The sequence below is a fragment of the Schistocerca piceifrons genome, chromosome 7 (genome assembly GCF_021461385.2).
Source record: "Schistocerca piceifrons isolate TAMUIC-IGC-003096 chromosome 7, iqSchPice1.1, whole genome shotgun sequence".
NCBI lineage: Eukaryota > Metazoa > Arthropoda > Insecta > Orthoptera > Acrididae > Schistocerca > Schistocerca piceifrons.
Genome location: NC_060144.1, coordinates 20,180,056 through 20,440,073, shown reverse-complemented (window position 1 = coordinate 20,440,073; position 260,018 = coordinate 20,180,056). Strand labels below are relative to the sequence as shown.

General features: G+C 41.3%; 1 protein-coding gene and 1 non-coding gene across 4 annotated transcripts; one reads left to right on the top strand and one right to left on the bottom strand.

Moving 5' to 3' along the window:
* The first annotated feature begins 52,213 nt into the window (after nucleotides 1–52,213).
* On the top strand, nucleotides 52,214–189,929 carry LOC124805258 (tRNA modification GTPase GTPBP3, mitochondrial). 3 transcript variants are annotated; one of them, XM_047265768.1, is made up of 8 exons: nucleotides 52,214–52,501; nucleotides 73,289–73,462; nucleotides 76,874–76,993; nucleotides 109,128–109,408; nucleotides 126,465–126,570; nucleotides 137,889–138,135; nucleotides 181,000–181,233; nucleotides 189,366–189,929. In XM_047265768.1, exons 1-8 carry the CDS (start codon nucleotides 52,369–52,371, stop codon nucleotides 189,595–189,597), a joined length of 1,527 nt encoding a protein of 508 aa, XP_047121724.1. In that variant the 5' UTR covers nucleotides 52,214–52,368; the 3' UTR covers nucleotides 189,598–189,929. The 3 variants fall into 3 exon arrangements, with proteins under 3 accessions (XP_047121724.1, XP_047121726.1, XP_047121725.1); XM_047265769.1 differs by lacking the exon at nucleotides 52,214–52,501 and adding an exon at nucleotides 70,279–70,414; XM_047265770.1 differs by lacking the exon at nucleotides 73,289–73,462.
* On the bottom strand, nucleotides 122,210–122,283 carry Trnaa-ugc. Its single transcript has one exon. It is a non-coding gene; the product is annotated as a tRNA-Ala (tRNA).
* Nucleotides 189,930–260,018: the final 70,089 nt, after the last annotated feature.

Sequence of the window (260,018 nt, the reverse complement as noted above, 5' to 3'; positions counted from 1 at the left end):
AGAGCTGGGCGTGGGCAGTGGCCCGACGGGCCACCACCCTAGCCGGAGCTGCAGTGACAGGCTGGGGGAGTGGGGGGAAAGGATCAGAACGAGAGGAAGAGGCGGGAGATGGGGAGACAAAGAGCGAGGGCGAAGGGATAGAGAGGAGGGGAGGGATGGAAGGAGGGGGGTGGGACTGGGCACACCAAGTGATAGTGGTGGAGGCGGCGGAAGGGGACGTATACACGATGGCGGTGGTGGTAGTAGTGACGGTGGTGGTGGGGGCGGACATGACGACAAGAAGAAAAAGAAAAAGCACAGCACTAAAAGGACAGGACACACACTGGGAGACGACGGACGGCGACGGCGACGGCGACGGCGACGGCGACGGCGACGGCGACGGCGTCGGCGACGGCGACGGCGACGGCGTCGGCGACGGCGACGGCGACGGCGACGGCGACGGCGACGGCGACGGCGACGGCGACGGGGAGAGCTGGGCGTGGGCAGTGGCCCGACGGGCCACCACCCTAGCCGGAGCTGCAGTGACAGGCTGGGGGAGTGGGGGGAAAGGATCAGAACGAGAGGAAGAGGCGGGAGATGGGGAGACAAAGAGCGAGGGCGAAGGGATAGAGAGGAGGGGTGGGATGGAAGGAGGGGGGTGGGACTGGGCACACCAAGTGATAGTGGTGGAGGCGGCGGAAGGGGACGTATACACGATGGCGGTGGTGGTAGTAGTGACGGTGGTGGTGGGGGCGGACATGACGACAAGAAGAAAAAGAAAAAGCACAGCACTAAAAGGACAGGACACACACTGGGAGACGACGGACGGCGACGGCGACGGCGACGGCGACGGCGACGGCGACGGCGACGGCGACGGCGACGGCGACGGCGACGGCGACGGCGACGGCGACGGCGACGGGGAGAGCTGGGCGTGGGCAGTGGCCCGACGGGCCACCACCCTAGCCGGAGCTGCAGTGACAGGCTGGGGGAGTGGGGGGAAAGGATCAGAACGAGAGGAAGAGGCGGGAGATGGGGAGACAAAGAGCGAGGGCGAAGGGATAGAGAGGAGGGGAGGGATGGAAGGAGGGGGGTGGGACTGGGCACACCAAGTGATAGTGGTGGAGGCGGCGGAAGGGGACGTATACACGATGGCGGTGGTGGTAGTAGTGACGGTGGTGGTGGGGGCGGACATGACGACAAGAAGAAAAAGAAAAAGCACAGCACTAAAAGGACAGGACACACACTGGGAGACGACGGACGGCGACGGCGACGGCGACGGCGACGGCGACGGCGACGGCGACGGCGACGGCGACGGCGACGGCGACGGCGACGGCGACGGCGACGGCGACGGCGACGTCGACGGCGACGGCGACGGCGACGGCGACGGCGACGGCGAGAGGCAGGGACGCTGCTGCCGCGGACGGGGCCGGGGCGGCGGCGGCTGCTGCTGCTGCTGCTGGCTGGACTGCTGCTGGCGGGACTGCTGCTGGCGGGACTGCTGCTGCCACCGGAGGGCTGGCTGGCTGGCTGGCTGGCTGGCTGGCTGGCTGGCTGGCTGGCTGCGGGACCACTGCTGCAGGCCGGGACCGGGAACTACTGCTGCTGCTGCTGCTGCTGCTGCTGGCTGGCTGGCTGGCTGGCTGGCTGGCACCTGAAACCCCTAGCACTTCGATTAGCGCGAAAATGGCACTATCGAAGGGCAGTAACCTTGCGGTGTACCGCCGGAGATGATGAGTCAAGATTTTTTTTTTTTTTCTTTATTGTTATTTTCAAACCCGTACAAACAGGCAGGCTGTCAGCAGCATGGTACGCCGCTCTTCAGCCGTAGAGGAGATAAAGATAGAACAGAAAGAATACACAAATGTGACATAACGGTGGGTAATAAAACAGTAGACACATAAAGACAAACATGGAGCCGTTCACACTTGACGAAAATTCACTACAAACTGTTGTCACGACGCACTAACACTGAAGATGGCGATGGCACAGGTGAACGATGGAGGATGACGGGAACACTGAACACGAAACACGACGGCACTCACGAGACACTGATGGCGACGATCTCCGGCGCGCGAATGTCCACTCAGCGTGTACGAGTCCGGGGACCTGCCAAGAGAGGAGGTGGAGGAGGAGGAAGGGGAAATGGGAGAGGGGAGAGCAGAGATGCCATGGGCCAAGGAGAGAGGGGGAGGGAGGTAGGGGGAGTGAAGCCCGGAGGAGAGGGTAGGAGGGAGGGGGGAAAGGAAAGAGAAGGGAAGGGAAAAGGGGGGGAGGGAGGGTGCCTGAAGGAAAGGACACAGTAGGGGGGGGAGGATCAAAGTTGATAGGAGGGGTAGATGCAGGGGAGGAGGACATCATCAGGGAGGGGGAGCTGGCGGAAACCACCTTGGGAGAAGGTAAGGAGGGTGGAGAGATGGAGACCAGGTGGGACGTGGGAGTACAGGCGCGGCAGCGGGCGGGGGTGGGAGAGGATCGGGGAGACGAGCGGGTGAGGAGGATCGAGTTTACGGGAGGTGTATAGGATTCGTATCCTTTCGAGGAAGAGGAGGAGGTGGGGGAAGGGGATAAGGTCATACAGGATCCGCGTGGGGGAAGGGAGACGGATGCGATAGGCAAGGCGGAGAGCATGGCGTTCAAGGATTTGGAGGGATTTATAAAAGGAAGGGGGGGCGGAGATCCAGGCGGGATGGGCGTAACAGAGGATAGGGCGGATGAGGGACTTATAGGTGTGGAGGATGGTGGAGGGGTCCAGACCCCACGTTCGGCCGGAAAGGAGCTTGAGGAGACGGAGTCGGGAACGTGCCTTGGCTTGGATTGTCTGGAGATGGGGAGTCCAGGAGAGGCGACGGTCGAGGGTGACGCCAAGGTACTTAAGGGTGGGGGTGAGAGCGATGGGACGGCCATAAACGGTGAGATAGAAATCAAGGAGGCGGAAGGAGGGAGTGGTTTTGCCTACAATGATCGCCTGGGTTTTGGAAGGATTGACCTTGAGCAACCACTGGTTGCACCAAGCGGTGAACCGGTCAAGATGGGATTGGAGAAGGTGTTGGGAGCGTCGCAGGGTGGGGGCAAGGGCGAGGAAGGCGGTGTCATCGGCAAACTGGAGAAGGTGGATGGGGGGTGACGGCGGCGGCATGTCCGCCGTGTACAACAGGTACAGAAGGGGGGAGAGGACGGAGCCTTGGGGCACACCGGCGGAGGGGAAAAAGGTGTAGGAATCGGTGTTATGGATGGTGACATAGGAAGGACGGCGGGAGAGAAAGGAACCGATCAGACGAACGTAGTTAATGGGAAGGGCGAAGGTTTGGAGCTTGAAGAGGAGACCGGAATGCCATACGCGGTCATATGCGCGTTCGAGGTCAAGAGAGAGGAAGATTGCGGAGCGGCGGGAATTGAGCTGTTCGGAAAGGAGATGAGTGAGGTGAAGGAGAAGATCGTCGGAAGAGAAGGACGGCCGAAAGCCACACTGGGTAACGGGGAGGAGGCGGTGCTGGCGGAGATGCTGGTGGATGCGGCGGGTGAGGATAGATTCCAGGACCTTGCTGAAGACCGAGGTAAGGCTGATGGGACGGTAGGAGGAGACGGCGGACGGCGGTTTGCCAGGTTTGAGGAACATGAGGATGATGAGTCAAGATTTTTTTTTTTTTTTTTTTTTTCTTTATTGTATTTCAATTCCCCTATCGGGGCGGGCTGGCAGCAGCATATGCGCTGCTCTTCAGCCGAAAGACATAGAACAAAACAATAGAAGACATTTAAAAACAGCAAAGGAGAGAAGAAGGCGAACATAGATATAAAAAGGGAGAACATCATGGAAGGCAATATACAAAAAACGGGGTGACTGTAAAATGGAGATAAAAAACTGTTTAAAAGTAGCACACACAAAAGGCCACACACTGCGACGATTAAAAGAAACACAAGGCACAGTATGACTGGAGCATAAAGGTGTCGACGGCTGGCATAGCACACAGCGTAGCACTGACGGCGAACCTCCAGGCAGCACACAATTAAAATCACACCTCTTGACGCACACGAGAAAAGCACGAAACACAACATTGACGTGGCACACTGATGTTGATCAATACAGAGGATCTGCCAGGTTCAAGGAGATGAGGGAGACCTGAAGAAGGGAGGGAGGGGAAGAGATGGGGGAGGGGAAATGGGGGGCGCTCGGAAGAGGGCCAGGTAGGGAGGGATGTGGGAAGGAGAGAGGCAAGTATGGGGTGCAGGGTCTCAGGGGAGGGGGGGATGGAGGAAAATCCGCTCTGGGAGAAGGAGGAAAGAGGAGAAGGGGGCCCTGGGGAGGGGGGGGGGAACAAGGCCGGGTTATAGTTGGAAGGAAGGGTATATGTCACGGCGAAGTTCGTCATCCGGGAGGGGGAGGCGTTGGAAATTGCCCTGATGAAGGAGATGGAGGGTGTGGAGGTGGAGAGAGGGAGGGATACAGCGATAGAGGCGCGGCAACGGGCGGGGGGTGGAGAGGAAGGAGGAAACCAGAGGGTGGGGGGGATCAACCCTGCGAACAATGTAAAGGATGCGGAGATGTTGGAGGAACAAGAGGAGGTGGGGGAAGGGGATCAGTTCATACAGGAGCCGTGTGGGGGAAGGAAGGCGGATACGGAAGGCAAGGCGGAGCGCATGGCGTTCAAGGATTTGGAGAGCCTTGTAAAAGCGGGTGGGGGCGGAGATCCAGGCGACGCTGGCATAACAGAGGATAGGACGGATGAGGGATTTGTAGGTGTGGAGGATGGTAGAAGGATGCAATCCCCATGTCCGGCCGGACAGGAGTTTCAGCAGGCGGAGGCGGGAATGGGCTTTCTGCTGGATGGTCAGGAGATGAGGGGTCCAGGTGAGGTGTCGGTCAAGGGTGAGGCCAAGGTATTTCAGGGTGGGGGTGAGTTGGATAGGACGACCATAAAGGGTGAGGTAGAAATCTTGGAGGCGGAAGGAGCGAGTGGTACGGCCTATGATGATTGCCTGGGTTTTGGAGGGGTTGAGACGGAGGAGCCACTGGTTACACCAAGTGGTGAACTGGTTAAGGTGGGTTTGGAGGGTACGTTGAGACCTTTGAAGGGTAGGATAGAGAGCCAGGAAGGCGGTGTCATCAGCATATTGGAGAAGGTGAACTGGTGGGGGTGGCTTGGGCATATCAGCTGTATACAAGAGATAAAGGAGAGGGGAGAGGACAGAACCCTGGGGGACGCCAGCCGTGGGATAAAAGATACGGGAGTTGGTGTTGTGGAGGGCGACATAGGAAGGACGGTGCGAGAGGAAGGAAGCGACCAGACGGACAAAATTGATAGGCAGGGCGTAGGTTTGGAGTTTAAAGAGGAGACCGGGATGCCATACACGGTCATAGGCATTTTGGAGGTCAAGGGAAACAAAAATGGCGGAGCGACGGGAGTTGAGCTGGAGGGACAGAAGGTGAACAAGGTTGAGGAGTTGGTCATCAGCAGAGAAGGAGAGTCGGAAGCCACACTGGGTAAGGGGGAGGAGGTGGTGTTGAGCAAGGTGCCGATGGATACGGTGGGAGAGGATGGATTCAAGGACCTTACTGAAGACGGAGGTGAGGCAGATGGGACGATAGGAAGAGGCGGCAGAAGGGGGTTTGTTGGGTTTGAGGAAGAGGAGGACGCGGGAGGTCTTCCACAGGTCAGGGTAGAAGCCAGTAGAGAGGATGACATTATAGAGATGGGCGAGGACAGTTAGGAAGGAATAGGGGCTTTCTCAAAGGTGACGGTAGGTGACACAGTCGTGACCAGGGGCCGTGTTGCGTTTGGACTGGAGGAGAAGTTTAATGTCTTGTGCTGTGATGGGAGTGTTGACGTCCGAGGGGGGCAACTGCCCCAAGTACTGGAGACTAGGAGCAAGTGGAGCGACTGAGGTATCAGCACGTTCCATGACGGTGGGGAAAAGAGAATAATCAAAGTGGGGATCATCGGGGATGGAGAAGACCTCGGAAAGGTGGGAAGCGAAGTGGTTGGCCTTACTGAGGTTGTCTGGAAGGGGGCGATCGTTATGGAGAAGGGGGTAGTGGGGAGCGGAAAGGGAACCAGTAAGACGATGGAAGGCAGACCAGTACTTGGAGGAGTTGATAGGGAGGGTGGCATTGAGTCGTGTGCAGGTCTGGCGCCAGTCCCGGCGTTTCGTTGCTGTAATAAGGTTCCGTACGTGTCGCTGTATTTGCCGGTGGCGTTGGAGTGTATCCCTGTCACGAGTGCGGAGGAAGGAGCGATAGAGGCGGCGGGATTCACGGAGGAGGAGGACAGCCCGCGGAGGGAGAGTGGGACGGTGTGGGTGGATGGTTTTAGTAGGAACATGGGCCTCCACGGCGTCAGTAATTACCGTCTGAAGGAAGGACGAGGCACGGATGATGTCGTCAGGATGGCGATAGGTAAGAGGGTGGCTTTCGACCTGGGTGGAGATGGAGTCCCGGTAGGCAGCCCAGTTGGCACGGCGATAGTCATGGACGACCTTGGGAGGGGGTGCAGGTTGCGGAGCTGGAGGGGGGCGGTTTGCAGACGTTATGGTGAGAAGGACAGGGAGGTGATCGCTACCTGTGGGGTCAAGGACGGCGACAGTGATACGCCCAAGGAGGTTGGCGGAGGCAATGACAACATCGGGGGTGGTGTTACTTTCGGGTCGGGTGTGCTGGGGAATGGGAACAAGGTCACCCTGGATTGTGGAGAGGAACTGATGCCACCGCCGAAGGGCAGCAGGAGTGCGGCTATGGACGTTGAGGTCGGCGGCAATCACATAGGTGGAGAAGGTGTGATCAATGTGTGAGATGAAGTCATAAGGAAGAGGAGCAGTGGAGCGGACATAGATGGTGGCACAGGTAATGGTGAGGGAGGGGAAGAAGACGCTAAGGATAAGGTGTTCAGTGGGGTCATTGAGGAGAGGTTGTGGCCGGACGGGGATATGCTTAAGGTGGCCAATCGCGACTCCACCCTGCGCACGAGGACCAGGAGCATCAGTGCGGTGGAGGATATAGGGGGAGGAGCGGACAGAATGGTGGGGCTGGAGAAAGGTTTCATTCAGGAGGAAGGTGTCGACCTGGTGGTGGGAGAGGGTGTGCATGAGGAGGTATTTGTTGGAGCGGAAGGAGCGAATGTTCTGGAAGAGGATGCGAGACTCGTGCCGCGCCATGACGGGAAGGAGGGGGGGAAGAGAGGGAAGGGAAGAGACTTAAACTAGGGTGTCGAGGCGGGTGAAGGTGAAGTGGGCTTGGTTGTGGGAGTAAGTGGCGAAGGTGTTCAGGTGGAACACAGAGCGAGCAGCAAGGGATATTTGTTGGAAGGTGTGCGGGCGCTGAAAAGGGTGAATGTTTTGGAGTACAACGGTAATGAACCGGATGATGTCCTCGGCCGTGGGGGGTGGACGGAGGGAATTGTTAGGATGGACAGGAGGATCGACGGGACGAACTGGGACTGTAAGTTCAGGGGTGGCCGGAGGGGGTTTAGCTTTACACTTGTAGGAGTATGTGGGATGGGGGCCATTGCAGGTATTACAGGAAGGAGGAGCAGCGAGGTTGGGGCAGTTCTTGAGAAAGTGGGAGGCCTTGCAATGGGGACAGGTGGGGGGGTTTTTGCAGTTGGGAGTCAGGTGGTCATTGTACATCAGGCACCGTTGGCAACGGTAGGATTGGGGAGGGGATTTGGAGGATTCAACAGGGTGGCGACGGTGGTATATCAGGGCACCCTGGGTGAGGAGATGGTCTATGGACGGGGCGGACTCTGAGAATACCCGCATGAGGTAGGTGGGACCAGAGGCATTGTGGATACGGCGAGCAGAGCGGATTTCCAAGTCCGGGTGGGAGTTCAATTCTACCAACACTTCATCCTCTGTGATCACCGGGCTGAGCTTGGTGATCACAGCGGTGTAGGTGGGGGGGCGACGGGGAGGCTGGGGCTGACGAGGAGTGGAAGCGGAAAGGAAGGGTGTCAGAGAGGCGTGGGGGCCAAACATAACTCGTGGGAGTTTTCGCAGGAGGTCTGTGTGAAATGATGGGGATGGGGACTTGATAAGGACTGAGTCCCTGCGGGGAATGAGTTGGGAGATGGGAGCACCAGGTAAGTACTTTCGTATTTCCTTGGTGAGGGTACGAGCGTCGAGGAACTTAGGATCGGGAGTGGACAGGACAAAGGTGTGGAGGGTGGGGGCCAAGGTAGGGGTGGCAGGAGGAGGGGTGGTGTCCATGGTGACGGCAGGGGGAGGGGGAGGGGGAGGTGGCGTTGATTTTTTGTGGGAAGTGGCGGGAGCAGAGTCGGTAAGGACGCGCTTTTGGGGTTTTTTGGAGACTGGAGGCTGGGAGGAGGGGAGAGGGACGGGGAGGAGAGGGAGGTGGCGGGTGGCAGATCCCTGTGGCGTAGTGGAGGCACCGGGAGAAGCAGCTGGTTCAGTGGTGGCGATGGTGGCTCGGCGCAACGTGATGCGTGCGGGAGATGCAGAAGACGAAGCGACGGGGTCGGTGAGAGAGGGGAAGCCAACCACCTGAGGGGCGGCAGCAGAGGCGGCAACAGAGGCGTACGTGAGGGCGGGGGTAGTAGTGGGAGCTGTTGAGGGTGTGGAGGCTGGAGGAAGGGTGTAGAGGTGTGGGTATACAGCAGGGGAGGAGATAGGGGGGTGGGTAAGTGGAGGAAGGGAAGGGGAGGTGGAAGGAGGGAGGCCAGAGGCGGCACTCCAGGAAGTGACTGTGGGAGAGGGGGAGGGGGAGGTGTAGATGACGGTGGAGGTGGGAGTACTCATTGCAGACGAACGGCGACGGACAGACGGACGTGCAGCAGGCGGCGTCGGCGTCGGCGATGGGCAGCGGCGAACAGCAGGCGGCGTCGGCGTCGGCGTCGGCGGCGAACAGGCGGACGAACAGCAGGCGGCGGCGGCGGCAGCGGCAGCGGCAGCGGTTACGACGACGGCGATGGACAGCCAGCAGGCGGACGGACGGACGAACGAACGAACGAACGAACGAACAGCGACAGCAGCGAGCAGACAGACAGACACACACTATCTTCGAAGACGGAGATTCCACCCTGAGAGTAGCCCAGGCTTTGCAATCTGACGCTTTCGAAGGAGGGGATCCAACCCTCTAGATGCGTGAGTCAAGAATGAAGTTTAACATATGTTAGGAAAATATTGTATTACAAGATGTGAGAAAGCTTCTTAGTACTTACAATATTATAACATGAAGTGATATGTCCTTATCGTTTAGGCAAACATCTGCATAGTTACATTAATCATATAAAATATAGCCCTGAAAACAGGGTTTGTCGAACAAATAAAATAGGTACATGGAAGTTGCAGAGCGCCTAAGCGACTGAGTAAAATCGGCCAGCGTAGTAGCACAGCGGCCAGGGCAGGTGGCGCTCATGTCGCGAACTATGTGCCGATAGGCGTACTGAAGTAACATTTGAAACATCAATATTAAATGCGTTCTTAAATAGAGTGATAATAAATAAAATGGCAAGCATTTAACACTCCCGTTATGACATTGTGGGAGGTATAGGAACAATAACGTAAATACATACATCAAAAAGACAGATGGCGCTTCCGCCGTGAGTTACATGCAGTGGTCTATATAGCCAGAATATAAAAGTTATATTACCATATTAGTGAAGCCCGTAGAACGTATATAAGTCACAACATCAAGAACAATCAGTAATGGCTCTTAAGAAAATTACGAGACCTGATCCATAATCCAGTTACTACGTAATATAGAATAAGAGAAAATTACATGAGGGCCGCTGTAGTGGCAGCCATAGATCGTGAGAAGAACACATTATATAAACGGTAGTAAACTGAAAGATTTGAAAGTGCATTATAGCTTCCTGAGGAAATAGACTACTGAGGTTACTAGCATTAATGTTGTATATTAAACAGTACGGGTTTAAAGCCTTCGAAAAATTGTTTACAGGCAAGGTTCAACTGATCATTCAGTATATTGCCGTCTTTGAGCTCTAGATGTTTAAAAATAAATAGCTCTTCCCACAGATCTAGTCTCCGTCCTTTGACCTGTCTATGTAGGATAACCGTGTCTTCTAACTGTTTAGGCGTATGGCCGGTTATCAAGAGGTGTTCAGCAAAGGTAGAGTTGCGAATATTCGTTCCTTTTTTTCCTAAAAGATGTTCTTTATATCGTGTTTTCACAGCTCTGCTGGTTTGACCAATATAATAAGAGGGGCAGTTATTACAGGTTAGCTTGTAAATACCTGAATTAGCAAACCAATCGCTGGCAATCTCTACTGACTGTACAAGATTTCTTTTTAAACTGTTATCTGAGGAAAAGGAGACGTTACAGTTATATTTTTTATTTAGAAGACGTTTAATCCTATACGATAAGTTACCCAGGAAAGGGATGGAAATAAATTTTTTAGTTTCCGTGGTATCCGTGGGGAGATTATTTCTCAAAGTCGAACATTTTTGGGAGATTTTCTTATTGAGCAGGTAATCGATCATATTCTGGTTATACCCATTGTTAACCGCAATCGCTTTGATGACATTCAATTCCTTTTTTTGATCCGCAGGTGATAAAGGAGTGTTGCCATTCGGTGAATGGCGGAATGAAAAAATGCCAATTTATGAGCTTTTGGATGGGTTGAGTCAGCAGGAATGACATTATCTGAATATGTTTCCTTGCGAAAGATATTAAAATGGAAAGAATTATCTTCTATAGAAATTGTTAAATCGAGAAAATTAAGTTCACGTTTATCATTTTGAAGTTCTTTTGTGAAGGAAATTTTTTCATGTAAACCGTTGAAAGTGTTAAAGAGATGCTCTAACTCATGATCAGTGCCATCAAAAGCAATGAAAATGTCATCAACATACAGCGGATTTTGTGGCGTAATTCTGAATTTGAATTGAAGAACGTTGTTTCCAGGGCGTTAATGAAAACCTCTGCTAGAATACCGGCGAGGGGGCTACCCATTGCTAGACCATCTGGCTGTACATACATTTTCCCGTTAAATGTGAAATAATTGTATTTTAAAACGACCTTAAGCAAACCAATGAGTTCGGCAACCTGAGTTTCACTTAATTTTTTATGTTTAAGAAGATTCTCTTTTACAAGGTCTATGGTTTCATCAACCGGAACATTTGTGTAAAGGCTGACGATGTCAAAGGACACCAGTCTGGTGTCAGGTGTACAACTTATAGATTGAATATTGTTAATTAATTCCTTACTGTTTTTTACAGAAAAATTATTTTCAAATGTGAAAGCATCTTTAATTTTAAAATGGAGGTGCCTAGCAAGTGTGTGATGTGGACTGCCTATACCATTCACTATAGGGCGGATCGGGTGATTTTGCTTATGCAGTTTAAACTGACTTCTGAGCACTGGTGGTTTAGGGTTCATATTTATAAGCCCTTTCTTTTGGAACTTATTGAACAAGCTGACGGAATTCGTTAAAGTACGCCGGATTTCATTTTGCAGTTCAGTAGTAGGATCTACAGTAACCTCAGTGATGTCGTTTTCCTCAAAAAACTTTACAGTCTTCTCTATATATTCATTTTTATAAGCCACGACAACGGTGTTCCCTTTGTCACTCTTAGTGACTAAGGCGTCGTGCTCTCTAAGTTTATGATTAATGCTTTTTATTATACTATATTCGCCCGATTGCTTATTAGGAGATAATTTAATTTCTTTTTCTATTATGTTGTTACATTCGTAGGCACATTTGACTTGCTCCGTTTTCTCTAATTTCAGAGATTCTAAACCGATTTTTAGATCTACAATGAGATTACAAATAACTGGATATTTATCGAGTTTAGCAGGCAAGTTATATTTAAGGCCTTTACACAACAAGTCATTTTCGGCCTGTGTAAAAGAAATATTGGTTTTATTTAGTACTCTATCGTAAAATAGGTGCTTAACGCTACTGTCTGCTGTATTATCACTTTTACTTGTGGTCCTATTACTAAACTTTAAAAGCTTTCTTTCATGTCTGGCCTTGATTATTTCTTTACGATTAGAGAGCCATTCATTAATACTATTCCACAGGTGGTCAATTTGAAAATTACAAAGATCTTTAAAGGCTTTAGTTAAAAATAGGTGTATACAGTAGGCTTCACTATTAAGAACATCTTTTTTCTTATACAAATTTACTGTACTCTCAGAAATGACTAAATGCACTAGCTTCTTTTTAATAGAAGGCACTCTGTTACACTGTTTAAAATTTACGTACGCCTTCACATAATCAGGGATAATGTCTTTCTCTAGGCACTGGTGATTAAAGTCAATAGCCATACCTGCTTTCACAATTTTTAATTTGATGTCCATATACCTGGATGCAGCTTTTGATACCTCGGCAGGCAAGAATTTCAGTACTTTAAACATAGCTGCGCTACAGCAACGGTTCCACGTAAATCAGACTAAGAGCAGCCGACCAGTTGCAAAGGATAAAGTGATCTTTACCTAGGTTTCAATAGATATAAATCTATCTTCTTCAGAAGACGGCCTGGGGACAATGAACATCGTAACATATATTAAGGTATGAAACATGAGTCAAGTTTTTTTTTTTTTTTTACTTTATTGTTATTTTAAAGCCTGGACAGCAGGCAGGCTGTCAGCAGCATACTACGCTGCTCTTTAGCCATAGAAGGTACAATCAGCAAAAACAGGAGAAAAACATAAAAGTTACAAAATGGTGGGCAATAAAACAGGAGACACAGAGAAACAAACACGGAGCCGTTCACACTCGACGATAAGCCACACTGCAAACTGTTGAGACGACGCACAAACACTGAAGGAGACGATGGCACTGGTGAACGATGGAGTGTGACGGTAAACACTGAACACTAAACATGACGGCACACACGATACACTGATGGCGGTGATCTCCGGCGCGCGAATGTCCACTGAGCGTGTGCGAGTCCGGGGACCTGCCAAGAGGGCAACAGGGATGAGGAGGGGGAGAGGGGAGGAAAAGAGGATGCCATGGCTTAGGAGACGGGGACAGGAGGATAGGGACAGGGGAGGGGGGGGCCCGGGGGACGAGGGACGAGAAAAGGAGGAGGGAGGGAAAAGGGAGAGAAGGGAGGGAGGGTGCCCCGAGGAGCAAGCACAGGAGGAGGGTGGGAGGATCAAAGTTGGTAGGAGGGGTAGATGGAGGGGAGGAGGGCATCATCAGGGAGGGGGAGCTGGCGGAAGCCACCTTGGGAGAGGGTAAGGAGGGTGGAGAGATGGAGACCGGGTGGGACGTGGGAGTACAGGCGTGGCAGCGGGCGGGGGTGGGAGAGGATCGGGGAGACTAGCGGGTGAGGAGGATCGAGTTTACGGGAGGTGTAGAGGATTCGTATCCTTTCGAGGAAGAGGAGGAGGTGGGGGAAGGGGATAAGGTCATACAGGATCCGCGTGGGGGAAGGGAGACGGATGCGATAGGCAAGGCGGAGAGCATGGCGTTCAAGGATTTGGAGGGATTTATAAAAGGAAGGGGGGGCGGAGATCCAGGCGGGATGGGCGTAACAGAGGATAGGGCGGATGAGGGACTTATAGGTGTGGAGGATGGTGGAGGGGTCCAGACCCCACGTTCGGCCGGAAAGGAGCTTGAGGAGACGGAGTCGGGAACGTGCCTTGGCTTGGATTGTCTGGAGATGGGGAGTCCAGGAGAGGCGACGGTCGAGGGTGACGCCAAGGTACTTAAGGGTGGGGGTGAGAGCGATGGGACGGCCATAAACGGTGAGATAGAAATCAAGGAGGCGGAAGGAGGGAGTGGTTTTGCCTACAATGATCGCCTGGGTTTTGGAAGGATTGACCTTGAGCAACCACTGGTTGCACCAAGCGGTGAACCGGTCAAGATGGGATTGGAGAAGGTGTTGGGAGCGTCGCAGGGTGGGGGCAAGGGCAAGGAAGGCGGTGTCATCGGCAAACTGGAGAAGGTGGACGGGGGGTGACGGCGGCGGCATGTCCGCCGTGTACAACAAGTACAGAAGGGGGGAGAGGACGGAGCCTTGGGGCACACCGGCGGAGGGGAAAAAGGTGTAGGAATCGGTGTTATGGATGGTGACATAGGAAGGACGGCGGGAGAGAAAGGAACCGATCAGACGAACGTAGTTAATGGGAAGGGCGAAGGTTTGGAGCTTGAAGAGGAGACCGGAATGCCATACGCGGTCATATGCGCGTTCGAGGTCAAGAGAGAGGAAGATTGCGGAGCGACGGGAATTGAGCTGTTCGGAAAGGAGATGAGTGAGGTGAAGGAGAAGATCGTCAGAAGAGAAGGACGGCCGAAAGCCACACTGGGTAACGGGGAGGAGGCGGTGCTGGCGGAGATGCTGGTGGATGCGGCGGGTGAGGATAGATTCCAGGACCTTGCTGAAGACCGAGGTAAGGCTGATGGGACGGTAGGAGGAGACGGCGGACGGCGGTTTGCCAGGTTTGAGGAACATGAGGATACGGGAGGTTTTCCACAGGTCGGGGTAGTAACCGGTGGACAGGACTACATTGTAGAGCCTGGCCAGGGTGGAGAGAAAAGAGACAGGAGCTTCACGAAGGTGACGGTAGGTGACACGATCGTGACCAGGAGCGGTGTTGCGTTTGGTGCGGAGTGTATTGATGAGATCTTGTGTGGTGATGGGGGCATTAAGGTCCGTGTGTGGAATGTGGTCCAAGTACTGGAAACCAGGAGCGAGGGGAGGGACAGAGGTGTCAGTTCGATCGCGGATATCTGGGAAGAGGGAGTAATCGAACTGGGGATCATCAGGGATGGAAAACACATCGGACAGGTAGGAGGCAAAGTGATTGGCCTTACTAAGGGCGTCAGGGAAGGGGTGATCATCGTGGAGAAGAGGATAGTAGGGGGAGGGTTTAGTTCCGGTAAGGCGACGGAAAGCGGTCCAGAACTTGGACGAGTTTATAGGGAGGGTAGCAGTTAAACGGGTGCATGTCTGTCGCCAGTCCCGGCGTTTCTTGGCCGCGAGCAAATTTCGAATGTGTCGCTGTAGTTGCCGGTGGCGTCGTAGGGTGTCCGGGTCACGCGTGCGGAGGAAGGCACGGTAGAGACGACGGGATTCACGGAGGAGGAGGACGGCCTGTGGTGGTAAGGTAGGACGGTGGGGGTGGATGGCAACAGTAGGGACGTGGGCCTCCACGGCCTCAGACAAGGTCTGCTGGAGAAAGGAGGCGGCATGGGTGACATCATCGGGACGGCGGTAGGCGAGAGGGTGGCTATCGACCTGAGTGGAGAGGGTATCCCGGTAGGCATTCCAGTCGGCACGGGAATAGTCATGGATGTACTTAGGGGGAGGGTCATGACGAGGGTCGGGGCGGGGGCGACGGCCGTCTGAAACGGTGAGGAGGACAGGGAGATGGTCGCTACCAATAGGCTCCAGGACATCCACCGTAATGCGACCAAGGAGGTTGGGGGAGGAGAGGATAACATCGGGAGTGGAGTTGGATTCGGGACGAGTGTGCTGGGGGATGGGGATGAGGTCGCCTTGAAGGGAGGAGAGGAACCGATGCCACCGCCGTAACTGGGCAGCGGAGCGACTATGGATGTTGAGGTCAGCGGCGATCACATAGGAGGAGAAGGTACGGTCGATGTGGGAGAGGAAGTCGAAAGGAAGAGGGGCGTTGGGGCGGACATAGATGGTGGCACAGGTAATGGTAAGGCCGGGGAAGAAGAGACTAAGGATCAGGTGTTCGGTGGGGTCGGGAAGGAGAGGCTGGAGCCGAACGGGGATCTGGCGGTGGTGGCCAATGGCAACTCCGCCACGCGCAACTGGGAGGGGATTATCGGAGCGGTGGAGGAGATAGGGGGAGGTGTGGATGGAGTGGTGGGGTTGGAGGAAGGTTTCGTTGAGGAGGAAGGCATCCACACGGTGGGTAGCAAGGGTGTGCAGGAAGAGGTTCTTGTTGGCGGGAAGGGAGCGGATATTGTTGAAAAGGATACGATGCTGTCGCGCCATGATAAGGACTTATACGAGGGTGTCAAGGCGGGAGAAGGTGAAATGGGCCTGGTTATTGGAAAAGGTGGCGTACATTTTAAGGTGGAATATGGAACGGGCGGCGAGGGAGATCTGTTGGAGGGTGTGGGGGCGCTGAAAGGGATGGACGTTTTGGAGGACAATGGTGAGGAACCTGATGATGTCCTCAGCAGTGGGAGGGGGACGAAGGGAATTGCCAGGAGGGGTGGGGGCGTCCAGGGGACGGACAGGGACGGTGAGTTCAGGGGTGGTGGGAGGGGGCCGGGCTTTACACTTTTGGGAGTAGGTAGGGTGGGGGAGGCTGCAGGTATTACAGGAGGGAGGGGATTGGAGGTTGGGGCACTGCCGGAGGAAGTGCGCTTGGCGACAATGCGGGCATGTGGGGGCCTCGCGGCACTCGGCTGTTGTGTGTGCATTGTAGCGCAGACATCTCTGGCAGCGCAGGGATTGAGGGGGGGAACGGGAGGGGTCGACTTTGTACCGCTGATTGAAGAGGAGGGCACCCTCCTTCAGGAGACGGTCAATGGAGGGGGCGTCCTCAGAGAACACCCGCATAAGGCGGGTGGGGCCGGTCGCGTTAAAAATGCGGCGGACTGCCCGCACCTCCAGGGTGGGATGGGCCTTCAGCTCCGCCAACACCTCCTCCTCCGTGATCGACGGACTAAGCCGAGTGATCACGGCGGTGAGGGTCGGCGGGCGACGCGGGGGTTGGGGTTGGCGGGTAGGAGATGGGGAGGGAGCAGGGGTGAGGGAGGCGTTAGGGCCAAAACGGGTGATGGGGAGGCGGGAGAGGATGTCAGTATGGAGGGTTGGGCTGGGGGAGGAGATGAGAACGGAATCCCGTCTGGGAGTAAGGAGAGAGATGGGGGCGCCAGGGAAATGTTGGCGGAGGAGGAGGGAGAGATTCCGGGCCTCGAGGAATGAAGGATCGGGACGGGACAGGAGATATTTGTAGAGACCGGGTGGGGAGGAGGAGGAGGAGGAGGAGGAGGGAGCGGGGCCTGGGGGGGAGACGTCCATGGCATTTTGGGGTGGGGATGGCGGGCGGGGTGGAGCCTTTTTAGGAGCAGAGGAAGTGGAGGCGCCACTAGGGCGTTTGACAGCGGCAGATGGGCGGGTGGTGACAGGAGGGACGGGAACGATGGGGAGGTGGTGGGAAGGGACAGGTCCCGGCACGGACGCAGCAGGCGGCGCCGGAGATAGTGACTGTGACGGTGCAGGCGAATGTGGCAGTGATGGTGATGGTGACGATGATGACGGTGGTGGCGGTGATGGCGATGGCGATGGCGATGGGGAGAGCTGGGCGTGGGCAGTGGCCCGACGGGCCACCACCCTAGCCGGAGCTGCAGTGACAGGCTGGGGGAGTGGGGGGAAGGGATCAGAACGAGAGGAAGAGGCGGGAGACGGGGAGACAAAGAGCGAGGGCGAAGGGATAGAGAGGAGGGGAGGGATGGAAGGAGGGGGGTGGGATTGGGCACACCAAGTGATAGTGGTGGAGGCGGCGGAAGGGGACGTATACACGATGGCGGTGGTGGTAGTAGTGACGGTGGTGGTGGGGGCGGACATGACGACAAGAAGAAGAAAGAAAAACACAGCACTAAAAGGACAGGACACACACTGGGGGACGACGGACGGCGACGGCGACGGCGACGGCGACGGCGACGGCGACGGCGACGGCGACGGCGACGGCGACGGCGACGGCGACGGCGACGGCGACGGCGAGAGGCAGGGACGCTGCTGCCGCGGACGGGGCCGGGGCGGCTGCGGCGGCTGCTGCTGCTGCTGCTGCTGCTGCTGCTGGCTGGACTGCTGCTGGCTGGACTGCTGCTGCCACCGGCGGGCGGGCTGGCTGGCTGGCTGGCTGGCTGGCTGGCTGGCTGGCTGGCTGGCTGCGGGACCACTGCTGCAGGCCGGGACCGGGAACGGCTGGCTGGCTGGCTGGCTGGCTGGCTGGCACCTGGAACCCCTAACACTTCGATTAGTGCGAAAAAGGCACAATCGAAGGGCGGTAACCTTGCGGTGTACCGCCGGAGATCATGAGTCAAGAATGAAGTTTAACATATATTAGGAAAATATTGTATTACAAGATGTGAGAAAGCTTCTTAGTACTTACAATATTATAACATGAAGTGATATGTCCTTATCGTTTAGGCAAACATCTGCATAGTTACATTAATCATATAAAATATAGCCCTGAAAACAGGGTTTGTCGAACAAATAAAATAGGTACATGGAAGTTGCAGAGCGCCTAAGCGACTGAGTAAAATCGGCCAGCGTAGTAGCACAGCGGCCAGGGCAGGTGGCGCTCATGTCGCGAACTATGTGCCGATAGGCGTACTGAAGTAACATTTGAAACATCAATATTAAATGCGTTCTTAAATAGAGTGATAATAAATAAAATGGTAAGCATTTAACACTCCCGTTATGACATTGTGGGAGGTATAGGAACAATAACGTAAATACATACATCAAAAAGACAGGTGGCGCTTCCGCCGTGAGTTACATGCAGTGGTCTATATAGCCAGAATATAAAAGTTATATTACCATATTAGTGAAGCCCGTAGAACGTATATAAGTCACAACATCAAGAACAATCAGTAATGGCTCTTAAGAAAATTACGAGACCTGGTCCATAATCCAGTTACTACGTAATATAGAATAAGAGAAAATTACATGAGGGCCGCTGTAGTGGCAGCCATAGACCGTGAGAAGAACACATTATATAAACGGTAGTAAACTGATTGATGTTTCGATTCGAGGGTTGGATTCCCTCACTTCTTCGTCGAAGAGTTTCACTGCCTGGGCTACTCTCAGGGTGCACCCTCGACGTGGAAGATCCCCACCCTTGCCTTGCCGTCTGCTCGTCGTCAGTACTGCTCGCCGCCGCCGCCGCCTGGTCGCCGCCTGCCGGTGCTCGCCGCCGCCGCCTGCCGGTGCTCGCCGCCGCCGCCGCCGCCGCCGCCGCCGCCGTCGCCGCCGCCGTCGTTTGGTTGCCGCCTGCCGGTCCTCACCGCCGCCGCCGTTTGGTCGCCGCCGCCGCCTGGTCGCCGCCTGCCGGTGCTCGCCGCCTGCCGCCGCCGCCGCCGCCACCGCCGCCGCCTGGTCACCGCCGCCGCCGTCTGGTCGCCGCCGCCGCCGTCTGGTCGCCGCCGCCGCCGCCCTTCTCGCGCGCCGCCACCATGTCCCAACCCACCACCACTACCACTATCATTTTCACCTCTCCCTCCGCTGCTCCAACCACCATCACATGGAGCTCATCCTCCACCCCACTTCCCGTCCTTCCTTCTCTCCCTGTCCACCCCACCCCTGCGCCACTTTCGGCTGTGCCCACCCCCAACTCCTCTTCCCCTATCACTGTCGCCCCATCGACAGCTACTGACTTTCCGCCGCTCCCCGCACCGCCTCCGACAGGCTCCAAGCCAGCACGGATCTCTGCTCGACGTTCCACAGTCTCAGTGACACCCACGCCCCCACCGTCTGCTTCTTCCGCTGCTCAGGGTGGTCCTGCCCCCCGCCATCTCCCCCTGCAACCCGTCCCCCTGCCCCCTCCCCACCCAGTGGTGTCCACGAAACCTTCCAAGCGCCCGAATGCTGACCCTTCCCCCGAAGTCTCCTCCAAAAAAACCCCCAATCCCCGTGACCCACCCACTCCCATGGACGCGGCCCCGACCCCCACCCCCGCCCCGCCTGCCACCCACACCTTTGTCCTCTCCAATCCTGACCCTCAATTCCTTGATGCCCGCTCCCTCACTCTCGCCATCCGGAAATACTGCCCCAATGCTCCCATCTCCCAACTGATTCCTCGCAAGGACTCGGTCCTCATAAAATCCCCCAATGCTTCCTTCCACACCGACCTCCTCTCCCGCATCCCTCGTATCCAATTTGGCCAACGTGCAACCCTCACCCCCTACCACACCCCGTCCTCTCCCCGTCAGCCTCAACCTCCCCGACGTCCGCCGACCTTCACCGCTGTGATCACGAAGCTTAGCCCCGTGATCACGGAGGCTGAGGTGTTGGTGGAACTCAACTCCCGGCCCGACATCGAAATCCGCTCGGCCCGTCGCATCTTCAACAATGCCGGGCCGACTTTTCTCATGCGGATATTCACTGAATCCTCCTCCTCCATTGACCGCCTCCTCACCGAGGGAGCCCTCATCTACAATCAGCGCCATAAGGTGGACCCCTCCCGTTCCCCTGTCCAATCCTACCGCTGCCAACGCTGTCTCACCTACAATGACCACGTTACCTCTGCCTGCAAGAACCCCCCTACTTGTCCCCACTGCAAAGCCTCCCACTTCCTCAAGCATTGCCCCAACCTCACCTCTCCCCCCTCCTGCAACACTTGTAATGAACCACATCCTACCTACTCCTCGAAGTGTAAAGCGAAACCTCCACCAGTAACCCCTGAGCTCACCGTCCCTGTCCGTCCTGTTGATGACCCCATCCACCCCAACAACTCGCTCCGCCCTCCCCCTACTGCTGAGGACATCATCCGTTTCACCACCATTGTGCTCCAAAACATCCACCCCTTCCAGCGCTCCCACACTCTTTCCCAAATCGCCCTCGCTGCCCGTTCCATCTTCCATCTTACCACCTATGCCACTTACTCCCACAACCAGGCCCACTTCACCTTCACCCCCCTCACCACCCTCGTCTAACTCTCCACTCCCATGGTACAACAACCGTACCGTATCCTGTACCACAACATTCGCTCCCTGCCCACCCACAAACTCCTCTTCCTCCACACCCTACGTCAGCACCGCGTGGATGCCTTCGTCCTCAATGAAACCTTCCTTCAGCCCCGTATCTCCGTCTCCACTGCCCCTTACACCCTACATCGTACCGATAACCCGTACCCTCTGGCACGTGGCGGAGTTGCTATAGGCCACCTCAAGCACCTCCCTGTCCGGCCCCAACCTCTCCTTAACAATCCTGCCGAGCATCTCACCCTCAGCCTCTTCTTCCCCGCCCTTACCATCACCTGTGCCACCATTTATGTCCGCCCTCGCACCCCCATCCCGTATGATTTCCTGGCCCACATTGACCGCACCTTCTCCACCTACGTGATTGCCGCCGACCTCAATATCCACAGCCGCGATCCTGCCGACCTCCGGCGGTGGCATCAGTTTCTCACCACTCTCCAGGGAGACCTGGTTCCCCTGCCCCAGCACACCCGGCCCGAATCCAACACCACTCCTGATGTAGTCCTTGCCTCTCCCAACCTCCTTGGGCGCATCACCGCGGATGTCCTTGACCTCATTGGCAGTGACCATGCTCCTGTCCTCCTCACTATCTCTAACGGTCGCCATCCCCGCCACGCTCCTCGCCCTGACGTCCCTCCTAAACTTGTCCATGATTACTCCCGTGCCAACTGGGATGCCTACCGGGATTCCATTCACACCCAGGTTGACAGCCACGACCTTACCCTCCAGTCTCCTGATGACATCTCTCGCACTGCTGCCTTCCTGCACCAGACCTTGTCTGACGCCGTCGCCACCCATATCCCCACCAAAGCCGTCCACCCTCACCGCCCCGCCCTGCCTCCACAGGCCGTCCTTCTCCTTCGGGAGTCCCGCCGCCTCTACCGATCTTTTCTCCGCACTCGTGACCGGGATACACTTACCCGCCACCGGCAATTACAGTGACACATCCGCAACCTGCTTGTTGCGAAGAAACGCCGAGCCTGGCGCCAGACATGTACCCACCTCAACACCACGCTCCCCATCAACTCTTCCAAGTATTGATCTGCTTTCCACCGCCTTACTGGGAACCGCCCCACCCCCCAGTACCCTCTCCTCCTTAATGACCGTCCCTTTCCTGACAACCTCAGTAAGGCCAACCACTTTGCCTCCCACCTCTCTGATGTTTTTTCCATCCCAGATGATCCCCACTTTGATTATTCCCCCTTCCCTGATATCATGGACCGTACGAATACCTCTGTTCCTCCCCTTGCTCCTAGCTTCCAGTACTTGGGCCACACCCCACCATCTGCACTTAACACTCCCATCACTACACAGGACATCAGCCTCACACTCCGCACTAAACGCAACACTGCTCCCGGCCACGACTGCGTTACCTACCGCCACCTCAAACACTGCCCTCCCTCCTTCCTTTCCCTCCTTGCCGCCCTCTACAATGTCATCCTTGCCACTGGCTTCTATCCCGACCTGTGGAAAACCTCCCGTATCCTGAAGTTCTCCAAACCCAATAAGCCTCCATCTGATGCCTCTTCCTATCGTCCTATCTGTCTCACGTCGGTGTTCAGCAAGCTCTTGGAATCCATCCTTTCCCGGCGCATCCATCTCCACCTCCACCAAAACCACCTCCTCCCAAACACCCAATGTGGCTTTCGACCTTCCTTCTCTGCTGATGACCAACTCCTCCGCCTCACTCATCTCCTCTCCCTCCAGCTTAACTCCCGTCGCTCCGCCATTTTTGTCTCACTTGACCTTGAAAAGGCCTACGACCGTGTCTGGCATCCCGGTCTCCTGTTTAAACTCCAAACCTACGCCCTTCCTATCAACTACATCCGTCTGGTGGCCTCCTTCCTCTCCCGCCGCCCCTCCTACGTTACCATCCATCATGCCAATTCCCGCACCTTCTACCCCTCTGCCGGTGTGCCCCAGGGCTCTGTCCTCTCCCGTCTCCTCTACCTCCTGTACACAGCAGATATGCCCCAACCCCCCCCTCCAGTGCACCTCTTGCAATATGCTGATGACACCGCATTCCTCGCCCTCGCTCCTACCCTCCAACGGTCCCAACGCCTTCTCCAGAATCACCTTGACCTTTTTGCTGCATGGTGTAACCAATGGCTCCTGAAACTCAATCCTTCCAAGACCCAGGCAATCATCGTAGGTCGTACCACTCGCTCCTTCCGGCTCCTGGATTTCTCCCTTACTGTCTGCGCACGTCCTGTCCGTCTCACCCCCACCCTCACCTACCTTGGCCTCACCATTGACCGTCACCTCACCTGGATCCCTCATCTCCGATCCATCCAATTCAAAGCCCACAACCGCCTCCGCCTCCTCAAACTCCTCTCTGGCCGGACATGGGGGTTGCACCCCTCTACCATCCTCCACACCTACAAATCCTTAATCCGTCCCATCCTCTGTTATGCCAGTCCTGCCTGGATATCTGCCCCCCCCAAATTCTATCAGTCCCTCCAGATCCTTGAGCGTCATGCACTCCGCCTCGCCTTCCGTATCCGCCTCCCGTCCCCCACGCGGCTCCTCTATGATCTCATTCCTTTCCCCCATCTGCTCCTCTTCCTCGAACATATCCGCATCCTCTACACCTCCCGCCGTCTTGAACCCCCTCACCCCCTGGTTGCTCCTCTCCTCTCCCATCCTCGCCCCCTGCCCCGTCTTCACCGTTGTGTCCCCCCTACCCTCCATCTCTACACCCTCCATCTCCTTTCCCAAGGTGGCTTCCGTCAACTCCCCCTCCCGGATGATGCCCTCTCTCCCTCCATTTATCCTTCCTATCAACTCTGATCCTCCCTCCCCCTCCTTTCCTCTGTCCTTTCCCTGGGCTCCCTCTTCCCCCCCCCCCTTCCGTCCTGTTTCCTCCCCACTACCCCTCTCCCTACCTCCCTTCTCCCCCCCAGTCCTTTTGTATTCCCCTCCTCTGCCTACCCCCCTCCCTGTCGCGTCTGCCCCCCACCCCTCTTATGGGTCCTCATCCTCCATCAGCTCCTTTCCCAGTTCCCCCCCCCCTTCGCTTTTACTCTCCTTTCCCCCCCTTTTTGTTTTCCCATATCCTGTTCAGTTTCCCCCCACCTGCTCTCGACTGTGGTGTCACCTTTGCCGACTTTTTCGTGCTGTGTTCTAGTGACTATTCAGTGTTGTGTTGCGAACAGAAACCATGCTGTCGCTGGGTGTGCGTTTTATATACTTTGCGAACAGAATCCAGACTGTCGCTGTGTTTTTTTTTTTAATTGTCTATTGTTTCCCCTGTCTGCTCCGTATGTATTTTTATTCGCTTCATCATCCCTCTGTTGTTTGTTTTCATTTCCCCATTTTCTTTTCACCTTGTTACTCAATGAGTCCCCGATTTTATCGCCTGTTTTTTATTATTATTTATTCTCCTGCTCTTTGTCAGAAAACCTGTAGGCTGCAGAGCGGCGTCCTAAGCTGCTGCCAGCCCGCCCCCTTCGGGGGGAATTGAAATTCAATAAAGGAAAAAAAAAAAAAAAAAAAAAAAAAAGATTGATGTTTCAAATGTTACTTCAGTACGCCTATCGGCACATAGTTCGCGACATGAGCGCCACCTGCCCTGGCCGCTGTGCTACTACGCTGGCCGATTTTACTCAGTCGCTTAGGCGCTCTGCAACTTCCATGTACCTATTTTATTTGTTCGACAAACCCTGTTTTCAGGGCTATATTTTATATGATTAATGTAACTATGCAGATGTTTGCCTAAACGAGAAGGACATATCACTTCATGTTATAATATTGTAAGTACTAAGAAGCTTTCTCACACCTTGTAATACAATATTTTCCTAATAAATGTTAAACTTCATTCTTGACTCATGTTTCATACCTTAATATATGTTACGATGTTCATTGTCCCCAGGCCGTCTTCTGAAGAAGATAGATTTATATCTATTGAAATCTAGGTAAAGATCACTTTATCCTTTGCAACTGGTCGGCTGCTCTTAGTCTGATTTCCACACACTTGATTACAGTATTGCCAGATTGCCAATCTTTAACGCCCATGCGCAGGACGAAATTTTGTGACAGACATTTGTGTATTGGTAGTACGTGAGGAATAATGCTGTGAAATCCGAGCTCGCGAGTTTTTCATCGCCCTGTATATATCCATTGAGGACGTCTGTAGCCAGCTACAGGAAATTAGACTGGTCCACAAATTTTCACATTAATTTTTGCAGCACAAAATCAGCTGCACTTTGTAGATTTAGATGCGCTGTGTTACGGCGTAAAGTCAAACGCCAGCGCGCCAGTCGGGAACGACTGGGAATAGAAGCCAGCCAATCGCACACTGACTGGGCCTCCCTCCAGGACTACAATTCGACATCAGTGGCCCCTACGTGAAGAGGACATATGTACCACGACCGACTGGTGCGGCTCAGTTCAATAGTAGCTTCAAGAGTAGCAACTTGTATAGCAGCGTCAACTGTAGTTCAAATGGTTCAAATGGCTCTGAGCACTATGGGACTTAACATCTATGGTCATCAGTCCCTTAGAACTTAGAACTACTGATACCTAACTAACCTAAGGACATCACACAACACCCAGCCATCACGAGGCAGAGAAAATCCCTGACCCCGCCGGGAATCGAACCCGGGAACCCGGGCGTGGGAAGCGAGAACGCTACCGCACGACCACGAGATGCGATGGCAACTGTAGTCACTTCGCTTGTACTCGCTATGTAGCACAGACATGGGATTGTTTATACTGAAGAAGATTTATTATTTTGTATGTCGCATTCTCTTTGTGACACATCTGTGTAACTGCAAAAGTATTGTCATTTTCTTTTTATAATAAAACTCATTAATACGACTGGTTTGATTGTTTGTCTAGCAAACCGAGTACACAGGCTCCCTAGACACCACGTATTTGGCGACGAGGAAGGGATCGAACACCAAAACGACACCCCGGAGCCTGGCTGATACAATTTTGTATTGTCGGGGGCTTTTGTGTTTCGCTGGTGCCTTAATTCTACCTTGTCTTTTCTTTGCAGGGGTGTGTTTACATGTTTTAGCAATGTCTCTTATAGTGTTTTTTCTATTCACTGTCTCCAGATGTGCAATGCAGAAATTTTCTTTGCTTGTGTGCTTGTTTTTATTGCTTGCATTGTCTTTTTATCGCATTTGCTTATTCCACAATAAGAAATCCACCTCTCCCACCCTCTGTTTAGGCGCCACAGCTGCAAGCGACAGATGCAACGCAGCTAGCACAGGTGTTTCAGTTTCAGAGGCAGCTGATTGCCACTCTACTAAACACGGTACAGGAGCTCCTGGCGAACCAAGCTGATAGGCCCGCCAAACCCACTGGGCGGAAGAGGTAATAGGATTGTGGAAAGGGAAAAAGGTTGAGGTCAGCTTCTCCTTCTAATTGTCATTTATTGTAATTTAATAACCTTTGCAACGAAAGCGGCACATAGCCGGACCTTTACCGAATGCAACTCTTTCACAGCTAAAGGCCTCCAAACAAGAAATCTTAACTAATCAACAAGATAAAAATCCAATTAAGATAGCAATAAAATAATTTAAAAAAAAACAAAAAAGTAGCTAACATATGCAAAGTGCAATACAAATGGCTGAAGGCCAAAATTAAATTTCAAAATTTTACAATATATTACCATAATTTTTTAAAGGCAGAAGGCCACAATGTTTAAGTTTGAAAGATAAATTTAAAAATTAATTTTGCAAAATTTTTAAGAAAATAAAATAAAAAATAACCATAAGCCTTGAATTTAAAGTAGCTGACAACAACAGATAAACACCTGTGGCACTCAGAAGCCTCCAGGAAGGTCGGTCTGCCCTCGTTCACTTAGGCGAGACAGGTGGTGAGCCCAACTATACTTGATCTGTCGGAACCCAACCAGGGGACAGCCACTGACCGACCGACACAACGACTTGCTTCCCGTCAGTCAGTACATAAGAACTCAAACCGGAAAGGTTACAAACGTGATAATCCATGGAGTATGTACAAACACTCGGTGTGGCTCACAGAGAAAGCTCCCCAACAGCGAACCGCCGAAACGAACCACAACATGAATGGACGTGGCTTGGGAGTTGAAACCACTACTCAACCTTGACCTCCTGGGTCGGTGAACCACGAAGCTCGTAGCTATCCGACAGCTCCACCCACGCTCCGACACTGCGCAGGGACCGCCCCAGCCGACTGCGCCGCGCGAAGATAGCTTCCCTGGTCCACAGCAACCGACCGACGGCCTGCCGGTTCGTCCGTAACTGCTGCTCTGTAACGATTGCACTGCTGGTGTGTCTCCTACTCACTTCCAGACGCACGACGGCGGAAATACTAGCTCGGACCAAACCATGCAGAGGAAACGCGTGTTGTGGCTTGGCAAGACAGCCAAGCCACTATGAGGAAGCCGATTTGCACGCGTTTAAGCTCACGCAGGCTGGCGTGAGGTCTGGAACAGGACAAGGAATTCAGACTTCAGAAAAAGACTTTAATCCATCAATGTTGAACGTAGCTCTTGTCTGTACATTCTTTACAATATCAATAGCAACTGATAATGGCGCCTTGCTAGGTCGTAGCAAATGACGTAGCTGAAGGCTATGCTAACTATCGTCTCGGCAAATGAGAGCGTAATTTGTCAGTGAACCATCGCTAGCAAAATCGGCTGTACAACTGGGGCGAGTGCTAGGAAGTCTCTCTAGACCTGCCGTGTGGCGGCGCTCGGTCTGCAATTGCTAATAGTGGCGACACGCGGGTCCGACGTATACTAACGGACAGCGGCCGATTTAAAGGCTACCACCTAGCAAGTGGGGTGTCTGGCGGTGACACCACAACGCGCCCACTGGCTAAACGACATCCCTGCACCAGGAAAGCACCGACTATACTATCCACAAGATGGTAATTGAAGGGGCCCAGAAGTCTTCAACGAATCAGTTACACGTCCCCCGATGAGACGACCGACCTCTCAGAGCCAGTTCGCCGACATAATTTGAAATAATCGTCAGTGAAACTAACACCAACTACACACAACCTGACAAACATTTGCACGAAGACCTGGATGATACAACAGCAACTAAGCACGCACGAAGACAAATCGGGAGTCGATGCGCACGCACGCACGCACGCACGCACGCACGCACACAAACACACACACACACACACACACACACACACACACACACACACACACAGCCGACTCATGAACGATCGGCGAACCAAAATGCGTCGTCCGGTAGAACGACAGACCGACGATCCATCGAGACCGTGGTCAAGTGATGCGTGGCGGCATTGGTCGGGCGAGCCACGTCGACGCAGACCTCACTGCTGCTCCAACCAGACTGCACTAGTGCCGCATTGCAACTCCCCCCGACTGGCAGGTCCGGACTGCGCTCCAGACGCGTTCCAACCGACTGGCAGACCCGAACTCGCAACTCGAACTGGCGACTTACTTACTTCCAACAAACAACGAGCGGGACGTAATAGCAGTCGAGCAAAGATACTACGAGAGGATGTATATCGATACGCGCTGCTAACGCCGCTCACGGTCAGGCAAAGCAGCAACTCAGTGACAGTAGTAATTTAAATTAAAGTAATGAGGTGGATGTACGTTAAAAACAGGGTGTGAAATACATGATGACGGGAAGACGAGCCACCCACGGCTCACAAGCCACTAACGTAGTGCCACAAGCAGTAACTGTAGCTCTGAGTGCCATACCGCCTTTTCGCCACTTTAATGAAAAAGGAGTGGCTCGAGTGATTGCAACAGTATGAAGCCCACATCATTGCTCACACTGTGGTAGGTACTCTGAAGCTATATTACTTTTTGTCAACGACAGAAAGTGCAGTTTTTTGCCTCATTCAGAAATTGTTTCCTAACGCCACTCCGAGTGAACTTTCCTATGATCAGGTTGTAAATTCCCTAACACGTGAATGTGGTGGCAGCTAGGTACCAATTCTTTCATAGCAAGAAAAGGCCAGAAGAAACTCATCGCGAATGGGTAATAGATTTGCAGGGTATGACGAGAAAATGCAAATTCAAACGTGCTTGTGGTGCTTTATACTCAGATGATATGTTGTATGATGCGGTCGTGTACAATGTAACTGATGTCAGACTAGAGCATATACTTTGAAACCGTCAGATCCATCATTTCGGCACGTAGTGAAAATTCTAGATCAGTGTGATTCGTGTGCCATAAAGGCCGATAAATTTGAGCAGCCATCAATTTGTTGGGTTGAGTCGTCCCTTGCTTAGGACTGGCCAAGTAGGCAGCAACAACACGCGTGTGCCAAGCCGTGTAAACCATTCCCTAAACAGGCGAATAGAATTAAGTCACACCTCGGTGCTATTTACGGCACAAACGCCAAGGTTGCCCGTCGAGACAAGCAGATAGTTACACTTGTGGCAAGAAAAGTCATGTAAATCCATATATTTGCAACAGAACAAAAATAAGAATTCTGCCCACTTAACAAAATTCTAGTCACATGTCCCATGTGATCAGTGCAGTGTATTCAAAGCCTGCTGCAGGCATTAACAAAACTAGAAAGCAAAGACTTTCTTCAGTGCAACGCCAGTCCAACAAACGCCTTGTTAATTTGCATATTAGTGGAAAATGTGTGAAATTTCAGTTGGACGCGGGTGCCCCTGTTATATTGCTGAATCATAACACATATGAACTGCTAGACTCCCCACGCCTTTCTAAAACTAGGATGCATCTGACGACTTATAATGGACAAGACATTGCCATTCTCGGAAAATGTACTTTGCCTGCCATGTACCACTCGCATAGCGAACTTTCACTGTGCTACAATAACGTGATTATGAGATCATATTTGGCCTTGACTCGTTTGATCTGTTTGTCTTTAAAATTCAGGACAATGTCCTGTCAATGACTGCATTCAATACCAGAGACAGTGTAGCTTGCTGAAAGACTTCTCTGAACTCTTTCTTCAAGGTTTAAGTAAGGCTAACAGTTTTGTTGCACAATGCTCAGCCGACTGTTCCCATTCCCTTATGGGGCAAAGTGGCTGCTGAACTTAAAGAATTGCAAGATAGAGGAGCTATTGCGCCCATACAAGCTAGTCAATGGGCAAGTCCACTGGTTTTCCTTCCCAAACCTTCAGAATGCATTCTCCTCTGTATTAGCTTTAAGTATACAGTCAACCCACAAACTGTGATTGATACTTATCCATTGCCATTCCAAGGCGATCTCATGGACAGATTAGGCGCTGGTCGCTGCTCTTCAGAAATTGATTTGCGCGACGCCTGTCTTCAAAAACCGCTACTGAAGAATCTCAAACCGTGTGTGTTGTGAACACTCATTTGGGCTTGATTAAATATTTGCGTTTGACTTTTGGCAGTGCTTCCGCACCCGCCATTTTTCAACGGTATTTGGAACAGCTGACTGCTCAAAGTACCAAACTGGTCAAACTATTTGGACGACATTGTCGTAGCAGGTCGTACACCTGAAGAACACATTGAAAATTTGCGTGCTTTGTTTCGTGTGTTATCTGATGCAGGACTAAAGTGTAGAGTGGACAAGTGTGATTTTTTTAAAACCTGAGTTGCAATATCTTGGTCATGTCATGAACAGTCAAGGTGTACATCCTCATCTGTCACGTTTGTTAGCCATACGTCACCTACCATTTCCTCGCAATGTCACAGAATTGCAGTCAGTTTTAGGGAAAATGAACTATTATATTCGGTTCATACCAAATGCTGCACAAATAGCAGCTCCGTTGAATCGCTTGCGTCGCAAGAACGTCCCCTTTGTTTGAACAGATGAATGCCAAAAAGTTTTTCAAAAACTTAAAGATGCATTGCTCAGTGATGGGTGCTTGGTTCACTTTGATTCTGACAAACCAGCTGTGCTGCAAGCTGACGCTTCTTCTTACGGAATCGGTGCAGTGCTTACACACAGATTTGATGATAGACAGGCCTATTGCTTTCGCAACAAAAGTGCTGTCCAAAGCTCAGTGTAACTTTTCACAAATAGAGGAAGAGGAACTTGCTATTGTGTATGGTGTCGCCAAACTCCACCACTATATGAGTGGCAGAAAATTCTACTTAGTAACGTATCACAATCCATTGAAGTCCTTGTTTCATCCGATGTTTGCCCCAATAGCTGAGTGGTCAGCGTGACGGATTGCCGTCCTACGGGCCCGGGTTCGATTCGCGGCTGGGTCGGGGATTTTCTCCGATCAGTGACTGGGTGTTGTGTTGTCTTCATTATCATTTCATCCCCATGCGGCGCGCAGGTCGCTCAATGTGGCGTCGAATATAATAAGATCTGCACCAAGGCGGCCGGACCTGCCCCGCAAGGGACCTCCCAGCCAATGACGCCAAACGGTCATTTCGATTTTTTTTTTCATCCGATGAAGCCGGATACTGTATGAACTGCCCAAAAATTGCAAAGATGGACTTTGTTGTTGTCTCAATACCAGTACGAGATTGTGTATCGTCCGACAGCTCAAATGGTAATGCGGACACACTTTACGTCTTCCGATTGAACCTGATTCAGACTTTGGCACTTCTGCTGCCTCTTGTTGTCACGTCGATGCTAAGGATTCTGATTGCTCCAATGCTTTCCTCTTAACTATAGGAAAATTGCACATGCTGCTTCAGATCTGAACATTGTGCTGAAATACATTCGCACATCTTGGCCTCACTCAATGCATAGCATAAAAACTCTGTAGTGCGCCGCTACTTTGTACGCCGGCATAGCCTCGTTATATTCTTGTTTAAAATGATAGTGGACAGTCATATGTGTTGATTCCCAAAGCTTTGCGTAAAGAAGTGTTGCTGTTACTGCATCAAGGGTACGGGGAGATTGTTCATACGAAACAAGTAGCGCGTCGACACTGTGCTTGGCAGGGTCATGGACGCCCAAATAGAACAGATGACGTCACAATTCACTCATGTGCGGAAAATCAAACCGCTCCGCCACAAAAATTCTCTGCTTGGCCTAAGGTGCAATCATCACGACAACGTGTGCACATAGACTTTGCAGGACCTTTCCGTAACACTCGTTGGTTCATTGTAGTAGCCTCTTATAGCAAGTTCCTTTTGCTGTGACAATGAACTCGACAACGTCACGTAGCACAATTCAGGCGTTGTCCTCTATTTTTTGCCTCGAAGATTTGCCTGAGGTCATAGTGTCAGACAACGGCCCTTTGTTCACGTCAAATGAATTTTAAATATTCTGTGAACGCAATGACACACAGCATCTAACTGGTGCACCATTGCATCCACAGTCAAATAGTGAAGCGGACCGTTTTATCAGAACCTTCAAGCAGCAGGTGGTCAGACTTTGCACCGCACTCACCAGGGATCATACATTGCAATTACTTCTCGCCTACTATCGTTCGCATCCACGATATGGACCATCGCTGCCGGAATTGCTTCACGGCCGCCGCCATTGGATGCTGCTCCACCTGCTACACCCCCCTCAGCATCCGGCGCCGAAGGAAGATCGCAAGTATCGCTTCGCGCCGCATGGTACTGTGTTTTTCAGGGTTTTTAGCGGCAGCACACAGTGGACACGGGGTGAGGTCCTTCGTCGTCTTGGCGCATGAATGTACGAGGGTAATCCCAAAAGTAAGATCTCCTACTTTTTTATAAGTAAATAACCTGTTTATTTCTTCAATGGTTTAATCAGTTTGCAGCTTGACCATTTAGCTATTTATCGACATAATCAACATTTCTGTCGATACATTTTTGTGGACGCTGTCGCAGTTTTTGTAGGCTCGCCGCCATGCTGTTCAGAATGTTATGAACCTCTTCTTTCACCTCGTCGTCAGAGCTGAATCGCTGGGACCACAATTAACGCTGACAGGTATTGTGAGACTCTGAAAAACTCAAATGGGCAATTCAGAACCGGAGAAGAGGAATGTTGAGCAAGAGCGTACACATTCTTCATGACAATGCTCGCCCACACACCGCTCGGCAAACTGTTGCTCCCCTGCAATATTTTCAGTGGATCGTAATCACCCACCTACCCTATAGTCCTGGCTTGCTGCCCAGTGACTATAACCTGTTTCCTTGGTTAAAAGAACATTTGGCCGGAAAGCGATTCAGCTCCGACGACGAGGTGAAAGAAGAGGTTTATAGCTATCTGAACAGCATGGCAGCGAGCTGGTATGACATTAGCATACAAAACTGCCACAGCATCTGCAAAAATGCATCAACAGATATGGTGATTATGTCGAAAAATAGCTAAATGTTCAAGCTGTACATGTATGTAAACCATTGTAGAATTAAACATGTCTATGTACCTATAAAAAAATAGGAGACCTTACTTTTGGGATTACCCTTGTATCTCATTTCTGGCCCAGACAGACTTCGGCGCGGACATCACAATCACATTCGCCACTGTCATGTGTACGGTGATTCTTCTGTATCTCTTAACCCAGATTCATCGATCCTGAGGACAGAACGACCACAGCAGCCGCCACAGGAGTATTGGCGCAAGGCAGATCCTGGCGCACTCTGCATTGTTGCCAGATGTATCCAAGATGGTGGCATTGACGTCATCCAAGATGTTGGCGTGTAGACTTGGCAACAGTGCATGATGTCATCCAAGATGGCAGCTGTGACGCCATTCAAGAGGCGGATTTTGCCTGGAATATAGGCCAATTGGGCTACACTAACCTAACCTAACACCCCTCCCCTCCCCACAAAACTTGCAGGAAGTTCTAATTCCAACAGGATAATGTATCACACTGTGGTTATATCTATTAACCTAAGAAAGTCACAGTAAGATAGGTCAGTTAGGCTACCTCCATTAACCTAAGTCATCCGACCGCCACCTCTTCCTAGGAACTGGCGCCAAGTTTGAATTTTGGTGGTATGGAAAGGTCAATTCGTGTATCTCTACTAAGCTAACAAAATGGTGTGAAAGAAAGGATACTTGGACTACCTCCACTAACCTAAGACACCCAACTGCCACCTCCTCGTAGGGATTCGTGGGAAAAGGACTCGACCAGTGCTGGACATAAGCCTTTATTTTGGATGCATCAGTCTTTATTTAAACAATTTCATGCAGTACAGTCATTCAGTATGTTCACCACAAGGTCTGGACTCCAATTGACCTAATACACAATATTGCAGCCAGAGGGCACTCTCATCCATGGTGTAATCCAAGATGGTGAAGGAAAATGGCGACAGACAGTGTCTCCACCAAGAGACCTAGAGTCCAACTGACCTAGTACACAGTACTGTCACCAGAGGACGCTGCTGTCTGTTCTGCGATGTAACCCAAGATGACAGTCTGGGGTAGGGAAAAATAGCAGGAAAAGGACTCTTCCTGTGCTGGACATGAGTCTTTATTGTGCAGGCAGTCTCTCCACCACAAGATCTAGAGTCCAACTGACCTAGTACACAGTACTGCCACCAGAGGGTGCAGTCAACCCTCTTGTGATGCAATCCAAAATGGTGGTCTGGAGGGGGAAAATGGTACAAAAATGACTCAGTCTGGGCTGGGCTGCTGGGAAGAGTAACGAAGGAGTGTACGTTATTTATTTTGGAATATTTTATCTAGGGATGGAGTATATTTATCACAATGACACAAAACACTCTCCCTGATGTGCTTGGGGTCACAATACACAGTCTGCAGACCTGTAAACTACTTCTAAATAACACTCTCCAGACATGCAAACAACTCCTAATTTACCAAAATTGAAATCTAGTTTCGCAGGATAGAGCAGATCTGGTTATGGATGTGGAGGGGGCCGTAATCAGTTATTGTTAGTTGCACAAAACACACAAACCTTTATTTTCCTAAGAAGCACTTAATTAGACATTGCCTTAAAAGGTTCAAATTAAAACAATAAGGCTCAAGGCATAGTTAAGAAAACTTGTGATACCTCCTGGACTGAAGGCCCAAAACCACACCAAAAACAAGAAAGGTTGAAAGCCTGAACACAAGTTATAAAAATTGCTTTAAAGAATACACGTGGCTGAAGGCATTATTTAAAAAATATATATATTTCTTGTAAATACTCAGCTGAAGGCCACACACAAGACACTGAACAACTCAGGCTCAGATAGAGCAATTTTTTTCAAAAAAAATTAGTTGTAAACAAATGAAGTATCAAAATTTTAATTTAAGATGGCTGCAAAATTTCGCCAACTCCAACACACCATACATTGCTGCTAGCCAGAACACGCCAGGAAGCAACAACTGGCAATGAATGAAGAAATGTCGCAGCAGTTGAGGTTCCATAACAGGTTAACTAATCACTCAACTTGTGTCCAGGTTCAGTGAGCAAGAAACTTTCTAGCTCCCGCAGCTAACGCCTCACAATCCAACCACACGTCCACACCGTGAACAGTCCCGGCTGACCTCCCGCTCCAGAGACTTGCTCACTGCTCTGTCACAACCGACCCACTACTTGCAGGATGCAGACAGCATTCAAATAGCTGCTCAGTCAATACCACACAAGCTACACATGGTTCCACGAAAACACTTCCAGAAACAACTCGAACAATACTGAAACCAGTGACAGTGGAACAACAAGGACGAATCACAAGTCAACACACACGGAGAAACCAGAAGCGGTCAGCAACCAAATACACGTCGACCGATGAGAAGACTGACCAAACGACCAACCAAGGTCGTCCCCACTCAAGTTATGTGTGTCGGCAACGGTCAGGTGAGTCACGGCTGTCTGGCCCTCACTGCTGCTCCATCCCGACTCGACTCCCAACACACGATGACCCAGAAATACTAGCGGTTGCTCCAAAGATAGTACGACAGTGCTCTTATCGGTAAGCGCTGCTGCTGCTGCCACTCATGGGCAGGCAAGCCAGCAACTTAGGGATGCCAGTAAATCGAATAAGAAACGGGATGGCAGTACCACAAAGACAAGATGTTAAGCAATAAATGGCACAAACAAGGAGCTGTGCATGGCTCAGAAATAATTTAAGCACAGACATGCAAACTCCTCCTAAATAATGCAGTACACTGATATGCAGAAAGGAAATCGTAAACTGTACAAATAATGCATAGCACAGCCTACAGACCTGCTCGCAAAATAATGCAACACCACGCAATCAATGTGTACAAGCACCCTCTGCCACCCCGCCCCCCCCCCCCCCCGTCCACTAGACCACACAGGAAGCTACAGGCAGCCCCAGCGAAGTGATGTGACCGTCAGCTGTCAAACCACGTGAGGGTGCCCTCAAGCATGAGGCGGGACATCCCTTTCATACTTGGTGGGAGAAATTCCTCGCAAAATATGTGATCACCTAGGTGCCATTAATGATGTGAGCAGACAGGAGCGAAGACCTATTTTCAAAGCACAGATGCTCCAAGTTTGGCCATGCATGCATGAGTTCCCTGCTGCTGGCATGAACCCTCCCTCTACCTACAGTCTGGCGAAGAGCTTATTGCCAAGCGACACTGCGGAAATCCGTTCCCGAATAGCGCAAGCTACTTCCTCCCTAGCAGTTCTAATGGACCATGTGTGACGTGTGGCTGACACATTGCCACGAATATCTACAAACCATCGCAAGTGCATCTAGCAACATTCTCAATGTTATACTGAATCCACATGGCTATCTAAAAATAATAACCAAATCTAAATCTATTAAATTGTATAGTGTCCCAGAAATACTTACAGTGAGCTTTTGTAGGAGTTTTCGTGATGTCTCAGCTTGTATGCTCGGAAATTCTTGCCCTAACAGAGCCTGTTTTCGAAAACAACGCAGAATATCACCGAATGCACACTTCCCAGAGATCCTAACGTGATACCCCATCCATCATGTGTTACCCTTCCTGCTTTTTAGTACACACAAATGCTCCCACCACTATGTACAGACTCCCATATCCCAGCACAAAGGATGTCTTGTGAATGAATCGAGCATTATGATTGGCTCTTATCGAATTTACCCGCCGAATTTACTGATGCCGCTGGTATGAAAGCACCATCCACCTTTTCTTTCTTTCTACAGACAAGACTTTCAGCGATAAAATTATATTTCACAGCTCGCTAATGCACTGACAGTTAAACCTGCAAAGTTGTCGACAGATCATCAAATACATATGAGACTCACAAGAATATTGGAAGCCAGGAACATATTTACCAGTGTAATTACACAGACATACATAGCAAGAGAGCAAGCAAGCAAGCAGATCTGGACCAGAAACAGTAATGCGTTTGTGCCGATGGGGGAAACGGAGCCGAATTTGTTGAACAGTTCTGAGAGCAACTTCAGTCTGATAAGGGCGCTCTGGTGGCATGTTGGGGGTGGATGACTTGCCATTGTTGGCTGCAGGAAAATATCTAGTGCTGTTAGGAGTATATAAGGATATAAGGTACTGTAAAAGGGATGATTCTGTTTGGTGCAGGATATGAGTTGTATGTTTACTACATCAACATGGTATGCGGTGATATATTGCTGGGTTGGAGATCGGTTTGGCGCTCTAATATTCAAGCTCCTGTCCTCAGTGGGAGACCAGTGTAATTGAGTAGGTGTCTTTCCATACGTAGGGTACGCAGCGATATAATGATGGGTCGCATGTCATTTTCACATTCTAATATTCAATTTCCTGTCCTCGGTGGGAGGGCAGTGTAACTGAGTAGGAGTCTTTCCGTATTTGACGATATGTATGGCACTTTGCGAGGTTTAGTTGTCAGTGCAATATGGCGGTCAGTGTAAAATAGTTTTCTGCCACTGAAAGTCACGTCTGTAGAAAGAAAGAAAAGATAGAAGGTGCTTCCCTAGGACAGAGCAGAATCGTGACATATAGCTGGTGTGAGTGTAGGCATACCATAATTTTTTCGGGTTCTGTACAGATATAAAAGATAACTGCACTGTTCGTGTAAAATGTGTATATATTGCATTGTAAAGTTACTGTGGTTTATGTTGTGGCATGACAAGAGAAGGTGACTGCATGTCCTGTTGAGAGGGATGTATAGATTCAGCACATTGATAACCGTGAGGGTATGAGAGAGATTTTTTACACGGAAAATTATGTGCGCTATAGATACTGAGATTCATTCCAGAAGCACAGCAGTCACGAGGAGACATTACCTGTACATCAAGCGGAGTCAGACTGTAGCAGCAATTGTAATATTTAATTGTAGTTACACTGGTAAATAGGTTTCTGGCTTACAATATTCTTGTGAGTCTTGTATGTATTTGATGATCTGTAAACAACTTTGCAGGTTTATCTGTCAATGCAATTTAGCGATCTGTGAAAATAATTTTACCGCTGAAAATCTCGTCTACAGAAAGAAAGAAAAGGTGGATAGTGCTTTGGTACTGGAGGCATCAGTAATTCAGCAGGTAAATTCGATAAGAGCCAATCATAATTCATTCACAAGACATCCTTTGCGCTGGGATGTAGGCGTCTGTACATAGCGGTGGGAGTGTTTGTGTGTGCTGAAAGCAGGAAAGGTAACACGTGATGAACGGAGTATCACGTTAGGATTGCTGGGAAGAGTGCATTCGATGTTATTCTGCGCTATTTTCGTAAACAGCTTCTGTTAGGGCAAGAATTTCCGAGCATACAAGCTGAGACATCACGAAAACTCCTACTAAAGCGCACTTTAAGTATTTCTGGGACACTATGCAATTTACTAGAGTTCGACTTGGTTATTATTTTCAGATAGCCATGTGGCTTCAGTATAACAATGAGAACGTTGCTAGATGCACTTGCGATGGTATGTAGCTATGCACGGCAATGCATCTGTCACATGTTACGCATGGTCCGTTAGAATCGCTAGGAAGAACGCAGCTTGTGCGATTCTGGAATGGATTTCTGCAGTGTCGCTTGGCAATAAGCTCTTCGCCGGACTGCAGGTAGAGGGAGGGTTCATGCCAGCAGCAGTGAACACAAGCTTGAGCAGCCCACCTTAGAGCATCTGTACTTTAAAAATAGGTCTTTGCTCCCATCCGCTTGCGTCATCAACGGTGCCTAGGTGATCACGTATTTTGAGAGGAATTTTTCATGTACCAAGTATGAAAGGGATGTCATGCTTCATGGTACTGGCACGTGGTTTGACAGTTGAGGGCTGTGTCACTTCGCTGGGGCTGCCTGTAGCCTGCTGTGTGGTCTAGTGGACAGGGGGTGGCAGAGGGTGCTTGCACTCGTTGATTGTGTGTCCATTGCATTATTTTGCGTGCAGGTCTGTAGGCTGTGCCATGCGCTATTTGTACTGTTTACGATTTTGTGTCTGCATTATTTAGGAAGAGTTTGCATGTCTGTGCTGATATTATTTTGGTAAATTAGGAGTTGTTTGCATGTCTCTAGAGAGTTATTTAGAAGTATTTTGCAGGTCTGCAGACTGTGTATTGTGACCCCAAGCACATCAGGGCGAGTATTTTGTGTCAGTGTGATAAATATACTCCATCCCTAGATAAAATATTCCAAAATAAGTAGAGTACACTCCTTCCTTACTCTCCACAGCAACCCAGCGCAGGCTGAGTCATTTCCTCGCCATTTCCCCCCTTCAGACCACCATCTTGGATTACGTCACAGGAGGGTTGATTGCACCCTCTGGTGGCAGTACTGTATACTAGGTCAGTTGGACTCTAGATCTTGTAGTGGAGAGACTGCCTGCAAAATAAAGACTCCTGTCCAACACAGGCAGTCTCCTTTTCCCGCCATTTTCCCCCACCCCAGACTGCCATCTTGGGGTACGTCGCAGAACAAACGACAGCACCCTCTGGTGACAGTACTGTGTACTAGGTCAGTTGGACTCTAGGTCTCTTGGTGGAGACACTGTCTGTCTCCATTTTCCCCCACTATCTTTGATTACGTCACAGATGAGAGCGCCCTCTGGCTGCAGTACTGTGTACTAGGTCAATTGGAGTCCAGACCTTGTGGTGGACATACTGGATGGCTGTACTGCTTGAAATTGTTTAAATAAAGACTGGTGCATCCAAAAATAAAGACTTATGTCCAGTACTAGTTGAGTCCTTTTCCCACGAATCCCTAAGAGGAGGTGGCAGTTGGGTGACTTAGGTTAGTGGAGGTAGTCCAAGTATCCTTTCTTTCACACCATTTTCTTAGCTTAGTAGAGATACGTGAATTGACGTTTCCATACCACCAACATTCAAACTTGGCGCCAGTTCCTAGGAAGAGGTGGCGGTCGGATGGCTTAGGTTAGTGATGGTAGCCCAACTGACCTATCTTCCCACAATTTTCTTAGGTTAGTAGAGATAACCATGGTGTGATGCATTATCCTGTTCGAATTTGCACTTCCTGCCATTTTTCTAGGGGAGGGGTGTTAGGTTAGGTTAGTGTAGCCCAATTGACCTATCTTCCTGCCACAATCCGCCATCCGCCATCACAGCCACCATCTTGGATGACATCATGCACTGTTGCCAAGTCTACACGCTGCCATCTTGGATACATCTGGCAACAATGCAGAGTGTGCCGGAACTGCCTTGCCCCAATACTCACAGGGTGTCGTCACAACACCGCAGGAGGACCCCATGGAGACGAAGCCTCGCCTCTCCCACCTCCCCTCGTCCTATTGATGGAGCTGGACCCTCCCATGCAACAGCAGCCGACATCTTCTGCATTGTGTTATGGGCCTCAGGTGGTGGATGCATACGCTTCTGGGCGTTTTCTGGGGGACTTTTCCATTAGAGCGATGGCCAGATTGTGGAATCTGTCATTTTAGGGAGGAGGAATGTTGCACCAAAAATCAAGCGCTGACATCCCAATCGGGAAGGACAGGGAAGAGAAAACTGTGCGAAGAAGTCACCCAATTGCACACTGACCGGACCTCCCTCCAGGACCACAATACAACAGCAGCAGTTCCCATGTGAAGAGGACATAACTGCGGCGATCGACTGGTGTAGCTCAATTCAATAGTAGCTTCAAGATTAGCAACTTGTTTAGCAGTGTCAACTCTAGTCACTTCGCTTGTTCTCTCTATGTAGCACAGACTTGGGATTGTTTATACTGAAAAAGATTTATCATTTTGTATGTCGCCCTTTGCTTGCAACACATCTGTGTAATTGAAAAAGTAAGTGTTGTCATTTTCTTTTTGTAAAAAGACTCATTAATACGACTGGTTTGACTGTTTGTCTAGCGAACCGAGTACGCAGGCTTCATAGACACCACACACTGAACACAAATGTCGAGTTTATACGTGCTTGGGGTTACAAGTAAGAAGGGTGTTTACATTTCATAGTCTCACATATGGATCATTGAGGTACATGCAAAGTGACTGTGACAAAGGCTCCTCTACCGTAAGTGAATGAATGTCAGGGACACTTCCAGTACAGTTTGACAACACTGCTTTACACCATGAGGCATGAGTGCATCATCCAGTCATATGAGCACTGTCGAACATAGAAACCAGATGTGATTTTAATTGTCATTTGCCATTGCTGCATGGTCTTGTGCTGCGTTAGTTCCAATGTGCTGCTACTAGTGTTGTGACAGTTGTCGGTGAATGTATGTCAGGTGAAGCGCTGAGATTGAAGAACTCTGTTATTATGCATGAATACACTTTTACAAAAATGACCTGCACCAGTAACAACAAATCTGATGACTTTTGTTACATTTGTGCTGATGTTATTGGTGGTTCAGAAAGGTGACCATTGACCAAAGCAGTGTAATAAGCTGACGCCCAGTGAAATAAGCAGTCATTCTGTATTTCAGGTGTCGAGTTGGAAACCAAGATAAGTCATGGTCTCCACATGAATATTGCAACTCATGTTCATCTACACTGAATGCTTAGAGGCATCTTAAAAACGTCTCCATGAAGTTTTCTGTGCTTGATATTTGCTGTGAATCCATAAACCATGCATTGGATAGGGAAAGGAGTCAATACCAAGAGGAAGAGGAATATTTAATACCCAGACATCCCATCTGTCATTTTCCATAGCGATGGATTGCCAGTTTTTGTTCCCCCACATGTACAACCATCAACTAGTGATACTGATGATGCTGAACAGGCACCAGTGACACTGACCCTACATTTGTACCATCTGGAGAATCACACTGTGTGAACACAGTGATCTGATTAGGAATTTTTATTTTCCAAAGGATAAAGCCGATCTCTTGGCCTTATAACTGCAGCAGTTGTATCTCCTCATTGACACCGTATAAGAGTCTGCGTTTCGGGAGTGCCAGAAAAAGTTTGAGTGTCATTTGAATACTGAATGCAACATTACATTCTGCAGTTATACAGAAGATTTGTTGGGAGACCTGAACATTACATACAAACCAGGTGAGGGAAACTCTTCGCAGATCACTCGAAAGCAAGTGTAAAGCCAGCAACGTTACACAATAGCAATGAAACACCACACATCTGTCACACATATGTTACCTTAGCTAAAGAAAGTTACACCATGTTGAAAACCGTTACAAACTGTATTTACTGTAATAAGCATGAGTGGCTGGTATATGGAGATTTCAAAGTCATTATGATGTTAATAGGTTTGCAAGGGGGTTACACAAAATATTGCTGCTTTCTGTGTTAGTGGGACAGTTGTGCAAGAGAAAAACACTACACACAGAGGGAATGGCCACCACAATCAACTCTGGTGCCTGGGTCAGAAAATATTACTAAAGAATCTCTAGCGAGCCCAAACACAATTGTCCTCCCATGTCCGCATTTTTTTAAGGCTGTACACAGGAATAAAGCAGCATTTCAGAATTTGTATAAGAAGTTGCCATGACTCGGCACAGAGGAGATCACAAAGGGGACATTCGTTGGTCCACAAATACTCCAGCTGTTGGGGACACGCACTATGAGTCCACTCTAACTCCTTATCAGCTACACGCATTGCATGTTTTTGTAACGTGACAACATTGTTCTTGGGAAAAAGGACAGTGAACAATTATAAGGACTTTGTTGACAAAACCATTCATGCTTTTAAGCCATTGGCTGCAACATGACCCTAGGTGCACTTCTTTTACTCCCACCTTGACGTGTTCCCAGAGGACTGTGGTACCTTCAATGGTGAGGACAGTGAGGGCTTCCATCAGGACTTTTCTGTCATGGAACAATGGAACCTAGGATGGTGACTACCGCTGTGTTGGCTGATTTCTGATGGACATTACAAGAGATGCTCCACACACCACCCACAAAACGAATGCAGCAAGAAGGATTATACAGCTTCCTTATCGTCAATGGATATTGCTGTGCCACATCCACTTCTGTCACAAACAGGAGCAATGGTCTTTCATAAATTAGTCGTGCTTTACTTGGAAAGTGATTCTCGGCATCTGTTGATCTGGTGTTCCCTTTAGGACATGACACTATTATGATTATCATAATTGGGGGCAGGGACCTATATGGTGATGCAGGTGTTGCGTCTGTGGCAGCAAAATGTTGGCTACACATATGTCACTGCATATGTGTCCTATAATGGTAGTTGCCAAGGGATTCAGAGATCCTGCAATGGTACATGCAATTTTTCGTTATAAATAGACCCGGGTTCAGTCTGATGGAAGATATTGTCCAGCAACTATCTGTAGCATGAGACTGTCATACAATGGCTACCTTGGACCCCAAATTTAAATCAGGTCAAATAAATGTAGGATATTTGAGGCTGAATGATTGAATTCCTAACACAGCCACCATGGACCACTGTTGACCTCCATAGGGCGTTTGTCCAGCTATCAGCATACTGGGTGGCCAGATCGACAAGAGGGGGATGAGAGTATTGTGCATCATGTATCGCCTTGCAACGACATCCTACCTGTATTGGCATAGGCAGAGTGATACCATAAACGATAAGTACTGCCACGGCCTGTCACTAGTTTTCGAGTATATATTGTATTCCTATCACTGTGTATCATACCTCAGTGCTGTTGGTGGCTCTTTTGGTGCACTCATTGTAGCCATATATGATGAATCAGGGAACATACAAAGAAATGATGTGGTAAATGAGCAAAATGTTAAAGCTTTACAGTTAATTAAGAACACAAGGCCCAGAAATGAAGTGTTTGATCACTCATATTTCTACAACCATTGACAGTTATTTATAAATAGGATGACTTGCTTGATTTACAACTTAGTTCTGATTCTGAGGGTGCACCTGTTGTGGACTGGGGGCATCCACTTTGATGAAAATCTCGCTGCTGCTGAAAAAGATTAATAAAGGAGTACTGGTACGACGAATGCATGGGTTCTTGGGCAGCACACACACAACGTAAATAAAGCAAACCAGTGGACATTAAAATATATATCTCATCTTTGGAATCAGTGTTTGCGGCCATTGTAGATTGCAGGTTTAGCCCATCTGCTCTACAGTTCCACGAACACAAACAAAACAATGTTCTTTGAACTAAAGTCATAAGAAAAATAATCTTTTGTCTTGAAGTACTATTCGAATAATAGTTCCAAACTAACAGTACTCAGTTAAATTTCTAGGCATGTGGTCTCTGTCCATATAAAATAATTCCATTGACTGTTCTTTTTCTACTGAAGACTAGCTACTGTCTATCTGTCAGCCACTGTTTCTGTCTCACTCGATGAGTTGAAGACTTAAAGACAATACAAGTGCTCTGCAGGAACTCCCTAGCATGACTTCCAGGCGCGGCTAGTAATTAAAGGCTCTGAGGCGGAGCCACCCCAAAATATATGTTAAAGTAAATTTCGCAAGAACGTATTACATAATTTAAATTATCAAGACGAATTTCGCATATTTCCCATTCCGATTAAAATAACGGCGGTCAGCGTTTTTGGAACTGTTTGTATCGATAGATGTTTTCCGAACGGTTAGTAGTGTTTAGGCTGCGCCTTGGAACGTCCGTAAGCTGCATGTAGTAGCGGTTTGGGGGCGTGGCTTCTACATAGTACTGCTCTTTATGGGCGACCCGAAGGCTCAGAGCTTGCAGCCTAAGGGTGTCATACCAACCACCACACATTTTTCAGGTTCCACTATCTATGTAATAAAGGAATGTAGAGTGGCCGAAACTTCGCTATCCAATCTCTGTCTCTGCAAATCTCTACTACGCTTCGATGCGTCATTAATCGACGTTTAGTATTATTGTTTTGATAATGTTTTACATAGTTGTTTTGTTTCAGCCATTGGCTATTTTATCCACATTTAGAATAAGTTTGCAAATATCCCGCCAGAGTGCACTACACTACAGTAACATGCCAGTACTGCCATCTAGCGAGAGTTTCATAAGTGGTTAGAGGACAAAGCGCGCGAAATTTGTCCCGTTACTTTACTTTCCTTGCTTGCTGATGCTGACTGCTTTTGTTGATACCATGTAATATTAGCAAGTTTCTTTTTCGGAGTATATTTTGCAAGATTTTAGTGAGTTTTACTTGCTGGTGAATATCTGCGACATACCGCGAGTGTGAAACAAGCGCAATATGAATTCAGTGTGCAATTTAATAGGTAAAAACTTGGAACACGGCTATAGAATGAAAGTGAAAGAACTTGGTGCATCCAGACCCGCATTAAAGATCTCTCCGAAACGCGTCTTTCCATATGATTTGCTGCAAAGTGTCAGAAAATGTAATGATGACGTATAAAAACACTTACCAAAGATTTTAACTCGAAGTTAGCTTCTAATGATATTTAATGCCTGATTATAGAAGATACAGTACGTAAAATTATGGGTAGAGAGTGATCTGCCCACCCACTCCACCTGAATTCTTAGTTGTTTATGTCAGACTAATCTGTAGCATAACCCGATGTCTATGTTGGCTCCGATCGATAAATGCCGCAGCCTTCCCCAGTATGGAAACCACGAGCCGCGCCTGACTTAGACTAACGTACAAGTGACAGCTTCTGCTGGTGCACGATTACTTAAGCATGCATCTCACTTCCTGGCGGCGATGCCGCTCCAGGGGGCGTGATTCTCGTGGGCAATGTGATTGGTTTGCGAATAGCGATGTTCTGGATGTGGTCAGACGTCCACAGTATTTCTGGTACCAACATAACCATACATGAAGCAACAAGAGGTATGGCTCAAATAAGTGCACTAAAAGATACTGTGACAATACTGAGAAATGTTACAGAGTAATGGAAATACAATGTATATTTGGAACATAGCGACAAGCCATGGTGGCACTTATCATGCATGCTATCATCCTGCCTATGGTATACACATTGCCATTACAGGGTAGGATGCCCTTGCATGGCAACAAACGATGCACAAGGCCCCATCCCACTTTTTGCGATCTGGCCAACCAGCATGACTAGTGGCAATCCCTCTCATAGTTGGACAAATTATGGGAGTCAACGATCATCCATGGTGGCCATGCTAGGATTCCAATCCTTCAGCCTCAAACATCCCACTTGATCTAAGTCTGGGGAGCAAGCTAGCCATTTTAGATGCGTGATGATCTCATGCTACAGATACTCGACAGACAGTATCATGAGGTTGAATCCAGGTCCATATGCATCATGAAAAATTGCATGTACCACTGTAACTTCTCCGAATCCCTTGGCAGCTGCCATTATGGGAAACATAAGCAGTGGCATATGTGTAGCCAACATGTTGCTGCCTCAGATGCAACGTTTGCATCGCCATACAAGTTCCTGTCCCCAGTATTATCATAACTGCATCATGTCCTAAAGGGAACACCAGATCAACAGACGCAAAGATCACTTCCCTGGCTAAAGCAATATTCATTTATGAAAGGACACTGTTCCTGACTGTGACAGAGGTAGATGTGTCATAGCGATAGCCATTGATGATAAGGAAGCTGTGAACTTCTTCTCATTACATCCAGTAGCCTTGTGTCTTAAAGAAAGCTTCCGCATTCTGAGAGGGTGCCCTCTGATATCCCTGTGATCGTTGAGGCCCGTCCACATCACATCTGTACTCACAGACTTGTCGTTAGGGTCAGCTCAGTGTGAAACAAGAATAAACAATAACATTTCCTAGCACTCACGTCAGTTTACTTGATGTCGCTCACTTGATATTTTGGAAACTCCATACAGGATTTCATCATATTCTGTTATTTCTGTATTTCAACTTATGTGTCGTGTTAGTATGCTGTTTAAGGCAATGGCACAAAGAACATCTGTCACAAACGTCATTCTTTGTACAGTTTGTTATGGTTGCATGTCAGTTAACGACACATCAGCGTTAAAAAGCATTTACAAGATCCAAGGATAAATAACAGTAAGGCCAACATTTCTATGTGAGTGGCGTGATCTCGTAGTTACAGATATCTAGTTACCATGTCAGAGAAAGCACGTTCACGTCCTACTACATGCAAGAATTTTTTTCCATTTTGGCGTTTGTAACAGATTCTGGTTCTTTCTTATTTATTAATATAACAGAAGTATGTTCTGCAGTATTCGATGTTACTTGCATATACGAGTGTGCTCTCTCAGCAACGAATTTCTTCAATTTTGTGACTTCAATCTGATTAAAAAACTGAAGGATGAAACTCTTGTGAGTGAAACAACCAGGAATGACACTTGTATTCTAGCTTGTTACGAATGCTTTGCTGTTTATTCCGAATGTTTTCGAACGTGTAGTTAATCTGGAGACCACAACTTAACTTGCTGCAGGTGAAACGAACAGCAATGTTATATATGAGTGGGTACCCAAGGAAACCGGAATTATTTTTTTAAAAAGCTATATATTTTCAAATTGTTTACAAAAAATCTTATCCCCTTCGAATTACTCTCCATTACATCTAATACATTTGTCTCACTGGTTCTTCCATTGTTCGAAACATTTTTTGTAGTCATCTTTACAAATGGTTCCCTCGTTTTTGTCTTGACTTATTCAGTGCTGTCAAATTGGTGTCCTTTCATGCCCCTTTTCATGCGTGGGAATAAGAATGCAGCCAGGTCAGGTGAGGAATGTGTTTGGGACAGCGAAAACATGCAATTTTTGTCTAACAAAGATGGCTGTGTATGCAGGTGGGTCGTCATGGTTGAAGAACCAGTTTACTGTCTGCCTAAATCTTGCGTTAAAATTCGTTGAACCGAGTTCCAAGATAACCCGCTAGTCTCTGACAGTTGATCAATTGGCTGTCGACGGTCGGTGAGCCTAAGCTCTCAATTTTTTTCAATATTTTCGTCGATTTTGGCAATTGATGGACGTCCGGAAAGAGGTCTGTCATCAACCGACATGTCGCCGATTTTAAATCGAGCAAAACACTTATACACTTGAGTTTTTCCCATAGCATCATCTTGGTAATCTGTTTTCAACTTTAAAACAGTTTTAGCAGCATTTTTACCGAGTAGAAAACAAAATTTCACAACTGTACGTTATTCACTTACATTTGCCATCATAAGAAACGAAACAAGAATAAAACGGCGCTAGCAAAATAAATTACTACAGATGACAGATCGATAACACTGGCGGCACTGAACTGGCAATTAGTTACGCCCCAGATCACGTAAGAAACAGATTGACCGTCCTTACGGCAGAACAGGCAACCGTAAAAATAGTTTTCCCGTCGGTCAACAGATGTCGCAGGCGACGCTACAATGCTAACTGACCTGTCCATGTCGCGGAATTGGCAACGCTGTATCTTCGGTGACGTGAATGACGCTGATTTGTCTTCGGCTAGAGCGCTGCGCGCGAAATGCATTCGTCACACAGCTGACTGTAGACCATGATCGGCTATGGTTTTTCCCGAGTTTTCAAGCGAAGAATGTAGATTAGCTCCTGTAATTCTACAAACCAAGTTTATTTCTACTGTAGGGATACTTCTCACAATCATATGCGAAATGAAAAGTAATACACAATCTGCACTCGCGCAGACCTGTTACTATAGGCAGTGTTGTTTTCGAGAGAAAGCTGTGTGAGGATTATTAGCGCACAGATAAAAAAAAATTAAAATAGGCAGTGTCTATAGTTTGCATGCTATGCTCGTTCTCTTCTATCCTCCTCCATTCATTCCAGTATAAACGTTTGTTCACGTGTATAAATGAATGGCAGTGAACATTGGCGAATTATCTATGAATACTCATTTGCAGCAGTGTAAACGAGGTTTTACACTCGTTCACTTCGTTCACTCTAGTATATACCAGGATTTAGAGGGACCTAGACCTAGCAGTTAGATGACGCCTATTATTCATTTATTTCACTGTTGCGATCTCAGCTCTAGAGCCATTTTCAAGTACCAAGGGAAAGGTCTTGTAAGGTAATGCTTCTTAAATTGTTTACCAAATGTTACCACACTATGCTTTGCATTTTGTATCCATATCTTATATTGGTTTCAGTTTTCACATTGCACACAAATACGCCTCTACAGCCAAAATTACGATAGTGAAGTGAATAAACAGTTTAAAAAAAGTCCAAATCACAGGAAAGATTTCATTTAAAAATTATATGATATGATTCTTGTACAGGAAGGTCTGCCACGTTATATCAGAACAGAAGATCGACAAAATTTAGATAGGATCGAATGCTTAAGGCTCTTTATTAATTCTTACTCGTAACTAATTTATAGATTTGCCTGAATTTAAAATCCACTCGCGTAACCTTTCTTTATTTTTGACGAGAATCTGAACATTTTTAGTTCAGGATTTGTCTGTCTGCTCCTTCCACAGATGATATACTCGCAGGCCCTCGGCATGACGACTCGATCCACTACCACCGGTTTGTCAGAAACAGCTGTACTTCACAGACGCCAAATAGTGGAAAGCTGCACGCGTTCGGCCGATGTTGCCACATATTTCACGGAACGGAGTGCCATCTAGTGGTTGATTCCACAAGGAAGGGTGTGACGCTGTTGCCACCTGGTGGCCGTTCCCTTACAAGGGTTGCCTGCTAGACCAAGCGATTGGGCAATCTGTTTCTTACGTGATCTGGGGTTACGCTATGAACGCCTAGCAGTAGAAATGTGTACTACAGAAGCTCCGCCCACGGCAATGTTATTCCGTTTGTCTTTTTTTTTCCTTCATAAATATTTAGCTGCGATCGAATCGTTAACACCACCTTCGTAAATTCAGCGGCTAAGACAACCACTGCACCACACCATGAGTGATAATGAACTTTGTGCAAAATTGAGAACTGACACCGGTGTTATGGTGTTCAGCTGTGATTTGTACCATAATTTCTACACTTCACATTTTATTTCTCACTAAATGATTATTTTAAAAATAGCATACACACAATTATAGCAAGAAACTATTCGCTGAGACAACTATTCGACACATATTGTGCTATAACAGAAAAAAATAGACGAATCTTTGCAGTACATCAACGTTCCAGAAGCAGAAGCCAGCAACACAAGCACTCACATGTTGAAGATGTGGTTCAAGTTTTATTTCCTTCCCCTTTTCCACAAACATAACTGCAGTGACAAAGTATATTATTGTATGAATCATTTCCTGACAAGTTGTTCCTGCAATGTTTCAAATGTAAACATTCAATTTTTGTTATGTTCTGCGCACATGAATGTGTCCTCCACAGCGCACTCAAGCTCATCCGAAGAAATGTGCGGAAATCTGGAAGCTCGAGTTGGCAGTTTGAGCAAAATTGCTCAAAACCTTTCAGTGCATCTACGCAGACAAATCGTAGAGTGTGAGCAGAAGATTGCCGAAGATGTGACGCATGAAACATATTTGAGTCAGCTGTTTGTTTAGTATAGTGTTCCTTGTCTGTGTGTCCACATGACTGTAGAAAATTAAGAGGAAGGAATAATGTTACTGACGTGAGAAGACAGCTGCTTATAATTCTGTATGAGATAAATTACGAACGCTTAACCCTCTGCAAACAAGGAAGCGGTAATAAAAAAAATTTCGTTGTAGACTATTTACGACAAAGAGCTAAGCAAAGTAAAGAAAACTATCCCATCTGGCGCCTGGGATGACGAAATATATAAGTCAAGTTTGTAATATTTTTACCTTCTCTGGTTTCTGAGTGATTCCAATGAAGATGGATCATATGAAACACAGCGTAAGGTTTATCTTGTACATAATAGTAATTATTACTTGCCTTTTGCAACTCTGTTCACTTATCTAAGACAAGTAACAACTGAGAGAGATTATTACTATTAACACATAGCTTCATCCAATTTTTGTTTTAGATGTAACCAATTGAAATCAGTTCTTCAATCTGAGATGGCACTAGGCAGTGGCTAACTTAACCAAAGTTCTCAGTTCTGCATGCTTTGAACCTAGAAATCTCTCATTATGATGACCAGCAAAAGGAACTGCTACCATACTTGCTGGCACAGTAGCTCAGAGTGTTCGGTCAGAGGGTAACGTGCCCTCTGCAATAAAAAAACTTAGTTAACAGATCAACAACGAACTTAAATTGATGTCTTACGACGTTCGCCCCGAGCAGATGCAACGAACTAAAGTGAACAAAATAGAAATTTCAAAAAAAAAAAAAAAAAAAGTGGTCAGCGTGACAGACTGTCAGTCCTAAGGGCCCGGGTTCGTTTCCCGGCTGGGTCGGAGATTTTCTCCGCTTATGGACTGGTTGTTGTGTTGTCCTAATCATCATTTCATCCCCATGGACGCTCAGGTCGCCGAAGTGGCGTCAACTTGAAAGACCTGCACCAGGCGAACGGTCTACCCGACGGGAGGCCCTAGCCACAGGACATTATTATTATCTTACATGACTATGTGACAAAAAATAGCAGTCCCTAGTTATTCTAAAGAAAGTACAGTCACAATACTGTGATAGCTGATAATGGAAGATCTTGCAGCAGTGTCTTCAGGGACATTAGGATACTTACACTTGTTTTACTTTCTAACATAATATTTGGTTCATAACAAGACTGAATTAAAGGTAAACTGTAGAATCAACTATCAGTACCACAATATTTGAAGTCAAACTTACCAGATAGGCTATGAATCCCTGTCTAGAGATAAAAATTGAGCTTTACACTTTGGTGCAAAAATCTATAACAGCCTGTTGGTAGACTTGGAAACTGAGACTCAGAAACAAACTAAACTATAGCTCATTGGTAACACCTGTAATTTCTAAGAATATATTGAGTTTCAAGCATGTCTAAACATAACTCTAACTTGTCAGAATTGATATATTACAGAACTGAGGAACTTTTTTACCTTTGTGAAAGTCTCCTTTAGGACAACGTAAATAGCTTCACATGTGTGAGGTTATGATTTGACACAATGCTTGATTCGAAACTGTAGTGGAGAATGTAGCTTCTTCCTGCTGCCATGACATGAATCTTGATGTTCTGTCAGCTGCTCAGGTGGAGAAATTGCTCTTCCCAGACATGTATTTTTCCCTGTTATACCAGGGTTATGAGCATAAAACGATAATTGTATGTTTCCCCATCCACCTGCAAATAATTACGCCAATCGTCCGGTTCGCCCAGCAAATCGCGAAGGAAAGTAATGTGTGAAAACTACCCTCTCTTAAGCTACCACTGTCTGGGTAGTTTTAATCGGTCTTTCTGTTCCTCGTTTTTTTTCCCTTGGCCTGTACATCCTCCCCATAGCCATCACAAAAAAAAATAATTCCCAGGGACACACTTCCGCCAGCAATAATCATCTAAAAGATATTGCAGTTTGGAAGAGCACATACCAAAAGACCTCACTAAATGACAAGTTGTCTCGACTATATCATTTATATACGTATCAGTATCAACTTAGCTTTTTTTTAAAAAACGCAACTATAGAATTTTCCGCTGGAAGTGTCGTAGATCTCCAGTAGACCAGTCCAACAGCGTTTCATTCTCAGACACCCGATAATAGTTTCGGAGAGAAAGATATAGTTTGGCACTATGATCTATGGAAAGTACAAATCTTTGGTTTAGTATTGTAAACACTAAACACAAACAGTAAACATATCGCACGTTACGCAGCAGACGTGCTTCATGCTGTATTGATATGGCATCCGTGGTACAAGTGTGATGAAGAATAAAAGTAAAGAGTATTTAAGGTTACTGAGCTACAGGTAGCACCTTGGAACTTGAATTTCCTAATATGATTGTTATCAAACGGCTTAAATTATACACAAGTATAGGTTATTTTAGTGCGAAGACATCAAAACGATTTCTTTGCGACGACAATATTAAGGCGTCTGTAGAAAAATCAACTATTTATGCCCTTTCTTCAGGTACGAACATTTTTATCACATGTCACACGTAAATTAAGATATTGTATGATTGTAACCTCAATATTGCAAATAAATCGCCGAACGTGACTAGTTTGTTAAAATAGCTTAGAAAAAGCAAAACATTTTTGGTTATGAATGCCCCTGCCTGCCATTTTATTTGAAGTGTTGTTGCGAATAAAATTAATGAAGTCTTATATTAAGAACTCCCCTTACAGCCTGTAACTGGTGTTGCTCGTGCAGAATCATCATCGTTTTCACAGCCCCCCTCCCCTCATCCTCACTATCACACAGGAAAGGCACATTCAGTGGTTCTATCCAGGACAGCAAGTATAACAACTGAGTATAAGAACGATTCGTATTATTTTCGTTTTAGTGGAAACGCATCTTAGCTCGAATTAATGCCATCAGCGACGTGTTATATAGAAATGTATTTCAACGTTACTTGCTTTTTATATTTTGTATTGTGTGACATACAGATCTAACCCAAGTCCGTAACCAAGACAATTTAAAATGTATATTAATGGAATTTATATGTATTAATGGAATTTATAACGTGATCCCTGTAGACAATAGGTTGAAATTAAATTTGTACGAAAGTGTTTTAAGGTAATATGACATAATTTTATATTATAAAAATACCACCACATTTGTTGAAGAGTTCACTTGCCAAATAAAATCAGTGGTCCATCGGAAATAACTCCAACTTCTCTCAATAGGCTTTCTGTCTTTACTAAAGGGAGGGACCACAGAAGTTTCCCATTAGGGAGATACTAATTTTATCGTAGTTTCAGGTTTTATGACTATACACTGAACTGTTTTGCTGATATGTACTGGATGTTGCTAAATGTTTTCAAAGACAGAGTATTGTTTCATGGTCATTACCGAAGCGTCCGATTCCACCTGTTTGCTTTGATCCACAGCTACTTCCAGCATATACAAAATGTCGAAAGTATGTCACTGCATAGATAGGCCAACAAATGCGAAGAAAGAGGACACCATAACGTCTCTCTCTGAAAACAAAGTGAGACTAATGGGACAACCGCAAGCTAAATATTCAACAATAAAGAAAACACCGCACGATCCCAAAACCCATATTATTTAAAAAAAATTAAATTGCAATAGTCAGTTAAGCCAACAAATCCACTGGCACTGGACATGTCCTTTGACCTACAAAGCTAAACCACAGCCTTCAAACCAGAAACCAAACCTCTAGAACTACGAAAATTGGAATTGAACATTTCCCTTGATGTATATAGCTCAACCAATACCAATAAACCAACACCTACAACTCCGAAAAGTGGAACCAAAATCTCAAGAACTCAAAAACACGAATATCCCATATGCACCACATCAATTAAAACAAAGCTGACCCCTCTCTCTCTCTCTCTCTCTCTCTCTCTCTCTCTCTCTCTCACACACACACACACACACACACACACACACACACACATACAAGACAAAACAGCCTCCTAAAATACCTGCCACCCATAAACCAAGCCCTTTTCACCCAATAACACCCCCAGAAAAAAAAACACCAATAAACAATCAGCATCTCTAAACAACCTCCCCCAAGCCATAACCTGCCCATTAACCCCACAACCAATACCTCACCATAGCCATCACAAATAATACAATAATTCCCAGGGACACACTTCTGCCAGCAATAATCATTTAAAAGATATTGCAGTTTGGAAGAGCACCTCTTCACCCTCCTTATAACTGATTTAAATTACCCCCAAAAACCCCTCTCTTGTGTTAGTACAAGCCTCAGTTCCATAATCCTTAAACTCAATACTGTGATTAACTACTAAATGATTATAACCCCTCTTCCCCAAACCCCTTTAAGACGAAAATGCGTGAGAAATGGTAGTAATACCCTCCTCAATATATTCCTCAATCAGACCCACTAGTTCCCTTATACTACAACCCTGCAAAGCCCTAAAAACACAATCAACACTCCCACCTCTCCTTCCCCAAAATAACAGCCGCCATACCCACAAGCCAACCCAAGAACTGCGCCTACCATACTTCTTCTTACCAAACCGTGATTCACCAATTTCAACAACCACACTCAATCCACCCAACTTCCCGCTATACCTGGACATACTTGAACAAACCTCTCAACAAAAATAAAAACCAGTCTAAAACAATTCTCTCACTCTCACCCGTCTCATGTGCACAAAACTTATAGAGCACCAGTAACAAAAATAACAAGTGAGCAATACAATCTCCGTCATAGCCAACCTAGATTTCTCCAAGGAGGTACTGCATCTTATCAACCACCAGATATTATCGCACCAACAATGCCTGGTCTGAGCTGCCAGAAGTCTTGTCAACCTCATGTTGTTGCCACAAACATGACACTGAGCATAGTCAGCAATAAGACTGAACATCTGCTGAAAATGTATGATAGACATCATATCATCACCCATCACAGAACATAATGATACACTTGTGAACTTCACTTTCATGTCCATATCTAACAAAAAAGTAATTAAATGAATTAGACTTCATTTTGTACTACGAACCCCAAACTAATAAACCTAACAAAATACCAAGCACATAAACAAAAAAACTTAATAATTCAATGTAAACACTTCCACAATCCACTTTACCACACCAACTACCTAAACTCAAAACCATGTTAACATGATCACAACCAAATCCCAAATGCACCCAATATGACACGTTAAACCACGTATGTACACATGCACCATCAGAGGGCACCATCAAATACAACAACACGACATCTGGAAAAACAACCACCTCAGAAACTCCACACCATACGGACGTCACACACCACAACACCATTACTTCATGGGTCAAAGCAGACAGGTGGAATCAGATGCTGCCATTGACCCTGTTTCATTGGTGTCACAAGCACAGAAGGTTCAGAATTTTTAATGCAAAGAAAAATGGCAAAATGAATTTTGTCTCTTTATGTTACGTATTATTATGATAGCTCTTTATGAGTTTTCATTCTTTTCGAAGCTGTGGTTGACAGTGAGAAGAATCGAAGACCTGGATTTGTCTATAAATATATGTTCACCATATAATTCTAACTGAATATAGAAATTAATAAAGCTTATAGTACAGCATCTTTCTGTGTACATCATTTAGTAGTTATACATTCCATAGAAATGTAGGGAATCGAGAACAGTGATTTCTCATTCTTCCTGTGAGCTTGTCACAGTTTCTATTATTTAAGCTGTTGTCATTTCATGGTTTTTCTTCTTACACTTATTTTCACTTTTCTGGGTTTTCCTGCTTTGCTATTTTGGGTAGTAACTAACATCAGATTATCAAAAAATCGTACATAATGCTTTTTGCATGTGTAGTTTAATGAAGTTAATTTTTTAGATACAGCATTGTTCACATAATCATAAGAATGTTGCTTCTGTTTGGATGCTATCGTGTAGTCCCTTTTTTGGTGATCAGTTTTGTTCAATGAAATCAAAATTAATGATGAGAATTGTGGTGCAATGATTAGAACAGTGGACTCACATTTAGGAGGATTCAAATCCATGTCAGATCATCCAGCTTTAGATTTTCCATGGTTCCTTAAATCATTTAAAGCAGTTGCCGCAGTAGTTTCTTGGAAGGATACAGGCAATCCGTATACTCATCCTTCCCTCAATCTGAACTGATACTCCGTTTCCAGTGTCCTCATTGTCAATAAGAAATTAAACCCTAATCTTCCTTCAAAATTTATGCAAATGTAGGAACAGAAATTCGGGTCTAATGATCGGTGCAGTGCATTGGCACATGCTTCATAACGCCTAAGACAACAGCTGCTGAGCAGCTATACAACATATCAATGGTGCTGTCTGATAGGAAATGTCACGAAGTAGGAATTTTTTGCTGTGTAAAGGAGCCAGAAAGTCATAACAGTATCCTCCATCTCATCCAAAATATGCAGCCAAATAGAAAGAGGAAGATAGCTTCAATCTTCACAGATGTTATGGTGACATTACTACTTTGGTTTGTTAAACTGCTGGTAGAGGTAAGACCCATATGTGTGATACAAGAGATATTCATCTTAGCATGGATACTTCTTCCAGTGAAAGAATGTGTATTGTAGAAGGCATGGAGTAGTTATGTTTATTAATCAAGCATGCCATTCCATTACACACACTGGGCTCGCATTCGGGAGGATGACGGTTCAGTCCTGTCTCCGGCCATCCTGATTTAGATTTTCCGTGATTTCCCTAAATCCTTTCAGGCAAATGCCGGGATGGTTCCTTTGAAAGGACACGGCCGATTTCCTTCCCCGTCCTTCCCTAACGCGAGCTTGCGCTCCGTCTCTAATGACCTCGTTGTCGACGGGACGTTAAACACTAATCTCCTCCTCCTCATTCCATTACAAACTGTTTCTGTAATGGTATACATCCCTAGGAAAACATGCTTTGTGTATTTGCGATTGTGTTAGTCAGTAAATTGCCAAACTCTGATCCCTCTCACTAATAAGCTTCCCTCTCCTTTTGTATTTTAGGAGACCTTAGTAGTGTTGATTTGTTCTGGATCTGTATTAATGATTTCATGTGTATCTTCCTCAGCTTCATACATGACTCATTTTGCTTTTCTGTCCTTTATAAATGTGAAGCTCTTCCAATAGCCACATGTCAATGACCACCTGTAAGAGAGGAACACAGCTACCTTTATGATCAGACTATTGTCTGTAATTACCATCTTATGGTATACTTAAGTTAGGCTACTTTGCATATTTCACTCTTCTGCACCGTGTGGGATAATATTGTGACAACTCATTGTTAGTTCAGGTACAAATTATTATTTCCCTTTTAAGTGCCAGCTGTAGTTAGTATTAATTTATTAACCTCGTGTAGACAATATGGTGTGGACAACAGGCACATGTTGGTGTTACCATCATGTGTTGCCATCTGTAATTAACACTACAATAAAAATGACCCTTCATTATAAGTTCTTTTTGGATTTAACAGCACTTTCACTATGCTGTTCTACATGGTTTTCATCAAGATGAAAAAACTAGAGTATATTCAGTTATATAACTGTGGATGGGAAAAGGCCAGATAAGTAAAATTGGATACTATTTATGGTGACCCTTTGCCAGTTAGATATTGGTGAAACATGGTCAGACATCAGTTTTTTATGAAGACCAGTCACAGTTCCCAGTGGGTATGGTTTTAACAGAATTCATTGAAAAAGTCCATGTCATGATCCCCTCTGATCTCCAAACAAAAGTGCATAAAGTAGTGGAGGTAACAGAGGTGTCAATGGAAACAACAATTAATATTTATATTAATATTTATGGCGATAAAAAATTGTCTGTCCAATACATGGTATGACTACTGACTGTGGGGAATAAGCTGATGTAGATTTCAACTTCAAACCTGTATTTGGACCAATTTAAATGAGATCTTAAGGAATTTTTTGTGTCAAGTTGTCACCATGTTTGAAACTTAGAGTCATTATTATACCCTAGACATGAAGCAAAAATCAAAATAATGGGTTGCTACTCGCAGTTCTGCTCCAGAGAAAATTATGACTGTCACATAAGTCAGCAAAATAATGGTGATGACTTTTTGGGATACAAAGGGCACCATACTCATAGATTCCTAGAAGAAGCAAAACGATCACTAGACAGTGCTATAGTGAAATATTGGACCACTCCGACAATAAATTGAGGGAGAAACTGCCCCACATGGTGAAGAAGAAAATACTATTTCATTACAGTAACACAGCAGAACATTTCATGTGGAGTTGTTGCTGCTAGACTGCATGAATTGCTGTCATACTCCCCCTTATTCACCTTATGTGGCTCCCTATGATTACTACTTCTTCCCAAATGAGAATAAATGGTACACAGGTAAAAATTCTACTCAGATTAGGTTGTCATCTTTAAAATGGAGGTAGAGTTTAGAGAGCCTGACAAACCCCTGTAAGGAGACTGCATTGAAAAGTAAATAACTAATTTTTGAAAAATCGCATTGGTCTAAAACAAGACATCAAGCTTATACAGAGAATGGTGTTAGAAATGTTTACCGTTTCACATCGCTAGTGAGAGAATTTGAAGAGAAAAAGCTTGAAAATCTGCTTAGAAAATTCCAAGAACCAAAGTTTCAAGGCAGAAACTATGAATAATCTCCAATCCCCATATTTTGATCACCTAGAGATTGTAAAGATCAGATTAGACTAACCAAACCTCATACAGAAGTTGTCCAGCAGTCATGATTCCTATGTTATATCTGTGAGTGGATCAGGAAGCAACCTTAATATCTGATGCACTAAAAAGTGCCTTCTTTCATACTGTATGGTGATTGCAGAATACAGACATGAACTTAGATTTTCAGCGGACTTCTGGAACAATTGTTTGTGGTCCATGACAAATCATTCAACTATACATCTTTTCTCTTGTCAAACTTTTGTTCTGTACAGAATTAACCAAAGCCCATGGTGGAGATAGGAAAGCTCTTGTACACCAGAGTATGTTACCAGATTCAGATTTCATAGAATTTCAATGGAACAGTCCACATTTGTTTATGCTTGTGAGTTGAAGCTGCTCATCCATTTTCTCCAACAATATCTTAATGTTGTACTCTCTGATCTATGTATCTAACATTTGTATGCAATTTTAGTATGGCTGTGACCAGTGGTGATGCTGAATCCCAGCCAGATGGCTTGGCTGTTGGCAGGAATGATTGTTTGAGAATGGGGCTACAGCCTCAAAACTATTTGCAAATTAACAGTAGATAGATAAGTAAATAAAACAAAGTGTAGCTGTGGAACGTCTCTTTTCCAAACAAATCATAGTTTTATTCTTCTTCTTTTTTTGTTTTGGTCAACTAGGGACCATGTCAAAACTGTCTTTTTTCCAAGCTTTAAGTGCTACCAAATGCCCCTGCATTTGTTCTGATGTCCCCCATCCCCTCCCCTCCCACCACCAATCTCCACGGCTTTTCCCACCTTGACACCCCTTCTGGAGGTGCACAATTGGTGCAGCCATTGCAGACAAAACAGAGGAGCCTATGGTCCAGTGGCTATAAAGGCACACAATGGACGAATGTGGCAATTATCTTCCATCACTGTGGGCTCATTTCCCTTTGGAGTCTTTAAAATGTAGAGATTTGGGGAGGGGGGTATTTGTTCTTGTGTTTCTGAAGCCAATCTGTACACCACCTGATTCATATGAAATGCATGCTTCCAAAGATAGTTTTTGATGCAGATTTTCTCTTATTTAGAAAGATTGCTTATTTGCTTAAGTTTTTTGGCAATTCCATTTCTGCCAAGCAACCTGTCTCAGCTCTACTTTTGGATCTATTCTGCTTCCCACGAAGCATGCTTTCTTGATTTTGTGAGTAGGGCAGCCTCCTAAGCTGCTCTTCTATAGCCTCTTGTAGCTATTCCCAGTTCTCCGGATTTAAAAAGTTTCCAACTTTTATGTGAATTCTTGGTTGTTTGTCTGTCAAACTTATAATTTTTTTCTGGGAGTTTTATTATTATTTATTATTTTTAATACTATTATTATTCTTGTTTCGTTTTGGCCAGCTGTGAACTATGTTGCCTCAGCCTTGCCTTCCTTTGAGCATAAGCATGAACCCTTTATTCTCTCAGGTTACTCCGGTCTTAGCTGCCAGAGATGGCAGTCATGTGTGCATGAGGTGTGCTTGCTTGTGTGAATGAATGTTTGCGTGTTTCATTTTCTGACAAAGGCTGTGGCTGGCAGCTAATGCATAAGTGTCTTCATTGCTCCTGTCCAACTTAACATTCATTGTTCCTGTCCAACTTAACATGTCATCTTTACAGTAAGTAGCCACCTAACTTTTCCTTATATTGTCAAGCACAACTTTCTTTTTGTTAGATATATCAGTTGGTGCTATTTTATTATTTAATTCTTCTAAAATTTGGTGAACATATAAATGGCATTCTCAGTTGAGCAACCCTTCTGAAACCCAAACTGTGATTTGCTGATTTTATTGATGCTCAGGTTTGATACTATTCTAGAATACCCTACCTCAAAAAAAATTGGATCATTTGTTGTAACCACACTCAGGCAGCTGGTATATCATTTCCATCTTATTGATCTTAGATTTGAAGGGTTCTTTTCCAGTGATGTTTGACTGCATCCAGTCTCCTAGATACTTGAACTTTTCAGCTCTCTGGGCACTGGTGTGATGTTTGTTATAAACTCTGTTGTCTCGAATGAGAGCTGGAGCCATGTTGTGACCACTTTTGAGTATTGAGTTCGTTGATCTGTTTTGTGTTTGTGCATCTAGGGATCAGAAAAGACAACTAGATCAGTTGCAAAAGCTAAGAAGTCAACTGTCAGTCTAGCTCATTGTGACCCATTTTCTCATCACATCATTATGTAATTTATGTGCCACACACAGATTCTTTTTTTCTGCACCATACACTGAAAAGTGAAAGTGTGTCCCCTTGCATATTTCACTTTGTGGGTGGTGCCAGTCAAGGTCTGTGGGATAACGGCTTTTGTTTTCTTATATTAGCCTATTTCTTTCAGTATGTAAAATAGTGTTTGCTACTCACTCTGTTTCTTAAATCCTCCTTGATATTTTTCCAGTTGTGAATCAAGTTGTTCCTCATACAGGTCTGAAAGCTTTTAAGAAGCTCTGGTATATTGTCAAGATGAATAGTTGTTCAGGTCAGACTTACCACCATTCTGAACAGAGTTTAAATCAGGATGTATTCCTGACATCCACCCACTTGACACTCTTTCTGTTTCCTGAATTTCATGAATAATCTCTGTTAGCCTGTCATAAGGTTTTTCATGTGCACTCTTCCAGAATATGTCAATTATTACAGCTTCACCTAATGCTTAGTTATTCTTTAGGACCTGCGTGATCTGCTAGATTTCCATGTTTTGTGAGTGAAGATGAGTGGCTTGGTTTGTGACATTTCTTCGAAAGTGTATTTCAATTGTTGAATTTCATAAGCAAGAATGCATTCAAAGTATTGTACTAGGATCTGACTGTTTTTCTTGTCATTGTAACCCAATTTTCTTTTAGGGTCTCTGAAGAGTAGTCTTGGAGGAGTAATTTACTGAGTTTGCGTATGAAGATTCTGTAGAAAAAAAGTGTTTTCGTCAAAAATATGCATCACTCCACAAATGACTTTTGCTGCGTAATTTCATGTAATAAATAAGTACTTCTGGCTATCTTCACTTTCTGTGAGTTCCATGTATGCCAGGTTAGCCAACTTTGCCTTATCGCCTAAACATTTGCCGTACCATGACACCAGCTTTTTTATCCCATCTTCAAAATATAATGCTGCCTGGTGCCTAAGCCTGTTGTTGACAGCAATCTTCAGCTCATCATCAGTTGTGAAGTGCCAAGTAATCAGCGAGAGCTTCAGCTTGGGGAAGAGAGGAGACTTGCTTGGTGCCAAGTCCAGACTACATGGAGAATGTTGAAAAATCCGTCAGCAAAATGGTCAGATTTTTCCTTCATTCAATTGACAGTATGCGGTCACACATTGTCATGAAGGAGAATGATTCCTTTTGTGATCATCGCACACTGTTTGTTTTGGGTTGACCTTCAGAGTTTTGGAAGAGTCTCACAAGGATCCTGTGATCTCACAGTACTCTTATGCATTACTCTCTTGAAATCTGTTGTTAAAATTTCTTCATAATCCCAAAAACTGTAAACATCATTTTGCAGTTTGGCACTGGCTGCTTGAATATTTTTGCTTACTGTGAGAATGAGTGTGCATCCACTGTTTCGACTGTTCCTTAATTTCAGAGCACTGCACCCATGTCTTGTCACTAGTCATGATTCTGCTTAGGAATTCCATCCTGTCTTCATGCTAGTGCTGAAGAAATATCAAGGTCATAGCAATTCGTTCAGTTATGAACATGGGTTATACATTTTGGTGCCCACTATGTACAAATCATATGAGAAACTAACAACTCTGTGAGAAGGTTAAAGAGTGTTGTTCTTGAAATCTGAGGCACATTTTCTGAAGTTTGGAATTTGTGAACCAGCATATCATGCTCTCTATTTCGTCAATATGTTGTACAATTTCATCAGCCACATCTGAATGTCTCTGTTGACCACTTTGATCAAGCGCATTTGTGTGACATGCCTTGAATTTTTTGACCCTCTCTCTCACAACAACTTCACTAATAATCCTATTCTCATAAACATAACAGAATCAACAATGAATCTTGGCAGCAATGGCTCCTTCTGCGTGCAGAAAGTGAACAACAGAATGTACCCCACAATTAGTGGGAGACACAGTAGGACCACCTATTTCAGCAAAAAAACAAAGACCTGACTGATGTAATGTGTCCTTCAAAGTCTACTTTGCCAACCATGCAAGCACCATGTAGGTACAAGCATTTGTTTGTTTTTAAGAGCAAATTGGAGGTTAATTTATGAATTACCCTCATATTACTGTTCTTGTTATTATTGAATATGTCCAGTTATGATCCACTTAATGTAATGTTGAGAATTGTTTGAAGTTGTTAGATTGACGGCACAGAATAAAAAATAGAAACAAAATGAAGAATAATTCTCACCATCTTTGTGGACTCAGTAAAACACACACTTGTCCTAGGTACATGCTAAACAGTGAGTACCTCAAGGAAAACAGCTGGTATTGGCTGGGTAAGGTTTCCAAACTGGGGTTTCCTAGTGCTTGCTGTTAGTGAGCACTCCAAGCCTCTACAACTGTAACATCTGTGCATGCTACAGCAAACACCATGTGGTGCAGTGGTGCCACATTGCATATCACAGAAACAATGCCCTTTGCTCTAATTGTGCAGATTGCAAGGACAAGGTCCCTCAAACTCTTGGTATATTACATGCCTGATTGCTGAAGAAGACAGCTGTCAGCAGGCAACCTTTGGTTACCCATGGCACTTCAGTTGTATGCTTGCTCAGATATTCATGGCTGTGCATGAATTGATATTTATTTCCCTAGTTGCCTTTGATTTTAACCCAGATATCTCTCTCAACCAAAAACCTTACTCCTAGTCAGGTGGTCCATTTGTTGTAATGGCCACAAGAGAACTTGACAGGTTAGCCTTCGGACTAGTCAATGTCTAATGTTAAAACGTTGAATAATAATGCAGTGCTTCTACACCAAAATGTATTAATTATGATTAAAAGGAAGACACAGTGTTTGACAAGGTTTCATCTTTCTTCAGTCAGAGAGCTGTTATCATAAAATCACTGAAATGATCTAGAACTGCGGCTCTACATATTGAAACAACCACAGCTAAAAAGAAAAGTAATGAGTTGCTTGGATGTAAAAATTGAAGAGTACTCTCTGTTGTGGTGGTCAAGTAATTCTATTAAATCCAGAAAAGGTGTTATCTGCTGCAACACCATGAATATTAATGCTAGGGAATAACTGAAGGAACGGTGTGGTGAAGCAGTGGCACATGTCTGTAACATTTTGAAGAGGTCAAAGGTGACCTTAGACAGAATAGCGTACTATAGGCCTAGCTTTTGATTTGGCAAACTTGCCAGAGTACATTAAGGTAAGCACTTTCCACTTAATAGTGTGGCCATAGGCACCAACTCATAGTGGTGTTGTAAGTGCAAGTAATATTGCCACACAGTGCTAGCAAATAATGAGTGGGCAACATGTAACAGATGCTGCCAGGAAACCCACCAAGCAGAAGTCCTGTGCTCATTTCCAAAATTGTGCATCAATTGCACATCGTAAAAGTAAATCTGAAAACTATTTCACAAAGGGAGAGATGGCACAGGAGAGCAAAGCTACCAAGCAAGTACCTTATGCTGAGGCAAAACAAAGTTATCCAAAATCAGAACTTCCACCCATGTTCACGAGACCCTACACCTCAGCAGTTAAGATATCTCTTCCCACAGCCAATGTATCCACTCAGGCACTGATTATCATCATAAGCAAAAACAGGGTTTCCCACCGAGGAATGGTCAGTATTCAGGGATAGGACAGAAACGATTATTTGAAACAAGAAACTCTAGTAAAATCTCCAAAATGCATACCTTAAGTGCTAAGAGCACCTCTTCAGTAGAAGAGATGTGCTTCACAGTAACAAAGATGAACAACTGCTAATAGCTCTTACGATATGCGCTTTAGAGTCTATGTTTACTTGACATTTTTTCTTCATGTTTCAGTCGATGCCTCCACCTCTCACAATATGGGAAGCAAAGAGCTCGCAATAGAAGAGATTTGTTTCATATTATCGAAGATGAAGTAGTGCTCATAGCTCTTAAGGTGTGCATTTAAGAGGCCGTGTTTACTAGACTTTCTTGCTTTGAATAATCGTTCATGTCAAATCACTGAATACTGACCAATCCTCCTGGCACATCCCAGGTGCAATGCAGCCATAGCTTCCACTCTATTAACACACAGATTAGTTGTGTAAAACACCGAAGTTACTAAAAAACAGCAAATGACATCACAGCAAAGAGCATTGCAAAGGTTTGTTGGCCAAAATGGCCATCACTGGCAACAATGCAGCTGAAAGGCAAATGCCAAGCAAATAAACATAAAAGGGCAGGTCAAATACCATCAAGCCATCCCACATTCATTGTTTACTGACAGGTCAAAAGAAGACCCGTCCTAAGAAGTAACGAGCTCAGAGACTGCATTTGAGATCCGGATGCATTGGACATCAAATCTAGGAATTCTGAATCCTATAAATGCCATCTTTCCATGTGGAAGCTGTATTCAGCTATGTCTGTGGCTCATGATTCTGCACCCAGTCACAGCTGAATCAAGTATTGCATTCAAAATCGCTTTGACCACAAACCAAAGAAAATCCCTCTGTAACTTTATAATAGAATATGGAACACATGACAATTTCTCAACTCTTGGAAGGAGGCAATTTTAGTCCCCATCTTCAAACCAGATGAGGATGGAATGAGCTGAAGTAGTTACAGAAGCATTACCTGAACGAGCTGTGTACAAAATACCATGGAGCAAATGGTCGAACATCTCTTGTGATCTGGATAATAGAGATGAGACAACTCCTTAGTTGCTCTCAATGTAGGTTCAAGACATATTGATGCCCCCATTGACAGCTTGACATACCTGAGCCAAGCCCTTATTTCACTGGCTTCTCAGGGAACTGAGAGAGAACCCTTGAAACCATTTTCTTCTCCTCCCAGTGGGAAGGGTGTACCACCTGGGAGTACTCACACCTATTCATCCAGAAGAGTGAGGGAAGCTAGCCTTCAAGATAGTAAGAATCTGTTGGACTTTAATAACAGGGCTCATGGGGTCATAAATCATAATGTATTTCTGTTGTTTAAGAGGAAGGAGGGGACATTTGACAGATGTCCCCCTTTTATATCCATAAGGGTTTGGAAGGACTTGCTGGCAGTTTAAAATCTATAAAACGACTGCATAATGACTCCCATTTAGTCGAAATCAGCAGGTCAAAGCAGATGGCTCTTCCAAAGAAATCACACAAACTGAGTGAATATGACATTGTTGTTGAGATGCATGTGCAACGATATCATGGTTATGGACCTAGCAGAGCTGAATCAAGAATGGGCATCGCAGGGGATAGTCGATTTAGAGCAACAAACAGAAAGGAATAATGGAGAGACTGAGAAGGCCGCCACTTTCTTTGTCACATTCAATACTTCAGCACTGCCTAAACATTTTATGGCAAGGCTCCTTCAACTTAGTTAGGCCTTGCATACCAAACCGTATGCAGTGCTATAAATGCGAATGCTTTGGCCATACAACTGTGAGTTGTGGAGGTGAAGTTACCTGTGGGAAGTGCAGAAAACCAGTCCATGATGCTGGAACTGACTGTCCATCTCCAGTGATCTGCATCAACTGCTGTGGGAGCCGTATAGTCTGCAGCCAAGACTGCCCCCTGTTTTTGCTGAGAAACGCAAAATATGGGAAATAAAAGTGACCAAGCAGTTCCCCTATGCCGATGCCGAAAAAGAATATAAGGTAACAAAACCCCCCGTCTTTGCCACTTCATATTCTTCCACGGTGCAGAAACCTGTTCCCATGGTGGACACTTCGATGCAGATGACGTCCAGCATGCCTGTATCCACCAAACGCACCCGTACTTGCACATGTACATGCTAAGGAAAAAAGAGTAAGGACAAAGCAATCCATGCAGCTGCAACAGGTAAGACCAATACTTCCGCTGTGAGCATCCAGAAGGTGCACAAAAAGCATAGTGTCTCTCAAAGCCTCCGTTCCCATCATCATCGAAGGGACAGAGTCCAGGGAAAGGATTCTATAGTTCAGGTCAAATTTAGTCCTGGGCACTGTCAGACATCATTCTGGCATGTCTGGCTGGTGAGGAGGGCATCATGGAGTTAGATGGATCGGATCCAGGCAGCCCCTTCACTCTCCGTCACTCTACGAGGTGCTTCACTTCCACAGTGCACAGATAGGGGTAAATTAAAATGACACCAATGAAATGCCTCGCATACCACAGTGGAACTTGAATGAGTTCAGGACTCATGTGGAGGAACTGTGCCTTGGGATTGTCACAGTGTTTGCCACTAATGCACACCACTCCTCTGCTCTCCCACTGGCTACTGACTTGCAAGCAGTTGCAGTTGAAATTCATGTGTGTTGGAGGATCACTGTTTTTATCTCTGCAGTAGACTCTGAGACTCTCATAGATCTCATAGAACAACTCCCTGACTATTTCTTCTCCTGGGAGACTTCAGTGCCCATCATGTCTTGTGGGGCTCAGGCTCTACTTGCCCTCAAGGTCAGATTTTGGAGAGCCTCACAACATCTCACAAGCTGTGCATACTTAGCATGGGTACTCACACTCATTTCTGTTCTGTTAATGAGTCATTCTCAGCCATCAACCTCTCTTTCTGCTCTCCTGTCCCCACAAGCTCTGTTCAGGGGGAGGTCATTGACGACCTTCATTCCAGTGACCACTTCTCACTCTGCATTCATCTACTGGATGGAGCACTACCGTAAGGGAAGCCACCAAAATGAATGGTCGGCAGGGCTAACTGGATGCTGTTCAGCCAACTGGCTGTACTTGAACACCATGGTGGCATCCGAGGAAGGTGGACCACATCACACAAGTGATCTGCCGTGTCGCTGACTTATCCCGTCCCAAAGCCCTCAGGTCATCTTAGGAGGCGGCCTATTCCTTGGTGGACAGATGAGAGCCATTCAGCAATCCGGGACAGATGTGCAGCTCTTTGCCATTTTAACCGTCGACCAACAGCAGACAACCTCAGGGCCCTTCAAGTTGCAAGGGCCAAAGCTCGACACTTTGCTAGAGAGAGTAGCAAAAGGTCATGGGAAGCGTTCCTGGAGTCCATCAACTGTTCCACTTCTTCAACAAAAGTATGGCCGAGCATTTTGCAAAAACTACTCCAATGCAAGCCAAGATCCGGCTTTTCATCTCTGTCATGTGACTGTAGAGAGAGGTAAGTGGGATTTCAGATCCAACTCTTCTGAGCTGCAACTCCCCTTTTCCCATGAGGAAGCTTGAATTGGCACTGTCTCAGACTTGTGACACTGCACCCAGTCAGGACTAAATCCAGTATTGCATGCTTCAACATTTGCTAGTGACATCAAAGGAAATCCTCTTCAAATGTTTTAATTTCTTATGGCAGCCAGGCAACTTCCCCAATTCATGGAGGAAGGCAGTTCTGATACCTCTACTCAAACCAGAAAATGACTGGACATATTCCTGTAACTATGGGAGTATCGCCTTAATGGGCTTTGTAGGAAACAGCCTGGAACAAATGGTTAACCGTCACCTGGTCTGGTTGTTAGTGACCAGGCAATTCTTTAGCCGCTGTCAGTGTGGATTGCAGGGATCTCGGTCTATTGTCAACAACCTGACCTGCTAAAGGCTGCTCTTCAACTGTCTTTCATATGTAAACATTGCTATATTAGCACCTTCTTTGATGTTAGTAAGTCATATGACACTACTTGGAAACACAGTATTCTTAGCAACTGCATCAGTGGGGCTTTTATGGTCTTTCCTGTCATAGTGGTTTTTTGTGACTCAAGTTGGTGAGACACTCTCAGATCAATTTGAGCTACCCTATTTGCCATAGCCATAAACAGTATCATGTCCTGTATCCTTGGCTGCTAGATCCACATTTTCATTCCCGACAATTCCCATGTCCCCTGGTATCCAGGAGAAAGATACCTCCTTCACCAGTTGTTGTAATTGGAGGGGGACATCTTGGATGGTCTGGACTACTTTATGTGCTGGGTACAAACAATTCAGAGAATGGAGGGGACTCGGAGAATCAGAACGGACAAGAAATTTAGCACTGGAAAAATGTCTCACCTGCTCCAGTGCCTGCATGATTGTGTTTTAATTCCTCATCAAAGGCAGTAAAGTCTTGAAGCAGTCGAACCTTGAGGACAAGGCAGATGGACCTTGGGGACACGATATGAGAAAACAACAGAGCTACCAACAGAATTCCCCCATTTTGACCCATCCATAAAAATAGCTACATTTTTGTGGTGTTCAGATAAAATGGCAGAAAATATTGCATTAAAAATGGAGCAGGAGTGCAATCTCTCCTGTAATGCACCAGATCTAAAATTACTCTGACCTCTCCAGTTACCAGGATGGAGGATGGTTAAAACCTTATATTTGGGGTCATACTTGCTCCACACCAAATGATTCCAGCACACACAGTGTGCGGAATCCAAACAGCATTGTGGCTCATCTGTTTGTCCCTCTAAAAGAAGCTCATCATGGGATTCACATTGAAAATGAGGAAGCAACGAAAACATCCATACATCAATGGCTTTGGAAGCTAGACTGTAGGTTTTACCATATTGGGATACATGCCCTTGTTGAAAGATGGACAGAATCTTTGAAAATCACATCATCAGTGTTGTATTTTTCAACCTATGTAGTTGCATTTGAAATTATTAACAAATAAAAAAGGAGGCATTACTTTTTGACAGACCCTCACATAGGCAATCCTGAGAGGGCTATAAAAGATGACATGCATTTGGGCTGTAAAATCCATGTCTGGCATGACTAATTGAGTGTCCTCCATTTTATACGATAACTGTACTCAGCTGGTAAAGTAATCCAGAATGCTCTTCTCCCCTACAGAAGCAGGGAAATTAGAAGTAATTTTGCTTGAGAATTCAAGGAAATAAATTAGCAGCCATGGAGGTAGGCATTGATAATTGGTGGCTAAGCCCCCCATCCTCCTATATTATCACTTTGCTGTTGTAGTATTGAGTCCTGTGTAGATGGAATGAAGAGTGGCTGATAATAAACTGCTACTAGTAAAACCAACATCTCTGGTATGGTGCACCACCTCCTGGCCACACAATGTAAATGAGGTCCTTCTCATCCATCACTATGTAGGACACAGTCTGGTAACATGTAGCTCCTTGCACCAGTAAGAAGACTTAGAAAATTGCACTGCACTCGCATTCAGGAGGACAAAGGCCCAAATCGACATCTGTCCATCTAGATTTAGGTTTTCCATGATTTTTCTAAATCACTTGAGGCAAATGCCATTATGGTTCCTTTGGAAGTGCACAGCTTTTCCTCCCCTATCTTTGTAATTGTTATAACTCACAATATAAAAGAAACATGAGGGAACATCTCCAGAACAAGTACATTTAGTGATTTCACAGGCCAAGTTAACAACAGATACAGTGCTTGGTATGACACATGACAAGTCTACTAAAGTACAGTTTTAGATGGATAGTGAATGGCAGATGAGTGAGAACAGACTGACAGTGTGTGCTGGAAAGCATCTGTGCTGCTATTGTGCATGTTTGCTCAGATGCGGTGTCTCAACCTGGCAGCCATACTTTGTCACACCAGATGCAGAACGACTGTTGCATCATACACTTCCACCGTGCAATGACAGCTGATGGTGGATATGTCAGCTGGTGCCCAACATCTTGGTAGCAGCCCATTGAGTTACCACAGAATGTCAGTGGGACATTGAAGTTGATCCAAGATGGTGGCAAATAGTAATGGTAAAGTTCTTAGCTTGCATAAAAACTCGTGCTTTGGCGGGGAAAAGTGTAAAAAATGTGGAAAAGTACTAAAAACCGAAATCATGTGCAAGGAATGTAATAACTCGTATCATTTTTGATGTGCAAAAGTGGACTCATCCGTGAAAGAAAATAATGAATTTATAACATGCTGGAACTGTAGTCAGTGCTGCGTTAAGAATTCAGATAACTATCATAAAGCAAAAATTTGTGACTGTAGGTGTGAATTATCTGTACTACTCGGCAATATGGTAAGTGAAATCCAGAGGCTAAAGGCTGAAGTTACTCTCGTAAATAAGAAGGTGTTTGAATTTGAACAACAGCACCTGATGAACAACTGTAGGCCTAAACTGAAAACCAAGGAAAGCTTTCCTGTCATCATTACTCAAAACAGGTTTCAAATTCTCGATGAAATAGTGGAACAAGAACAAGTTCAGAGCATGCAAACTAGAAGTAATCCTTCAAGCAGCAAAAAAACTGTCAGTGATAAGTTCAGAAAACACCAAGTCCCAAACTCGTGTGCAAAGCGTAAAACTGAACGTAAACAAATCGTCCAAGAAAATGGAATCTGTGAAAGTACATGCAAGAAATCGTCCCTAGAGAAAAACAGAAGAAACGACAACAATCAGAAACACAAGCAGGGCCGGATTCTATTATATGGAGACAGCCATGGACGTGAAATAGCGCAAAACATTGCAAATACGCAAGACAACTTTGCAGCTGTAGGCCACATCCAGCCTTGAGCCCTTATTTCTGCTGTGGTGAAGCTGTGCATGCAGTATTGTGACTCCTTCTCATCCAATGACTGTGTTGTCATTATGGGAGGTTCATATGGTGTAGCAATAAATCAAGCAAATGATGCGATTAGACATATGAAAATGGTACTGGGTAAGTTAAATGAAACCAAAACAATTGTTGTCAACATTCTACAGAGGCATGATCTTATGAAACAGTCTATTGTGAACCGGGAAGTTCATAAAACAAATGATAGGATTAAAGCTCTATGTAGTAAATTTCAGAATGTGTTTCTAGTAGATGTCAGCTATCTAGAAAGGGAACTGCACACATCTCATCGTCTGCACATGAACAAAAGAGGCAAAAAGATTGTTAGTAGCAAAATTATTGAGGAAGTCAGGCGACATTGTTCACAAAATGATGAAAAGAAGTCCATTGTCATGGGGTGGTACAACCCACCTCAACAAAATCTTCCACAAAACCAGCCACCGCTGGAAAGCCAGGGAAACTTGTGTGATATTTGCAACCATTAGCAATAGAACATGGAAATAACATACTTTTCTTGGCACTGTCTTCTTTTGGCTTCATAGTTTATATTCCTTTCTGTCTTAAAAGTAATAGAAATTCATATTATCTTCATTCTTATAAAATCTATAAATTTGTTCTTTGTACTTTTCATACATCCATTGCATTTAACGACTCTCAAGGTATGCTCAGTTATGCTTATATTAAACTTGTATGTACTAGTATTTTGATTTTGTATTCACGGACTTGTTCTAATGCCTGTTGTAAATATTTTGTCTATGTTTGAGCTTCATTTCAGAATGCTCCTTGGTATCCACTTGCAGCACTCTCCAGTCATCCGCCACCTCCCTCCAACCCCCCCCCCCCCCTCCTCCCTCCTCCATTACTTTTGAGAAGACTCACTTGTCAGTGCATCCAGAAGGTTATTATCTGTGTAATTTTTACCTGCAATTTTAATATTCTTTTTGTGTTTGTAGCAAATTGTGAATATTTTCCACTCTGTATGCATTTTCCTCTGTTTTTCTTAGTTTTTCAATGGTGTTGTGAATTTTGATATTAATAATTATCTTTCAGATCTAGATATTAAACTTTGATATCATATACCCCTTTTACATAACCGCGTTCTTGACTTCTTTCACTGTTGGTAGTCTCCAATAATCTTCATAAAAATTGCCATGTGTGCTACATTCTTCTAAACTTTCCTCATTCCTCCTCCTGGTGTATACTATTTGAGTGTCTCGGTCATGTTGTTCCACATACTTATTTTTATATCCAACTAATTATGTGGATGTACTATGTTCAGCGCGTCATTTTCACTGTATCACAGTATTAAATCATAGCCTTGGACCCTAAACAGAAAAATTGTGTACTGCTGCAATAACTTTCACACCCATGTAATGCTTGATTCATTGCAAGTTTCCCATTGCATGTGCTCAGTTACCATCCTCCCCCCCCCTCAAAAAAAAAATAAATAAATAAAAAATAAAACTTTCTTATGTACTAGTAAAAGAATTTCCTTTTACAGAAATCACAGTTTTTTTCTGTTTGACAGTACTGAAGACAATCTCAAATAAATGTAGTTTACATTGTTGTAATTTAGTATATCTTCATCTAACATAACAATCTGTTTCAACAAAGAAACCTAATGTATTTGTATAAGACAGGCTGTGTAATGTTCCAAAATATAAAACAGTGTTTGCTCACTGAGGTCATGTGACCAAGGCAAGGTGACCAAAGCAAGGCAGTAACCAATTTTTTGCAATGTTTCACTTCTGGTTTTACACACTGCACAAATTCTGTGGGTTCACAATGTCCTTTCCTCCATAGAGCATTTTGCTCTGTTCCTTAAACTGATAATGCAGATATCTTAAGCATTTCCTTGTAAAGTTATTTATGGCTTTAAATTCAATAGTAAACGCATGACAACATTAAAAAAAACTTCAGTTTTTTATATTACAGGCCTATGGTTAACACTGAGTTACCAGCATTGTGTGTGTCTAGCTATAATGCTGAATTGCCAGTTAAATAGGAGCACATCTTTCTTTGTTATTAATCCTCATTATTATATCTTTACAACTGAAACTGCTCTTCTCCCAGGTCATGGGAAATGTGGAGTAGCTGTAGTGCGTGTGTCAGGACCCAAGGCAAAAGAAGTTTGCCACAAAATGGCTGGTCTTTCGGATCCAAAACCTCGTCTTGCAACACTCCGAAAAATTTGGGATCCAGTGACAAAGGAAATGCTTGACAGAGGTCTTGTCATATGGTTTCCAGGTAATCAAAGAATTTTCTTTTCATCATTTATAAACATTGCAAACTTTCCTGCTGTATCATTGTGAATCCATATGAGATGTGTGTGTGGGAATAGGAAGATATTGTCCATTAAACTAACAATCCTCCATTGGTCAGTACACCACTATATGCATTAGTATACTCTATGCAAACATTCCATCCTGCAATGCATTGCACAGACTGTTACACATACTTCTGACCACATTGCTTGCCTGTGACATTTAAGGAGACTTCTAAACTGAGTATATAATAGGGTGACCAGATTTTCCACATGAAAAAAAGGGACATTTGCGAAAAATTAGGATAAAAATGGAACAGTAGACAAAAAGAAAATATTCTGCATATGTGACTGCATCGCTTTACTAAAATAAATAAAAACTAAAGTTTATACACATATAAAGATGTATATTTTAAGAAGACACATCAAACTTGCTTGTAACGGCACTGCATCATATGATTAATCATTGTTTTTCCAAAAACTGATTATCATCCAAAATATTGAGAAATTGACAGAATTATTTCTAGCAAATGAACACTAATGTGAACATTACACCTGAACAGGTCTGCGGTATGGGAATGATCCACAACAAGGAAGGTGAGAAAGCGAACAACAGATTTGTAAGAGACAGGAGTGGAGAACCGACCTAGGATTGGAACCTGCTGCTTATTGTAGCTAACCAACTTCCATGAAACCCATGGGAGAGGAGAGGAGTCCAAGTCCATGTACATTTGTGTGTTTACTAATGTCATTGCAGCTATTGTGTCCACTTGCATTTTTAGCAGTTTATGAAACACAGCCAAGTCAATAAACAATTTGTTCCAGGAGACAGTAATTGTAGAGTTTGTGTCCATCAGTGCTACTGTGTCCACCATGTTTGAAGAGATGTTACACAGTGATGCAGTGTGGCCTTTCTCTTGACACTTGTTGCAAACAACCCAAACTTAGGGCAAGCAGTGCGCTCATGTTGGACAAAGCAGTATGGGCAAGACAGAAGGGAGGGCATGCAGCCACTGTTGTGATGCAGCCTGTTGCTGGTGTGGCCATAACCAATGTTGCCCCATGTGATGTTGAGTCAAAGGTTGTACTGCTGTGATGGCTTCCCCATCATCCTGAACAGGTGCAGTGTTCCGAACATGGATCAACTGAGCAGCTTCCAATATCTCTCTCCACGAAGCAATCTGATCGCCCACGGCCTATGACACTTCAAAGGACTGTGCTACATTAAGCTCTTCCATAAGCATTTGATTCTCAGATTGAAGTGCATTTTTGCATACTTCCCTATCTGGGGCCATATGAATAACATAATCGCACACCATGTGATCAGCATGGGATTTGTGGTGAGTACAACGGCTCAACCTATGTAATTCTGTAGCCCAATCTTTGTAAGGTGGTTTGGGTGTTTCTGGCAGTGGTAAAATTCTACACTTTTCAGAATGCTGTGTTCTATCACAGTAATAGGTTCAGAGTAGCTTTGGCATTTCATCAAATGATAAGCTGGTCAGGTCTTGCAAAGGCGCAAGTTGGCACAACAGCTGATAAATGCGCAGCAAAAGCCAGGAAAGAAAGAAAGCTGACATAGGTTTGCACTGCCCACACGAAAAACCTGGAAATGATGGCGTAACTGTAGGAGCCCCAATCTTCAGCAGATTCATCACATGCCAGAAAGGATGGCAGGTACACTGAAGGGAGAGTAACCTGCCTTGAACACACAAAGGCCACAGGTGGTGAGAATCTGCCGTTGTTCCATGAAAGCTTGCTGCTGGGCAATGATAAGTTAGAGCACTTCTTCCATTAAGATGTTTGTTGGGTAACTTAGCACTCACATGGTAACACGTGGAGAAAACATACACCTCACTCCTCACCAAGTTTGCTACAGCAAGAACAAACATGATTTATGAAATGTATTAATTTATAGAGCAACACATAAGATACAGGTTGTGTGTAACACTGAAAAAATTGACTGGACAACATTAATACTGGTTAAAGAATTGGCTAAGCACTCATTTGTGATTGCTTAAATAATACTATTACCTTGGCAATTCACCAGAGCGTGCCAGGGGGCCAACCCAGGGTGCCTCTATAAGTGGGCGTATGAATTGTATGAATGCACGATCTCTGAAGTCGTGCCTTTCGTGAGTGGAGGTACATCACTACGTATGGATATGTGTTAACCACTTAGCTACCTCTGAGTGTGACTGGCTTTCCATTGTAGTTTGGTAAGTTAATGGTTAATTGATATCATTCAGTCAGCTTGGGTATCCCAGCTATCTTCTCTCTCAATGTGAACAATAGGGCAGTTGCTTGAGTTGTTGGGCCACTCATGTTGTAGCGTTCACAAGTAACCTAGTGCCTTTAGCTGCTGCAACAAATGCTCTGGGCAGATCACACAGTATTTACTATTAAAATTATCTGTAGACTCCAGAATCCCATACATGTAAGTAACAGATGTACATTGACAGTAAAGACATTTGGTATGGGTAACATGTGCATATCCTGGGCAGTAACTAATTAAATGCAGTGAGAGAAATCTCACCAATGCAAGTGCAACAGGACAGCATGCAAGCACTGGGATAATCATATGAGATGTCTTGATCAAATGGTATCCAAGCACTGTTTGGGTCTCTAATGAAGCCCCTGAGCAGCTCAAACAACATTTGTATCTGAAGTTGTCTGTAGACAACCTTATCTCACATGTGATAGCAACAGGCATAAACTAACTGTAGATATATGTTTGAGAGGTAACATTTAACCATATTTGATGACAAGTAGTCAAAAGTGGGGGCAGAAATCCCTCAGCACAAGCATTGCACGTACTGTCTGAGAGACTCGGGTATCTTGACCTCAGCAGCGGGTATGTCTGCCCCTTGTGAAGCACACACTGGACTCGCATTCGGGAGGACGACAGTTCAATCCCGCGTTCGGCCATCCTGATTTAGGTTTTCCGTGATTTCCCTAAAATCGCTCCAGGCAAATGCCAGGATGGTTCCTTTGAAAGGGCACGGCCGACTTCCTTCCCCATCCTTCCCTGATCTGATGAGACCGATGACCTCGCTGTTTGGTCTCTTCCCCCAAACAACTCAACTCAACCCCTTGTGAACCCAATTTATATACGCAGTATACAGATGCTTTGACAGCATCACCTCTTACACGCAAAGCAATAGCTTCCATCCTAATCTCACTTTTGTAGTGGTCTTGAATCACTGTCAACAGTAAAATGCTGACAGCTCAGTGTAATGATAAATACTGATTCTATTCTTTAAGTTTTACTGGTTTTTGTTGTCTCTCACTCATTGTTTCAGACATTAAAATTCATTGCAGTGTCTCCTTATTATTGTTGTCGTAATATGTTCAGTTGAGCTCATTGTTAATCTGATATATCTCTCTGTTCGAAGGACCACGAAGCTTCACAGGTGAAGACTCATGTGAGTTGCAAGTACATGGAGGACCAGCTGTAGTTGCTGCTATTTTTAATGCACTCTCTGAAATCCCTGGCTTTCGTCCAGCAGAAGCAGGTAAAAATACTCTCCTCACTGATAACTACCTATAAGTAACTGTTATGGATCAGTTGTTTAGTAGTAACAGTTATGTTTATAAATGTCATTTGAATGTCAATACAACTTTTAAATAGTGTGTAACTTAAGGACATGTAGTGAGGACCAAGACTCTTATTTCAGCATAGGAGCTCATGTCCAGAAAAGTACAATTTCCTGCTCCGTGCACAGTACCACAACACACGTTGCTCTCTGACTCCTGTTGCTTGTCATCTGGATCCACTGACCAATAGGGCTCGATGCGATGACCACCAACATCAGCACAGATATGGTACATCTGTACTGTCTACTGGTACATGCAGTCACCGGTCACTGGTCCTCCAGCATCCACCACAGCCATAACTCGTGCCCACAGTCTTCCACAAATGCTACAGAGGTTCATAAATCAAGGATTTAGGTTAGTCTAGCAGGTTCAAGTTGGGCAAATGTCTAGGCCAAGCAATCAGGCCACCAGAACCTATCTACTGTTGCCCAAATTGTTGGTCCAAATGATCTCAGACAGCTTATGAAAAATGAGGTGGTGCGCCTTCATGCTGGAATCACACGCTTTGATGTCCATGCAGTAGAACATCTTCTTGGATTCCATGTAATACACCATCAAGGAACCGCAAGTACATGGCACCAGTGAGATATGGTGGAGGAAGGTATGGTCCAGTCATGTGTCCATCCAGGAACCCTGCCCGAATGTCAGATCGCGTTGTTCCTGAAACCCATTCAGGCACACAACACACATGTTTTTATCAGCCCGCACAACTGTTGTGGGAAGTGAGAATACCTTCCCTGGTGAACTTGGCTTCATCTGTGAAAAAGATCCCCCATCGGAAGTCAGGTTCATCCACTCAGTGTTGCAAGAACGACCTGCAGAAATTGGCTCATGAAGCAAAATCCCGTGGCTGCATTGCCTTTACGTTCTAGGGTTGGGTGCTGGTGCTCATGCATAAATGCACCAAACAATTTGGTGATCCACATTCAGTCTACCTGCTACGTTTCTTGTCGTAGCCATCAGGTCCTCCACCACAGCATAGAGCACAACCCCTTCAAACTCAGGTGTGTGGAGCACCATTGTTGGCCCTGCTGGTGGTGAATGCACCCATTTCTGAGGCCTGCTGTTACACTGTAGCAAAGAATGAGTTCAAAGGTGCCTGGTGATGTGGAAAATGCTATGCATATAATTGGCAAGCAGCCCTCTCATTGCACTGAGCTTCACCTTACGATAACATCATATCAGCATATTCTGCAGATATGTAATTCACCATGGTCAACAGCAACACGCTAACAGTGAATTGTATGAACAGCTTGTAATCTGTACTTCAACAATTGATTACTGCTGTACTGTCGTACAGTATGAGGAAGACTACAAGCACAATAGCAAGTAGACTCCTCTCAGGTCAGATCACAAATGTAAACAAAGGTGTGGTGGACATGGAACGTCAGATGATCAATAAATGACATACATAATGGTCTAGTCAGTGCCGCAAAAGATCTGAACATGTGTTTGTGATATTTTGCATGTACAGTTAAACAGCACTTCTCTAAATATGAGTTCCTATGCTAAATTCAACCATCTTGGCGCCAACTACAAGTCTTCAACATCTATAAATGGAATGTAGTTACACCTGGTATAGTCATTTTATGTAATACATTATCTAACGGGTGATCAAAAAGTCAGTATAAATTTGAAAACTTAATAAATCACGGAATAATGTAGATAGAGAGGTAAAAATTGACACACATGCTTGGAATGACATTGGGTTTGATTAGAACAAAAAAAAAAAAAAAAAAAAAAAGTTCACAAAATGTCCAACAGATGGCGCTGGTCAGCAAAATGTCAGTGACTGCTCATGACAATTGTATATAAAAGGAGCTGTAATGAGAGAGAGAATCAGATGCGCCAGCAGTCACAGCATGTTGATATTACCTGAAAAGGCACTTTTAGTGAAGGTGTATTATCAGAATTGGGAATGTGCTAGTTCAGCGTTATGATCCTATCGCCATAGGAAGGGGATTCGAACGGGTAAAGGTCCATTGACAAATGCAGCTGTAGCGAGAACGATTTCGAAGTTCAAAGCCACGGGTTGTTTAGACGATAGACCCCGTAGTGGCCGACCGAGCACAAGGCGTAATGCTGCTGAGGCAATTCAGGAAGAAATGGAGACTGTAGCGGGTTCATCTATGTACGGGGAAGTCAGTGCTCGTACAGTCGCACGTCGCACCGGCATTCCATACACTACTGTTTGGTTGGCACTTAGGCGTACCCTCCGATGCTATCCGTACAAAATCCATCGGCATCATGAACTGTTACCTGGCGATTTAGTGAAGCAAAGGGCATTTGCGGTGTGGACATTTCAAAAGATGGCGGAAGATGACAATTGGTTGAGTAGTGTTTTGTGGACTGACGAAGCTCATTTCACGCTCCGAGGGTCTGTCAATGCCCACAACTGCAGAATTTGGGCTACCGAAAATCCTAGAACTGTCATGGAAACTCCATTGCACGACGAGAAAGTCACGGTATGGGTTGGATTTACCACATCTACCATTATCGGGCCTTTTTTCTTCGAGGAAATGCGTGATTCTGGTTTTGTACCGTAACTGCTACCGTGATGGGTGAGAGGTACGCCGATATGTTACAGAATCGCATCATCCCCAGCCTGGCTGATAAACACCTGCTGAAACGTACAATGTTTATGCAGGATGGCGCTCCACCCCATATTGCTAGACGCGTGAAAGATCTCTTGCACGCGCCACTTGGTGATGATCGTGTGCTCAGCTACCACTTTTGTCATGCTTGGCCTCCCAGGTCCCCAGACCTCAGTCCATGCGATTATTGGCTTTGTGGTTACCTGAAGTCGCAAGTGTATCGTGATCGACCGACGTCTTTAGGGATGCTGAAATACAACATCCAACACCAATGCCTCACCATAACTCTGGACATGCTTTACAGCACTGTTCACAACATTATTCCTCAGCTACAGCTATTGTTGAGGAATGATGGTGGACATATTGAGCATTTCCTGTAAAGAACATCATCTTTGCTTTGTCTTACTTTGTTATGCTAATTATTGCTATTCTGATCAGATGAAGCACCATCCGTTGGACATTTTTTGAACTTTTGTATTTTTTTGGTACTAGTAAAACCCCATGTGCTTCCAAGCATGTGTGTCAATTTCTACCTCTCTATCTACATTATTCCGTGATTTATTCAGTTTTCAGATTTATACTGACTTTTTGATCACTCAGTATATTTAATGAGAAGTAGTAATAGTAATGGCTTTTTGGTAACTGACATATGTAGAGTGTTTAAATAGTGAAGTTCTGGAGGGAATAAGAAAGTTTTGGCGTGAAATCAGAAGGAGAATCAGGGAGAGCATCATGTGTCAGGAGACAGGTATTTGGTGAGTCTAACATTGAAGGTTCTGGAGTAGACATATTTTTAAGGCAGCAGTGATATGACAGCCGCAGTAAAAAGTTTGTAGATCTTGAAAGAGGGAGAGAAGCTTAGGATCAGTTCTAGGAATTCATGACTAATACAACAGAATATTCATAATATTTTGTAAATAGCTATACACTCATGTTTCACAATGGCATTTAGAGAATGGCCTATGCATACGTCACTTTTTAAGGTTTTCTACCCCAGCTGGTAAAATCAGAACGTTTGTAGGATCACTGGGTCAATGAATGTGTTCTCCCTAGCTGAGAAGTGAAATATAAATGAAACCTTTCAAAAGAAGCAAAGCAGTTTCATTAAGTTTTTAATGCACAAAGCAAAACCAGTAAATCCATATACCCTAATCAAGAAAATTCAATGTCTGTTAGTATTCGTAAAGATGAGATTGTAACATTTCATTCTGTCACTAATGTAAACTCCTGAAAATACTTCTGTCACTGAGGTGAAAAAAACTAACAGCACCATCACTAAGGTAAACATCCAAACTACTAATCTGAGTAGAATTGTAAAACTTTAAATCAGAATATCTACTTTTTCTATATTTTTTTTCATGATCTGATTTTAATGAAATAAAGCATATATGTTGCCCCAAACTGTGCTCAAGTTACTTGTGGAAAGTGCATAAAAATTACTCTAATGGTTTGGAAATTAGCATCTGTGAAAAAGGTAAATTTGCTACTCATTGTACAGATGACATATTGAGTTGCAGACAAGCACAATGAAAAGACTGTTCCACACTGGCGGTCTGACTAAAGCAGCCAGAGGCAGCAGTCGTGTACATGAGGTGTGCCTGCTTGTGTGAATGTGTCTTCCTCTCTTTTCTGAAGAAAGCCAAGTGTGTAACATGCATTTTGTTGTGCCTGTCTGCAACTCAATGTGTCACCATTATGGTGAGTAGCAATCTATCCTTTCCATAATAGTTAATATCCTAACCTGGACTTCCTGTGATTAGTGTGTCCAAACAGACAAACAAACACACCTCAGTTTTCTGACCACTGAGTCATCGAAAAATGAACACATTGATGCAAGTGAATAAGACTCACCATACTTACACTGGACACTATAAGATGGCGGTGCACGCAATGATCAAACATACAGTGCTGTCAACACACCACCAGAGCCAGTGGCAGCCAGTTTCCCATGGCATACGGAGCTCTGTCTGTGTCTACAACATTGTTAGCATGCTGCGACGGTGTGTACATGAACCATTTGTTCAACTGATGGAGTTTGAGCGAGGGCGTATAGTGGGCCTGCAAGAAGGCAGGTGATGTACTGCAGAAGTGCACAATGCATGGGGCTTGAGGTCTCCACAGTGCATCAATGTTGTTGCCAGTGGTCAGTGGGTCCAGACAGTGGAAACTCGCAGATGCATGCTGAGACTGTCGCATACTATGAAGTGCCGTACTGTGCCACACTGTCACTTCACAACAACTTAGGGACACTGTTGCTCCAGGGGTATAGCGAGAACCATTCACAACTGTCTCCATCAAGCAGGGCTACGGTTCCGCACACCATTAGGGCATTTTCCACTCGCACTGCAACATCGTTCAGCCTGCCTCCAGTGGTGTCACGATAGGCGTTTATGGAATAATGAATGGAGACGTGTCATCTTCAGTGATTAGAGTCACTTCTGCTTTGGTGCCAATGATGGTCGTATGCGTGTGTGGTGTCATGCAGATGAGAGCTCAAATGACGAGTGTATATGACAGAAGTACAAAGAGCCAACACCTGTAATCATGCTGTGGGGAGCAGTATCCTACACTGGCCATACTCCTCTGGTGATCATTGAGGGAACATTGAACGGTGCACATTACATGCAAACCATCATCCAACCCATCATGCTACCATTCATGGACTGACAAGGTGATGAAATGAATGAAATGACATCTTGTGAGGTGTGCACGTCTGGCACAAACTCTGGCCCATCTGATGTACCATGCGGAAACTGCATGGCGGGCCATTCTGCAATACTTTGTTCAACACCTTTCTGATCGTCTTCATGGGAGAACTGCAGCCTGCATTGCTGCAAAGGAGGGTATACACGGTACTAGCACTGACATTATGCACACACTGTTGGCTGTACACATGTGCATATGGCTCTGTCTGTGTGATTGTTTGTTGTATATGTCCTCAAGAATGTATGAATAAAATTTCCATCTACTGGGGGCAATCAATTCTTGGTGTTCGTTTGTCATTTTCCAGAAGTTTGTTTGTGTGTGTGTGTGTGTGTGTGTGTGTGTGTGTGTGTGTGTTGAGGATGGTCAATGATCTCTTCAGTGCAGTGCAGTGCACATTAGGCTTGAACTCATGAAAATCAGTGAAACACTGCGAGTAATGAAGATAAGGGGCAAGGGGCACTACATTCTTAGTGTGTGGACAAGTTGAGAATTTGGGTGTGGTGAGAGGCGTGCTAAGTTAGTCCACGGAAAACTAGGCAGAGCATCTGCCTAGTAAGCAGGAGACCCGAGTAATCCCAGTCTGGCACTAATTTTCAACTTCCCCATTGATGTAAATCAATGCCCACTTGCAACCAATGTCTGTAATTACTTTGTTTCATCAACATATTGTTGTTATTCTATCCCAGATTTTCCACAAGGATGATACAGTTAGAAGAAAAAACTGGTAGGAAAAAACTGACAGATATTTTGTACAGTATGGTTGTTTCTTAAAAATGGAAACTGAGCTCTTATGCATAATCTTCTGTCTAACACCAGATCTTCTGCTATGGTAGACGTGGTTGAAGGCTGTCAAGATGGGTACCTAGATTCTTCAAATTTTGTGGTTTCAGAAATCAGATGATTGCAACCCTTTACTGATAGATAGTTTATCACTGAAGGTTTCAAACAATTTGGTTCTTGTCACAAAAAATATTGGATAATCCATCTCCATAGACTATAAAATGTGTGCCCTACTTTGGGAGACTAAATGTGGCCCGTAAAAATATATTTAAGAATCATGGACTAAATCCCAATAACCGTATTTCACTAATGAGATATACAGTATCCTGCATTATATGGTCAGTATTCTTTGAGTTGAATGAGTTTGCCCAAGAACAGCTGTCATTCCTAAAAGACAGGTGAAAGCTTGCCATCTTGCATTACCATGGGATCTATTTTGCCTCCTTAAGAAGTACTTCTGATGTTTCACTCAACTTTTTGTCTGGTAGGTCTTATTTCAAATTATGGAGAAAAAAAAAAGAACAGAAAAAAAATCGCAGTGCTCTGGTAGCTGAATGCTTGCCAAATGTTGAATAACATTGTCTGCAACTTAAAGGCAAGCATTTTGCATTACGATGCTGCAAGCATTTAACTTGTGAATGTACAAGGTGTACAACTTTGCTTCCACCATTTGCTGATAGGTGGCAGTCAAAAGAAACAGGTCGCAGACATCAGGCAGTTAGCTTGCACCTCAAACATTAGCCGATTGTTCTTGATTGAAAATGTCAGTTTACGAGCCTAATTCTCGTCATTTGCGGGAGGTGTTACTGTTTTGTTTCAGTATGAAGAAAATAGTGGCTGAGTCTCATTGAATGCTCTCCAGTATGTATGGTAAGAATGCTATTAGTGAAAGAATGTGCTGTGAGGGGTTTCAACACTTCAAGAACGGTGATTTTAATGTCGTAGACCAGCATGGAGACATTGCTGATTGAAGACTCACGTCAAACTCAAGAAGAATTGGCACAATTAGTGGGAGTGACACAGCAAGCCATTTCCAAATGTCTCAAGGCTATGGGCATGATTCAGAAAGAAGGAACTTGGGTCCCATCTGAGCTGAAACCCAAGAGACATTGAACGGCATTCGTGTGCTTGTGAACAGTTGCTTCAGAGGCAAAAACAGAAGGGATTTCTGCATTGCATTGCATTGCATTGTGACTGGGGATGAAAAATGGGTTCATTACGATAACCCTAAATGCAAAAGTCATGGGGATATCCCGGCCATGCTTCCACGTTGACGGCCAAACCAAATATTCACGGCTCCAAAATCATGCTCTGCATTTGGTGGGACTAGCTTGGCATTGTGAATTATGGTATGTTAAAACCAAGTGAAACAATCACAGGTTCTCATTATCAAATTCAATTAATGCATTTAAGCAGAGCATTAACCCTTTCCACTCCAATGTCGAGTGCCACTCGACATCGCAAAATTTGTTTTCCATTCCGATGTCGAGCCTCATTCGACACGACTTTTCAAAGCTCTCAGACGTATTTTGAGTCTACTAGGCATTATTGCTGCAGTGTACTGCCATCTAGGAACACTAGTGTTAACTCGGTGTCGAACAGTAGCAACTGTGTTAAGTCAAAGATTGTAATTATTACGTTCAAGTCCACATGCTCCAAATGGCTAGTTCTTCACGTACAGTCCTTTCTGAGGAAGAGATTTTAGATCTTTTAGAGCAATCTCTAAGTGAAAATGAGAGTGAAAATGATTTTGATTATGATAGTGATTCATTTCAATACAATTCGAGTGACAATGACAAAGAAAACAGTGACAATGTGCATGTTTCTAGTGATTCAGCAGAGGATTCGTGGCGAATGTGGAGCGACACTGACACTGACTTCACAGATTTTCCTTTTGATGAATCAAAGTGTGTTTTTATAACAGAAAGTAGTTCTGTTCCATCATCGCCCGTCGGATTCTTTCCATTAATTTTTACGGATAACCTATTTCAACAAATAGCAGATGAAACGAATAGGTACGCTACATCAAAAATACATAAAGTGACACCACTTCCACAACATTCTGCATGGTGGGACTGGAGATATGTTACCACGGAAGAAATGAAATGCTTCCATGGTGTGCTACTGAATATGACATTACAAAATTGTAAGAACTTGCAGGACTTTTTTTCAAGAGAATGGTTACAATCATCCAACTTCTTTCGAGACTGTTTTAGTCGCCAACGATTTATGCAAATTTTCTGGGCACTTCATGTTTCTAATCCAACGAGTGCTATACATGTCAACAGTCAGGTTCAGTCACGTCTGAGTAAAGTGACAAATGTACTGAATTACTTGTCTGGCAGGTTTCGCGAAATTTATTGACCATATCAGTATTTAGCTGCTGATGAATCTACAGTATCGTTCAAGGGTCGTGTATTATTCAAAATGTACAATCCTCAAAAACCAACAAAATGGAGACTCAGAGTTTATGTAATTTTGGATTCATCAAATGGTTATGTCTGCAGTTTGATACCCTATTTTGGCGCTATAACAACTGAGTCATTGATTTGTCCACACTTGAATTTTTCTGAGAGAGTAGTTCTTCAGCTGCTAGCTAATATCAGAAATGCTACAGGGTAATCAGCATATCATTTGTACATTGGCCGTTTTTATACAAGTGTTGCATTAGCTGATGAGCTGTTGAAACAGAACATGCATCTCACAGGAACGATTCAAGCCAATCGCAAAAACCTTCCAGCTGCAATCAAGAAAGGAGCTCTGCGTCTAAGGAAGCACGAAATAAAATGCCTCTGCAACAACAAAATGATGGTTCTCACATGGCAAGATAAACAAGCAGTTCTCATGTTTTCTACAAAAGCCAATAACTCAGTGTCACTTGTAGAAAGGAGAAACAGAAAGGAAAGGGAAGAAACAAAGAAACCAAATGTGATTATTGATTATACTTCAAAGATGGGTGGAGTTGATTGATCTGACCATTTTATTTCCAGTTACGGTTTTCTAATGAAAAGTCTCAAGTGGTGGCGAAAACTATACTTCTGGCTGTTGGAGGTAGGACTTGTTAACAGCTATTTGCTGTACAAGAACCACTGTGAGAAAAACAACTTGACAATACTGTCTCACAAAGCATTCTGTAAAAGTGTTATAAGAGGATTAGTTGCCGAAGAAAGAATTCAAGGACAGAAACGAGGACGTCGTTCAACTTCTGATGACGAGGAACGCTTGAATGGAAAGTTGCACATTATCAACAAGCTTCCTGGGTACAAGCATAAGAATTGTGCATTGTGCTCAAACATAAAAAGAAAGGTGGCAGGTGTGAAACAGTGTATTACTGCGAAACATGCTCACGAAACCCAGCTCTCCACCCTGAAGAGTGTTACGAAAAATACCACACAATGGAAAGTTTTGCACTGTAAAAGCTTACATAAATATATGAATGAAAGCACACATTTTGTTTTAATGTATACCCTAATTGTTGGCCAGCGGCCACATTGTTTCCACAAAGAGATCCGCGCAAATCTCTGCGGTGCACTGTCACCCAGGCGGCGGCGTTTTAAATAAGAGCGCGCGGAGCTGCCCTGTGTCTGCCTTACGGAGTGCAAAGGGTTAAAAGACAAACGGTTGCAATACAGCGAGAGGTACGATAAAGTGATTCTGCAGCACGACAACGCTCAAACCCATGTTGCAAAATAGGTCAAAACATACTTGGAAACGTTAAAATTGGAAGTCCTACCCCATCCGCCATATTCTCCAGACATTGCTCCCTCTGACTATCACCTGTTTAGATCAATGGTGCATGGCCTGGCTGACCAACACTTCCAATCTCATGAAGAAGTCAGAAATTGGAGCGATTCGTGGATCACTTCTAAAGATGAACAATTTTTTTGACGTGGGATTCGTACACTGCCCGAAAGATGGGAGTAAGTAGTGGCCAGTATTGGAAAATACTTTGAATGATACATGAATAACCAATTTGTTTAATTAAAGCCTCAAATGTTGGGGAAAAAACGGCAGAAGAAGAGTTGTGTACCTTGTAGTTCATTGTATTTTGATCATTATGTGGTGGAGATCCATGTTTAGACCATCTTTCTGGATAGTTAATGAAAAAAATTACTATTATCTTCCCCACAAATTAGATAAACATACTCAGTCTATGACATAAACAAATTGGATTTACAGAGACTCTGCTTCAGTCATAATCTCAAAACCAATATTCAGCAGCTGTAGCCATGGAATACATTTCATCCACTTGTGTTCCCTATTTTCTTGCAGCACCAAAATAATATATCATCTCATACTTTTACAAGCCCCCCCATGAACCATGGACCTTGCCGTTGGCGGGGAAGCTTGCGTGCCTCAGCGATGCAGATAGCCGGACTGTAGGTGCAACCACAACAGAGGGGTATCTGTTGAGAGGCCAGACAAATGTGTGGTTCCTGAAGAGGGGCAGCAGCCTTTTCAGTAGTTGCAGGGGCAACAGTCTGGATGGTTGACTGAACTGGCCTTGTAACATCAACCAGAACAGCCTTGCTGTGCTGGTACTGTAAACAGCTGAAAGCAAGGGGAGACCACAGCCATAATTTTTCCAGAGGGCATTCACCTTTATTGCACGGTTAAATGATGATGGCGTCCTCTTGGGTAAAATATTCCAGAGGTAAAATAGTCCCCCATTCAGATCTCCAGGGGGGGGACCACTTAGGAGGACGTCGTTATCAGGAGAAAGAAAACTGGCGTTCTACGGATCAGTGTGTGGACTGTCAGATCTCTTAATTGGGAAGGTAGGTTAGAAAACTTAAAAAGGGAAGTTGATAGATTAAAGTTAGATATAGTGGGAATTAGTGAAGTTCGGTGACAGGAGGAACAAGACTTCTGGTCAGGTGACTACAGGGTTACAAATACAAAATCAATTAGGGGTAATGCAGGAGTAGGTTTAATAATGAATAAAAAAAATAGGAGCACAGGTAAGCTACTACAAATTGCATAGTGAATGCATTGTTGTAGCCAAGATAGACACAAAGCCTGTACCTACCACATAGTACAAGTATATATGCCAACTAGCTTGGCAGATGATGAAGAGATTGAAGAAATGTATGGTGAGATAAAAGAAATTATTGAGGTAGTGAAGGGAGATGAAAATTTAATAGTCATGGGGGTCTGGAATTTGATAGTATGAAAAGGAAGAGAAGGAAAAGTAGTAAGTGAATATGGAATGTGGGTAAGGAATGAAAGAGGAAGCCGTCTAGTAGAATTTTGCACAGAGCATAACTTAATTATAGCTAACACTTGGTTCAAGAATCATAAAAGAAGGTTGTATATGTGGAAGAATCCTGGAGATACTGGAAGGTTTCTGATAGATTATATAATGGTAAGACAGAGATTTAGGAACCAGGTTTTAAATTGTAAGACATTTCTAAGGGCAGACGTGGACTCTGACCACAATCTGTTGTTTATGAACTGTAGATTAAAACTGAAGAAACTGCAAAAAGTCGGTAAGCTAAGGAGATGGGACCTGAATAAACTCAAAGAACCAGAGGTTGCAAAGAGTTTCAGAGAGAGCATTAGGGAACGCTTCACAAATACATGGGAAAGAAAGACAGTAGAAGAAGAATGGGTAGCTTTGAGAGATGAGATAGTGAAGGCAGCAGAGGATCAAGTTGGTAAAAAGATGAGGGCTAGTAGAAATCCTTGTGCAACAGAAGAGATATTGAATTTAATTGATGAAAGGAGAAAATATAAAAATGTAGTAAATGAAGCAGGCAAAAAGAAATACAAACATCTCAAAAAATGAGATCAACAGAAAGTGCAAGGTGGCTAAGCAGGGATGGCTAGAGGACAAATGTAAGGATGTAGAGGCATATGTCACTAGGGGTAAGATAGATACTGCCTACAGGAAAATTAAAAGGACCTTTGGAGAAAAGAGAACCACTTGTATGAATATTAAGAGCTCAGATGGAAACTCAATCCTAAGAAACCCAGTCCTAATCAAAGAAGAGAAAGCAGAAAGGTGGAAGGAGTATATAGAGGGTCTGTACAAGGACAATGTACTTGAGGGCAATATTATGGAGATGGAAGAGGTCATAGATGAAGATGAAATCAGAGATATGATATTGCATGAAGAGTTTGACAGAGCACTGAAAGACCTGAGCCGAAACAGAGCTCTGAGAGTAGGCAACATTTCATTAGAGCTACTGATAGCTATGGGAGAGCCAGCCATGACAAAACTCTACCATCTGGTGAGCAAGATGTATGAGGCAGGTGAAATACCCTCAGACTTCAAGAAGAATATAATAATTCCAATCCCAAAGAAAGCAGTCGAGTTGACAGGTGTGAAAATTATCAAACTATCACTTTAATAAGTCACGGCTGCAAAATACTAACAACGAATTCTTTACAGATGAATGGAAAGACTTGTAGAAGCCGACCTTGGGGAAGATCAGTTTAGATTTCATAGAAATGTTGAAACATTGGAGGCAATACTGACTCTATGACTTATCTTAGAAGATACATTCAGGAAAGGCAAACCTACATTTCTAACATTTGTAGACTTAGAGAAAGCTTTTGACGATGTTGACTGGACTACACTCTTTCAAATTCTAAAGGTAGCAGGGGTCAAATACGGGGAGAGAATAGCTATTTACAATTTGTACAGAAACCAGATGGCAGTTATAAGAGTCGAAGGACATGAAAGGGAAGCAGTGGTTGGGAAGGGAGTGAGACAGGGTTGTAGCCTGTCCCCGATGTTATTCAAGCTATATATTGGGGAAGCAGTAAAGGAAGCAAAAGAAAGATTTGGAGTAGGAATTAAAATCCATGGAGAAGAAATAAAAACATTGATGTTTGCCGATGACATTGTAATTCTGTCAGAGACAGCAAAGGACCTGGAAGAGCATTTGAACAGAATGGATAGTGTCTTGAAAGGAGGATATGAGATGAACATTAACAAAATCAAAACAAGTATAATGGAATGTTGTCAAATTAAATCAGATGATGCTGAGGGAATGAGGGTAGGAAATGAGACCCTTAAAGTATTAGATGAGTTTTGCTGTTTAGGGAGCAAAATAACTTATGATGGTCAAAGTAGAGAGGATATAATATGTAGACTGCCAATGGCAAGGAAAGTGTTCCTGAAGAAGAGAAGTTTGTTAACATTGAGTACAGATTTAAGTGTCAGGAAGTCTTTCCAAAAGTATTTGTGTGGAATGTAGCCATGTATGGAAATGATACATGGACAATAAATAGTTTAGACAAGAAGAGAATAGAAGCTTTTGAAATGTGTTGCTACAGAAGAATGCTGAAGATTAGACGGGTAGATCATGTAACTAATGTGGAGGTACTGATTAGAACTGGGGAGAAGAGGAATTTGTGGCACAACTTGACTAGAAGAAGGGATCGGTTGGTAGGACATGTTCTGAGGTGTCAAGGGATCACCAATTCAGTATTAGAGGGCAGTGTGGAGGGTAAAAATCGTAGAGGGAGACCAAGAGATAAATACAGTAAGCAGATTCAGAAGGAGGTACTTGGAGATGAAGGTTGCACAGGATAGAGTAGCATGGAGAGCTGCTTCCAACATTCTATGGACTGAAGGCCACAACAACAATAACTTGTACAAGGAACATTCAGTAAGTAATGCTACACTTTTTTTCCTGGAAGTAATTTGGTTTTATTCGGGAGTCCAGTACACCATATTATTCCCCACTCTTTCGGCTGCAAAACACTGTTTTTCAACGTAATTTCCATTCAGTGTGACAGCCTCATGCTACCTTGCTCGGAGGACGTTATGCTTACATGGTAAAATCTGCTGGTGGATGTCAGAGCCAATATTGTGTTGCATCAATAACGTCCCCATCATCCACGTACTGCTTTCTGTGCAGTGCATCCTTATTTTGCCAAACAGGTGGATCTTGGAAGGTGCAAGATCAGGGTTTTAGAGTGGATGGGGAAGAACAGTCCAATGAAGTTTTATGATACCCTCTCAAATACGTGGACTTGTATGAGGCCTTGTGTTGTCATGGAGAATCAGAAGTTCATTTGCATTTTTGTGATGATGAACATAGTGGAGTCACTCCTTCAATTTCCTGAGGGTAGCACGATATACTTAGGAGCTGATCATGCGCCATGGAGGAGGACATCACACAGAATAAATCCTTCAGAGTCCCAGAAGCCAGTCGCCATGACTTTACCAGCTGAGGGTGCAACTTTGAACTTTTTCTTCAGAGGTAGGCAGTGTGGCGCCACTCCACAGTTTGCCGCTTTGCTTCCATATTGAAGTGATGAACCCATGTTTCATCAGCTTTGGTGAATTTCAACAAAAAATTGCCACTATCGGCCTTTAACATGCGAGCAGTTGTGCACAGATGGTCCTTCGTTGCTCTTTATGGTCTTCTGTGAGGTTGCGCAAGGAACGAAGTAAGCACACACTTTTGAGTACCCCAACTGGTGGACTCGTGTGTTGGCACTACCAATAGAGATGTCCAGTTGAGCAGTGAGGTGTTTTATTGTGTGATCTGTCCATCAACTCAAATGAGAGTGTCTGTATATTCTAACAGTGCAGGAGTCACTGCTGATTGAACCAGCCAGTATGCAGATCAGACATGTTTGTGCGACTTTCTTGTGATGATGACAGACATCTTGCTCAATGACTCACCAAGCGTTTATTCGTGCCCATGTCTCTCCAGATATTCAGCAAGTGCCTACGAATATCTGTGATGCTCTGGCTTTCCGCAAAAGAAACTGAATGACAGCTGTCTGCTTGGAATACACGTCTGTTACAGACACCATTTTGAAGGCTACATATAGAGCTGCCACTTGTCAGAGCTTCCTGAAACTATAGGGGCAGATGCAGGAATATTCCACCATGTCCCACCACAAATTCCACATTTCTTTCAGCTGAAATTGGCTGAGAAAAATAATGTGTCAAATTACTTATTGAGTGCCCGTCATATAATTAGCATCACACAAATGCTAAAAAATTGTAGCAAAATGGAGAAGACCTGCAGAGTATCTGTGCTTACTGTGGGGACTACCAGTTGACCCTCACAGTAAAGAAAAGTAATGTGCTTTGTGTAAATAGGCAGAAGGGCCCATTATTGTTTCAGTTAAATTACAAAATCATCAGAGTTGCACCTAAGTTTGTTTTTATTTAAATAGTGATCAGTTTTTGAGTTTTGTCCATCGTCAAGCCATCCACATAAGTCCAACCACAAAGCCATAATGTGTGTAGTCTGGTCATATTTTGCTTGTATGAATGCCTAAGTGCAAGATACTATTTGTGCGTGACAAAGTGTGCTGCATGCAGCAAAACATCATTCAGCATGCTGGAAGTAAGCTGTTATTGTTTGCTTAAATGATTGCTGGTGGATCACTGAAATAATGAGAACCTTAAAATATCTAGATGCATGTATCTGAAGTGACTTCAGGTGGAATCAACACACAAAACTGGTTATAGTAAAGATGGAAAACTCACGTGGAAGTCAGTCATTCTGAAGCAACTGATATAAAACGAATTTCCCATAAAAATGATACACATGTTTATTAGTTGTGGTATGTTTAAGCTGTAACTTCTGTCGCAATTACTTTTCAGAGTTTTTAGATCTGTGTGGTATAGATTTACTTAACCTTGGTTCAAGGATAAGAGATATTTACAACTATTAAGGAGGGCAAGTGGTTTGTATTATTTATAATCAGCATGTGTCATAGTTATAAAGAGACCGGTGGCATGAGCATTCCCCACATCAAGTTGTTAAGCATTCTGTACAACATGACACAACAGATATGAGGGCCTGCTATAGTATGGGGCATCACCCATTAGGATCCTCTGAATCATCACCAGTTCATCTTAATTCTGGAGATTGGGATTTACTCTCAATCACATCATCTCATCTTTCCAATCTGCCTGACTCAGGTTCTGTTAGCCTAAGCTTCTACTGTCCACTATATTGCTCACTTGTTTGCTTTCTTGTGTTTATCACAGGACGCTGCCCAGTTTTTATTAGGTCACACTATTTCCAGTGAGGGATACTACATTTTCTTTTTTAAAAACTGGGAAACCACATTTTTAGTTGCGTATTCATGTTTCTACGAGAAAAATTAAGTTTGTACTGAAACATTTTAATTTTTTAACCTGTTTTATAAAACACTCACTTGGCACAATTGTTCAGAAAGGTTTGTGATGTACTTTCGAGTGGTGTCAGTAACTTTAATATTTTCTGAAATAGGGTACATAGCACTGTCTCTCAGTGGTTTTAAGTGAGTTTAAGTGATTTAAGCCAACCAACCCAAAGGTCCATGGTTCAGTTGCTTGTCAATCCTAGAATTTTCCTGTCACTCTCTTTTGCTTCTTTCACTTCTGGCAATGACTTATGTACTGCAAAGAATCCTCGGTTGTACTTTGGTTCAGTGTCAGCATTAAACTGTAGACCCCTCTATAACAGGCTGGATATATCAGTACAAAGACTACATAATGCAAGAGCAACCCAGGTCCAACAGGATCAGACGTAGTAAAACAGCTTTACCATATAGAAAAACTTCCTTCCATTATCTCTGAAATGAAGCTAGTGCTGTGCGTTGTCATGTACTTTCTTACACCCACTGTGATCTCTTACGTCTTTTCCTTTCTCATACAGTAGTAATTCTTTTTAACTTGCCATCTTAATAACCTTATTCCTCATTCCCCCTGTACCTGTCTTTACTTTTTTTTTTTTTGTGTGTGCCTTCATACTGTACTGGGAATTTCTCTTCCTGCTGCTGGCTAGCCCAACTCTTTTCTTGGTTGAATACATTCCAAAGTAGAATTTTCCTTTTTATTCATGTACATATGCTTAAAATTTTGTGGTATAGCATCACACATAATTAGCAGAAAATTTCTGAAAAATCTTTTGCTTTTCCTCTTATTCAGCCTCTGACCATGTACCAAAACATACTTCAAATTGTGCGGGTGAAAGAAAAGTAGTTGTTTTGTTTATTATTATAATTATTATTCTTATCATTATTATTACTGTGTGGCTGCTGTAACATGCCAGTCAGCTGCTAGCAAAAACAAACAGGAACTTAGACTGCCAAGAGGAGATGAAATGTGTAAGCAAACAGGCCCAGACTCCCGCTTGCAGGCTTGCCGTGTAAACCTATAATTTGGGTTTCTCCAAAGGCAGAACCAACATGTTGTTATTGGGATCACCACTCCTTCCTGGTGTTGTGGGAGTCATACTCAAACCCTGTGGTGGACTAGTATTAATGTATTCACTCATTTCAAAAAAAAAAAAAAAAAAAAAAAAAAAAAAAAAAAAAAAAAAAAAAAAAAAAAAAAAAAAGGAACACACAACACAAAGCAAGTCAGAGGCATGCTGTGCAATTGCTTGCTGATGCCAGCATCATAAATGAGGTAGTACTAGCCAACCTCTATCAGTATCTGACACAACTATAGTTCAAAACTGCCATGTTCATTTACCTACACTATATTGTATTTATTGTTATTGTTGCTTTCTTTGAAGTGTCACATAAACAAATGAACTCAGAACCTACAAGAGTCACTGCAAATATGAAGACATGTATTGACCATGTTCTCACAAATGTAGGAAAAGAGAAAGTAAATGTAAACACCTTAGAAAACTACATTTGTGTTCACAGAGCCCTTACTATGGAAATTGACGTAGGGAACATAGACGTAACTGAAAGTGATACAGTTATATATAAAAGAAAATTTAATTATTCTAAACTTAAGATGGCACTAGGGAATGAAAAATGGGAACCAGTGTACAATGCAACTGAAGTGAATGAAAAATGGGAATATTTCTATTAGCTATTCAGTAACACTTTAAATGAAACCTGTCCTTTAGTTAAAAAAGTATATAAAGCTGTAAACCATAAAGCTGTGAATCTCCCTTCTGAAATTATTTAACTGAGGGAGAAAATGAAATATTGCTATATACTTTTTAGAGATACTAAACTACAATATTTCTCAACAAAATATAAACTGCTCAGAAAAACATACAGAGTGTCCTTGACTAACCTAAAAGCACAGAAATATATCTCTGAAATAAGGAACTCTAGCTGTATCAGTAAAACCGCCTGGAAAATAATGCATAAAGAAAGTGGGAAACAGAATTCCTATGAACACAGCAACATAACATTAAAAGAAAATGGTGAAGAAATAAATGACCCAAAAGAAGTGTGTGAGAAATTTATACAAAAGTTCAGTACAGTTGGTACAAATGAAACTCATGTCAAGCCACAAAATTTTAGTCTTGAAAAATCTAGCCAGTCCTTTTATATCCACGGCATTACTGAGAGGGACATCCTAGCAATCATATCAGCACTTTGACCAAAAATGTCTTGTGGCTGGGATGACATTTCACCTAAACTGCTAAAGGAATGCAGGGATGAATCAGTGAAACCCTTGACTCACTTGATAAATACCCCCCTCAGAAATGGAGTATTCCCTGACCTTTTGAAAATTACTGAAATTATACCAGTGCATAGAAAGGGATTAAAAACCAACACTAAAAACTACAGGCCAATATCATTAACCTCAGAACTAGGCAAATTGTTAGAGAGAGTGATACTAAATCAAGTAGAATCATATTTTACCAAACACAATCTGCTAAACAACCTACAACATGGATTTAGAAAAGGGAGATCAACTACAAAAGCACTAGCATCTTTTATACATGAATTATTAAATAAGCTGGACAAAAGTGACAAGGTAATAGGCACTTTCCTGGATATGAGTAAAGCCTTTGATACTGTGAATCATACCATTCTTGTGTGTAAGCTAGAAGAGTACGGGTTGAGAGGACTAGCCTTAAACTACTTACCTCCTATTTGAAAGACAGGAAACGGTGTGTAAAGCTAACTTATCAAAATAATGAGCAGCTCCAAACAACCAAATCAAATTTCAGGACACTTCAATGTGGCATGCCTCAAGGAAACATACTAGGGCCTTTTCTGTTCCTTGTATATGTAAATAACTTATTTGAACCCCAAAATTGCATGGTTGTAAGCTATACCGATGGCATATCCTTCATCAGCTGTGGCAGTGATATGCAGTCTGCAGCTAAGAGTACCGAGATCAGTTTCAATACTCTGTCCGCGTACCTTACAGCAAACAAGCTTCTTGTAAATAAAGACAAAACAGTAATAATGAAGTTCATCCTCAGTAATAATTCTGCCATAACTGGGTCTTGCATATGAAAATTCACATAAATTTTTGAGCATCGTCGTTGATGAATACTTATCATGGAAAGAACATGTAGATAATATTTGCAAGAAAAACAGTAGAAATGTGTATCTACTGAAACGAGGTCTCAGCCTTCTTGGACCATGATACTTTAAGGCAAATATATTTTGGGTTAATTCATCTACACCTTCAGTATGGTATTGAGATATGGGGTGGGGCATCAGCAGTTCATATAGATAGACTTTTTAGATTACAAAAAAAGGCGGTAAGAATGGTAGCCAAGGTAAAGAAGAGAGAGCCTTGTAGAGACATCTTTAGAATATATAAAATTCTTACGGTGTATATACTGCAGACAGTCATGTTCGTGAAACAAAATCCTGAATTTAATATGAGAAATAGTAATGTACACAACTATGATACATGGGGAAGGGAAAATTTTCATAGAATTGTGACCAATAAAAAGGCAATGGACCACAGCCCACACAGAATGGGAGCAATTTTCTACAATGCACTACCCTGTGAACTCAAGACAGTAAATCTAAATATGTTAAAGAGTAGACTGAAGCAATTATTAATATATAAGTTGTAGTGCCATCTTGGAAAACAGTGTATATAGACAATGTCTGTGGCCTATCAGTGGTATGAAAGAATGTAATTATACACTGTATTATGTGTACTGTACTATTATAAATATAAGCTAAATTGTGTTACACTATAGAGGAATCTACTTGTAGTGCCCTTTTGACAAATAATGTGTACAGACATGTGTCTGATCCATATGTTGTTATGAAAGAATGTAAATATTTTACTGTATATGTGTAATGTAATCTAAATTTTCCTGACAGTGTCCGAAAACTTTTTTGTTATATGGACAGAAAATAAATAAATAAATGTATTTCATTCTAAAGGAGCACTTACGTCTCATATTACCGGGAGCCAAAGAGTTTCATAGTTTTATCACACTATGATAACAAGTCACTCTGATTTACTTGCAATGTTAGTGTGACCTGTAAATATCGGCAAGTGTTATGATTCTATCTAAGTCTGTATCTTCAATTTTTACTGTTGTGTATTAATTTTATGCTTATATTGTCAAGATATTTTGGGAATAACTAATGGAAACCAAATTAAATTCAGTTAGTTGTGGGCTCCTCGTATTTTGAGTAGTTCTTACTGACTAACCATGCACATTGTGGAACGTTTCTGCCAAAGAAAAGCTGACATAAGATTCATTGTAATTGATAAATAAAACAAATGTGGGTTGAGAAAATAAAATTACACAACAAAGAAAAATGTTTCCAAACTCCGTAGTGTAATTTGCTGTAACAAGAGTACACTGCAGATTAGAAATCAAACTTGTAGCTTGCTTGTTTTACTTAGTGTGAAATAATTCATGACCTCTAGCAGTTAATACCTACTGTTTACCTGTGTTCATAAATGAAGGCTGTGTCTTAAAATCTGGAAAGTGTGTTTCAGCCAACAAAGCAGGAACCATTGAAAAACAGTACCATCAACTTTTAAAAGCGAAGATCCCTTTCTTAACAGATCTCTGCACTACACAGAGTTACATAATATGGTATTCAGTTGAGCCCTTGGAAACCCATAACGATAGGTTAGAAACAAGAGAGGACTACTCTGAAGTGGCAGCCGCTGAGTCAAGCAGAAGTGCCAGCAGCAACAACAGCAGTTCCTGGGTTACACACAGGATTTAGTTTACTTTTGGTTTTTGCATGGTTCTGTGAGGAAGTAAATTGCAGCTGTGAATTTTACTTTGTTGACTAGTACATACTAACTTATTCTAATTTTTTGCATAGATTTTAGTCCACCTGCATTGTGTACGCTGACTTTAAAGTGTAGTAAAAACAAAAAGCAATGTAGCAGCAAAAGTAAGATTGCATTCAGCAGCTCCTTAGATTAAAGTTATGTTACTTGTAGTCCAGTAGTAAAGATGAGGATTAATTAAAGATAATTGGGACTGCTGCTGTTGTGTACCTATTCAGGGGGAATTGGCCACTGTCAGTAAGCATCTTGAAGCTGTATGCTTCACAGTTGACAGACTACAAGCCCTGGGCTGCATTAGAACTTGAAATGATTGTTTAAGACCTCTGGAGCCTACACTCCTGGAAATTGAAATAAGAACACCGCGAATTCATTGTCCCAGGAAGGGGAAACTTTATTGACACATTCCTGGGGTCAGATACATCACATGATCACACTGACAGAACCACAGGCACATAGACACAGGCAACAGAGCATGCACAATGTCGGCACTAGTACAGTGTATATCCACCTTTCGCAGCAATGCAGGCTGCTATTCTCCCATGGAGACGATCGTAGAGATGCTGGATGTAGTCCTGTGGAACGGCTTGCCATGCCATTTCCACCTAGCACCTCAGTTGGACCAGCGTTTGTGCTGGACGTGCAGACCGCGTGTGACGACGCTTCATCCAGTCCCAAACATGCTCAATGGGGGACAGATCCGGAGATCTTGCTGGCCAGGGTAGTTGACTTACACCTTCTAGAGCACGTTGGGTGGCACGGGATACATGCGGACGTGCATTGTCCTGTTGGAACAGCAAGTTCCCTTGCTGGTCTAGGAATGGTAGAACGATGGGTTCGATGACGGTTTGGATGTACTGTGCACTATTCAGTGTCCCCTCGACGATCACCAGTGGTGTACGGCCAGTGTAGGAGATCGCTCCCCACACCATGATGCCGGGTGTTGGCCCTGTGTGCCTCGGTCGTATGCGGTCCTGATTGTGGCGCTCACTTGCACGGCGCCAAACACGCATACGACCATCATTGGCACCAAGGCAGAAGCGACTCTCATCGCTGAAGACGACACGTCTCCATTCGTCCCTCCATTCACGCCTGTCGCGACACCACTGGAGGCGGGCTGCACGATGTTGGGGCGTGAGAGGAAGACGGCCTAACGGTGTGCGGGACCGTAGCCCAGCTTCATGGAGACGGTTGCGAATGGTCCTCGCCGATACCCCAGGAGCAACAGTGTCCCTAATTTGCTGGGAAGTGGCGGTGCGGTTCCCTACGGCACTGCGTAGGATCCTACGGTCTTGGCGTGCATCCGTGCGTCGCTGCGGTTCGGTCCCAGGTCGACGGGCACGTGCGCCTTCCGCTGACCACTGGCGACAACATCGATGTACTGTGGAGACCTCACGCCCCACGTGTTGAGCAATTCGGCGGTACTACCACCCGGCCTCCCGCATGCCCACTATACGCCCTCACTCAAAGTCCGTCAACTGCACATACGGTTCACGTCCACACTGTCGCGGCATGCTACCAGTGTTAAAGACTGCGATGGAGCTCCATATGCCACGGCAAACTGGCTGACACTGACGGCGGCGGTGCACAAATGCTGCGCAGCTAGCGCCATTCGACGGCCAACACCGCGGTTCCTGGTGTGTCCGCTGTGCCGTGCGTGTGATCATTGCTTGTACAGCCCTCTCGCAGTGTCCGGAGCAAGTATGGTGGGTCTGACACACCGGTGTCAATGTGTTCTTTTTTCCATTTCCAGGAGTGTATATTGTCACCAGGGATCCCTGAAGTTGCGCATACTGGTCGGTTGACAACTACCAGACTGAAACTGTCGAACAGTGGGCAGAAGACAAAAGTAGGTACTGGCCACATTGCATTGCCCCTACACTCTTAAAACAGCCTGTAAGTATTTTGCACTGTTGAAAGTACATTTGAGTGAGCATGGGACACCTTGCCTGTTCGGACGGGGGCCAATCTGCCTGAGAGATCTGGACAAGTGCAAAGGGTAGGATTGGTTGTCACAGGGAGCTCCAGTGTTAGTTGGGTGATGGGGTCCCTCGGGAAAATAGTGGACAGGTCAGAAAAGAAGGACAGTGTCCACTCTGTTTGCTCGCCATGAGTTCACATCCCAGAAGTGGAGGAGTGTCTACTGGCATTTTCTGAATTTTTTGGGTGTACCCAGCTACAAATCGTGGCCCATGCTGGCATGAATGATGTCTGGTGCTTGGGGTCAGAGGCCACCTTCGGTTACCATCCCAGGGAATGAACTGGCTGACCATTCTGCTAGAGAAGCAGATGCTTACCTTCCATTCTGTTTCATGATCCAGCTGCAGATATGTGGATCTACATCAAATCACTCTTTGCCCAAATGTGGAATGACATCTGGTGCACTATTGCTCTCAGTAATAAACTCTGCACAATTAAGGAGACTACTGTGGTTTGGCACTCTTCCTTGTGCTCCTCTCAAAAAGGAGTCCACTGTCTTATGCTGTCTTTGCATTGGTCATACCAGGCTCACCCATTGTTTTCTCTTGCATAATGAGCCACCTCCACAGTGTGGTTGTGGAGCCAGACTGACAGTATCCCACATATTGGTGGAATGTCCCCTTTGTACTAAGTATATTCTTAAGATTCATTATCTTAAATATTAACAGACAATTCATGGATGGTTGAACTGGTCCTCAGTTTCCTCTGTGAAAGTGGTTTTTATTTTCAGGTATAAAGTTTTGCTTTACTCCTCAAGTAGGGGCAAGGTGGTTGTCATTAGGACCTCTCTTCATGTTTTCTCAGTCTGGGACCTATGGCCACTCTCCCACGCAAAGACTGCTCTTTTATTCCTCTGTTTTTCCAGTTTTTAGACTTGGTCAAACCTTTTATACTTCTACTGTGTTTGTTTTAACTTTCTCGTTTTATAGCTTGGGTCCTATGACTGGATCCGTCCAGTTTCAGTGAACCCACTCTCTTCCACGAGTAACTTTGGAATCTGACGACCTCGCTGTTTAGTCCCATAACCCCCCCTCAATCAATCAATCAATCATTCTTAGTTCTGACAGGTGACTGGCTGCTTTGGTGAAGACAGCCAACCTCACTCACGGAATGGAAGCAGAGCTAGCATTCTGTAGCATTGTTCCCACAACCAGTCATGTACTTCTGGTTTTAAGCCAAGTGGAAGGCTAAAATCAGAAACTCATATGTTTCTGTGATGATCTCAGATGTGTCTTTCTTGACCACCACTATCATGTGGAGAATTGTAGGACCCCTCATAATAGGTCAGCCATGCACTACATGCAGGGAGTGGTTGCTAGTAGGATGGCAGAATGTGTGTGGCTTGCACATGTGAGTTTTTTAGGACAAAGAAATCCCTCCACAGGCCTGGCAAGATTCATTCTGATTTCAGACAAGAAAGAATTGTTGTTAATTAGAGAAAGTAGCATCTATCATAGCAGATCAGATAAATAAAATGTTAGTCAACTGCCGGGGCATATATGGAAAGATTCTGGAATTAGTTGCACTTTTAAATGGTAAAAATGCCTACATAGTACTAGAGACAGAAACCTGGCTGAAATCAGATGTTAATACCAACTAAATTCTAAATTCCAATTGGAAGGTATATCATAAAAAAAGGTTGAACACCGATGGGAAAGTATGCTTATAGCTGTAAAAGAGTATAATAATATGAGACATATTCAGAAAGTATAAGGGTCTTTTTTCTTTTTGAGTTTTGGCAACACTGAGTGGGAGAAGGGGATCCTCTGACCAGAATGAGAATGTCAGAAACATGGTAGTATGTAAACTCATGTTGTAGCGGCCACTTGTGTGAAAGATGTCAGAAAGAAATCCCTCCACATGCAAGCCATGTGCTGTGATCTGCTTCCAGTTCATGGAATGAATAACACTTACTGAAACTTTCTGTGAATCAAAATGATTTACAGAAAAGGTGTTATGAACAGAATGAGTGTGTTTGAGTGGTGAACAAGTATTCGTGACAAACAATGGAGTGGAAGACTTTCCATTTTGACTGATGATATGGTGCAAAAAAATTGAGGAAACTGTTTGTAAGACCACTGATTGACAGTGTATGAAATTTCTGTGATGATTCCACAACTCTCCAGAATTCCTTTACAAAAGACACTCACAGAAATTCTGAGATATCAGAAACTGTGTGCAAGACGGGTCCCAAAACAGCTGACAGAGCAGCACAAGAAAAATCTGGTCAGTAGTGTACGCAAGTTTCTTGAACAACTTGAATAGGAAATTGATGACATGGTAAATCCACAGTTACCACTATCTTAAGCCACACGCCTTGCTCCGGACCCATATGCTGTGCCAGCTGCACATGCAGCTGGCTACACCAGCACACCACAGATATTACTCAATGCACAGAGTTAATGCTCGCTAGCTGTGGATGCAGAGGTCGACACCAGAGGCTCCACTGTCTGCATCCAGAATGAGTCAACAACACCTATTGCATGCACCAACTCAAATCAAAACTATCATCACCAACTTCAGTGCTGTCTACTCTTGTCTATTCCTAGGCCGACGCGAGCATCCCAGTTTCAGTCTATGCCTGCCTTGCATTGAACTGTTACTTATTTTGCAGCTCTCAAGATTTGGATGTTGTTACTCTACTGATCTTGTATCACCTCTGGGTGATTTCATTATTGTATGTTGTGCCATTGCGTGTTGCTGTCTACTAATAAAAAGTTTACAACCACCAGTGTTCATTTGTGTTGTGTAACCAACAGAGGATTTTCTCAGCTCTATTGTGACTTGAGATAAAACACGGTTGGCTCATTACATGCCTAAGACAAAAAGACAGTCATCATAGTGGTGTCACACCAATTCTCTGCCTGCCAAAAAATTCAAAACCACAAATTCAGGCAAAAAAATCCTGGCCTCAGTGTTTTGGGACTAAAAAGGCATCATTTTGCTCAAATTTGTGCCTCAGGAGAGACAGTCAATGCTCAGCAATATTGAAAGACTGTAAAAAAAACTTAAAATGGACAGTCAAAACAAAAGGAAGTGAACGCTGAAGAGAGGAGTGTGCTTGTTGCACGACAATGCCCATCCTCACACGGCCTTAACCACCAAGATGCTCATGGACTCATTCGGTTGGGATGTTTTGAGTGCATAACTCCCAATATTCCCCTGACTTGGTGCCTTCAGGTAATCATCTTTTCACTTTCCTGTGTAGAATTAAATTTTCAAACAATGAGCAACTGCAGAAAGAGAGTCTGAAGCAAGGAAAGAAGTTGGCTGAGTTCTTTGAGGAGGGCATAAAGAAGCTTGTGCTATGGCTCACCACATGCATTGAACAGGAAGGCGATTATGTGGGAAAACAGTCAATAAGTGTATCAACAATATCCTATAATTTTTTTTCAGATATACTACTTTTTTAAAAAAATATAGAAATATAGTACACTTGCGTTCTGAACATGCCTCATATCTTGTGTGGTTAGTACAGATTCTGATTGCAAAATAGTTTGAGTGAAGGTATGTGTTAAAGATGGATCAAACATGATCATCAGATGCTTTTATAGGCTCCCCTGCCACAGAAGCAATATATTTGAGGTGAATAATTTATATGTCATTGGGGATCCATATCAGTGATAATTTATAGTTTTAACAAAAAACAGTCCAGATCACAATAAATATTGGCCATCTTCAGACCAGAGACACAGCTGTCATGAGGAGCCAATGTATAGAGCTGTTGTGAATACTAACTGCTACCTGTCACAGATTCAGAGTTAGTGACAAGTACGAGTTGGTACTCCCAGGAGGTCTGTCTACTGGCTCCGCAGATCATCTGAGCCTGTGGTCTGAAGATGATCATGTAGAGTGAAACTGTTTACTGAAATTAAAAATGAATAATTTATTTCATGGTCCTGTCATAGTATTAGGTGAGACTTCAACTTACCAGCTGTAGACTGATAAACTCAAATGATTAGGGCAGGTAGTACAAACAGGGAATCATGTGAAATTGTTCTAAATGTCTTATCTGAAAATTAACCTGAGCTGTTAATCAGAGAGCTGACTCATGAGGGTAACAATTTAGATCTCCGGGTGACAGACAGACCCTACTTTTCGACTCAGTTAGCATAGAACAGGGAACTGGTGATCATAAGGCATCACTCAATATGTCTTTAAATAGTAATATAAAAATGGTGGGAAGGCATTTCTGCTTAATAAGAATGACAAGAAGCAGGAGTTGTTCATATTACCTGGGTGGTCAACATGAAAATTTCATCTCCAGTACTGACAATGTTATCAATGGACAGAGTTCAAGAGTATTGTACAATACACTTTAATATAAGTATATCCCTTGAAAAGTTGTAAGGGATGAAAGGGTCCACCATAGTTTGACAGTAATGTTACAAAGCTGCTGCAAAAGCAGAGAGAGCTTCGTTGCCAGTTTATATGTAACCAGAGTCACATAGACAAACAAAAACTGAATGAAGCTGAAATTAGTGTAAAGAGAGCCATTCATTCAGCACATTCAAAAACAAAATTCTATCTACCAATTTTACAGAAAATCTTATATCAAATCAATAAACAGATCAAAGCCATCTGTCCAAACATCAAAGCCACATGTTCAGACACTCTGCAACCATAATGCTGTTGAAACAGAGGAGGTCACAGTAAAGGCCAAAATACTAAAGAACTTTTTTCAAAACTGTTTCGCTGAGGAAGACTGCACTGTAGTTACTTCCTTAAACCTACAGTCCAACACCAAAAGCGCAGTGGTTTTTTTAAAAAAAAAAAAAAAAAAAAAAAAAGAGAGAGAGAGAGAGAGAGAGAGAGAGAGAGGAAAAGGGGGGGGGGGGGAGAATGACAATGCATAGTGTAAGTATGTAGAGTGATTTCAGTTGCTTCTGCAAAAGAAATCACTCTACAGAGCGAAGGCCACTGCACCTGATGGTATATCATTGTGATTCTATGTAGAGTGTGTGAAAGAACTTAATCCTGTTCTAGCAGTGATGTACTGCAGCTGATTGGAGGAGGAAGGCATTCCTAATGATCAGGGAAAAGCACAGGGCACTTCCACTCTCAAGAAGGGTCTATATCACTGACGTCAGTCTGTTGTAGAATTTTGAACATATTTTATGCTCACATGACATTTCTGGAGATATAAAATCAACATGGGTTCCAAAAACAATGACCTTGTATTCCTCCACAAGCCCCAGAGTTGATGCTGCTTTCCATTACTGCCAGGAGGCATTTGATACAATTCTGCACTGCCTTTCTAATGAACGGAATATGAGTGCATGGAATATCAACAGAATATGAGTGCATGGAATATCACAAGTGAAAAGTTTCTAGCAAATGGAACATAGCATGTCATTCTCAGCGGAGAGAAATCTTCAGATGTAAAAGGAGCTATGGTTGTACCCCAAGTGAGTGTTATAAGACAAATACTGTTCAAATTATATATAAATGAGCTAGTGGATAGCATTTGAAGTTTAATGATGCTTTTCATGAATGATACTGTTGTATACAGGGAAGTCATGACACAAGAAAATTATAGTGAAATGCAGAGGATCGATATTTTGTGCATGGAGTGGCAATTGACTCTCAGCATAAACAAATGTAACATATTACACACAAATAGGCAGAAAGACCATTATTGCCTGGTTACATGATTGCAGAACAATTACTGGAAGCAGTTGCAGTTATAATATATCTAAGACTATTTGTACGAAGTGATTTAAAGTGGAATGACCACATAAAACTTGTCACTGGTCAGGCAGCTAGCAGAAAGAATCCTCAGGAAATGCAATCCACTCAAAAGGAGGTAGCTTACAAACCCTCATTTGACCAATACTTGATTATCGCTTGTCAGTCTGGTACCCATATCCAGTTTGATAGACGAAACTGAGAAGACCCAAAGAAGAGATGCACGTTTCATTGCAGGTTCATTTAGTAAGTGTGAAAGTGTCACAAAGATACTTGGCCAATTCCAATGGCAAAAAAAAAACCTGCAAGAGAAACATTTTGCATCCCAGTGAGGCTTACTATTAAAGTTCTGAGAGTGCACATTCCTAGAAGAAACAACAAATGTATTACTTCCTTCTATAAATATCTTGTGGAAACACCATGAAGATAAAATTAGAGAGATACGAGCCTATACGAATGGCTTACCAGTGATTGTTCTTCCCATGACCAGTTCACAAGTGGAACAGGGAAACAGGGAAGTGAGAGTGGTACGCAACGTACCCTCCACGTCACACTGCAAGGCAGCTTGCGGAGTATAGGCATAGGTGCAGAGTATTTATTAATAAAAATCTTAAGCTGGGTACTTTAATTTCTGTGGTTGACATTGAAATTAATACTGGAAGTGTTAAACATTGTAGGATTCAGATGGATGATTGAAAGGTTTTTCTACCAACAAGATGAGTGACGCACAAGAGAAGTTGAGTAATTGTGCAGTAGTTTTTGTATGTTCATGGGGAAACAATGTCTTACAGGGAAGAAACAAGTTGCCTTGTTCTGTTCTTTTGTTTCTTTGTGTTGCTCATTATTAGAGTTTGTAACTGTGAAAGTGATAAACAATTTGCTTAAAAGTTAGATTCATTTCTTCCAAGAAATTTTGGGGGCTTTGCTGCAATCAGCTGGATGTGTGATGATGCTGTTTTGGCTGACGATCTGTGATATTTACAACAACCTTTTCTGAGTGTTATTTTGCCCATGATGACATAGCATTGTCTGATTGTTCGTGTTTTGGATCAATGACAAGGATTTCACATTTTAATGTCAATTATCAGCAACAGACTGACACAAGCAGAAATTTTAAGCATTCTCGTGAAAGAAGAAATATCCAATGAGACAAAAATATTAGATGAAACTAGTCTGAATGTGGATTGCCAAGTGGTAACTCACAACAACTGGTTTATTTACGCATTAATTTTGAGGCATTTTCACAGATTTGTTTTGTCAGGTTTGCAACATAGTGAAGAGTGAAGCAGATTGATAACATCTCTAGAGGATTTGTGAAATAGAAAGACTAAATTAAAATTTTACTTCTGCTCTGGTTAAAGCCATTAAGCCTTTGTGTAAGTTAACTTTCAAAACAGTTCCAGGTGACAGAAATCTTCTGGCTTCTCCTTTTAATCAAAAGCTGCTGAACTGGAAACGAAGAAGTCATTTATAGGAGCATAATTTTCATAAATGAAATTGGGAGCTGTCTAGAATATATTCTGTATAGAGATGGAATGAAAAATTAAATGAAGGCCAATATTTGCAATTTTTTATACAACATTGACAAACTTGCATTAAAAATTAATGATAATTTAGAATGTGAAGAGTATGATGCTGAAGAAGAGTACGCGTCCAAATGGGTGTCATGAAAAATTGAGTCTGTAGAAGACGATGAAAAAAGATACCAATTTAGGAACAGACAATAAAAGAGAAACACAGTTCTCATTACTTTCATAATCTCAATAGGCTCAATGTAAATTTTTGCTGTTATTTCATGATGATGAGGGTGCTCATGTCATTTAGTGACAGTGGCAGATTTCTAGTTCAAAAGCAGGTCTGTGAGTTTTTTTAATGAGTTGGAAACAACTGCTAATGCTTTATTTTTGTAAAAAAATTTCATTGGAGGTTTGACAAAACTTTTTCATTTTGCACGAGAGGAGTCTTACATCATGGGCTACACTGAAGAGAGCTGTGCAAGAAGGATTTGACATGAAGCCAGATGCTGCAGAGATCCACAAACGACTGTCTTAACAAAAGTAGAAATGGGAAGAGTCTCTACAAAAATATTTTCCCATGATGAAATTGATTGTCTGTTGTGCAGATATTAATTATGACTCACTATTCCTGTCTGTGATTGACTGGATAGACTATGATTCAGGCACAAAACTTCAGCTTTATGGTGCTGTAGATACGAAAGAGTTTAAGAAAGTGCTGCTTAAAATCCAAACAGAAAATATTTCAGCTGTAGCACCAGCAGTCACAGATTAAGTGACAGCAACCACGAGAGAAAGAAACAGACAGTTCATATGCAATGACTTTGTCCAGATCTCATCTGAATGCACAAATGAGAAGAATAGTCAAAAGGCAATAATGAATGGAAATGCTGTTAAGGAAAGTATTAACAATTGTAAATTTAAAAATATCCAAATAAGTATCTGAGAGAAGCAGGTGCTAATTGACTGTGACAGTCAGTTTGTTATGTCAGGATGTTTAGGAAACAATGAATGCAATCTTGACAGTATTTGGGAGAAACTTTCTCTTTCCACAAGTATATTTTATGACTACTGTTAAGATTGATGATATGAAAACTGAAACAGATATTTTGTTGTTTCTAGATACACTAGGAATTTAAAAACAGTAGTTGTGGACCAGACTGAAGTTTTGATAAACGAGGAGGGAGTTACTACCAGCAAACTCACCTCACATGTATCTGTAAAGCAGACAAACTAGAATTAAACACAGAAAACTCTGCTGGTGATGAAGAAAAGGAACGTGATGAAGACTTAGTGACTAAATACACTGTAACAAAGACAAAGTCCATAATGTGAAAACTGAAGATCAAGAATCTTGTCCAGTACCAAGTACAAAAGTAAAGTAAGTGATACTACAAGGGTCCCAGGACTACAGTGACATGTGATGAATATATGCAACACTGGCCAAATGATACTCATCATTCAAGTTGGATGATCATCAGGAGAGCCAAATGTGGGATTCAGGTGGGGAATGTAAAGGTGTTCCTACTGCTAAACAAGTGATTCACCAGAGAACAACCTGAGTAATGTACAGTACTTTTTTATGTTAACAGAGAAGACACAAGTTGCATTGTACTGTTTTTTTGTGTTCTTCATTATTAAACTTTTTAACTTTGAGAGTAATAAATAGTGTACATGAAAGTCAATTCATGTTCCTACAACATATCTGACACACACACACACACACACACACACACACACACACACACACACAAGAAGATAAACACCCCATTTGCTAAGTCTGAAAACTATGATATTGCTATCACTATTATAATTGTTATTACATTATTTCAAATTGCAGGTGAATTCACAAAACGTGCTTTTCATGCTGGTAAGCTTGATCTGACAGAAGTAGAAGGCCTAGCTGATTTGATACATGCAGAAACTGAAGCACAAAGGCGACAGGCAATCAGGCAAGCTGAGGGAGCTCTGGCAAAATTGTATGGTGAATGGCGCAAGGATCTGCTTCATAACTTGGCACATGTTGAAGCTCATATTGACTTTGATGAATCTGAAGATATAGGAGGAGATGTGTTTCATGCTGCCGAACTTTCTCTGCACCAGCTGCGTGACAGTATTCAGGTTTGTTTTGTGTCAGACATCAAAAGCTTTTCCTATTAGCTAATGCTAGCAGAAACGTCCTGAAAAACCTGCCATGTAATTCCATGAAACCTCAGGGCATATGCATTACCTTCACAACAAAAATAATTCCAGAATTCCAATGAAACATTTTCAGTTGTAAACCTTACCAGTTCTGCGTACACTCTTGGTGACCATGTAATGTTTCTTCACTCTAGCAAGTTAATAAGTTCAGGGGATATAAGAGATGACAAAAAACTGAAATCTCTAGTGAAGATGTGCTTCTTCCTCTGCTTCACATCAAACTAGGCTTAAAGAAGCAATTTGTTAAGGGAATGGATAAAAGTGGAGGACAATTTGTGTACCTCTACCTCTCAAATAAATGTCCTCATCTTACATCTGCAAAAATGGAGTGTGCCTAAGCCCCAGATTAGACAAATTCAGTAAGATCCAAATTTTAAAGAAACCTTGAAGACAAAAGAAAAACAAGCATGGCATAGTTTATGTCTATCTTCAAGAGTATGCCAGTTCAGTTTCTTCAGCATCTCTGTGACTCTCTCCCATGTGTCAAACAAACCTGTGACCATTCGTGTTGCCCTTCTCTTTGTATGTTCAATATCCCAGGTCAGTCCTGTTTGGTACAGGTTCCATACACTTGAGCAATATACTAGAATGGGTCACATGAGTGATTTGTAAGCAATCACCTTTGTAGACTGATTACACTTTCCCAGTATTTCACCAGTAAACTGAAGTCTACCACCTGCTTTACCCACAACTGAGCCTGTGTGTTCATCACATTTCATATCCCAGTAAAATGTTACCCCCATGCATTTATATGAGTTAGCCGATTCCAACTGTGACCCTTTGATACTGTAGTCACAGCATACTTTTTTTTTTCATTTTGTGAAGTGCGCTATTTTACATTTCTAAACATTTAAGGCAAGTTGACAATCTGTGCACCAGTTTAAAATATTATTAAGATCTGACTGAATAATTATGCAGTATTGCATCATCTGCGAAAAGCCTTAGGTTACTGTTATTAATTTATACTGTCCACAAGGCCATTAATATACAACATGAACAACAAAGGTCCCAACATGCCCAAACTTACTTTTACATCAGATCGTGACCCTCCATCCACAATAACATGCTGTGTCCTCCCTATCAAAAAGTCCTCAGTCCAATCACAAATGTCACTTGATACACCATATGATCATACTCTTGATAATAAGTGTAGGTGTGGTACTGGGTCAAATGCTTTTCAGAACTCAGGGAATACTGCATCTATGTGAATGCTTTGACCCAAAACTGCCAGTATGTCATTGAGAAAAGTGTGAGTTGGGTTTCACTTGCTTTACGTTTTTTGGAATCCAAGCTGGTTGGCATGGAGGAGGTCATTCTTTTGAGATACCTGGTTGTATTCTAAGATTCTACAGTAAGTCGATGTCGAGGATACTGGATGGTAATTTTGTGGATCATTTGTATTATTGTTCTTGTAGACACGTGTGACCTGTGCTTTCTTCCAATAACTGGGCACAATTTTTTGTCTGAGAGACCTATGATAGATTACAGTATTAAAATTTTTTTCTGGGGATATGAGTTGTGATTATTATGTGAGCTGAATTCAAATCCATTTTTAGATTTTTTCCTATCAGGCACAATTTTGAGTAATAACTATTTTAGCTTCTTTACCTTTTGTTTACTGCATAAAAAAAGCATTAAACTCTAGTGTTTCTATACTTTGCTGAAGATATATTTCAACCAATAAAAGAACTACTCAGTACATCCACTGTTATACATCATCATTAGTGTTCTGCTAATAGGCAGGTTTTCACATGGTAGTTCTCCAGGCTGTTCGGTCTTCTGCCATCCTCTTCAGGTCCATGTAATTTCCTCCTCCCTTTATGTCATCTATCATCTTGTATCTACTTCTTCCTCTCAGTCTTCTACCACAAACCAGCCCTTCCAAAGCATCTGCTAGCAAGCACTCCCTTCTCAATGAATTTCCCAACCTGTTCTTTTTCCTTTCTCTTATAACCTTCAGCAGACATCTTCTCTCACACCAACCAATCCAATACTCTTTCATTACTCACTCTTTCCATCCAGCATATCCTCTCCATTCTCCTCCACATCTCAAATGCTTTTAACCTTTTTTCATCCTCTCATCTCAGCATTCATGTTTCTGCCACATATAGTGCCACACTCCAGATAAAACATTTGCCAAGCCTTTTCCGTAGACCTTTATCTAATTTGCCACATAACGGTCTCCTCTTTGTGTTGAATCCCTTCTTCACTATGGCAATTTGAGTTTTCACCTCCTGTTGACAGCTCAAGTCCTCAGTTACTGTGCTTCCAAGATATTTAAATGCACTTACTTGGCTAATGGTAGCTTGTCCTATTTTAATATTGGACAGTGTGCATCTTGTACTGATGACCATACTCTTTTGTTTTTGCTGTGATTATTTGCATCCCTTATTCCACAAAAGCTTCATTCAGATCTTTCCACTCACTTTCTTCCACTAGCACCATGTCATCAGCAAATCTCATACATTCTAATCTTTTTCCACCAATATATATTCCTCTTTTCTCATCAAAGCCTTTCGTGATAGTCTCTTCAAGGTATGCATTAAACAACAGTGGGGAAAGGCAACAACCTTGTCTAACACCTCTTCCAATGCCACTTCCTCCTAACATTTTATTCCCACTTGTGTAAATATAGATTCTGTATCAGTTGTCTCTCTTTCCCATATGCTCCTTTCCTCTTCAAAATATCCATCAGCTTGGTCCACTGGACTCTGTCAAAAGCCTTTGCTAAAGCTTTAAAAACTGCAAAGATTTCTCTACTTTTTTCTGTAGGTCTTTCCCTTATAGTTCTTAACAGGCCAATAGCATCTCTTGTTCCTTTTCCTCTTCTAAACCCGAACTGCTCCTCTGCAATCCCTGTATCCAGCTTGCCATATAGCCTTCTATTCAAAACTCTCAGCAACACTTTAGCTGCATGAGAAATTAAACTGATGGTCCTACACTCTTCACATTTTTTAGTGTTTCTCTTTTTCTCTATTGGTATCATAACTGTTGCAAATAAGTCCTCAGGCCATTCCCCTTTGTCATATATCTCATTCCAGAGGTAGGCAATTTCTTTTCTTGCCTTGTTTCCCATGCTCCTCAACAGTTCTGCTGGCAAATCATCAATTCCACATAACTTCCTATTCTTCATCTCCTTCAGTGCCTTTTCTGCTTCTGCTTCAAAGTTGATGAATCCGTTTCCATCTCCTGGCACATATTGCTCCTCTTCAATCTTAATTTTGCTTTGTATTTCATTCCCCTTATACAGACATTCAATATATTCTTGCCATCTGTTCAAAGCCTCATGCGGTTCTTCTGCTAAAGTACCATCTGCTCTTTCTATTTCCATGTTATTCCTCTTTTATGTTCAACAACCATCTCACTAGCCAGTCTATACATCATTTCATACTTTCTCTCTTTCTCCATTTTCTCTATTTCGTTGCATTTCTGTGTATCCATTTTTCCCTTGCTTCTACAGTTTCTCTTCTTAATTCATTATTCTGTTTCCTGTACCTCTTTTTGCCTTCTTCAGTTTCCACATTTTTCCAGTTCCTCTGCTCTTCCATCTTTTTCAACATGTTTTCTGTTATCCATTCTTTCCTGGTACTTTGGGATACTCTAATTCCAAGTACTTCTTTGGCAGAGTCCATGAGCCCTTCCCTCACTTTATCCAATTTGTCATTAATAGTTTCATCAACACTATCTCTTTTTCCATTTTTCCAAATCTGATGCCTTTCCTACTTCTTTGAGTCTTTCTGTGTTATGTCTTTCTTTTGCTTTCCTTCTCCAGACTTTTTTCAACTTCACTTGTATTTCCCCCCACTACTAGGTTGTGGTCTGAATTTGTATCCACTCCTGGATAAGCTTTGGCATTCTTCAAACAGTTCCTAAACCTTTTTTGTATCACGATGTTGTCCAACTGATATCTTTCCCTATTCAAATTTGATATCCACGTGTAATGTCTCCTTCTGTCGTGTTCAAGTAATGTGTTACCCACTGCTAATGAATTTTCTTTACAGAAACTAATTAGTCATTCACCTCTCTCATTTCTTACTCCTAATACAAATTTTCCTACTGAATCTTCATCTCTTCCTTCACCCACTTCTGCATTCCAGTCCCCCATGATGATGATGATGCAGGCATTTCTATTTTCTTTTTCAATTAGTTCTTGTATTTTCTCATAATATTCTTCCACTTCCTCATCTCTGTGCTGACTGGTTGGCATATATACCTGTATTAACATCAAATCGTTTGAACTTCTCACCAGTCTTCCATCAATATAGTTTACCTTCAGTACCTTATTTTTCAGCTTTTGCCCTATCATTATTCCTACTCTGTTTTCACCACTCTTGATTTATCCTGAGTAAAAGAACGTATAATCTCCACTTTTTATCTCCCCATTCTCTCCCCATCTCATTTCACACAAACCAAGGGCATCTGATCTGTTCCTTTTCATATGCTGTTTTGCATTCTCTAGTTTTCCTGCTTACAGTAGTGTCCTCACATTCCATGTTCCAATCCTTATCTTTCCTTTCTGCATTGTCCCTTTCTTCCTTTCAAATATGTCTACTCTCAGTGTGTTCCCCTCCCGGAGATCCGAATGAGGGGAAGTTTTAAGTCCGGAATCTTTGACATAGAGAGACATACCAAGCACTGCTTGGGAATGTAAGGTGGTAGTTTCCCATTACTTTCCACATAGGCAGTAGGTTGCCCAGCCTAAAATCAGTCATTCACTGTGAGTCAGACGCTGTCTGTAGCCACCCTTCTGGAGTACAGTTGCTAGGACAGTTTTGGGATAGGAAAGGGGGAGTGATAGGTCATTGTGGTACACATATCTGGCTCCTCCCCTTTGGCCTGTCCAGCTTGGGTGACCCTTCTGGTAGCTAAGCTACCACCAGCATAGTCCTCCGGATCCAGAGCACACAAACCTCCTCACCCACACAGACAGTGCTACGTTAAGGCAGTGTTCCCTGAGGAGGACTGTTATACATAGAGCTTAAAAAATTAAAAACATAATCTAAAAATGTATATTTCCCATCACTATACTTTATACATTACATCATTTATACTTTTATTCATTCCTTTTATGATGGATGTCCTTGCAATCTCGAATTATATTCCAGTAGCAATCAGCCATCATGGTATGTATCAGTTTTGCTTCATATTTACGTCCTGATGTCCTTATGGAATGTTTCTCGATGTTCATCAGACATGTCATTGCATCTTCATGAGAACTGATCCAAATGAGAATGCATGAAATGCACTTTGAGGGATGTGTTGCATCCCAATTTTTGGTATGCAACAAGCATCTCATTTACCAATTCTTTGTAGTTATGGGCTCTTCATTTTTACAGAACATTATTTGTGATATGCTTAAAACATATCCATGCTTACTTTTCTTCTGTCACCAGGATTTCTTCAAATGCACTTACGTCTACATCTAACTCTACATTTATACTCTTCTTGAAAACTGGAACTACCTGTGCTCGTTTCCAGTCATTTGGAACCTTTCGTCCCTCTAGAGACTTGGGGTACACAACTGTTCAGTGGACTTTCCTCTGTTGAGTGATTTCAGTTGCTTTTCTATTCCTTGGACACTTATTTCGATGTCATCCATTTTTCCGTTCATGCGAGGATTTAGAGAAGGAACTGCAGTGCGGTCTTTCTCTGTGAAACAGCTTTGGAAAAAGGTGTTTAGTATTTCAGCTTTATGCATGTCATCCTCTGTTTCAATGCCATTATCAACCCAGAGTGTCTGGATATGATGTTTTGACAAACTTACTGATTTAACGTAAGACCAGAACTTCCCAGGATTTTCTGTCAAGTTGGTACATAGAATTTTACTTTCAAATTCACTGAACACTTCACGCATAGCCCTCCTTAAGCTAACTTTGACATCATTTAGCTTCTGCTTGTCTGAGAGGTTTTGGCTGCATTTAAATTTGCAGTGAAGCTCTCTTTGCTTTTGCAGTCATTTCCTAACTTTGTTGTTGAACCATGGTGGGTTTTTCCCGTCCCTCACAGTTTTACTCGGCACATACCTGTCTAAAACGCATTTTACGATTGCCCTGAACTTTTTGCGTAAACACTCAACACTGTCAGTGTCGGAACAGAAATTTTTGTTTTGATCTGTTAGGTAGTCTGAAATCTGCCTCCTATTACTCTTGCTAAACAGATAAACCTTCCTCCCTTTTTTTATATTTCTGTTTACTTCCATATTCAGGGATGCTGCAACGGCCTTATGATCACTGATTCCCTGTTCTGCGCTTACAGAGCGAAAAGTTTGGGTCTGTTTGTTATCAGTAGGTCCAAGATGTTATCTCCACGAGTCAGTTCTCGGTTTAATTGCTCAAGGTAATTTTCGGATAGTGCACTCAGTATAATGTCCCTTGATGCTCTGTCCCTACCACCCATCCTAAACATCTGAGTGTCCAGTCTATATCTGGTAAATTGAAATCTCCACCTAAGACTATAACATGCTGAGGAAATTTATGTGAAATGTAGTCCAGATTTTCTCTGAGTTGTTCTGCCACTAAAGCTGCTGAGTTGGGAGGTCGGTAAAAGAAGCCAATTATTAACCTAGCTAGGTTGTTGAGTATAACCTCCACCCATAATAATACACAGGAACTATCCACTTCTATTTCGCTACAGGATAAACTACTACTAACAGCGACAAACACGCCACCACCGGTTGCATGCAGTCTATCCTTTCTAAACACCGTCTGTGCCTTTGTAAACATTTTGGCAGAATTTATCTCTGGCTTCAGCCAGCTTTCCATACCTATAATGATTTCAACTTTGGTGCTTTCTATCAGTGCTTAAAGTTCTGATACTTTGAGGGATATGTTGCATCCCAATTTTTTGTATGCAACAAGCATCTCATTTGCCAATTCTTTGTAGTTGTGGGCTCCTCATTTTTACAGAACATTGTTTGTGACATGCTCAAAACATATCCATGCTTGTTTTTCTTCTGTCATCAGGATATCTTCAAAATTTGGGTCTTACTGAATCTGTCTAATGTTGGGGCCAAAACACATGCATCTTCCTTTGTCTTTGCTGGTGTAAGACAAGGAAATTTATGTGAGAGGTACACAAATCCTCTTCCACTTTTATCCATTCCGTTAACAAATTGTTTTGTTAAGCCTAGTTTGATATGGAGCAGAGGAAGAAGTACATCTTCACTAGCTACCAGTTTCTTCTACAAAAAATTTTTTCTCGCAGTTTCCATTTTTGTAAAGTCCATGTGCTTTTTTTTTTTAATATAATGGAAATCCATGCCTCAACTATCCCACTCACATATGAAACAGCCATATTTGGTGTAGCTTTGCTGCATACTTAATATCATGGTTGTTATTTTGAGGTCATGATGTATTTTCCACTTATGTTCAATGTATTTCAAACATGTAAGTATGTATTCCAAAATTTCATATGACTCTTTAGCCATATTAGCATATGCAATTGGAATGAAAGGAATTACCTTCCCATTGTGGAGTAGAACAGCTTTTAAACTAGTTTTGGGGTATCTGCACAGGGTCTCCTGTCCTGTTCATTGTATTCAAAGTCCAGAGTTCTGATTATGTCACATACATCATTACGGAATGTTTGAAAAAAAAAGAAAAAAATGAAAGAAAAGTGCATTCTCTATTGCTATAAGAAGTTACATTTGTATCTTTTCTTAGAAGATTACATTCTTTTAACCTAGGTCCTGGCACTTCTGCCTTTTGTTTGCTTAGGCCCAACTCTCAGACTAGATCATTCAGATATGCCTGAATTAAGATCCACAGATCTCGATAACTTATTGCCTGATATTTTGGATCACGTCTTTCAGGAGAGGAGGCAAATCATGACTAACACTTTCTTCTTCACTATCTGTGTCCAAAATGTGGTCTTGAAGGCACTGGATCACTGTCAGACTGTGGCACTGGTTTGATTGCAGAAAGCAAATTTGGGTAAACTATGTGTCTTCGACTTTCTGCTTGTAAAGCCTACAACTTTTGTGAGACAAAAGTAATAGTCTACTACATGATCTTTTTGCTCCCTCGAAGACATGGGTGCTGCGGACAATGTGGAATTTTTACCCTTCCACCAACTTATTAGTTTTACATAACAATTCGCTCAACACATATGTGGTGCCCAGTCCTTGTCCTGGTCTCCTTGTTCCATTATAAATAAATGCTTGTAAGCCTTCTTTATGATATATCCATTATTTTGATTTGCAGCTCCTTGTTTTGGCAGTGTTTGCAGCTAAAATTTTTTGGATGTGAGGTCCGCCAGTTGTACAAAACACCGTTTTTCTCAGTACCCAAACTTGTTTCGGCACCACTCTGCCATCATCATTGGGTTTTCATTTTTATTTATTCTTTACATTTGGTGTGCATGAATTTTCTGGATCACTTTTGTGTTAATTACAACAAGTAGCTTGTCATGTTTTCGTGTGGCAAGCACTTCCATTCTCCGCATCATGCTGAGATGTTGTGATGCATATGTAACTATAGCAAGTATTTTCCACAAATAATGTAGTAAAACACTTTTCACTACACCAGAACACAGTGTTATTGTGGTTTGTTCTTCTTTATGAAGGGCAAAGATTTCTTTCTCTGCCTTTCCAGTGTGTACTCTTTGCAGACGTAACAAAAAGAGTCTGAATTATTTTGACGTGTCTGGTGACAAGACATTTCCTACGAAGAAAAAAAATGTATGAATAATATGTGGTAAAAAATAAACACCAAGATATTTTTAGGTACAAAAGATTATGTTACATTTTATTTGTGCAAAAAAATAAAAATAAAAAAAACATGCTTAATACAGTAAAAGATTCTGCAAACTTACAAATTGAATTCCACAAAGGTGGATGCTGTGTGGTTCTACTTCAGTATGGCAATGATTTTTTTTTAAGAAAAAAATGAAAGATCCCTTTCAATAAGTTATTAACATCAATCAGATTAATAGATGTATTGCTGTGAATAGAGAAATATATACTCACATGGTTGATATGGATTCCAAAATCTCGCCCTTCCCTTACAGGACATGCTGAAAGCCATGAATTGAGGCAGTCAGATAGATGCCACACTGCTTGACTTCCAAAAAGAATCTGACTCAGTCCCACATCAACACTTATCAAGGAAAGTATGTTCACATGGAGTATCAAATGAAATTTATGCTGGATTGTGAGAATTCCTCAGTAGGGAGGATGGAACATATAATCAAGGATGAAGAGTCATTGACAGATGTAGAAGTAACTTCAGGTGTTGTATATATTCAGGTGTTGAATATTAATTACCTTGCAGGCAATGTTAATAGCAACCTCAGATTTTTCGCAGATGCTGCAATTATATAACGTGTGTTCTTTATATGTTGTCCACCCCAAATACTGCTTTGTCCATAAGCCAAAACCAAAAACATGGGTAGCAAATTGACATTATTCAGCATGATTGCCATGTAACTTCGTGTTTTACAAAGGTATGAACAGCAGTACATCTTATTAAATAGCTCCATATATGTTTTATTCCATAATCCATTTGCTCTTATCAAAAATGTATTACATATACTGTTCACATAAATATGACATTATTAAAAATGTAACACAGAACTGACTGACTCTTCTGTACTAGTACATAGTGCAGGTGCCTGGCTAACACATCGTGTCCACTTGCTGGAGTTGACAGTAAACAAACACAGGGAAAGAACACGGAACACGCCAATCATTCAGTCAACTTCATTCATTTGTACACCAACAATGAGTAAGTATAAATGCTACTCATAAATGGTGAATGTGAATTGGTAGAACAGCAATTGCAATAATGTCATCTTATATGTTGTGTACAGTAAAGACAGTCCTTGATTAAAGACTGCATCATTGTTACTTTGTGCATATTCTGGTTGAATCTAGGTGTAACACAGCTCAGGCAAAGGAACTTTACAGAGAGTTAAATTCTGACATGAACCCACCTTCTCAATGGATGTTTTACTGCCTTGTTGTGATGCTTTAGGAAATGTACTTTTTCATGACAGCTTGAATAGGAGATTGGCATTCCTAAAACCAGTGTACATCACATTCTGACATGTTACCACTTCCATTCATATCATGTACACTTGCACCAAGAATTCTGTGAAAATGATTTCAAGAATTGTGTACAGTTCTGTAGTGGAATATCAGCATCAGTGGACAGTTAAAGTCGGGTGTGGAAGGCTTGGTGGTACAATTATTGGCCCTTCTTTCCACAGTGGTAACTTAAAGTGCAGGGCATATGCCAACTTTCTGACATCAATTCATCCTCATCTCTTGCATGAAGTGTCACTAAGAACCAGAATGCTTATATCGTATGAACACAATAGGTGCACAGTGCATAATGCCTTGCGTTCACATCACGTTCTGCACATGATGCTGTTATATGCAGGGTGGTCAGAAACAGTCTGAAAAGCTTGAAGGAGTATTGCAGGGTAGGTTGTGCTGAGAGATAATTGTTAAGAAAAATATGTATATCACACGATTTCTTAGTTAATTAGCATTGAAGTTAGCCAGTCAGGACATTGTACATGCAAATTTAGATGGCCCATCAGATACAATTAGTGTCAGTTGTTCTCATAGCATAGATGACAGTAGCTGAGGCAGCTCAGCATTTGGATTCAATCCGTACTGCTCTCCCATGTCCAATTCATGTATTGCTCTCTCATTCAGTGTTAGGAAACAGAATGAAGAAAGCATTTGGTGAAACCATCTCTGATGGATTTCTCAAATTTGTGTGTGCAGTGATCCAATTGGCTAAATTCAATTCTAATTAACTCAAAGATAGCACCACATATCAAATGTTTTTCTTATCAGTTATTTCTTAGCACAGCCTACCTTGGAACACCCTTATAAGCTTTTCAGACTGTTTCCAAGCGCCCAGTATAAAAAAGCACTGCCTAAGAAATGATGCACACATATTCAGTCAGATCTTGATAAGATTTCAAGGTGGTGCAAAGATTGGCAACACATTTTAAATATTCCAAAATGTAAAATTTTGCATTTCACAAAGTGAAGAAAATGTAATATTCTATGACTACAGTATCAATGAGTCACAATCAGAATCAGTCAGCTCGCACAAATACCTGATTATAAGAATTTGTAGGGGTATGAAATGGAATGGTCATATAGATTCAACCATAGATAATGGAAGTGGAAGATTTTGAGTCATTGATAGTATACCGCAAAAAATACAGTGAGTGTGTAAAGGAGATTGCTTACAAATCATCCATGTGACACCTTCTTGAATATTACTCAAATATGTGATAACCATATAAAATAGAACTTTCAGAGGATGTTGATTACATACAAGTAAGAGCAACATGTACGGTCACATGTTTGGCCCTTTCATGAGTAGAATGAAGGCTTTCATGACCAAATGACATAGCTGCTGGTAAACCTTTCGGCATGTGAGGTCATGGTCCAAGAAATTCTTCCGTTCCTGACATTTCGGCCAGGACTGCACTAGACATCCTCAGAGGGGCTCCTCCACCGAGTCTTGCCAACTGAACGAAATGTCTGGAACAGAAGAATTTCTTGGACCACGACTTCACATCCCAAAATGTTTGTCAGCAGCTACCTTGCAAGAGTGTCACTGAGATGCCTATTGTCGTGAAGTGTGGCTGTAAAATAATGGGACTATTGCTTTAAACATTTTATTCCAAAAATAAACACATTTAGTTATTGTCACCATCAATATTCTCCTCTCCCTTATCCCTACAACACTCTGTGCAAATTTTCTCCAAGGGACTCAGCATTCATTTGCTGGGTATGGGCTCGGTGACCCTGGATCCCTGAACTGGAGACTGGTAAGCACTGCTAGTCCTCTGTTACTATAAGCTCCAGGCATGCTTCAGTGACCACTGTACAGCATGGCAGAGAATGTTGTGTGTTTCAGAGGACGAGGGCCTTGGCTTCACCGCTTGGACTGCAACCTCAACCTTAACGTGTGCTACAAACTGGTTAGGCAAATGGATGTTAAGGTAGAACAGTCTCTAGCAGGCAACCTCTGGAGTACCCGCTGCCCTCCAGGCTTGTTCAGGCATGCAGGGCTCTGCCTGGGTCGATGTTTGTTTCCCTATGGAATGGTCTTGTCAAACAACTACTCCTGACAGCATGGGTACACCGCCAGGTAGTACCTACACCCACTCATCAAAGAGAGCTCAGTTGGTCAGTTCTCCCAAGAAGAAGTCTGAGAACCATAGTAACAGGGTATTAGTGTGCTGTAACACTATCATTGTAATGTCCGCCCCCGGTAGCTGAGTGGTCAGTGCGACAGACTGTCAATCCAAAGGGCCCGGGTTCGATTCCCTGCTGGGTCGGAGGTTTTCTCCGCTCAGGGACTGGGTGTTGTGTTGTCCTAATCATCATCATTTCATCCCCATCGACGCGCAAGTCGCCGAAGTGGTGTCAAATCGAAAGACTTGCACCAAGTGAACGGTCTACCCAACGGGAGGCCCTCGTCACCCGCCATTTATTTATTTATCATTGTAATCAAGAGAACAGGGGGAACTTTTGAGAAGGACTCCCATTTCTATAGTCACGAGGCATTGGAGGGTATTGCTAGGTCCCTAAAAAGTGTCAAATGACTTCATAGATGAAGATAGTAACTGTTCTCGAAAGAACAGATACCACTGATGACTGTGCAGCTTCTCTAGAATAAATGATAACTGAAACCCTCAGCTGCTGACAGGTGTTGTTGATATACCTCGATGGGGACAGCTGAAAATGTGTGCCCCGACCGGGACTCGAACCCTGGATCTCCTGCTTGCATGGCAGACGCTCTATCCATCTGAGCCACCGAGGACACAGATGAATTGCTCGACTGCAGGGACTTATCCCCAACTTATTCCCAACTGTCCACAATCTACATATGTAATGTACCTAATAGATATTTGCCCATCCGCTCATTACTCGCACACACTAAGGTGACGATTCCCATAAGAGTTCGGCCAACCTTTGTGCATTCTCACAGACGAAGGTCAGTGGCTGGGTAGCCTTTAATTATATATATGAAGATAGTAACTGTTCTGTAAAGGACAGATACCATTAATGATCGTGCAGCTTCTCTAGAATAAATGATAATTAAGATCAACAACACTTGTCAGCAGCTGAGCGTTTCCTATTGGAGGAACTGGAGAGCTGGGCACTGGCTAACCTTCCCCCTGACCTCCCAAGTAAATCACCACCTCTGTGGGAGAAAGACAAGACTAACCATTGTTAATCAGTTGCTCCCACAGGGACTTCTGCATTTAATTGGATACTGACTACATGTGGAAGAATTACAGTTTCTGGTCCAGGAGAAACTGTTCTGCATCTGCTTGCAGGAAACTCATTTTAAAGTCACTGACACACCTGCATTACTGAGTTATCACCCCTACAGGAAGGATGATATTGCTGGAGACAGGGCTAAAAATGGAGTGGCCGTTTCCATTGATGACAAATGTCACTCCTCTCTTGTCCCTCTCGCCATGGCCGTATAAGCAGTTGCCATGAAAGTTCTGGCACCAATTAACTTCACAGTGCATTCTTTATATCTTCCACCTCATGATCATTTAGATGCAGACACACTGAGAGAACTCTTCTGGGCACATCCACACCCATTCCTCCTTGTGGGGCACTTCAATGCACACAGTGTGTTGTGAGGTTCAGCTATCACTTGCTACAGGGGTCGAATTATCGAGTGACTCGTCCATTCTGAGAATATCTGCCTTTTGAACTCAAGTCATTCTTTGTCAGTTCCTACAGTTTCAGCAATCAATTGAATACTGAATAGACAGTCAGATTGAATCAGATTACTTCCTTTTTTTATATTGTTATCTTTGTGGTGTGTGCGTGTGTGTGTGTGTGTGTGTGTGTGTGTGTGTGTGTGTGTGTGTGTGTGTTGAAGTGCATCCCGGACACCTTCAACATGGAATTGCTTGAACCACTCAACAACTCACATTCTTGATAAATAGTCTTTGCCATACGCTTCTTTTAGTAAAAGATAAGTTTCAGCACCAGTTTTTCCAAGTTTCATCTATAGCTTCACGACAATTCGTTGCTCCTTTATTGCACTTATCATTTTTCCAGCAAAACAAAATGAGGGCCACAGCCACACTGATTTGTCTAGAGACACCAGAGGTGCCGCATTCAACTGAGAAGGCGTTAGGCTTCACAGCTGTTGGTCGTTCGTCTTTGGCACATGCATGCTTACCCTGTGACAGAGTCAGTTCCGTTATTTTACAGTGACACCTCATATAATGTAACCCCCATATGTATCACTCTTGTAGTGGTCACAAAGACAAGATTAGGCTAATTACAGCACTCACAGAGGCATTTTAAGTAATCATTATTCCCTCCATAGGTGGGTGGAATGGGAAGAAGCCCTAATAAGTGGTGTGATGACGAGTGCATCCCTGTCGTGTACTTTTCAATGGTTTTCAGTGTGCATGTGTAGACAGCATAAGGGTTCAAGGTTCAGCTGTGGTTGTGCATTAATACACTACAACGTATTGTTCATTTGCTTTTGTTCAGTGCTTGTGCTTCTGTGGATTCTCATCTTTTAGTAGTACAAATAAGAATCAGCAGGTGGCTCTGTTGGTGTACTCACTATACATAATATAAAGACTATGAAACAGCAAAAGACATTACATTTAACACTTCACTTAATGAAAACAGGTGTAATTATTTTAATGGCAGGCATTTATTCATTCTTTTTTTGCCCTTCTATCCCCCACTTTTCTCCTCAAAATATGAGATCAGCCAGAGTCGAGTATTTGAAAGCTATAGTAAAATTGTGTAAGAGAATGACTGGAAAATAGTTATCTTCAAGTGGTAAGTTCAGTACGTACAGGAAACTGTCCTGTCAGAATTATATTAAATGGTGAATTACTCCACATTTAAAGGAATGAATATAGTGATAACTTTCATAGTAAGATCATGCATCTCATTGCCTTATTATGCCTTTGATTTATATATTTTCAGACATGTCTGAAAGAACAGACTCCATTTTAATCCAGGAGCCCTTATAGAATAAGACACAAAGGAATTACAGACACTGGCTGCGAGCAGGCATTGATTGAAATCGAGGAGGAAAGTTGAAAATTTGTGCCGGGCAGGGATACGAAACCGGGTTTCCTGCTGACTAGGTAGATGCACTGGCTCCTGGGCTGTTTGGCCACAGTGGTTATTGCAACTGCATGGACTATCCTAACATTCCACCCATCAGACCCAAATTCTCAACTTACCCACACACTATTTATGTAGTGCCTGTTGCCCATTATTGCTATCAATTTATAGTCTGTGTGAGGATATAATGAATTCTAGTTGTATTATAACGTGGCAATAATGTTTTTTTGGTGAAGTCTGGGATGTGTACCATTGCTTAACACAAGGAAAACAGTGATCAATATACCACGTCTTATTACGGATATCCTCCACCAAAAAAATAATATGTATCTCGTGTAATCTGGGGTGATGTTTCTTGATGCTGCTGTAGGTTCATCTTGATGTTACTGCACCGCCACACGGGAATCGTGTAATGGTTGAAATAAGTTTCAGTACTTCTTGTTCACAGAGAATTTTATTTTGCATGCCATACGTTCAGTGGCGAACGTACAGTGTCTGACTCCATGCTGTTGATACAAAGTTCAGTCCAAGACTGATTTAAGACTGACCTCATACTGACATATGACTGACTGACCTAAGACTGACCTATGGTGGCGTACAAATTGCCTCTGTTTATATGATTTTAAACAATTACTGTTATTGTTACATATTGCATTTTGCATATTTAACAAGTAAAATTTTCACATACATCTTCCCAAATTACATAGAAAATTACATGGAATAACAGTGAATAATTTCATACAAAGACAGGAAAGAGTCTGTTTCCATTAAGACTATAAATTACATGTTTTATCATTGCAGCAATATATTTTGTTAATTTCAAATCATCCTGTCATTTTCAGGTGAACGGAGTGATCAGTTTTATTGAATGAAAGGCCTCGATTCAATTAATTAAATTTTGTACAAGTAAAATTTTACATTTCTATATAGTCATAATTACAGTTCTATTAACTAACACCAATTATAATGTGAGCATGTTTGATCCTGACTGAAAAATCATAATTTCATATTTCTATTAGGGATCCAGATAATTTCTGATTTAAAAAACATAAAAATAGCTGTCTCTCGATGACTTGAAATGTCGGAACTTTACTTGTTAATTACTCCATAATTACAATAGCAGGAGTGTTCCTACCATGTGCCTATAGTTAGTATTGTGTGTAAATTATGCTGGTACATTAGCTTTTAATCCAACATGTTTCTTCGTTCCATATACTGGTGAGGCACAACATGAACAATGTCAAAGCAACAGTTTAAATTGGTGTAAATTACTAATATTACATATATGCCCTCTTCAGGGGAGTGGAGATGAGACTGGAATAGGATACAGGATCCCAAAAGGGGTTGTGGTATTACACAATGTCGCCTTAAACCATTCTGTCATCTTGTAAATTAGTCCCCTCATACAAAACTATATTAGTAACTTGTATGACGTGACAGTACAAAGAAGAAACTAGTGCTACAGGCAACCCATGTCCTATGCAGTGTAAGCTAATCAGAGAATGTGTGCTCTGCTCCACAACTATAGTAAACCTCTTGCTGTTGACATTCTTATGCACATCAACATACTTGAATAGACTATGTGTTTGAATAATAACATATGAAATACTAAATCGGCTGTACATGTGTTTGGGTGGAAAAGGCTGTGTGATCTTCACAATGTCTACTTTTGTTTTTGTTTCCACTGTCACTCAGTGCCATGAAAAACATTCAGCAATGCGTAATGATCTGGAATGAAATTATGTTTTAATGGTCCATGTTTCAACTGTTATTCAGTAGAATGCATTGCCTCATAGTTTTATTTGGAATGCAATTCCCCCATCATGAATTAGTAATAAAATATTATGGTGTTATAATTTTTTAATTAACTGGTTGTAGGAACACTTGTCTGACAACCGTAGAGGAGAAATTCTGAGGTCTGGAGTTCACACAGCTATTGTTGGTGCACCTAATGCTGGCAAGAGCAGTTTACTTAATATTATTTGTAAGTGTTTGTTTTTACTTTCAGTTTTATAGTTTAACAGTAGACTAGTACAAGAATATAGTAATTAAATGTGGTATAGGCACAGTAGGCCAACATCCTGTGTATGCCAGGCATGTTCAAAACCTTGCCCTTTTATTGAAGACATTGTTGTGAATTTGTATCTACATGTATTACCCCAATAGAGAAGTATATTTTTCTGCGGCCTTGCCATACCCCTGTGTCATTATGGGAATCCACAGTTTTCCTGTAGAGCTTTTTCTGTCTCCATGTAAAATTTTGTACCTGACTTTCAGAATTAAATACATGAGCAGTGGTAAATGAAAGAAATGAAGAAGTTGCTGATTTACGACTATATAAGTAGCACACCTTTTGTGAAGTTGTCACTGACCAAAGTAACAATGAAGTTTATTTGTACTATAGTTTTGTGCACATAAATGACAGAAACTCCATAGATGAACTGTTTATTTTATTTCCTCATTTTATCAGTTATTAATTTTGATAAATCGACTAAATTCTCACATAAATAAGTACAGGAAACAAATATGAACATCATTTTTGTAACTTTGTAATAAAGACCAATAAATGTGTAACAAGAAAAGTTCTACTAAAGTTTTGCCTGTGATCTTCATGACACGAACAAGTCCATCATGCATTGGTTATACTTAATAACTTCTAAGTATAACTATAGCGTTTCTCAAGACTTATTAACTTCTGTGCTGCCTTTTGCTTGCAAACTGATTAATTCTGATATACTTTTTTTCATGTAGTTCTGTAAATTAGTAATAAGATTTTTATGCATTATTGATTGTTGAACAAAATATGGAACAAAGTTGAGGTTATACTCGTGCCATACCATGCTGTTGTATGATGTGGCACCCCCCTCCCCTTTTTCTCTTATACACTTTCAACTGTGTCAGTTTTTGCTGCCACATGTGCATATACATCTGTACTCTGCAAACCACCATGAGGTGTGTGCAGAGGGTACATCCCATTGTAATAGTTATTGGAGTTTCTTCCTGTTCCATTCACATATGGAGTGTGGCAAGAATGATTGTTTGAATGCCCTGTGCATGCAGTAATCTAATCCTCATGATCCCTGTGTGAGTGTTATGCAGGGGGTTGTAGTATATTCCTAAAGTAATCATTTAAAGCTGGTTCTTGAAACTTTGCCAATAGACTTTCTCAGGATAGTTTACATCTATCTTCAAGAGTCTTCCATTTCAGTTCCTTCAGTATCTATGTGACATCCTCCCACAGATTAAACAAACCTGTGACCATTTGTGCTACCTTTCTCTGTATAAGTTCAATATCCCCTGTTAGTCCTATCTGGTATGGGTCCCACACACTTGAGCAGCATTCTAGTACTGATCACACGAGTGATTTGTAAGCAGTCTCCTTTGTGGACTGATTACACTTTCCTAGCATTCTACCAGTAAACCAAAGTCTACCACCTGCTTTACATACGACTGAGCTTTTGCGATCATTCCATTTCATATCTCTACAATGTGTTACAGCCAGGTATTTGTATGAGTTGGCCAATTCCAACAGTGACTCACTGATGCTGTAGTGATAGGATACTACACTTTTCACTTGGTGAAGTGAAGTGAAGTGAAGTGCAAATTTTGACATTTCTGAACAGTTAGAGCAAGTTGCCATCTCTGTACCACATTGAAATCTTATCAAAATCTGGCTGAATATTTATGCACCTTCTTTCAGGTAGTACTTCATTATAGATAACTGCATCATCTGCAAAAAGACTGATTTTACTATTAATACTGTCTGCAAGATCATTAATATAAAACATGAACAGCAAGGATCCCAACACACTTCCCTGGGGCACACACAAAATTACTTCTACACCTGACGATGACTCTCCATCCATGATAACAAGTAATACACATTTATACAAATCTTGTGCTAGGGAGCCACTGACGCCCCTCACAGCTTGGCGACCCAAGCAACAGCTTGTGCCACTTGGGCCTTAAACCAGCCCTGGGTGCTGATTTATTTTATATTTCAAGCTTTTTTTCATGATTTAACAGACAGAAGAAAGGAGGAGGAGATTGGTGTTTAACGTCCTGTCGACAATGAGGTCTTTAGAGATGTAGCACAAACTCAGATTAGGAAAGTTCAGGGAGGAAATTGACTGTGCCCTTTCAAAGGAACCATCCCAGCATTTGCCTGAAGTGATTTAACAGACAGATTTATGTGCAAATGTCATGTCAGGAAGCTTATCATTTTATCTGATGGGTATGAAAATGTATGAAAAACCAAACTTGTACACCCATTTTTCATTCCTTCCTTCAGGTCTGTTTGTTTTATTTCTGTCTGTTACCTGCTACTTACAGTTGTCAAATTTACGTGTTGTACTAGTTTGTTTCATCTTTCCTCCCCCTTGCTACAAGCCACATCATAATTCCATTTAAGTAACTCTGCAGTTGTAGAAAGTTATTTGTGCCACTAGTCACACAGCCATGGAGAAAGGCCAAGTGACCTCAAAAGATAGATGTGATTGTCTTCAGTGAATATTGTTTGTTGCTTATTGTTGTTGTTGTGGTCTTCAGTCCAGAGACTGGTCTGATGCACCTTTCTATGCTACTCTATCCTGTGCCAGCTTCTTCATCTCCCAGTACCTACTGAAACCTACATCCTTCTGAATCTGTTTAGTGTATTCACCTCTTGGTCTCCCTCTACGATTTTTACCCTCCACGCTGCCCTCCAATACTAAATCGGTGATCCCTTGATGCCTCAGAATATGCCCTACCAACCGATCCCTCCTTCTACTCAAGTTGTGCCACAAATTTCTCTTCTCTCCAATTCTATTCAATACCTCCTCATTAGTTATGTGATCTACCCATCTAATCTTCAGCATTCTTCTGTAGCACAACATTTCAAAAGCTTCTATTCTCTTCTTGTCTAAACAATTTATCGTCCACGTTTCACTTCCATCCATGGCTACACTTCATACATATACTTTCAGAAACAACTTCCTGACACTTAAATCTAAACTCTCTTCTTCAGAAACGCTTTCCTTGCCATTGCCAGTGTACATTTTATATCCTCTCTACTTCGACCATCATCAGTTATTTTGCTCCCCAAATAGCAAAACTCATTTACTACTTTAAGCGTCTCATTTCCTAATCTAATTACCGCAGCATCACTTGATTTAATTCGACTACATTCCATTATCCTCATTTTGCTTTTGTTGATGTTCATCTTATATCCTCCTTTCAAGACAATTTCCATGCCGTTCAGCTGTTCTTCCAGGTCCTTTGCTGTCTCTGATAGAATTTCAATCTCATCGGTGAACCTGAAAGTTTTTATTTTTTATCCATGGCTTTTAATTCCTACTTTGAATTTTTTTTATGTTTCCTTTACTGCTTGCTCAATATATAGATTGACTAACATTGGGGATATGCTACAACCCTGTCTCACTCCTGTCCCAACCACTGCTTCCCTTTCATGCCCCTCGAGTCTTATAACTGCCATCTGGTTTCTGTACAAATTGTAAATAACTTTTCGCTCCCTTATTTTACCCCTACCATGTTCAGAATTCGAAAGAGAGTATTCCAGTCAGTATTGTCAAAACCTTTCTCTAAGTCTACAAATGCATGAAACTTAGGTTTGCCTTTCCTTAATCTATTTTCTAAGATAAGTCATAGGGTCAGTATTGACTCATGTGTTCCAACATTTCTACGGAATCCAAACTAATCTTCCCCGAGGTCGGCTTCTACCTGTTTTTCCATTCGTCTGTAAAGAATTTGTGTTAGTATTTTGCAGCCGTGGCATATTAAACTGATAGTTCGGTAATTTTCACATCTGTCAACACCTGATTTCTTTGGGATTGGAATTATTAGATTCTTCTTGAAGTCTGAGGGTATTTCACCTGTCTCATACATCTTGCTCACTATATGGTAGAGTTTTGTTAGACCTGGCTCTCCCAAGGCTGTCAGTAGTTCTAATTGAATCTTGTCTACTCCTGGGGCCTTGTTTCGACTTAGGTCTTTCGGTGCTCTGTCAAACTCTTCACGCAGTATCATATCTCCTATTTCATCTTCATCTACATTCTCTCCCATTTCTATAATACCGTCCTCAAGAACATCGCCCTTGTATATACTCCTTCCACCTTTCTGCTTTCCCTTCTTTGCTTAGAACTGGGTTTCCATCTGAGCTCTTGATATTCATGCAAGTGGTTGTCTTTTCTCCCAAGGTCTCTTTAATTTTCCTGTAGGCGGTATCTATCTTACCCCTAGTCATATGAGCTTCTATATCCTTACAGTTGTCCTCTAGCTATTCCTGCTTAGCCGTTTTGCAAGTCCTGTCAATCTCATTTTTGAGACATTTGTATTCCTTTTTGCCTGCTTCATTTACTACATTTTTATGTTTTCTCCTTTCATCATTTAAATTCAGTATCTCTTCTGTTACCCAAGGATTTCTATTGGCCCTCATCTTTTTACCTACTTGATCCTCTGCTACCTTCACTATTTCATCTCTCAAAGCTACCCATTCTTCTTCTTCTGTATTTCTTTCCCCCATTCTTGTCAATCGTTCCCTAATGCTCTCCCTGAAGCTCTCTACTACCTCAGGTTCTTTCAGTTTATCCAGTTCCCATCTCCTCAAATTCCTACCTTTTTGCAGTTTCTTCAGTTTTGATCTACAGTTCATAACCAATAGTTGTGGTCAGAGTCTACATCTGCCCCTGGAAATGTCTTACAATTTAAAACCTGATTCCTGAATCTCTGTCTTACCATTATATAATCTATCTGAGACCTTCCAGTATCTGCAGGCTCCTTCCATGTATACAACCTTCTTTTATGATTCTTGAACCAAGTGTTAGCTATGATTAAATTATGCTGTGTGCAAAATTCGACCAGGCGACTTCCTCTTTCTTTCATTACTCCCATTCCTTATTCACCTACTATGTTTCCTGCTCTTCCTTTTCCCACTATCGAGTTCTAGTCACCCGTGGCTATTAAATTTTTGTCTCCCTTCACTATCTGAATAATTTATTTTATCTCATCAATCTCTTTGTCATCTGCAGAGCTAGTTGGCATATAAACTTGTACTATTGTGGTAGGCGTGGGCTTCGTATCTATCTTGGGCGCAATAATGCATTCACTATGCTGTTTGTAGTAACTTACCTGCATTCCTATTTTCCTACTCATTATTAAACCTACTCCTGCGTTACCCCTATTTGATTTTGTATTTGTAACCCTGTATTCACCTGACCAAAAGTCTTGTTCCTCCTGCCACCGAACTTCACTATTTCCCACTATATCTAACTTTAACCTATCCATTTCCCTTTTTAAATTTCCTAATCTACCTTCCCGATTAAGGGATCTGACATTCCACACTCCGATCCATAGAATGCCAGTTTTCTTTTTCCTGATAACAGCATCCTCCTGAGTAGTCCCCGCCCGGAGATCCGAATGGGGTACTATTTTACCTCCGGTATACTTTACCCAAGAGGACGTCATCATCATTTAACCATACAATAAAGCTGCATGCCCTCGGGAAAAATTGTGGCTGTAGTTTCCCCTTACTTTCAGCCGTTCGCAGTACCAGCACAGCAAAGCCGTTTTGGTTAGTATTACAAGGCCAGATCAGTCAAGTATCCGGACTGTTGCCCCTGCAACTGCTGGAAAGGCTGCTACCCCTCTGCAGGAACCACACGATTGTCTGGCCTCTCAATAGATACCCCTCTGTTGTGGTTGCACCTATGGTATGGTTGTCTGTATTGCTGAGGCACACAAGCCTCCCCACCAATGGCAAGGTCCATGGTTCATGGGGGGTGTTGCTTGATATAGTGAGTGAAAGTCACTTGATCTTTTCTCTTTCTTGTAGGTGCATATAAAATATTCTGACTTCGCAGTTTTCATTAATTTCTACAATATAATGGAGCTAATGTGGATCTATACAGTATGCTGAGATATAAAGCATAGCCTGTTATAACTGCTTACTTGTGTTGTATTTCAATACTGTATACAAACTAGGACAGCATAAATAGTGCCAGCTTTGTTTAATCCACAGGAGAGAGTCACAGACATACTGAAAATTCCAAACTTAACTTACGAACACCAGAAGATTTATGCCAAATGTCCTGTGAGTGGGGTCCACTTTTAGCAAAACACTATTTTGTTTTTGTCCCAGATATGTTTCACTGCAGTTGCAGCATCATCAGTGTTTTTTTTTTAAATTATTGTTATGGCTTCTTACCACATGGTGTGATTTTCCTGTTGTATTACGTTTTTATAGTGTCTATTTTTCTTTACAGTTTGTCACCTGCAAAGTTTCTTTCTTTGTCATCTTCTTCATTGCAAAGTTCAGTGCTTTGAGTTGTCACTGTCACTGTCTATCATCCGTTATAACAAGATCTTGTTATCACAGCTGATAGACAGTGACAACTCAAAGCAGTGAACTTTGCAATGAAGAAGATGACCAAAAAAGAAACTTTGCAGGTGACAAATTGTAAAGAATAACAGACACTATAAAAGTGTAATACTGAAGGAAAACCACACCATGTGGTAAAAAAAAAAAAAAAAAAAAAACTGATGATGCTGCAATTGCAGTGAAACATGTCTGGGACAAAAACAAAATAGTGTTTTGCTAAACGTGGACCCCACTCAAAAACATATGTTATTGTTAAGGCAAATACAGACAAAAGAGCTTTAACATCAAGATGATTACCTTCTTAATAAGTTTCAGAAACCAGTATTCAGTAAGAAATCTATGAATATACTACAACCCACTCCATATCACTTCTGAAGGGACCATAAGACAAGACAAGATAGGATATCTATGTGAGAGCAGTAGGTACTGAACCATCACATGCCACTTCACGCATTACTTCTTTAAATATCAGGACCCTAAAACATTCAGAAGACAACAGTTAAATCATTACATTTTATTTGACAGAACACTTTATTTCTGATGACAAATGGTTAATAAACACACCTGTTTTTCTCCTTTCCATGTACTTAGCACTCTGGCTACTTTTCTGACTTCAGTCAATTTCACATTATTCCACTTTCCATGCTCTGTTTGTGATGGAACAGGTAAGGAAATGACTAGTAGTGGTACAAGGTACCCTCTGCCATGCACCATGTGGTGGGTGACTTGCAGAGAATGTGTGTAGATGTAGATGCAGATACTACCTTCAGCCCAGCAAACATAATCCAAAGAGCCGGTAACCTTACCACCGTAACCATACTTTAAAGCTTTGGGAAACAATGAGAAAAAAAAAGAAAACCCTTAGGTCAGAAAAATATAGAGCAAACAAGATAGTATAGAACAAACTGTTAATTGCCTGCCTTGACTCGTACACCACTATTACATCATCATTATGACATTCATCCATCATTCAAATACTCTCATTTATCAGATAATACCTTAATGAATGTATATAAACAACTACATCAAGCAGATCAACATAGTACCTACATTTCAGAGTCCCTTCATCAAGGAATTGTAGCAGCCAATAACATCAGTATTCAAGATAGGAGGAAGGGCAGTAATGGTCATAAATTTTTAATCTGTTTATGGCAGATTGATTTCAGCTACTGCGTAGCAATCTTTAGTGCAGTTATTTCCAAGTCATGATCGCTCATCATAAATAAAATTGGATGTGGCACCACATTGACATCACAGATAACAAAAAATTAAACTTTTATCTTGGACCTCATTAATACAGTCATGGAGCATGCTGTTCCTGAAGGAAACAAACCAGAAGGAAATTGGAATTAATTAATAAAGTTTGATATCGATATTACTTTGTTAATAACTCAATTGTATGAGTATGGTGCTGAAGTTACTAAGTTATCATACCTTTAGAAATGGATAATACTGAATCTAAGTAATAATTAAATTCTGTCCCAATCTTTTTCCCCTTGTAGTTTTGTCCCTTTCTCATTTGTCTATATTTTTATTTTCACACACCCTGTATTAACACTATTATTTTAATTGTCCACTGAAAAATCTAAAAAATCAACAGTATAAAATTGAAAACCACTTTATATCTCACTATCACACACATAGAATCTCTTTTCTTATTTGTAAACTGATATGCCCAGTTGTCTGTTGGGACGGGGTAAGTGCACATAAGGGCCCATGGTACTGCTCTTGTTGATAAACACTGCCTGCTGGTGTTAATTCAGTGGAATGGGGTTAACACTCCAACACAAATCAACTACTCCACCCTCCACAAGCGTAGTGTTGCACTTGTTGGTGCAACTCAGTTGTCCACAACTGCTGCAGGGGTGGGAAGCAAGCAGACTCGCTTCTAGTTTGCGCAGAGTTGACATCTAACCCTGGGAAGACTTGCTGCATTTGACAAGGTGGCACACCTGTGCTGTGTCGGTCCAGTATATTATTCGCTTTTTGCTTCCACTGATGCTGGCAGCTCTTCATGTGTCAAGTGCAGGAAATAAAAGCTTACAACACCTAAGCATCTGCTGTCTGTTTGTCTGCTTAATCCTACACATGTGCATCCCTCTCACACTACTTTCTTCACACTCAATCCTGTTTGATCTAGCACTGCTATCGTTTTTCATTGCAAATATCACCTCAAAAGCTAATAAATTCGCTCGTGCCCATAAAGTATTTTAGCCATCACTGTATTCTGGCTGTTACCACTACTTTGCAAAGCTCGCAGTTTGCTCTTTTCTTCTTTATCCTGTTCCTTTTCAAACCATAAAAAATATTGGGTCTTTTCTTCTTTCTTATACATTTCATATAGTTGATATGATTGTGAATTTTTTGTCTCCTTCTTCTTTGTAATCTTGTTCTGGTTTTATCCTTCTTTCTTTGGTGTGCATAACCTCTGCCTACATTCTCTCCCTGGTATTTTGATCCACATATTAATTTCAAATTTATTTCAATCTGTCCATATTCTTTCAGGAATACCACCTCAAAATCTGTGTTGCTTTATACTGTAGTTCCTATGAATTTGTGCCGCTTGTCTGCCAATAACTCCCTTGATACAAAACTGACCTTTTCCTCTTCTGTCCAACCAGTTAGCAATCCTCCTTTGAAGTTTGCCAAAAGTGAGACAGTGTGGATTGAGTCTTTTATATCAGATTTGTCAGTGCCCCTTAAGCGAGAGTCATGACACTGTAGAAGCATTGTTCCATTGTGTATGCAACACAAACCTGCCTGTAACTCCGTTTTCATACATTCTTGTGTAGCTTCTTCTGTCTTGTTATTGTTCATGGCAATATCATTGCTTGCTGTTTCCATTTGGTTATAGAGTCCATCACATATCTTGCATGTTTCCACTACTGTCTTCTTCATTTTGGTGACATCACTACACACTTCTTGTATATTCACGTTATATCTTCTCATGGTTCTTTTAAAGATAAATCTGCACTCACTTGGATTTCCTGCTCCATTGCTGTGACTGTTTCAGCTTGGTTTTCTAGCCCTGGTCCCAAGTTGCCAATTTGGAAATTCTTGTATCAGTTGTTTGTTCCTAACCCCTCAAATTCAGATACATGCTTTTCTGGCTTATGAAATACTGACTGTAGAATTTCTTTTAAGTTGTTCTTTGTCTTTTACTTATTGTATCTCCCATTTTTCCTTCTCTTTTGTCCATTATGTCTCCTGCACTTCCTTCTCTCTTAGTTATCATGCCTAGTGTTCTTTCTTTCCTCTCATTATTAAAGTAATTTATGCAGTAATTTTATTTTGTAATTCCACATCACTACTAGTCATGTCTTCCTATAGTTGATCTCCCCTCTCTCTGATTTTATTACTGTCCTAAAATCCTGAATTCTTAGATTTGTCCCCTTCCTCCAATTTGCTGTAATCCTGGCCCTTTTTATCTTGGTAAATACATTGCTGTTTTGCCGATAAGGATAATTTGCAATAATACAAATCTAACAGTCGACACTCAGTTTGACCAGAATCTTCACATGTTATTTCATACTCAAATATACAGCTGTTAGTCCCAAACATTGTACTGCAGCAATTGTAGGCAAAACTACGACATTGCTTCTTGCAGCATTTCATTTCTGGTATCTTCAGTTGCTATGGCTGCCTAGTGTAGCATGCCCTGCAATGTTGAAAACTGCTCCATAGCATTATTGTGATTGCTGCAGTTGTTCAACTTGTAATGTAAATCTATTTTCTCTTTTCGTTTAGCAAGTTCACTGAACACCTCAGTCCAGCTGCATGGTTCATTACGCTGGTTCCTACAAGTCATTCAACAGTGCACCCTCAGCCATAGATCATCATCATCATAATCAAAAGCATCAGTCTCTTAACCACCACTTTCATTTTAATATTTTGGTTTCACTTTGTTCTCCTATGCATTCTTCTTCAGTGAAGATTGTCCTCATTACTTGTCGCCAATTATAAGGTATCGGCATAGGGGAGAAGAAACTGAACCGCCACGTACTGTGTTACTCATTAGTACATTAAAGGTCACAACCATAAAAGTTTTAGAAAATGACAGTGAAATCAAAACTTTTTATTAGGCATAAATCTTATTTCTGATGGCAAGTGATTAATAAACAAAACTGTTTTATCCTTTCATTTACTTAGCACAGGGGTTACTTTTCTAACTTCAAATCATCACATGTTAGTCCACTCACCGTTCTACCTCCATCTCTGCTAAATATAACCAAAAGAATCAAATTTTCACTGTGCAGTGGAGTGTGTGCTGATATGAAACTTCATGGCAGATTAAAACTGTGTGCCAGACGGAGACTCGAACTCAGGACCTTTGCCTTGCACGGGCAAGTGCTCTACCGAATGAGCTACCTAAGCATGACTCACGACCCATCTTCACTGTCCCAATTCAGCCAGTACCTCGTCTCATACCTTCCAAACTTCACAGAGGCTCTCCCGCATAACTTGTAGGACTAGCACTCCTGCAAGGAAGGATGTTGCAGAGGCATGGCTTAGCCACAGCCTGGGGGATGTTTCCAGAATAAAATTTTCACTTTGCAGCGGAGTGTGTGCTGATATTAAAATTGGGGCTGTTAGGATGGGTCATGAATCGTGCTTGGGTAGCTCACTCGATAGAGCACTTGCCCACAAAAGGCAAAGGTCCCAAGATTGAGTCTCCGTCTGGCACACAGTTTTAATGTACCAGGAAGTTTCATAATCCAAAGAGCTCCAAAGACATTGTAATCTTACTATTGCAACCTTAAACTGCACTCCATATGCAAATGGAACAGGAAGATGTCCTAATAAGTGATGCATTGCAAAGTATCCTCTGCCATGCACTTCTCTGTGATTTGCAGTTTATAAATGTAGATGTAAAAATACTCTGGCAGAAGTCATTTTATATTGGCAGTGTGATTTTTCCTTACATACAGGTAGACGTCAAGCTGCCATAGTATCTCCTGTGGCAGGAACAACACGTGATGTGCTAGAACTGACAATTGACGTTGGTGGATACCCAATGATCCTAGCAGACACAGCTGGTCTGAGACAAGAAGTAGCGGATGAAATTGAAAAAGAAGGTGTATCTCGAGCACAAAACAAAGCTGCTAGTGCTGATTTTCTGCTGCTGGTTGTTGACACTCCTTCAATAGTGAATAATTCTAAAATACAAGATATTAGGTTTGTTTCCTGTACATAGTATATATTACACTTGATAAGTAATACATGCTGCTGCTGCTGCTTCTGTTGATGGTATTGGTGGTAGGAGTTGTGGTGATGGTGGTGGTGGTGGTGGTGTATGTGTGTGCATGTTTGTGCGTGGGGAGGGGGGGGGGGACATGTGTGGGCATATGTCTGTGTATGGGCACACGCGTGTGTGCGTGTGCTTGTGTTTGTGCTTGTGTGCTAGATCAGCATTTTTATAAGGATCATTGACTTAATTTTGGTAATGGTAATTCTCAGTTGCTAAACAAGGCATGGTTTAAGTGGCTTTTAAAAAGGACTTGCTGACTGTAAGTTATGAAAAATAAAAAATAAATAAATTTTTAAAAATTAAAAAAGAGTACAGCCAAGCTTCGTACTCCTTCTCTTGTCCCCTTTCAGTGTAAGAATTTATTAGCTTGGCAATGTAAATACATATTGGCATTTTGCCCTTAAAATAAGAGGTTGCTGCCCTGTAATTCATTGTTAATTCATAACCTAAATATTTTTTCTGCAAGTTATTTTACATTTTTGCTATTGACATTGAACCAATTTGGTCATTGTCACTCAAACAGAAACTAGTTATGTTTCCATAATATGAGGTTCAGCCATTAAGTATTTTATAAAATGCGTTTTGGCCATCAGCTGGTTATTTGTTCCATTAGTCATCTACCGGTTTTGGTTATTAACCATCATCCAGGATGTAGGGTACAACAGATTAGTTAAAAGCATCCCACATTTGGTTGAAGCTGAATAATATGGAAATTATCCTGTGAAATTTTACAAAAACCTGACATAATTTATTGTAAAATACTGACAGTCTTATGCAATGTCAAATAGACAGACGTCACAGCTTTTTTTGTTCTAATAATGGTACTTTTCAAAGAGAGAAGAATGTTTTGCTTGAATTGGAGTGTGAAAAATGCTAATGGAGGAAATGGGATCAATGTCAGACATCTGTCTCTTTGACATGAGATAGGACTTTACTATTTTAAGATAAATTGTGTGAGGTGTTTGTGTAATTTCACTGGGTAGTTTTGATATTATTCAGCATCAAAGGAATAAGGGATGCTTTTAACTAATGTGTTGTACCCAGTGGTTCATAATGGAAACCAGTAGATGATTAATGGAACAAATAAACAGCTGATGGTTAAAATGCATTTTATAAGAAACTAATTACTATTCACATTCTGGTAATGTCACTGCATATAGTGTGCAATACTTTGTGTCCAGTAGCTTACTAGTGATTAAATATTTTCAACATGTCTGTGGTGAAGAAAATCTGGTCTAAACTAAAACAGTGAAAGTTGCAATCCCAATCCCACAACACTGATTTAGCATGAATGGAAGCACTGACTGTACCTGACACAAAGTCACTTGTTATCTGTTTACCCCTGCACTGGACTATGAAAGACACTGGAAAAGAAATACATGCCTTTTGTATTCGTTGTACAAATGAGGTATTTACAATGTGCTTACTGTTTAAATTCAAATTGGTGTAACCCATTCAGACATAGTTTTTCAAAATGGGTTCTGCATTTGTTGTTGATTAAAAGTAACATGGCATTTATGGTTCTTGAGTTGTGCGCATGAGACAGTGGGAATCACCAGCAACAGAAAATAATGTCTGGAAAAATGTTGTTGGTAATAGCACAATTAGTTGTCAGGCACAAAATTATCAACACTCTAGATCACATACAGCTGACAGTGTACAATATTCACAATTTGATTTTGATTGGACAGTGTGACTATAAGATAAATAAAAGTATAGTGAAATCAATCCTTGGAAACTCCAGGCAGGAAGTGACTTTTGATTGTGCCTGTTTGTTATCTTAATGGAAAGTAGAAATCTGTATTTTCCTACATTGTTTGTAAATACAGTAAGAACTGTGAGAGTAAATATCTACAGAATATTGATACAGATTATGACGGATGGGTTTTAAGGATGATAACAGATGATCTAGAAATGTGTTTGAATGCCCAGATCTCTTCATACATTAAGGCAATGGTGAAAGTTATTTTATTTCAAGGATTTGAACAGATACCAGTATTTTTTTCATAAAATTCTTTAACTTTTGTTTCATGGAGCATTGAGCCTATTTCTCCACTAGCCTTTCGAACTCTCCAATTCTTCTGTCTTTGAAAAGTACCATCATGAGAATGTCAAAAACTATTTCTTTCATCATCATCTTCTTCTTCTTCTTCTTCTTCACTTCCTACTTTAGGCCATTTACAATCTGTTAATATTACTATTTTCTCCAACAAACTTCATGAATAATAGTTTGTATAACTGTAATGTAACTGCAGTGCAGATGCCAGCCGCATATTATGTTTAGAACATCATCCAAATCAAGTCAGTTACTTCCTACCAACTGAACTATTTGCAACTGTAGTCAGTACAAAGAAGTCTGACCTCATTCAGGGTGTGTCTCACATATAATATTCATCTGGCATCTACAGACATTGTGGACCTCTATAAACTATTTTCTAATCCGTATTGCCTATTCACATGGTAGCAAGGCCATTGTACTCACTGTAATGGACACCTATATTAAATTGTACAGTAGGGGGCCATTACTGAATGGGTTTATTAATATAAAAATTTTGTTTTTATTTTTTCACTTTATATTCGTCAGTGCCTTCTGCCCGGCGGTAAGCTGCAGCGTCTGTCACGTTGCCCAGAACTGGATAGAACCACCCTGAAACTCACGTGTTGAACCATCAGCAGCTAAACTCACATGTTGCTGATGAGGTAATGCTACCAAACTGCGCGTCTTATGACCTGACCAACCAATAGGGAGGCTTGGAGGTGGTCAAGTGGGGGCGGAACCACGGCCAGCTGCCGGGAGCGGACACACCATTCGCTCTCTTCTACTGGCACCTTCCAAACCGATCAGATGCCCTCCTCACCTGTCCCCTTGGGCAGATGCCCATTCAGTCTCGGCGGCTTCTCCAGGCCTGCCTTCCTTTACGGCATTAAAACTTCACAGGTTAAACTATGTTTTATTCTTCACCTCAACGGGTGCCTACCGCTTTCCCCTCCTGGCCAATCCTGACGCATTAACAACATATTTGAAATTGGCCCTAAGAAACTTCCTAAATACGTAATTGCTGTATGCCAACCAGAAGATAACATCGTGATTGAAATTAGTTTTCAGGAAAGAGTAATAGCAATACAACAACTTTTTGATGGTATCATAATGACTTTCTTCAGTATCTTAAAGATTATGGAGCATTGTTTAGAAAGAATATTTTGACCTATGAGAAAATTTGTTCCACGTCTGTGTCCTGGCAAATTAGGGCATTACTTATAATACTTGTCCATATGTCTCATTTGGGGGGGGGGGGGGAAATATTTAAATTTTGTTTGGAAATTTATCTTACATCTGGATTTACATCTACATCTATATTACCCCATCCACCTAATGGTGTGTGTTGGAGAATACTTTGTGTAGAACTGTCATTTCCTCCTTGATATCTTTGGTTTCTTTTTGTTCCTTTGTAGATTGTAATATGTGACGTATGATTTCAGTTTTAAATGTGTTGATGATATCAACAAATCTCTGTCTCTCCCCCCTCCCCCCTTCTCCCTTTTGTGCTTGCAGCAAGTAATTTTTGCTTTTTGTGGGATATTGTTCAATACAAACAAATAAAAACTCAATAATAAAATTGCAGATCTTTCCCTGAAATGTTCTAGTTCACTTAATGCTTATATGAGTTAATTGAACAGCAACAATAATTTGTCGCAGTTTGTACAATCTCAGTCACAATTTGTTGAAAATGTGCAAGATCAACCATAATTAAACTCTTCCCATACCAATATTATAATGGTAAAATACACACCACTCACATATTTTCTTATATTGTTTTACATTTTTTACACATTTGATTCTAATAAAAAGCGACTACTCTGCCGGTGTGTGGTGATAACTGCAAGCACCCCGGTGACTATTATCAACACCTCTGATGATGGGTGGGTTTCGTCTTTTTAAACTAGTGCACTGGAGATGTCCAAACAGAAATGAGATGTCATTAGACCTATACACATTTCATGTGACTATTAACTTATTTGTCTGTCTCAAGTCAAATGATTGCTTTCTTAAATAATCTGTATGGTATACTGCTGTCAACATGTACAAGCACATTCTAATCTCCCTCTTATTTTCACTGTACCAAATAGAACATGGGTAAAAAGCAAAATTATTAATAATCAGATTTCAATTCAACGAAGTTCTGATCTCCACCTCTTACTTCTCCTCAAGGTATTGAGAAACACCCACACAAACCAGATTCAATTGAATTCAATTCCATTCAAATTATTTCTCATAACATATAATTTTACATGTATGTGTGCTTTCAACTAAGTATAAAGTTTTTACAAAACTTTTTTTTAGTTTACATTATTTCTTATTACTTTGTAATTCATGATAGATTCAAGTTATAAGGGCATTTTTGGATAAGCCACTGCTTGACTTGCTTTTTAAGAGTATCCCCTGTCAATTTCTTAACACCATGTGGTAACAGGTTATTAAAAACAGCTCCTTTGACATAGGGGCGTTTCGCTGTTAAAGTTAATCTTCTGTTAACCGTATGAAAATCTTTTCTGTGCTTTGTTTCGTAGTTGTGAATGTCCATGTTTCTTATTGTGATCTTAGTGTCTTCTTTCACTAGCATTATAGTTTCTAGTATATATCCGGCATAAACTGTGAGAATATTGTGTCAAATGAGTTTTAATTAATTCAGTTTACATTTCTTCAATAGATATGGAGAAATTTCATCTAGTCTCGCTGATTTTTTGTTTCTGAGGTTATCAATAAGCCGCTGAATGTCATATGTGTTTACTGCAGGTAGTGTACTGCAGTTCTGTTTGTTATAGGATTCATATGAGTGCTGTCTATCCTGTTTCATAGTGCCATCATTTTCAGCAGTATCTGTGAAGTAACTATCAAAAATATTGCTGACTAGAAGAGGATCAGAGATATCTTCATTATTCACAGTTAATTGTACATTATTAATTTTAGTTTCTGTTTCATTGTTTCTGATTTTAGTTACAATTGACCAGCAAGTCTTTGAAGCGTTATCCGAACTTCGTATCTATTGGCTGATTCTTTCTGATTTTAATCTCCTGACTTCTTTGCATACTTTTATTGTACTGCTTGTAGAGTGCTTTATGTAACTCTGAGTTAGCCGGTCTGTGTAAGCTAATTTGTTTGAAAATCTAATGGCACATGTTTTTACTTTGAAGGCTGATTTTTCTGGATTCTCACTTTTTGTAATGGCATGGCTCTATTTAAGTGCTCAGTCATAATATCTGTGAACATGTTCCACTTATTGTTGACCCCAATAGTAGTCATAACTGATTCCCATGACTCCTGACTTAAACTGTGTCTTAGTGTAGCAATGTTGTTTGCAAATAATATTCAACTGTGCTCGTACATTTTTCTTGGTTTGAATTTGGTATTACATTTTAGCACTAGTGTTTGTCCTAAATGATCTGAGAGGTGACCGTTTGAGATGATGTGGTCATAATTTGTGATAACATGCTCAATTGAACTATTATGTGTGTTAGCTACTGTGGTGGGTACTAGTCCAAGAAGATCTTTAGCCCCGTAAGACAGGATACAATCTATAACACGTTTGCTTTCCTGACGATCATGTAAAGTGTTGATGTTCAGATCTGCCAGTATGATAAGATTTACACTTCTAGAGCCTGACATTAATTTACTTAAAACTCCGCCAAGTGATTTCAGAAAGGCATCAAAATTTGCACAGGGGGATCTATATACACTTATGACATAGAAAGGAACAGTGTAAAATGTGATTTTAAGAATTGAAATTTTGAAATCTTTCTCAAAACAGAAATTGTTCCCCCATAGCACTTTTTCCATGGTGGTTATGATCCTACATTTTCTTGAGTATATGGCAACACCACCACCTTTATTGTGTGCTCTGCAGTAGAACGTAGATAGGTTGTAGCCTTTTAATTTGCAATATTGAATGTTGGTCACTGTTTTCTGGTGTTCTGCAACTATTTCTACATGTGGAGATAGTCCTGTGAGAAATGATTCAAAAGCATCTATTTTGTTTCCTAAACTCCGTACATTATAGTCCAAAAGTGATAAATTATTCTCATGTGATCTGACGTCTGCTTGAGGCACATATAAAACACATACACTTGCATCTGGTGTTGTGCTGGTGGAAGGTTTTATCATGTTAAAAAAACATCGCTCTTATCTTGCCAATGTATTGTTTTACTGACCTGGCATTTCGTGGTGGATTCTCCCAAGTATTCATTATTTATGTCCTTGAGAGGGATGGCCTCTGTAGTACAACACTGCACATTCAATTTGCTGTTCATTATTTCTTGGCTCCATTTTATAACTAAGTCCTTCCCTAGTCTGTTGAGGCCATTGGCATGATCCTCGATTGGGCGCCATACTCTCTTTACCTGAACACATGCAACTCCTTTTGGTGGGGTTGAATGAAAGACAGGGTGTACAGCAATAAACCCAAAACCTTTGCTGAGCTCAGAACAGCCATTGAGAAGGTCATCAACAGCATCAGTGTTCTGACACTTAAGTGTATCATGCAAAATTTCACTATTCATCTGTGCCACATCATCGCCAATGACAGCACACACATCAAACACGTCATAACCTAAATTTGAGTATGTTTACGTGTTGAATAAAATGTGTGCACACCATAGTTTGTAACTAATTTACTTTTTTTCATGTAGTTCAATAATTGTCACCCTGTATTTGTGTATTGAGAATTCTGCTGTATTTAATTTATTTCCTGGTATCGTGAGGTGTTGAAATTTATCCTGTTTCTTTTAGAATGTCAGTAAAATTTTCCAAATATTGTTTCTGTCTTAGTTCTGTTTGTTCATTAATAATTTCATCAGGATATGCATTTATACAAAAATTTTATTCTCATTAAAATAGCACGAGCACCTGAAAATGGCATAACAACTAAAACAGGATTCATCATGTATAAATAGCAAGTTAATAAAATCATTGTGCAGAAGAAACTTGACAAAATATATACTGTGTCATTCACTAACATAATGCTTGCTGCAGGCCATCAAAAAAGAAACTCGAGAACAATTTCACTGAAAAGTAGTTCATGTATTACATGTTTTTGTATTTAATGTTTCCAAATGTTTCAATAATCAGTAATAAAAATAATAATAATTACAATAATAATAATAATAATTATTATTATTATTATTATTATTATTATTATTATTATTGATTATTCCCATTTAAAGAGAGCGTTTGAACTTGAATTCCTTTATAATGATTGTTTATCTTTTCTCTGAGCCCAAATTTTCTTCGTGTGTTCACTGTGTTGTTTATTTTGCTCTGCTGTCCATCTGCATCCTGGTCTCTTCTGTGTTGTGGTGTCAAATTTATGTTTTTTGATGATGTTCCTAAATTCAGTTCTATTTTCTGCATCGTTTACTGTTATGTGTGCTTGTCTGAGGTCCTCTTCAACTTCTATTATCCATTTTGTTTTTCCCCTGCCTGAGCTGATGACTTTAAGAATTCGCTTACAGATTCTGTTTTCACTCATCCTGTGGATATGTCCATAGAACTGCATTCTTCTTTTCCTTATTGTATCCGTAATCATGTCTGTGTATTTATATAATTCTGATGTTGGCCTCTTCTGCCAGATTCCTTGCTCTTGTATCGGGCCAAAACTTTTCCTGAGAATTTTCCTTTCTTGTTTCTCTATTTCTTTGATTTTAGTTTGCCCACCTATTTATGTTGTTTCAGATGCATACAGTGCCTCTGGAAGTATGACAGTGTTGTAGTGCCTCAATTTTGCGTTAATGGATATGGACTTTTTGTTATAATAGTTCCACGTGAGTTTATAAACTTTCTGTAGTTTTTTTTATTCTTTCCTCATTGGCCTTTAGGTTGATCCCTGATGGTTGGATGATTTCTCCCAGGTACTTAAAATGTGGTACTTGTACGATTTTCCCATGGGTTCTCACAATAGGAAATTTGTCTTGTGGCACTCTTTCTATGTACTGGGTTTTCTCATACGAAATTTGCAGGCCAGTTCTTTGTGCAATTTCGTGTAACTTCTCTATGGCGTTAGTGGCTTCTTTCCTATTATTTGTGAGGATTGCAAGGTCATCTGCAAAAGCTAAACACTTCACATTGAATCTATTATCTTTTCTAATGCCAATTTGGATTCCTTTGACTTCTTTTTACCATGTCCTGATAATTTTTTCAAGAATGATATTAAAGAGTAATGGTGAAAGTCCTTCATCCTGTCACACTCCAGTTTGGATTTAAAATGGTTCAGAGATATCCCCCATAAATTTGACTTTGGAGACTGTGTCAGATAATGTTTGCCGAATGATTGCTCTTGTCTTTCTGTCAATGCTGAATGTTATAACCTTTAATCACAAATAAATTGCGTGGATACACAAAAGTAGGAACAATAGCGGGTTACATGATAGTAACTCCGTATCTGTCATTAGACTGCCGTGCCGTGACGTGCGGCCGGCACCGTTCATAGCCAGGTGGCGCTCCCGCGCTCGGCCGGGCTGCGGAGCGCCTCTATCGCCATGTTCGCGTACTGACGTAGCGGCACTTTTAAATCTCGTGGCAATGTCACAACACTTTTCCCCCCTTGAAAAAAAACCACTCACTTCCTTGGAGACACGGACAGTGCGGAGACATCCATGGTCTCTTGGGATGCCCCGAGAAGATCCCGCGGAGAAACACGAGAGTATGGTCGAAAATGACCAGGACGGAAGCTTGCGCGTGGAACGCGCCTCCTGGACGAGATGATGGGGGAAAACTCCGGAGCAGCATCCACAGGTGTCGTGGACCTGGGGGTGTGCCCCAACAAGATGGGTCCCGGAGAAGGCGGCGTCGCGACTGGGGCCAGTTCCGGCGTACTCGGAAGTGGTAGCAACGTCGGCTGCAGCAACACACCCGGAAGATCGACAGCAGCAACAGGACTGGCTTCTCGGGCTGGTGGAGACGAAAGAAGGGGCGGTGGCACCGGCGTGGCCACCACTCGGGGGCGCATCTGGTCGTAATGGCGAACAACCATGCCGTCGTCCGTACGTATTTCACAAAGCCGGCGGCCGCGAAGAGCCTGGACCACCCCTGGAATCCATTTAGGGCGAGATCCATATCCTCGTGCCCAATCGTCGGCGCCCACCGAGTATTTTCTCACGCTAGGGGACACAGTACAAGGCCTGACAGGGTGAAGCAGGTGCAGGAGAGTGCACGGTTGGCGGCCATGCAAGAGTTCAGCAGGGCTGCGATCACCCAGAGGCGTGAAGCGATAAAAACTCTGAAATTGCAACAGAGCATCATCTGTGGAAAAATCACTAAGGAATTTTTTCATCTGGCTTTTGAGAGTGCGGACAAGGCGCTCGACCTCCCACCTCCCCATTCGATTGCGGATGGAAGGGCGGTGCTGTAACATGATGAATCCCTTGTCCAGTACAAAAATCATGGAAGGCCTGCGAAGAGAACTGAGGGCCATTGTCCGTGACAATCGTGGATGGAAGACCTTCTAGCGCAAAGGTTTTGGACAAAGCCAGCGTCGTCGCCGCAGTGGTGGACGACGGACATCGAACAACAAACGGAAACTTCGAGAAGGCGTCAATCAACAGTAGCCAATAAGTGCCGAAGAAGGGGCCGGCAAAGTCAGCGTGCACCCGTTCCCACGGCTGTGCCGGATCAAGCCACGGAGAGGGCATTGTACGGGGTGCAGCCAGTTGTTGAGCACACTGACCACACGCAGCGACCATGTGGGCGATGTCCGAATCAATACCGGGCCAATAAACGTGCCTGCGGGCCAGGGACTTAGTCCAAGAAATCCCCCAATGGCCTTCATGCAATAGTTTGAGAACATCTTTGCGAAGAGAGGCTGGCCCCACAACCCGTGGAGATGCACCATCCGTGGCCAGAAGAACAACACCCTCACAAACAGACAGACGAAGACGCAAGACATGGTAGTTGCGAAGGGGATCCAATGCCCGGCCCTTGGTCCTGTCCGGCCAACCCCATTGAACAAAACCGATCACCTGACGCAGGACCGGGTCCCGCGCAGTAGCCGACGCGACCTGCGAACCTGTAAGTGGAAAACCCTCGACCGCACGACGTTCTTCCTCATCAATGTGGAAACAGAGTAGGTCATCTCTATCGAAAACTGGGTCAGGGCCCATCGGCAAACGCGACAACGCGTCAGCGTTGGCGTGCTGGGCCGTGGGGCGATAGTGAATCTCATAGTGAAAACGAGACAAGTATAAGGCCCAACGTTGCAGGCGGTGAGCTGCCTTATCCGGAAGCGACACCGAGGGGCTGAACAGAGAGACCAGCGGCTTGTGGTCGGTGATGAGGTGAAACTTAGAACCATACAAAAAAACGCTGAACTTTTTGAGAGCATAAATGATAGCGAGCGCCTCCTTTTCGATTTGAGAGTAATGCCGTTGGGCATCGTTGAGGGTCTTGGAAGCGTAGGCGATGGGTCGTTCCGACCCATCCTCATACCGATGAGCGAGAACAGCCCCTAGGCCATACTGTGACGTGTCAGTCGCCAGAACCAAGTGCTGACCCGGACGGAATGTGGCAAGACAAGGCGCCGTCAGCAAATGAGCCTTCAGGCGGACAAAAGCCTGCTCACACTCGTCGGACCAGCAGAAAGTAACGTTTTTGCGTAACAGCTGATGCAGAGGATGAGCCACCGCTGCCGCGGATGGAATGAATTTGCGATAATAAGCAACCTTGCCTAGAAACGCCTGAAGTTCTTTGACCGTAGACGGCCGGGGTAGGGCGGTAATGGCTGCAACGTGCTGTCGTAGAGGACGTATACCCTCACGGGACAAGTGGAAACCAAGATACACAATGGAGGGTTGGAAGAACTGTGACTTGTCCAGATTGCACTTCAACCCAGCTGAATGCAGAACCCGAAACAGTGAACGCAAATTGCGAAGGTGCTCCTCAGTGGAGGCCCCCGTGACAACAATGTCATCCAGGTAGTTTATGCAGCCAGGAACAGAAGCCGTGAGCTGTTCCAAAAACCGCTGAAAAATGGCCGGCGCGCTAGCGACGCCAAATGGTAGCCGCTGGTACTGATACAACCCACAAGGAGTGTTGATGACGAGAAATTCCTTGGACGATGCATCCAATGGCAACTGATGGTACGCCTCCAATAAGTCAAGTTTGGAAAAGAACTGGCCCCCACCGAGCTTGGGAAATAACTCCTCAGGACGCGGAAGAGGATAAGTGTCAATGAGGCTCTGATCGTTGACAGTGGCCTTAAAATCACCACACAATCACGGACTTCCGTTTGGTTTAGAAACCACCACGATTGGCGACGCACATTCGCTGGAGGTAACAGGAAGGAGAATCCCTGAAGCTGTTAACCTGTCTATCTCAGCTTTAACAGGTGCACGCAACGCCATCGGAATAGGGCGTGCCCGGAAAAACTTAGGGCGAGCTGTAGGTTTAAGAGTAATGTGGGCTTCAAAATCCTTGGCACGACCCAGACCAGCAGAGAACACGGATGAGAATTCAGAACACAATCCATCCAGCCGTTGATACGGAATATCCTCAGATATGATGTGCACATCATCATCAATGGAGAACCCGAACAACTGGAAAGCATCATAACCGAACAGGTTTTCCATGCCCGCATGATCCACCAAATAAAACGTGAGGGGCCTAACAACAGACTTGTAGGCAGTGGAAGCATCAAACTGGCCAACGATAGGAATTTTCTGCTTATTATAAGTTCGCAGATTTCGCGTTAACTGGAGACAAGGGAGGGGAGCCCAACTCCAAATACGTGCGAGAATTAATGAGAGTTACTGCAGAGCCAGTGTCCACTTGCATGCGAATGTCTTTATCCAGAACACGAACAGTAACAAACAACTTATTTGTTTGAGAAAGCACACAGTTAACATCCATGTCCGATGCCTCGTCCTCGTTGACAGGAACTTTAGGGGACTGACACACAGAAGCAATGTGGCCTTTTTTCCTACATGAATTACACGTGGCCCAACGTTTTGGACACGCGGCCCTGTCATGCTGTACGAAACAACGTGGACAAGAAGGAAGTGCGGAACGAACCTGCTTCTGTGGTTGCTGTTTTAGCTGTGAGCGTGGTGGCCCAATGCGACGTTGTTGACGTGAGTGAACCGCCGCCACATCTTCGTTCCCCTGTGAAACAGGCAAATTGTCCGTGTCGAAAGTGGTCTGTACAGCGCCCACATCACACCACGCGTCTATTTGCGCACCAGCAGCGTGAGACACTTCAAAAGATTGAGCGATGCTGAGAACTTCCGACAACGACGGGTTTGGCAGTTGTAAAGCACGTTGCCGAACTTCTTTATCAGGAGCAAGCCGTAGAATAGCGTCCCGAACCATGGAATCAGCATAAGACTCATGATGAGTGTCCGTGACAAACTGACATTTCCTACTCAGACCGTGTAGTTCCGCCGCCCAAGCCCGGTAAGATTGATGGGGCTGTTTACGACACCGGTAGAACGCCACGCGGGCGGCAACGACATGGGTGTTTTTTCGGTAATAGTTAGACAATAATTCACACATTTCTTGGAAGGACAGAGAGGCAGGTTCCCGCAGAGGGGCTAACTGAGATAGTAGCTGATAGATCCGTGGGGAAATCCAAGATAGAAATAACGACTTACACATAGGAGCATCGACAATGCCGAAAGCCAAGAAGTGTTGCCGCAAACGCTTCTCATAATCCTCCCAGTCTTCAGCGGCCTCGTCGTAAGGAGGGAACGGAGGCGGAGAAGAGGAAGACACACGACGAGTTAGCGACGTCGACAACGCCTGAATAGCAGCCGTCAGCTGTGTTTGTTGTGCCTGAATAGCAGCCATCAGCTGTGTTTGTTGTTCAATGAGCGCTTGCATAAGCTGTTCCATGTCGGCACAAACACGAACACACAATGCCACAACGCAGGAAAAAAAATATCCGACCTCATCGCCAAAAAGTGTTATAACCTTTAATCACAAATAAATTGCGTGGATACACAAAAGTAGGAACAATAGCGGGTTACATGCTAGTAACTCCGTATCTGTCATTAGACTGCCGTGCCGTGACATGCGGCTGGCGCCGTTCATAGCCAGGTGGCGCTCCCGCGCTCGGCCAGGCTGCGGAGCGCCTCTATCGCCGTGTTCGCGTACTGACGTAGCGGCACTTTTAAATCTCGTGGCAATGTCACAACACTGAATTCTTCCAGTGTGTTGCAGAGCGCTACTCTATCTATTGAGTCACAGGCCTTTTTAAAATCTACAAAAGTGACCCCTGTGTTTCGGGTGTTTCTCATCTGGAGAAATCATTTTCAGATTCCAGATCTGTTCTATGCATGATCGTCCCTTGTGAAAACCAGCCTGGTATTCTCCTATTTGTGGGTCAACTTGTTCTTCTAATCTATTCATGAGAACTTTTGATCGGATTTTATATAATAAATATTAATTATTATTATTATTATTATTATTATTATTATTATTATTATTATTATTTCTTTCCTTTCTCAGACATGATGTCTGGTTAAAAATGGAAAGTGACGTGGACCTTGATCAAACGTGACTTCCTTTTAACTGTACAGTATATGTTACATTGCATTTAAGACCTTTCAGGTAATTGAACATGCTTCAATAATTACAGATTTATGTAGTTGTATATATACGTTTGGATGTAGCTGTATTGCGTTGATGTACTGGTGGATATTGTGTGGTATGACTCCTGTAGTTGATAGTATAATTTGTATAATGTCAACTTTATCCTGATGCCACATGTCCTTGACTTCCTCAGCCAGTTGGATGTATTTTTCAATTTTTTCTCCTGTTTTCTTCTGTATATTTGTTGTATTGCGTATGGATATTTCGATTAGTTGTGTTAATTTCTTCTTTTTATTGGTGAGTATGATGTCAGGTTTGTTACATGGTGTTGTTTTATCTGTTATAATGGTTCTGTTCAAGTATAATTTGTATTCATCATTCCCAAGTACATTTTGTGGTGCATACTTGTGTGTGGGAACGTGTTGTTTTATTAGTTTATGTTGTATGGTAAGTTGTTGATGTATTATTTTTGCTACATTGTCATGTTTTCTGGTGTATTCTTTATTTGCTAGTATTGTACATCCGCTTGTGATGTGATCTACTGTTTCTATTTGTTGTTTGCAAAGTCTGCATTTATCTGTTGTGGTATTGGGATCTTCAATAATATGCTTGCTGTAATATCTGGTGTTTATTGTCTGATCCTATATTACAATCATGAATCCTTCCATCTCACTATATATATTGCCTTTTCTTAGCCATGTGTTGGATGTGTCTTGATCGATGTGTGGCTGTGTTAGATGATATGGGTGCTTGCCATATAGTGTTTTCTTTTTCCAATTTACTTTCTTTGTATCTGTTGATGTTATGTGATCTAAAGGGCTGTAGAAGTGGCTATGAAATTGCTATGGTGTAGCCAATATATTTATATGAGTGATTGCTTTGTGTATTGTCCTAGTTTCTGCTCGTTCTATAAAGAGTTTTCTTAAATTGTCTACCTGTCCATAATGTAGGTTTTTTATGTCGATAAATCCCGTTCCTCCTTCCTTTCTGCTTAATGTGAATCTTTCTGTTGCTGAATGTATGTGATGTATTCTATATTTGTGGCATTGTGATCGTGTAAGTGTATTGAGTGCTTCTAGGTCTGTGTTACTCCATTTCACTACTCCAAATGAGTAGGTCAATTTTGGTATAGCATAAGTATTTATAGCTTTTGTCTTGTTTCTTGCTGTCAATTCTGTTTTCAGTATTTTTGTTAGTCTTTGTCTATATTTTTCTTTTAGTTCTTCTTTAATATTTGTATTATCTATTCCTATTTTTTGCCTGTATCCTAGATATTTATAGGCATCTGTTTTTTTCCATCGCTTCTGTGCAGTCGCTGTGGTTATCCAATAAGTAATCTTCTTGTTTATTGTGTTTCCCTTGATTATGCTATTTTTCTTACATTTGTCTGTTCTGAAAGCCATATTTATGTCATTGCTGAATACTTCTGTTATCTTTAGTAATTGGTTGAGTTGTTGATTTGTTGCTGCCAGTAGTTTTAGATCATCCACGTATAGCAAATGTGTGATTTTGTGGTGGTATGTTCCAGTAATATTATATCCATAATTTGTATTATTTAGCATGTTGGATAGTGGGTTCAGAGCAAGGCAGTACCAGAAAGGACTTAATAAGTCTCCTTGGTATATTCCACGCTTAATCTGTATTGGCTGTGATGTGATATACTTTGAATTTCTTTGGATATTAAGTGTGGTTTTCCAATTTTTCATTACTATGTTTAGGAAGTGTATCAATTTAGGATCTATTTTGTATATTTCCAATATCTGTAGTAACCATGAGTGGGGTACACTATCAAAAGTTTTTTGGTAGTCAATGTATGCGTAGTGTAGCGACCTTTGTTTAGTTTTAGCTTGATATGTCACCTCTGCATCTATTATCAGTTGCTCTTTACATCTTCGTGCTCCTTTGCAACAGCGTTTTTGTTCTTCATTTATAATTTTGTTCTGTCTTGTATGTGTCATTAATTTCTTTGTAATGACTAAAGTTAATATTTTGTATATGGTTGGTAGGCATGTTATGGGGCGATATTTTGCTGGGTTTGCTGTGTCTGCTTGATCTTTAGGTTTCAGATAAGTTATTCCATGTGTAAGTGTATCAGGGAATTTGTATGGGTCTGCACTGTAACTGTTAAATAATTTAGTTAGATGTGAATGTGTTGAGGTGAACTTCTTTAGCCAGAAATTTGCTATTTTATCTTTTCGAGGGGCTTTCCAATTGCGCATAGAATTAATTGCTCGGGTGACTTCATGTTGCAAAATTATCACTTTGGGCATTTGTAGTATCATCTTGTATGTATCTGTTTCTATTTTAATGTGTGTGTTATCTATTGTCTGATAAAATTTCTTTTGTTTTCTGTTGAATGTTTGGTTTTGTTTCCTTCTGTTTTCACTTTTTTTGTATCTTCTAAGTCGTTTGGCCAATGCTTGTAATTTCTGCTTCTTTTCATCTAATTGCTCCATCGCTTCTTGTTGTGAGATTTTACCTAACCTTTTTCGTTTTTTGTCTGATATTTCATTTCTTATAAATTGTGTTAGCTGTCCGATGTCTTTTCTCAGTTTTTCTATTCTGATCTTTAGCCTGTGTTGCAATGCTGGTTTTGTGGGTTTCTTCTGTGTGTTGGTTTGTTCTGATCTCTGCCTAGTGTGTATATTTAGTGTAGTGAGTGCTTCTATATAAACCAGTAGTTGTAACTCTTCCATAGTTTTATTTTCATTTATTTTGTTGTGTATGATTGTGTTGATAGTTGTTATTGTTGTTTCGACTTGTGGGTTATTTGGTGGTCTATGCAAGAATGGTCTAATGTCTGTATTTGTGTCTTTGTATTCTATATATGTCAGCTGAAATTTTTCTTCTATATCTAACATGTGTGTCACTTTGTGTTCTATTTGTGCTTGTTCTGGTGGCTGTCGTAAAATTTCATAATCCTCTGATTGTTTAATTGATGTTGTTGTTCTTTGTTTGTTTGCTCTGGGATGTTTTAGTCCATTACTGTATTTTCTTCTTCTTCTGATTGCACATTATTTTGTTCCAGTATTTGTTGTACTTGTTGTTTGATGTTTTCTAATTCTGACTGGGGTATGCTGTTATTTTTTATTATTACACGGATCTGATCAGCTAGTCATTGTTCTGTTAAAAATTTTAATTCTGGGTATCTGGTAATAAATTTTGTGTATACTTGTGATCTGTATCCAGTTGTGTTGGTTCCTTTAAGTTTGTTGCTTGGTAATAACAGAACATGAGGTGTCGGTTAACTTCATCTGACCAGCTCATCCTCTGTCTTTTTTCTCCTTCTAGGGTGGTTGCAGGAAGCATATCCTCTATTTGAATTTAAATTATTTTCCGTGTGGCTAGCAGTTTCGTTACCATTGTGGACAGGCATAGGGTTCAGGCGTCGTCCCTGACCATGACAGCGCTTGTCCGAGGCTTCATTAGTTCTGTCCTGAACCAACTAATCACACTAAAAGGGGGATTAGCCCTATTAGTGGTTCGTTCTTTTCATCGCCTTTTACGACTGGCAGAACATACTGAAGGCCTATTCTTTTCCTGGGCCTCCACGGGGTTTATTATTATTATTATTATTATTATTATTATTATTGCATACATAATCAACGGCACAAATAAACACAAAATATGCACAGCAGTTTTGAAATATAACAAATTGAGTGCAAACACCATTTGCATAAGCATTTTTTATTGACACATAAATGAACATGATGTACAGGCCATGTAAGTTATAAATAAATATGTAAAAAATATTATTGTACATGCAGTTTTCCTGTATTATGTTGTTTACCAATGCATTGTATTGTGGTCTTCAGTAGAGAGTGAGAATGTACAAGGGGTGTCCGTAAAACGTGGTTCTGAATTTTTTTTAACAGTTTAAACATGATTATTTCATGACTGCGTGCTTTTTTCGAAAATTCAGACTTGAACCTATTTTTCTACATAGTCACCACTGAGGTCAATACATTTTTGCATACGTTGTACAAGCTTTTGAATGCCCAAGTCAACAAAATCTGCCGCAAAGCCGCACAGATACCTGAACCACTTCTTCCAGCTCTTCTCTGTTGCCAAAATGCGTTCCACCCAGGTGTTTCTTCATGTCAGGGAAGAGATGGCAGTCACTGGCCGTAGGGTGGGTGTTTGACAATACCCCATCCAAATTTTGTGAAGAGCTCGTTGGGGGCTTTAGTGGTGTGGGGTCAAGCGTTATCCTGATGCAAATGCACCTCCTTGGACAGTATACCCCTCCTATTGTTTTGAATTGCACGACACAATTTTTGCAGTGTCTCGCAGCACCCGGCAGCATTCATTGTTGTACCGGTGGGCAAGAATGATTGTTGTACTGGTGGGCAAGAACTCGCACAACAATACCCCCTGCCTGTCCCAAAACACTGTTGCCATCACTTTGCCGACACTTTGCGTTTGTTTGAATTTTTCGCAATCTCAGTGACTCTGGGTGCTTCCTTTGTTTGGGCTGTTCTTTGGTTTTGGGTGTGCGGTAATGCACCCAAGACTCGTCTCCAGTGACGATGGAGTCGAGGTATTCCTCACCATGAGTTCCGTAATCTTGAAGAAGTAAAGAATCAGCATATGAGAGACTGTAACTAGTACATTCAAACTTGCATTTCTGTGTGAGCCCTCACAAGTCCACTATCCAGGATGCATAAGACTGATCTCTATACATTCCGTACTGGTTAAACTACAGTCTCTCTGCTACAGTATGTGTTTACTTGCGCAGGAAATTGCACAGTTCATTAAATTCTAATGCTTTGGAGTCAGTGTGTGGATGCAGTTTTTGCACAATCTTGTACAAACTACTACTGCTAAGTACCAAAGCACATGGACTGCATGATTTGATATGTTTCTTAATTTGGAGTATAACATATATACCCAGGTAGTTTTGTCATAGTAAATAGTGTGGGCGGGCACAAAGGCTGTCTCACAAGTGTTCGTCCCACTGACTGCATGCTCACGTTTCAGATCAGCTCCACATTTTACTTGAGGAGCTTCTGCATCTGCTCCTGCTACAATTGTTGTTGCAGTTGCATCTGTTCCTGCTGTTGTTTGTGCAGTATTACTTGACACTGCCGTAGCTCCAAAAACTTTTGATCCATCATTATGAGTTTAATTGTATACACCTCCCAGGGGGCTCATGGCTCCTTTGCGAGTTTGTGCATGGCGCATGTGGGGCCCCAAACTATTGCAGGCCTTTCTTCCTTCCCCGGCTGCATTTCCTTCCACATGCTCCTACCTCATTTTCCTCATTCCTTCCCCTCTGCTGCCTCATCCCCCCCCCCACTCCCCCCCCCACCCCCCCCACCACCACCCCCTCTCTCGGTGTCCTTGCTTGTATTGGCCCAACTATGCTCCTGGCTTCTGCTATCTCTTACAGTTTTTTTCCTCTTGGTTTTTTTTCCAACATTTTTGATTCCCCTTTGGGATTTGACCTCCACTTCTAAATTCTGCCTCCATAGTGTGAGCCAATCGGGGAAGAACAGCTTACTTAGGGTTTTCAACATTTGGCCTTACTGCCTCTTCTACCTTTTTCTCAACACCATTGTCCTTTAAAGCTATGTAGTCAGCACAATAATTAGTCCGTATGGTATCCTTTTTGTTGAGTCCCCTGACAACACAGGAATCACACTTCTGATACCTGAACTACATTCTCCCTGTGTATGTCATTCTGGAACATTGGCACTCCCAGCAATGTCCATTTACAACAGAGCTTATGGGGACCCTTTCTCCACCACCAAGCCATTATTTTTCATGGAAATTATCAAAGACAAGTTTGGCAAAATGGACTCTTTGAGTAAGATGCAGTTGGGTTCACTGTTTATCAAAATGTTTTCTGCCGTCCACTCTGTGGCCCTTCATGCCTGTGACCAACTTGAGAGGGACCACATTTGAGGGGAATGCTCTCTTGGAAAAGGTCAAGGTTATGGTTTATTGGTGTGATGTGAAGCTGTATGTCCCCCCACCCATGAGATGTTTTCAGCGTATGCATTTCGGGCACAAGTCTTCCCTCTGTACAGTGGACCCTCTATGCAATGAATGTGGACCCCCACTCTATGGGTGGAGCTCCGGTTCTGCCACCCAGGTGCGCTAATTGTTACAGCTATCAACTTCCGTGCTCACCAACTTTCTTAGTTTATAAAAGGGGAAGAAAATGAGGTAGTAAAAGTCCCTTGAACTTTTATCCTACATGGAGGCTCATCAGAAAGTCCTTTCCCACTCCTCCCTCCTCCTTACCCCAGTTCCACCCCCCTCTCCTCTCTCTGTTCTCAGTGATTTCCACATAGTCCCCTTTGGGTGCTGCTCCCACTACCTGGCTGTAGAAGTACAACCGTTCTTAGGCACCTGCCATAAATGGGGCTTCCAGCGGCCCCTCCCCCTGGCGTCTCCCAGACTGGAGGCCTGTTTCCACAAGTTGCCTCTCTCTCTCTATCTATCTATCTATCTATCTGTTCCAGATCTTGTGGCAGCGTGCTCTCTCTTTGGTCCCTGCCCTTCTTGACCTATGAAAGAGGAGAAGAAGAAGAAAATTAAATTCCAGGAAAAAGCATCTCCAGTGCTCCTGGAGGGACCAACTCCCCCTTCACAACCTGAGTCTAACCTCATGTTTATGACTGTCAGCCTGACTTTGTTGGTGACTGGTGGTGGCTGGGCGGCATAACAGCTTCAGCTGGTTCACCTCCCATTTGGATCCCCAGTGTGCCTATTCAGTGGAATTGTTACAGATATTAATGTCCCCTTCCAGACCTGCAATCCCTTATTTCCTTTTGCTCCACAACTTGTGCCATTCTTCAGGGATCTGATTTTTCTGATGCACACTCACTGATTCTTTGTGGATTCTGTGTGTTCTGTCAGAACTGGGTCAGCCCTTTTAGAGCTTGTAGTGGGGTTTGCACATTGGTCCGTGTGGGCATTATTACCACATGGATTGCCCTTCATACCATATTGGAACTGGTTGCCATCTGGGTCCACTTGGACTCTGCAGTCACAGTTTGCTATCTCTCCCTCCTGACAGGTCTGTTACTACCACTATCCTAACTGCCCACCTTCGTCAATTCCCCCCTCCCTACCTCCTTATCAGGGATTTTAGTTCTCATCACCCCTTGTACTGCAGTGCTTTTTCGTCTAGTTAGAATCACTTTATATACTAGTTTCTTGCAGGACATGATCTGTGCCTTCTTGATTTTGGGTGCCCTACCCATTTTGTGGCACTTTCTCTACCACTGATCTTTCGTTCACTTCCCTCCCTTCCTGACTTCATTACTCAGCTCGCTGCACAATGACCTCTGTGATAGTTGTTGTGTATTTGTCGACACTGTAGAGTCTTGCACCATAGGAATCAAGGGAGGGGATGTTGTTTGGTGACTGGTATCCTCTTTCTACAACACAGCTGCATACATGTATTAACAGGGTTCTTTATTTCCTTAAACAGATAGCTCCTAACTTAACTTCAACAGCGTTCATGTATCGTGGTACAAGCTCTTCAGTATTAGTCCTTGTTAGCCTCAGTGCTGGTGAAGCACAAGTCCCGCTATAAACACCACTCTGGTTGCTATAAATTCCCATAGCCAGTGATGTGAACTGACAGAGGCCAACTGGAATGTGAGTTAGTGACTGAGACTGATTGAGACTAGGGCCTTCCGGCCAGCGTGCATTGCTGTCCCCTGCTCGACAGTCCTCTTTTGCTGCCAGCAGGTCCTGTGGTGGAGCACACCCATTGCCATGGCCATCAATGATCATCACTGAATCTTGCAATGCTTTAAGTGACATCCGTTCCCTGCCAATCTTATTACCTGTAAACGCCTTGGCACCAAAGCCCATTAGTTAATCAAAAGGAGCAAGAAGGTATGTTGGAAATGCTTTGTCTCCTCCCTAGGTCCTTCTGTCCCTTCATCATGGGTGTGGGCTACAGTTCACACCCTCCAAAGTTGCCAACAGCCATCTTCCATGATAGGCTTTGCCCTCACAGGTAGCCTTTGTGTGGATCCATCAGTTCTTGTGCAACACCTTGCAATCCAATTTCTAACGGCATCGGCAGAATCCTACAATGACCTTTCGTCTGAATGGGAACTACTTCTGGCCCTCTCCTCTCCCCACAATTCAGCCCCTGGCCCTTATTCCATCCATATCCAATTGCTTCAACACCTCAATACACAACAATGACAGTTATCTCCTATGGGTGTTACACCTTATTTGGCTCCACAGTATTTTCACCTCTCAGTGGATGGGACAGTATTATGGTTCCTGTCCTGAAGTGTGTTAAGGATCAGTCATCTCTCAGTAGTTACCGTCATATCAGTCTGACCAATGTCCCCTGCAAGCTATTTGAAAAGATGGCAGCTCTTCGGCTCTGTTGGAGGTCAAATCTGGGACCTTTAGTCTTCTTACCAGTGCAGCTTTTCGGACTGTCCAGTCTCGAGTCAATCGCAGTTTTCTCGAGGTGTGCTCCACCTTGCTTCTGTCCACCACGGTTTCCATCTTCCCTCTATGTCCTGTTCCCCACATTCTCTCCCAAACACCCCCCCCCCCCCCACCCCAGTTAGTTCCTTGGCCCCATATTTGGATGGATCTCTTCCAAAGTTTCCATTGTTTGTTCCGTTCACCAGGATGCTATTGCTTTTTGCACCAATGACTTGTAATCTGCCGATCATATGGGATATGCCTTCATGTCTTTTTTTGGCGCAGAATACCATATCTTGTCTGCCACATGTGGGGTGTTTACCATGGAACTGATGGTCATTTACCAAGCCCTCTGCTTTAGTAAAAGGTCCTCCCTCACCCAAATTTTGTTGTGTACGGAATCGCCTGGTGTTGTTTCTGCCACCCCTTGGTCTGTGCCTTCATGTCTTTTTTTGGCACAGAATACCATATCTTGCCTGCCACATGAGGGGTGTTTACCATGGAACTAATGGTCATTTACCAAGCCCTCTGCTTTAGTGAAAGGTCCTCCCTCACCCAAGTTTTGTTGTGTACGGAATTGCCTGGTGTTGTTTCTGCCAACCCTTGGTCTCTGCCATCCATGATCTTTTCACCGATCTTGACGATGCAGCTTGTTTGGTTGATTTCCTTTGGATTCCCAGCCCCATAAGTATCCTAATTGTCTGGTTGGGGAGGGAGGGGGGTGAGCCATGTACCCCCTTATTCTCAGTGGCTCCTCTGGGGGCAGATTTGCAGCTTCACATCAAATTCCTTTCCGCTTAGTTGTGGGCCAACACTTGGGAGAGTCTGATAAGCTGCCATGCCCCCTCCCCACCCTTCATATCAGCCATACCATGTTGACCACTAGTTTTTTACTCTATAATGAGCTGTCACCCCCATCCTGTTTGTAGCTGCGGGCCCCCCCCCCCCCCCCCCTTGGGGTGGTCCATATTTTGCTGGACTGCCCCTGCCTTTTGGCTCTTCGCATGAAATTCACTGTCCCACTCTCTTTGTTCTGGGCGTTAGTGGGCGACCCTTGCACAGTTATGTCTGTAAGTTTTCTTTGCAAAAGTGGTTTGTTGTCACAGACTTAAGTACCTGAATTTCCTTCCACAGTGTGAATCTCTCAGTTACCTTTGGCATTGGTATGGTAGATCTTCAGTCTTGCCTCCATGCTAGCGAGGTTCCCCTCCCCCCCCCCCCCTTTTCCTTATATTATGTCTGATCTTTCGTGCTGCTTTGTTTCCCCTTTTCTGGCGTCTTCTTCCCCTGGTGCATCCCCATGTTGTCACAATAATGGTATTTTGTGGGGATTGGTGTGGGTCAGCAGCAGTCCTGGCGACCCATCTACTTATCGCCCCTGGGGCACCTCTACCCCCTCACCACCTCTCGCCCCTCTACATCTCTGCCCCCACCTCCCGTTCTTTGCCCTTCCTGCCACCTTGACATCCCTTCTGCCTCTTTGTTTGCCCATTTATTTTCCCATTGACTGGACTGTGCTGTTGTTGTTCCTCCTCATTTAGTTTCTGCCACCTTGGATCATGGGATGAATGACCTCACTGTTTGGTACCCCCGCCCCACCCTGCCCCGCTCCAATCAACCAGCCAACCAGATTAATCACATGCCAGATTCAGTCTCGTTGCCACTTTATTAATGCACTACCCAGGTGAGAGAGTGCCATGAGTCAGTTTCTGAGAAAGAATGATTGGCTGTAAGGACAGAGTGGACGATGGCAAAAACAATACACAAATCCAGTAGGACAACTGAGAATAAATTGAAACATAAAAGCCAAGAATCATAAACAGCATACATACAAAGCCACAATAGTAAAACGAGAGAAAAATCAAGAACAAGTGGGTAACTGAGTGCAAAAATAAAGCCAGTAGTCAGAAAGCTTGGGAAATGTCAATGAAAATGGATGAAGAAAATGTGCACACTTTCCTCATAGCTTACACCATGAGAGGGTCTTGCCAACTAACATGAAGTCTACACCACGTGTGGTATGGACACGAAATTGAACAACTCTATATGGCCAACGCAAGTGCTTCCATCTCAGTGTTTGAGTATGGCTAGGATACTAAATGTAGCATTTTGACCAGTTTCATTCCAATAACCCCCAAGATTTTTGCATGCATGAAATGTAAGCAAAATTTGGACATCTGCCTAATGTAACAACCCGATGTTTAATTTTGAATAAACAGTAAAATGTTTTATGAAATTATTATTTCCAAATACAAAATGTTCTCTGAAAATTTATGTATTTTTTATCCTGTAAGTCCTGTCTGGTAACCAATATACCAAAAGTACAAAACACATACACCATACCCAAATCATATTCTGAATTCAAATGCAAAAATTATTAATAATGTAAGAAGTCAGGCACGCAAAAGACAATGTGAATAGTTCCATGTTAAATATGGTACTGAAGAGTACTCCATAGCAAATCACTTCACCATCGCATTAGTACTTTGCACTGGCAAATGCAATTTCAGTAACCATGTAAATGTTTTTTTTTTTTTTTTTCATTTCACAAGTGTTTCTCATTTGCACAGTGTTTCACACTTATTATACTTTAGATTAAATTTCCAGTATAAACTCACAGATGGTATTACTGCTACTACATTAGATTCTTTTCATGAGCTGTGCTCTGTACAATTACTTCACAACTTTTACCTACTTCCATTATTACTAATATTCCACAAACCTTACAGATCAATAACCTTACCATAAACTGTATACTTACTTATATATTTTATGGAGGTGGTGCCACACAGTTTCAATAAATAATAAGAATTGCAATACGCAATACTCAGTTGTAACTGTGTATTTTATTAGAGATGGTCAATTTCAGTTTAGGATCGGTTTATCATCAGGTCCGAAAACCAACTTGGCTATGCATTTTTGTTATTGGAATAACATCTGATAAATCTTATTCTAATTTAACAAACACATAGTTGAGATGGTTTTTGGACCTGATGTGGTTTGATCCTTGACTGAAATCAATCATCTCTAATAAAACATACCGTTACAGCTGTGTCTTTCATAATGCAGTTCTTAACATCATTATATCTTTCATTACTTCTTCATGTTCATGATCATATTCACTCAAAATATCAGCATCATCATTAGAACATCAGTACTTCATCATACTGTAAACTTCCATAGTACCACAGAATACCCATTAATTTCCTGTTAATACATAATCAGTACTTCATAATCCTCCATGTTCTCAATTCACATCAATGTTGAATAATGCATTTTTTTTCATGGATTTTAAGATTACAATTCAGAATCAGCCAAATACATACTATTCCATATCTATCCATTTTCATGACAAGACATCTCCTTCTCACTATGGTACCTCTGGTTGGTTGGTTGATATGAGGAGTGGGGGAGGAGGAGACCATACAGCAAGATCCAAGGTGACAAAATAGTAATTCTTTACTCTACAAGTGGAGCTCCTCTTTTCACTAGTAGACTTATGTTTATGTGGGTTGACAATGTAATTTAAGAGTGAGTAACCTCCATGTGTCTTCCTGAGACAATTCACTAATCTTTTCAAGAAAAAAGACAAATACTTTCACTTATTAACTTTAGGTAAAGTAAACAGTTCATAGACTCATAATACTACAGTAATTGCATGCATGCTCAAAGAGTAACTGAAAACAAATGAAATTGTTTTTAAAAGTAAATAGTAAAATAAATTTATACACAAAATCCTTGTTCAATTTTAATGTAGCAAAATGACAACAAAATTAGAAACAAAACCTCATTTCACTATTTATAGTTTCAAAAAAATTATTACCCTGAAAAACCATGCTTTAAAAGAGTGTCCACTAACAAAGGTGTGATTACATTAACCAAATTATTTAATGACAGTAAAAATTTTCCATCTCTCTCCAGTGATACTGATCTTGACCTAGTACCTTCACTTAGTTATCATTTACAGTTACTACTTTTATCTGTCAGCGCTTGTTTCTACATTTCTTCATTATTTAGAGTTTTAATCAAAATTAATATAGTATCCACATATTTGTAATGATTATTAAGTTATGAGTTTAAACAATGCAATACAAGTCATCATCATCACAGATCCAACAGACACCACATTACATTTCATCCTGTGAATGATCATACTTTCAATAACTCTCACATAAATTACAGTGCCTAACAAATGTAGTGAAGCACTGGGAAGACATGGTCAAATGTCAATGTAGCACTTTGTACAAGTACACATCATCGGCTGGTATGTAAACGATTAGAGTTGCAGTTTTCTATGATAGGTAGAACAGCTACCGGAGTGTGTTATTGCTATTTGTGTTTAGTATTGTTACCAGTTGTGGGAGGGTGTATAAGCAGCATGTGTAAGATGTTGAGTGATCACTGTGAAGGTCATGGAAATGCTGTTTATTCATGAGAAACAGAATTATAAGCATCAGCGTTATCAGATTGAAAGGGACCTCACATTGGTTGTCATTTGTCTGGCTGGTTAAATAGTGAAATATCCAGGTTTGTGGGGCATTCAGATGTGACAGTGGTATGATGTTGGCCTGCATGGCAATGTGAAGGCAGGCATCCTCATCATCAAGGTTCTGGTCGACCATGTCTGACCCCACATATTCTGCACTGAGCACACTGTAACTCCTTCACATTTGTGCCTACCATCTAAGAACAAGTAATGGACTCTTTGCAACATCATCCCATAAGACTGACCATAGACTAACAGCAGCTGGACAAGGGAAATACCACCACATGCAAGAACAATATATGGGCATTTCATTACCAGCCCCTTGACTGGTGCTGCCTTCTGTTATCAATTTATACGAATATTTCAAAAGAGATATAAGTGAAGATGATAGCTGCTGTCATGAATGAAACTAATTAAACATAAATAAAACCCCTTCAAACATAGCATAATTACTATCCAAAGGAGTCCGGAAAAACATAATTTAATGTCAGCCTATTCCAAAACATAATAATGATGAAAGCTATTTGTCCACTGAGCAACAAATGTAATGTTTCAGAAATCATAAAATTTGGTTCCAGTTTCAAAAACTGCAGATAAATTTCATAAGGCAAGCATAAATGGATGTAGAGCTTAACAAATGGGAGGTCACAGTTAAATAATAAAAATTTCATGTCATTACTGCAACTAGCTAGTAAAGAGAGAACAGAAATTACACAACAAGAAAATTTTTTACAAATAAACAGAAAAGTTAAAGAATGATGCAGCACAGAAAACTAAATTGAGAAACAGTGGTACACAGCTTGTGACCCTGTGCTTGCCAAGCACATTATGTACAGGATGCATATGTCCCTTCAAGGGCTTATGATAACATAAACTCAGCATTTTACCCAAATTCAATTAGGGTTATTCCATGGTAACTCACGTTACAAAGTGAATGTTTAGAATATAAGTCTTGGACAATTAACTTCTTGTATTAAATATTTTTTATGAGTCCAGACATACTTAATAAAGAACGCTCTACAAACCTGGATCACAATTGTTACATTATCATATTTATAAAACCAAATCGTATAATTGTTCTTGGTAACTCATGTTACAAAATGACAAAATGGGTCTTGCATATGATTAAGCAAACACAAAAGCCTGCACTGTTTGATGTGAACATTTCTTAGAAGTTTTACACAAAATACCAGAAGATTTTAGAAGTATTTTAACACAATTATAAACATTCAGTCTCTCATAAAACAAATATGTAGAAGTTATGAACACACAACTCATATTACAACAAATGGTAGCCCATTTTACACTGTCACAGATCACAATCAGACTTAAAATAACCTTGGGAATTTACCACACTTTGAGAGTTCACTTTTCTGAGTATTTGTCTTTACTGTAGTATATCCCATCTTTAATTTCAGGCCACTTCAAAGCTTCCCATCTTTCATCACAATATCAACCTTAAACTCACCATTTTCAAATTTAGTAACATTACCTGGAAAATACAAATTGTTACATTTTACCACCACCCAGTTATCTGCTTGTAAGTCTAGTGATTATTCTGTTCTATTAATTTTTCCTATGCAGCTGATGAAGTGGTGTGCCCTACAACTTTGGTATTACAGAGCACCAAGTGATGAATTTTAGTGATGTTCAAAAAAGGCTTGCAGTTCTTGATTAAGACTGAGAGATGTAGTTTTTTGCTTCTTTGGCTAAAGTCTTCTTCACCCATAAGAATTGCTGTCACATTAGAAGAAGAATTTAAAAATGTTTTTACGAAATCAGTTGCATTGTTTACAATGCATTTCCTGAAATTTCCTGGCAGATTAAAACTGTGTGACGGACCGAGACTCGAACTCGGGACCTTTGCCTTTCATGGGCAAGTGCTCTACCAACTGAGCTACCCAAGCACAACTCACGCCCCGTTCTCACAGCTTTACTTCTGCCAGTACCTCGTCTCCTACCTTCCAAACTTTACAGAAGCTTTCGCAGGAGAGCTTCTGTAGAGTTTCCTTTGTGTAGTAGTCCGTTCTTGTCCTCTTCATTTAAACTTTTTTCCTGTAACAATATTTGATTTTCATTTAACAATGCTACATTTTAATTCTATTTAATAATTCAAATATTGGAATATGAGTGTGAGTATAATTGTTATGTCACCATTTGATGGCTACAGCTGACACAGGGCTGCAATGACAGTGGTGCTACAAAGGTAGCCATGCTGTTTTCAGAAACAGCTTTGAGGATTACGAGCAACTGAAACATTTGTACCTCAAGGATTCGGATATAATGTAAAGGTAATCAATACATGTTCACAGGCTGGATTTTTTAAATCAATAAAGAAAGTAAATGATTGATTTCTAGCATTATTGCAGGAGGTAATGAACTCAGTGATTTTTAATACAGTAGGTAGCATGTGATGTTCAAAGGCCTTTTTTTTTTTATCAGACTGTAGTCGGTTTTAATTTTGAAACACAACAATTTGTTTTAACTGTAATCAGAGAGGATGGAAGCATTGTTAGTAGAATTTATTTCGATTTTGTCAGCACCACTAATTATGTACTCTAAGTAATATTGTAACTATTTAATTGACTGAAGAAAAGTTGCAAAACTGAAAATATACTAATGTGCAGAAAGCTCCAAGTCAACGACTTAATTAATTCTTTCTAAGGTTCAACCAGTATGACATATGAAATTAAATAAAATGAAACCTGCAAAAAATGATGCTTCTGATTGCAGTGATGTGTCTTATTAACAAATAATATATCATTTACAACAAACAAGCTGATTTTATGTGATTACTGAACAAGGTAATGAAGTTCATTTAAACTGAATAGAAAGATTGTAAAAATAACTCATGACAATAAAGCAACATCAAATGAACAAATAAGCACAACAATAAAAGACTATTTTTTGAAAGTCACAAAAGTAATCAGTTTATAATAGTTTTAACTAAAGAAAACAATCCTAAGTGAGAGTACATGATAACAGTATGTGACAGCAGAAAAATAAAAATTGTCATTAACTTTTGCACTGGAACTTGGCAAAGGCATGTGGTCAGCTGGAGTGGCTGTATGTGATCTACTACATAAACTGTGAGTGAAACATCAGTATATAGTCATGCTCAGTATTATAATAGTAAGCAGTGTGGAGTCATTGCAGGAGCAGTTTATTAAGTAAAATATGGTAGAATGCCATAATATGGGCAGCAGCTCCATCTAGTGAAATTTGTTCGTGCTCCTGTGCCATCACCTGACCCAAGGACTAGAACTATCTGGAGGAACTGATAAGGCAAGATGTGTACTGAGAGAGAAGTTAAATTCTGGAATGAGTAACGGGAATGGTTCAATAGTGGTATTTAGAGTTTCTTTCATCTGTGTAGAAAGTCAAAGTTCAGGTCCTAGGATATAGCAATGGTATGCTTTGTATAGAAGTTTATTATTTGGTTTATGTGAGGAGTGAAATTCTGATTGGAACACATGAGTGATATCAGAATGGGAAGGTGTATAACTAGGTGAGCCTATTGCTATATAATGCAGGTTGCATTAATTCGACTGTCAGTTATGTGTGAAACAAACTCTTTTTAGTATGCTCCAAGAAGAAAATGAGTCCACAAAAGAAAATGAGCTACACTGCCAGTGCCTACTTGGAGACCAAGCATGCAGAACAGTACTGGAATTGTACTTATTCAGTGGTGGTTCAATGGAGAGATTCTGTCACAACAATGTGCCAGCCTTCACGATAATGGCTTGTCATTTGTGCTATTGTAACATACATTTTCAAATTCCATAACCTTTGAACATAACTTCATCATATCAGACAGCTGTGAAAACTATGTAGTGAGAATGTCTCAAGATAGTGAAATAATGCAATTATATGACAAAAACATTCAGTGTAGAGGCAGATAATAAGATATAGAGGAATAAGTAAGCAAAACATACCCTGTTAATTTTGGGATGACTAGGATTATGTAAAAAACAAATGTAAAAGTAATGACACATTTGTAGGACACAGGCTTCTAGTAATGTGGAACCATGGTAAAACCACATTAGAGCACGCCGTGTACGAAAGTTGTCAGCCGTGTGGCTGGCACTGTTTGATGAAGATCAAATGTCTGCAACAGACAGGCTTTTGTCCATAGCAACAATCCAGAGGGGGAGAAGTTCTGTACAGCCAGTAGTGATATCAAGAAAACTATTAAAAAAGTGGTAATGCATAGTCAACTTTACAAGAATGGCACAAACCCAACACTTAAGCAAAATATTCTAACTATCCGGGCCTAATTGAGGCAAAAACACAACAGAATCATCAAAATGGCTAAACAATAGACTGTCATGTAAAATGCTAATGTAATTGTGGTTGCGACAAATCTTACATCGGTCAAACAATCCGAACAGTCGAAGACCACTGCAAAGAACACCAATGCCACATGCACCTAGGCCAGCCCACCAAATCGGCACTGGCAGAACACTGCTTGGAAACTGGACACAATGCAAAATACGAAGAGACCAAGATTCTGGCCCCTACCAGTTTCTACTGGGACAGCATCTTCAAGGAGACCATTGAAATTCGCGTAACGGACAATCTCATAAACCAAGACACAGGTTTTCAATTAAGCAAGGCATGGCAACCATTACCCATTACTTAACTCCATCAGGAGTCACGCCACAAGCGGACACAAGACCCTTCTACGATGGCCGCAGAGGACACTCCATGGGATTCTGCATCTTCCACCACCTGACGCAACGCCAGGCATGCGCGCGGACCTGGGTCGGTGCCCGCAAATGGATTGTCGGCAGCCGCAATCGCAGCGTCGGCACTCACAAACAGAATGTCGGCGGCTGCAACTGGAAGTTCGGCGGCCACAATTGGACCGTCGGTGCAGGGAATCACAGGGCATCGAAACCCAACTGACGGACATAAATAACACTGACAATGAGCAGACAGATCATTCCATCAGAACTACCTGATGATGGCGGAAAGGTTATTCACCGAAATATTGTGGGACTTCAACAATCGCATCTGGCTGGACACCCGAGAGCCCTGGAAACAATATAATTTGTTCTAAATCCCTAGACTGTAAATTGGAAAAAGGCATAGAACATAAATTATAGTGAGATGAACTCCTCAGTTGCTGTGTAACAGATTTAGTGCACAGTGACTATTGCACTGAATGGTTCTTTCTGAGCTTTGATGGATTCACTGCAGGAAATGGTATAGCACACCATTTATACTTAGTTAAGTGATGAAAATGAAGTACAATCTTCTGATCTCTGAATTGTAATCCAACACGGACAGGTGACATGAAACACAATATCTCAAATGGTCCATCCCAGGGGTGCACAAATTTTTTTAGTTGTGCACAGTTTCGCAGCAGTTTGTCATAAGATTACAAAATCTCCTACTTGGTATAGAGGCATCCTGGCACTCGTTTGACTATGGAGCTGTTGTCTTTCTGTTGCAGCTGCATTGTTCTACTGAACTCTCTTCCAAATAAACTTTAATCTTGTAGCCAGTTGTTCACTTTGCTGGAATTTATTGCAGGTGGCAGCTTCTCTGTCTCAAAGGGGGAGTGAATTTTTGCAGCCATAAACAACCTCAAAGGGACTCAGTCCTGTTGTTTCATATATCCCTGTGTTGTATGATGAAATTACAAATGGCAATAGACTCTCCATTCATAGTGTGAGCTGTTCACATAATAAAACAACATTTTAACAACTGTTTTATGAACGAGTTCAAACCTGCCGTTACTCTTAGGGTGAAATGGTGTAGTTCTCCACTTCTCTAGTTTAAATAGTCAACATACATGTACCATAAGACTGGACATAAAGTTTGCCCCTTGGTCTGTTGTAGTAGCCTCTGTACTTCCAAATGGTAGTACCAAATGAGCGACGAGTGCTTTCGTAATTGTCTCAGCACTCATTTCTCCTGTAGGTATCATAATAAGATAGCGAGAGAGATAGTCAATGACAGATAAAATGTATCTGTTATTTTGGGCCGTTATGGGTAACAGTGTGACTATACTGAATGATAAGATTTGAAAATGTGCTACTTCCGTAGGCAAAGTCTGAAGAGGTAGATTTGCTCTTTGTTCTTGCACTCTCTTAACGCGCAGAATACAATTTTGAACATATTCTTCAACATATTTCTTTCATTGTGATCACCAACAATGGCCTGTGATGCACATTTGCATAGCAAAGTCTGAAGAGGTAGATTTGGTCTTTGTCCTTGCACTCTCTTAGCACACAGAAGACAATTTTAAACATATTCTTCAACAGCTTCCTTTCATTGTGAACACCAATAATGGCCTGTGATGCACATTTGCATAGCTCTTTTTCCATTATGATATGTCTGTATGCTATCATGACATTGTTGCACTATGCACTTACAGATAGCCTTTGTCACTACTGTTCATTCCCCAAGAAGTATTATCCTATTTAAAACTTCATCTCTTGTAACAAAATCTGCCAAGGTAACTGATTTCTTACACTTAGCATCAGATTCTTGTCCCCCTTTTAATTCCTCGATAAGCACATCATCCACTTGCAGGCTGTTAATTCTCCTACTCAAGGCATCTGCATTCTGGGATCTTTTAAACTCAAAAACAACTGTAAAACCATGTGATCTGTGATTACTCTGAACTGCCATCCTTATAGGTAAAACCGAAAATAATAGGTGCCAAAAATAAATTCCAGAAATTCCTTTCTGTAGTGCTTTAGTTTTGCTTGGCTTGAAACAGCTGATGTGATGAGTAACTAATTGGTTTTCCTTCACCATCTTGTATTTGACTCAAAGTGCAGCTGATAGCTACATTGCTAACGTCACATGACAAGATAAAATAGGTACCGCATAATCTGGATAATCCAAGACAGATGAACTAGTAAAAAGTTCTTTCAGTTCTAGCATGTCACTCTCACAATTCACAATCCAGACAAAAGGAGTTCCTTTATTTAGTAATTGTGTGAGCAGTTTCATGGTTGCTACATAGTTGTTCACAAAATGACAATAGTAATTTTCCAATCTGAGAAATGATTGCAATTCTTTAATGTTCCTCAGCACTGGAAAATTATTAACTGCAGCTGTTAACAACGGACCTGATTTTACATCATATGCCAAAATTGTGTGGACTAGATAGTGCACGCATGGTTGTGTGGAACTGCACTTTTCTAATTTTAAATTTAGATTGGGATCACTAACACGAGTTACCACATTTCTCACTCATTCTGCATGTTCCGTCATCATACTTGAATAGACAATTATGTTATCCAAGTATACTAGACGCATGGTTGGCCTTAAACCTTGTAAAATAAATGAGCAAAATGTTGAAATGTAGGAGGAGCATTTCAGAGGCCAAAGCCATCCTTAGGTATTTTTAATGCTCGGAGGGCACAACAAAAGCTGTCTTTCCCTGATCTTTCAGAGCTAAGGGAAATTAGATAGTAGGTGGAACATTCACCTAAAGTGGTGAAGAATATACATTTGCCAAGATTATTCAAAGTGTCATCATCCCTGGAAGGAGATAAGTATCTGGTTTTATTATCTTATTGACTATCCACACAAATGTGATATGCCTTTGGCTTTTTTGTACAACTAGTACGGTGAAGCCCAGGAGCTGAAAGAAGGCTGAATTACCCCTACTTCTATCATATCTGGAATATTTTTCTCTGCTACATGCTGCAAGTGATTCAGTAAGTGATAAAGTTTCTGGACTATAGGCCCAGCTTTATTTGTAGGAATCTCATCGTACATTAAGGAAGTTGCCGGTCTTTTCTTCAAACCAACTTGCAGATTTGGATAGAATGGAGTACAGTACCCAATATGTTTTACACAGGTGTTACAGTTTCTTTTCAGTTTCTGCTTTTACAGGTGATGTAACTGAGATAGATTTTAAGTAAACCGTTCATTCACGCTGTTCATTTTCTTGATATGTTATCTCATCAGTATTTACTTCATGGAATTTTGGAAATATGGTATACCAGAGAATTGTAACATCTCTGTTTCCAGAATTATTTATGCTCACTGGCAAAAATCTTCTGCTGTACTCACTAGAGACCAACTGCAGTTCACAAGCATCTGTTTAGCCTCTAAAATTCATTTCTTGTTAATGGATCCACTAAGAAAATATCTCCTCTTACAAATCTTCCTATACCTCTACATGGCTGCCAACTATTACTGCTTGTCCATAACCTTTTCATCCTTTTACGTGCACCTACCTGTGAACTCATCACAAGATAATTACCAATAGGAAAGCCGAGCAGCAACCTACCCTACTGCAACTCGCACCAGGCTGCATACAATGTGACTATTCTAAAAATCGGGAAAAGGTCTTAATTTTGAATGAAAGGTGAAAATACTGGCAAAACTTTTGGTTGTCCATAACTGTTACAGATTTATTACCTTAGTTGAGGAGTTGCAGGACATTACTGAAAAATTATTCTGATAGACATTTGGCAACTTGATATTATAAAAAATTGGAAAAGGTACTGTTTACCTTTTGCTAATCATATGCTACTAAAATATTTTATAAATTGTAGTGATTACCTCCTTGAGCATGTAGTAAACCAGTCTATAAATGATTTCTTCACCACAGCTTATTGAGATAGAGATAAAATTTTAAAATGGGCTGTCAAGGAAATCTGATATGGCAGAACAGCTGAATTGTGAATCAATATTCCATATGATTTGTTTTAAATTAAATCTTGGGGCTATGGAGGAGCATGGGTGAAATAAGTGATCAGCTTTTGCTGTCGGAAGTCATAACACATTCGCTCTTTATCATACATTCATAGACATTGCCAACATCTGTACTCGGGCGGCCAGTTGTAAATTTTAGCCGAGATACTTTATGCTGAGTAACAACAAAAGTTTTTCATTCTGCATATGTCAGCATAAATAATAGAAATAAAACTGCTTTCGAATCGAGTAACATCACAAGTTTCGAGGCATCTGTCTGTAAGCTGTTGCAGTTTTTCTAACCAGGTGACATCGCAAGATGCACAGTTCACCTGTTTATGCAGACTTAATAATTCACACCATGCTGAGACCATTATAGTAACACCCAACTCCTTCCATTTTTAAAAAATTTTGCTGGGATTACATTATTATAGACCAATGAAATTTTTGGTAATTACATGACACTGTCAGTGTTCAGTGGATTTATTTGTCATTTTAGAATTCAAAACCTCTGTGTTTATAGTATTAGCTGCTAGGGATTTTCTGTAAAGACAATAATGCAAGATTGAACAGTGAAAGTGAAAAAAAAATGTGGAAGCTTCTGTAGATTCCAATACCTATAGTCATAGATTTATTTATGTCGATTCTAGTAAAAAGGAAAGAGAAAAAATGAAAGTGAGAAAGGGTCACAATAAAAAAGTAAGTTCTGTAAAAGTAGGCCTAAGTGCTGTAACGAAGTAAAATAGTAATATTGTGAAACATCAGTGTGTTAATGTTATGGATGACAGTGCAACAATAAAATGTAGAACTGGACAGAAATTTAGGGAACAGCAATAGTATAGAATAGCCAAGTGTGGTAAAATCTAATTAATCAGACAAACATGTTTTGTATGGTGCGTTCATGAGGTATTTCTATAAAGCATCATGGTCATGATGATTGTCATCATGGTGTTTTGTGTAAAGTCATGTAGACCCAACAAACCTTAAGTCTTCAAACACATCATTGGCATCATTTGGAATAAAACCTGATGTGGAGGACTCCATCACCAATGCTGAAATGCTGTTTAGGTCATTTATTGTTGGACATGGCCTAAAAAGTCTTGTGCAGATCATGCTTCACAGGTGTTTAAAAAATCCTGATCATCAGACAGTTAAAAAATACAGTTGTGTTAGAACTAAAACAACTGGACTTATAAATTCTTTGTCATCTGGAACACAGATGAAGTGGTAGAATATTTAAAAGTAAAACCCTTTTCATGTGCAACCAATGGTAGCACATATATTAAAGATGTTAAACTGTATCCAGTTGTCATTACTTACTGTGATGTTAAACAGGGAAAGATGTGTACCACAGTACTATCCTTGCTGGAATCAAATTTAAATATTGGTGGAGGACTTTTTAGTCTCTTGATTGATGAGCTGCTAAGAAAAGGAACTCCTTTGAAAAGTTGCATTTCATTTAGTAACGCAAATACAGTGGTGGGTCATATAACACGAGTTGCTGCATTTTTGGAAAAAAGAATTCAGCCGGAAATATGAATACAAACCTGTTTCTACCACTTGCTTTGTTTAGCTGCATAAACAGGTGTGAAAAGCCTCAAATATTTTGATGCTGTAGAATTTGTAATGGTCGTTTATCACTTTCTCCAAAACAGCTCAAAAAAAACGACCTACTTTTAAACTTTGTCAAAATATATATGACTCTAAACCACATAAAATACTGAAGTACATTTGTACAGTATGGCTGTCTTTACTGCAGTCAATAGAAAGAATAATCGAATATTGAGAACCTCTTGTAAAATTTTGCAGCGAGGAGGCCTCAAAAAATTTAGTAAAGTACACCCTATTGTAAATGATCCAGTTACTAAATTATATATTCTTTTCGTGCATGATACTCTCTTGTTTTTTACCAAAGAAAATCTATTCCTTCAGAAAGAAGAGCCAGTAATTCCTAATTTTCATATTATCTTAAATATCTTATTTACAGATTTGACTGTGATATTTATCAGACATCTTGCAATACCTATTTCTGCTTGTCTGCTGGAACATAATTTTTTTTAAAAAGATCACAAAGGGGATGATGGCATTGTCATTGTTGTACACACTCGATTGAAAAATCTGTTGTTATAAAATTTTATGAAGCTATCGGAAGTTTTTTCGTCAGAATCAAAGAAAAAATTTCTTAAGAAACATGGAAGTTATAGATACTGGATCTAGAAAAAGTAAATCTTGATTAGTTGTGAAGTTGAGTGCACTATTTCCTGATCTCCTGAGTGAAAAACACACACACACACACACACACACACACACACACACACACACACACACACACGTTAGGATTGAAATTTTCAAGATACCAGTTTGATGACTTTTGAACAGTAGAAGAAAAGAAAGCTGATATTGATTGGTGTCATGTATCCATTATATGTGACGCATAAGGCATTAAAAAGTTCCCATCACTGAGCAAACTTATAGTCACATTACTGTTCCCCATAATAACGCAGTCTGTGTGAGAGTTTTTAGTACTGTTAGGAAAAACAATAATGAATTAAGATCTAGTATAAAGACAACAGCCTTGAGTGCTTTGATGATCAGTAAAATGAACCATTTGTCTTCAGGAAAAGCAAAATAATTTCACCAAGGATCAGATTCAGGCTGCACAGAGTGCAACAAGATTATTTTTGAAGAGAAAATTATCTGCAGTCTTCAGTGACAATCCATATTCTGTATTATACAAGTATAGGAAGATGCGATAAGGCAGTAGATGAGGATGGACTGTGAATATTTTTGTATAGAACACTAAAGACAGGCTTCTCGTTTAATAATGTAAGTGGATTTTTTATCCATGTTTTACAGTTATTAATAATTTGTGAGGTATATGTGTTTTGGTTTCACTGTGTTTGAAAATTACAGAAATGTTTCTCAAGCATCCTTGATGTTTACTAAACTAATTTTTAGCCTTTTCCACATAACCTGATTGTTTCATTTACAACTGTTTTTATTCCTGGAAAATCCTCTTTATTTAGTGTCAGCAAATGTATATTGTTTAAAGACCTAAATCAGGCTTCTAATTTTTAAAATTTTCTGAGTACACCCCCTCCCCCCCCCAATGTCACCTCTCGTTGCCCCCCACCCCTCCATATTTGGCATGTGATTACTAACAGCTTCTTCTCATGGTTAGTAGCTATGCCTCTATACAAACAACCAAAATGGTGGGCATTTCCCCCAATTTGGACATCTTGTGTTCGGAAGTTAACTATGCATTGGAAATTGGACAGCATATCATAGCCTATAATGGCATCAAAATCGTGACCATGTTTCCAAACCACATTGAATATGAACAGGTACTTACTTCCGTTTATTTCCAATTCCACATATTGTGAACATATTTGGTAAATTACTTTTTTTCCCAATCCATCTCAGTCTACAACACGGCAATTTTAATTTTCAACCGCAAATAGATTCAGTGAGCAATGTACTTACTTGTACACCTGTATTCATGATAAAGGTAGGTTGCCTATAATTGATTTTACCTTGAAAAGCTACATTTGACACCTGAGTGAGTCCTACCTCTCTAACTGAATACACTTTGTGAAAGAGGAGTGAGAGGTAGTGGCAGAACCAATCCCATACACATTTCCCTTATTTGCATTCCTTAGAGCACTCTGGTATCCTATTTGTTTGCCAAGTGATCCTGTAAAGACCGACAGTTTTCTCTCTTGTGCCTGATATTTCTGCAATAGGCACATACTGGCCAGACATTCAGAAGCTTTGTGACTGTGGCATTTGCAATGAGTTCAGTACACATCAGCAATGAATGCATTTCTGTTAGGGTTTACCCTGATGGAAGACTGGACAAACTGCTGAGACTCATATTGTAGAAATGCGAGTCGTGTGGCCTCCTTTAGTGTGCTCAGTGAAGCATACTTCATCTCAGCACCTACCTGTGGATCAGTCCCACAGTCTACTTCACTGAGTAGTACCTTGTTCCTTACATTACTTTTGCCTAGCTCGTAAGTGTGAAGTGATGCAGCTCTTATTCTGACAGAAAATTTCTCTAAATCCTCTCCAGAAATTTGACACAGGGTTGAAAATTGGCACCTATAGTGGCTAATGCTATGCTTATCTCCATATCTGTCCACTAGCCATTTTGCAAAGACATCAAATGCCTTGATATTTCTGAGCCCTTCCATGGATTTCACATAAGTGCATGCCTCTCCACACACCTTAAGGTTGGTGACTCCTACCAACATTTCGTCACTCCTTGCACACAGTTTCTGTACATCCATTAAATTGTTTATGAAATTGTGGACATTTCTGCCTGGTTTACCAGCAAAGTTGGGAACAAGAGCATCCATTGCAACATCAATTACAGTCCAGTACATAATGGCTGTGGGAACCCCAGAAATGGGGAAGTGAGGCTAGCTGTGGGCTCAGTGCTGCTTTGTGGGGTTGCATTGACTAATGATCCATTAAGGCACCTTTGCAGATCTTCATTCTCCACCCAGAGCTGACCAAGCCTTGCTTGCATCTATCCTTAGCTGTTCATGGGACCTGGTGGTAGGCATCACTTTAAACCACATACATAAAAAATAAAAAAAACTTTTTGGCCACAATGACAGCTGTGATTCTGCGTAGACTGCGGTGCTGAGCACTCATCTGTTGCATCACAGCACGGAGTCAGATGGCCCTGCACAATGGTTTCGTGGATCTACTCATAGCTTAGTAATTTGTATGTGGCACACCAAACTCAACAACAGGTTGAATTCAGTATCCTGCTCCTGAAGCCAGTTTGTACACTCCCTCAGATGTGTAATCAGGATTGGAAAGTGGTATGGGCTTGCGATTAAATATGGTACTCATCTTTAGAAGGAGGAACTGCATTAGTTTATTTGATCTTGGGGGATTACATTGTGAGGACTGCCAGGGGAATGACAGAAGATAATTCCAGTGGCCCTAGGGCCATTTCGAAGGAGACAGAAAAATTTAAAAGTAAAGGAACTAAGCCATTTAGTGTCTGCACTAAGTGATGGCTGGGAACAGCAGAGGGAGATGTTTTTGAGTCATAGCTCTGAGAGCCCTTGCTCTTGTAAGTCAGCTGACATATGAAATTATTTGTTTGGTACGGTGACTTTTCTGACAGCGATTTGGCCTATTCTGGTTTGAACCAGTTTATTTGTTGTCACATTAGTTGAAAGGCAACAGATGAAAAAGGTGTTCTCTCTGTAAAATTTAGATAATAAAAATTACTCATGTTCGGGGCCTGAGGCACTTCATACATAATTGCCAGATCAGAACTGAGAACGCTTTCATTAGAATCAAACATTCCAAAGAAAGTGACATCTTATACTACATACCATTAATGTCTCATGAAATAATTTTAAACTGTCTACTGAATTCATTTTGGTACATCTCCCGCCTGTGAAGCTGTAGATGTTTATATAATTCTGATAATCTTTGTCAAACGGATTCTTTAGGTACAATAGGTTTTGAACATTTTTCTGCACTCTGTGGTGAAACTCAACTGTTGCTGACAACTGAGACACCACATTTCCTCTTTCTTCAGACAAAACTCATCTTTCAAAACAAGAAAACAGTTTATGTCCTCTTCTACATTATTCAATGAACCCACTGCCAGGAATGTCAGTGTGAATTGCAGACTATTCATGTAGGTGTGGATATAGATTTGGTTCATTCATAACATCATCAACTTTTATGTAATAATTACATGAACTAACTACTTTCTGCTTCCTCCTAAGTTTTCAACATTATCTACACTATTTTAGTTTCAGCTTCCATTATAAATTCCAGCTCAGTCATATTTTATTTTCAGTACTGTCTACTGCTAATTATGCAACTTCAAAGTTTTCATTTTTGTCTTCTTCTTCAATACTAGCATTCACCATTTCCAAATTTTCTGAATTGGTCTCAATGCTCAATGCTAGTTTCTGCTTTTCCAGATTCTGCTTCTTGTGTTAACTTCACCTGATTGTTCACTTCAGGTTGTAAACTGGTTTAGGGTCTGTTCAAGGGTTATGACAGTCCACTTTATATTTTCAATGATTAACTGGCTCATTCTAGGAAGCACATTTTGTATGCCCAAATTAGCTACCACTTTTTTAGGTTCTCTCACTTCCTTTTCATATTGAATTGTTGTGTCTACTTCGCCTTTGTCTGAAAAATATTCAATTCCCTCTACCAGTGGTTGTGATTTGGGTTCTATTGTTGTCATGAAATTTCACTCTTTACACACACAAAATAATAAAAAAATAGAAAAAAATAAGTAGACCCACAGGTGTTTATCAAAAATGTTATATCAATTATACTTATCATCAGTTAGTTGTTGCTGTCATCAGTGTCAGTACAGTGTGAATTTCATACCTGGAGATTAGAACTTAATTGAAATCAAATCTGAGTATTATCAATTTTTCTATTACTTATCTGCTGTTTGTTGTGCATTATTGTTTTTTGTTGTCCACCTCCATAGCCCTGTGTGTCACATATGTTGCTCCTATGTGGAGGACCTGGGTTCAATTCCTGGTACTGTAAGGGTTCTGTTGTTGGTGGGAGGACGGCAATGCGATTGACTTACTCGGCCTCATGATACCAATTGAGAAGCTACCTGAGGGAAAGTACCAGCACCAAGGTCAAGAAAGCTGACAATGGCTGGGAGAGTGGTGTGCTAACCATGCCCCTGGATACTACATTCAGTGACACCACTGGCAGGGGTTGACATGGTAGTTGCTGAGTCCTGATTGGCTTCTAAGACCAGAACATGCAGCTTTGCTTTATTGCATGTTAGCACAGTTTTGTCTAAAGTGGTGGTATTCCTGCTTGCAGAAACTATTTCAGGGTTGTGTTTGCTATGTGTAATAATAATAGTAATAATAATAATAATAATAATAGTAATGACTGCAAATGTAACCAGTGATACAAGTAAACACAAGATATCAAACAATGGAAAATCCAGGATGGAATGTAACAATATAATGAAAAGGGTAGTCGCTACTCACCATATAGTGGAAATGCTAACTCACAGTAAAGCACAACAAAAAGACTGTCAGGAAGTTAGCTATCGGCCAACAAGGGCTTCATCAAAAATAGTACACACACAAACACACACACACACACACACAAGCACAGTTTCTGGCAGCTGGAACCAGACTAGAGTCTGTTCATGTGTGTGTGAGTTTAATTTGTGTGTGTATGTGTGTGTGTATTTTGTCTATTTTTGACAAAGACATTTCTGGCCAAAAGCTAACTTTCAAAGGACTTTCTGTGACTCAACATCTCTGCTATATGGTGAGTAGCAACTATCCTTTCATTATATTGTAAACACAGGATACGCCTGACAATGTTGAAATTACATCACTTGTGTGCAAACACCTCTTATATACACATTTATATTGGATCATGTTTTTCAGTAATGCAGTGTATTGTATTTTTCATAGAGAATGGGAATGCAGCAGTGATCAGTTTCATCATAAGGTGTGAATGTGTACTTGTGTATGTGCGCTTATGCACACACCAACGCACCTGCTCATGCGTGCGCGCGCGCGTGGCCCCACACACACACACACACACACACACACACACACACACACACACACACACACACACACCTTTTATAATATGTATTTTGTTTGTCGACAGGTCTACAATATGCCACCACTTTGCTTCACTTGGCCTTGCAGCAGATGTTTGTGACTCTAAAAATATGGTTTCTCCAAACTGCATTGTGACTTTGAACAAAATAGACGTGCTCAGTGATCTTGAACCCCTTAGAGCAGTTGAACAGCAGTATTCCAATGTTGTCCTAATGTCATGCAAGACAGAAGAAGGAGTTCATGAACTGCTTTCAAAATTGACACACAAACTGTCTTCCATGTAAGTTGGTTACCTGTTAACTATTACAATGAACATAGCTCCTACTGTAATCTCAATGACTTTAAATATGTAGTCATATGCCCGGTTGTGTTGTGACATATTATCAAAATTTGAATTTCCTGTTTTGTAGATTTAGAAAACCCTTCACAATTTTGCTATTTTAAAGGGAAATGGGAAGTGCATTAAATTGTCCTTAGGGTTTGAACTATGGAAATATATGGAGGAAGCAGAAGTTACTAATGAAGAAATAATAATGAAATTTTTAAAATACAACATGCATTTGAAAAGTAAGTGCAAAAATAAAAACTACTTACGTGTTTGGGGTAAACCTTTTTCATTTTTCGACATAGTCTCCTGTTAGACTTATGAACTTCATCCAATGCTGTTCTAATTTGTTGATCCCTTCCAAATAATAGGAACTGTCCAAGTTTGCAAAATAGCTATTAGTCGCTGCAGTCACCTCCGCATTTGAATAAAATCTTTGCCCCACCAGCCATTTCTTCAAATTGGGGAACAAATAGTAGTCCAAGAGTAGTCCAAGGGAGCCAAGTCTGGAGAATAGGGGGGATGTGAAACGAGTTGGAACCCTATTTCCATTAATTTTGGGACCACAACTGCTGAGGTGTGTGCTGGTGCATTGTCGTGATGGAAAAGGACTTTTTTTGCGGTCCAATCGGAGGCGTTTTTCTTGCAGCTCAGCTTTCAAATGGTCCAGTAACGATGAATAATATGCACCTGTAATAGTTTTAGCCTTTTCTAGATAGTCGATGAGGATTATCCCTTGTGAATCCCAAAAGACAGTCGCCATAACCTTTCTGGCCAAAAGAATGGTCTTCACCTTTTTTGGTGCAGATTCTCCCTTGGTAACCCATAGTTTAGATTGTTGTTTGGTCTCAGGAGTATAGTGATGTATCCATGTTTCATCCACAGTGATGGATCAACCCTTAAAGTCCTGCGGATTCTTCCTGAACAGCTGCAAACCATCCTTGCAACACTTCACACGATTCTGTTTTTGGTCAAGTGTGAGCAATTACGGAACCCATCTTGCGGATAGCTTTCTCATGTCCAAATGTTTATGCAAAATATTATGTACCTGTTCATTCCACAGCACTAGCAATCTCACACACCTTAATTCTTCTGTCATCCATTGCCATATCATGGATTTTATCAATGATTTATGGAGTCATAACCTCAACAGGGCATCCAGAATGTTCAGCATCACTTGTGCCCACATGACCACTCCAAAAATTTTGAAACCTTTTATAAACTGTTCTAATCGAAGGTGCAGAGTCATCGTAATGTTTATCAAGCTTCTCTTTAGTCTCCTGCGGCATTTTGCCTTTCATAAAGTAATGTTTAATCACCACACGAAATTCTTTTTCATGCATTTTTTGACAATTACTCAACTTCCTTGATTGACATGAATGCCAAACACAAAGAAATAGACCAGTATGGCTTAAACTTGGTGTGCATTCTTTTCAAAGATGCTACTAACTAAACATGACCTCGATACGCACTGGTGGTGCCATCTCTCAGACTTTGCACAGACTTTTCAAATGCCCCTTGTATTTACAAACATCAGTTTCACCTGTAGTGCACCACTTTATCTTTTGATGATGAGTCACATATACTTAAAACAAATTGACATAAATCTAAAGCAGTGTGGAGGGAAGTGGTTGAAAAATCTATTCAAATTCTTTATGGGAACTAAATCAATGAGAAGCAACACTGTGAGAAAATGAGACAAATATGTAATTGTCTGAAATGTATGCATCTGCAAAGGACCTTGTGCTTTATCCCATATACCATTATTTAGCTTATTACTGCAGGCACAAATTCCAGAGTGCCTTTTCAGTCCTCATAATTTTGATAGTCCTTCTCAGAATAGTCTCCTCTGGATGCAGTGCACTAGTCCCAGTGTTTTTGGCAATCTGCAAGACATGCTGGAAATCATGTTTTGAAAGGTCCTTCAGAATCACCTCTGCTCCCTTCGCTACTGCTTCTGATGATGAAAATGCTTCCCACAGAGGTGTTTATTTAGGGTAGGGAGCAGAAAGCAGTCACATGGGACTAAATGTTGACTACAAGGAGGGTGAGGGCTGCACTTCAAATTGACTTTTGCAATATATTCAGTAACAACATATCCAATATGCAGTTGTGCTTTCTCATGGTGCAGCATCCAGCCTGTTTCATGGATCTGCAATTTTTTTGTACCTGATACAGTCGTACAAAGTTTTCAGGACAACCCTGTAGTATTGTCCAGTTATTGATGTGTGTGCAGGTACAATATGCCAATAAATCATTCCATGAATATCAAAAAATGAGATAATCATAACTTTCCCAGCAGATGCAACCACTTTTGCTTTTTTAGGGACTAGGTTATGGAGATTTCCACACTGAGCTTTCCTGTTTGCTCTCAGGATCAAAATGTTGTAGCAAAGTTTCATCAGCACTAATTACTTTTGAAAGAAACTCTGGCTCTTACTCTAACATCAATTTCAACTGCATGCAGAGCTGCACACAAATGGCTTTTTGTTCAGTCTTGCAACCCACCATGTATGTACACATCTCATGTAAATTTCTGTCAGCAACTAGTGGGCGGCATCCAGTGAAATTTTCAATATGTCCAAAAGTGTTCATAAGGTTCTCGATTCTCTCTCTGTGACAGCAGTGGTGTCAATATTTTCTTCTGCAAGGCCAGTAACTGAAGTGTCAGATCCACCTTCCTTTGAAATTTATCGTCTCCTCTCTGTAAACAGTTTAAATGATCTTTGAACTGTGCTGAAGGGAAGAACAGACTCTCCCTAGGTCTTCTACAACATTGCATATGCCTCAGCTGAAGATTTGTTGAGATGACTGCAGAATTTCAAAGCCTCATATTGTTTATTGCAAGTCACCTCCTTTGTTGCAGTAGACAATACTGAACATGTCTCAGCTTGCCCGCCTGCACATGTTAATCTAACAGAATATCATGAGATTAAATTCTAGCATCAGAAATTATGACATAAAAATTATGGCAGTTCATTATTTAACAGCCTCCGTAGGACTTATACATCCCATATCAGAACTTTTTCTTAGAGTGATATGTATCATATTTCATAATAACTTCAGTGCTTGAACAGAGCCTTATAAAATGGAAAATTTACGCAAAAAAGCCTACAAAATTGGAGGAAGATAGAATGGCTGTCAACACTTAACTTCAGCAAGAAAATGCTAAATTCTGCTGGTAGACACACATCAAAGTACAAAAAACTGTCTTTGCTTTAGGAACCATTAGTTCCGTCCTCAGAAAGGAAATGTGAAATGTTTAAAGAAGTGGCAGGTGATTCAGACTCCAGGACAAGAGGGACCCACCTGTTGTTAGCACAAGTGGAGACATAAATTAAGGGAGGTGCATCAGAGACAGTAAGAGATTGAAGGTCTAGCTGTTTGTTATGTCAAGAGCATTTTTGCAGAAGAAATGTAAGTCTTGAGGCACAGGGTTAGGGTACCGGATGAGATTGGTCAAAGATCTTTTGCTCTCTCTGACATTCACCACACTGTCTTTGTCTCCCTTTCTCTTCATAACAAGTGGGTACCTTGTATCCAGTTGTCTAACAAACCTGTACCTCCTTTCTAACCTACCTCAAATTATCTCTGTTTCGTTTCTGTCCCAAGATGAATGCTTATGAAGAAAGACTGCATTTTCACTTAAGGATTCAGTTCATATTCTGCAAGGTTGCTGAGAACCATGTCATTGAGCACCATGCAACCAATATTATCATCGTTCATGTAGAAGAAAGTAACACTTCCAGTAGAAAGTAACACTTGGAAGTTGCTTCCTAGAAATAAATACTGGCCAGTCATTCTGAACAGGTGTATACATGGTGAACATTAATAAAACCAACAAACTGCAGAGACAGATTCCTGACTAGAAATGGAGGACAAAGGTCCAGTGGACAAGTGTCCGGAAATGCATCGTTGCTACGGTAGATGGCGCTGATGAATGAAAGTTCCTCTGACCATGGTGTCATGTGTTCCTTGTGTGTTGCAGGCTATGTGTTGTTGCAGTGTACAGTGAACAGCAGAATGGTCTGGTATTCATGTCAGGCACAAGCCAAAATGTTGTTTATGTACAGCCAAGCAGATGGAAATGGTTGAAAAGCAACACAGCTGTACCAAGACAAGTACCCTCACAGACACCAACCACATCACAGAACATTCCAAGCCCTTTTGGGGCATTGTGTGATCATGCTTCCTTCCAGACAGATGAATGTGCAGGGAGGTGGTGGACTGTGCGTACTCCAGATTTGGAGGACTGAATTCTACAGGATATTGAGATGAACCCTAGTACAAGCTCCAAGCAAATGGCCTTCCAACATGATGTAAGCCAAGTATGATTATGTGTACCCTGCATGTCAACTGCTGCTATCCCTATCACCTGCAATGAGTGCAAGCATTATCAGCAGCAGATTTCCCTCTGTGGAGAGGATTTTGTTGAAGGGTTTTGCACCAGACCATCACAATTATGGGATTTCTGTCATCAGTCCTCTTTACCAACAAAGCAACCTTTACCAGAACTGGCATTGTCAATCTGCATAATCATCATCTGTTGCCTACAGACATGGTACGTGGTCATAAGAGCAGTCATTCATTAGTGCCATCTGCCGTGGCAACATTGCATTTCTGGACAGAAGTTCATATGACTTCTTTCCCTCCCTGTCCCTGCAGTTAGTCGTTTTTGATCATGTTCACCCTGTGTATACATTCTTATGTTCAGTTAAAATGGAAAATATTCTTTACTGCAGCATTTTTTTCATTATTATTCTCTTTATTTTGTTTTCAGTAAAATTATTAACATTCATTTGCAGGCCTATCTTTATGAACAGCTGATAAACACAGTTTTCCAGATTGTGAACATTGTGAGCATCTTCTGTTGACAGTTGCCTTCATTGTTCACAATTGTGTACCACAGAGACAACTAACTAGTGTTGCAAACAAACATCTATTCTTAAGTTGCTGGTGCAGCAACTGAGTTCAAGAGGGGCAAGTACCCACGTAGTAAGTCAAACGTGTGAATGTCAGTTTGGGCATCCTGTATTAGCAGTGAAAGCTTCTAACAAAATTAATGGACTTGGAAAGTGCCAGAGAATCCTTCAGTTTTTAATAATGGTTTCTTGTGCTTGTATCATCTGTTCTGGTAATACTGTAACTATGAGGGTTGGAACTTAAATAGTGGCAACTGTTTATTCACAACCGATACAAAAGAGTTACATATTTGCACCTGTCCTTCAAAGTAGTCACCAGCACTGTGTAGAACCCATTGCCAGTGATGTGGAAGGCATAGTATACCGTTAGCAGAGGCTGTTCTGTTGATAGTGTAAATGGAGCGGTCTACTGCCTGTCGAATCTCTTGAACAGTTCTGAAGCGAATGCCACGAAGTGATTCCTTCATCTTCAGAATCAAATCAAAGTTACAAGGGCTTAAGACTGGGGAGTATGGTAGATGGTACAGTACTTCCTGGTCCCATCGACCGAACAGAGCAGCCACAGCTTGCGCTGTATGCGCCTGCACATTGTCAAGCAAAATGATGGGTGGGTTGCGCAGAAGGTGTCGCTGCTTCTTTCACAAAGCTGGTCACAGGTGATGCTCGAAAAACAAACAGTAATACTGTGGACTGACAGTCTGCCATGGAGGAACATAATGCGTTAGGATAAGACCATCACACTTGTACATGAGAATCACCATAACTTTATACCACTCCATTCGCACCATCAACAGAACAGGCTCTGCTAACGGTATGTTACGCCTTCCACATCACTGGCAAGGGGTCCTACACAACACTGGTGACCACCTTCAAGGACAGTAACAAGTGCAAACATGTAACTCTTTTGTATCATTGTGAATAAATAGTTACCACTATTTAAGTTCTAACCCTCATACTAAGATACATGCACATTTCATTCCAGGGCACCCTCATCCTAAAAGGTGAGAAACTGACCCTAATATCCAAAGAATCAGCTGTAATCAACAGCATTACAATGAAGAAAGCAATTTAAACCACAGCATTGAAGTCACAAAGAAAATATCTGCAGAACCATCTTATAAAATGTTCTGAGAGTGACCCCCTTTCCTCACAAAAAAGTCTGGAAGGAGATAAAAAGATTCAGCATTTGGACCTCCAGGTGTGCAAAATGCAGGAAAGAATGATCAGAAAAGAGCTTAATACACTTAAATATTCTATGGATTGCTTTGTAGAATGTTAGTTCACATATGAGCAGTTGAATTAGACGTAACTGCTGCGGCAGAAAGAGAGTGGCCTGTCGCCACCATGCCTGCAGTGTTTTCAGATCTTGTAGTAGTTGTTGGCCTGACAGGTTAGCACAAGACTGACAAAACATACGGTATCAGTACATTTACCTTCGACCAGATCATGGGTCATCAGTATGACCTAGCACTTCATCGCAGAGATCTTGCAGCCACCGTGTCATTGTTGTATAATGAGCAACTTCCTGCCACCACCAGAGTCATCTGACATGGATAGGAATGTGCTCACGACAGTGTCACCATTTACCATTGGATTGATGGGCCATGCTGCAGCAAATAACTCACCAATTCAATGCTGGACAACAGTAATTGCACACTGCCATGCCATCTGGAACCATCTTCTTGCTATAGAGTAAAGAAGCTGCCACACCAAACAGGTACCTCTGGTCACTGCACATCTCCGTGTGCAAAGATTATGACGGGTGCAGGAACATTGCTACTGGATGCTCAAGACATGTAATAATGACACCTGTAAGAACGAGTTGGGAGAGATATTGGTTCACACATACAGCAGGGTTTGAATACATAAAAAGTCACATGAAGAGATGCATCCCACTTGCAGCTGGTAGATGTTTTTCATTTGCTGGACGTTAACATGATGCGAAATGGAGTCCTGACATCTCTCTCGCTGGAAACTGACACAGAAACCGACTTTCCTATCATGCGCATCCTTTTGTACTTCTGTAGTGCTCAAAGGAGAGACTCTTATCATTCATAAATTATGACAAAATGAGCCACTCTTCATCAATTTTTACATATCTCCAGTCACTAATCAGGGAACACTAGATTTCTGTTGTGTACATAAACACCCAAATGTCTGCTGATTCAGGCACCTATCATTCAGTAAGATGTGTTCCTTATTGTTAAATATTTTTAGCCTGCCAAATATTAAATACTGAATCACAGTAAATAGAATATTGCACAACAGACTACTTAACACACACACAGCATAGTGCACATTAAGGGTTACAGTGCACCTGTGGTGTTGGCAGCTCTTGCATTACATGCTGATGTTGGCAGCTCATTGACTTTGACAATAGCCAGTCAGGTTGTGGAATACAGTAGTCAGTGAGAATCACTGAATCTATTGATTTCTTTCAGCAGAAGATGCAAATTGATTACATTTATTTTCTGTATGGAGAGCACCACAATAAATTTTATTGATCTGTTTATTGTGGATTTTAAGATTGGTTACTGATATTCATATTTATTTGGTGACTGGCAAAAAAAAAAAAAAAGGTTGACAAACTGATCAGTGGTCAAGCCTTGAAGCCTAGATTATGGTGGAATGTGACTATTTGGTTGTGAATGGAAGAAAACTAAATGTGCTGACAGACTGACCTGTAGCATAGCCCATTGCCTTGGTTAGGTTGGAATGTTATAATTTGCTTGTGAATTGGCAGAGCCAGCAAATCTAAGCATGAAAATATCATTGCCATAATAGAGTTATGTATAGTGTAGCTGAAGATATACATGTCAATGCAATACTCTGCTGCATGTCTTATTTCTGCTTCTGCCAAAAATTCTGAGGATGTGGTTAAATTCTATCCTAATCCAACCTAACAGAACCAAATACCAGCTAACTTTGTTTATGAATAAGCATTCTGATTGTCTACTGATAATCAACTCACAGAGTTCATCATATTAAGTTCCCACCAATTGTTCACAACATTGGTACCAAATACAACATTCACAGACAACATAAGTGCATTTTTATCCACTTTAAGAATTGCTGTCATAATATTAGCATTCCATCATATAACTGAATCTTTTAATTTCTTTATTTATAAGTAACAAATCATAATGATCCTCACCACATTTTCAGGTGTGGGAGCACAATAACCAATGTCAACCCAGCACTCACACAGGCTCGCCATCGACACCACCTTGTTGCCTGTGTCGATTGTTTGGACAGGTTTTTCCAGTGCACTGGTGACACGGTCTTGGCTGCCCACCAGCTGCGAAAGGCATTGAGACACATTGGTCATATCACAGGACATGTTAGCAGTGAACAAATTTTAGATGTAATTTTCAGAGATTTTTGTATTGGCAAGTAGCAATCAGATACATGTGATTGTCCAGTCAGTTCTCAGGTATTCCTAAGGTGAGACAGATATATAATTATCACTATTGTGAAGTGTTCTTGGATGAATAGGATGATTCTGTGTGCAATATTTGATCCCCAATTGCTTTCAGTATCGTAATTTCAGAAGTCCTGCAATCATTGGAAGACCTACTGGATGGTAGATCATGTAGGAGAAGTCTCTTCCTAACCTAAGACTAAACGAAATATGCTTACAAATAAAAAATAATAGAGGCTATTTATTAAGTAGTGCCTGTGTTTAGTCACTCTCTCTTTGTATTTATTAAATGTTAATTCAGTGGTTTATTTGATTTTTTTTAAATATTTCTTATTGTCTGGCAAATGAGCCTCTGGTACTCTTACTTCCAAACCTGATATTATGTATGTGTTTAACTTGGATACTTTTTTTTAAATTTATGTAGCAAGTAACAAAACAAGTCAGAAACAATCTTTATTATCAGTAATTAAAACTTCCTGGCTAAGAGGTCGTGGTCCAATAGTAGAAATACTTCTCCCTGACGTTTCGTTGCCAGCTGCGGGCAACATCATCTGAGGTGAGTCAACGACTGGCTGCTAGGCCATGGAGGTCCTGTTTATATAGAGCGCGTAGAGGGCGCCACCAAACACCTCAGATGATGTTGCCCGCAGCTGGCAACGAAACGTCAGGGAGAAGAATTTCTACTATTGGACCACGGCCTCTTAGCGCGGAAGTTTTAATTACTGAAGACGCCGACCGTGAAAGCCTACACGCTATGAATCTTTATTATCTTCTTGCTCATTAATTGTTGTTACTGATGTTTGTCATTTTCAATAGTTAGTGGATAAACAGGTATGGTGTACTAGTTTTGCCATTATCATGTGAGGGAGGAGTCAATAGTATTTTTGATCCTTGAGATATGTAGCAGTAGTATGAGAGTAAGGCAGTAATATCTTGATAATGTGTGTTGTGATATGGACCATACATAGAGTAACTGAAATCTTGTTAGTTCCTTTGTAATGTACATGAAGAATAATGCAAAGTTTTTTTCATCCAAGACCGTAACCTAATCTTTTTGAGATGTTTGTAAGGTCTGGCTACACATGCCGTAGTTATGATTGTTTTATGGATGCCAAGATGTTGATAGTATTGAAAATAAGTGTAAACTGAAATATACCCATCATGTGATCAGTAGTATTTTGCCAATGAAAACTTTTGTTAACATGAGTTACATTTGAAACTAGTAGAGACTTGCCTTCTATTTATTTGCTAGAGTGAAATCTGGCACAGAACACTTCAGGAACAATGCATGCTAGAGTAAGCAGTTCAATTGTGATCAAACTCATGCACTATCAGAGTTCTGGCGATATTGACCTGAGCCCAAAATGTAAACATGGAAAACCAAATCATTATCTAATCAGCACACATTTCATTGATCGCATCAAGACTGACTCATACTGACACTCAGCCAGCTTATATGCAAGGGTCTGGCATTGTCTCATTAGAGGGGTGCCTGATGACAAACACCATCTGAGTAGTGGCACTGCAGCGGTTGACAGTAATGTTGCGCATCACCTATTTTCCGTAGGGATGCCAGGTGGTTCCACTAGATCCCGTTCACCTCCCGCAGTGACCACCATGGGTTTAAAATGTAGGTGGAGCATGGTCTGGAGAATCTGCCACTGGGAGGAGCAGCAGATCGATGTCCTCGGAAGTCACTGCAGAATACTGGGGCAGTACGAGGCCCAAGGAAGTTGCATGAGTCGCCCCAGGTCCAGAGGGTCTGGTGGACATGTGAAAATGACCAGTTGCTAACCAGGATGGCAGAGGTGAGGTTGATTTTGGTGGTACCACAGAAGACTGTGGGCAGTGGCCATGGTACACATCACAGACCTGTGGCAGATGTAAACATCCAAACCCACACCAAGGCTGCGCACGCAGATGGAAGAAGCCTTGACACTGATACATGCCAGTGGTGGGCACAGCACATCCGATTGGGTACTGTGCTGAGCCGCAGCTTTCAGTTGGGGTGGCACTGTAAGTCACTAGAAAACCATGGAGAGTATTAGGTGTACTGACGGACATTATTTCCCCCTTCTTGCATTGGTGTATCGTAGGTCTCTAGAAGAGCGTAGCATTCCAAAGGATTGGAAAACAGCACAGGTCATCCCAATTTTCAAGAAGGGACGTCGAACAGATGTGCAGAACTATAGACCTATATCTCTAACATCGATCAGTTGTAGTATTTTGGAAAACGTATTATGTTCGAGTATAATGACTTTTCTGGATACTAGAAATCTACTCTGTAGAAATCAGCATGGGTTTCAAAAAAGACGATCATGTGGAACCCAGCTCACGCTATTCGTCCACGAGACCCAGAGGGCCATAGACACGGGTTCCCAGGTAGATCTGTGTTTCTTGACTTCCGAAAGTCGTTCGATACAGTTCCCCACAGTCGTTTAATGAACAAAATAAGAGCATATGGACTATCAGACTAATTGTGTTATTGGATTGAAGAGTTCCTAGATAACAGAACGCAGCATGTCATTCTCAATGGAGAGAAGTCTTCCAAAGTAAGAGTGATTTCAGGTGTGCCACAGGGGAGTGTCGTAGGACCGTTGCTATTCACAATATACATAAATGACCTTGTGGATAACATTGGAAGTTCACTGAGCCTTTTTGCGGATGATGCTGTATTATATCAAGAGGTTGTAACAGTGGAAAATTGTACTGAAATGCAGGAGGATCTGCAAAGAATCAACACATGGTTCAGGGAATGGCAATTGAATCTCAATGCAGGCAAGTGTAATGTGCTGCGAATACATAAAAAGAAAGATCCTTTATAATTTAGCTACAATATAGCAGGTCAGCAACTGGGAGCAGTTAATTCCATAAATTATCTGGGAGTAGGCATTAGGAGTGATTTAAAATGGAATGATCATATAAAGTTGATCGTCGGTAAAGCAGATGCCAGACTGAGATTCATTGGAAGAATCCTAAGGAAATGCAATCCGAAAACAAAGGAAGTAGGTTACAGTACACTTGTTCGACCACTGCTTGAATATTGCTCACCAGTGTGGGATCCGTACCAGGTGGGGCTGATACAGGAGATAGAGCAGATCCAACGGAGAGCACCGCGCTTCGTTACAGGATCATTTAGTAATTGCAAAAGTGTTATGATGATGATAGATAAACTCTAGTGGAAGACTCTGCAGGAGAGACACTCAGTAGCTTGATACGGGCTTTTGTTGAAGTTTCGAGAACATACCTTCACTGAGGAGTCAAGCAGTATATTGCTCCCTCCTACATATATCTCGCAAAGAGATCATGAGGATAAAATCAGAGAGATTAGAGCCCACACAGAGGCATACCGACAATCCTTCTTTCCACAAACAATACGAGACTGGAATAGAAGGGAGAACCGATAGAGGTACTCAAAGTACCCTCCGCCACACACCGTCAGGTGGCTTGCGGAGTATGGATGCAGATGTAGATGTAGCTGTATTTCCTAGCAGGTACTAGTGCCAACATAATGTTCTCTTGTTGGAGTCCATTGGCAGAGAGGTAGAACCCCAAATATTTCAAGGATGATTGCATGAAAGAACATTATAGTCCTTTGCTGCGAGCCTTTGGAACAAGAGTTCGAGGTTGTGGAGATGGTTCTCTCAAGGTGCACCTGTAACCCGGATATCACCAAGGTATGCAGCATAGTTCGGAATACCCTGAAGGATTTAATCCATAATATGCTGGAATATGGCAGGAGATGAAGAAATTTCAAAAGGTTACCAATTACAACGATAGAGGCCATATAGCGTACTGAGCACCAGGTAAGGTTGTCGTGCTACATCCATGGCAATTTAAAATTATGCCTCTGCATTGCCAGATTTACTGAACAAGTTGCTGTGCCCTAATTCTACAAAGAGTTCATTCTGGGTCAGTAGAGGATGAGTCTTCACTTCAGCTTCTGTGTTTACCATTACCTTATAATCAGCTCGAGGTACTAATTGTGTACTGTTTCCAGTAGAGTGGTCCATTGACTATAGGAAATAGACATTAACACATCTTCTTTAATGAGTCTGTCAAGTTCAGTTTCTTTTTTTTTTTTTTAAAGTGTGCTTTAGAGATGGGGGCACTAGGTGTCCTTTGAAAAAACATGGGGCAGTTATTGCCTTAAAAGTGAGGTCAACTTTGAGATAATTTGCTTTCCTTAATCCAGGTGAGAAGGTCTGATCATGTATATTATAGTGTGTCTTTATGGCAGTGCAAGGACCTTCACAATGCATGGTGTGTACTGTTTCTTGAACCATAAATCTGAAAGAGTATATACCAGAGAGATAATCCACTTTGCAGTCAGTTACCACAAGAAAATTTGCTGGACAAATGACAGAGTTGTGAGTGAGTAACACTGGAAATTTCTCTAACAAAAGAACATGATAGTATCATTAGGCGCAAAGTTTGTTTAAGCTGACAGCAAGGGCAGCAACGACAAACTTAAGTAAGTGGGTTGCTTTAGCAAGTACACTGAAGCATCAGTCTCCAGAAGTAACTTCACAGGTTGTTTCCTTATAAATGCATACAAGTACATTTGCAGTTCCATAGATTTATCACGTGTTTGATTAACTTGCACATACTGTAGCATATTTACATGAGAGCTGCTTTAACATAGCTCCTGAATCGTCCCTTCTTGTCTCATCTGTGACGTGTTGTGCACCAATTAAAGAGCACATGGCCTGCACTGTGAGGAAAGCAATGTTTACAGCTGGACCACAGTGCTGGTACTGATGTGTCCTGTCATTGCTGGTTTAACTGTACATAAGGTTGTGTGGACTGTGGTGCATGTGAGGCCCATGCTGGAGGTGGCATGACACCTCACACTACCAGTGCCAAAGAGCTGACTGCCATGACGTCATCTTCTATCAGGAACAAATTCTGGGGTGTATGGGCAGTTTTATAAACATGAGCTGTTCACATTATTGCCCACATTGAAGGTCTGATTTCCACAATGTGTGGTTTCTCACTTCCAAATCAGGAATAAGATATACTGCAATGTCCATGATTAGGGAATGAATGTTAGTCTGCTCACACAAACATTTGAAATTGCAAGTTCTATTTAATCCCTGTAGATTGGGAGCCCAGACTGCATAAGACTGAATTAGACCCTTTTTCCACTAGCAAAATTCTAAGGTGGCTGCAGAAACATGTTTATTCATCAACAAATATTGTTACAAAAAAAAAATACTCTAAACAACTCAAGTTCCACTGCATTCGTTAATGGCTCATTCAGAATGATAATCTGCACCTCCTTTTTGCTCAATAAAACATAAGCATGAATCCACATTATAATCCTTTTTTCTGAACCAAATAGTGTTTGAATTCATCCTTTCCAACCATTCCACTCTTGAACACTTCCTCTGTGACAATCATATATATTTTCTGATGCATAAGGAATTTTTTGTTCGTACCATCGAAACATTCTGGGATGATTTGCAGCACACCAACTCTCATCAGTGTAATAAATAATCCACCCAGTGTTGTGCAAGTGTCTTATTTCCTGCAAGAACTTGTCTCTTTTTCCTGCCAACTGCTTATTTTCCATCAGCACCAGCACAGGTTTTCTGTTGAACTTTTTGTATCTGAAGCCCAGTTTTCGAATACCATGCCAAAGGGCTGTTTCAATCGTTTCAGGAAAACCGTTCACATCAATCTTCAACTTTTCCAACATGGCTGCCACTGTTGGAAACTGCTTTTAAACATAGTAATCGTGGATTTTTATCTCTTGCAGCTTTGTGTAAACTCGATCAGTACAAACTTCTGTCACCAGTCAGAACTGTTTCTTGGTGATACAAGACATAAAGTTTCTGTGTATTTTCCTAAAATTCACTTCACTGTGTTTTCACTAATACTGAGACATTCGGAAGTTCTTTTTACTAACTGTGATACAGAACTGCTCGCATCCTGTTCTTTTTCAGTATCAAAGTAAGCACTGATCACCATAGACTTTTCACAACTCCATAAATGGTTCACACAAGTACACGGAAACTAACTATGTTATGAGCACTGTCTCACATGACTACACAACAACAAATGTGAGTACAATTGATTACTATCTGACAGGAAGCCTCAATGTAAATACACCAACAATGGACAACTGGAGGTAATATTCAGAGACCCGGTAACATAGCACCACATACATGAGGCACATAGGAATGCAAACACAGGTAAATTAAAGAGGTAATATTAATGCTTTATGCTGATTTAATTGCTAAAAAACATAACAGCTATGAAAGGCAATAACAGAGCTTGCATCTACACTTTTCATCTGTTAACATGTATCACCAAGAGGAGAATTGCAGCAATCTGCACCCACCATTATTAGGACAAAATGAATAATTGGAAAGCAACTACACTTGTTGTATCTTTAAACTGTGCAAAGGAAATTTTTCTCTTAATCCGGTCTGACTTCTAATGTGAAAAATGCTCGAAAAACGCACACCTTGTCTTAAATATTAATGTGTATGCCACCCAGTTTTCAACTAGCCAAATAAAAGTAGACATTTCCATGATTCTATGCTGTGATCAGAATATCAGCTCAAAGTCAGGGAACAGTAATTTTGAAATGAATAATAAACAACCCAAAACACAGTTATGAATCTTTTCTCTAACAGCCTTAGACCTGCAGAAGTAAAATCCCTTTCCAAAGACCTTACATGTTGCCCCACTCCCAAATTCAATCACACTGGACTTGAAGACTTTCTCTCCTTCTGCTGGTCCCTACTGTGGAAACACATTTTCACCACCAACCCTACCAATTAGATTCAACCCAAAACCATCAGTGAACCCTACTTGACTCAGTTCACTCCTCTATCCAACTGTGATCCCCCCCACAGCCCCAAATCACCCCATTAACTATCCAGAATTTCTAAACCTCGAACCTTGCCTCACCGTCATTTCCCCAAATCCCTCAAAATGCCGGCTAACCACAGAAAGAACCACAGTCCATCACTTAAAAACTGATCCTGACCTTATAATCCTAAAAGGCTCCACCACTGTAGTTTTGAGTCACAAGGATTACTGGACAAAAGGACTCCACCATCTGTCACATTCATTCACTTATGAGCCTTGTCACAGTGACCCCATACCAGAAATCCGACATGATCTCCACTCTCTCCTCAAATCCTTAGGTCCGTCCCAAAACCTCTCACCAGAGTCTATTTCTGTCCTCGCCCCTACCACTCCCTGCACTCCTACTTTCTACATGCTTCGTAAAGTCCTTAAACTCAATCACTCAGAACTCCCCATAGTTGCTGGTTGCTGTGTGCCCACTGAGAGAATATCTGATCTTGTAGACCAACACCTTCAGCCTATTCCTGCAACCTGCTCTTCTATATAAGAGACACCAACCATTTCCTCCACAGACTCTCCACAGTTCCTTTTCCTTTACCACACGGTGCCCTGCTCCTCACTACTGATGCCACCTCCCTTTACACTGCCGTCCCTAATGCCCAGGGCCTTTCTGCTGTTGGACACTACCTTTCTCAATGCCCAGTGGATTCCAAACCTACAACCTCCTTCCTGGTCACTATGACCAACTGTATCCTCACTCACAGTTACTTCACCTTTGAAAGCATCACCTACAAACAAATCCATGTTATGGCTGTGGGCATCCTGGCACCATTCTGCACCAACCTATTCATGGTTCATGTAGAGGAATCATTCCTAACCACCCAGAATCCCAAACCCCTCACGTGGTTCAGATCCATTGATGACATCTTCATATTTTGAATCAAGGGTGAGGACATCCTATTCACATTGCTCCAGAACCTCAACACCTGCTCCCCCATTTGCTTCACCCAGCTTTCCTTGACCCAACAAACCATCTTCAGTGATGTTGACATCCACCTTAAAGATGGCTACGTCAGTACCTCTGTCCATATCAAACCTTCCAACCACCAGCAATACCTGCACTTCAACAGCTGTCACCCACTCCATATCAAGAAGTCCCTTCCATACAGCCTATCCACCCATTGCTGCCGTAACAATAGTGATGAGCAGTCCCTGTCAAAATATACCAAGGGTCTCACTGAGGCCTTCACAGACCAAAATTACGCTTCCAAGCTAGTAGAGAAACAGATCTTCTGTGCCTTATCACACAAGTCACTACCACCTCCAAAAGTCTCACCATCTGGCCACAAAGGAGCGTTTCCCTCATGACTCAGTACCACACAAGACTGGAGCAACTGAATCACATACTTCTCCAGGGTTTTGACTATCTCTCATTGTGCCCTAAAATGAGGGAAGTCGTACTCACTATCCTTTCCACCCCTCCCACAGTGATATTCTGCCGCCCACCAAACCCACACAGTATTTTCATCCATCTCACACCCTCTGCTCCCAAACCCTTGCCTCATAGCTCATATCCCTGTAATAAACCTAGATGCCAGACCTGTCCCTTACATCCCACCACCACCACCACCACCACCACCACCTACTCAAGTCTGCTCACAAGCATCGCCTGTCCCATCAAAGGGACAGCAGTCATGTTATGTACAGGTTAAGCCACAACTGCTTTGATGCATTCTACATGGGCACGACAACCAACAAGTTTCAACCAACAAGTTGCCTGCCCACATGGTTGGCCACTGACAAATTGTGGTCAAGAAACAGCTGCACACTCAATTGATGAGCACACTACCCAAACAACATTCTTTGATTCAGTGACTGATTCACAGCCTGCATCATCTGGATTCTTCCCACCAACACCAGCTTTTCTGAAGTGTGCAGGTGGGAACCCTTCCTGCAATATATCCTATGTTCCCGTAACCACACCCTCCTGCCTCAACCTTCAGCCACTTATCTGTTTCCCTGCTTCCACTCCAAGACCACACAGCTCTCTCTTCCACCAACACAGCCACAGTCTTTTTACTTCTCTCCGTTGCCGCTCCCTCCCCTGCATTCCATCTAACCTCCTGTCTGCACTTAGCTGCCCTATATGCTCCCACAAGTAGCTATCCTTTCACTACTTACCCCAGTCTCCTCCTTATCCCCACCACACAGATTTCTTCACCCATCATGTGCTGTTGCTTGCAGTGTGAACTATGCAGCCACAGACAGCAACCATGTGTGTGTGCGGTTTGTTTTTGTGAATAAGAGTGTGTGTGTGTGTGTGTGTGTGTGTGTGTGTGTGTGTGTGTGTGTGTGTGGGTGGGTGGGCGCGCGCGCGCGCGCGCGCACTCGCGCGCGCTTTGTCTATTTCTGAAGAAGGCTTTTTAGCCACAGCCTTACTTGTTTAGCAGTTTTTTTATTGTGCCTGTTTGTGACTCAACACCTCCCCTATATGGTGAGTAGCAGTCTATCCTTTCCATAATATTATTGTACCACATTTGTTGGTTTTTGTATTTATAATTGTGTGGTACAAAAATGTATAGTTTAAATGGTACACTACATTTAAGATTTCACCAAAACACATCACTTTCAGTATGGTTTGTTACACTAAAGTATCAGATAGTGAAATGTTAGTGGAAAAATGTTACTGCCCACTAGATGATTGCCTGACATGAACACGACCTTTTGTCTTCCCATGTCAAAAATTTGAAAGCAATAAAATGTAATTTGCAGTCATCACTTTGGTAAATGGTGTAAAAACCATAAACACACTAGGATAAATAGGTAGTTACAGCAAAGGAATTGCTTCCTATTACTGATTAAAGCACATTTTGCTTACCTTAGATCATTTGTTTATAGGCAAAATCAGGTTGTTTCCTCTTCTACACTGCTAAATAGTCTATGACTCTTTCATTAAAGTTTGGATGGTTCAGTAGTTCCTTTATAACCCATAGTCTAAATTTTGCCGTTTTCAGAATTGTAGTATACTGAAGTTATTCACAAGAAAAAAAAACACACAAGAACTCAGGCACAGCACATTCACAAAAAGAAACTTGCTAACAATGCCAACAGGACGTTTTTTGTATGTATTTTTTCTGTTCATTTGTGAAAGTCTCTCTAGGTGGTGACATGTTACTGTGTTCTTTTGTACTCTAGTGAGACACTTACAGACTTTTTGCTGCAGTGGATTAACATCAATGCCAGAAAGAAACAAAAAGCTATCTAAAACACTAGCAAAACAGTATGTGTGAGAGAGCTATACAACACACCTTTTATACAGTGGGTAGCTCTATTTCATTATTGCACATCTTGTCCAATTAATTTGCAGAAAGGAGGTTGTGAAGCCATCATGTAATTTTTTATGTTTGTTAGCTAGCACAGGTCACATTTATCTACAAGAAAGGCAGTAGAAGTGACCCACAAAACTACCATCCAGTATCTTTCACATTGATTTGTTGTAGAATTTTAGAACATATTCTGAGCTCAAACATAGTGAGGTATCTTGAACAGAATGAGGTATCTTGAACAGAATGACTTCATCATGCCAACCAGCATTGATTCTGAAAACATCGATCATGTGAAAAGCAACTTACACTTTTCTCACATGACATACTGAAAGCTTTGAATCAAGGCAGTCAGGTAGATGCAGTATTTCTTGATTTCCAAAAAGCGTTTGACTCAATGCCACAAATACACCTATTGTCAAAAGTACAATCATATGGGGTATCAAGTGAAATTTGTGACTGGACTGAGGACTTTTTCTTAGGGGGGACACAGCATCTTATCTTGGATGGAGAGTCATCATCAGATGTAGAAGGAAATTCAAGTGCGCTCTACGGAAGTGTGCTGGGACCCTTGCTGTTCATGTTGTATATTAATGACCTTGTGGACAGTAATAATAGTAACCTAAGACTTTTTGCAGATGACACAGAGAAGGCAGCACAAATATTCAGTCAGATCTTGATAAGATTTCAAAATAGTACAAAGATTGGCAAGTAGCTTTAAATCATCAGAAATGTTAAATAGTGCACTTCACAAAATGAAAAAATGTAGACTGCTGTGACTATAGTATCAATGAGATGCCTGGGAGTACACTTTGCAGGGATATGAAATGGAATGACCATGTAAGCTCAGTTGCGGGTAAAGCAGGTGTTAGACTTCAGTTTATTGGTTCCATACTGGGGAAGTGCAGTCAGTATACAAAGCAGATTATTGGTACCATACTGGGGAAGTGCAGTCAGTCTACAAAAGAGATTGCTTACAAATCACTTGTGCAACCAGTTCTAGAATATTGCCCAAGTGTGTGAGACCTGTACCAAATAGGACTAACAGGGAATATTGAACATGTATGGAGAAGATGAGCACGAATGGTCAAAGGTTTGTCGGATTCGTGGTAGAGAGCCACAGAGATGCTGAAGGAACTGAACTGGAAAACTCTTGAAGATAGACGTAAACTGTTCTGAGGAGTTCTATTAACCAAGTTTCAAGAACCGGCTTTAAATGATAACTTTAGGTGTAGAGTCTTGTACCGCAAGGAAGCAAGAGAGAGGATGTTGTTATGGGTGGCCAGTATCCTATTTCTGCAACACAAATACACACATGGATTAATACGGTTCTTTATTTACGTGAACAGGATACTTAAGTTGAATAGAGTCCATGTGTTGTGGTACAAGCTCATCAGTAATTGTACTCTTGTGAAAAATATCGGTAATCTTACTATTACAAACTTTAGTCTCACTGCTAGTCCCACTGTGGTCACTGATCTGATCGCTATGTACTGTCGTAACTTGTTACGAAAACGGAGCCCATTGTAATTGAATTGACAGATGCCAAACTGGAGTAGTGAGTTTCTCCGGTGAGCGGCGATGGCCTAAATACTTAATGTCAAGAGGGCAGTGGCAGCGTGTTGCTTGTCGGCGTGTCTCTGGCCTGTCTCGTGACAGGCACACTTGATCCAGTACCTACTATCGGTTGATCTTTGTCGACCGGTGTGCTGGCAACAGCTTATGCCAGCACACTAGGAATATACTGCAACCCCCTACTTATCTCTCTCCCACATAGGGATCGTGAGGTTGAGATTAGATTAATTACAGAATGCACAGAGGCATTCAAACCATTATTCTTCCAAAGCTCCATATGTGAATGGAGCATGGTACAATGTGACATACCCTCTGCCATGTACCTCACGGTCATTTGCAGACTATACATGTAAATGTAGTGTATAACTACAGTTTCACTAGTTTTAATGATCCTGGATTTAATTGATAGAGGGTGCATCCACAATGGTTCCAAATCATCATTAACAAGTACTAGGCTTCTTGTTGTTGTTGTTGTTGTTGTTGTTGCGGTCTTCAGTCCTGAGACTGGTTTGATGCAGCTCTCCATGCTACTCTATCCTGTGCAAGCTTCTTCATCTCCCAGTACCTACTGCAGCCTACATCCTTCTGAATTGGCTTAGTGTACTCATCTCTTGGTCTCCCTCTACGATTTTTACCCTCCACGCTGCCCTCCAGTACTAAACTGATGATCCCTTGATGCCTCAGAACATGTCCTACCAACCGATCCCTTCTTCTAGTCAAGTTGTGCCACAAGCTCCTCTTCTCCCCAATTCTATTCAGTACCTCCTCATTAGTTATGTGATCTACCCATCTAATCTTCAGCATTCTTCTGTAGCGCCACATTTCAAAAGCTTCTATTCTCTTCTTGTCCAAACTATTTATCGCCCACCTTTCACTTCCACACATGGCTACACTCCATACAAATACTTTCAGAAATGACTTCCTGACACTTAAATCAATATTCGATGTTAATAAATCTCTCTTTTTCAGAAACGCTTTCCTTGCCATTGCCGGTCTACATCTTATATCCTCTCTACTTCGACCATCATCAGTTATTTTGCTCCCCAAATAGAAAAACTCCTTTACTACTTTAAGTGTCTCATTTCCTAATCTAATTCCCTCAGCATCACATGACTTAATTTGACTACATTCCATTATCCTCGTTTTGCTTTCGTTGATGTTCATCTTATACCCTCCTTTCAAGACACTGTCCATTCCGTTCAACTGCTCTTCCAAGTCCTTTGCTGTTTCTGACAGAATTACAATGTCATCAGCGAACCTCAAAGTTTTTATTTCTTCTCCATGGATTTTAATACCTACTCCGAACTTTTCTTTTGTTTTCTTTACTGCTTGCTCAGTATACAGATTGAATAGCATCGGTGAGGGGCTACAACCCTGTCTCACTCCCTTCCCAACCACTGCTTCCCTTTCATGTCCCTCAACTCTTATAACTGCCATCTGGTTTCTGCATAAATTGTAAATAGCCTTTCGCTCTATGTATTTTACCCCTGCTACCTTCAGAATTTGAAAGAGAGTATTCCAGTCAACATTCTCAAAAGCTTTCTGTAAGTCTGCAAATGCTAGAAACGTAGGTTTGTCTTTCCTTAATCTTTCTTCTAAGATAAGCTGTAGGGTCAGTATTGCCTCACATGTTCCAACATTTCTATGGAATCCAAACTGATCTTCCCCGAGGTCGGCTTCTACCAGTTTTTCCATTCGTCTGTAAAGAATTCGCGTTAGTATTTTGCAGCTGTGACTTGTTAAACTGATAGTTCGGTAATTTTCACATCTGTCAACACCTGCTTTCTTTGGGATTGGAATTATTATATTCTTCTTGAAGTCTGAGGGAATTTCGCCTGTACTAGTCTTGTACAAGAAAAATATCCCTTTCTAACTTTCCCCTCCCTCCTATGAGAGAGCTTTAGGGCAGAGCTATCTTGTGAGCTGCCTGCATGTCACATTGCAGGTTCACTGATTCAGTGATATAAACTGCATTGCGAGTGTCCAGCACTTTCATTCGTGGGGCTGAAATTTATGTGACTGAGTACTTTCTATGATGGCCTATCAGACTGTGTGCATAACGTTGTTTCTTTTTACTGAATTCCTGAGGCTAGTAGAATGAATAGGTGCCTTGCTGTCAGCATGGCCATGAATTATATTTGCTCTCATTTTAATGACCTTATAATTTTTATGTCTCAAAAAAAAAAACTTCTTGGGAAAACTATAAAATTGTGACAGAATTGGTAGCCAATACTTACAGGTCAGTTTCTCTGATTCTGCACCTGAGTGATGTGCCCTTCCTTTTTAAACTAGCCACCCACTGAGTCTCCTCTGAGGAAGGCACTATAACTTCCATAAGCTAGTATAGTTTATGTAGTTTTATATGTGTGTATTGGCCATACTGACATTTCTACTGTAGGTAATTGCTGCAAAGCTGTGTTGTCTCATAATGTTAAAATTTTTTGCATTTCTTCTTTTTCAATTTTAGTGCTGAATCCTAAAATTTTGTTTGCTCTATTCTATGTAATAATGGCATAAAATTAAAAAATAATTTTCTTGTAGAGAGAGGGAGGGGGAGGGGGAGAGATCGAGAGTGAGAGAGAGAGAAGGAGGGAGGGGGGGAGGGAGAGAGGATTCTAATGTTTTTTGGAAGTTTGAATTTTTTCCAAATTTTGTTTTTATGTACTTGTTCAGCACATCTTTATTTCATTGAGTGGCTGTATTTTATCATTTCATGGTAGTTGTAGGAGATAGGGATTAGAAAGCAGCTAGACGGTGATATGCAGATCTGTTGGTACTCAAAAAGTTTAGTGTTCTCTTGTAGTGCAAGACATTTGAAATTCTATTATAGGATACAGAATGTACAGTCGTTAGCAACTGAGTTCACTATGTTGCAGTATTATTGTATCATTACACACACACACACACACACACACACACACACACACACACACACACACACACATCAAATCTGTATTGGGTGACATGAAATTCACAGATAAATTTTGGAGGTTGTTGGCAGATATTTTCTGAGTATTTTGGGATCAGGGTCCTGCAGTCTCCAGTAGCTTGTTATGTAGTAATTGCATTTAGTTCGAGAATAGTGGATTGATCATTATGATCCTGTTCCATGGCCAGCCATCTCTGTCACCAGGCATGACACCAGCACACATGTGAAAAGTTTAGTTAATGAGACTCTTGTCAATATTGCCATGGACCTGGTTCCTAGGATCATCAGAGCCATGGAATTAGTATGCTAAACATCTAGGATTCTTGAGGTGTAAGACAGTTGATGGTGAATCACTGTACACTATGCCAGATCATGCTGGTCAACATTTTGAACAATACATGTAAGGGAACAGTTCTGCTTTTGTTACACATTGTACAGTACACTGACAGCATTTATTGAATATACTGTGATGTAAGTGCATATTGTGTGTCTGAGGATTGTTACATTACTCTCTGTTACATATTGCACATTTTGATGATTGCACATCACAGGCATTTCATCGCTGTGAAGATATTTTCACAGGTGTAATTAATGTAACAAATGGCATGAATCATTATTAAATTATTATTCTGCAACAACCTATGTGAAATTTGGGTTCAGTCTGAATATCACTGTCTAATTGCCACGCCTACTGGACACTGCATTGGCACAGCACATGGAAAGTCTCTTTCATACAACTCATTGACACATGAAGGGGAAAGCACCCTTTGTAGCTTGGTGGCACACATATATGCCTTCCTGTTGTCACATAAAGAATCCAGAGACAGTGCCCTATCGTAGACTGGAAAATGGAATAGTGCATGCCAAACAAACGTGGACAAAGTTACAACAGCCCTAACCAGATATAATTGTGAGGAGGTATTGTTGTGTCTCAGACATGGGTTTCACTGAAGAGTTGAATGAGGAGATTCCAACCTGTCGATCAATGAGATAGGGAGGCTTTAGTCTCAGAGATCCATGAGATAATATTGGCAGGTGAGGAGGTTCAAATGGCTGTGAGCACTATGGAACTTAACTTCTGAGGTCATCAGTCCCCTAGAACTTAGAACTACTTAAACCTAACTAACCTAAGGACATCACACACATCGATGTCCGAGGCAGGATTCGAACCTGCGACCGTAGCAGTCACGCGGTTCCAGACTGTAGCGCCTAGAACCACTCGGCCACTCTGGCTGGCAGGTGAGGAGGCCGACAAGGAAGGACTTGCCATTGGTGGGGAGGCTTGCATGCCTCAGCGATACAGCTAGCCGTACCATAGGTGCAACCACAACAGAGGGGTATCTGTTGAGAGGCCAGACAAATGTGTGGTTCCTGAAGAGGGGCAGCAGCCTTTTCAGTAGTTGCAGGGGCAACAGTCTGGATGATTGACTGATCTGGCCGTGTAACACTAACCAAAACGGCCTTGCTGTGCTGGTACTGCAAACAGCTGAAAGCAAGGGGAAACTACAGCCATAATTTTTCCCGAGGGCATGCAGCTTTACTGTATGGTTAAATGATGATGGCGTCCTCTTGGGTAAAATATTCCGGAGGTAAAATAGTTCCCCATTCGGATCTCCGGGCGGGGACTACTCAGGAGGATGTTGTTATCAGGAGAAAGAAAACGCGTTCTATGGGTCAGAGCGTGGAATGTCAGATCCCTTAATCGGGCAGGTAGGTTAGAAAATTTAAAAAGAGAAATGGATAGGTTAAAGTTAGATATAGTGGGAATTAGTGAAGTTCGGCGGCCGGATGAACAAGACTTCTGGTCAGGTGAATACAGGGTTATAAATACAAAATCAAATAGGGGTAATGCAGGAGTAGATTTAATAAAGAATAAAAAAATAGGAATGCGGGTAAGCTTCTACAAACAGCATAGTGAATGCATTATTGTGGCCAACATATATATGAAGCCCATGCCTACCACTGTAGTACCAAGTTTTGTGTTAGCAGAAGCCAACACCGCGTTACAAGAGCAGGCTGAAATGCACGGGGCTTAGCTCACACAGGCTGGCGTGAGGAGGGAAGAACTTTACTGACATGAGGTCTGGAACATGACAAGGAATGAGAATTCAGAAAGCGGACATAATTAGTTTGATACTTAACTTTAATCCATTAATGATGAACGTCGCTCTTGATGGCACATGATTCACAATATTATCTGTTCAGAACACATTATGGAAGATACTGAGTATAGTAAATGAGTATGGCGCCTTGCTAGGTCGTAGCAAATGACGTAGATGAAGGCTATGCTAAACTGTCATCTCTGCAAATGAGAGCGTATGGAGAAAGTGAACCATCACTAGCAAAGTCGGCTGTACAGCTGGGGCAAGTGCTTGGGAGTCTCTCTAGACTAGACCTGCCATGTGGCAGCGCTTGGTCTGTAATCACTGATAGTGGCGACAGGCAGGTCCGACGTATACTAACGGACCGCGGCCGATTTAAAGGCTACCACCTAGCAAGTGTGGTGTCTGGCAGTGACACCACATTCCTCCCCCCGCAAATTGGCATATGGTTGTGGTATAAGGCCTCCGCCAGCCGTGGGGAGGACCCCATGTTGACATATGCGACGAGGTGTGGAGCCTAACAACAGGCGAGGTTGTGCCACACACACACCCTGCCATTTGGACTGCAGGGAGCTAGGGAATACCTGAAAACGTACTCCAGGGTGCACGCCAACATGCGGTGTATGCGCCCGTAGAGAGACAGGATGGGTCGAAGGGATCAGTATAATTTTTCAAAGTACTCCTCAACAGAATAGAAGGAGTGACTCATGGAGAAACTCTTCAGTTTGGATTTGAAAGCATGTGGATTACTGCTAAGATTTTTTAACTCTCGTGGTAGCTTATTGAAAACGGATGCAGCAGAATACTGCACGCCTTTCTGCACAAGAGTCAAGGAAATATGATCCAAATATGAATTGGATATCTATCTGCCTAGCATTAACTGAGTGACAGCTGCTAATTCTTGGGAATAAGGTGGTATTTTTAACAAGAAATGACAATAAAGAATATATATTTCAAAAGGCCAATGTCAGAATACCCAGTCTAGTGAACAGGGGTCAACAAGAATTTCACGAACTTACACCACTTATTGCCGGAACTGGTCATTTCTGAGATATTTGAGAATGCAAAGACTTACCACAAAATATAATACTGTGTGACATAAGCAAATGAAAATAAGCAGAGTAGACTACTTTTCGTGTCAAACTACCACTTACTTCAGATACTGCTCTAAGAGTAAAAACAGCAGCACTAAGTCTTTTAAACAAGAGCATGAGCATGGGCTTTTCATGACAGTTTACAATCTATTTGAAGACCTAGGAATATTAACTATTCAGTTTCACTAATTATATACCCACTCTGTGAAATTAAAATGTCATATTGTGTTGAATTTCACATTATAAATTGTAAAAATGGAGTCTTACTGTGACTGAGCATTAGTTTATTTGCTACAAGTCATGCACTTACATCTTGAACTCCACTATCTGAAACAGTGCCAACATTGCACACAATATCCTTTACTACCATGCTACAGTCTTTAGCAAACAGAAATATTTTAGAATCGTCTGTAATACTATAATAAGGCATATCATTCATATAAATAATGAACAGGAGTGTCCCCAGAACTGATCCCTGCCCCCCCCCCCCCCCAATTATTTACCTGTGTCCTACTTGGACCCTACATCATAACCATTCTCAGTACTCTGTAGAATGACGTTATGCTGTCTATTATTAAAGTAAGCTTTGCGAGCTACTCCCCACATCCCATAATGGTCCAACTTCTGGAGCAATATTTTGTAATCAACACAATCAAATGCCTTATAGTTAAATCACAAAATATCCCTAGCATTTGTAACCTTTTGTTTAATCCACCCAGTACTCACAGAGAAAAGAGAATATAGCATTTTCAGTTCTGTACCCACTTCTAAAACCAAAATGTACATTTGATAGCAAACTATGTGAAATGTAATGATCAATTACTCTTTGATACATGGCCTTTTCAATAACTTTATCAAATACTGATGGCATAGAAATAGGTCTAAAATTGCCTACCTTATCCCTTTCTATCTTTTTATAAAGTGGCTTTACTTTGAGTACTTTAATTGTTCAGGAAACTGGCCATTCTTTAATGAAAAATTACAAATATGGCTAAGTACAGGGCTGATATGGCAGGACAGTACTTTAATATTCTGCTAGACACTCCATCATATCCATGAGAGTCCTTAATCTTCAGTGATTTAATTATTGACTCAGTCTCCCCCGTGTCAGTATCACAGAGAAGTATTTCAGATATCAGATTCGTAAAGACTTTTCCAAGAGAGTTATATGATTCGCTATACAAGCTAAGTCTTCATTTAATTCATCAGCAATGCTCAGGAAGTGGTAGTTAAATACTCTACATATATCTGACTTATCAGTAATAGAAACAGTTTTGCTATATATTGACTTTATATCATTGACCTTGGGCTGACGACCAGACACTTCCTTCATGACTAACAACATGGTTTTAATTTTAGCCTGTCAATTAGCTATCCTGTTTGCATACCACATACTCTTTGCTTTCCTAATAACATTTTAAGCACCTTAAAGTACTGTTTGTAGTGGGCTATTGTAGCTTGATTGTGACCACTTCAAACATTTGGATGTAATTTCCCATTTTGTTCTGCCTGATATCCTTGTCCTACTAGTTAGCCACCCAGGCTGTGTTTTACTGTTTAGAATGCTCTAATGGAAAGCAACTTCATTTTAGAGATACCCTGTACATGAATAAGACAAAAGTTGAACAAGATAATTTCTTAATATGATACATGAGAGTGAACTTGTCTAAAAGACTCAGAGAGGAGGAATACTGTACAATAAAAGTAAAGAAAGACCTATGTCAGTTTACTACATCAAGTAAGAGGAAGGCCAAGAAATTACTTAATGTGCCTCAACATTCAAAAATGTGTCAGATAAGTCTGATGTTAATTATAGCCAAAACCAAAAGTTTTTAGAATGAATGTAATTGTCTGGTGAGGTTACTTTATTTCATATGTATTTTATAGGAGACTCCAAAGACAAATTCAGGCATATTTTATGCCCACTTTTTGAAAAATTATAATCTGGTCGTGAATTTAATATTTCAAAATTTTGAAAAAATATTGTTTTTAATTTTTTTATGCCAGAGTCCATAATTATCTTAAAATTTTTAGTCTTAGTAGTGAATGTGACTTTTCATAACATATGTCATATTCATATTTTCAGATTCATGATCCTTTTTACACATCTGTGTAACTTTAAATAGTATGTTATGAATAAAAGCCAAAGACATTTAATGAAATTGGTGTTTCTTTTTTTTATGGTGTTCATAAAGCATCTCTCCCCATAATGTTGACATAATGAAAAATGCGTGGTTATTGGTAAGATTGTACTAAAGGATATTTCCAGGTTCTGGACACTACTTATATATCAGTATCTATTTAAAAAGTATGTTGTTAATAAAAGTTATCAACAGAAGTTATTGACAAATGTTGTATGTTTTATTATTTTACCCCCCTGTGGTAGTACACATTATGGTAAATATGTTGGTATTGCTAGGATTGGGAAGGATGTACTTAAATATAAAAACAGATCTTCTCACTGTTTGAACAATAAAGTTAAGTGGTAATATCTTCCGCCATAGTTAAACATAAAACAAAAATGCATGATAAGTACAATGCTTCTTGAGCTAAACTAAGACTATTGGGTGGCTCTCTTTCAAAGTACAAAAAGTATTCTACCTGGTCTTTGGAAATACCTGTGCTGATAGTTGCTTAACTTGCTCACACTTTGTTATAGAGTTAAAGTCAGCTCAAGGTTTGGGGTTGAAAATTAATATAAGAACAGATTATAAGTTGCACAAAATAGGGGCAAGAAGTTTTTTCAATATTTTAAATGAAGATAAAAACAATACTGTGACAGTTTGGTTTGACTAACAGCAGAATCAATGCTTACAAAAACTGTCTGTTAGAGAAGTACTTCACTCCAGACAGGTCTGGTTGTATAACTGTATGATCTTAAAATAGTCACAAAATAAAGCATGCAGAGTAGTTAATTACACATGGCTTGAGACGAACTCAAGACAGGGTCAAACAAAATTACATCTGTTGTGAGAGACTATTTAAATTCCTTAGAGCAAGAGCTGCCAATAGAAAGAGCAGAAAATTTTAGTCCCAGTTTATTTTCAAATTCTTGTGACTCCCAAAACAAAAACATCGAAAGCTCAAAGACGTTTAAAGGAATTCAGCATTATTTCCCAATATGTGGGCATAGCTATTTGCATACTGGCCTTATTGGAAAAGAACGAGGAAAACATAAAACAATCACTCTGCCAGCAGAATTTTATGACAGTTTAGGGAGGTTAAAGTTTGGGATATAAACTGTCGTAGTTATGATATGAAATCAGTCCCCAAACATGACATGAAAATCAAACTGCCATTTGAGATATCTGAGGCAAGAGTCTTGCATTGCACTCATGTAAGAAAACCTAAGAACAGGGCACAATGTCTTTTTCAAAATACTTGCTTTGTTTCCCTGACAGATGTTGTTGTGATAAAATGTGGAAAGGGAAGCACTTCAATAACGTTTGAAGCACCTCATCATCCATCAGTGAGTCATGTAAGCAAAAATAAAGCTGATGGTGGGAATAAGTTAATGTCTTGTTTTGGAAATGATCCAGAGGTAAGTAAAGAGTTCTATTCAAAAGTTATACAAGGGAATGCTAATTATACTGGAAAGACAATTCTGTATTATGAAGAACATTTAAATTAAAGAGGACTGTGTTTCAGCATCATTATTGGATTTCACACAGCATTAAATCTGAACATTGTAGTGAAATATGTGTTATTGTATTGGTTATCATTTAAATGTATCACTATGAGTGTCATAATAGATTTGAGATGTGAGAAACAGGGGTTTTTTTTCTGTGGAAACTTCTACTCATGTGTTAACTAGTAAGAAAATGCAAATTTACTAAGAAATTGTTATCTTCTTATACTGATATTATCTACAAAATGTAAGGTAGTTAAGAACCCATTACATTTAATGCTTATAATGTATATTTTTAGCACCTAGCTTAATAAAATATAGAAGAAACATGGATGAAAAAGTGTTGAGTTTTATAAAAAGTTGTAACTTGTAACATTTTCTAAATATAGGATGTTAGTGATAAACTTCAGTTAGTCCTTGATGGTAGACCAGTATTAAAATTTTGAAATTTTTTGAGCCAGTGATATATAGAACAACTAAAAATATCTTTCCTGCAAAATTTTGTAAATGGCATTTGTTGAGTTTTGTCAAAATGGCCCTCAATTATGTTTCTTATTTTAGTATTCTAATATCAATTTTTGAAAGCATCTGATTCATTTTGGTCTTCCATACATTTTTCACACAAGCAGCAATGGAGATGCTTCAAGACCTACCTGTATAATAAGTGACATGTACATAAACACCCAGTGTTGTTAGGCTCATTTCCCAAGTCTTTCTGTGAACATATGTAATTTCAGTTTTGGAATGTGTAGATGGAGTCAGCCCAAATAAATACTGCTCATTGAACATTTCATGCAATGCCTAGCTTTGACAGAAAATGTCAGTTTGTTTCTTTGTACAAATAAAACTTCAAATTTTATATGCGCATTCATGAATGGCCACAAAGTAATCTAGAGTGAGACAGTATATGTCAAACAAAGTCCAAACATTAAGACACCAGCAAGTGATTAGCACTCCTTTGTGGTGGCACAGGCAGACAACACAGCACTGACCAGCAAACAAGACAGGGCAGGCTGAGAAAAGGTGTGGTGAATAAATGTTTAATGAGTGCTAGAGAACACTGGAGCTGTCTGTTCTTTTAGACCCAAAGCACAGTAAAATACAGCAGTTATTATCAAACAAATGATATGGAAAATGAAATACTAGGCCATCCTGAAAAACTGTTTTGGAATGTTTGGATTGGTAGCTTTTTGTGTAAATGAAGTTTACAGAAAGTGTCTAGCATTAGTTTTCATGAATGTGAAACCTCTGATGTCCCCTCAGTGCTATCAGCATCTTGATGCCATGGTGTTGGAATTTTGGCCTTTCCTGGTGTAAGGTGTCTTCTCTTGGGCTCTTCGTTTTTGTTTTGTTGGGAATGGATGGTGAATCCTCCTCCAGTTGACCTACCTAGGAATAAACTTTTGCCCTATGACAGTGGAATCTTTTTCAGTTACAAAATCTAGAGTGCCCTAACCTCATACGAATATATGACCTGTTACTGACAGATTTAGATTTTATCCATGAATGAGGTACAAAAGAGGACACTGAAATCAAAATCCTCAGATGACAAATATAATTTTGTAATTTAATTTGGCACACCGTATGCAACAAAGTGGTGAACATATCATTAATACTAATCAAAGAATAAAAACATCAGAATGTAACAATATTATGGAAAGGATAGCTGCTAGTCACCATGTAGCAGAGATGCTGAGCCACAGATAGGCACAACAAAAAGACTGCCAGAAAGTGAGCTTTCAGCCAACAAGGCCTTGAAACATACACGTACATGCTTGTGCAAATGAAACTCACACACTCATGACCACAATCTCTGGCTGCTGAAACCAGACTGCAAACGGCAGCGCATGATGGGAAAGGCAACCGGGTGGTGGGGGATAAGGAGGAGCCTGGGTGGGGAGGAGAGGGATAACATGGTAGGGGTGGGGGATGGTAAAGTGCTGCTTGTGGAAGCATAGAGGAACGAAGTGGAGAGAAGGTAGGGCAGCTAGGTGCAATCGGGAGGCTAGATGGAGGGTGGGCAAAGGAGGGGGTAGTGGACAATGACTGAAGTAAAGAGACTGAGGGCACGATGGTGGAATAGAGGGCTGTGTAGTGCTGGAATGGGAACAGCCACAGGGCAAAAAAGATGGGTAAGGACAATGGCTAACAAATGTTGAGGCCAGAAGGGTTTTGGGAATGTAAGATATATTGTAGGGAGAGTTCCCACCTGTGAAATTCAGAAAATCTGGTGTTGGTGGGAAGGATACAGATGGCACAGGCTGTGAAGCAGTCATTCAAATGAAGAATGTCATGTTGGGTGGAGTGCTCTGCAATGGGATGGCTAGGTGTTTCTTGGCCACACTTTGTTGGTGGCCATTCATGTGGACAGACAGCTTGTTGGTTGTCATGCCCACGTAGAATGCAGCTCAGTGGTTTCATCTTAGCTTGTAGATCACATGGCTAGTTTAATACGTAGCCCTGCCTTTGATGGGGTAGGTGATGGTTGTTACCTGACTGGAGTAGATAGTCTGGGAGGATGCATGGGACAGGTCTTGTGTCTACATCTGTTACAGGGATATGAGCTACGAGACAAGGGGTTGGGAGCAGGGGTTGTGGAGTGATGGACGAGGATATTTTGTAGATTTTGTGAGCAACAGAATACCAATGTGGGAGGGGAGGGAAAGATAGTGGGTAGGACATTCCTCCTTTCAGGGCACGATGTGAGGTAGTCGAAACCCTGGAGTAGAATGTGATTCAGTTGCTCCTGTCCTGGGTGGTACTGACTCACGAGGGGAATACTCCTCTGTGGCCAGACAGCATGGGACTTTGGGAGGTGGTGGGCAACTGGAGAAATAAGGCACAAGAGATTTATTTTTGTGCAAGGTTGTGAGGGGAGACCCTCGGTATATTTTCAGAGAGACTGCTTGTCACTACAGATCTGATGGCGATGGGCGGCTAGGCTGTATGGTGGTTGTTAGGCCTGATATGGACAGAGGTACTGATGTAGCTGTATTTGAGGTGGAGGTCAGTATCAAGGAATGTGGCTTGTTGGGTTGAGTAGGACCAAGTCAAGTGAATGGAGAGAATGTGTTGACATTCTGGAGGAATGTGGATAGGGTGTCCTCACCCTCAATCTAGATCACAAAGATGTCATTAGTGAATCTGAACCATCCAAGAGATTTGGGATTCTGGATGTTTAGGAATGACTACTACTACTCTAGATGGCCCATGGATAGGTTGGCATGCAATGGTGCCTTGCAAGTGCCGATAGATGTACCTTGACTTTGTTTGTAGGTAATGCCTTCATAGGAGAAGTAATTGTGGGTGAGGTTATAGTTGGTAATGGCGAGTAGTAAGGAGTTTGCTGGTCTGGAATCAATTGGGCGTTGGGAAAAGTAGTATTCAATAGCAGTAAAGCCATGGGCATTAGGTATGTTAGTCTAAAGGGAGCTGGCATCAATAGTGATACGCAGGGCACTGTGTGGTAAAGAAACAGGAACTGTGGAGAGTTGGTGGAGAAAATGGTATCTTTTACATAGGAGAGTAGGTTGCAGGTAATAGGCTGAAAGTGTTGGTCTATGAGAGCAGAGATTCTAGAAGGTAGGAGTGCAAGGAGTGGTAAGGGTGAGGAGAGCGATGGACTCCTGGGAGAGGTTCTGGGATGGGCCTTGTCTCATGATTGAGAATGCTGACATGATAAATGTATCTAATGAAAGATTTATTACGACTGACATAACCTGCCTTTGAAAATGATGGAAAGTAGAAACGCATAAGGTGTTTTAGGAAAAAATAAAAGTGTGGTCAAGACATGAGAAAAGTTATTAAAGTGCATGCAAATGGTCACTTTGTCTCACAGCATTTTCATGGAAATTGCAAATGTTATTAACATTCTACTTCTTTATCCCTCATGTCTACATATTTGCAGCCCTCTGGTACTAGAGGGCTCTCTGTATTGTAGCGTGTAGCAGGGGAATGTGTGATAGAACTATGTCAGTGTGTGAGAAACAGCATGCTATAAGCAAAGTTAAGATAACCTAGTTCACTTCCCCATGCACCAATATCTTACAAGTTATGATGCTATCATATAGACTTCACACTACTTAGTACTTTTTGCAGTCGTGACGTCACTAGTGAGCTTTCGACTATCGACTTTTACGAGCGCGAGGGAACTGCATGTATTTCGATTACATCACGTGAAGTTGTATATACAGTCGCGACACTCCCGCTGATTTTTGTTATACTCCGCGACAACAGCGCTCCAAGCGGTGGAGAAGCTACGCTGCTGAATATGGTATTCAGTAAATATAAACCGTATCGTTTATATTCATTTTTAACATGGTTTTTACGAAAGGTAGCGTATGTAGTGCAATCAATTGCAGTAATAATAGGAAGAAGACACCATATTTATCATTCTTCAGGTTTCCTAAGGCCCCTGAGAGGCATGAAACATCACATTAGAGCGCTCTTTATTTACGATTTTTTTCTAAACTGTATTGAATTACTGAATTTGTTTTTCTTTTTTTAGCAGCAAGAAATGGCTAATAAATAGTAGAAGACAGGGCCCGCTGCAAAAAGATGTCCTTTATTTGCACAATAACGTGAAGTTTTGTGCGTTACATTTCGAGTCAAACCAGTTCATGAGTGCGGAAAAGAAGACATTGGTAAGGAATGCAGTTCCTACGTTATTTGACGTGCCGAATAAGTCACAACTAGTGACGATGAAGAGAAAATTGCCATACAAACGTGAAAGTGTTATTGCAAAAACAATAAAACTGTCTCCTGACACAAAAGAAACAGATACCACAAGTGTTCCTACAAGAGAGACATATATAAAATCACTAACAACATAATCTGCAACACAGACATCTTTTGAAAATGAAGTGCTTAGATTACATAAAATTATTCGCGTGTTGGAAAATCGTGTAAAATGTAAAAGCGTGCAAATCATTAGACTTAGTACAAAATTACTACATGACAAGCAAAGTGCCCATCTTAAATATAATCTGCAACCACAACGTCACAGGACACAAGTACAAAAAGACAAGCTCATTTTAAAAAGTATTGGTTCCAAGTACTTGAAAAAAGATGCTTTCGATTTATTAATAAGCCAAATCAGTATACCATCGAATGGAAAACGTGGTGCGAGATGGAAAGATGAAACTAAATTATTTGCACTTAATTTGCTGTATTATAGTACTCAGGTATACAGTTGTTATCACACTGTTTTAGCCTTCCATCAGTACGTACCTTACAAAGGTATGTGGAAGATATACAATTAAATTGTGGGATAAATATTAACATAAGCGCTTGAACATGTTTGTTGATGATATTTTGGATGGAACCAAGTTATATTTATTAACATGCAAAATTAATCAAGATCCACTGGAAAACGTTTTCTCAGTGATAAGGCATAAAGGTGGTTTTTGTAGCAACCCATCACCATGACAGTTTTGTGCTGCAATCAATAATTGTGCTTTAAGCAAATTAATGAACACACACAGTGTAGCTACCTCCAATTGTGAGGGGATCAACTGGGGTCAGACAATAGTGGATATGAAAGCAGCGCCCAAATTACTTGTTTCACCACTGTTGGACATCAGTGACATGAGTTCAGTGATCAGACTACCAAATGTGGAAGTCGAAACAGACCTCGAAGAGGCAAACAGCATGAGATACGTGTTTGGTTATGTATTAAAGAAATTGCTTACAATTCATAACTGTTATAAATGTAGGACAGTACTTGTAGATGGCAGCCAAGACTTAGATGCAAATGACAAAGTTTATTGTCATTTTAAACGTTATGGAGGCAACTTTGGAAGCCTATTTATTTGTACAGAAGATGTCAAAGAATTTTTAACTCATTGTGATACTAAGATGACTTCTACTTTTGATGAATAGGCTCACATAAGTAATTATGGTGCTTTCTTTGTGAACATGTTGATGGACATCCCCAATTTTCCACCTGGGTGCTGTGCTGAAACCAAGTTCCTGTTAATAAGACTGTTTGTGAAAGTGAGGCTCTTTTACATTATTAAATTCAGGAATCAAGACTTAGTCTGTAGGAGCAAGAGAAGAAATAAAAAAGTGATGAAGCTGGCTCATTTGAGTTGCTTAAGTGTTAGGACTGACTCATTAATTTTATTTTATTTTCGTTAAATGTATAAATGGAATATAATAAAGTTTTAAAACAGTGATGCTTTTTATCGAGATAACTTGATACCACAAAGAATAAGATGGAAATTGTATTTTTGGAAGCAGGCTTCCTGCAAAGCAGAACATAATGAAAAGTGTTGTGTCGCTTCATTTTTACACAAGGAAGAGCATCTCTATACTTCATATGTGGGATATACAGTGTGTATTCTCTTACTTTCGCGGAATAAGTGGGATTGTATACTACTTCTTAATTATTTCTTCAAGAATATGTTGCAGTTTATGTCACTTCATTCAATAGCTCGTACTCAGTTTACTTATATTTCACGATGTAACAGAGAACACGCAACCACAATCTAATGTGGTTGTGTGTTCTCTGTTACTAAGATGGCGGCCAGTGTAAGAGTCTACCATATATCTCGTCAAAAAAGCACCAATTTTGCTGGTAAAAAGAAAGTGTGTGCAGAATATAAACGTGAAATATCGGAACTAAATGACCGTGTTTCTAAATTACAACTTATAATCAGTGAACTGAAAGTGGATATTAGTAAACTTATATTAGATAAACGTGAGCCGATGTTGAAGCAAGAAACGGCGAAAGAAAACTCGACTTATTCGGATAACTTGACAAGAGATACGTGCATAAACAGTTCACAGAGTGTCGGAAACAAAAAAGTGTGAAAGCAGAATAAATTTAGTGCACAACAAAGGCTGTGATGTGTTATCTACGATAAACTCCAGAAACTCCAAAAGCAAACAAAGTGCCCGTGCATCGTCAAGAAGTTGTGTGTTAAGTAACTCATGTAAAATAAATAACGACAGCTACAAGAAAGTATTAAGGGAACATGAACTTTTGAACAAACCTTATCAACAGAAAGGTGATACAGGATCTAAGTTCAGAAGTAAGGCAAACAGTGACGGTGAGAAACTGAGCATGCTGTCTTTTGCACGAAGTAATGGGACGAATGAGAAAGACAATATCAACAAAATTGTAGAGCTGATGAGACTGTTCAAAGAAAACATAAAAATTCGATGCAACAGGTATTGTGAAGCCAGAAGCAACAACGAAAAACATTATTAGTGACGACTTACACGATAAAATGTCGCGAAAAAATGACTACGTCGTGTGTATAGAGGGTGCAAATGATATTGCAAAAAACGAAGCAAATAACTGCCTAATGGAACTATCAAAGTTCCTGGAATGCAATAAACAACGAAATACAATATTGCAACGTTACCACACAGACATAATCTAATGTAACACTCGTGTGTCAACAAAGAAATACGAAAAACTAACATTAAAATAAAACAAATGTGTTCTTTGTTTGTTAAATGTAGCGTCCTTTATATAGGCAAATTAGACAGATGTCCGTGTACAAAACACCGAATGCATCTAAATTACGAAGGAAAAAACTTTGGGTGTAAAATGATAAATGAAATCATTGTGAACAGGGAGAGAGCGAACAGCAAAATTCCATGTACCGGTATGAGACCAGTCTCAGCAGCAGAAGCAGCATCGTCAAAAGCAGCAGAATCATCAGAGTCAGGACAGCTGAAATATCAACACATGCAACAGAAACTGTTGCCTGCCCTACATGCAACAGAAAGCAAATCCACCATTTCTTATGTTCAGCAACTCATCCTCTTAACAAGATAAGAACTTCACCAACATGCCATCTGAAGGAGCAGTCAACATTGGAAAATCCATCAAATAGTTGTATACCGAGGAAGAGCAATCCCATCCCATCTCAGTGATTTTTTGCTGAAGGGCTAGAGCAAAACCACAGTAAAATAAGTACAAGTGTAATGTTCCTACATATTAATGTGCAGTCTCTTAAAAACAAACTTAATGAACTTCAGTATTGGCTGGAAAACTTAAACTGCACTGTTATTTCAATAAATGAACACTGGCTTAGCAGTGAGGAACTAAAATGAAGTGTACTATTTTGGTATGAATTGGGAACCAGCTATTGTAGAACAAGTATTAAACATTGTGGTGTATATGTATATGTTAAAAATAGTGTGAACCTAATCTATGGAGTTATAGATGTAAGAGGACTGTGCAATGAAGACTTGTTTGGGGAGCTTGCTACTCAAATATAAAAACTACAGAGTATTAATATTTGGTGATATCAATATAGACATTAGGCTTAAGAATAGTAAGATTGATCACTTGCTAAGCACATTAAGATCTCTTACCTCCAGTTGCGTTAATGACAAACCCACAAGTCAGGAAGCATGTCTAGATAACATAATTTGTAATTTTCGTCTAAACAAAACAGAATTCAACACAATCAAGCTAGGCATTTCAGATCATGAGGGACTATGACTCAGACAAACTCTTAACAGTAAAGCAACTGAAACTTGATTGTAGAAAATTTATAAGACCAATTAACGAATAAAAGCTAAACAAGTTGATAAGCAAATTGACTTTAATAAAATGGGATAAAATAATAACCACTGCAGGTGAAAATAAATCTACCAACAAATTTCTAGAACTCTTAACTGAAAATTTTGAAGCATGTTGTCCTACACACTGCAAGAAAATATCAAAGCAAAATCGTCACACCAAACCACAAAATCTAATAAGCTGGTACACCCCACATCTAAGTAGATTAAGAATCATCATGCTACTCTATCATTACAGGTCCAAGCACAATGATGCTGACAAGGAAATGTACATGAAAGTGAAAAAGATTTACAGGTGTGAAATCAAGGTAGCTAAGTGCAAAGCAGATGATACATATATACTGAACTCAGTAAAAAAATGCAAAGCTGCATGGGAAATTATTAAAACAGAAACTAACTGTGATGATAAAGTATACCAAACACCAATTTCATCTGATATTTTAAATACGCATTTTGTCAGTCCTCAATCAGATAACAGCATCATGGAGAATGTGAGCAAGGCAGAGGCGCACTGGAAGATGGTCAATGAATCATTCACTAAGCTCAGTAATTCTAAAGCAGAGGATTACTATGGTCTCTCAAATTATGTTATTAAATACATCAGGAATCAAATTGTAGCGCCACTGACGAAAATAATCAACAAAATTTTGGATGAAGGTAATTATCCAGAATGTTTAAAAATATCTGTAGTTAACCCAGTACATAAGAAAGGAGATATAGCATCACCAGATAACTATCGACCAATATCACTTATACCCATAATATCAAAAGTAATACAATACTGCATTCATAAACAGATGAGTCAATATTTTGAACATAATAATATACTCACCTCCTCAAAGTATGGTTTCAGATCTACCATTTCTACAGTCAAACCAGTTGAGAGTATGGTAGCAAAAATAAAAAATTGTTTTCAAAATAACGATATTATCTGTGCAACATTGTTGGACCTCAAGAAAGATTTTGATATGGTCTCCCACAATATTCTCATAAAAAAACTCTACCACTATGGAGTGAGAGAGAATGCTCTCTGCCTAATGCAGTCATACTTGGACAATAGAAAACAGTTAGTTAAGGTAAATGATCAAATGTCAGAACGTCTCCCAGTTGTAAAGGGTGTACCTCAAGGATCTGTTCTTGAACCTTTCCTTTTCATTATTTATATAAATGATCATGTGATGCAGTGCTATATGCTGATGACACAACACTCATCGCATGTGATACCAATCTTGAAAATGTGCAACACAGCATGGCAGTGACAATGGAGATGTGCACTACTTGGTTTGAGTAAATGTACTGCAGAAGAATGATAGTAAAACTGAAGCTATTGTATTCAATCTGAATGCTCCCAATCATGGAAACAAAACAGTAAAATTATTAGGATTTCATATAGATCAAAAGCTCAGCTGGGATATTCACACAGGGAAGATATGTGGCAAATTGGCACGTGCCATATATCTGCTGTACAAGCTGAGGAGCAGTGTCAGCAAAGAACTTCTGTTGTATGTGTATTTTGCATTCTTCCATTCGCACCTGAGCTATGGAACACTATTATCGGCAATTCTGTAGGCTCGCAATTAGTGTTTAAATGGAAAAAGAAAGCCATAAGGTGCATAGCAGAACTTAGCTCATATGAATCATGTCGAGATTATTTTAATATAAATATAATGACAGTGCCTGGCCTGTATACATACAACTGCCTTGTTTTCGTTAAAAAAATCTGAGTAAATTTGGCTTAAGGAGAACAGCTCATGACCATAACATAAGAAATGGACATACAATTAATATGCCATATGCTAGGCTTGCAAAGACACGTAACAGCTACAAATATCTTGGTCGTGTCTACTTCAACAAATTACCTGAAAATGCCTACACAGTGCCAGTAAATAAATCTAAAACTAGTCTTTCGAGGTGGATAAAAAGTAAAGTAATTTACTCTGCTCAAGAGTTCCTTGAGTATGTGACAAATGATCCACTTTCTTAATGAAAATGAACTATAAATTAACTGAAAACCATACATATGCCATACTGTGCAACTATTTTATTACAGTTTCATGAACATATTGTTATTATCTGTTTGATTATTTATTTGTCATTCACTGAACTATGTAGTTCATTTATCTTGTAATTGCCTTATTAGGAAACTTCTTGTTGTTATTTACATTTGCACAAATACGTATTGCATCCATCCTGGATTATTATATTGTAGTTAGTTACATTTGTCATGTCACAGTTTATAGTATTATTATTGTTACTATTATTGTGTAAACATTTACAACAGCAATTGCAAGTAAATATGCTCAACGGTGGAATAAAACATTGGTATTTGTATTTAGAATCATATGGGCGGGTATGAATGCTATAGTGCAGGTTATGGCCTTAGAGCTGTGACAAGGGTAAAACACAAGGAAGACGAAACCCAAATGTTGAATGAAAATAGATATCACACAGGGATAAATTAGAGGAAACAAACATATTTGCAAAAGCAATAAAAATCAAGAGACTGAAATGCTGTCTGCAATAGCAAACTAACCAACATCTGGCATGTAAATATTATCGCCAGATACGCCATTCTTCCAAGATTTTTGAATCTTATTATATTCGTTGACACAGGCATTTCGAATAATTAATTTTAGTTTAGTAGCTGCCACATCACATGCTGGAACTATTTCCTGCATATGATCCACAATTAATACAATGCTTGGTCTCACAAATTACAAAACTCTTTTAAGACTGTGGGGTACGCCATTGGTTTGCAAATATTATACACACACAGACTGCTGCAGAAATCAAACATAGGATGCTGCTCTTGTAGTTCTGAAAAGCTGCGAAAGTGCACCTGCTGACCATTTTTTCACAAGTAAAATAGAAAAGCACTAAAAATCGAATACCGTACCACAGCAATTACTCCACGATACCTGCAAAAAAAATGCTCGTGTTTCGAAATACAGCCACCATGGAGCAGTGGTGGTAGGAAAATGGAACAACAAAGTTCAACTAAGCTGAAATTTTTGTAGTGAGACAAACGTTGCATCTCGCACGTTGCACCACTAAAAACTGGGAGTTCACACTTACAACTGCAATATTACTACAGTAATCCACCAGCTGTGGCGACACTTTTGTTGCCTGTGGGATCCTGGCTTTACTATTATAATCTTACATTCCATCACCAAACCTTTCTTTGAATTAATCCAAAATTTTGAAAAACAAAGACAATAAAAAGAAATCACGTCAGGTGAGGAAATGATAAGTGCCACAAGATTGTATGGAACAAACAATTAATGACTTTCCCACACTCAGACACCATAAGTACAACATAATGGTAACTGTCACTCATCACTCACGTATTACCATTTATCAGCTAACAGACTGACAGGATTGATATACATAAATGCATCAAACATGTCAACACAATACCTAGAAGTCAGATTTCTTTCGCCAAGAAGTAATAGCAGCTAATAAAAATAAGACTAATTAATAATACCTTTTTATAAATTTTGCTTTGATAATAACCTAATTGCATGAACATCTTACTCATATTATTGAAGGTACAAGGCTATTAAATCTTTGGAAATGGATCATATTGTACTATAGTTCCATCCCTTTGTCATTTTGTTTATATTCTAATTTTCACATAGTTTGTATAATAATGTTATTATTACAGTCTTCTAAAAATATGAAATCAAGAAAACGAAGCCTGGAAAACACTTTACAGAATCTTTTTCCTTCTTTTTATTGTGATATGTCACATTGTCTATTGGGGCAAGTGTCCACAGATGCCACAGTACTGGGGCATATTGTCTGTTTGTCAGCATTGCCAGCTGATTCGATGTGAGTTGAACAGAATTAATGCTCCAGCACAATTCACCTGATGACACAGCTCAGAGCGCTATGTTCTCCACAATCGCGCAGAGCGAGCAGATCGCCCAACACTTTTAAGGAGTTGACATCTATTTCTGGTACAGTTTATTGGAGGAGAAGGGAAGTCCTGTTCCACAGCTGAGCAGACATTTATTTGCCTTGTTTCCACCATATTAACTTACTTCATACAAAATATATGAACTAGCATCGCTGCATTCTTAATCCACTTTGTCTGCAAATTTAACTTTGAAGGTGAATCAACTCAAATTCACTTACACATGTAAAGCTTTTTTATCAGACACCAGTATGTTTTAGCTGTTAGTACTGCATAATGAAGCTTTGAGTTCATATGTTTCTTCCATCTTCCATTCCTTTGAACACCAGCTCTTCTCCTTTTTTACATATGATGTTTAGGAAATGTTGTGAAAGGGTACATTACTGCCTGGCATAGAAAAGATGTACAACAACATACTTTGTTGTTCTTGTCAGAACAGCGTTTTTTGTAGATTAACGCCATTTTATTTAATACCACAAAGCTGAAGACCCATGTAGGAAGAAGGGCAATTTGTATGTTTAATTATTCAGACGTGCACCTCCTTAAATTATATCCCTGAATCCAGATTGGTAACGTTTGTGAATTGAATGAATGGCTGGTCGTCTGCTGACCACAGGTAGTGGAGGTAGATTCTATAATCATCTTTGAGACAGTTCTCTGGTCACCTTTGGCAGAACCAAAGAGAGGACTGAGGAAGTATACCAGAGCACCAGAGGAGTGGAAAGTGGCTGACCAATACGGTGGAAAAGTCCTCCTCCACCGCTGTGGAAGTGCAGGATGATCAGATGAATGGCCATGTTTCAGCACTGTCGCTGGTTCCTGAGGTGTGAAGACATGTTCTACGTGTGCACCAGAAAAACAAACTGAAATGAAAATGGTATGCATGTGGAATATTTAGGAGTAGATGAACTAATAATTTCCCTTTCCAGAAACTTTTTGTGGGGGTGGCTCATGTAAATTGTTCGGAAAAAGATAGGCAGGTAAAAATTCATGGGGAACATAGGATTCTTTGGAAGTGACAAAGAAACTACATCTTGTAATTATAAGACGAAATACTAGTATGTAGTAGTATTAAGATGAAATACTTGTGTGTGTAAATCTAAGCCGAAAATAATTAAGATTTCCGTGTGCTGAACTTGAATTAGAGACAAGCACTTCCATGCGGTGAGTACAGTGTGAGTCTCAACCTGACTATCCGACAATAAAAAGAATTAGAAGTGCTTGCCCTAGCATTCAGTTGAGGATCCATGTGTGAGATAAAAAAGATACCAAAACTTCTATTATGAGATACATTCGTGTGACACCAGCCTGATATTCAGATACTCTGAAAGTAAATTAAGGTGAGTCAGTCATCAACCTGGCAACACCATGTGAGTTGCATTGCACAGGGAGATGTTTATAAATCCTCCAGAGTTTGTGGTAGGAAAATGATTATGTGGGTCAGTGACGTGTGAATCTGGGATGACTATTGTTTGACATGGGAAAGCAGAATTATTAGATAACCAAACATTTTGTTTTTGAGATGTGTTTTATACTGCCAGTATGATTTATTTTGTGTATTTAATCTGTGTGATTTTAATGAGACAGTAGCGAATTAGTTTACGGTGGGACAAGCATGATTTTTCCTAGTACAGCACGAAAGTCAGTAAATTTGTTATGTTGCTAATGAATGAGATTACGAGAGTGGGGGAGAGGATGAAGTAGCGAAAGATTCCTTACCAATCCAGAAAGTGCACTGTAGCAATAGACAGAAACATTACGAGACCATAGAATAGTAAAATACTTATGTTATGTCATGCCCATTGGTTGAAGAATCCCTTGTTCAGCTATTGTGTGTAAGTGTAATGCAAGGAATTTTACAACATTAGCGTGAAAGAATTATTGTAATAAAAGAGGGGATATACGAAACAAATACTGGTCTTGATTATTGAGTCGTGGGTAGTCATTTTGTTGAGGTATTTTCCTATAACCTCCATTTTCTTGCTGGGATGTCCAAGCTTTGGATAAAATATACACCACAGGAAGATGTGGCCTTGCCAGGGTGGAGTGAGACCATCAGAAATGTGCACTATCTATTAGTCAGATGCGTTATCCATTCCGTCGCATTAAGAAGTAAGGACGAGGATAAATTAATGCTTATCTGATAGGCACTAGGGCCCATATTTCAAGCACAGATACAGTGGGTATGATAATCATGAAATTATTTCTGATGTACGAATATAATTGCACTCAATTGGCAAGCCTGACTACTAGATGCCACAGAATGGGGTAGGAACTTTCAAGTTTTTCGACCCTGCAAGGATTCATTGTGATATCGAATTGTGAGAATCGACTGAAATCACATTTACGATTTATTTTTTGTGTCATTTAAGACGAGAGTGTGAAGAAATTTTGTGTACCACTGATCAGCAATTTTTGTGTAATTGTACTGTTGCTATGGTATAAATTTTCTCCAAATCTTTTTATTTTTGGTTTGATAAGGATATGAATATTCGGTTATTCTGGGTTAAAAAAATAATAGCGTAATTTCTGCATTATGTTCATGGTAACAAGGTCACACTCCAAAAGTTTTGTCACCATGGAGAGAAGTGATTAAGAAGCGAACGTGGCAGAAAGCAGTGCAGGCGGAAGCAGGTGGCGACCTTGAGGTAGCAAAAGGGTCAGAAGGTAGCGTGCAGTCACAAGGGGCTGGCTGGGACAGCGGCCAGCGAGGAGAAGTTCTGTTGTTAGTCAGCATGCTTGGCCTGCAGCCGGGCTCTTTTCCCCGCCACCATAGCTGTTAGAGGATGAAAGCATGCCCCCCCCCCCCCCCCCAAGTGAATGGGTGCGCGCTCAGGCAGCTGATGTGAGCATACCGACTACAACCAATAATAATGCGCTATTACAGTTTTTATAGAGGATGGATAGAGACAATAAGGAGAGATTGGAAGCGATGGATAGAGATAATAGGGAGAGATTATAAGCGGTGGATGAGATTAATAGAGAGGCAATGGGGAAGTTATTCTCCATTCTTGATGAACGTTTGGTGATGGTGAATAACCAGTTAGATGAGGGAGTTAGGAAAGTGAGTGCGTTGAAACAGATATGTGACGCTGTCAGTGAAAAAGCCACTAACTTGGAAGTACGAATAGTTGTGGTATAGAGTGATCTTGCAGAACATATGAACCTGTTGGCGGATGAGCGAAATAAAGAGGTAGTAGAGGATTTATTTACAGATAAGCAAGGGGTTTTAGACAGCATGGTGGCGCAAGTCATGCAGCAGAAGTGGCGCTAATTGAGCACAAAGGTAAAGTTGCAGAAATAGTGGCCAAAACGATTAAGATTAGTACAGCAGTAGAAAGTATCAGTGAAAGATATGAAACATGCTCTGACAGAATGCAGCGAGATGTTGGCGCAGATCAGGATTACGGTTCAAAGAGGTGAAATTAGAGATAAATACTAGACATAAAGATGAGCTAAGGCAGTTGCAACAAGTATACAGAAGCGAAGATAATGCACTACCATATAGATTACAGAGGGAGAGAGAAGTAAATTTAGAAGAGAGAAATAGACAGCAAGAGAAAGACGAACTTAGATAGTTAGAAGAATGGCTGTGTCGGATAAAACGGATGCCAAAGCCAACTGGGTATAGCCCAAGGTCGGAAGAAATAGACGAAGAATAGGAATGTAGGAGGCACTTTGTATCAGTACAGACGTTCACTTGCTATCCAGATCCCAACAACTACCAGCATCCATCTCTATGGCTGTCCCAATTCCAAGATTCCTTACCTGCATCGTGGGGACAAGTCCTAAAACTGAAGTCTGTGTGTAATCACTTGAGTGACGAGGCAAGAGAAAAAAAATGCAAGAAAGTATTAAAGACTGTCATAGCCATAAGGAATTTTGTGACAAGTTTTTGAATGAGTTCTGGTCGGAAAGTAAACAGGACCAAGTCAAACAAAGTATATTGATGATGCCAAATTGTAATGAAGGAGCAATAAAAGATCCAATAGAGTGCTATCAGGAAATGCTGAGACGAAACAGGTTTTTGGATGCAACATACAAACCAGGGGAGCTCATTAGAATTTGCATTACGAAACTGCCGGCGAAATTACATAAACACATACTAATAGCAGGCAGAGGTTTGTATGATTCTGCATCATTTCAGCACTTATTACAGGAACTCGCTAATGAGAGTAACATCGTGAATCCAGATACAGTTAATAGGCCAGACAGAGTTGACAATAGGAATGGCACAATCAGAATGCCTGGAGAGGTTGGAATCAGCGCAATGACGGTAATGGAAGATGGCGAGGAAATAGAGGACAGGAGTCATGGAAATATCGACCAAGTAACCGAGGAAATAGAAGATGGGATTGAGATGAAGCAAGACGGACGAATGGATTTACTGGGCAAAGAGCAGAGAGGCAGTCATTGTACTCACAGGAGGACAGTCAGCATCGTAATGACGAAGTAACGAGCAGATGGCTACAAAATAAAGGGCACGGTACCATGGCTAGTAGTGATGTAAATATTATGTATATAGATTATGGTAAGCTAAGGGAAAGTTTGTTAGAGAAATTAGAAGATGTGGTAAGTGAAGTCCACCCAATAATTAGTATAGAAATCAACAATGTAATTGTACCATGTGTCATCGACACAGGAAGTATAACGAGTGTGTTGAGAGAATATGTATTTAACCGCTGTAGTGTAACAAAGCCATGGCCAACATTACCGTTACAGAAGACTACAGTGAGAGGGGCAGTTTCAGAAAACGGAATAGGAGTGAAGTCGCAAGTGCAGGTAGGCACTGTGTGCCAATCAAAAAGGTTTGGCACTGTTTTTATGATTGTGTCATCATTAACTGTCGAAGGAATATTGGGAGTAAATTTTCTGTCTATTGCCATAAGTGATATAGAAGCGGGAATGTTTTTCTTAAGGATTTTCAGAACATCCTCTATGAGCTACCACATGGAGCAACCGGCTTATCACCAATTACAGTGTTAAAGAATGAAGCACCACCAGATCGAATCAGGGAGCTGGTGGATTTCCCGCCAACAGGGAAACAGAGGCATACCGAAATCGTTAAGATTGAAATACAGCGTATCAAAAAGGCAGCTAAGAACAGGCAGGAGAAGCAGAAAGGGATGATTCATAAGATCAAATTGGTAGCAGGAGACAAGATCCTAATAAAATATCATCGATTATCATAGAAGCCCAGGTTCCTAACTAACAAATTCTTTACTGTGTATAGTGTACCGTTCAGAGTAAGGTGGATAGGTCATGAAAGTACTGTACTGGCAGAAACAATCAGAGGAAAACATTTGCGTGGGCTTCATCACATTTCTAACATCAAATTGTGGAAAAATTAAGGATAAATAGAGAGTAGGCAAGTTGTGGTAGATAGTAAGTGCATTTATTTTTTGTTGCTGCTGTGCGTAACGTTGTGTAGTGTCGAATCGAACATAAGAATTTGCACGCGGTCCGTCAGGAAGTATGATGGAATAGACTGATCGAATGAGTCAGGAACAGAAGCCGATAGAGTGGTGTACATACGAATTTTTGTCATATAAATAATGATTAAGGAAAAAAGACATGATGAACAGTAGTGGATAACGATGGTGGATAAAGTGAGAGACGATGTGATGAATAGTAGTGGATAAGGATGGCGAATAAAAAGAGATTCGACGTGGTAGAACAGTGGTGAATAGAGGTGAGTAGTGTAGAGAAGTCTTAGATGTATGTTACAAGAGGCCTGTGTATACTGCAATTGAGATTGATGTGAATGGCGATGGATGACCAAGAAATGATGGAGCAATGGATGGACTGAAGGCCAAGGTATGAATGAAGAGATGAGGATAGCTGCACAATGTGAAGAACATAAAGGGAGTGTAAGACCTAAATCATAAATATTGTGAAATACTGATGTAAGATAGACGCTATAGAGGGAACTTACCTACTACGTGAGTGATAATCTAATTATACCACAACGTTTGCAATCTAGCAAGATAGTATTTTTTTATGTTGATGCCTGATACCAGTAGAACCACTGAAACAATTCAAAGAATGTGTGCCATTGTTTTGCAGAATGAATAACTGCTATTTTTTTTGTTCTTAAATTAAAGGTAAATAATGTGTGCCGTTACTTTGCAGGATGAATAATTGGTGTGTTTTTGTTGTTTGATACAATGTCGCTAATCTGAGCTGTTGCTTAGTAGAATAAATAATTGGTAAAGTGGATGCAGATGTAAGACGACCCAGAATTATACCAGAGTGAAAGGATGTAATTGGATGTTGAAATGCTATCTCCAAGACAACTCCATGGATTGTATGGATGAGTATGGTGAAGTGAAGGTATGGGATGGTAACGTGCATGTGACTGTGTTGAGGTTAGCGTACTTCTAGACTATTACTCACTAAGCTTAGCATACTTGGTGTGTTGGTGAGTTGAATAAGAAAGACGATGTGGTGTTAGCTGAATGTGTGCTAAAGACTAGTGTGATCTATGAGTCAAACACTTGCAAGACATGGACTCCTACAAAGCAAATGCGACCTATCTACCCTAGAATATTATTATATGTTAGGCATAGTCATGCTTTGGGAATATTTTTCTAGTTTTGAAAGGATAACACTTTTCAGATGTTATATTTTTTTGAGAGAGTATTTGACTATTGTCACATGTGTAAGGCATAATTGTGCTTTAGAAATGTTTTGAGATGAACCTTGATAGTAGTTTAGTACATGATATTATGTTTCTGGCACAAACGTGTTATAGAGGTATTTTTTTTAGAATTAAATTTATAATATGTAAAGATGTAGCACTTCTTTCTGTCACAGGCACAAAAGTGCACTAGAGATTATAGATAGTACCATTTGTTTCAAAATACTTATTGTGACAGGATTTTGTAACAGTTTACTACTTGATTTTGTGTGTTAGGCGGTTATAAACTACAGAAATATTTCTTTTTTTTTCCTGCGAATACTTTCTTGTTTTGTGATGAGGTACAACATAAACTGCCATTAGCACAAGAGTGGACTGTACATAGTTAGGGAGTAAAAGTACTGCTGTTATGAAAGATTAGAGAGCGAAGTAGTCCACTAAAGTATTGTGTGTTCAGGTTGCACTTGTACAGAATTTTGTGTTTAAATAATTAAGAGCTATTGTGAAACAAGAGATGGAATTTGGTAATACATTCATAAGTACAGAAAATTAGTTTAAAGGGGTGTCATTTCATTTCAGAGATATACAGTTTCGTAAAATTAGTTAAGTAATTATCTATTGGTTTCTGGATGTAATCAATATTTGTGTAATGTTTATTAAAACACTGTAAGAGCTTTTTGTTGGTAATATTGCGACATGCACAGACGAGACGAACTGGTTGGGTATCACAGTGCTGAAGGTTGCCAGTGGCGCGGACTGGTAGCCGCAAAGGCTACGGCAGGCCAGGGACACTTGGGCAAGGCAGAGGTGACAGGGAGCGACTTCACCCCACTCCACTAATGGCCAGGGAATGCCCCACGCGCTCGCTACACCACGAGATCGGCCTGGGGCAACACCCACCTGTCACTGGTCCATTCATGAGCAGCGCCACCCTTACAGCTGGGGAGAGAGTCCCTTGAAAGAAGGAGGAGGTGGCCATCCTACTCAATAGCTCGCACTGCGGTGGCAAGAGAGCTGAATGAACGACCCAAGGCACCACCTGGCGGTGCTTACCAATAGCAACTATAAACTAATACTTAGATAGAGGAACCTTGAGACAACATGACTGGTTATATGTCTCATCAAGTGAGAGAATCGAAAGACTGGTGATTCCACGCTATGAGTGGCAGAAAATGTTGTGTCTTTTAGCAGACAGGACAAATGTTTTGTTTCCACTCAACCACTGAACTATGGGATTCGTATTCTCTTGAAAGTGACGTGTTAATTGTACCTTGTCAAAGGCAAGAGAGATACTTTGTATACCTATAGCGGACAGTTGTAGTTTGGTTATCAATTATTATCTGAATAAAGAACATTACAAATGGAAGGAACTAAGGTTGATGTTTCACAATGACTATGGGTTTATGTAGACAACGCTGTCGGTTGTCGACAGGTGGATTGAAAGCGGAATAACAATTATACAATCAAACTGAAAGGACAGTACCACAGATTGTAGGAGTTGTCATGTTGAATCAATGAGAAAGGAAACATTTGTGGGTAGACAGGTTTTTGTGGAATGTGATATAAAAATGGCATTAACGTTTGCATTTGATGTAGAAGACATTTCTCTAACTGGTGTGTGAATTAGTGCAGATTTGATGGAACTAAAGACTTTTGATTACACCATGAACTGAAAGGACAGAACCATGGAAAGTGGCAGTTTTAGTACCATTTCTGGATAACCAGATTCTTGGGGAATATAATCTACAGGTGACTTTGACATTTCCATTGAACGTGAGATACATTTCACTGGTTAGTGCGTGATCAAATGCCGATTTGAGTGACCTAATGACTTTCATTCGGGTAACCATGGGAGATCTTTGACACCAAGACAGTGTTTCTAAGATATCCTTCAGCAGCTTTCTTACCCTTAGAATATCACAGAGTGAAATAATTCTGTGTGCCTCGCAAGATAGGGTGTGATGTATTTGTACTGGTATAGTGGGAATTTTATTTTATTTTTCTGTCGTGAAGAGAACACAAGTTTATTTATACTTCATTAACAAATGTGTTTAGGGTAGTTAGTATGTTATTCTGATGTGGGTTACCAAATTCATGTGTCTTGATTATTAGAATGTTTGGTAGGAATTTTGCTCTAATTGTTGCCAGTGTGCAAATCTAAACATAACATCTCTTGTTAGATTGATTAGAAGGAACGTCATCCTTATTTTTGACAACAAACAATAAGCAGTAGGATAGTATATGAGACTTACTAGTGAATTTAAGCACTAATCGCTGGTTATTAGCTACATGTATTGATCAAAGTTCATGGACTGACTAGCTCAGCAGTAGGTATTTGTTATTTTTTCTTTCTTTTAGTAGTATATGTTTCAACTTGTAAACTAGGAAAAGGTTGAGCCCACAGTCAAGTAGTGGTTGTAGTTGCATAAAGGATGAACGTTACTGACAAACCTAGAAAACTTAATTTGTGTGTGATATGGTTAGTTTTTGTTGACCGATTTATAATTGTATGACGTATGACATGACGTCTTAGCTGGTCTGTATTATGTAGCCAGGATGTAACTCGTAGTATATTTCATTATTTTTTTCAGTTTAATTTTTGTATATGGACATCGCTTTTAGCGTAATTGTGTAGAGATTGGTACTATACAAGTAAATAGTGCACTTTATTTTTTCATTCTTTTGTTGTTTTGTTTTGTAATTGGACATTGCTGCAAGGGTAACTGTGTAAAGATTAGTACCCAGAATTTCATGAATGTTAGATTACTTGTTTTGTGTTTAGACTGTAAGCTACTTAGAATTTCATGACAGCAATTTTTTTTGTTTTTTGTTATGGGATTAGTAAAGTTTGAATTACTCCACAAAGTAGTGGAGATTCCGGTATTTTATCATAATTTATCTCATTGTTCTTATAATTTGTGTGATGTGATCTTTTATTAGTCATTGGAATTAGTGCACATTTGTACATCTACATTACTCCGGATTGTGGAGAGTATAATAATTCAATAGGTGTGTCATAATTTGGTAGAACTAAGGAGTAAAGGAATTTAATCATCTGTTTGGGGTCACCAGGGGCTAGGATCTCCCCTTGGCTGTCATCACATACTAGGTTTACACAGATTAGAAAAAAAATGTTCGGGACTACCCACACATTGCAAGGATAGAACTGTGCCATTTTTTTTCTACATGGGTAGTTGGTGGTGAAAGGGTACAGTACTGCCCAACATGGAAAAGATGTACAACAACATACTTCGCAGTTCTTGTCAGAACAGCGTTTTTTGTTGAATAACACCATTTTATTTAATACCACAAAGCTGGAGACAAATGTAGGAAAGAAGGGCAATTTGTATGTTTAATTATTCAGATGTGTACTTCCTTAAAATAGATCCCTGAATCCAGATTGGTAATGTTTGTGAATTGAATGAATGGCTGGTCATCTGCTAACCACAGATTGTGAAGGTAGATTCTATAATCATCTTTGAGATGGTTCTCTGGTCATCTTTGGCTGAACCAAAGAGAGGAAGTACATCAGCGCACCAAAGGGCCTGGAATGTGGCTGACCAATATGGTGGCAAGGTACTCCCCCACTTCTGCAGAAGTGCAGGGTCAGCGGATGAAAGGCCATGTTTCAGCACTCTGTCACTGGTTCGTGAGGTGTGAAGTTAGATGTTCTATGTGTGCACCAGAAAAACAAACTGAAATGAAAATAGTATGCATGTGGAGTATTTAGGAGTAGATGAACTAATAATTTCCCTTTCCAGAAACTTTTTGTGGGAAGCTCATGTAAATAGTTCGAAAAAAGATAGGCAGGTAAAAATTCATGGAGAACATAGGATTCCTTTGAAGTGAAAAAGAAACCACATCTTGTAATTATAAGACGAAATACTAGTATGTAGTAGTATTATGATGAAATACTTGTGTGTGTAAATCTAAGTTGAAAATAATTAAGATTTCCATGTGCTGAACTTGAATTAGAGACAAGCACTTCCATGTGGTGAGTACAGTGTGAGTCTCAACCTGACTATCAGACAATAAAAAGAATTAGAAGTGCTTGCCCTAGCATTCAGTTGAGGATCCATGTGTGAAATAAAAAAGATACCAAAACTTCTATTATGAGATACATTCGTGTGACACCAGCATGATATTCAGATACTCTGAAAGTAAATTAAGGTGAGTCAGTCATCAACCTGGCAACACCATGTGAGTTGCATTGCACAGGGAGATGTTTATAAATCCTCCAGAGTTTGTGGTAGGAAAATGATTATGTGGGTCAGTGACGTGTGAATCTGGGATGACTATTGTTTGACATGGGAAAGCAGAATTATTAGATAACCAAACATTTTGTTTTTGAGATGTGTTTTATACTGCCAGTATGATTTATTTTGTGTATTTAATCTGTGTGATTTTAATGAGACAGTAGCGAATTAGTTTCAAATACGGTGGGACAAGCATGATTTTTCCTAGTACAGCACGAAAGTCAGTAAATTTGTTATGTTGCTAATGAATGAGATTACGAGAGTGGGGGAGAGGATGAAGTAGCGAAAGATTCCTTACCAATCCAGAAAGTGCACTGTAGCAATAGACAGAAACATTACGAGACCATAGAATAGTAAAATACTTATGTTATGTCATGCCCATTGGTTGAAGAATCCCTTGTTCAGCTATTGTGTGTAAGTGTAATGCAAGGAATTTTACAACATTAGCGTGAAAGAATTATTGTAATAAAAGAGGGGATATACGAAACAAATACTGGTCTTGATTATTGAGTCGTGGGTAGTCATTTTGTTGAGGTATTTTCCTATAACCTCCATTTTCTTGCTGGGATGTCCAAGCTTTGGATAAAATATACACCACAGGAAGGAAATGTGGCCTTGCCAGGGTGGAGTGAGACCATCAGAAATGTGCACTAGCTATTAGTCAGATGCGTTATCCATTCCGTCGCATTAAGAAGTAAGGACGAGGGTAAATTATAGCTTAACTGATAGGCACTAGGGCCCATATTTCAAGCATAGATACAGTGGGTATTATAATCATTAAAATATTTCTGATGTACGAATAATAATTGCGCTCACTTGGCAAGCCATTCATCTAGTAGGCCTGACTACTAGATGCCACAGATCAGGTAGGAACTTCCCATTTTTTCGACCCTGCCAGGATTCAGTGTGATATCTAATTGTGAGAATCCACTGAAATCACATTTACGATTTATTTTTTGTCATAGTGGGAAGAAATTTTGGCACCACTGATTAGCAATTTTTGTGTAATCATAATGTTGCTATGGTGTAAATTTTCTCTGAATCTTTTTTTTTGGTTTGATAAGGATATGTTTTTTTGTTGAATATTCGGTTATTCTGGGTTAAGAAAATAATAGTGTAATCTCTGCATTATGTTCGTGGTAACAAGATCATGCTCCAAATGTTTAGTCACCATTGAGAGTAGTGATGCAGAAGCGAACGTGGCAGAAAACATAGTGCAGGTGGAAGTAGGTGGCGACCTTGAGGTACCGAGAGTTTCAGAAGGTAGCGTGCAGTCACAAGGGGCTGGCCGGGACAGCAGCCAGCGGGGAGGAGTTCTGTTATTAGGCTGCATGTTTGGCCTGCAGCAGGGCTCTTTTCCCGCCACCACAGGCGAGTCGGCGCACGCTCATGTAGATGATGAGAGCGCCCCCCCCCCCCCCCCACCAAGTGAAGTGGTGTGCGCTCAGGCAGCTGATGTGAGTGCACCGACAACAACTTGGAAGTACGAATAGTTGTGGTAGAGAGTGATCTTGCCAAACGTAGGGATGTGTTGCCAGATGAATGGATTAAAGAGGTAGCCGAAGATTTATTTACAGAAAAGCAAGGGGTTTCAGACAGCGTGGTGGTGCAAGTCACGTGGCAAGAAGTGGCACTATTTGAGTGCAAAGGTGAAGTTGTGGAGGTAGTGGCCATAATGACTTAAATTAGTACAGCAGTAGAAAGGATCAGTGAAAGATGTGAAACAAGATCTGACAGAATGCAGCTAGAGGTAGGTGCTGATCAGGAAGAGGTACAATCGTTTATGGTTCAAAGAGGCGCAATTAGAGATAAATAGGTGGCGTAAATATTTCTGCTGTTTTGACCACAGAGATAATTTGCAATAGTACAAACTTTGCTTCTTGTTGTCTTGAGCTGCTATGGCAGTGTAACATAACTGTACTTTGCAATGTTGATAAATAGTCCACAGTGTCCTTGTGATTGCTTTGATTGTTCGATATGTAAAATTATTCCTTTTATTCACTTCGCAATTCGTTGAACACCTTTTTCTGACTATGGGGTGTGTTCTATTTATTCCTACTTGTCATTCATGAATGTGTTGTGTCTCATCTAATGTTGAGTTCTTTGTTTTCATGCTGAACTGAACTGAATTGAAATGCGTTTTATATGATGCTCTGAGATTGCATGGAGTAGAGTGAAGGTACATTCAATATAGGATATGTCAAAAATAAAAAAACAATCATTATCATTTATTTTCTAACCATTTTTCTTACATTCTAACACTGATTATAATAACATATAATATAAGACTTCTTAGTAATTTGATATCTGAGTACTGGGGTCCTTTTTGAAGCATTGTCGGTTGGTGGGGTACACTTTGTTCGTCATTCTTTCTCCATGTGTTGTGGGTGTGTACACTAGCATTTGCAGTCCACTCTGCACTATCTTTCGTCACATATATTATAGTTTTAATATGTACAAGGATGTAAAAATTAAGATGCCTAGTCTTTTGAAGCAGTTGCTGCATGTTTCAGAAGTCAATGATCTTAATATGATCCTGAATGCTTTCTTTGTAATGGGAACACCCGTCTTATTTCTTTAATGTTTGAGATTCCCCACACTATCACTCCATACTGCAGATATGGTTCGAAGAGTCCATAGTATACTGTGCACAGAAGCTGTTTGTCTGCATACTGTGATAACTGCCTCAGTATGATTAATATGGAGCTAAGTTTCTCACAGACAGAATCAATATGTGTTTCTCTTTCAGCTCGTTATCCACAGTAATACCTAACAGTATAGTGGGCTCTGCTTTTTCCAGTCTCATTTCATCAACCTCTAAACCCACATGCACAGCTTTCTCTTTATTTCTGTACGCTGCATACAGTCTCTCTTAGGTTTATAACTAGCCCATTTTCTAGGAGCCACTGAGCTGTGGTGTTTACAGATATGTATGCTCTTCTCTCAAGGTGTACCGCATTTTGGTCATTGTTCAGTATTTTTATGTCATCTGCACACAATATTGTCTTCTCCTTCAACACCTATGTCATTAACAGACAGATTAAACAGCAATGGCCACATTATGGATCCATGCGGCACTCCATATTTGAGAGCTTTGGTTTCTAGCTGACATGCATTCCTTACTAATACAGACTGTTTCCTGTTGCATAGTTATGAATCTATGCACTCGCCTGCTTTCCCTCAAATACCATAGTTTTACGATTTTCTTTCCATTATTTCATGGTCAGTAGTGTCAAATATTTTGGAGAGATCCAGAAATATTGCAGATACAACTTCTTTTTCATAGAAGGACTGTATAATATAACCTGCCAGACTGGCAATCTCTTATTCCATAGATTTACTCTTTATGAAATGGTGCTGTGATGCTGTAAGAATGTTGTATTTGTTCAATCAACGAATCTGTTATACATAAGTATTTCCAGGGTTTTTGAGAAACCTGATATCAGTGAAACTGACTTGTAGTTGTTGGGGTCAATCTTATGCCTTTTCTTTTGTACTTGTACCACCCTGACTGTATTCAGATTTTCTGGAAAAATTCCATCTCTGAAAGAGCTGTTTCCTATGTCCACCAATGGTAAAAATATTTGCTCACTTACTTTCTTCATCATATGATCCGATTTTTCGTAATCACCACTGGATTTCTTGCACTTTAGTTTTTGTGTAGTTTTCTTCAGTTAATCTTCTGTCGGTATAAAGAACATAGTCCTGTTTGCTGTTCTTGACAGCATAGTAAACTTCTTTTGTGGACTGTTTCTTTCCAATGTTAAGTTCTCTATCATATTTATATAGATATCATTCAATATGTTAGCTAAGTCTCTACTGTCTCTAACCAATGTGTTATCTATTTTCATTGTCCTGATATCTGTTTCTTTGTTCGATCCAGCTTTTTCCTTTCTTTCATCATTAATTACATTCCAAGCTACCTTTACCTTTTTTGTGTTCATTATAGTAGCATTAAATGCTCTTGCATTTCCATCTCTTATTATCTGCCTATTTTCTTATGTAGCATTTTATAATTTTCAGCTTCAGCACTCCATCTCAAATCCTGTGGATTCCTTCTCAGTTCTTTTATTTCTCTAGAAATCCATTTTTTCTGATCCTGCAACTTTCCTTGTCTCTTTACTTTGGGGGATGCTACGTTATAATAGTGTTTAATTGTTGTAATAAATGAATCATATTCTGCACCTGTAGAGTTTCATTCCTGGGTTCCTCGTTTAACATTGTTCAAAAGATGTTAATATTTTGTACACTGATGTTCCTGATTTTTTTTTGTTCTTATACCATGTCCTTACATCTGCAGAAGCGTATCAATGCTCGATGATGATAAGATATTTCTGTTCAGACTAAATGTGACTCATAATTCCACCTACTAATATCAGTAATGATGTTGTCACTAATTGTCTGACTTCGAGAAGTCACTCTTGTCGGTACAGATACTGTTCCCTCCACGTTGTATGTAATTAACAGTTCTTCAAAATATTGTCTTGGATTTGATTCTTTTCCCATTTCAAGTCTCCACAATAATGATGTTTTTATTCATATTTAATCTTAGTAAGGGGCATTTTTTTTTCAGGAAGATGCTAGTCTTGCCACTTGGTGATGTACTCACACAAAGTAATCTAAAGTCATCAGTCACTACACCAGTAATTTCAAAGTCTTTTTTTCCTCTAGCTGTGAGTAATCTTACACCTGTACCGTTTGCAGTCATTAGGGGCTTACCTGTTTTAATATATATGGAAACTCCACCTCGTTGATGTTTAGATCTGAAGAAGTAACTGGATGAGATATAGTCCACTGTTGTCATGTTAGCTACCTGACTTGCAATTACACCATGTTCGCTGGTATCCAATATGTCTGGTTGTATTCCACTTAGGACTACTTTTGCTTCTAGTTTCTTGTTGCCAATGTAATGAATATTCTGATGTAGTACTTTTGCGTAACTTTTCTTTTGCTGGCTTACGTGTTGTGAGCTGTATTCTGAGAGCATATTCTGTAGTACCTCCTCTTTTGTTAGATTTTTATTTTTCAGTTGCAGCAAGTGATTTTTCATCCCTATCAGCCATATTAGTTTCCCTCGGTTCTATTTATTTTGCAGACATCTGTAAACATTCTGCTGAGTCTTACAGACCCTAATTCCAGCCTTTCGTAGGCAGTTTTCACATAGAAACTTGTTTGGCACTATGAAAAGTGCTCCAAGACACTGTTCTTTGAAGGCATAATTTAATTTGGGGATGTATTTCTCACCCACTGACCTCCTTTTTATGATTCTGCAAAATATCAGCTGGGAAACCACGTAGACACTTCTTGCCGAATGGATTATATTTCTTGTTTCTTTAATAATTTCTTCTCTGCTGCTGCTTCTTAACGAATCTGTTCCAATGTGAATAAAGACATCGCTTTAACGAGAATCCGGTTTTGTATTCGTCTATTTTGAATTTACAGTATTTTTATAATGTTTCCTTACTTATTGGATTCTAATCCCTGGTATGACATCGACTCCTCATTTGGGGACAGCGATATTTTTTAGCAGCGAATCGCCAATTATTAGAAATGTACTTTCATTCCTTTGCATAGCTATGGCCTTTTGTTTCATTTTATTGTAATTCACCACCTTCCATTTATATTTATCTACAGGTTTTCGGTTTTATAATTTCATTGTGGCATCAGAAATCTTGGATGTGTTGTTTGTTCAAGGTTCATAGATAGGTGCACATGCATTTTAGCTGTGTTGCTTTACTGTTAGATTTATTTCGCACACATAGGACTGATTTTCACGTATTAATCTATCATTTTCTTTCATTTCAGTCAATATTTCTGTTTTTAGTGTTTCAATGTCACATTGTAGTACCTTCATAATTTCGTTTTTTGAGTCCACTCCACTTAAAAGATCGGCCGTTTCGTCACATAAACAGCCCTGGAACATCAAAGGAAAATCATTACCGGTGAATTTCAGATTTATTTTCTTGCCCTTTCTATATAACTAGAAGTTGCACTTTACGCAAAAAAAAACACCTTTCATCACTTGCTTTTCACATTCCCTACATAGCGAACTGTTTATTTTTTGCCTTTTTAATGAGAGTAAAGAGTCACTACAGTTTCCTATCGGCGTCATTGTGTCATGTAACGATAGGCTTTTATCAAGCAAATTTAATTATAATATTATTATTCAAGTTTTTTCCCTCCAATATTCTTCTTTACTGTAGATTGTCTTTATCACTCATCACTACTTGTAACGTACTGGTGTGGAGGAGCAGCCACTGAAGCATCCTGTGTTATTTCAAGATTAGAGCCATAACACTTTTAGTAGACAGCAGTTAACTCACGTCTCGTTATTTCACTGGAACCCTTATTTATGTTGACAAGTGATTAATAAACACAACGAATATTGTGGTTCCCTGGCTGGAAAGCATGCTCCGCAACAGCTGATCGTTTCGTTTCTCCTCTTCAACAAACGGAACGATCAGCTGTTGCGAAGCATGCTTTCCAGCCAGGGAACCACAATATTCGTTTCGAGGAGACGCAAGTACTAGCGGCCACAAGCAGATACTACGAAAGGCTCTACAGGGAGGCAATCGAAATCGCTAAACACTCAAATAATTTCAACCGGAAGGAGGAGGGCGTGAAATTAAACGGGATATGGATGCCGGTGTTAAAGAAGATGTGCACCACCCGTCCACTACTGGGTGATGGCAACGGCGATCGACGGCGACGGACAGCGGCCAATTGCACTGGCGTTTTCAAAACACGTGACGTCACACCGCGGCGCGGGAGCGTGCGGACACGAATTTAGCGGCAGTCAGTAGCGGGCCAGTGGGTGTGTTGGACCTTCCATCGACCTACGGACCCCCTTGAAGATGTCTCCCGCAGTCGGAGACGAAACGTTGGGAATTGAGACAAAATTCATCAACCGACCACGGCATAACAGCCCGGATAATTATAATGGACGTGATATTTCCGGCCGTGAAAGTCTACATTTTAGTATCATGTGCTTGTGCATAAACAGTATTGTTCGGAAAAGTTATGACATTTTAAGTGATGCTCTGTGTTAAGTGAATGTTCTGGATAATTTGAATTTTAAAGCCCATTTCACACTGACCATCACGTTATGTGATTTCAGTATATCAACTATGCATTTCAAACAGTGGATTCATACAGGCGGTCAGCAGGCCAACATGTTAGATTGAGGTTTCTTAGGAATAAAGTTTTGAGGATGTCTTCATATATTAATATCGGAAGTTCACCTATTTTTGCGATACCTCATTCACATTATAGTAACAGATTTTGTACTTTTGTTCCTTTGTGTCTTATGTTTACGCCTAGTGCTATACTTTGTTTTTGTGGCAAATTGCAAATGTTCCATCACGACTTGGATATTTTCTCCTGCAAGCGAGGTCAGATGTCCGAAAGCAAAAATTATTTAGGTAAGAACATAATATAATGAAGTAATTTTCATTTAATAACATTTTAAGTGAAAAAGTCAGCACCAATGAAGGACAAAAATACGGTTGCTTCTGGCATTATTAGTTCCATAAATACTACTTGATGTGTTTGTATGTATATATATATTTAATATCAAGTAAGTGTTGATTTTTGAAATGTTGTTTCACTTCTTAGCACTTCAAAACACAAAACTGATCAAGACAATACGCTATTTGCTTTGGCCATCTATAAACTGCATCATTGTTAGTCCCTCAATTCTGACACTATACTCCAACTTTTTGTATCGCAGATGGTATCTCACAGCCTCATCTTCACTTTCGGTGCTGGACTAAGCAAACTGACGTCACATGATGTGACATGATGAGATATGATGTGAAAGACAGTGTAAATATAGCCTGTGGTAACAGTGCCCTCACATGATGTGATGTGGTGGTCAGTGTGAATTGGCCTAGTGGAAAGTTTCATTTTAGTACTTAAACATATGTATAAATTGTCTCAGTTATACACTATCTTTAAAAAACATTGGATTTTACCAAGTCTCTTGTACATTAAACAGGCGGTTTAAAGTTGTCCAGACACAGTGATATCAATAGATAATATTGTTAATATTTGCAGCCATCTGTTTAATAAACCATATTCAGCAGATAATGATCACTGAGCATTTTAATGAAATAAAAAAAATTAGTTATTTATTTATTATGTAAAATTGATAATGAATGATAATGGATGAAAATGTGGAAGAAATGTTTTTTAAAATATTTTTGTTATTTACTCTTTCAGTGTGAACTTTGTTGTAGGACCCCTTATTTACGTGTGGTAATAAAAATTCATTTAGACAGAATTAAGCACATTTAAAATTACGTGAAACTTAGCAACTGATTAAGAACATTTAGTTGAAAATTATAGAAATTAAATTTTTTTACGTATTTCGGCCTTGGCACACATTTTCTAAATGCAGTGGTTTTTTAAATATTTACTGAATTCTTTCCTGGCGTTAGCTGTGGAACACAAGACTGTCTCTGTTAGCATAAAATGGTTAAATATTGCCAAGCCGACCTGAACGTTTAATTATCATTGACAAAACACACTTCACTATACGTTTAAGTTATTTGCTTTAGAAATTGAAACAACCAACTGGTTAACAACTTCAACGTTAATTATCCACCTATGAATGCACAAATGTAAAACCAGTAATAAATTCCGTCAGCCTACGGATCGCTGTAAAAGAAAAATATTTCGTAATTCACTGCTAATTTTATCTGCTCCAGATTTACGGGTTTGGTTAATTTTTTAGCGGAACAATTTTTTAAATGTGCCGCCGCTGCAAATCGTTCGGTCAGGGCACAGCCCAGCAACACCAACGGTAATCGCTAAAAATGCTGAAAATTCTTTAAAGAAATATTATAGATGACATGGGCAAGCTAATTTACATTAGAAATGCACAATTTTGATAAATTATAATGTATTTAGACCACAACAATAATTAAACTTACATTACTTTGTAATTTCTCCTCTAATGGCGGCTAAAGATAGATACATACAAAAGAAGTCTACTCATTCATAAAATGCCACGCCACAGGTTCCTCTCTCTCTCAGCTCTCGAGGAAGACGACAAAGAATGCACATTATGTATCCCTATTTATACTATTGCTGATTGTTAATGTCTCTTTGTAATCTTACAACATTATTTTCCTCTGTGGCTGTATTTTACATTTTTTTTATCGCAGATATTAACATATTTCGTAATTACATCATGAGTATTGAAATATTACAATCATAAATACATCGAGAATATTATTACAGAAAATATTACAATAATAACGAATGTCCTTTATACAAAATTAAATAATTTTTTTTGTTAAACAATTACAGTACATACGAATTGCTTCATAGTGGTGTACATAGTACAATTAAATGTCATTTCATTTTATTAATAGTGTGTGTGCTGCCAACGAACGTTACATTGCCTCCTGGCAGCATTTGGCAAAGAGTATCTATACTTTGACGCAATGGTGCCAGTAACGTTCTTTACAATTCTGTTTTTTTTTATGGAATGGCTCTTTTAATTAGTCCCAGGGTTATATATGTCCATGGCTCCCCCATTTGGGCGAAGGCAGACAGGAAACCTGGGCAAAACTGTGCCGGAGCCCAGCCATCCCAGTTGGTTCATGATTAATCTTGTCTCTTTAACAGTCATTCTTTTGAAATGATTTAGCAGTTTGTCATCAACGGTTACATAATATCACAGTCACATACAGTTCAACGAAAGTTTGTTGTGTGTGTTTTTAACAACTCATAATTCTCATTTTTGCGATGTTCTGCAAGGTCACTTGTCCTAGGACATATCACTTAGTTTTTTGAAATCATTTAGTACAACGTTACTTTTCATAATGTTCTCTCTACTTACGTGTTACAAATCCATCTCCTACACTTGTTAATGTTCATTTTCTCTCGTCAATTTACGGGTATACATAATAAGTGTTCAGTGTTTGCCAAAAATCGAGTTCATTGACATGTTATGCAGTTTGTGTAAATATTTTGGAATATGTCAATAATGCTGTAGTTGGTGAGCGGTGCGGAGCGATTGTTGAGCGGCGCTCGGCGCGGCGCGTCGGTTCCGTGTAGGTCACCGCCCCCGGTGTTGACAGCTACGGTGCGGAGTGGCTGTCTGGTCTGCTACGGGCTGCTTCGGCTGCTGCATGGCTGAAGTAGCCGGATGCGCATTGTATATCAGCTCTCCCGTGTGACATCTTCTTGCAGTGCTCCAGCAAACATGCAACAAGTTCACAAACAGTGTACTATACTTATGGGCATTTTTCCTGCTGTGGGAAAGAACGCACACAGTCATTGGCAGTTATTATTCAGTAGGCCTTCACTAGTCTGGTTTGCACAATGTTTCGTTGTCACAGTAACACGTTTTATGGGCACACAATATTTTTTCACCATGTCATGACTTGTCATTAGTCACACGCTAGTTTTCACCTTAGCACAAAATGTATCTCTGTAGTCAATGCGCTTTCCTGGCGTCCCTTGACACACAAAGAGTTATAGTTTGACACTAGCTTGGTCCACCGTCTGTTATCGGCTCACTGTTCGTGTCATGCTAGTTCCTTGTCCACTTGCACACGCGGCACTGATACAGTTTCTTATTGCTTGTTCAAAACAACCTCATGACGTATTGCTGCAGTTTCAACAGTCACTGTCTGTCTCTGCCACACAATACTGCACTTTTGTTTAAGGTCTTTTTTCTTTCTGTTACAATGTCCGTTGTGCAATGTTTTGTAACAGCACATTTGCAACTTCTTTGTTCGCTCTTTTCCAAGGTGTGTGATAATTGCGTACATGGTAACAAATATTAAAATTTCTTATTAGTTTGCACAAAAATCATCCATATTTATGTTCGAGTAGATTTTATTTGTGCATTCCAGCCGGATTCAGTCATATTGTTCAATAACTCCTTTGAAATTATGTCTCACTTTACTTGCAAGGTCCTACGTAACTACAGTGTAGTCTCTGTAGGCTAAAATTGACTTGGACTGTACCAGGCTAGCTCTTTTTACTGATTCGAACTGCACATGCTTCAATTGAAGCTTCTTTGTGCATAACATTGCGTTACTTAAATTTGCAATAAGTTTGCCTCCCATGGTGCCCTCGGGTCACTACTGGGTGCATTACTCTCTTTGATAATACTGGTTTGAAAATAAAGTTCTCAGGGTCTCATATTATTAATATTATTCTGGGTTAGAACCTATCAATCTGACAGCTACACACACACACACACACACACACACACACACACAGATATATATATATATATATATATATATATATATATATATATATATATATATATATATAATAGAAAAGACTGTACCAAGAAATATTTCAGTGTGACACACACATATAGAATATCATGCAGTACACAAACTAATCACTACTAAAATTTTCCTCCTGACTGATCTCTGTCACAATTTAACACTACAAATAATTGCACTAATCAGGTTATCTGTGCAGACATTTAGAGCATGCTTAAACTAACACTATTTAAAAAGAAGACATAACTCAAATAATCATAAGCAAAAGAGAAAGTCAATCATATTCTTATATTTAAATACTTCTACACTAGTACATTATCTCTACAGATCACACATCATTAATGTTCATTCACTTCCAAAAGAATGGTGTACCTTTTTACACATAACACCTAGGACTATTAGCCATTTACTGTAAAAATATTTTCACATCCTTACGCGGATACAGTCCCCGTACTCTTCCTGAGTGGGGATCTGCTAAGAGATAGCTACAATTTCCTCCTTGGACCAAGGAATGGAGTATGAGGCTCGACAGTAGGTTTTGTGAGGCTTCACCTCGATATTGTATGGATATCCCTTAACAATTCCTGGTCGTTCTGAAAATACATCTGCATAGTTAGATAATAACTGTACCAAACCCTGCTGTTGCATTGAGTTCAAATTTTCGGACTGTGATACTTTGTTGACAAGTGCGTCCACATTTGCTTTTAATTGATCACTTTGTACGTCTGAATAATAGAGATTTTGTCCTAGAGAATGATTGTCTAAATGTAGTATCCACTGATTCCTACATTTTATGTTAATAGCATTACATTTAGGCACAGGTACCTCTTCAGATCCGAGCATGGACAATTCTATCCTCCTACCCGTGTTCATCAAACTTAATTTTCCCCGAGAAAGGTCGATTACTGCGTCCCTTCCTCTCAAAAAATCTACTTCCAAAATGCAGGCTACCTTGAAACCCTTTACCATCAGGAACGAGCACGCTATGGCTTCTCCCCCTATATACATCTCTACCCGCACTTGGAGTTTAATTATTTGTCGCTGTGCAGTAACGGCTCCAGTGAATTTGCAATTGTTCACAGGAAAAGTCAGCATACGCTTTTGTTTTCCCAGTGCTCTGAATAAGTACATACTCATGATACTGACAGTAGCACCTGTATCTACGATTGCTTGCACATCAATATTGTTAATTTTGATCTCTATTATCGCTTGTACTTTGTCTTTGTGCTCCTTTATGCACGTGGGTGGTTCAGTTATTAATTCATGTCCCATGTGTACCCCGTCATTATACCTGAGGATACAGATTTCCGATGTTTTGTTCTGTGTCGGGCTGCTCTCACTCCAAACCTCAGCCGACGATGGAGAGCGTATCTCGGCTGAATCTAGTTTGTTGGATTATTACTGGTGGATGGGTGTGGCTGCTCTGTGTCGCTGACCTCCACTATGTGTAAGTTGCGTTGCGTTGGCGCATTTTGTGGTGGCGGTCGGTTATTGTCATATCTTTCACTGTTTTGTCGGTCCGGACTGGGCCTCTGGTTCTGTGGCCAAGTTCGGTTTGCATCGTCATAGATATTGGTGTTCCAAGGCCCCCTGGCATTTTTCCATCTACTATTGCTTGGTGGGCCTGTTTCATATCGGTCATCGAACCTCCTTTTCCGGTCATTGTTCACCGGCGGACTATTGCCTTTCCGGTCTCTACCTCTATTCCCGTTTTGTACATAATCTTGTCTCCAATTGTTACCTCCGCCGTTTCCATTATTTGGTGGAGGCGTGTTATTTCGACCATTTCTGTAACCGTTTCCGTTACTTCTAGCCTGTTCAGAGGCTGCCTTCACATCCTCCTGAATCAGGTCAATTGAGTCCAGAACAGACAAGAAATGTTCCATGTCGTTCTCCGGTACGTGTATAAGTTTTTCCTTTACGTGTATCGGCAAGTGTGATTTCGAAAGTCTGATCAAATCCCAGGATGAAATCTGCTCATCCCAGTAACGGGTCTTATTAATGTATTTCTCAAAATATTTTCGCAAATTGCCTAATCGTGGAGAATACGGCTTTGGGTTACATACCTCTTTCCGTAATCTCTCCTGAATACATGTTGACCAATATTTGGCTAAGAATGCCTTTTCAAATTGCTCATACGTGTCGCAACTGTCAGCTGCTTTGGTTGCCCATAATGCAGCATCTCCTTGTATGTAAGACATAACGAACTGTATTTTCTGTGTATGACTCCAAACGCTAGGCAAAATGTTTCTAAATCCCTTGATAAATACTACAGGGTGAACAGATTTCTTCTCCGTTGTAAAGATCTGAAACTGTCGGTTTTTAATTAGGCTATCTTCAGTCACTATTTTGGAGTGACATTTGTTTGTTTCGCTAACATTGGTTGCCTGTTCTGTCTCGCAGTCGCAATGTTTCACTGTTGTATTTATATGCCTATCATTGTTGGACCTGGCTGGCGTGACACACGCCTGTGCGTCCCCGTGCAACAAGTTGTTTTCCAGCTCCGCAAGACGACGGTTGGCATTCCGCTGCCACAGCGGAATGTCAGTGTGCACCGCCCCTTTTAGGTCCTGCACTTCCGCACTCGAGCCCAAGTCTTTGGCCTCAATCGCAGCGTGCACCTTCTCGTCTATTTTTTATATAAATTCGTTTTCAATTTTGTTCGCCTGTTCGGACATTTTCTGCTCTATTGCTTGACTTGTGTCAATTTCTAATTTTTCCAACCTGTTAGCCAGTACACTAATTTCATCTACGATACTGGCGTTAGCCACCTGGATATTATCTACTCTTTCGCTCAGTTCTTGCAGCGCTTTGGGTATGGTTTCATAGTTTTGTCTCAAACTAACAATATCACTTTGCATAGCTTCCAAAGATTGCATTAACTGCAAGTCTCTCTCATGCTGGCATCGATCACGCTCTGCTTGTTTAGCATCACGTTCTCTATCGCGTTCTGCTTGTTTAGCATCACGTTCTTTATCGCGTTCTGCTTGCATACGTGCAAATTCAGCTTGGAAATTGAGCATGCGCTCGAACATAACCCTTAATGATTGCACTTCTGACACCTCACCACTCTCTGGTCCGTGTCTAGTGCTTGTAGGTGGCACAGTATTTCTACTTTCAACCGAATCACTGGCTGGCAGTGGCAACATTTCTTGCCCTTCTGCCCCCAGATTCTCACATTGTACTTTCTGAACTACGCCACTAACATTACTTTGTGCACCGCTTTCTAACTCGGTATCACTGCTTGCTAACTGTTGTTCATTATCCATGTTTATATTTTTCTGACTACGCAATCTAACCATAGTCAACAAAAGAAACAAAATTTGAACTAAATATCTTAACACTCAGGTCTCACTGACATAATCACACAAGAAATGGTCATTTGTTGAAACACACTTATTATATACTACGATGACTAACTACTCAAATGACCTGTTATTTAAAAAAAGAAAAAACACTAACAACAAGCACGCCACTAATGATCTGAGAACACTGCACTGAGGCTGCTTTACTACCCACAGGACAACTACACTGTAGCTTTACCTTTTGGTGATCTATCTTGGGTGCAGCTGCCCCCTGGCACTGTGGTAGGTAATTAATTTTTTGATATAATGAGCTCTCTTCTTCGGCTTGCCTCTGGTTATATAGTGTTCTCATGCAAAAAATCATATACAGGTATTACCACACAATATTGGTTAGGCAATACATACAATACATGAAAAAATTATTAATTGTTCTCCAACAAAGTTCGACTACAATAATTCCCTAGTTATCTCATGGGTATTTTGTGGCCACTGCTTATTCGTGCCCCACGTTGGGCGCCAATTTAATGAAATAAAAAAATATTTAGTTATTTATTTATTATGTAAAAATGATAATGAATGAAAATGGATGAAAATGGGGAAGAAATGTTTTTTTAAATATTTTTGTTATTTACTCTTTCAGTGCGAACTTTGTTGTAGGACCCCTTATTTACGTGTGGTAATAAAAATTCATTTAGACAGAATTAAGCACATTTAAAATTATGTGAAACTTAGCAACTGATTAAGAACATTTAGTTGAAAATTATATAAATTAAATTTTTTTACGTAATTTGGCCATGGCACACATTTTCTAAATGCAGTGGTTTTTTAAATATTTACTTAATTCTTTCCCGGCGTTAGCTATGGAATAACAAGACTGTCTCTGTTAGCATAAAATGGTTAAATATTGCCAAGCCGACCTGAACGTTTAATTATCATTGACAAAACACACTTCACTATATGTTTAAGTTATTTGCTTTAGAAATTGAAACAACCAACAGATTAACAACTTCAATGTTAATTATCCGCCTATGAATGCACAAATGTAAAACCAGTAAAAATTCCGTCAGCCTCAGGATCGCTGTTAAAGAAAAATATTTCGTAATTCACTGCAAATTTTATCTGCTCCAAATTTACGGGTTTGGTTAATTTTTTAGCGGAACAATTTTTTAAATGTGCCGCCGCTGCAAATCGTTCGGTCGCGGCACAGCCCAGCAACACCAACGATAATTGCTAAAAATGCTGAAAATTCTTTAAAGAAATATAGATAACATGGGCAAGCTAATTTGCATTAGTAATATACAATTTTGATAAATTATAATATATTTAGACCACAACAATAATTAAACTTAATTACTTTGTAATTTCTCCTCTAATGGCGGCTAAAGATAGATACAGACAAAAGAAGTCTACTCATTCATAAAATGCCACGTCACAGGTTCCTCTCTATCTCAGCTCTCGAGGAAGACGGCAAAGAATGCACATTATGTATCCCTATTTATACTATTGCTGATTGTTTATGTCTCTTTGTAATCTTACAACATTATTTTCCTCTGTGGCTGTATTTTACATTTTTTTATCGCAGATATTAACATATTTCGTAATTACATTATGAGTATTGAAATATTACAATCATAAATACATCAAGAATATTATTACAGAAAATATTACAATAATAACGAATGTCCTTTATACAAAATTAAATACTATTTTTTTTTGTTAAACAATTACAGTACATACGAATTGCTTCATAGAGGCGTACATAGTACAATTAAATGTCATTTCATTTTATTAATAGTGTGTGTGCTGCCAGGGAATGTTACAGCATGTGTAAACAGAAAAGTCGTGCTTTACATCTGCTGCAAACAAATAAGTGAACTTTCAATGTGAAATTGTCACGAGTGGGCATTTACAACTGTAACATCACAATGCTCTCGGATTGTGATAGTAAAAATGTTATGGCCACTTCACAATGGCCACCATGCCACATCATGCCACAGGACTCTGACGTCTACATCTACATCCATCCAACCCACAGTTATTATTTTATTACTAAGTAGTATGTCCAAGCATCAATAAAGTTTGTGTGCCTGTAATAATTAATATTTACATGGTCACAAAAGGAATTGTGAGTGCGTTATTTTGGCAATGCAGTACTAGTCTACATACTCTCATTCTCAAAATATAAACAATTTTCTTTTTCATAGCAATTCTTCTTCTCAGTGAGAGAGGAAGTGTTATGCTGGAGACATAGCAAGGAGGACTTGATTTTTATGCAGTGTATGTTGTAATAATTTTGCTCTTTTCTATTGGATGTGGTGTTGTGTGAGAATGAATAATGAAAGGAAACAATGAGTCAGTAATCAAATACACTGAGAAAATTAGACCTGATGAGAAAGAGAGGCTGAAGTGTGCTGAACTTTGTAAAAAGAAAGAAAATCAGGAAGGAAAATAAGCTGAAATAAAGAGTTACAAATTTATTATCATAATGGTTGTTGGCATACACAGCACCAGGTGAAAAGATAAGAATCGATTAATACAGTTCATATCAGTAGACCCACTTCAGTAGAAATAAATTTCTTGGGCTTTGGGGCTTGTTTCTTGCAATTAGTTAGATTTTTTAGAATTCTTTGTAATTGAAATTACGATGTGTAGAAATTCAATGACATGGCGAATAATCATAGTTAAGGGCATACTGTTGATTAGTGTGATTGACATCTGTTACCAAATATGCATTTGGCATATGCATTAACACATGTGTTTATTTGCATATACATCATGAGAAGTACTGTGGCTGTGCTGCTTACAAAGATATACTTTGGCTGGAGCACCTGCTTGGGGCCATATTGGATTTTGTCATGCTGGTATTTGGTGTGGTTTATTCTATAGTCATAATATAACTGTTGGTGTATTTTTTCATCTTTGGATTATCTAATAACTGAACTCTTTATCTTTGTATTCAGCAGTTTGCAGCACAACTGTGCAACATTCTGTCTTTTTTGTTCATGTGCCCTTTGTGTGGCGTGTTTTTGATTAGAGCATTTGCTCAAATGTGTAAATATTCGTTTTTCTTCGCCTTTTTTTCAAGTGTGTAAATATTCGTTTGTTGTACAGTAATTGTCGGTTGGTTATGAGCCCAGATGCGTGTTAGAAGTACACTTGCTCGAAAATGTAAACATTACTTTGTACACAAGGTTTTTTTGTAGTTATCATCATGAAGCTGGTTGTTTTATTCATGATGTTGTTGATTCCATCCAAACCAACGATGGATTCAACAAGAATTATCAACATGCACAATTTGGTTTTGATTTGCAAAATATTAGGTATGCTACCAGAAGACTATTTTTCGTTCCAATCTAGTTGGATGCTAAAGTCAAAAGATAACAGAACAATTGGAGTGTTACAAATCAATTGTGAGCAAATGAGAAAGCTTTGAGGACAAAGGAGAATTATTTTAGTAAACAAGAATCTCTCACTACAGATTCATCAAGGTAATCATCTCAGCAAAAAAGTCCCATGAAGAAAAAGAACTTAATATGTAATTACTGCAAGAAACCCAACTATACAATTAAAGTGTACAGAAAATGGACAACTGATGGCAAACCTCCAAAACCATCTAATACAGATACAAATATGATACTTTTTGCTGCTACATCCTCTGTGTGCAGAATTGATGACTATTTCATAGAAAATGGTGCAACAAGACACATTACGAATCATAAAAGTTGTTTCAACATTTTTGAGTAATTTTCAACAAAACTCCCAGTACTGCAGCTAATGGTGCCACAATTGAAACAATGGGAAAAGGTGCAATTGACACTGAAGCAGCAGTCGGAGGAAAATGGCACAGAAATACTCTGTTAGATGTGTGGTATGTACCTCAGATACACAAGAATCCATTCTCTGTGCTTGCAGCACAGGATACACATCCAAAAATAAATTTATAACAATTACAGAATTTTGTAAATTCAGTGTTGATCATGTCACTAGATTGATTGGTGTCTGCCATTGCTTTGGAGGACTTTTTAAACTGGCTGTTCGAAATATGATACCCAGCTCCATCAGTGAAGTCAATGTCACTAGCAAAGACAATCTTTTGCAGCTTTATCTTGAAATATTTTGACTCCAAAACAAGCACCTTGTGAAGTCTGTACTTAGCAGTGAGCTAAACATCGATGTGGAAATGGACAGTGAGCTTTGTGAAGTCTGTATTTATGGCAAGCCTCATCGTTTACCATTTGGCTCCAGAAATAGGACTTTGGAACCGGGTGAGCTTCTTCACAATTCAGTGGCGGGATATCAATATTTTGTCCTTTTTAAAGATGATATTTCATCAAAGAAAAGTCTGGAATTGCAGATAAGTTGTGCCAGTTCATAGCTGAAGCAAAAACTGCTCGACATGTCACCAAGAAAATTCTGATTGACAATGGAACAGAATTTGGCAATAAATAAGCTAAAGAAATTCTTCAGAAAGAACGTATAATTCAACATCTTCTGATTGACAATGGAACAGAATTTGACAATAAATCCGCTAAAGAAATTCTTCGGAAAGAACGTATAATTCAACATCTCAGAGTGCTGTACATTCCAGAACAGAATGGATGCATCATAAAATCTTCTCGGGTTGACAGCCGAGTCAATGTGTTGTTCTTTGGCAACGTTTCAGTAAGTTTCTTGCTTGCCATATTCAGGCGGAGTGTCGGGTTCATGTCTCGCCTTGATCTTTATAGCTGCTGGACTACCGGCTGCTCTGCATCCTCGGCGCTGGTCGGGCCAGTCAGGCGCGAGCAGAAGCGGATCGGCGGTGCGTGGGGGGGGGGGGGGGGGGTGTGCCGCTTGCGCCGGGCCCTGGTGTCTCGTCTCCGTGCGAGACATCATATTCCACCCGCCGCCATTCTTGAGAATATTGTGTTCCACACAGAGTTGAAAGCCACTATTCTGGTTGGCCAGGTTATCACTACCTCTTTAATAATAGAGTCTCAGAAACTTTTCGATCTACACAGTCTCTTGGTTTCTTCAAACTGAAACGTGTGTTCTTCACTGTGGCTGTGAACCACTACTGCAGATTTTTCCTATTGTCCAAGGCGAACGGTTCTTGGATGTTCAGAGATGAATTGTGTGAAACAACACTGCGTCTGTCCAATATATTGTTTACCACATTCACAGGAAATGCTGTAGACACCTGGTGTTCTTAGACCCAAGTTGTCCTTCATTGAGCCTAGCATATTCCTGATTTTTGCTGGAAGATGAAGTGACGCAGTGTGGTGTATCAAGAAGCCGAGACTGAAACATTTGCAGGTGACGTCTCCATCTTGCCGAGAAATCCTTCTGAAGAGACTTCATGGCTTTACTATAGGTTTCTGGTTCCTGAAACAATGTTGAGAGATGCATCACATAATCTCTAAACGTTTGTGGTGCTCTAGAGTTGATCGATCATGCACATCAGGTAAGGCTCCTTCGTTTATGTCTCCTTGATCTTCCTCCTGATGGTCTTCATCTATATTCACTGATCTGTCATTCTCATCACTCTCAGTATCAATAACAGACTGGTCATCAGTCTAAGATATCAGGTCCCGCTGATTAAAAGTAGTCCCTGGAGAAGTTAAAAGTTTCTCACATTTCAGGAGCCTCTCTTCAAAGATTACATCTCATGATCGAATGAGTTTGCACTCCTCTTCACAGTAAAGGAAGCATGGATTGTGCAGTGAAAGCTCTTCGGGAAAATAAAACATGGGACCTTGTTGAACTACCACCACGAAAGAGGGCCATACTGAACAGATGTATGTACAAAGTGAAAACACCTGCTGATGGATCAGTGAACAAATTCAAGGCAAGACTGGTATCAAGGGTTATTCACAGCAGAGAGGAGATGACTATGATTAAATTTATAGTCCTGTAGCTAGCATGTCCATAGTTTGAGCACTACTGTGTTGCAGCAACTGAGATCATGAAACTTGTACAAATTGATGTTTCGACTGCTTTCCTTTACAGTAATTTGAAAGAAACCGTATACATGCAGCAACCTGAAGGATGTGGTGATCAGTCTGGGAAAGTATGTCGCTTGAAGAAAAGTCTCTATGGACTGAAGCAGGCTCCTTGTTGCTGGAATGAAAAGTTAAGTAATAGTCTCACTGAACTTGGCTTCCAGAGGAGCGAAGTTGACCTTTGTCTTTTCAAGAGACTAAAAGGCTCTAAGAAAATATTCCTTGTGCCTTATGTTGATGATGGCTTGATTGCTGCAGCTCACACCAAACAGGAACTTCAAGAACTTATCAGTGATTTAAGAGAAGAGTTCAAAATTACTTCAACATCTGCATCATTTTTCTTATGTCTGGAAACTGATCAACAAGATGATGGACCTGTTCATCTAAGTCAATCTCATTAAGCAGAAAAGATATTGAGGCGCTTCAACATGGGTAACTACAATGTTGTATCTACTTCAGTTATAAATGACAGTAATGCAGAAGAAAGTCCTCATACCTCTGAGCTTCTGTACAGACAAGTTGTTGGAGCATTTTGTTTCTGGTGTGCGATGCGTCCTGATATTGCGTATGCTGTCAGTGTGGTACCTATAAACCTGAAAAAACCAACAGATCATGATGTTGTGAGAGTGAAGAGGATTCTACGGCACCTGAGAGGTTCAACAAATTGTGGACTTGTTTATAAAAACAGCTCATAAAGGGGAATTTTAAAATGTTATAGTGATGCTGATCTTGATGGTGACTCTGGCACAGGGCAAGTGTTCTTTGTCTATATTCTGGGGCACCTATCTCCTGGATTAATCAAATGCAATCTTCTGTTGCCTTATCCACAACTGGAGCTAAGAATCTAGCTGCTAGCGAAACTACTGAAGAGATAGTCTGGATGAAGAAGTTTTTAATTGAATTGGATCAGTTGATGGCAGCACCAAATTTACGGATTGACAGTGAAACTGCTATCTGGCTTGCCCAGAGTCCTGAATTTCATTGATGAATGAAGCCTATTCCTATAAGACACTTCTTTGTTAGAGAGTTATTTAGTGCTGGTAAAATTCTAGTATCAAAAGTGGACACTAAAAGACAACTTGCTGATGTATTAACTAAACCATTGTTTTCAGTTAGATGTCAATGTTTGTGTGATAATATTGGAGTCTGTAAGTTATTAAATAAGGACGAGTGTAGATTTATGTTTTCATTTTTTGGATTATTTGATAACTAAACTCTGTATCTTTGTATGCAGCAGTTGTAGATGCAAGTGTGGATTCTTTTGCCTTTTGGTCGAGTGCCTTTTGTGTGGCGTGTTTTTGAATAAAGTATGTGTTGCACTGGTGGCTAAATTGTTCAATTTTTTTGAAGTATGTAAATGTTCATTGATTGTACAGTAAATCACAGCAATAACGTATTTCCTATAAGTAAATGCTGTTCCAAAACACTACTACACTGAGAATCTCTCGAAAAGGCGCAGTTTATTGATATTAAATTTCACATAACGATTATTGGTGTTTCAATGTTTCAGGGACATATGACATAAAACAAAGTACTCAATTCCACTTGAGTGTTGTAGTGTATTGGGTAATTAATGGACGATAAAGGTGTTGTGTTATATTGGTTGTTTTGGTTCAAGTCCTGCCACCTGAAAAAATTTATTATTCACCTTCACATTTCTGAGGGCTTATGGAACTTGTCATTGTCGATTATTAACAAATTAAACATGAAACATGGATTTGCGAATGAATATTCAAAACATGTTGATTAACTGTTAAAATGAACCAGCACTCATTGCCAGAACACGAAATAGGAAAAAATTGACACACGTGAGAAAGAATTAAGAAAGTCTCACTGTCAGCCACCTATAAGGTATGAAGTGTCCACCTACTTAGCTGAGTGGCAACGTACTTGCCTCCCATTCAGCGGGCCCGGGTTCGATTCCCTGCTGGGCTGGAGACTTACTCCACTTGTGGACTGAGTGTTGTGTTGTCCTCATCATCATTTCATCCTCACCACCAGCACGCAAGTTGCCCAGTGTGGCGTCGACTGAAATAAGACTTGCACTCGCCAGCAGAGCTTCCCCTGATGGAGCCTCCCAGCCAACAATGCCATATGCTCATTTCATTTTTTTATTTCAAGGCATAAAATAAAATTTGCAGGATAGTTACTTTAAAAGAATTCTTTTCCAAACATGAACGCCTTCAAATTAAGCATTTGCAAAGATAAAGTATATTCTGGTACTGATGCAGGTGTGCTTCTGCTGGTGCTTCAGCTACTTTCAAGACTAAAGGATGAAGTATGCGTTACTGGCAGCGAATTATAATTCTTCCCCAAAAATAGAACATACTTCACACAATCGGCACATTTATTTAACAGTGAAGGAGCTTCTACTTAAGTACTTTCTACAATACGTACTACTATGTAAAGACCTTCTTTCAAAGAAAGAAAATACAGAAAAAATGTTCGCACAAATTAGAATACCCTTCACACAATCAGCAGACGTATTTAGCTTTAGGGAGGCTCCTTAAATACTTTTCGTACTGTATACCACTACATAAATGACGAGTGCGAAGTGGGTAGTTTGTCGCTTTCAAAGAAGGAAAAGACAGCAATAGATTCCAAATTTGCAATGAATGAACGAGCTGAATATATCAGGAGCTTCTGCTTTAATTCGTCTGCGAGTATGGCTTCTGGAGTCACAACGACACCACAGTCTAACATAACAGTCACGGCACTTTGCCTCAATTTTGTTGCCTACTGCGCAAGCAGCGCGCTAAGCGGCCAGGATTAAAACTGCTGATTTTGGCGCGATCTGGAAAGCGAATGGTAGTTGTTTATTTTGGTTTGTACATTGGTTTTTACAAACGGGAGCGTCTGTAGCGCAATAAATTTCACCAACAACAAGAAGAAGATACCACATCTGTATTTTCTTAGGTTTCCTAAGGACCCTGAGAGGTATATATCATCATGTTACTGAACTGTATCGTCAGGATTTGCTTGAAAACTACAGGTGTATTAATGTTTCGTTTTAGAAGCAGAAAATTGCTAGTGAATAGCAGGAGAGAAGATCTTATGAAAAACATACCCTTTATAATAATGTAAAGTTTTGTTCACTACGCTTCGAACAAAACCAGTCCATGAATGCCAACAATATACAGGGTGTCCCACTGAAATCTCCCTGATTTCAAAGACCCAGAAAATAAACCACAGTAGATACAACAATGAAAAATTCACCACATTGTAGAGCATCTCAAAGAATTTATTTATTTATCATCAATACACCTCTACATCTGAATCATTTCTAGCACAAATATTATCGAGTCTATATTCAATTTCTTGCCAAGTTCTATGCAACATTTCCTCTGTTATTGTTGCAATCGCAGTAGTGATACAATGTCGCAATGTAGGAATATCGTCCACCTTGGTCACATACATGTGGTCCTTCATGAATCTCCACATGAAGAAACCAAGCGGCGTAATGTTGGGTGAACATGGTGGCCAGGTAATGGGTCCTCCACATCTGATCCAACGATAGGGAAATTGCCTATCCAGAAACGTCCGAGCAGCCGTTGACCAATGCCACGGAGCTCCATGTTGTTGAAAAATGATGTTGGGTTGCAAGTCTTGTATCTGAGGGTACACAAACTGCTCCAACATGTCCGGATACACTGAGACATTCACTGTTTGTCCCGCAAAGAAGAATGTCCAACAATCCTGTCGTGTATCAGCCCGCACCAGGTGTTTAGTTTAGGGCTATCACGAGCATGTTCAATGTGCAGATTTTGCGAATCCCAAATCCGAACATTGTGGCTATTAACTCTTCCTGATAGATGAAAGGTTGCCTCATCTGAGAATAAACATCTTTCCAAGAAGCTGGCAGCCATATCAATACATTGCAGCATATCAATAGCAAATTGTTGTCGATGTGGTTTGTCGTTCGGCGTCAGATGTTCCAGAATTTGCACTTTGTAAGCACACATACGAAGATGCTGGTGAACTACACGATGCAATGTTGAGCGAAGTATACCAAACTGCCTAGATGCTTGACGAATTGACTTACGTAGGCTTCTGAGAAACGTTTGTCTGATGTCCTCCACTGTCTCTTCTGAAATTCCATAACGTGCACCGCCAGAATGTTTCAGAACACTTCTTGTTGCCAGAAACTTCCTATGCCATTCCTTAATTGTTCTCACATCAGGTGGACCACATTCATACACACGACGATAATTTCTTTGCACAGTAACCGGCGATTTTGTTTCTGCAAATCACACTACAGCTTGCGCACTCTGCTGTGGAGTCGCCATTTTCACTTCTTGCGACAATGCTGCACTCTGGCGACGATACTTGGCGCTTCTGACGCGGGAATGTAAATTCTTTGGATGCTCTACAATGTGGCGCACTTATCACTGTCGTATCTACTGTGGTTTTTCTACCTGGGTCCTTGAAATCAAGAAGATTTGAGTGGGAGACCTTGTATATTCTGTTGACATCCTGAATAAGCTACTTCAACTGACGATGTATAGGAAACCGCCACAAAGCTTCGATAATGCGTCTAAAGCTATAAAACAGTCCTATGGCACAGAATCATCCATCATCCAGTTCTGCTCTCCATATATCACTCCCAGATTCATCTGGATCGTCAACACAAACCTGTTTTGGCGATAAAATGGTTAGATTAAGTGCAATTACTCATGTCTTGCAAAAACATGTGAAGTGTCAGAATGTGCAGATCGCTAGACTTCCTGCAAAACTGCCTATCATTTTAGTTACAGACACCAACAGAAACTGTTATCAGAAGAATCTAATGAAGAAGGACAAACAAATTTTGAAGATTGTAGGATCTCAATATTTAAAAAAAGATGCCCTTGGTTTGTTGTTAAATCAGATTAGAAGGCGAAACTTGCTGCAAGATGGAAAGACGAAAATAAGCTGTTTGCTCTAAATTTATTATTTTACCGCGGTCAGGGATGCAGATTTTGTCAGAATGTTTCATGCTTCTATCAGTGCGTACATTACAGAGGGATGTGGAAGGCATACAAATAAAATGC

What these genes read in the sequence shown, in the direction of transcription:
- LOC124805258 (XM_047265768.1), top strand. Translation starts at nt 52,369, where the DNA reads ATGATTGTTATCAAACGGCTTAAATTATACACAAGTATAGGTTATTTT. An exon ending in TATTTATGCCCTTTCTTCAG is followed by an intron (nt 52,502 to 73,288) that starts GTACGAACATTT and finishes CTCTTCTCCCAG; the next exon opens with GTCATGGGAAATGTGGAGTA. An exon ending in AGCTGCGTGACAGTATTCAG is followed by an intron (nt 109,409 to 126,464) that starts GTTTGTTTTGTG and finishes AACTGGTTGTAG; the next exon opens with GAACACTTGTCTGACAACCG.